General features: G+C 43.3%; 12 protein-coding genes and 1 long non-coding RNA gene across 19 annotated transcripts; 2 read left to right on the top strand and 11 right to left on the bottom strand.

Moving 5' to 3' along the window:
• Positions 1-4,857: 4,857 nt before the first annotated feature.
• On the bottom strand, positions 4,858-13,431 carry LOC106648457 (cilia- and flagella-associated protein 44). Its single transcript, XM_014365379.1, is given in 18 exon segments — positions 4,858-4,878; positions 4,954-5,647; positions 5,705-5,949; positions 6,016-6,158; positions 6,227-6,444; positions 6,517-6,713; positions 6,777-8,159; positions 8,420-8,602; positions 8,660-8,846; positions 9,024-9,137; positions 9,209-9,427; positions 9,504-9,670; positions 10,087-10,601; positions 10,656-11,244; positions 11,848-12,900; positions 12,964-13,126; positions 13,200-13,335; positions 13,422-13,431. Coding segments are annotated over 18 exon segments (6,237 nt in total).
• Positions 13,432-19,994: 6,563 nt separating this feature from the next.
• LOC111693971 (ionotropic receptor 25a-like) lies at positions 19,995-20,633 on the bottom strand. Its single transcript, XM_023460304.1, is given in 2 exon segments — positions 19,995-20,370; positions 20,440-20,633. Coding segments are annotated over 2 exon segments (570 nt in total).
• Positions 20,634-22,521: 1,888 nt separating this feature from the next.
• LOC111693976 lies at positions 22,522-23,402 on the top strand. The gene is made up of 2 exons (XR_002763537.1): positions 22,522-22,610; positions 23,260-23,402. It is a non-coding gene; the product is annotated as an uncharacterized LOC111693976 (long non-coding RNA).
• An 11,000-nt stretch (positions 23,403-34,402) lies between these two features.
• LOC106648456 (histidine-rich glycoprotein-like) lies at positions 34,403-34,910 on the bottom strand. Its single transcript, XM_014365377.1, has 2 exons — positions 34,856-34,910; positions 34,403-34,758 (listed from the first exon to the last, which is right to left on the bottom strand). Exons 1-2 carry the CDS (start codon positions 34,908-34,910, stop codon positions 34,403-34,405), a joined length of 411 nt encoding a protein of 136 aa, XP_014220863.1.
• Positions 34,911-37,982: 3,072 nt separating this feature from the next.
• Positions 37,983-38,531, bottom strand: LOC106648455 (histidine-rich glycoprotein-like). The gene is made up of 2 exons (XM_014365376.1): positions 38,483-38,531; positions 37,983-38,386 (listed from the first exon to the last, which is right to left on the bottom strand). Exons 1-2 carry the CDS (start codon positions 38,529-38,531, stop codon positions 37,983-37,985), a joined length of 453 nt encoding a protein of 150 aa, XP_014220862.1.
• A 1,354-nt stretch (positions 38,532-39,885) lies between these two features.
• On the bottom strand, positions 39,886-41,182 carry LOC106648454 (uncharacterized histidine-rich protein DDB_G0274557-like). The gene is made up of 2 exons (XM_014365375.1): positions 40,390-41,182; positions 39,886-40,292 (listed from the first exon to the last, which is right to left on the bottom strand). Exons 1-2 carry the CDS (start codon positions 40,448-40,450, stop codon positions 39,886-39,888), a joined length of 468 nt encoding a protein of 155 aa, XP_014220861.1. The 5' UTR covers positions 40,451-41,182.
• Positions 41,183-41,267: 85 nt separating this feature from the next.
• Positions 41,268-43,670, bottom strand: LOC106648532 (mitochondrial 2-oxoglutarate/malate carrier protein-like). Its single transcript, XM_014365474.2, has 6 exons — positions 43,332-43,670; positions 42,684-42,899; positions 42,478-42,608; positions 42,181-42,351; positions 42,005-42,104; positions 41,268-41,923 (listed from the first exon to the last, which is right to left on the bottom strand). The coding sequence occupies exons 1-6, from the start codon at positions 43,385-43,387 to the stop codon at positions 41,722-41,724; spliced, it is 876 nt and encodes a 291-aa protein (XP_014220960.1). The 5' UTR covers positions 43,388-43,670; the 3' UTR covers positions 41,268-41,721.
• A 2,617-nt stretch (positions 43,671-46,287) lies between these two features.
• On the bottom strand, positions 46,288-48,220 carry LOC106648652 (trichohyalin-like). The gene is made up of 7 exons (XM_023460303.1): positions 47,991-48,220; positions 47,742-47,926; positions 47,554-47,674; positions 47,278-47,485; positions 46,863-47,212; positions 46,622-46,789; positions 46,288-46,521 (listed from the first exon to the last, which is right to left on the bottom strand). The coding sequence occupies exons 1-7, from the start codon at positions 48,213-48,215 to the stop codon at positions 46,378-46,380; spliced, it is 1,401 nt and encodes a 466-aa protein (XP_023316071.1). The 5' UTR covers positions 48,216-48,220; the 3' UTR covers positions 46,288-46,377.
• Positions 48,221-51,187: 2,967 nt separating this feature from the next.
• Positions 51,188-54,505, bottom strand: LOC106648650 (serine-enriched protein). Of its 5 annotated transcripts, none has more exons than XM_014365705.2 (7): positions 54,120-54,505; positions 53,737-54,020; positions 53,168-53,300; positions 52,900-52,938; positions 52,231-52,348; positions 51,683-52,155; positions 51,188-51,446 (listed from the first exon to the last, which is right to left on the bottom strand). In XM_014365705.2, exons 2-7 carry the CDS (start codon positions 53,979-53,981, stop codon positions 51,210-51,212), a joined length of 1,245 nt encoding a protein of 414 aa, XP_014221191.1. In that variant the 5' UTR covers positions 53,982-54,020; positions 54,120-54,505; the 3' UTR covers positions 51,188-51,209. The 5 variants fall into 5 exon arrangements, with proteins under 5 accessions (XP_014221191.1, XP_014221193.1, XP_014221194.1 ...); XM_014365707.2 differs by having other exon boundaries at positions 51,188-51,425; XM_023460315.1 differs by having other exon boundaries at positions 51,291-51,421.
• A 2,446-nt stretch (positions 54,506-56,951) lies between these two features.
• LOC106648640 (putative polypeptide N-acetylgalactosaminyltransferase 9) lies at positions 56,952-187,112 on the bottom strand. 3 transcript variants are annotated; one of them, XM_014365687.2, is made up of 11 exons: positions 186,290-187,112; positions 133,673-133,965; positions 90,977-91,834; positions 90,474-90,672; positions 68,198-68,367; positions 66,350-66,862; positions 65,696-65,865; positions 65,454-65,582; positions 62,538-62,648; positions 59,358-59,486; positions 56,952-59,280 (listed from the first exon to the last, which is right to left on the bottom strand). In XM_014365687.2, the coding sequence occupies exons 3-11, from the start codon at positions 91,278-91,280 to the stop codon at positions 59,140-59,142; spliced, it is 1,866 nt and encodes a 621-aa protein (XP_014221173.1). In that variant the 5' UTR covers positions 91,281-91,834; positions 133,673-133,965; positions 186,290-187,112; the 3' UTR covers positions 56,952-59,139. The 3 variants fall into 3 exon arrangements, with proteins under 3 accessions (XP_014221173.1, XP_014221174.1, XP_023316084.1); XM_014365688.2 differs by lacking the exon at positions 133,673-133,965; XM_023460316.1 differs by lacking the exons at positions 133,673-133,965; positions 186,290-187,112 and adding an exon at positions 133,167-133,202.
• LOC111693970 (zinc finger protein 271-like) lies at positions 175,236-176,976 on the top strand. Its single transcript, XM_023460301.1, has 2 exons — positions 175,236-175,245; positions 175,972-176,976. The coding sequence occupies exons 1-2, from the start codon at positions 175,236-175,238 to the stop codon at positions 176,886-176,888; spliced, it is 927 nt and encodes a 308-aa protein (XP_023316069.1). The 3' UTR covers positions 176,889-176,976.
• Positions 187,113-189,198: 2,086 nt separating the features above from the next.
• Positions 189,199-190,229, bottom strand: LOC111693969 (zinc finger protein 271-like). Its single transcript, XM_023460300.1, has 2 exons — positions 189,321-190,229; positions 189,199-189,282 (listed from the first exon to the last, which is right to left on the bottom strand). The coding sequence occupies exons 1-2, from the start codon at positions 190,227-190,229 to the stop codon at positions 189,211-189,213; spliced, it is 981 nt and encodes a 326-aa protein (XP_023316068.1). The 3' UTR covers positions 189,199-189,210.
• A 923-nt stretch (positions 190,230-191,152) lies between these two features.
• Positions 191,153-200,389, bottom strand: LOC106651623 (the record flags this gene model as incomplete). Its single annotated transcript, XM_023460296.1, has 5 exons — positions 191,153-192,669; positions 192,755-192,907; positions 199,111-199,302; positions 199,737-200,101; positions 200,195-200,389. Coding segments are annotated over 5 exons (2,349 nt in total), but the record flags the coding sequence as incomplete, so codon positions are not given.
• Between the last annotated feature and the right edge of the window lie 2,230 nt (positions 200,390-202,619).

Genomic DNA, 202,619 nt, shown 5'->3' with positions numbered 1-202,619 from the left:
AAAAAAAAAAAAAAAAAAAACACGCATACTCATTCTTGTATTGGTGTTATCGTTGGTTGAGGTGGTTGGCTCCTGCAATTCCTCTTCTGTTACCTATGTATTAAAACATAGCTTTTATTTAAATAATATATCGTATTGTGGTCAAAAAAACCAACTGCACTGAAAAGAATATTACAAGCTAGTCCAACAAAAGTGGACAGCCGGATCAGAAAAAGATAAAAATTATTGGGCTCTATTTCAATGCTAAATTTTACTACATTTTTTGCTGTGGCAGCAAAATATCTTTTTCTGATCCGACTGTCCACTTTTGTTGGACTTGCCTCTAAGATTTTTTTCAGTGTAGAGTGTCTCAGAGGTACACATAAAAAAATGAAGTATTTGATTACTATTAAGCACATAGAAAATGGGATTGTAAGTTATCCTAAAAAAAGCGCAGTAATACCCTCCCTTACCCGATTTATCAATCAAAAAATTGGAAATCTCTTTTTAAAATTATTTATTTAAATGACATGGAAAATTTACAAAATTTAAAAAACTCGATCAAAGAACTCCTCCATAAAGCCCGGCGGAATGAAGCCATCCATAGAAGCTATATGACGTTCACTATTCCATATGCTCCACAAATCCAAAGTATTCGTCCGTGGGATAATACTGACTATATTACTATCTTCGTCAGTTTTGCTCGCAGCCGCTAGGCAAATATTCCACAAATCTTTGTTCGTTAGCTCATCGATGATCATATCACAGCAGAGAGCCGGCAGTCGGTTGTGCATAAGCACCATGAAACATTCCAAGGCCCAGTCCAGGAAAAATCGCCTCGACAGTTTCTCGCACAGGTGCTTAACACAAGGCTCTCCAAACCATTCGAAAAATTGCTGCCAATTGATCGATTCATTGAGCTCCGAGTAATCCGTATATTTGAATTGTTCTTCTGCCTCGTTGGGTCGCAGTTGAATCAAGTCGTCGAGCGACATACTCGGATTTATTTTAATCGCTTTCATCGTTCTCCGAAAACCATCGTCGTACCGACACAAAGCGAAATCCCGCTCACTCCCGAACATTTCGTACTTGACGAATTTCGACATGACGATTAGGGCTTCGCTTAGGTCCAATTTGTATCCTCTTTTCTCGAGATGCTCGACGACGGTCAGAGCACGAGTCGCCAGTCTCAATTTTAAGTTATTCCAGCTTTCCTGCTCCCTGGGCATTAAATTCTCGACGAGAACAGTGGGAAAAACGAAGTTCGACAGATCGGCGCCGTTGTCTAGCAGAAAGTCGACAGTTTTCGGCAATAGATTCTCCACAGCTATTCGCAGTGGTGTACGGCCAAACTTGTCCTCGACGTCGATCTCGCCGCCGATCTCGAACAACATCTTCACCACGCTGGAATCGTCTTCTTGGGCGGCGCAGGCCACGTGCAGAGGAGTCTCTCCGACGTTGTTGGCCAATTTCGGGTCGGCGTCCCTTCTCAGCAGCAATCTCACCAGCTGCCGCCTGTCGCGGCCTTCGGATCGCGCGGCCTTGTGCAACGGTGTATCGCCCAGCTTGTTCGGAACATTGACCCAAACCGCTCGACCCTCTTCGTCGCTGATCTTGAAGAACAGCTCCGCCAGCTCGTAAGATCCTTCCTCCATCTCGCAGATGCCGTGCAGAGGAGTGTCTCCATCCTCGTTGGCCAAGTTAGGATCGGCGCCCCTTCTCAGCACCATTTCCACCTCCTCCTTCTCTTCGCTGCTCGCGGAATCCATGATCAAGTGCAACGGTGCGTTGCCGAACTTGTCCTGGGCATTCACCCGCATCGGATGATACTTTTCGTGGCTGACCTCAAAAATCACCCTCAGCATGTAGGGATCGTGGAAATTCGCGCACCGGGCGTGCAGAGAGATCTCCCCGTCTTTGTTGGCCAGATTCGGATTGGCGCCTCTTCTCAGCAGCGTCTCGGCCATTACCGTGCCGTCTTCGTTCTTCAGGGCTAAGTGCAGCGGTGTATTGCCCGACTCGTCCTGCGCATCGAGCTGCAATGGTCGATATTTGGCCTGGCTGAGCTCGAACAACATCTTCAGCCAATAGCGACCGTCTTCTTTCTCGCAAACGATGTGCAGAGCCGTGACTCCCTTCAGATTGGCCGAGTTCGGGTTGGCTCCCCTTTTCAGCAGCAATCTGACAATCTGTTTTTTACAGCCGCTCGTCAGTGCCAAGTGCAACGGTGTGTTGCCCTCACTGTCCTGAGCATCGACCCTCACTGTCCGCTCGTCGTCGTCGTCGTTGATCTCGAGTAACATCGTCGCCAAGTCGTTGAATTTTTTCCGACAGATGATGTGCAACGGTGTCGATCCCTTTTCACCGACCAAATTTCGATTAGCGCCTACTTTCAGCAAAGATTTTGCCACGTTTTCGCGGTCGTTCTTTAAAGCCCAGTGCAGCGGTGTATTGCCCAAATTGTCCTGAGCATTGATTCGTAACGGCTGACGTTTTTCTTCGCTCATCTCGAGTAACATCTCCGCCAAGTCACCGTACTTCTCGCAGATCAAGTGGAAAGGTGTCAATCCAGCCTCGTTGGCCAGATTCGGATCGGCGCCTCTTTTCAGCAAAGATTTCGACGCGCCTTTGCGGTCGTTCTTTAAAGCCCAGTGCAGCGGTGTATCACCCAAATTGTCCCGAGCATTGACTCGCAACGGCTGACGTTTTTCTTCGCTCATCTCGAATAACATCTCGGCCAAGTCTTCGTACTTCGCGCAGATCACGTGCAAAGGTGTCCATAGGTTCTTGACGGCCAGATTCGCATCGGCGCCTCTCCTCAGCAGCAATTCGGCCAATTTCTTATTCTCCCAAAGCAGAGCCATGTACAGCGGTGTATTGCCCGACTTGTCCCGCGGGTCCATTCGCAGCTGCTGATTCAACTCGTCACAGATCTCGAAGAACAGCTTCGCCAAGACATCGGCATCCTTCTCTCTCCTGTAGACGATGTGCAGAGGAGTCAATCCTTTCTCGTTGGCCGCGTTAGGATCGGCGCCTCGTCTCAACAGCAATTCCATCACTTCTTTTCTATCGTAGAGTAGAGCCAAGTGCAGCGCAGGCCATTCGAAATTCACGTCCGACTTTTCGGCCAAGCAATTGGGATCCTGGCCGAGATCGAGAAATTTCTTCACGACTTCGTAATGCCCCGACTGAATGGCGACGTGAAAGTGCGTGTAACCCTCGTAGTCGGAGTAGTTCACGTCGCATCTGTCGTATATTTGAAAAAGATCGGGAATGATGTCGTAGCAACCGAATCGAGCCGCATGATGTATGGGTGTGCAGCGGCGTGACGATGACTTGCCATTTATGCCAACTTTCGGATGGTCTCTGTAGCCGTTCAGAGCCAGGCATTTGATGAATACTTCTGCTACGGGTTTGTATTTCTCGTCTTTACGCATGAGATTTATAGAATCCTTAAGGAGACATTCGATTTGTTCGGCTCGATAAATTGTCCTGAGGTCAGGAACTATTTGCATCAGATCATTTATGAAAGGAGTGAGTTCGATAAGATGACAGTATCTCTTGTGTTCACTCTTCCAATTTACCTTTGAAGGCATAATTTTCAAACTGTCTATTATCTCTTGACAAACCACACACAATAGTACAATTTTTCTACGCACTAATACACAACACACACGATCGAAATTAATTCAAGATTTATTTAACTTTTTAACGAATTATATCGCTTGGTAAATATGTTGCGATAATTTTAACTGTTCACTTTGCGGCGTCTTAACCTTTACTGACTATATCTGGAAGCACATGGCTCAAGCTATTAAGTGATGTAAGTATAGCGTGCAGATGCAACGATTAAAAAGTGAAAGGTGCGTAGGCGGGCGTTGCCACTATTTGACTTTCGCTCTCTTACTATGATCGTTTTGAAATTCTATGTAACTCGTTTCGTTTTTGACCGAGCAATCGGCCGCGAAAATTTGAGCATAACACGAAAAATGGGACACGATTTTTCTTACTGTTGCAACAAATTTTTTTTGTACAATTGAAGGTATTTAAAAATCAAAACCGTTGTACTTTCAAGCCCTCCTCATCGGTTGAATTGTTTATTTGAATGATAAGTTTGAATAACTTTAATTTAATCAAAAACGATTCGAAAAACATTACCTCTTTGAGAATAAATAATTATAATAACTTATATTTGTATGGTAGACTGGTCCTTATTTCTCAAGTTGTTCCGATTGTTATGAGCTAATAACGTAGGTCTAATTATTGTAAATAAATATAATATTCATACAACGGCTGCGTTTACAACGGCATGCGTATAGGCCAAACCGTTGCTTGAATGTATGTGTGAGTGTGCGCGGCCGACAACATGCGACGACGCCTTGAAGCAGGCGACCCGCCGTACATGTATGTAAGCTCGCGTATAATGTGCAAGGCGTATACGGAGGAAGCGTGACACGCGTTAAAACATTAAAATTGTTAAGGGCTACATAACACGATCTATATAATACTATATGATATATTATATCGCTAGACAATAGTATTATGGGTTAATTTGTTATGTTATTAACACCATAAAAAATTAGTTTCAACAACATAATCGGACTATTTTTTTTTTTCTTTATGATTAAAAATGTTCAATTTGTTTCGCGTTTCATTATTGACGTTAAAATCTAATTTTAAATACAAGCATTATTAAGTTATGAAATTGATCAAACGAATTAATCAAACAGAAAATTCACATTACGTTTTCTTTTATAAACAGTTATTACGTAGAACGAATTATCAAAACAACAATTACATTATTTCATTAAACATTACACTTGCTGGTAAAATCTTTAACTAGTTTCGGCTAGTTTTTATTCTACCGATCTTCAATCTTCATTGATCTTGATTCTCTTGCTGCAAGAAGAAATGCATAGCCTTAAAAAAAATCCGAATTCCTGCGCAGAAATATTATTACAAAGAGAAACGAACCAACTGCACGAACTCAGTGTCCTCGAATTCGACGTGCTGTCTGACGTCGTTCAGCGAGCGTCTGATGCGCTGAGATCGCGACGATTTGAGGGCGGGATCGGCGAGATCGGCGGCCGACGGCGCCTTCTTGAAGATAAAGTCCTCGGCCGCGGCGAGATCGCCTCCGCTCATGCGCAATCGGCTGACCACGCCCTGGACCATCGGTTCGTGCTCGTCCTCGTCGATGCCCAGATCCGAGAAAAGGTCGCGGAGGATGGCGTCGGCCTGGGGGTCCACGTCCCGACTGCACACAGACTCTCGGAAGCTCGAGCTGTAGCTGTAGATGTAGTCTCCGAGGCTCATTGTGCCTTTGGCGAGATCGTCGTCGTCGTCTAAACGCCGATCGTCGGTCGCCTTGTCGTCGTCGTCGTCGTACTGCTCATGACCCTCGGCGCTCGACACGATGTCCTGCAGACTGCGCTGGATCTGGTCGTGCGAGTAGCCCCGCCTTATCATGCAGTCGGTCAGATCCTGGAGCATCGCGTCGATCGTCGACTTGGTATTGAACTCCTGGCCCGAGGTGATCTGCGAGAACAGATGCCGCACCGCGATGACTTTTTTGTAGTACTCGTTCTCGTCGAAGACCGCCAGGTCGGCTTCCTTGTCCACGTCGTCATCGTCGTCGTCTCCTTCGTCGCTCGAGGCCGCCGTTTCGCTCGCCACCGAGGCGACTTCGTCGGCTGCCTCCGTCATCCTGACTTTTCTGCCCGACTTCTTGGCGTCCTCCTTTTCTTTGCCGTCGATCAGAGTCACGGAGGTCGGTCGTCTTCGTTCGGTAGACTTCTGACAGCAGCTCTTGGACAGCAATTCGTTCAGAGGCAGTAAATTTTTCGTTTTGCTCTGAAGATTCTCGATGTCGCTGATTATCGCCACCTTCTCCTCTTCTTGCTTCTTCAGACGCTTCTCCAGCTTCTTCAAATCGGCCTTGTAATCGGACTCGATCTTCTTTATCTCTTCCTGAAAATTTCATCGGTCAAAAGAATATATCGAAAAACACTACAGCGCGAAACGAGTGTGAGATACCTCGGACATGATCTTGGCATTGCAGGCCTTTTTGAGCTTGAACAACTCCTCTTCAAGAACCGCTAGCAAACTTAACTTGTGCGTGTTCTCCTTGATGAGGTCTTTCAACTGCTCGAGTTGCTGCTTGTAGCGACTTTTCACCACTGTAAATCGAAATCGGTAAAAAAATTTTACCATCAAAAGACGAGCCAGATCGCGTCAAGGTGTATACTTTGTATTTTTTCTTGATAAAACTTGACGAGCGATCCCGTGTCGGCCTTGATGTCGTATATGAGCCGCCGCAGTACCGCCTCGTAAAGCGACACGAGGGATATCTGCTGGCCGAATTTGTTCTCCATCTCCGTCTTGATTTGGCCCTTGAGCGCCTCGAGCTCGGCCTTCATCGACGAGCAGTCCATCTTGATTTTGCGCAGTTGCTGCTTGTTGTTTCTGAAATCGAAATTTCTCCATTTAGAATCAATCGATTAATTTTTTTCTCCAAGATAATAATATACTACCGACTTGTGCTTGGCGCGAAGCTCGTCCGTCTCCTGCTGCAGCTCGCCGACCCTGGCGTAGAGCCGAGCCAGCCGCGTCTTGTCGAAGACGATGCAGTTGCGCAGCTTCTCCGTGTGCGAACCCTCGGCGAGCAGCTGCACCTGGTCCAACTTCAGTATCACTGTCATATCGATGTCGTTGAGCTCCCGTTGCTTCTCGTGCTGCAATGAAAAATCGTTACGAGATTCGACAGTCGCGACACGATTGTCTGCCAATCAACTCACGAGAAATCCCTCCAATCGCTGCGTACTGGCGTCCAGGTCTGTCTGGGCCTCCTGCAGGCTCGTCCTCTGTCGCTCGAGCTCCTCGCTCGCCTCGCTCAGGGCCCTCTGCTCCTCGCTCAGGCAACCCTCGAGCAGGCGGCACTGCTTCTGCACGGCGTAGGCCTCCTCGTAGAGCTCGAGATCGCCGCCCTCGCCACCACCACCACCAGCCTCGTCCTCGTCTCCTTGTTGCTGCGGATCGACCAGAGCCAAACTACTCACCCTCGGTAAGGCTTTGGAGGCTCGACGATCCGTCGTCTGCGGCTGCTGCTCTTCGCGAACGTTTTCTCGGCTTTCCATGTCTTGGAATCTTGTCACTCGATGGCCCAAGTCTCCCTGATACTTGGTCGTTCTCCTCTTGTCTTCCTTGTCCTTGTCATCGGCAGCGGGGCTTCTACTCGCCACGTCGTCCGCGCTGGCATCGGACGACGACTCGTAGGACTTTCTCGCGATCTCCGCCAAGACGAGCGAATACCTCTGCTCCTGAATCGAGCTCAAGTATCGCGCCATCATCTCCTTGAGCTTCTCTTGCAATCTGGCCACCGTCAATTTCTTCTCCTCCGTTTGCTCGGTCAGCAGTGAGATCTTTGCCTCGATCTCGTCAATGATTCGGCGATGCTCCTCGACGAGCTGCTCGAGCTTCACCTCTTTGGCCTCGAATTTCTTGAGGACGACGAGCTCCTGGTGCAGCGTCAGCATGTACAGATCCATGTAGACGCTCTCGTGGATGATCTTCAAGCGCTCGAGCTCGAGCTCGCTCAGCTCCTCGTCGAACACTCGATAGCTGTGATCGATGTACTCGAGCATCTGGTCCTGCTCGTGCTTCTTCCTCACCGCCCGGTAACGTTTGAGCTCTCGCTCGAGATCGGTGTCGAGTCGCTCCGCGGCGTCGATGCTCGCGATCACTTCCAACGGCACGAGCAGCTTGACGGGTTTCGTGTCCTCGGGGAAGCGCTTGCGAAAGCCCGCCGCGCCGGCACCCTCGACGGTGGCCAAAAATCGCTCGGGCACGAAGCGCTTCTCGTCCAGCATGAGGACGGCGTACTCCTCGTCGAACTCGTCCGCGGGCATGTACGCCTGGGTGATGGACTGGCGGCGATTCTTCGACTCGTTTAAACGCTGCGCCAGCGGCGTGTACTCGGCGATCTCGAGCTTCTTCTCCGGGAACTCGACGTCCATGTCGAGGCTGGGTAGGTGAGGCAGGGGCTTCGTGAGCTCGTCCGGCAGCTCGCTCTGGATCGCTCGCAGGGATTTGAGCAGCTTTTCGACCTCCTTGATGAGGTCGACTTTGCGCTGACGCATCTCGCGGACTTTCGAGTTGAAGTCCTCGCGCCTGAAGTGAATCTGACGATGAAAATATTTTATGATTTTAGCTTCGAGAAACCTATAGAGCTACAAAAAGTAATACTTTTTTTGTCTATACTTTTGGTTCAAGTCTTACATGATAATTCACAGATGATTTTACATAAGTTCTAACTTAAGTTTCTGCGCGAGAAATTACTTCCATAGTTAGGGTTTTGAAAATCATTATTGTAAAATCCAGTCAAGAGCTTTTATAAATACACATGTATCCGAGGATCACCCTATCACATTTTTTTACGTACTTTCCGCCTGCACTCTATGATCTGCTTGTACTTGCTCTTGACCGTCGGCCGTTTGTCGAGGTCCAGATCCAGGGACGCCTTGAGCTTGTAATCGCCGATGGTCCTCTTGGCGTGCTCGATCGCCTCCTCGTCCTCCGGGTCGACGGCCTTCGGGTCCGGTCTCTCCGACTGCAGCTTCTTCCACTGCGCAGAGTATAATTTTTTATTTGAAAAAAAATGTATGCATCAGCGAATAAGCACCTCTTGTTCCTGCTCTTCCAGCTTCGCCTTGAGCGACCGATACTTTTTCAGCATCAGGTTGATCTCCTCGCCGAGCTTGTACTGAATCGTGCGAGGACTGAGGCCCTTCAGGAAGGGCTCGATCGTCGGCTCTTCCTGCTTGCTGTCCGACTCCAGATCTCCCACGTAAGCGGACATGGCGCGAGATCTGCGGAAAATTCACGAGATCGTTTTGAGTGATGATTTTTTTTTAAAGAAAAATACAAAGATATCGATTTTACCTCCTCAAACGATCGATGGAGCTGCGTCGTTTCTGCCTCTCCTCGGCTTCTGCAAATCGATCGAGTCGAGTTTTTCGATTATTCGCACATTCTATTTATACAACAATCTCTACTCACTGTCGGTCTCGTGCGAATCGGCGTGCGAGTGCCTTTCTTCCACCGCGTAATCACCGGTTAATTTTAATTCTCTCAAGGACCACACCATACTATCCGGATTGCTAAAAATTTTCGGAGCGCGAGACAATCAGTGAAAAAACACCTCGAAAACATACGCGCGGTATGTACTTACAGTATCTTCTTGACGGCGAAAGGTATGCAGGTGATGGGCTCGATAAAGTGTTCCATGAGTTTTTTCAAACGCAGCCGACACTTTTCCTGCTTGTACTCGGATTTACGATAGACGATGTCCATCTGCTCCTTGAGCTGCTCGTCGAGGTCCGCCGAGATCCTCGGGTCGAGCTGCAGCTCCTGCTCGGTGAGCCGCTGCGAAGCCGGCAGCTTGTCGTTTCTGGGTAAATAACGACACATGAGAGGGGCAAGATGTAGTTCGAGCTCGCTGCATCGAGAAAAACAAATCGCGCTACCTCCTGAGCAGCGAGTTGTACTCCTCGGTGAGTTGACGCAGGGCGGCCAGGGTCCTCTCCTTGTCGTCCTTGGCGTTGGCCTTGATGCGGTCCATCTCGGCCTTGACGATGACTTGCTCGAGGCTCGGATAGTTGGCCTCCTCGATGTCCCAGACTTTAGTCGTCGGCTGCATAAATAAATGCGATACATTGATCGAAATCACGTCGCTTCTTCATGGCTTCAGTATACAATTTTATTATAATACTAAATCATTTCAAATGGGTCAGATAATATACAATTATTTTTTTTTAAATTCAAATTTTTTCGTGAAAAAAGATTATTCATACTAAAAAGATTTATTCGTGAGCTAAGTTGATCTGGTAAATTTTTTCAGAAGATTAATTAGAAAAACTTCATTTTTATGCTTTTGCTGTGTGTTGTCTCACTGTAGGCGTAAACATGAAAATATAGTCTAAATTAAAAAAAATAAAAACAATAAATTTTAAGTGGGAACCGAATCATGTGTCTTGCTCGACGTATCCATTTAGCGCATTCGTTTATACATCTGAGCTAATTGACGCTATTATAGAGAAAATTACGTACGATGTGATCGCGACTGGCAATCGGTTTCGGTATCTTGAACTCGTCGCCCAGAGGCGCATCGTCGTTGATGTCGTAGGTGAATACATTGCCATCTAATCCACAGGACACCAAGGTCCTGCGATCGTAGCCGAGACACAGGGCCTGCACTCGGCCCGTGTAGTAGTCGTGCATCGGCAGCGACCAGTAGTCCGACCAGTCGGCCTCGTCCTCGGGCTTGATCCTGCACACCCTCAGAGCTCCGTGCTGCGTGCCGAGGATCAGATACCTGCCGGCGTTGTAGGACAGGTGGCAGGTCATCTCCTCGTCGGAGGCGTCGGCGATCGGTACGCTTCTCAGATGCTCCACTTCGTCGTTATTGTTCTCGGGGATGCTGTACTCGTAGACGTAGCCGGCGTCGTAGCCCGACATGCTGAGCTGCGGCTGGCCCCGCGAGTTGTACATGCAGGTGAGCACCTCGCTCGGCACCTCGGGCACGTAGAGGTCGGGCAGGCCGTCCTCGTCCTCCATGCCCGACTCTGATCGAAGATAAATTTAAGTAAAAAATCGTCGATCGCGTAATAAAAACTCACCCAGGAAAGCCTCCTCGTCGACCTCCATGCCCGGATTGTTCTTCTTGAAGTCCTGCAGCTCCTGGATCTTTTGCAATCGGCGCTCGTAGCGATTGGCCTCGAGCTCCAGCCTCGCCTGCTCCCTCAGGATCGCCGACTTGACCGATCTGAACGTGAACTCGCAGGGTCGCAGCTCGCTCAGTTTGTAGCTGATCTTGGTGTAGGCCTGCGGCTCGGTGGGCAGGCGCACCTCGAGGCACTGACCGCGCGAGCAGCCCACGAGTATCGTGCTAGTTTCGTTTGGTTTCCAGGCGAAGCTGCTGGCCGGCGAGGGAAGACTCAGGTAGCCGATCGGCACGAGTCGCGGGTAGGATCGGTCGCTGCTTAGGATTTGAAAGACGAAGAGGCTCGAGTCTCGGCTGAAGCTCACGAGGATCTTGTGCTGGGGATCGATCGCCAGACGAACGATCGGTTCGGTGTGCGCTCGGTAGATCTGACAGAGGTGAACTCGCTCGTGTTCTCTGTCTTCTGAAGGCTCTAGATCCAAGGCGACCAAGCGCAGGACACCCGTGTCGAAGCCGCAAACGATGCTCGATCCACTCGGTTCCACCTGCGAGTCGATACTCGTCAATAGAATCATATTTTATAGGAAGCAACTACTAGTAATCGAACACTAAATAAAAAGCTTGACTTGATGATTCGAAAGAAATTGAAATACAAATTAATATTCAATCTGAGTGATGAAACGTAACAATTGAAGTTTTATAAAGTACCCAAAAAGTATCCGAAAAGTAGACAAAAGTTGAAATTTTGAGTTCTAGTTATCGAACATTTGGATAATTATTCGAGCTCTAAGAGTTGAAAAATTTTACGGTTTATAGTTGAGGATTTATAGACCTTTTATACAAAATTCAAGATTAATATATCGAAATTACAATACGCAGCATCAACTGAGAGATTAGTGTCTGAGAAGTAGATTTATCGATTTTTTGTGTGAAAATCAAATTTACAAGAATATTTAGACTTTTCAACTAATCAAATGCATGTATTCAATATAATATAATAATAATAGATAGGAAATTTCCTATCCATTGATATACTTTAAATAGCGTTAAAGTAAATAAGCAAGCTGCATAAATGTAAAAACGTTAAGAATTTTAGTCAAGCGTCGGAAAAGCAGATATTTATACTCAAGCGAAAATAAAATACTCGCATCGCAGGGCAACCAGACGAGTCCGCGGGCCCGATCCCTGAACTGATGCTCCAGCACGAGCCTCTTCCTCCAGTAGTCGTAGACTCTCAGTCGTCCGTCGCGTCCGCAGCTGGCGCACATGGGCGCCCAGTCGCAGGCGGCCACGTCCTCCACGGGACCGGCGTGGCACGACATCAGCCTCCTCGGCACGGCCGTCTCCCAGTGGGCCGTCGACAGGTCCAGCAGCCAGATGCCCCCGTTGCCGTCCTGGGCGTACCAGTGGTGGCTGCTGCCCGCGCCCTCGGTAGCCGAGGGCTCCTCCCGACGGATTATCTGCATGAGCCGGGCCCGCCTCGCCAGCGGATTGCTGTCCGACTGCTGGCCCACGCTGAACTCGTAGATCGGCTCGACCTCCACGAGGTTATTGTCCTCGCTCGGCTCCGACTGGTCGATCGTGTCGTAGAACCAGAAGTAGATCCAGCCGTCGGTGCCCACCGTCACCAGCTCGCCGCTGATATACTCGAACTGGGTGATGTAGCCGTCGGCGTGGCACGGCTTGCCGCTCTTGCGACAGACCTCGATCTTGATCAGGCCCTCGTTCCAGACGAGCATGTTGCCCCACTCGCAGCCCGATACGATCTTCTCGTCGGGCATCGGATAGACCCCGATTATGTCCGAGATCTCGGTCTTGCTGAAGCGGCCGAGCTCGCCCTGGAGCTTGAGGCCCGTGAACGTGTCGGCCATCTTCCAGCACTTGATGTGGCCGAGGCCGCAGCTCACCAGCTGGCCCGGGATCGTCTCCGAGAACACGACGTTGTACACGTCCTGACTGTGGGACTTGCACTGGAGGGCGACCGTCGACTGCTCCCAGTTCCACACGGTGATGAGGTAGTCGGGCTCGCCGCCCTGCGACACGAGCTTGTCGCCCTGGGGACTGTAGCGCAGATGCGAGTAGGAGCGAGTGGTGCCGTTGCGCAGCACCGTGACTATCTCCATGCTCGGCCACTCGTAGACGATGATCGGCGGATCTATGCCGTTCTCGCCCACGGCTATGTGCGGCCTTTGAGGATTTTTCTGTAAAAGTGTTGGGAGAAATTTAGAACTTTATTCCGGCGTATGATAATCATGTTTACGTACGGTTATGTGGCCGATGCCGCCGCCGGTGGAGCATCGCTTGAACGTCAGCTCGTCGCGGCCGACGTTGTAGAAGTGTATGAGATTGCCCGAGGCGAATATCAGCCAGTCGGGATCGGCCACGCACAGATTGAAGCGCTTCTGGCAGTCGTAGCCGAACGAGTGTCTGGGCAAAGTTTTTACGATAACGTCACTCGATTTTTTTTTAATTTTCTTCATTATAGGCGCATTCGACTTACTGAAACTCCAAAATGTTGGCCGGTACCGTGCCATTTTCCGATACAATCGGCCGCGAGATGTAATCCTCCCAGTGGAACGATTCCTGTGGCGGTATGACGACTGCTTCTTCCTCTTCGCCGTCGATTGATTCGTTGGCTGACGCATTATTATTAATGATTTAAAATAACACACTAAAGATTCAACAAAATGCATCACATCAATAATGTTTTGAATTACTGTACCTTCCGACATTGCAACACACGTGGATCTATACCGTTAGCGATGTCTCACAACAATGGAGCTGCAGCCGACGTAAACAAGTAATTCGGCGTTTCTATAGATACAGTATCAACAGACGCGATACAATCGTTCGTAGGTATACACGAGGTTTTTTAGTTTTTGACAGAATGTAAATTATGAAAATTGAGGTGCGAAATTTTTTATTCAAAAATATAAACATTTCATTTGTTCAAATTTTAAAAAACAATGATCACTTATTTTATGAAATTATAAAGCAAATTAATATTATAAATATCGTACGAAATGTAAACATTTTTTTTTTTTTTGAATAGATGAAAGATCCACAATATAATACAACAATAAATTATTAAAATAGAATAAATGTATTGCCTCAAGATCTGTGAATAAAAAGTGCATCCGTATAGAAAGAAAAATTTGAAAAGTTTTATCAGAACATAAAACATTGCAGTTGCTGTTGAATTTGACTTCTTTCGGTTTTGACAAATCTATTGGATTTTTATCCATGCAGTCGCTAGTGAAATTAGACAACTACTAATATATTTCCATTCGATTTTATTCTACCAGGTAAACAATCATTTAAAATTGACAGGATATACTCCAACAACTTCTCATGACATCCTCTTACACCAAGAAATTACCTGTTGATGTACGCGCAATAGTCAGACGTGTCGCCGCTACGTGGCTTTAGCAAATTAGCAAATTGTATTTCACGCAGAAGAAATAGTCAAGTTAAACAGTTAAATCTACTCGTTTTCTTTTTATAAACGACCGCGTTTTCATAAATATACAGAGAAATAATCGCGAGCAGAGTGAAAATTACAGCGGTAAAGCCAAACCTGTCGCTCTACGACCTCACTCGATTACGACCTACAGAAACGATTCAAGTATATAAGGACTACAACGAATTAGTGATTCCCTCGAGTAGACACGAGGAGGCTTCCTTCATGCAGCTGATAGGCTATAAGCTGCTGGTTGAGTGCTGCAGAATGACCATCGATGATTCTTTCGATAACGAAAACTTATGGCATATTTGCAGCCCGAAGTTCGTAGCATTTTCTTAAATAATTGGCATATTTTCCTTAAAATTCAAATAAAAATATTTTAAATAAAAAGTGAGTTTCGATTTTTTTATTCATAAGACATCGATCATTTGAAGTAAATAATCTTAAATTGTGTACTTATTACCACGACATCTCATCGTGACCGATTATCTGTGCGAATATCAAAAATATAAATATTATAAAATAATTATTCAATTGAAAACATTCGAGTACTACAAACTTTTTGTAAGCAAATGAATCATTTACAGTTTATCAGTTTAACTGTAAATCTACTAGTGGTAAAGTAAAAATATTAGTTTAAGTCAAAACGCGGTCACTAACCTGTTGGAATTGTTCGATCCTGTTGTTATTTTATGTATCAATCAACGCTGTAGCTACATCGAAACCTACGGCTTTTCATATAGATTTTTGTTGTCCAATTTGGTCATTTTCAAATTTTTTCAAACATAAAATGTAAAATATCCGAAATCAAGCGTTACCGGGTCCAAAAAGGATTAGTTTTTAAAAAAATTCTTCTAAACAATTTTCGGAATGTTTTTAGACTCGGCAACGTGCATATATAAACTACTTCTATGTAGCCCACCACTTTTTAAAGAGAAGCAGAAATCATGGAAAAATGAGTTACTGGCGGTGTAAGTATTACTTGTCCCACTCATACACCAGGAAAGCATGATTGAGTAGAAAGTATAAAAAATGTTGGTTTTGACTAATTTCAATAGATATTCGTAAAATCGTCCCAATTAGCATTGCTGTAGGCGTGTATTTACTCGTACGTACCGCACATATTCAGCTGCTCATTTTTGAAGGAAATAATTCCGCAGTACAACCAATCAAAATGTTTATGAATTACTTACGCTATTCAGCCCATCACTCTTTCAAGAGAAGAAACATGAAAACGTCGAAATAGTGAGTTGCAAATCTCAGTCGTATATCTCATTAATGTAACCAGTCTATATAAGGCAATCATGTTCGAAGAGCTGGTGTACGAAATTTCGATTTTGACTCTTCTCAATAGGCGTGAAAAAATCTCAAAAAGAGCTTGGCTAACTACGGGGGACTTGATCGTACCGCACACATTGAATTCAGCCTCTCACTTTTTCGAGCGAGACGGGATCAAAGTGACACCCAACACCGAAATCATAAGGTGAGCATAATTGGAGAGGAGGTTTACAAAATTTTGGTTTTGACTGATTTCAATAGGCTTTATAGAGAGGATTGCTTAGAGCTACCCTACAACCAATCAAAGCAGTTGAAATAGTAGACAACGATTTTCATAGGCTACGAAGTTTGTATGGCTATATTAGTGCGAGCTGCGTCGCGGCCGTTTAATCTCCGATATTCGTAGGCAAGTATAATCGATGAGAAAGTGTACAAAGTTTCCATTTTGACTAATCTCAATTTCGGTAAGCATACAGTGAAATGCTCTAAAGAACGTCGATGTGCACAAAATTTTACTCGTATCGTACATGTACTACAGATCATTTTTCAAGCTGAGCCGTTTGAACTTCAAAAAAAAAATAAGGAATCGTCGCCAAGTTAGAATTTTAAACGTGTTCAAATATTGTACAATGTATAATTGTAAGAAATATCATAGTTAACAATTTTGACGTAGTCTCTCGACACACTCATCGTATTTATAGCGAAACTAAGTTAGTTTGAATGTTGTCTTTCCCGATCAAACAAGACATAATACTGAAATAAATTTAACCGATTTAATTTTCGTGGTACTAAATAGAAGAATCCGTCGTTCAATTCAGGCACTAAAATGGATAAAAGTGAGAAGAAATCCATGGAAGTTCGACCAAAAACCAGACGACCAAAAACATGGTTGTGATATTTGTGAAGAGGTATATACAATTAGATCAAGTATGATAATACACAGATACACTGTTCACAGTGAACAAGAAAAATACGCGTGCGACGGGTGCGAAAAGAAATTTGGAGAAAACTCGAAATTGGCTAGACATCAAAGAACTGTTCACGAAGGTCGCAAAGAATACGTACGTGATTATTGCGATAAGACATTTGGTCAAAAATCTCATTAGATCAGGCACGAAAATATAGTTCACGATGGTCGCAAAGATTTCGCATGCGACAAGTGCGAAATGCAATTTAGACAAAAATAAACAACGGTTACCTGCAGCTCTTCATGCAACCCCAAGTGGTTTTTTCATTGTTTATTCGGAGCTGGGAATGGATCGAGTTCTTAGTTAACCTCTGGATTTTTGATAAACTTCATGTAATAATATCACGTCTCTGAATTAATCAAACATGCCATATTGAAATATTTCGATAAATTTGCTGTCAGACTGATTATATTTATGCTAAGCGAAAACTTGGAAACCAATTAATAATATAATTTAAACTAAAAAGTATTTTCTGCATTTCTTTAAAATTAGGAAAAGCTCTCATAATTTACTAATACTTCCCTTAGTATTTTATTAATTGAAAATCATATATTAATGTCCATAAATAAGAGATTGCGTGGAAGCGACAATTTTTTATAATTCGCCTCTAAATGGAAGGGTTTCAGTAGAAATGAAATACAGTTGAAGAATATTTTTATAATGCAATTATTATTGAATAAAGTTTTTAAAGTATATTTTCAAATGAATCAATTTTAAAAAGTATTAGGAACATATCATATTAATTATAATAATGCGAAACAAATAATTTTGATGATATTTTATACAAAAGTATAAAAAGGCAAAAATTGAAGATAAGTTCACTTCTTTCTTCCACCTCCATATTGAGAATTGTTGGGGTTCAGTTGATTGGCGTGGTTGGATCCGCCTTTCCACTGTCCATGATTTGGATTAAGTTGATTTGCGTGGTTGTCGCGGTTGGCTTGGCCTTGGGCAGTGTTACGATCAGACATCTGTAAAAATAATAAAGCATACAAAAATTATATTAGTTTTATTCTAAGACAGACTGTCAAAATATAAATATTTCATAATTAATTTAATTGCATTAACATCAGTCAGTGAAATTATCGATGACTATGCTCGAAGTCTATGAAATTAAATGACATAGGATTAATGCATCTAGATAAATGAGACATGAGTGAATATTATACATCATAAAATTAAATTTAAAAAAGTCGCTATCACATCACAGCTTAGAAATAGAAAAAAAAATTGTTGACACTCGAAACTAAAATGCACTACTAAATAAATGACACACTCGATTATTTGGAAATATTTCACTTGATCACTTAAACTGCATTAAGATCACAAATCTTCTATAGTTGTCGATGTTTTTACTCAAATTATATGAAATTTAAAGATATTCAATGAATGCATCGAGACATGCTAAAGCATGAGTGATTATTAATGTCGTGAAAATGAAAATTACAATTGCACAGTAGTATCAGCAAATTAAATTTTACAAAATTTTTATCACAACACAGTTTGAAGATAGAAAAATATCTGTTACTACTCGAAGCTAGAACGCATAACTAAATTAACTACACCCTCGATTCAAAATCGAAAATATTTCACTGGACGCACAAAAAATTATTTAAAATTTCGAAATCACTTTTTTTAAAATAAATTTTCCTATCTAAATTTTTGTTTACTTACGTTGATTGATTGAAAATTTATTTTTTCAAAATGGACAATTAGTTTATCTTCAAACGAAAGATCGTCGAGGACTGTAATGCATCTTGAGATCGACACGCGCTTTTATAAGGCGAGCAAACCTCAACAGGGAATCCCACGCAGGGAATCACACTGCAACTGAATACTTGCATTTGTATGCAGGTATATGCACTATAGTCTGATATCTTGCAGCTGTACCCCCACGTTTTCATTTTCTCGGTGTGATTCCCCGAGAGGGAATACCTGTATACAATATGCAGTTTTATGCCCATTGGCCGGAAATCACACACGATCATTTCATGTACGTTGGTTCTCAGAAATAAAACATTATTTACCACGGAAAGTAATTTGATGGCATGTTATTTTATTTTTACGATTAGAACATGTTGCATCAATCGTATGAAAATTTTAAGAGATTTCTTCATTAAACAATGAAAAGTACTTCTATTAAACATACCTTTTTTAATCTATTCTAAAATTTTCATGAGGGACCAACGAACTCAAATGTAAGTCAAATTCCTTAGTAAAATACACCAATAATCTAAGATAAAGCAATCTTCCTAATCATCATAAATATCAGACTTTTGGATAAGAATGCTCGTATATCAATGAGTTATACAGGTATAGAATGATATGAAAGTTTTTTGTATTCTTACAGTGTAACTATAGATTATAGATTTTCAATTAAATGAAAATTTGAATTTCAAATAATCAGTAAAAGTTTTGAATAAAATAGTTGGTTCACGAGAAATAATTTTATGCTATAGTAATTCTCCGTGACAAAATACATTCATGCCCTGATAGAAAAGTTTTTAGTTTCTGTGAATAATTTTTAAGAAATTTTCTTATTTCAAAATTATAAATTTTAGTCCAAACATTTTTGTTCAGTCGAGCAGCAGCATCTATTCTAAAATAATTTAAACCCATACTTGAGTGGCGTATTAAACACAATACTATATTCAACAGTAAAATAAATAATATAATGTGTCGGCGAACGTGCTCCAAAAGTTTACATCTCATTTTATGGTGTGCGATACATGTGTTTTTATTATAATTAATGAACTAACTAACTTGAACTAACTCGTCTCGAAGCAGGTCGAGTCGTTCGGTTTAGTGTACAACACAGAAAGATCGTATCGACTGTAAGAAGTGATTCTCGTGAAAAAATTTAACATTTTAAATTTGAAACAATTATGTTCGTGTGCGAGTGCGCGTAGAAGTTAGAAGTGTCGTCCAATTTGTATTAAACACTTCCAGATCGATGCGGATTGAATAAACTTAATCTTCGATAGTATAGAAACAATAATATTAGTAACACTCGAATGAATCTTCAAACGGTCTTTATTTAACATTGAGTGTAATAATGAGTATATAAATTGAATAAAAGCTCCTTATAATTTTTCTTAATTTGTATGTAATTCTGCAGTCTTTCAACATGATCATAATACATAAATAAAACAATTAAGTTTTGATTTTGTTATTAACATTTAAAAATAGTCTGTGAAATAAAAAATCTTACATAACGCCTATCGCATTGTCATATTATTTTAAATGACATGAGCTCTCTCTTCCTTTTTTTCCTTCTCTGCCTAGCAGCTGCACATTCATAATTATACTTCGTAGACAACATAGCGCAGTACTATCGACTTCAAAACTAACAAAGTATACTTGACTTGTTTAATAATGTATAAATAATGGTTTAATGGTTTAAATAATGGTTTTATAATGTATACATCATATCAATTGAGAATATATACATTAAAAAACATTCAATTCAAATGATGAAAAAATTTATCGAAAAATCAAAGTGACCATTAGAAAAAATTTTCAGGATTTTTATTGAAAACTTCATATTCAATTGCTAACTGAACTGATCGAAATGTCGATGTGGTCATTAGAGATAAACAAGTCGTCGAAGCTCTCGATCGAATTTGCCGATGGTGAGAAAGGAGGCGAGATAGGCCACGACGATGAAAGCGAAGAGCCACCAGGTCGCGGCTACGAGCTGGCCCGACAGGTTTCTCGGCACCTCGCCGCCGCCGTGGGGCGTCAGCGACGTCAGACAGAACCAAAGCGACTCGCGCAGGCTGAAGATGCGCTTGCACTCGTCGTCGATGTCCTTCTCGTCCACCCCGGCCCTCTTCGGATTTTTCACGACGTTCTAATAGCTGTAAGGCGACCACGCGTCGAATATCCAGATCAGCAAGCTCTTCAGAAAGTAAGCCCCGATGATGAAGAGCCACACGTCCACTTCGAGGATGGTCAAAAATCTAAGCATCAAAAGTATATAGTTTTCAATATGGAAATTCGTTAAATCGTTGAATCGCGTTGTAGCTCACCTGAACAAAGTCGTGGGCACGACCGGCTGACGCATCAGCACCGCTATTTTGTACTCGAAGCGCAAGTGTCTAGCCAGCTCGTTCAATAGGTCGATCAATAAGCCGCTGAAACGATCGTCGACGCTCAATTGCATGACGAAGGGGGCCTTAGGTACGGTTACCACCGAGTGAGTCGGGATTGCTCTCGCCGCCATTCTCTCGACGCGACGGTCACAATGAGCCAACTGATGCTCGCACGATGGCAATTGTTGTTTTGGCGAAATGCATATCTAATAATTGCAGGTAGTTACATCGCAAAACAACAGGACAACAGGCTTCGAAAAAAAAACGTATTAGTCGAGCGCAATCGTATCGATAATCCATATCGCAATTGCAACACCGAGTTACGCGAAAATAATGATAATAAACACATAAACAAATAAACTGCAGTTGTAATGATTTTCAGTTCTCAAAGCCAGCAAGTGAATCTTGCGTAATTATTTATAATTATTCTAGTCGCTAAATATTTATTGAAAATCAACAACGGGACCGAAAGCTATTTGTGAGTGAATGAGTGAGAGAGAGCATTATTATTATTATTATATAAAGCTCAAAGTACATACATAATGTCAAATTTCAAGCGCTCTTCAACTATTCAAGTCAATTGCGTGATACAATACACACTCTCGACTCAACAACTTATGCATGGTACATTTGAATTTCCTCCTAACCAGCTTGTATTCTGCTATAGCGTAGCCACGTTCAACAAAAGCTCAATTTTCATTTTGAAATAAAAATTACAGTGGTCTCGATTTTATTTTTCCATAGATGTACTCAAGTCTCTACCGTAACGCACTTATAGTACATTCAAAGGGGATTTAAATTTTTCAAAAAAAATACTATTTGAACATCGGAAAAAGGAAAAATGCATGCGTTCAGCAACTGTAAAATTTTTTCTCGGTGTACATTTTCATATCCAATACAAGCTTAAAACAGCGTGGTTTTTTAAATTAAAATTTCACTAATATATATCATTATTACTTAAATTACGTCACGTTATCCCTAATATTTTTGATTGATGAAAATTTGCAATTTCAATTATATTCAAAAATGCGTTGATTCTCATTGCAATGCGTTTAATGTTTGCTTCATTGCCGCATTCAAATTCAATTTCAAATTCCATGAATCAAAACCATACCGAAATGAACATTCAAAAGCTTGAAATTGTCGTCCTCGTTCAAAAAGTCACGCTATACTTTGATTCGCGCTGACACAGCTTACAAATACAGTATATCAGAATACAAGTAACAATTTGTGTGCTCATTTTTACTTTTGTATAAATTAATAGAACTGTTATGGCCAATTTGAGTTATATTCTTCCTTCAAAATTCATTCATGTTGAAGAGAAATGAGGATAATTTTTACGAACTTAAAAAAAAAAATTTCAGAGATTCCTTGATGAAGAAGTAAAAAATCGTCTATAGTAATAACTTTCAAACCTTATTTTTTTCGAATTCATATTGACTTAAATGTCTTGCTTAGCAACTAACGAAATACTCTTTAATGCGTCGAAAAACAAAATCATTTTGTTAAAATCAAACATAAGATTATTTAATTAATGAATGTATTCATACAAGTTTCAAGTTAAACTGCAAGTGATCTGTGAATGACCGATTAATTTTCTACTTACTAATCTTACTATTTGCATTTGGGTTGCTTTTTAATTTTTAAACAATGTAAAGTATGTATTTCAATAATACCTCATTACCAAATAAAACTTTTGCATCTTTTAATAGATTTAAATTCTTGGGCAAAATATTCCAATTTTTAGAGTCGAAGTATTTAAGTATTGAATAACAAGAAATGTCACGTATGAAATGACTGTGTGTGGTTCCCGGCCAATGGGCATAAACCTGCATATCGTATACAGGCATTCTCTTTCGGGGAATCACACCGAAAAAATGAAAATGTGGGGGTACAGCTGCAAGCTTTCAGACTATTTATAGTGCATATAATTGCATACAAAGGCAAGTATTCAGTTGCAGTGTGATTCCCTGCGTGGGATTCCCTATTGAGGTTTGTTCGCCTTATAAAAGCGCGTGTCGATCTCAAGATGCATTACAGTCCTCGACGATCTTTCGTTTGAAGATAAACTAATTGTGAATTTTTGAAAAAATAAATTTTCAATCGATGTAAGTAAAAAAAAATTAGATATGCAAGTTTATTTAAAAAAAAAAGGATTTCGAAATTTTATATAATTTTTTGTGCGACCAGTGAAATATTTTCGAATAATCGACGGTGTAGTTAATTTAGTAATGCGTTTTAGCTTCGAATAGTAACAGATATTTTTCTATTATCAAACTGTGTTGTGATAAAAATTTTGTAAATTTGAATTTGCTGATTCTACAGTGCAATTATGATTTTCATTTTCACGACATTAATAATCATTATTAATCATTCAAGCTTTAACATGTCTCGATGCATTCATTGCAAATCTTTTAATTTCATATAGTTTGAGTAACGATAGCTATAGAAGATTTGCGATCTTAATGCAGTTTAAGTGATTAAGTGAAATATTTCCAAATAATAGAGTGTGTCATTTATTTAGTAGTGCATTTTAGTTTCGAGTGTCAACGGGTTTTTTTTCTACATTCACTCATGTTTCATTTATCTAGATGCATTAATTCTTTGCCATTTAATTTCATAGACTTCGAGCATAGTCATTGATAATTTCACTGACTGATGTTAATGCAATTAAATTAATTATGAAATATTTATATTTTGACAGTCTGTCTTAGAATAAAACTAATATAATTTTTGTATGCTTTATTATTTTTACAGATGTCTGATCGTAACACTGCCCAAGGCCAAGCCAACCGCGACAACCACGCAAATCAACTTAATCCAAATCATGGACAGTGGAAAGGCGGATCCAACCACGCCAATCAACTCAACCCCAACAATCCTCAATATGGAGGTGGAAGGAAGAATTGAACTTATCTTCAATTTTTGCTTTTTTATACTTTTGTATTTCTGATCAAAATTATTTGTTTCGCATTATTATAATTAATATGATATGTTCCTATTACTTTTTAAAATTGATTCATTTGAAAATATACTTTAAAAACTCCATTCAACAATAATTGCATTATAAAAATATTCTTCAACTGTATTTTATTTCAACTGAAACCCTTCCATTTACAGGCGAATTATAAAAAATTGCCGCTTCCACGCAATCTCTCATTTGAAGGACATTAATATATGATTTTCAATTAATAAAATACTAAGGGAAGTATTAGTAAATTATGAGAGCTTTTCCTAATTTTAAAGAAATGCAGAGAATACTTTTTAGTTTAAATTATATTATTAATTGGTTTCCAAGTTTTCGCTTAGCATAAATATAATCAGTCTGACAGCAAATTTATCTAAATATTTCCCTATGACATGTTTGATTAATTCAGAGACGTGATATTATTACGTGAAGTTTATCAAAAATCCAGTGGTCAACTAAAGACTCGCTCCATTCCCAGCTCCGAATAAACCATGAAAAAACCACTTGGGGCTAATCGTTGCATGAAGAGCTGCAGGTAACCGAGTAGTTGAAAATAAAACACTACCATGAAATTCAACAAAGGTGAAATAATAGTTGATAGCACGCGAGGTTTATGTAAGACATAATCATTTCGGTAGAATTTTTATTAAAATTTTAAAATACATTTGTGTAAGTATTTATACATATATTTACAATTGTAAATCATTAAATCTTTGCAAGTTTCATGATGTACTGCCTTTTGGTGATACAGCAAACTCGATTAATGGCTCAATTTCTCATCACAATTATAGCATGTTTTGCGACCTTCGTGGACTGTTTTTTGATGGGTGAACAATTAATGCAGTTTTTGTCCAATTTTTTTTCGCACTTTTTGCATGCGAAACTTTACGACATTCGTGAACGGTCTTTTGGTGTCTGGCCAATTTCGATTTTTCTCCAAATTTCTTTTCACACGTGTTACATGCGTAATCTTTGTGACACTCATGAATTGTTTTTTGGTGCAACGATCAATGTGATTTTCGTTCAAATTTCTTCTCGCATGCGAAATCTTTGCGACCATCGCGAACTGTATTTTTGTGCCTGATCCAATGAGATTTTTGACCAAATCTCTTGTCGCATTTGTCACACGCGTAATTTTTGAGCCTTTCATGAACTTTTTTCTGGTGGTTTACTAAATTGCTTTTAGTTCCAAATGCCTTATCGCAATCGTCGCAAACGTAATCTTTGCGACCTTCATGGACTGTCTTTAGATGGGTGAGTAAAGTCGATTTTTTTGAAAATATCTTTTCGCACTTGTTGCATGCATAATCTTTGCGACCTTCGTGGATTGTCTTTAGATGGGTGAGTAAATTCGATTTTTTTGTAAATTTCTTTTCACACCTGTCACATGCATGATCTTTGTGACCTTCATGAATTGTCCTTTGATGGCATAACAAATTCAATTTTGTTATAAATTTCTTCTCGCAACTATCGCAAGCGTAATCTTTCCAACCTTCATGGACTGTCCTTTCATGGATCAACAAATTCTGTTTATGTCCAAATTTCTTCTCGCATTTGTCACATGCAAAATCTTTCCGACCATCGTGGACTGTTTTTTGGTGTACGAACAAAGCTGTGCGTATCCCAAATTTTTTTTCGCACTTGTCGCATGCATGATCTCTGCGACCTTCGTGCACTGTCCTTTGGTGTAAGAGCAAAGTCGATTTTTGTCCGAATTTCTTGTCGCAATTATCGCAAACGTAATCTTTCCGACCTTCGTGGATTGTCTTTTGGTGGTAAAACAGACCCGATTGGTGTCCGAATTTTTTCTCGCACTTATCACATACAAAATCTTTGCGACCTTCATGGACTGTCTTTTGATGTATAACCAAATGTGTCTTTAATCCAAATTTTCGCTCACATCTGCCGCATGCGTAATCTTTGCGACCTTCATGGACTGTCTTAAGGTGTCTGACAAAATCTCCTTTTAGTCCAAATGTCTTATCGCAATCGTTGCATGTGTAATCTTTTCGACCTTCATGGATCGTCCTTTGGTGTACCAGCAAAGTCCATTTATGTCCAAATTTTTTCTCGCATTTGTCGCATGCGAAATCTTTTCGACCTTTATGGACCGTCCTTTGATGGCAAAGTAAGTGTGATTTTTGTCCAAATTGCATTTCGCACTTGTCGCATACGAAATCTTTGCGACCATCGTGAACTGTATTTTTGTGCCTGATCCAATGAGATTTTTGACCAAATGTCTTATCGCAATCGTCGCATACATAATCTTTGCGACCGTCGTGGACTGTCTTTAAATGGGTGAGTAAAGTCGATTTTTCTGTAAATTTCTTTTTGCACCTGTCGCACGCATAATCTTTACAACTTTCGTGTAATATTCTTTGGTGCATCGAAAAATCTGATCTACTTTCAAATTTTATCTCGCCCTTATCGCAAAGGTAATTCTGGCGAACTTCGTGGACGGTTTTTATGTGCAAGAGCAAACTGTATTTATTACCAAATATTTTAGTGCAAATTTCACATGAGTTGTCTCTAAAAACTTTATGGAATACTTTTTTGTGATTAAGTAAATTTGATTCATTTTCAAATATTTTCTCGCAATCTTCGCATGAGTAATTTTTTCGATTTTCATGGACCGTTTCTCGGTGCCTAGTCAAAACGCCTTGAGTCACAAATGTCTTCTCACACTTGTTGCATGAGTAATATGTTTGAACTTCGTGTACTAACTTTTGGTGGTAGAGCAAACTCGCTTCATGTGAAAATTTTTTCTCACACTTATCACATGCATATTCTTTGCGACCTTCGTGGTCTGTTTTTATGTGAAGGATCAAACTTTGTATCGTATCAAATCTCTTCGCACACATTTCACATGAGTAATTTTTGAAAACTTCGTGAAATATGTTTTTGTGCGTGAGTAAACTTGATTCATTTTCAAATGTTTTCTCGCATTTTTTGCTCGTGAAATCCTCACGATTTCTGTGTACTAATTTTCGGTGCATAATCAAACACGATTTCATCACAAATTTCTTCTCGCATCTGTCACACGCATATTTTTCTTGTTCACTGTGAACAGTGTATCGATGTAAAATCATATTTGATTTTATTGTAAATATTTCCGGACAAATATCACAAGCATATTTTTTGTCGTCTGCGACCACTTCCACGGATTTCTTCTCACTTTTATCCATTTTAGTGCCTGAATTTAACGACGGATTCTTCTATTTAGTATCACGAAAAATAAATCGGTTAAATTTATCTCGGTATTATGTCTTGTTTCATCGGGAAAGACAACATTCAAACTAACTTATTTTCGCTATAAATACGATGAGTGTGTCGAGAGACTATGTCAGAATTATTTACTACGATATTGTTTACAATTATACATTCTACAATATTTGAACCAGTTTAAAATTCTAACTAGGTAACGATTTCTCTGGAAAATTTTTTTGACTCGCTAAAACTAAGTACTTCTATAAATGTGTAATATCGAGCAAATGGATCCTCAAGAATATTTAAAAAACTGCTGCTCTCACGCCGCGGGTGATTGGCGTGCTCAATCACCTATCATTTTCAGGAATAGGATAAATGATTTAGCTTCACTTTTAAACATCATTCATAATCGTCGAAGGATTCAACCTAGTTGAATTAAAAAAGTTATAATCCGTTCTTAAAGCAGATATTATCACAAAATTTATGTTAACCCATTAACGAGCAAAAGTGCAATTTTGTGCATGAATTTTCTGTTGTAAAAAAATTATAGATAAAGTTAAAATATTTTCTTGAAAATCCATACCCAGGGGTTTTTGAGTATGCTCTTTCAGTATCCGGTGTTATTTTTGCGATAAATAAACATTATCATCGTTTATTTTGCCATTAAAAACAAAAAACGTGATTTTTTGACTCAAAATTTTTTTTCAAAGTCGATTTTCTACCTTGCCTTGCCTTCGGAGGGTCCCCATAACACCAGAAATCGTGCACTTTTTCTCTGAACTTTCGAAAAATGCGCTGCCGCGATTTTTATCTAGCCGCTATATTTCTAAAATGGCAAATTTATACCGAGCAGCGATATGAAAATTGCCTCATTTTTTATTTGTAAATTATTGACTTTATAAAAGAAAGTCATACAATGAAAAGTGTTCAAATTTGTTCAAAGAATACAAGTGATTTTTTTTTAGAATTTTTTAATAATTTTTTCAGAATTTTTCAGATTTTTTTTGGAACATTTTGGGATTTTTTCGACAGGCCGGGAAATGGTCGTATTTTGCATAATTTTCAAAGTGGTCTGAAAAATTCTGAAAAAATTCACACGTATTCTCTAAACGATTTCAAATAAGTTTTTACACTCCAAATTGTACTTTTGAGTTCATATTTAGCGCATGTAAAATAGGTTCTGAGTAAAAAATGAGTGAATTTTTATACCACTGCTCGGTATAAATTCTCCATTTTAGAAATATAGGGGCTAGATAAAAATCGCGGCAGCGCATTTTTTGAAGGTTCAGAGAAAAAGTGCACGATTTCTTGTGTTATGGGAACCCTCCGAAGGCAAGGCAAGGTAGAAAATCGACTTTGAAAAAAAATTTTGAGTCAAAAAATCACGTTTTTTGTTTTTAATGGAAAAATAAACGATGATAATGTTTATTTATCGCAAAAATAACACCGGATACTGAAAGAGCATACCCAAAAACCCCTGGGTGTGGATTTTCAAGAAAATATTATAACTTTATATATAATTTTTTTACAACGGAAAATTCATGCACAAAATTGCACTTTTGCGCGTTAATGGGTTAATGAGGTTTTTTTAATTTTATCAAGCTTGGACTGTGGTCTATATAGAAACAATAATTATATTACTCTTAGCTAAAATAAAAACTATTTAAATTTGTCTCATTCTTTCATACTAATTGTGAATTACGCTTTTTCGTTATCATAACATATGCATAATTTTCTTTCAGGGAACTCTAGAAGATAGCTCATCTTTTTTATTTGAATTGATATTATTGATGAACATATAATTTTTTTAACATTATTTCTTTAACAAGTGATGAACAACTACATAGCTTGTGCAGTTAATAAGCGTCTGGATTGTTTTGAAGCGATATTACAGAATTATATCTTTAAAAAATGAGAATGATATGTGTGGTATACGAGTAAACGCCTGTGTATAGCAACGCTATTTGAAATCAATGTAGGTACACATTGAAATAAGTCGGAACCAAAACTTACTTTACTTTCTCTTTAATCATACTTGCCTACGAATATATAGCTCACAAAATACAAACATCGCCGTTTGCCAACACTGTAACCTACGAAAGTTATTGTCTACTCGCACAACTAGAACTACTCTAATTTGTCCTTTCTCATAAAAGCCTATTGAAATCCGTCAAAACCAAAATTTTGGATACACTTTCTCTCCAATTATGCTTGCCTGATAATTTTGGTGTCAGGTGGCATCTCGATCCCCTCTCGTCTGAAAAAGTGAGCGGCTGAATATAAAGCGTTAATTACGTGGCGCTACATCTTAAACTATGTAATTGGAACAAAATCTTTTAAAGAGCATCTATTGACATTTTATAGTCAGTTGATTAATTCCATTTAAAACATTTGCAAGATTCTAATATGCTTTTGAGCGATGTAACCGTGGTTTCACGTATTTATAGCTACTTCAATGGGTGCAAAGTTGATACAGTTACAACTCCAAGCGTCCCCTTCGAGGAGCTGAAAATAAGTTTTCCGTTAATAATAATTTGTCATTTTTTTCAGTCACTGGTGGAGACGAACGCATATAAGCAAGTCCCAAAACGCAGCGGCGAGGACTATGGCGCGAAAAAATTGGAATCTACATATGTATTTTGTACTTTTATGTTTTGTAAATGTATGATTTTCTAAATTTTGAAGCGAGATAACTATTGAATGTAATTTTATACTCACATTACTGTCTCATAGGGAGTACCAAGAAATAATAAAGTATGCATTTTCACAAACCAATAATTTCACGTCAATCCATTTACAAAAAATCTAACAAAAGCTTATAATATATTGTATTTTTTTGTTTTTGTCAATTTTACAGATACTCTGAGTCAATACCTTGCATAGTAATGAAACCCTTCAACGCATCAAATGAGTTATTGTTTATATAATTATTAGAAGTAAAATCATTAATAATTAAAAACCTTAATAAAAGGTTTAAGTTGAACTAAAATAGATGAGTTAGCATAATTGTTATACATTTTCATAGTAATAACAATTTAAAGTGCTACTATGACCTGAATAGAAGTGTATTAGCATTTATCTCACTAATTTTTTATTTTGAATCAATTATAAAGTATGCAATTCAATAATAAATCTTTATCAAATTGAAGGTTTTTTAAATATTCTTATCAATTTGTATCCGGTAATATTTCAATTTTAGATTTAAATTATCCGTATAAGCATTGGATTCCAGGAAATCATACAGAAATAACGATCAGGTATTGTGATTCCCAGCGAAAGATATCAGACCAGTATTATAAAGCTTCTTAGGACTTTGGTATTCTCTTGCAATTTGATTTCCTGTAAGGGATTCCCTGACAGGTATTCCCTACATGGGATTCCCGGACAGGGATTCCTTGCAAGGGATTCCTTGTAAGGGACTCCCAATTGAGATTTGCTCGTCTTATAAAAGCTGACGTTGCTCTCAAGATTCATTACAGTCCTCAACGATCCTTCGTTTAGAGATAAACCAATAGCGACGTTTGCGAAAAATCAATTTTCAATCAATCAAAGTGTGTAATTTATAAGTATCATACATTAATTTATTTAATCAAAAAGTGACTTCAGAATTTTACAAAATTTTTTGTGTGAAAAGTGAAATTTTTTCAGTAAATCAAGCGTGTAGTTTATTGAAAGAGTGTTTTAGTTTCAACCCATGAAAGATTTTCTTTTATTTTAATAAGAACTGCTCTGATAAAAATTTTGAAAATTCATTTTGCTGATTCTAATTTTTCTGTACACGTAAATAACTGTAATTCGCACTAGTTACATCGAGTGCAAACATATTTTTTTACGACATTAATTTTCATACACGTTTCAGCGATCTCGATATATTTATTAAAGATCTTTTACTTACATAGTATTTTAATATAGAGATCAATTTTTGCAATATAATTTAACTGTTGTTTGAAAGGAATCATTAGTTTAATTTCGATTATTAATGTAACTTGAGTTACTTAAATTATTGATAAAATTGGAAATTAAAAAAATTTTAATTCTGACATGCTATCTCAGAAAAAAACTAATGAAATTGTTGTATGCCTTGTTATTTTTTCAGATGGAAAAGGATACTCGTACCCCTGCTCAAATAAAAGCTGACAATGACAACCACGCAAATCAGAAAAATCCCAATCATTCGGAATACAAAGGTGATAAGGCTAATGTGGACAATAGAGCCAGCCAAATGAATCCCAGATAAAATTATCCCAACAGTGGAGGACAGAAATATACTTGTTCTAAATTTTTGCTTTTTTATACTTTTTTACTTCCGATCATAATTACTGTTTCATCATAATTTACTAGTATGATCAATTATATTTAATATTGTATGTTCTTATTTCTTTCGAAAATTCATTTATTCGACAATGTATTTCATCACTATTCAATAATACTTGCATTAAAAAAAATATTCTTTAATTTTATTTCAATTGAAACCCTTCCATTTATAATTATCAGTAACATTGACAAATAACTTTGCTCCACTTTTCATGTATCATTTGCAATCGTTGAAACAATTAAACTACTTTAATTAAAGCAGTCAAGTATAAAAAGTTGAAGAAATATCTTTTGCTAAACTTCGTAAAAACCAGATATTACTAGTAAAGTTGGTGTTAAATATTAACTGTATGTAAAGACTTATTCTTCAAGGAAGTACTTACATCGAAATTTCGGCATAAATTATTAAGTGGGAAAAAATACAGTAACTTCGATATCGTAAATTTCGAATAATCATGCATCGTCGCATATATATTTTTGCTTACGGTAAGTAATTTATTCGACCACAGTCTTTTACCTCTAGGAAAAAATGTCGGTCATTTAAATCTGCAAATGAATTTTTTCTTATTTTTCTAATACGTTTAAAAAATTAAATTAAATGTAATGAAGGTGCTCGTATTGTTAATGAAACGCTTTGATTCAGATTTTCTTATAACGAAACTTATTATTTAACTTTAAAAAACTTTTTTACAACTGCTTATAACGTATTTGCACTTTTTAAATAATACATTCGTGCATATGTAAATTTTTAATATACAATTACACTAGTAGTAACCATGGTATTGAAGATTGTGTAAATCGGAATTGAGATGAGCCAAATCATGCTGCAAATGCTGCCTTTGGAACGGATTCCACGTGTGCTGCAACTCGTGCTCGATTTCATGGTACTGATGGTCCAGAGAATGTTCAAGCCCGCCGTAATTATTGTAGTATCCATACTGTGGATTGGCCGCACGAACCACTCTGATATTACCTATGCACATATCATTTTGATAACAATTAACGACTCTAATAATCACCTCGTTCAAAGTCCGAACTTACTTGGTTGAAAAGCTGGACTCGCTGCCGCGATCGCGACCAGTGCCAAAAGTACCAAGATCTGCTTTGCCATGTCGATGAAAACTCTATGTGAAAACTTGGGATTGTACCTACACGTATAAGATTCGAGGCGAAATCGCAACTGACGCCTACACCGCGAGGCATCCTTCTTATATATTCCTTGGCTCGGTATAGGATAAACTGTTATTTGACGTTCCCCCAAGACGTGCGCGCAATAATATTGAGTTCATGGGTTTTTTAGCCTGGCATCAATACTGTTTGGGTATACATCTTCATGAATATGCTTAGAAATCGCTAAATCACCTGTTGTACGTTCGAGAGGCACATCGCACCACACATTCGCACCGCTGCTCTCGTTATTCTAATGATATCGGTAAACAGGAAGAGTGCAAATTATCATATCAATGGAAGTGTCTCGAAAAAGTGTAATCGTCGCTCATAATTCGCAACTCTTTTTAATACGACCTTGAAAGTCAAAGTAATATAGATTCGGTTGAGAAAAACCATGATTTCACAGCTCGCCATGACAACGACGATATACATTTAACAGGTAATAATAAGCTCGTTAAAATGCACGCGCATTGCAGCCTAGGCCCATTCCGCGGCTGCTTTCGATTCCGTTCGCGTATACTCACACACAAGTATATACCTGCGAATAATAAATCAGCTCTACGCACTCGGCTCGGCGCAGTTACCTGCGATGATGTCGAAATCTCTTGGTCCACGCGCACACAGACTCGAGTGTAATATTTTGCGTGCGTAAATACGAGCGCGCGCAAAAAAAAAAATATTAAGAATTGAGTGGGTAAGCAAATCTCTCATTGCGCGGCGCGTCCTATATAAATCCTCGGCAAAAATAAACTTAGTTTCAGTTTACCTCGGTCTCGCGCGAGAGCTCGAGGAACGTATTTTTCTTTCCTTTCCGTATAGAGGCTGAAAAATGATCAAATCCTGCCTGATCTGTCTGCTCGGCCTGTTGGCGGTGGCGTTTTCGGCACCGAGCGAGCAAGGTATAACGTGTATCTCGGTTGAAAATAATGGGACATGAAGAAAGTGAAGTTAAATCTTTGATTTTTTATAGTTCTCGTGCGAGTGGCTCGCGCGGCCTCTCCGCAGTACGGCTACGGCGGTTACGGCGGTTACGGACATTATCCCGGCTACGGTGGAGGCTACGGCGGTGGCCACTATCACAACAGCGGCTTGCTCGAGCACGTCATCGACCATCAGTACCACGACGTGGAGCGCGAGCTGGCTCACACCCACTACTTCCATCGCAATCCCTACAGAGAGCACCAGCTGATCCATCAGCTCGGTCATCTGCAGCACGATCTCGACGACCTTCATCGGTTCGGCCACTTGCATTAGCGTGTGATTTATGTGTTGACAAAAGAAATATGAGAATCTAATTGAATTTACTTATACTTTATGAGAGATGTAATTCGTATTGACTGTAAATAAATTAATAAATATTTAGTTTTGTAAAATATACTTGATACTTAATTATTTTTCCTCATGATAATTAGTATTTATAGTATCTCAGATTTGAGGAGAGTCTATTTACTAAATACAACTTATAAGCATTATTTTAATTAAAAAATGATGAACTAAAATGCATAGATGTATTACTTGCACTTTGTAATTAAAGAGATCTGTACCCGAGCCTAAAAATCAAAATTTTGATCCAGTTTTCTGAAACTTCTATTCAATATTTCTCTAAAAAGCTCTATGGCGACCTTAAAAACATCAAGATGAAGGTTGCCATGGAGCCTTTTAAAAAAATATTAACTAGAAGTTTCAGAAAACTGGATCGAAATTTTGATTTTTGGTCTGAGGTACAGATCTCCTTAAATAACAAAATCAAGCGTATTTGTTTCACTTTTAAAGCAGTCGAGCGAAATATTAAAGTCTGAATTTTGTATGTAATAATTTCTCAATCCATTACAATACAATAGTTACTTTGACATAAAGAATGTAATAATTAGATAAAGGGTTAGAGAAAGACTAAAAATAAAAGTATTACACATCTCACAAATTTTACCTGGTGATAATGAAAATGCAAGCTATCGTTGCAATATTAATGATAAATATGAATGCTCGATAAACCTATGAATACTCACCTCTCTCATTTAGCATTTTTAATTAATTCTGCAACCTGTAATGATAATGTTCAACAAGGAAATGAATTATAAAAAATAAAAATTGTTTTTAGAAAAAAGATATATTTTGGCAATTCTTTTCTTAATAAAATAACAGCCTCATAACATCTTCCAATGAATTAAAATATGTTCAGCTAAACAATCGGATTTTTTATTCTAATAACGTTTGAGTAAGTTGATTAGTTCATGTTCGGAGTTAATAATGGTGAGAATCATGATGATAGTCGTCGTGATGATGGTCGTCGTGGTGATCGTCATCGTGATAGTGGGAGTGCGTTTGTGGCACTGGTTGTGGGTAAGCGACGGCTGGCACAGCTACGGGTACAGCTACGGGTACGTAGACTTGTTGATGTTGGACTTCGTGATGATGATGGTCGTCGTGGTGGTGGACAGGTGCGTGTGCTACATGTACTTGGGGTTGATGGTGGACGTCGTGATGCACTTGTTGGGGTTGGTAGTGTTGCTGGTGATTTACTCCATGGTAGTGCTGGTCATCGTGATGGTCATCGTGGTGATAGTCATCGTGGTGATGAGAATCGTAATTGATGGCGCCTATAATAATACAAAGTGGTACAATTTAGATAACTTCTGAAACGAAATTATTGAGAGTCGTGGTTGGTTCAAAAGAGAAGTATAAAAATCGACTTACCAGCACTCACTGCAGCCACAAAGGCAAAGGAAACGATTAAGGCGATTTTGAACATTTTTCGATGTTTTCTTCAACAGATCGAGAACGAAACTGATACTCCAATCGTCGAAAAGTCTGGCTTTTATAGTAAAATATCAGTCTAAGAGAGGGGACAATAAGACGGGTAAATTGACACCCGTGTAAATTTAAAGAATTAAATGCTTCTATAAAATATTCCAAAGAAGCAGCGGACGATGACACCGAGAAAATAAAGATGTATTTTTTAAGCTTATTTTCAAGTGATATGTGCATTCACATAGCATTGTACACCTCCTGCTTATTCTCTGAATATTCATGAAGTATTTTAACTGGGCTATTTTCGTATTATTTATTTTATTCTGGACTATATGAAAAAAACCAGATCTTGATTTTTTATTGCAATTCATCAAGAAATAAGAGTTCACGTGAGAAATATTAACGTATCATATAGATTTAGTATCATCTTGATCATTTCTAAGATGGATTGAGGGGTAAAACCCATATAGAATTAAAAAAAATACTAAAATTCGTTCGTTTTTTCCAAGGCCAGGGTAGATCTTTCAATTTGAGACTTTGATGACTAATAATACATGTCGTGCAGTACTCGATAATATTTTCTATTTTTACATGGCAGAAATATCTTAAATTCTCAAAAAAACGTTTGATTCGATTTTGATTTTTCAACCACCGAACACTTTTTTCGTTTCTAATAAGGCCTTGAACAATAAAAAATTACCTAATGAACTTTTTCCAAGGAAGTACGCTTTAGCGTAAAAGTAAAAATTGTAGATATGGCTGCTTTTAAATAACAAGAATCAATCTTCGTCGAAAAATGTTTTGTAAAAATTAGAATAATGATCGAACTGAATATTATTTGAAGTTCCAGTGAAATTTCAGCTTAATCTCTTCGATACCTTCCATGATTTCCAGTAGTTTTAAACAAGCGTATAAAGCGCTGTGAAAAAATTAAGTTTACTATATCTTAAAATTATTTTTATCTTATAAAACCACTTGGGCATCAATCTTAACATTGTAAGGGAGCTTTTTATCACATTAGAGAAGTCTCTTTCGTGTATCAAAATTTTAACAAGTAAATTATTTCAGATGTTTGAAGGAAGGTTCTCATGAGATGTAACCGAAAAAAACAATTTTAATTTGCATTTTCAAATTTTTTATACTTTCGTAAACCCCTCATTAAATTTGTTAGGTTAATCGAATTTTAAATCAGTCGAAGTCAGAAGAACAAGCATTTGTACGAAATTCAATGGTAGTTGACTAATTTTAACGCTTTTTTCTCAAAACCATGTTTTTTAAGACAGATGGGAAAGTATCTCGAAAATTTGTTGTTACATCAAGTTAGAGTTTTTCGGAATTAGTCGGATTGTAAACTAGTAGCAGAACGCTATTATTTTTATATATTTTTTTACAATATTCAAAGGAGGCAAATGAAAGGAAAAACAAATTTTTTTTGAATCTGCTAATTTTCAATTTTTAATTTTTTCGCTTGTGAGTAGTTCAAGATGTAGTAAATTTAATATGTAAAGATCGTATAGGCCGATGCCAAGGCTGGTAAACATTTTTCCAAGTCTTTGTTTTTGCTTCATAGGTGCGTATATTATTTTTCATGGATTCCTTAGCAGAAATTGACTTTTTCGTTTTAGCCACAGAGCTAAAAAAGGTGAGTTGCAGCTGGGGTAGCATGGAAAATAATTTTTTTTGTATTTTCTTAAAGTATTATATGTTTGTGCCGGGAAAAGTAAAAAGAAGCAGTTTCTCTACAGTAGCGTTTTTATTTTTGACCCGGATTGGTTTTACCAAGATTTGAACCACTTCACCGGGGGCAGAGGCTCATGCTTTATAACGCATCTTCATCAGCTGGACGTTTTGTCACTTAGCTAGTTTCTCAGCCGGTGCTAAAGTGTTGTTTCTGTTACTCATACATCGAATTAAGCCCCCTTAGAGCCAACTTCATAAAATAGCATTAAACTTCTAATTCAAATATCTTATTCATTTTCATAACAGTGGCACATACGCTGATAGTTTTCTGGCAATGAAAATGCAAGTTTTCATTGCAACGTTAATTTAAACATGAATGCTCGATAATCCTGTGAATGTTTTTTTTATTATCTCTCTTTCATCATTTTGCTACCCGTAAAGATGATATTTGACCTGTATAGGATATGCTAGCGCTGTGAAAAGACAAAAGAAGGAATAAACCTTCAAGGGTAGTTATGTGTGCATTTATCATTGACCTGGAATGGTTTTACCAAGATTTGAACCTCGATTTGAACCATTCCACTGATGACAGAGGCGTATGCTTTACATCGCATGACCATCAGACGGACATTATTTTCTAATACTTCTAAGACTTTTGTAGTGAACTTTCTATTTTCGTCGCTTGGCTAAGCGGCTCAGTCACCGCCAATGCGTTCTTGTAAGTGTGATTAATTAAATGTCCCAACGAGCCATAAAAAGTTCCACATCGAAAATTCAAAGAAAATTTCTTGTTTTCAGGAAATTTTGTACGTTTATGCCGTGGCAAAGACAAAAGAAGCAGCTACCCTACACTGACATTTTATTTTTGACCTTGATTGGTTTATTAAGATTTGAACCACTCCATGGATGGCAGAGAGGGTATGGTTCACACCGCATCTTCATCAGCGGGACTTTTTTTACTTGGCTAGTTTCTCAGCTAGTGCGGAGGATTTGTTTTTGTGATTCATAAATCGAGTTAAGCCCCCTTAAAGCCGAAAAAGCCTTCTTAAAGAGCATTGAATTTTTCAATTGAAATATTTATTTTCATAGAAGCGGCACATGCACTGATAGTTTTCTGGTAGTGTAAATGCAATTTTTCATTGAATGCTTGATAATCCTATCGTTGTTTTTTGTATTATCTCTTATTCATCATGTTGCTACCTGTAAATATGTTATTTGGAAAGAAAATCAAAAATAAAAATTGATTTTAAAAACGAGATGTATTTGTCAATTCTTTTTTTAAAATAAAATAACAGCCTTATAAAATCATCCAGCAAATTAAAATCTTTTTATCTAAATAATAACTTTTTCTTTATTCTAAAGCTAACATTAAAGTAATTCAATTTGTTCGTTTTCAATGATGTTGGTGCATGGTTCCGGTGAGATCGTGCCAAGCGTGGTGCAATTTCGAGAGGAGACCTCCTTGGCTCGGTGGATGGTGGTGGTGTGGCTCCTCGTGGTGGTGGTGTGGGTCCACGTGGCCATGATGCACGTCGTGATGCACATCGTGATGATGGTCGTCGTGATGATGGTGATGGTCATCGTGATGGTGGACAGGTAAATGCGAGGGAGGTGGTATAAATACTTTGGGATGCTGGTGAACATCGTGATGATGATCGTCGTAATGGTGAACATCGTGATGGTGATGGTCATCGTGATGGCCGTGGACATCGTGGTGATGTAAGTCGTGGACGGGTCCAGTAGGAGGTCGGTAGAAGCCCGGATCAACTAGATGTCCGGCTTGATATTGCAAATCGCCTATAATGATACAAAGTAATGCACTTTAGATATTTTCAAAACGGAATGATTGAAACTCGCGGTTGGTTCATTGAGAAAATGTAAAAGTCGACTTACCAGCACTCATGGCCACAAGGGCAAAGGAAACTAAGGCGATTTTGAACATTTTAACTGGGTTTCAGTTAAGACGTTTGCTTCGACAGATCGAAAACGAAACTGACGCTCCGATCGCCAAAAAGTTGGCTTTTATAGTAAAATATCGGTCTAGCATATGATTATGAATTCAGTTACGAAGAGAAGGAACTATAAGATGGGTAAATTTACACCCGTGTAGCCAAGAATTGAATGCTTATAAAATATTCCAAAGAAACCGAACGGACGATGACACCGAGACAATTAAGATACATATATTTCAGACTTATTTCCAAGTGATGCATTTAAAAAAAACACTGTACATCTCCTAATTATTCTCTGAATATTTATGAAATATTTTGACTGGGTCATTTTGGTCTATATTTATTTAATACTCGACCCCATAACAACAAGATCTCGATATTTTTATTGCTATTCACCAGGAAACAAAAGTCCACGTGGAAAATATTAACGCATTATAGATTCAGTATAATTTTAATAATCACTTCTCACGTGTAATAATTCAATATTAATCATTCGAGATACTTTAAATAAAACATCGAATACTAAATTTAGGTTTTATTTTTAAATTATAACTAAGCACAAAGAGCAGAGCACGAGTAATTTTTACAAGGCTCTTCCGAATATGAAACTTTTAATATGTCAGTGATTTCTTAGTTAAGTATCAGAACATTTGCTACTATTGTGGGTAAATATTTAAGAGTAAATTTGTTAACTAAATAATTACCAATTATGAGAGCTTAACGCTTTCACGTTTAAATTAAAACAGAAAACTATCAAACATAATCAAATGATTACGTATACGACGATTGTATTTTATAAGAAAATGTTGATGTTGAAAAGGGAGCGAAACTGAAAATCAAGATAAATTAAAACGAAAAACTTCATTTCGAAATGTTTCTAAAATTTGAGTCACTTTTATTAACTAAAAATTTTAGAAAGTCGAGAAGACACATGGATGATTGTACTTTAGTTATGACTGAGAGCCAAAAATCTTTAACTGTACTGCCGTAGATTATACTTGCGAATACTTCAAGGCTTCATTGACCTCTTGCAAACCGGTTACACGGACGTTCTTCCTCAATTGATACGATTGTATATGTATCAAAATTGATAGTAGAATTTCTATAAGACTATTATACATAGCATGATTCTAGGACTAACGCAAAAGAATGTGGATTTGTTCTTAAAATTTTGGAAAAGCTCGAATATGTATTATTATAAACCAATTTTATTGATAGTATTTCATATTTACATTTTTGATTGTACAAACAGTTCAAAAGCTGTTGTCAAGCGCATAACAAACTTAATTCTACTCTTATGAAACCAACAACAAATTTTTTTCAATCGACGAAACTTTCGAAGAATTAATGATGATAGTCATGATTACCATGGTGGTGGTCGTGGTGTCCGTGATGAGGCTCGACGTGATGCTCGTGATGATCGTGATGATGATGATCTAGGGCTTCGACGTGATGATGATGGTGAGGCTCCTCGTGATGTCCATGGTGGTGGTGAACATCCTCGTGATGTCCGTGATGGTGATGGGGTTCCTCGTGGTGTCCGTGATGATGATCATGCTCGAGAACGTCAACGTGATGATCGTGATGGTGAGGGCTCACATGATGATCGTGATGGTGCTGATCGTGACCCTGTTGATACGGATTCACACCGAACTGCTGATTGGCAAAGTGATTCGCACCTTGTGGATTGGGATTGTAAAATTGTCCTTGTTGCGGGTTATATAAGTTGCCTTGATTGGGGAAAATTTGTGCTGTAAAAAAAAAAAATACATAAATCGTGGTGTTTAATTCTTATCGGGTCTAGAATTATTGACCGAACAGGAAAAACAATTTATAATTAATACGGACCTTGAGCCACAGCTGCGAGAGCGAACAGAGCGACGATGAACTTGAACATTTTTTTTGGCATCTAGCTTTATCGTCACCGCGGAGAGGATACGCTCGAACTAACGTAGTTTTTTCGAAAAAGTAACGTCTTATATTAGCTTCCAAATATAGAGTAGGGATTCCGACTTTTTGGAGAAAAAAATAATTAAATCCGCTAATTTTTGCGCCGCGCGAGCGGCGGACTTTCCAGTTCGCGTCGTCGTAGCTCGTGTCCACAATGTAATGTGTATATATGTTATATAGTACGCACGCGATATTACTCTGGGCTATTCCCCGCGCGCATGAGGCACATTTGTCAACGGGAACGACTCCAAAAGTATTCGCACGCGGCGGACACAAATATTGAGATTCTTTTTAATTTATGCGCGGTCGCTGTTTAACTCGATCAGGGTCATTTGTGAGAAATGTGCGTGTATCAAAAGAGACTCTTTTTTCCCAGTATTTATGCAAATGAGGCTACAGTTCAAATCATCGATACAGAGTCTGCGCAAATTAATAAGAACATTTTCTTTAACAAAGAGTTTATCGTTATTCAATAATGAGAGTTGTAAAAAAGAAAAATCAAATATTATCTGGATAATCAAGGATTTGTAGTAATTTGAGAATTTTAACTAGTATTATAGCATTAGTATAAGTAACAATATTTTTGTATGTGCAAGTAAATCACTTTCAAATGTTTTTTATATGCAAAATTCGATTTTATTAAACATTAATATTTCATTCACGTTTCATAATCAAATGTCTATAAAAAGGATTTACATTACTTTGGCATTGACTCAAGAAATTCTATTGAAAAATTTTATGAACATTTAACAAAAATATAATAATCATTAAAAATGTTCGATAACATAAATTTTTTTTTATTACAAATATGTACATGACTTTTAATACTTAAAATCTAAAAACTGTTGTATCAAATCGAAATAAGCCATCTTTATTATAAGAACAGTTTTATGCTTCAAAGGGATTATAACTTAATGTATAAACATTTCAGAATTCACAACACTAGTTTTAGTGCCTCAATAAAGCTTCGAATATAAGGTCAATTATAACGAATAATATACATTACGTCACTAAGCGAGCTGCTGTAAAAACATAAGCAATAATTTTGATCATCGTACCAGACGATGACAACTTCAAAATAATGAAATGAGAATGCATGTAGAATGTTTTGTTTCTTGAAAGCGTATAAAAGAAAGTCAAAAAAATAATCAACTATCCTTGATTTGTTCTCGTCACAATTTTATAAATATTTAAAAAATAATTAAACATCAATTGCACCGTTTAAGAAAATCATGCGTAACGACTCTTGTATGCTGAGGTCATTTGCTCCAAAAAGATGAATGTTAACACTGTATGGGGCCCAAGACGAGCGTAGTAAGGAAAGAATCCTTTCCACAGAGCAAATACTCCCTCATTGCGTACTACCTTGCCCAAAACATCTATTGCACCCTTGAATTCAGGCTTTCCATCAATAGTTTTCATATTTTGGATTCTACAAAAATAACAAAATATTGTTATGATGATGGTTGACTTATAAAAAGTATAATCAGTTAAAATTTTAAGAATAGTTTACCTTGTTTTAGCAATATCAACTGGCATAGAAGCTGCTGTAGTTACCAAACCAGAAATCATTGAACTGACGAAATGTAAAGTTATGTTTTCTTCAAAGTATCCTGCAATAAGACAGAAATATTATTAGCAAATATTCTATGATATTAAATTTGTATGAAAAGGAGTGAAATATTTCACCTGTATCTAAGAGGGCTTGTTTGGCTTGTGAATACGATGCTAGTTGAGCTGCGTTGACAACCATTGCTCTTCCCATTGTTGGAATAGCTCCTCGCCACAGAGCAAAAACACCTTCTTCTCTTGTAATACGTATCAGAGCATGAAAAACATTCTTGTAATTTCTTCTCTCAGCTAAAACAATACAATGTGTGCATTAAGGTTATGCAATACATAAAATTTTCTTGGCATATTTTCAAATATTTTCTGATAAATGACAAGTTAACACAATGTATTAGACTTGCATGTTTTTGAACTAACCAAGAGGTAATCTGCCATCAGCAGTCATTCTTATAAGAGCAACTTCAGCTGGAGTTCCAACAAATGCTCCAACGCACCCAGCAGCCATACCCAGACCAGCTTTAGTTATAAAATTAGGCTGACCGTCTTTCCTATAAAAATATTATAAAATCGATGTAATGTTATCGTTATTTCACAACTCATGCTAATAGATTTTTTTGACTCACGAGGCCAGTTCAAATAGCCATGTATATATTCCAAGTCTAGTTGTTGTGTAAGTGGCTTGTCGCATTAAACCAGCAGATAATCCAGAATACATTGCAAAAAAGCCTTCATTTTTCACAATTGACCCAATGACTGACATTGTCGATGTTTTGGTTTTACTTAACTGCATGCGATTCTTTATGAGGTCAAGTGGCTGCACAAAGCATGTGGCAGCCATGCTAGACAAGAAAAAATGTTATCGATTAGCATTCATTAATAGTACCAAAGTATCTTGTCATTGCCTTTTGATAAATAATTATAAAATAAGAGAAAAATTTGCATTTCGTTAAATATTCAATACAATTGATTGAAATAAGGTAATTAACTTCCGAATAAAATTTGACAATTCATGACTCTATAGATAAGGCTAAAAAAATGTACACATTGTGTACAACACTTGAAATAGTTTCATCACATTGTTTATCAGAGTCACATGAAAAAGATTTTCGAGCTAAATGACGTAAAATCATATTCGATGGTGTAATCTCTCACACCGCTCGCTAACGAAAACAACGTAACGGTATAACATTTTACGTAAAATAAAAAAAAAATAAATGAAAGTAAATCGACGTCGTGAACTATAATAATTTTCTAAAAAAGACTGTATTTACCCGGAGGTGCCTCCAATGAGAAATTTGATGCCGTTCGGTACCGTCTTCTCGCCCATTGTTGTGAATTTCGTTTGACGCACGGTGCACAATGCCAATTATTTCAACGAGCTGTTGTGCCGACCTTGGGGCGTCGCACGGAAAGACAGCAGCAGCACGTGATACAAAATAAATGTAAATTTAAATGTAATGTAGCAGTCGTCGTCTGGTCCACCGCTCTATCAATCTAGCAGCGGATGAAAGTGTGTGCGTGATGTGTACAATACGCACGTCGTCGTCTACTTGGGGGGTAACGCGCACAGAGAGAGAGAAACTGCAGTGTTTGATTACATTCGCCACGACGACGACTGCTCGGCTGCTGCTGCAGAGAGAATTGCCGCCTGCCCTGCTGCAATATCCGCGCGCGATACAAAGCCACCCGGTAGCGCCATCTCGCGTGGCGAGCGCCGAGATTCGAGGCTATTTTTCGATATCATCGTGAGATATACCGGGTAATGCATTTTAAATAGATTTTTAAAGGTATTTAAAAATAGTTAGAGGTAGATTAGCGACGATGAGTCAATTTTTCCACGCGGTTGATTCGTAAGCATTCCATAGCTTATTGACGGAAGTCCGATGTTTTCAATGTGCCATTGCGACGTTGTTGATGTTGGACTTAGAGTCGGCTTTTACGGAAAGCTTTTGCGTAAGGCGATTTTATATTTTTACTCCAAAAACAAAAACATCTAAGCACGATTAAAATATTAAAGTGTAAGACAATTAATGAACTATTTTTTTAGATGTATTTATTCATTCATTTATTTGAATAAAATGGACAGTCTTTGACAGTTAATAACACCAAGCATCGAAAAATACAGTAAGTATGCTTATGGCATTTTTTGAATGTTTATATTGATTTATTTATTGATTTGAATAAAATGGACAGTTTTTGACAGTTCATAACACCAAACATCGAAAAATACAGCAAATATGCTTATGGCATTTTTTTAATGTCTATATTGATGCATTTATTTATTTCAATAAAGTGGACAGTTTTTGATACTTAATAATACCAAGCATCGAAAAATACAGTAAATATGCTTATGGAATTTTTTAAATGTTTATATTGATTCATTTATGGATTTGAATAAAATGGACAGTTTTTGACAGTTAATAACACCAAACATCGAAAAATACAACAAATATGCCTATGGCGATTTCGAGCTTTGGTCCGCAGCGGCCAGGCAAACATTCAATAATTCTTCGTTGGTCAGCTTATCGATGATCATTTCGCAGCAATCAAGCACTAATCGGTGCTGCGTCAGCTCCACGAAAGAATCCAGCGCCCATCGCCGGAAAAATCCCCTCGACATTATCTCGCACATGTCATCCACGCAGGTGATTTTGTGCTCTCGGTCGAGTCCGGAAAGTATCTTCGAACGCCAAAAATTGTAGTAGTCCGTATACGCAAACAGTTTTTCGGCCTCTTTCCGTGGTAACTCGAAAAAATCGTACAGCGACAGCTCGCTCGGCTTCAGGATAATTTTTTTCGCCTTCTCCGCGAAATCCTCGTCGTTGCGCCAACGTTGGCGAACGGTCGGCGACTTCTGGAACAATTTGTACTCGACGAATATCGCCGCAACGTTCGAAGCATTGACTCCGAGCTGGTATCCTCTTCCCTCGAGACGTTCCACGATGGCCAAAACGCGAGACGCTACTCTCAATTTATAATAATTGGGCCCCTCTCCTAGACAAAATTTACAGCAGTTCTGGTAAGGACTCAGTACGGGAAAAACGAAATTAGACGGATCTGCGCCACGATCCAGGAGCACATACCGACCATTTTCAGCGAAAGATTTTTCACGGCTAATTGCAACGGTGTGTTACCCTTATTGTCTCGAGCGTCAATTTGCACCAGCTGATGCTTTTCGTCGTTGATCATGAAGAATTTATTTAGCCAATCAGCCATATAATCGTCGCTGCCATCTTCGCTGTCGTCGTCGCAGTCATCCCATCTGTCGTCTTTTCTTTTTTTTGCGCAAAGAATGTGCAGAGGTGTCGATCCGGCCCGGTTAGCCAGATTGGGATCGGCTCCGCTTCTCAGCAGCAATTCGAATGTCTTCTTGCGTCCGCAGTTCAGAGCCATGTGCAGCGGGGAGCTGCCTGATATCGGATTGATATATTCGAGATCCACCTTGCCAAGCTCGAGAAATTTCTTCGCGACTTTGTAAAAGCCGTACTGGCAAGCTATGAGAAAATGCGTGGAATCGTGGTTGTCGCGGTAGTTCACATCAAATCTGTCGTATATTTTAAATAGATCATGGATAACTTCATGATGATGGTTATATATAGCAGCAAAATGTATCGGTGTGTTGCGACGCAATATGGGCCTGCCCTTCCGATCGATTTCGGGCTCGTCCTTGTAGCCGCACCTGATCACAAAATTTATGAGATCGTATTTTTGCTGCCATTTCTGCATTATGGACTTAGTGAGAAGCCAGTCAATTTCTTCACTTCGAAAGATGTCTCGAAGATCTGGAAGTTCGCCCTTCCAATCTCTGATCAAATCGCAAAACTGACTGAGAAATTCGCTTCGCTCATTTACGTCCTTCCAATTGATCTTTTTACGCAGTATCTTCAATTTTTCTGAGCTGTCTATGCCAGAGAGCGAGAAGAGCCGCCAGTCCATGTTCGGAATCGTTATCGTTTCAGTTCTTGGCACGCAAATACACAACACACAATAGACAATTTTTTTTTTAAACTTTTTTAACTTTTATCGATGCACTTTGATCTCACTTTGCTGCTCGCGCTGTGGCGTTGTAACGCTAACTGACCCCCATATTACATTATCGATTTACAAGTATATCCCAGGCACCCCTTGAAGCGCTGCGCGCGCACCAAAAGTGTACCCCTGCTCGCAAACGCCATCTACCCAAATACGTCAAATAATTGTAGTGGATTCATAAAGGATATATTAGCATAAAATCGATAATTTAGCTTTAGCGATAAGTGAATTTTTTTTTCGTTTGATAGAGTGTAAATTTTATTATTACGCCAAGACAGATTAAGATCAGCCAAGCTGAAAGGCGTCTTGGTCTTCGACGACCTTGGGACGAACGACCCGCTTGCCTCTGTCCCTCTTCGGGACGCTCGTCCTGTCGGCGGCCTCCTCGTCCCTCTTGTGACGGGTCAAACCGACGTCCCTTTTGAATTCCTGCAAATGAAATAAGTCACATGCATTGGATTTTGAATATTACCTCGTATTAATTAAATAGCTTTCTCTATAGAGGAAGCAAAATTGAACGATAAGATACCTCGATGGCTTTGACGATCGGATAAGTGGGCCGGACGCCCTGAGACTCTTTCATGATTTTTTCGCCGTAAGCCAAGACCCTCGCGTTGGCCGTGTCGATCATGTCCTTCACGGCCTTCGAGTCGTCCTCCTCCTTGGCCAACTTTTTTTTCTCCCTCTCTTGCTCGATCTGCAAATTTCAACCGAATCTCGTGATTTTCTGCACTCTGTACTTGGATCGATAACGATGTAATTATTAATACCATCTGTTTCTTCAATATCTTGCCGTAAGTCAATCTCTTGCTCTTCTCTTCGAGTCGTTTCTGCTGATTCCATTCTTTGTTGAACTCGTCCCGCTTGTATCTTTGCAAGGCCTCCCAAAGTTGCAATTCCATCTCCTCCTTTCTCTTCCTCTCCTGCTCCTCCTCCAACCACTTCAATTGTTCTTGCATATCCCGACGAGCCTTTTCCTTCTTCTCCTTGGCAAGTTTGATTTTTTCCAGATCTTCCAGCTTCTTTTGCTCTTCGAGTTTCTTTACTATCGCATCTCTGTGCTGTTCACTCGAAGCCTCGCGCTCTTCTTTTTCTTTCTTTATTTTCTCCAGTCTCTTGGCTTCAACAAATACATACTTTGTATTAGGATTCATAAAAAAGAAAACTGTTATCGCAGTCAATTACCCAAAACTTCTATTTGACGCATCCTTTCGTCTTTGGCGGCTTTAATTTTTTCCTTCAGCGATCTCTGCATTTCCGTCTTCATCTCGTTGAATATCTTGACGACTTTCATCTCGAACTCCTCCTCCTCCTTGACCCTCTTCTCGTACTTTTTCCTCTCCTCGATGGCTTCGTCGAACATCTTGATCAGTGCCTCGCGTTTTTCTCTGGCCTACGCTCGACGAAAGAAATGATAAATGATTCATGAAAACACACAGCATCATCCATATATTTACATACTAATTTCAATTCGCGTTCTTTGATCTCGTTTATCTCGTTCGACATGTTCCGAATGTCCTCCAGCTCGGCCTTTCGTATGGATTCCTCCAATTTCTTCAGAGATCTTCTATTCTCCTCGACCCTAATGACACAAATTAAAATTTCGATGCAACAATTATTGCAAAAGTATCAAAACATGTGATACCAACTGTCTATCCAAAGCCTCGTTGTGCTTCTTCAATTCTCTCATCCTCTTCTCGCGTTTCTCCTCCTCCTCCAACCGATACTTTTCCACGTCCTCGATCACGTGCCTCGCCCACTCCTCATCCAGTTTCCTCTCCGCGTTTTCCTTCTCGCGCTTCGCCTCTTTTTGAGTCTCCAGCACCCTGTAACCCTATATACTCGCACGGTCTCAGTATAACGCGAGGAAAATTCGCGCGATCGTATTACATCGATACCTCGGAAACGAGGAGCGCCCGATTGATCAATCTACACTGGGGCTTGCGCTGCAGTATCAGCTCTCGGGCCTCCTTTAAGACCTGCGCCCGGTTGGCGGCGTTCTCCGCCGCGAGCTCCTTCATCAGCTTCACCCTCTGGGCTTCCTCGACCTGTCGCCTCGACAGCAGCTCTTGCTTCTTGCGATTGGCGATATTTTCCGCGGTATCCTCCCAGTTTTTCGTCATCTCGTAGGCGGCCTTTCGGAGCTCGGCGATGCGCTTCGTCTCGCGCTCGGCCAGCAGAGCGACTCGCTGGTCCTCGAGCGCGTACTCGTGATAGCGTTGAAACTCATCCTTCGGGACGATCAGGGCCCGGGTTCGCTGATTCTTCTTAACGATGGAATTTCATCGATTAATTTTCATCGAGGAAAAGGAGCGAGTTTACTCACGTTCCCGTAGTAATAGGTCGAGTGCGGGCCCCCAGGCATGCAGCCTCTCATTTTCACCATGATGATTGCCGATCGAAGCGTCACTGATAATTTTTATCACGATGATTTTCCCTCGATGTATAAAAATTAGGTTAAACTTGATTGACAGCTGCTGTGCACGAGGACACAAGCGTGGCGTCCGTACGCATATATTATACATGCAACATCTGCTGAATATCACTGGTAATATCACAGCTATGTACGTCCGGTTGCCATGGGCACCCTGTATATAACGCGAGCGCGTGTGGGTGTCGATATCCAAGAACAAAGGAGCTTTCGGGGGGAAATAAATCATCGCCACTGTGCTGTTATTTTACGAATATCATGTTTTATTAATTCAGATTGGAATATCGCGTACGTTATAAATAATCATATATTTTTTGCTTTATGTCTGGGTTAAAAATATATGCGTGTACTTTTTTGAATGTCGAGTCCATTTCGGCTCGACCTTTTTTTCGCGTCGTATAGACTCGCTCGAAGGTACGTGCGTACTTCTGGTCGATTTTTTTTTCTTTTTTGATATGCTATCGATGATGAAAATTCGTCTGTACTCGTTTGTCAGCTGCGATCACTTCGTATGCGTTTAATAAATCAATCGCTAAGAAAGGTCACGAAGCGGCAAAGAAAATATGTTCGAGTCAACGGAAACAAAGATCATATTTTTGCATTTTGGCCGTAGTTTGCATATAGCGACAGATGAGTTGAATCTGTCAAGAGGCTGTATTATAATATCGATACAAAAGTTCACATACAAAAGATGACTGACAAAATTTCGAATTGACTAAACTTTGCATTAACGTACTCAGCTTACTGGTAACACGGGTTCTTTTTAGCGATTACAACAGTTATTTAACTTTTTTTCGTTCGTTTTCGCGAGTGTACAGAGAATCACGAAGGACACGAGTATCTCATGCTCACGAAAAAACGCTATATAATAAATAAATTCACACACATCGTCTATATTCGTCTAGATATGCTTTTACATCGATAATTTTTTTTTCCACTCTTTGCCACAACAATAATACAACGTACATAACATCAGATTAAATATCACACTTATAATAACAACGGGAGCAATAATATATTTTTTATACTTTTTTTTCTCGTTTAACAACAGCAATGTAAATACAATTAATTTATCCATCGGCGATGATGTATAGCACTTGCATAAAAGATATACAACACGAATTTAATGTACTTTGTCATACGTGTACGTCTTTGTCCTCTCTGACTTGAAATGCACTTTGGGTTTCATATATTTATAAATGTTTGATCCGACGCAAAGGAAAAACAATTAAAAGTTTCAACATGATTTTAAAACTATCACACACAAATATCTATTCGATATACGTAATTAATAGGATGGTCGAGAATGATATATATTTTTTGATATAATGACAGTTACAATGTGTCGTATAGAACTTGGCGCCCTATGGAAAAATAGAGGTCTACTATATATTATTATTATACTGTGAGTATGGAAAAATACGTCGCCTATGTTTATTACAGTTTATCATAGAAACTAGTCGTCAAAGATAGACGTGTTGTGGGACGCGAATTTTGTCTAATACGGTTACTAATGTATTTTTCTGTTTTGTTTTTTCTGTATGCTTAGCATGTAACTATGGTCGAGTATTTTTGTTTGTATTTCACCTCTCACGATTATCATCTCTCCGTCTCTTTCATCTGTGCAGCGATCGTTTTGAACGTCGTCGTTTTTTATTTTTCGTGTATACAGTGGCAGTGTAGAAAGAGAGAGATTTGAAGCCTTTTTTGTAAGTGAAATGCCATCGAAAGATTCAGTAATATAGATTTTTTTTTATAATGCATGGATATTTTCTTCTTTTTGTTTTATCTTTATTCGTTGAGCGATATCTGCGGCTTTGCATTTATTTAATCTCTAATGCGACAACGAAGAAACAAATGTTACAAATCGATACGATAGCTATTATATTTTGAACATTTTTTTTTCGCGTTGCTCATGTTTTGAAGACGTAAAAATCAGTCTACGCAGTTGTACGAGTGTGTGAGAAAAAGCTCGTTTTTCGGCCTAAAAACTGCTAATAATATATAATAATAATAATAATTGCAATCATCACAACTCAAGGAGTATCATATATCGTCAAAGTTAATACCACAAGTTTTTTGTACAATATCATCATATAATAAGCGTACCGCGAGGAAGCATGAACCGAACACAATTATTACGTAATTGAATACACGTCCACGAAGATTTTTTAAAATTTTATATAACAATAATAGTAATAGCCATGATACACGTGTGATTTATGCGTAGAGACATTTATCATCATGAATTAATGACCGATCATTACAATGAACATCGAACTTAGAACTTGTGCGTCTTGTAAAGCCATACGAGATTGGACATCTTTCCCTGCTGCCTGAGCACCATCCTGACGTAGAGGCCACCCGAGCCACCCTCCTCGATCGGCTGTGGAGACGACGACGTCGGGGTCGGCAGCGGCGGGCTCGTCTGCTGCTGCGGCGGTGGCGACGGCGTCGGCGGCTCGATCGTCGGCAGAGGTATCACCTCGATGTTGGCCTTGATACCGACGACCTTGACCTGCGGCTGCGGCTGCGGCTGCTCCTCCTCGATGGACAGCGACTCGGCGCCCGAGCCCGAACTCGCGTGCGGGCCACCCACGGGCGAGCGACTACGCTGCTGCTGCTGTTCGCTGAGGCATTGCGGGCAGATGTCGTCCGCGGCGTGCTGAGCCGCGGCGGCCGCGGGTTAGTTGCTGTTCGCGGCCGACTGCTGGGAGGACTGTCCACCGCAGCCGCCCAGCTGGGCGCCGGCGCTGTTGCCCGATCCGGCGTCGCTCCCCAATGAGTTGAGGGTCACGTTGCTGCCGTACGGGTCGAGGGACGACTGCACGGACATGCTGCGGCCCTGGCGCCTCACTCGGTGGGGACTGAGTTGGCCTGGATCGACGCTGGTTGGGTCTGCCTGTCCGGCGGGCGGGAGCAACTTGGCGTATATTTAATAACTTCAACACAGGGGGGGGATTCAGGGTTGTAAAGGTTCGATTTTCGGTTCTCGAATCAATTTAATTCGCGCAATTAACTTTTTTACTACCTCGAGCTTGAACATCTCGGATAACCCGGAGATCAATTGGATTCGAGAATCGTGGATTTTTCAAATTAAGTTTTTTACAACCCTGATGGAATTACGTAACATCTAATATGCCGATATGGACCACTAACCTGATAGGCCAGTGCGTTGACGATCATGGTGTGGGGCACCAGACCGAGCGGATGAACCTCGTGCATCAGCACGTTGGCCGGGATCTTGTGAAACTGTATGTACTCGATGAAGTTACCGATGACCTCTTTCAGGTCCATCTGGGGATTGCTGTCGCAGGCCTTCTTGCTCCACATCAGGGCGGCCTGAAACTTGGTGAACTCGTCGGCTCGGAGCTCGTCGCGGGCCAGGATCAGACGCACGACGTGCTGGGGCAGCAGCGTGAACGAGCCCAGATTGAGCACCTCGTTGCCGCGCTCGTCCACGAACTCGAGGACCTTCTGGACCAGCGACTTGGTGCACTTGTACTGGATGTAGCGCTCCGCGGAGGCGAGCAGGGCGCAGACCGTGTCCACGGTGATGCAGTAGTGCACGAAGCCCGCACAGGCGCAGCGCAGCTCCTCGAGGCCGTAGTAGTCGGCCGCGTTCATCACACCTGTGTAGATTTTTTTTTCGTTTCAAAATTTCATTTCATTTTAAAAGAAATTTTTTTTTAACGAGCGAATCTTACCCAAGAGGGTGCGCGGCTGCAGCGTCACGCAGCCCGTGTGTATGTACTCGATCAGCTGGCGGAACACGTCGGGCTCGAACTCCTCGATTATCAGCGTGTGATGCTGATGCGATTGGGGCTGCAATTACAGGCGAATATACATTCAATAATCCGCGCGCAAAGCTACCAACGAGTAGCGGATAATAACTTCCAATTAAATTTATATCGATATCAAATGTATATAGACAAAAGGTAAATGATCAAACTACTGGTCAAAGGCAAAGGTGCATTTAATATATAATAACTGGGATAAAACGAGCCAATAATTGTTTCGTTGCATTAACTACCTGCAAATATCCAAATGTGCGTGTCTATCGAAGGCAGAGACGGTAAATTATTATTTAAAAAGTGATAAATTGGTCTGAATCCACTCATGCTCATGCTTGGTTATTATTATATGAAAAATCAAAAAGCCTTTAATATACGGTTGTGAAGGATCAAAAATTGTATCGATCAATTTTTCTAATAATATAAATAGGTGCGGTTCAAAACGTAATGAATTATATGTAATTAACGTGTGATTATATTCATAATCAGGTTTTTAGCTACTGCGACGAACTGTGATATATATAGACAAAAGAATTTAATTATAACGATGATATATTTGGGCTGCACATAGAGTAATTGTACCTCTTGTATGGGAGCCAGCTGCTGCGTGAAACCGGCCCGCTATAACATTTAACGTGTTATAGTCGTTTTTGTATTGTTTCTACTTTTTTTTTTTAATTTGTCATGTTTCGTTCAATTCATGCACTCGCTCGTTTCACTTACGAGCGTTACAAATCAATCTGATTTCTATTATGATTTCTCAATGTATACGAGCTTACGAGAGCTTTTCGTACAAAGTGCGCGGTGTGCAGTGTGTACAATGAGAATCGTATGTATACGTCGTGATTACCTGTTGCACGTTCTGCAAATTGAGCAGCGGCTCCGAGCTCCTCTTCAGAAAGGACCTCAGCTTGTTCTCGCGCGTTGGCGGGTCCTTTTTACGCTGCGGACTCGGCGCTTGATAGAGCATCTTGTGAAAGACTCTGCGCGAGACAAAGAAAAACAATCATCAATTGTAAACTTTTAATCCAGATCGAACTTTGTTTTAAGCCTTTTTTCCGAGCGGGCGCGCGTGACGACGCTTCGTCCTTCGCCACCGGTCATAGTTCAATATCGAGGTATTAAAGTGACATTGAAAGAGAGAGAGAGGATATATAGGAGAGAGAGAGAGGTATTAATCTAGCTGAAAAGTCCTTCAAAGTCCGCACGGCCACGCGCCTCCAATCCAACAAACGGCTCGTTTGTCCCTGACCGTCGAGCCTCGCGACACCCACCCCCCAATATATAAAACCTCGGTGAGAGAGAGAGGCGCGTCAATTTTATTACAGCTTAGCAGTAGCTGCTAACTGCATCAGCGAGAAACGAGAGAAACATTTTCAACGTATAAATAAAAAATAATTAAATTAACGTAAAACTCACTTGCTTCTGGCGGCGAGGACGGCTTTGACGGCGCAGACCGGCTCGCGGGTGTCGCCCACGAGGAAGGTGACGTCGCAGAGCTCGGGCATGCGAGCCAGAAACTTGAGATCCTCCGCCAGGCCGGACTTGTTCTCGAAGGTCGAGTTGTCCGAGTCGTCGGCAGCCAGGCCGATGGCGATACCCGCGCCCAAGCCCAAGCCACCGCCGCCGACGGCCATCGAGGACGCCGCGGCTGCCTCCGGCATCGTCGTGCTCCTGCCCAAGTCCTTCTCGAACGAGCCCTCCTATACAATAATAATTCGAGGAAAGAGTCGAATGGAATTATATATAGCTCGAGCGACTGTGTACAGAGTCGTATATACGTCGCATAGAAAAGCTCGTACCTGTTGCTCGGAGCTGCCCAGAGCCGTGGGGCTTGCTCTGCTGCGCGAGAACACTGTGTCGAAGTGGCAGCGGACGCACTAGCTGTTGCACACTCCCCAACGCTATCCTCTCTCTCACTCGCTCTCCTTCCGCGGCCGAAAACTTTTCTCCTCTACTACGAAGTGGAGCTTTTTTCCACGAGAGCTTTCATGACTGTTGTTGCTGCTGCTCGACGAAACTTGTCTCGAATCGAGAATATCACAAAACAGCAGGAGAAAATATCGAGAGAGACTCGAGAAACATACAGCGTCGATTATACTATTACTACACGCGAGCAGCGCGCGACACGAGTAGCGATCGATTCCTGGAGTCGTCGGCTGCTGCAGGGTTTCGTTTGGGACGAGCCTGTCTGCCTCTCCCTCTGCTGTTGCTGTACGTTTCGCGCGCGCCACACGCACATCGTAGTATGGTCTTGCTCCTGCGCAGAAGCCGAAGAGTTGGCGAGTGAGCTTGCGCGGCGAGCTTGCGCCCTGGCGACGATCGAACTTTCTCTCTCTCTCTCTCTCTCTCTCTCTCTCTCTCTCTCNCTCTCTCTCTCTCTCTCTCTCTCTCTCTCTCTCTCTCGTTCTCCCACCCTTTTTTGCCTCGCGTTGTATCGTTGCTCTCGCTCCCTCGGGTGTTGGTTAGGTATGTATGTATGTATTTTAATGTATAAATTATTATTGTATGTCACCGCCGAGCTGGACGGTGGATGGACGACGATCTCTCTCGCTCTCTCTCGTGAACCTGAGACAATACAATCGCATTAGTGCACAAGCGCGCACGTCGCTGCTCTGCCTGTGTGTCGCTCGTCGGAATGACCCGAGAGAAAAAGTATATCATTCGTTACATTTTCATTAAGGACGATTTCAATTTTCGCCTCAACTTTTTTCCAGCCGGTACGGGCCTCAATAATTCATAATATTTTTTAATTCCGTCTATAAATCATTTCCAACTCCCTTTTACAGTAAAGGTCTATATGCTGGCCAGACCGAGAGAGAGAAGCCACTGACTTTTTTCCTAATCCACTTTTAATAGAGACAAACTCGCTGGTAATTAAGAGAGATTCAGAAAGAGAGAGAGCGAGTCAGGTGTGAAGTGGCGACATAAAATAAAAGAGAATTAGGCCAAGCCATAAATCAATGTATCTATCACCGAGGTGTGCAGCGTTGCAGCCGCAGTAGTATATATAGCGACTCTCTCCGTCTCTCTCGACTAATTTATATTCTCAGCGAGCCACGTTCGCTCCCACACATATACATACGCACGCACGACATACACGCCTTTGTACTCAATGCAATTAATTTCTGAGCTATCGAACGAAGAGAGAGAGAGAGAGAAAAAAAAATTACTTGTCATCGATTAATCCCAACAACTATGTGCTCGGGTCTTTTCAGTTTCTTAACAGGAATGGACAACTTAACGTTTCGTCGGGAACAAAACCCTGCAGAACAGAAGACAAAAAGTGCTTTGGAGCACCAAAAAACGAAAAATTCATCGCTAATAACGAATGGGGGATACACAATATTAACTTATTTTGTGCCTTATATATCGACGGAATGGAGACGTGTTACTCTTCGTGGGGACCGTCGATAAATTCACCATAATTTTGCTACTTGCGAGTTTACAATACGCCATCTGTCGGCAGAATCTAAAAGCTCAAGTAATCAAATATCACCGTAAACCTCGTTACTCGTTCATCCTCTGCACCGTAAAAAGCCTTTAGCCTCTCGATATCATTATTTACATTATATTTTAACGCGTCTGCGCCGTAATAACGAGCGATTTTATTTCTCGCGCAGCGGCAACACGCACAAACACGGCTTTATAAACACTTTAATCTATTCAGCCTATCTGTGCCACATAATTACGGAGCTTTTACACGCTCTCTCTCTCTCTCTCTCTCTCTCTCTCTCTCTCTCTCTCTCTCTCTCTCTCTCGAGTTCAAACGCACGAGCACGCGCCGCTGTGCTTCTTGTACATGCATGCATGTATATGCAAGGGTGCTCTGCTCTCTGGGCGCGCGCAAAGTCGATTTGTGCTTGCGCTGCGCCGCCGCCGCAGCCTTTATTATTTATTTACACCGAAAATATATAGTAGCCTCGACAGTGCATGTATTTATAAGGTATTACCCTACACGAGTACATTTCCGAGCGACAGAGAAGCTCACGTTTCACAGTTTCCTGCGTTTTGCATATTAAATATTGTTTTTTCCTGTGTGTGTGTGTGTTTTCTCGCGCACACGACCGCCGCGTAGCCACTGCACCGCTGCCGCTGCGCGTCGAGTGCGTGTGTAAACACGCGCGTGTCAGACAAAACCAGCTCCAAACTGTTGGCTTATTTATGGCAGAGAAATGCCTGTTGAATTATTAAACATTGTTGGTCGAGGCCAGCCACTCGGTATAGAGTATCCTCATCCTCCTCCTGCCTCTCCGAAATGATGAATTGTTACAATGAAATTAATCGTTATTGTATTAGCTGGATGGCGAATATAATGCACAAATAATGTGCGCAAAAATTTTCACGAAGCGCAGAGAGAGATTATTGATTTTCCTGTGCGATACACTACACATCGGCTAGAAATGTGGCCAGAACTGCAAAGAGAGAGTCTAGGCTCCGTGGAACAATGGATAAATGGGTAGGCAGAACAACAACAGAAAGTAGATGAAAATCTAGTAACATAAAACAACATCGATTTTTATTAAACACAAAAATGCTGGCACGATATGTACATTATATCGTAAAAGTTGTTTTTTATTCTCTTTATCGTTGACAATAGCAGTTTTTATTTATTTAATTCTTATTTTTTGTTTACTTTTAGTTTTAATTCTATGTTTTTCTCTGTTTTGAATACTCGAATTATCTATAATATTATTTACACGAATAATTTTTTTTTTCTTTCATAAGGCACATTCGATATTACATCGACAATGAATCGCGTGGCGCATCACGATTATATTTTACTTAAAACTCAACGGAATACACATTTCTGTTGTTTTTTTTTTGTTTTGCTTTATAATCTTACATGGAGTATGTCACTTTCACTTATTGATGATATGCTGCTGCATAATACACGCGCATTCCTCATTAGCAAACGTAGAAAAACGTCCTCGATTGCTCACGTCATATAAATTTTACCATAAATTTTCTTTATAAATACTTAGACATGCGTATTTCATAAATTATTCGCGTAATATGATAACATCTTAAATGCATAAACATAAATTACATTCGTAATTCTCTTTTAAACACAATACTTTTGTAGAAACTTGAAAAATAATTAAAGACGCTCGTTCGGCATTGAAGCGAACGAATTAACAACGGATACAATTATAAGTAGAATGATATTGCATGATTGGATTTTCAAAATCAATCAAATACATACGATTCTCTTGGAAATTGAATCGTTACAAATAGAATACGTTTTTATTGTAAATAACGCACACACACACACACACACACTCACGCATTGCCTTTCGTTTCGAGTACCGTACCTCTGGAATGGTACATAAAAATGTAAATGCCATCGAACGCAAAATCTCAACAATTCATTGGCAATCTCCAAGTCTGGTGTATCGTTACAATCACACGTAAATATATGTACACAATACACTTTACAGTCAGGATTAGAATCGTGGATTTTACGATTGAGCGAGCACGCAGAAAAGTTTTTTCGAGCACACGGTAAATACAAACGAACCACTCGATCGATTTATTCGGAATAATTGGCAACTATATATGTATATAGAATAAACATAAATTGAATAAGAGTAAATCTAAACTTATCCTTTCTTCCCTGACTCGTATATAAAACGCCGGATAACTTTATTACTCTTCCTTCCTATCCTGTCTCTCGCTTCCTTCCTAAATCCTCATAATTTTTAAACGAAGACGCAATTTATTTGTCTCTATCATTTGCACAGCACCATTCATTGCGAATCTTATAATGCGTAAATCCTATCAAACCACTCAGATTAAATTTCAATAACGATAATCTTATGCTTTTGAATCACATTAGTATCGCTCGCGCAACGATCCACGCGCATACTCACGCACACACAGACATTCTCTCGCTCCTGCCATAAAAGTAGAAACGATTAGACGTAATATATCATGTGGAATCGATAGTATTTTATCATTTTCAGTAATTTTAAGGACTACATTTTAACCGATAATAATAATATATCATATATTTTTTTTTCTTTAAGTCTAAAATAAAAACTGGCATTGCATTTTGAAAATCGTAGATTTGACAAGTACAGATATCTAAATAGATAGTCATTATTTTACAGAAATGTACAAAAAAGGTCCTACACATTATTATAATCGAGAATAGCGCATATATCATGTATATATTATAATATATAATTGTGTTTATGTATATCTATACATATTATATATATATCAAGTGCAAGTGTAAGCATACATGCGAGTAATGTGTATGACACATTCGCCTCGATACATGCGTACAATCACCGCCATTTATCATGAAAAAATATATAATCAATTATTCTCGCTTGTCTCTTCCCATTATTATTATTATTATTATTAATGTTTTTTTTCTGTTACACATATAATGTGCGCGTTTTGACAGTGGTATATAATAATTAACGATAGACAATTGATATATATTCATAATAATGCATATGTAAAGACGCAGTCTCGAACACAATTTTATAACACGATTATTCTTGGTCGTCGTCTTGGAACTTGGCGTCTAATAAGTCTTGGGTCACGCACTAATCATCATCATCGATCGGTCGATCGATCGCACGCGCTCTTGGAAGAAAAAAATGAAAAAGAGTCTCCAAGAACCACGGGAGAGTCGAGCCTTTTTAAATAAAAAACAGAAGAAGTCTTGGAATGTATATTGTTGTATCATCATCATTATTATATGCGTAACAACGCGCCGTCCCTCTTTTTGTTTTTCTTTTAATTGTAATAATAATAATAGTTGTAGTAGTGCTACTGGAGTTGGAGCGCCCTCAAGGGTACGCGATATCACAGCTTCGAGGGATCGTAATTCTCGAACGCCCATCTCTGTCGGGGCGCCGTCAGCGAGCAGTCCTCCATCAGCAGGCGCTGCTTGCTCTCGGTTATGGCCAAGCACTTGCCGCTGCTCTCGTGGCGAATCTGCTTCGTCTGCGGAGGGGAAAAAAGAAAGAAATTGAGAACGTATTCTAATTTGCGTTGAAATCATTAGGTAAAGTAATACCCACCTGTGTATTGTAAATCCATTGCTGATTGCCCTTGCTGCCGTGGCAAGGATAGAGTATGACGTCGGTGCCGCTGTAATCCAGACACGACTCGTCCCGGCGAATCTCGCCGGTCTTGCTCAGCATCCAGTACTGCGCGAGGGAGAGAAGAAAAAAGAATAATAATTAATATACGTCCCTCTCGTGGCGTGCACAAAAGCACAGACTCAGGCGCAAAGTCGATATTACAAGGATAGTAAGGTGATACGGGAGGGCAAGAGGCAAAAGATATATAGAGAGTCGCATGCGTTTATGTATACGGTTAATGAATAATTCGTTCACCTCCCCACGCTTCGGTGGACTTACAAACACGTATTTAATTCATATATCTCTGCGCGAGTGCTGTATATACCATTAGTGCGTTTAATTAATTTTGCATTGCGTGCGCAGCTCGATCTACGATACTACCGACTACTAAGCGATGCGTATTATATTGTATGTATAGAAAAGCAAAAAGTATACAAACTACTATATACGCAAAAGCAGATAGAGAGAATTAGCCTGATCGATGCGGTTTTATTCCCGGCTGGAATGCCGCCGAGTTTTTCCTTTACAGTTTTAAGCTTCGACGGCGGCAATGGCTAAATACGATTTTTCAATTTGTACGCGCCACGCTCGCGACTCGGTAAGTAATTAAAAAAAAAAAAAAAAAGGAGAGAGAAAAGAGGCAAAGCCGCGCTTAGAAGCAGAGAGCCCTCGATAAGGTCGAAAGAGAAGAGACGCAATTGTCTCTCTTCTCTCTATCCTTTTTTTTGCTGCTGCTCTGAAATAGTTTCGCGGTAAATATATACGTATACGCCGCGGGTGAGAGGGCCCGCCCCGCCGTTAATTCCTTTTATTACGAATTATTTACACGAATTTAACTGCCGCGACACGGCATGCGCGCGCCAAGTATAAGCGGCGGTGTATATACATACAGATATAGAGCACAGCGTAGTGCGCGCGCGGACTTATGAATCAACATTATCGTTAACGAGAAAACTTTTCATCAGATATCATAGTATAGTCGCGCTGCAACTCCGGTCGTTATAATAGAAACAATAGAGCCGGGGTGGGCTCGTCTCCGTACATCATAAGAATTAAACAAAAGACAAGTAAAAGTCTCATTATTCTCTCTACTCGCGACGACGACGACTACGTGGTAGGTACGTCTCTTTCTCTTACTCTTTTTCGCTCGAGTAGCGCCGGGCACGCGCGCGGAAAGGAAAAACAAAAAAGCCTCTTTTCTTTCTCTCCTTTTATCGCTGGTTACGCTCGATGATGTGATTCATTCTTACATTCGCGAATGCTTTATTAGCTTGGATTAGGAGAGAGCTAAAAATTGCCGGGCGTGACGCGAGGCGATTACCACGCGTGTAAACCACTGCAATCGGCTAAGCATACAACTATAGCTACTACAGACATGCCCCACACAATGAACATTTATTAGTACAAGTATATAAGAACTAAAAATCGGCTCGATCGATTCTAATTGAGGAACGGAAAATTCATGGTCGATGTCACTCGAGTTGTAACACACATTTACACACTCGCGCTGTATAATAATACACGTATATGGAGCGGGGGGGTGTCTCTCTTTCAGCGCGACGCGTATATATGAATAATAAAAAGCAATACGTCCGCTGTCCCCAGCGCGCCGATTAATCTGCTGCCTGCGAGCGCGAGAGGGTGTATATGGGATACCACTGGTATAGTATAGTCGGATATCTGGCGCGCGACTGCCTATAGCAGCAGCAGTGGCAGCAGCACCCACACCTTCCCGCGCGTAGGTATATACGTTAAACCTGTTCAAAAGAGCAACAGCGAACAAAAGAGCTTCGTTTGTCAGAATGAATAACTGCACGGTGTCACGTATAAGTACGTATGTATGCATGTATGCGCGAGCGCATTCATTTGGACTGTTATGTGCGCGCGCCACCGAGGCCAATCACGATTCTCATTGATCGAGCCAATTTTTTGCACAGCCCCTGTGGATACTATACGTATATAATGATACACGTCCGCATTTGGACACTCGCGACCATCGCCAATTTGCCACAGATAGAGATCCCCAATCACCGTCACCTGCGTCATAATAATAATAACAACAATAATAATGATGATATAGTGCGAGTCCACCACCTGTGTGAGAAAACCAGTTATGACTAATGTCCCCGCTGCGCACAGAAAAAAAAGACCCCAAAGTATGGACGAGAGCGTGTAAGTATGCCAGTGGTATGAGTAGTAGCAGCAGATATGATAATAATGCAGGCGGATATAGGTGGTCGCGTGTACCTGATTGCCGCCTTGATTATGACACTCATAGAAGCCTACAGGCTGCTGCAGGTCTTCCGGGTTGCCGGGCGAGTCAATGCACATACCGCTACTCAAATGCCGGATCTGCAGCATTTTTTGCAGGTTTTGTTTTTGTTTAATGAATGAGAAAAAATATGAAAATGCGTGTAAAAAAGAGTTTTTTTTTAGATAAATGAGAAAAATATTAATGAACTGGATAATGAAAAGCAAAATAACAAAATTATCGACACACACAGAGGATGATGACAACACTTATGTAACAACAGTGTGTAGAGATGACCAGGATGACGATGATTCCCCATAAACAGTATGCTGTGGTGGTATTATAAATTATAAAATACTTGATTCACTATGTATAAAAAAGATGGATAAAACACATAAAAAACATAACACGATAAATAGTCATAAATAACAAGCAGAGCTAATGAAGCAAATTTGTACACACACACAAAAAGTACACACACATAATAATTGATGCATCTCGTAAAACAGAGAGGAGGCTGTCTACGTTAAATGTATAAAACGCAGGGAGGCGAACTCGATATGTACACTGCGCTCAAACGACGTATACACGCACACAGGTCGTCGAAATTTATGCGACGCCTGCCTTGGAAAAGTAAACAGAGATATTTCGACTCCGACGTTTATACGTTTTAATTGAAAATATCCTCGAGGAGCAAAGTGAAAAAAAGCACAACAGCTTTGCTTTTCACAGGCGCGCGTGAGTATATACGTCGTGTATTGTAGCAGTACATGCGTTATAATAATAATGATAAGAAAAGGGGGTAGCAGTGGTAAATCAATCGACGGCCGGTCTGTCTGTGTGATGCTGAAGGTGTCGTGTTGTACCTGGTTGCCTCCTTGGCGATGACACGGATAGAGTCCAGCCGGTTTGTGCAAATCGCTCTTTCGTGCCGGCGAGTCCAGGCAGGCGTTCACCCCCTCGCCCAGGTTTCTCACCTACAATTTCGGGGTCACACATGACATACAGGTTTATTGACATTTGTGATTCGTGGATATTGTCATTATTATTATTAGATGTATACTATGCAATGACAATAATATATTATAAAACTCGGGTGAATTATGTCCTCCGATGTACGCTGCTGCATCTCTCCTCCGAAATATCTCACACTCACACGGTGTGAAGTATACGTTATCGCTCGCACCTACTATACGTATAAGGACCATGTGTATGTATATTTTCATAATGCACGTATCGCGTTGCAGTCACGTTACACGTAAACCGACACTCGCCGATATTGCGCTACGAATATATACCCGGGGCACAAATATCCATTTACCTTCGTTACCACGTTTGCTCTCAACTCTCGCGCGCCAAGCATTATTAATAACAATAATAAAAAGAAGACTTTGCGGCTCTCTCGGACTCGAGTGCAACAACAACGACTAAAACTACGAAAACAAAAACAACAACAACAATGATTGCGCGTGTAAATACGGGGGGCGGCAAAGTTACTCGGCGATAAAGCGCATTTTAATCGCTTCCCTCGGCGCAACAGAGAGAGAGAGGATTACTTCCGCGGATGGTGGTGGTGGAAAAAAAACACACGCTTCGATAAAACGACAAGCTGGAAACGCGAGCACAGAGCGCAGCGCGCCCGATGAGCAGAAGCAAAAACGGTATAGCGTGAGATTTTTTTCGTTTTTAATAGCATCGGAGTTTGCGAGAGCTTGCGCACATATATATAGCAGAGTAGTGCCTCTACACACGCTACGTACGTACTTCTGCTCCACGTATATGTATAGCACTACTAGTAGTAGTAGCAGCAGCACGTAGAAATGAAAAAACAACAATTTTGAACTAAAATTCGAGCGATAACGTAACTCACTTCTCTCGTGTGCATATGTCTGTGTGTATGGGCTGGAAAAAAAAGGTCAAACCGATGTATATACGGTGGAGCTTTATTAGAGCGAATGCACGCCTGAATTTTTTTCCCCGTTCTCTCGTCGCTTTGTGCGGAGAGCTCGTCCTATTTGCTGCAGCTGGAAAAAAGAAAGGAAGAAAGAGAGTTCTCCCAAGGAGAGAGAGAACACGCGGATAAAAGCGAAATTCATGATTTTCCTCTTGCACATCATTAATTTTTCGACTTGATTTTTGCTCCCTTCTTTCTCGTTTTGCAGCACGTCCACACACACTCCACCCCTTGACGAACGAAATACATAACGTTATGACCTTTTTGGACGGCGTAGAGCCTCGATGTCGCACAAAGGTGTTTAATTTCAAAAGAGCAGCGCCATATCGGATACTTCTGGATGGGGGAAAAAAAAAGAATAAAAATAAACGCCAGGAGAACGAACGGTTTAATGCACGTGTTAACGACGTCGTCGGCTTTGAAAATCTTATATATTATACGTATTATAACGGAGCCGAGAAATATCAAGCGCGCATCGCGCGTAATAACTATAAATTTCAGAATCGATCGCTGCTACGTGATTCGAGTCGCGGCGTCGTGCACCGTGTAAGAAGCTTCGCGATATCCTTCACTTTACCTCTCTCTCTCACTGAATGACTCCGCGCGATATCGTCGCGACGATCAGCAGCAGCAGCAGCAGTAGCAGCACATATATCTATGTATATAGGCGCTTTTCTGTGCATATACAGCCAATAGCGAAAAAAGGAGAGAAAAAAAAACCGATTTCCAGAGAGTGAGAGAGATATGGTAAAAGGTTTCGAGTGAGGGGGAGCCGTTATATCGACCCTAAAGTAGCTGGTATAGGCGAGCTTTAAACCGTCAACTTTAAATATAAAGCTCGTCTAACGCGTACGGTTTTTTTCTCTCTCTCTCTCTCTCTGCCTATTTAATCAAGCGTAGAAGCCGTGAAATTTTAGCTAGTACGCGTATGTACGTATGCTCATAGCCGAGAGCGAGAATTACAAAAACAAACAATTCTAAAAACGCGTCGGAAAGATATAATGCAAAACACAATGCGAACAACACCGCTACCGCTGGCTACCGCCGTGCCACATAGCTCTAGGGTAAAGATACAAACGCATTTGTCTCTCACTCTACTGCTGCTTCTCTCAGTGCGTGGCGCGTTGGGGGAAAAAAAACAACAACGACAAAAAAAACGTAAATTTAGTTATATCTAACGCGGCCAGGTAAACAAGGATTTGAATCACAAGCCGTAGTGTGCGGGTACATGCACAAATTTATTATTTTCCCCGCGAAAATATACATATCAAGCAGAGAGAGAGAGATTGATTTATCAATTGCGAAAGAGGACGAGTTCGAGCTCGCGGCCAAAGCTATAAATCAATGCGGGACCAAAAAACATGGCGGTCTGGTAGTTTTATTTTTTTTTTTTTGGCTTCGCGTGAAAGACCCGCACGACGACGACGACGACGACGACGACGACGACGACGACGACGACGCGACACAGTCATGAAATATTCAGAAAGTTGCGTTTACGGTGTGTCTGTGTGGGTGCATAAGAACGACAAAAGAAGAGATGAATTCGTCGCTGCGTGTATTCTTTCGTAAAAGAAATGGGGGCTCGCGCGCACGATAAATTTGTCGACGATGTGCAAAATTCCAACAATGAGCTTCGCTTCTTCTCCAACGACGATGATCGATGGAGCATCCTAAAAAGTAGTCCAAAATCGTAAGTGTAAACATGGAAAAAAAAGTGGAACGAAATATTTTAATCAGCAGTCGTGGGTTTCCAAGCCATCGCGGAGCGAGCTAAAAAAGAAAGGTCAGAGCACGAATGAATCTGTTAGCCGTGGCTACGAATACACACCTCGCCCGACGCCACGGCCTCGCCGGGTATGAAGAGCTCCGGATAGATGTTGTCGAGGTACCACTTGAAGGACTTGCAGCCGAGATTCTTCCTCAGGGCTTTGCGCTCCGACACGTCGCCGAAATTTCCCTGTTTTATTATAAACACACAAACAGAGACACACGTAAGATGTCACATACAACGATATAATTGACGCGTTACATATATAGCGAAATGCTGTCGTCGTCGACGACTTGTCTAACCTTGTCGTGACCTATCCTCTGATAGTAGTACTTGGCGTACTCGTCGAGCCAGACTTCGCTGAGCCTGATGCTGTTCCTCTTGAGCACGTTCACGCCACTGCGCCATTTGTAGGGTGAGCGTTTGCGGAAGATGTGTCCGACGTGCGAGCACGGCACGATCTCCAGCGTACCTGTAGTAGTTGGATGGTATACGTGTATTATTGTACATAGACGTTATTAACTTTGCTCCGTATTTTTTCATACTTATATATATACACCTGTGTATAGATATATAAATCATCGAAGAGAAAAAACAACAAAAAAAAAAGGAAAAACGAGCTTGCAGCAAGAGGTGAGTGCGAGGAGAAAGATGTTTGTTCTTTCTATATTTATAAGAAGAAATGGAATTGTCGTGTTTCCGCCGAGAGCAATGCTTTTAAGGAAGATTGTTTGTTTTGTAATAAAGCGAACGAACAAAAAAAAAAGTCGATATATATTTTTTTCTTTGCTGCTACTCAACGCTCAGGTGGAGAGCTCGTTTCAAAGCGAGTGCGAGAAAATTTCGATTGGCCGCGCGCGCGGTTCTCTCTTTCGTATAAGATACAAAAAATACAGTTATATCCAGCCAAACTGGATTGTTTCCTTCTTCTTTCTCTCTGCCCCTTGCTCTCTTACCTCCGCACATCCAGGTCTTGAACGAGAGCTCGAGATTCTCGCCGCCCCAGATATCGAAGCCGCTGTCGTAGGTGCCGAGTCGCTCGAAGAACTGCCGATCGATGGCGAACAGGCCCCCGGCCATGGTGGGCGACCACACGGGCTCCGCCGGGTTCTTGTGGCGCTTCTTCTCGCGCTCGGGCACGCTGTGCCAGTTGAACTGGAGATTCCAGTCGAAGCCGCCCACGTTCACGCCGCCCGAGTCGCGCCAGTGATACTCGAGGGTCGTGTCGTCGATCACGTCGATCACGGGACAGACCACGGTGGTCTGGTTGCGCGCGATGCGATCGAGGAGGGGCTCGAGCCAGCCCTCGGTGCACTCGCAGTGACTGTCGAGGTAGGTGAGCACGGGCGCCGTCGCCACGGTGGCGCCCAGCAGGCGGGCGCGGATGAGACCCTCGCGCTTCTGGGCGCGCAGTATGCGCACCTTGGGATAGTTCATCATGTAGTCTTCCAGTTGGCGTTTCAGGTGGGCTGGAAGCAGAAGAGAAAAAAAATTAAAGTCGGCTTATAGTACGACCGTATAAAGGATCAGCGATAGCTCGATTGATTATCGGCAGGACGAATTAAGCGACGCGATGTGGTTATACAAAGGACGCCTGCGCGTTGGTGGTGCTCGATTTAATCCTCATTAATATTGTAGCGCGATACTCGCGCAAGTCGAGCTTGCAATCAGATCGATCCTCGCCTCGCCTCCCTCGTATATAATACAGCATCAGTATACAGAGAGCCCAGCAAGAGCGAGATCCGAGAGGCAGAGCTTGATTTATTCGCGAATAACAAAATACCTCAACGTGTGCGTATGTATAGTATATACCACGACGTACGTACGCTCATCTTCTCGGATCTTAAGCTTTATGCGGATTAAAGCTTGCAACGGTGCAAAGGGGATCAGTGTGATGTTGGCGCCCTCCCCGCACGGCCTGCCTGTCTGCTTGTGTATACCTACTAGAGGCGCACGAGTTGCCTATACACTACTCTCGGCTCTGTTTAGAACCGGCAGCGGGAGAGAGAAAGCGGTTTATGACGCTACCGAGGTAAAATCGCCCCAAGGCCTATTATCGCTGCGCGAATTTACATGACGCGCCGCAAGCGCCTCGATGCCGCCTATATACTATACTCGAGCTATGTATGTGTGCGCAAAGGACAATCAGCCTAATCTTCCCTATGAGTAGCTGAAGAGCTAATCCGGGATTTTACTTGATCTACCTACCTACCACCCCTCGCGGCCACTCGTACGTCGATCCCACATCTTTTTTTGCCGTTTTTTTTACTTTAATTCAATCTTCGTTTTTTTTTCAGCTTAATATATTTCACGCGCGTCGAGCCGTGTACGTAGCCGCAAGCACACACACACACTCGATAATGGAGAAATTATTGTCGCGCACGTTTCCCAAACGACGCGAGCCCCGTAGTTGGCAAAAATAATTATATTTTGTTATTGCTCGTTTGCCGAGAGTACGCGCGCGCGAACGTGGGCACGTGAAAAAAGTTATAACGCCGTCTCGTGGTCGTCGTCTCGCGACCAGCTGTGTGTGTCGTTGTTGTTGTTGTGTTGAGCTTTTTTTTGCGCTTGCAAATTACTGCACCCGTACGAACGAACGAACGAACGAAAAAAAAGGCAGAAGAGCTGCAGCACGAGCCGCAGACACATAACAATGTTTTCGATTTTAATTACGACGATGATAATGATACAATTACGAGTCCCCGGACGCTTTTTCGCAATTAGGCCATCCCCGCTTCGCGTATGAGGCAAACAAAAAGTATATAATGAAACGACGTATAAACTTTGTATTTTATGTGACTTACGCATGTCGGAGTAGTCGTCGACGAGAATGATCTCCTGGATCAGGTGATCGGGCGATCGATCGAGCACCGAATGCACCGTGCGCAGCAGCACCGACCACGCCTCGTTGTGGAAGCAGATGATCACGGCGGTCGGGGGTAGGTCCTTCTGGTATCGGCCCGGTTCTTTGCACCTGTAAACACAGACAAAAGAAAATACGTTAAAATGGTTATTTTACTGTAGTGGCACACAATTTTGGGATCATCATCATCGGGGTATAGAGGCAGGCAAATATAGAGTAAGAGCGAGCTTTTCACTCCGAATTTGAACGCACGCGCTCTTGCATAATTTGTCGAAAAATATGAGGCAAGAAGCATTAACGGAGTAATTTCATGAGCTGATTCAATTTGGCAAGGTAGATTGTATGTGTGAGTGTATGTGCAGGACTCCTTCTCTCTTACTCGCGCGCGTTTATATATATAGTACGTTGAAGAGATATTTTAGAGCGGAGCAAAACTCGCTCGCTCGGCAAGTGTGCTCGCTGCCGCTGCCGCTGCATGGCTATGGACATAGAAGTGGTAGGATTAATTTTAGTTGGATGACATTAGACTTATTAAAGTTCAGAGTAAGAGAGAGAGTGGCGGAGAGAGCATTGGTGGGGCTAGTGGAAAATAAATTACTTGCACGCACGCGTGCACACAACCGGGGCGGCTACATCCTAATGAATTTCAATTAGCCACGAGGGAGAGAGGAGAGAGAACAGAGAGGATTAATATAAAATTTTCACAAGTAAAATGCAAATAATTCGCGCTCGCAAGCTCGCCCGCCTCTTCTATTTATGTGTTTGTGCTCGCTCTCTGTTCAGCGTCGCATATGCCCGGATTACCGAGCCAAAAGTGTGCGACGACGCCGAGGCGGTGCTCCACACACACACACACACACACACAATCGACACATCCATCCTACGACCGACGACGACGACGAGTTGCGATAGACACCAATGCGCCAGCCCAGCCCAGAGCCAGCCAGCGAGGGCAAATGTACTTTTGATCTATAGGATATAAGAAGAAGAAGCTGCTGCTGCCGCAGAGAGCACAGAGCCCTTTACCCCCTTTCCCCCAACCCATCCACCAACGTTCTTGAGGTTGCCACGTCGGTATGTGCAGCGCGGCGCAAGCTCCACTAGCTCACACAGAGAGAGAATAGCTATATATAGGTAACACACAAGTTCTGCTGAGCGAAGCTGAAAATCGAAGACGCGCGAGTGAGCGTCATTCGATCTGATTTTGCACAGCAGCAGCGGTAGCGGCAGCAGCAGAGCTCTCCAAGAGAGAGAGAGAGAGGAGCTTTTTCACCCTTATACTCGTGAAAGTCAATCGAGTTGAAAGAATCGACAAGTGCTGCTGCTGCTGCAACGCCGCTGAAAGAAGAGTAGTAGTATATACGTCGACTCCGGAGCTTAATACCACCGCACCGAGCAGATCTGCTCTGGCGTTGAAGTTAAGCATCGCTCGTCTCGCGAGCGTGTACGTTAATTGAATATTTCCATTGTGTATTTATTCGTAAATCTCTCTGTCTCTCGCGATCGCTCTCGATTTCTGTGCGAAACAAAAGGAAAAATTAACCTCCTATCTATGTCCTGTCTTTCTTCGGCGCGCGATCGAATCGGAGTCAAGCGAGTGTACATCATACATAATACACACAATCGTCGATCGTCGCGTACCTATCGAATGGCCAGCCGAGCGTGAAAAATTACTACCTGATCGACACGAATTTGATTCGATCGTCGCACAGCAGCAGCTCGTCTGCATTAATATGCCGGCCCCATCGTGTCGTCGTCATCGTTATAAAGCATTAAATTCGGTAAGCTCGACAAAAAAATAGACTCTATCAAACGCGAGATGAATTTTCCGATTTCTCGTGAGCGCTATTGCCACCAGTACCACCACGACAACTACTACGTCGACGAAAGGATTGGCAGCTGCTGCTACTACCGTTATATATACACACCGCTGCAGAGTGCGGGAGGAGGGCCGCGATAATGTAACGCAATTATCGATAAACTAGTCGATCGTTGTCGAACTCGTCGTACGTATATAATTCGAACAAAGCGTTTTCCCGCAGCTGCAATATTGCCGCCGTCGCTGCTTTCGCTGCTGTTGCTGCTGGCTTTGGGAGAGAGAGAGAGCAGCTAGCTTGAGTAGAAACTAGTACGCAAACTGCTAGTGGTATAGTACAGTATACGGCCCCGAACACCACCGACTTTGTTTCGTGTCCGTGTGTGTCTGTATGTGCACGTTGTAAACGCGTTCGCTTGTGTGCATAATGGCTCTGACGCGCAAGTGTGCTTAAAGGGTCCTGAAAGCTCGACTTTGTGCCACGAGCGACTTGCGAGATTCGGTTAGCCGACGAGAGGACCGGCGCTTTCACATGTCGCTTCTCTGCTGCAGCGTGTGTGTATATGTGTATGTAACCCACCGCGCACCGCACTGCATGCATACATACAGCAGCCCCGTTTATGGTTCCTATCCAGCTTGTGTGTGTGACTCGGAAAGTGATGAATGCATTACGCGCCGTTACGTGTTAATTATTTCGTCCACCCCCGCACGGTTAGCCAATTATTTTGCAACCTCCCCCTGCCACGTTGAAAATATTTCAATCGCGCATGAATTAATATTAGTGCCCGGAGAGTCTACGCGAGAAGCTCTCGCTAAAAATTCTTCTCACTCGCGTCGAATATTTCGAAAGCGGGCGAATTTAATCTAAATTTTTTCGAGCTCCGAGAACCCGGAAAAAAGGCAACGAGCCCCTTGTATGTATTACACAGGCTGTATATTACATAGTTCCGTTTGATTGATTTATAACAGTCGGCAGCATTTTTCCTCGTCCGGGTCTAATTGGATTTTGCGCGCGCGGTGTGCATAATGCAGCAGCACAGAGCGCCAACGATTAAGAAAGAAATGCGCGCCCTACTCCCGGCCCTTCAGGACTATTATTATCTTGTAGTAGATCGTGTTAGAGATTTATTTCGGGTAAAAGAAAATCCTCCGTGAAGAGCATCTAACTCGATTGGCTGCTCGGAGCCGCCGCCGCCACCACCACAGACTTGAGATTTCTTTTTCGCCCTTACATACCTCGAAGACGCCTAGCTAAGTATAGAAATTCATGTTGATGAATGTGTGTGTGTGCTCGAGCCCCCGTTTATAATATGCACGCGAAGCGCTGCAGAACATAAATTTACTTCAGCCTGTTTTTGACAGATCGAAACGATGGAGCGCCGTTGCCGCGTTGCAGAGTTGCATCGATGAAAATGTTTGCGCAAAGTCATGCGCACACACTGAAATTTCCTAGCGAGCTTTCGGATATATAGGGGGGCACAAAGAAAAAAAGCTAGAAAAAAAAGCTAAAAATAAAAAATATATGGCGTAGTTGCTTCTTCGGCTAATGGACTATTTCGCTCGGCACGTGAGGAAACGCATCAGGTACATAGTACACCATCGCACACGTCATTCGCACAAACTCGGTCGTTTTCGCTCGTTAATGATTCGCGCAGTCTCACTGCTCTGTGTGTGGCGGTGTGCTGCCGCTCGTCGGTCGGTCGCAATTTCTCAAAGTTGCGCGAGAGAAAATAAACGTATATAGAGCTCGATCCGTCACTCGCGCACCAATTAATTTCTCTCGCGCGAGATATCTCGGACGCAGCCCCCGAATAAAGTTTCGTGAATTATACTCGATTTCTTTTTTTTTTCCTTTTTTTACACCCAAAGCCCGTAGCTCTGCGTTATCGACCACATTGGAGAAAAGTGGAAGCACCGCCGCCGCCACCGAGGACTACTACTGATACCTACGTGTAGCGGAGCAAGAGGGTGGAAAATTGAATTTTCGCAGCCCGAGACGCAGACTTTATACGTATGTATATAGATATCTACGCGGCTCGATGGGTCCGAATGATTAGGGCTCGGAGTGTCCGTACAGCGTTGCTCTCTCTCTGCAAGCTCGAGAAGTCGTCCCCCGATCTCGAAAGGAGATAACCGAAGCCGAGGCAAGCACGAACACTTTCGAACACGTTTTACCAAGAATTTAGAAATTATCTTACGAAAAATCACGCGAATATTTTCCCTTGTTTTATAATTTTTCCGAAAAATTTCGCAGCGCGTAAATCCCCCCGGTAAAACGCTTTTGAAAATTTTCCACTTTCAACCATATAGCTTCTCAGCTATAGAGTATCTCGTCCTTAATCTCGGTTCTCGCGCTCACGAAACGCATTTGCCGTTATATCTGCGGAGCATGCATTAAAGTTTCCGATCAAAGACGACGCGACGCGACGATGCCGTTGCTTACACTCTCGTGAGGCGTGCTCAGTGGCACGGCAACGGCGGCAACGAAGACGTCGCCCAATATGTACCTTGGCGCGCGCGCGATTGCGACAAGCGCGTCGTCGTCGTCGTCGTGCAAGAGGGAGAAAAGGGTGGGATCGAGTGAGAGATATCGAGAGGCGACGAGCTTGTTTAAGTTGCGCGTCGTAACCGAAGTTGAAAGTTTCAAGCTCTGATATGAGCTCTCTCTATATCTAGCTCTTCTCGAATTTTCGAATGAAAATCGCTCGTTAGAATCGGGGGTTGATCCGCACGCCCGAACTGCCGAGACGCGTGTGTGTGTGGCTTCGAGCCCTACGTCGTTAAATCGAATAATAAATATGATGAATTGCAAATAACAACTACCGGAAGGAAACGTATCGCGGTCATTAGGATAGATAGATAGATAGATAGGTTTATTAATAAATGGCCCAGGACAGTAGTCCTTTATGGCTCGTACAAAAGGTTAAAATACATCAAGCCATGCGCCACTTGGCAGCAGCCAACGGCACGGTAAACAATATAAATTCAATAACAGTGTAAACATAGAGAAAAAAGAAAATAAAAAAAGTACAAAAACAAGTTAGATTTCAAGCATATGCTGCCGCAGAAGCCTCTTAAAGCTCACATTTCCGTATTTCCGCCTGAGACTGCAAGGCAATTCATTCCACAAGCGCGCCGCTCCAATTGTGAATGAAGAGCAGGCACACTCAGTAGTAGCCCTGACAACGACCAACTCGAGCTCATCTCTTCTAGTGCTGCGGCCCGCAGGGGCCTCCCGAAATTCAAACTCTGCGGACCAGTAGTCAGGCCCACCTTTGCGTAGCACAGACGCAAGCAGACCAAGACAAGCGAACCGGATCCTCTTCTCATATGGCAAGATATTGAGCCTTTCATATTGTGGAGTAACATGCTGCCACCTCCTGAGTCCGGTAATGAAGCGCACAGAAGCATTCATGCATCTTTTGACTCTGAGAGCCTGCTCCGCCGAGATGCTCAGGAACAGTGCCGCGCAGTAGTCCACATGCGGGAATACCAGCGTCGTGACCAACATGGCTCTAACGTCCGCCGCAAGAAAGTTGCCACATCTTCTCAAGCTCGACAGAGTCGCAAAGACGCGGGCAGTGATCACCGAGACATGGCCTCTCCAGGTGAGCTCGCTGTCCAAGGTGACTCCAAGCAGCCTCAGCTTGTCGACCACCAGGACAGGGCTTCCATCGATGACAGGTGGAGGTACATCGCCAGCCCGGAGCTGAGACATGTATCGACGAGTTCCCAGCCATATGGCCTTGGTCTTGTCCGGATTGATCACCAGGTCCGAGTCCGCCGCCCACGCCGCAAGCCGACCCAGGTCCTCCGACAGCATAGCCGTCAGCCTTCGCACATCCGCAAATGGTCCATGGACGTAGATGGTGGTGTCATCCGCATAAATGTGATGCCGGCAATTTTTCAGGACACGAGGGGCGTCGTTGGCAAACAGCGCATACAGCAGCGGCCCTAAAACGCTGCCTTGCGGGACACCTGCCATCCTTGGCAGGGTCACCGATCTCTCGCCACGAGGTCCAATCACTAGTTGTGTGCGTCCTGTCAGATAGGACTGGATCCAGGAGCACGCCGGGTCAGACCATCCCAGGCATTTAAGCTTATTGAGGAGGATACTGTGGTTAACGACGTCAAAGGCTCGCGAGAGGTCGACTGCAGCCATGAGGGTGACCTCCTGGGACTCAACAGCCTCTCTCACATCGTCCATTATGCGCAGAAGGGCAGTCTGCGTGCTATGACCCTTACGAAAACCAGACTGGTACTTGTCAAGGAGGTTTCTGGATTCGATGTAGTCAGCCAGCTGAGCATGGGCAAGCCTCTCCAGAATCTTGGACATAGCACACAGCAGGCTTATAGGCCGAAAGTCACCGGCATCTCGTGGTGACGACTTCTTCGGCACAGGTCGAACAATGGCAGTCTTACAAGCAGAGGGAAACACACCAGTCTGCAGGGAACAATCAGAAATATTCGCCATAACCGGCAGCGTAACACAGAGACACTCGCGCAGGAAGCTCGCAGGAATGTCATCAGTGCCACGGGCCTCAGTTCTAGTCCGGGCAACAGCTTCAACCACCTCAGAGAGTTGCACATGTCGGAAGTAAAATCGCTCGTCAGGGTTTACACTGCCAACAGGCGTCTCGAGATCCACAGCTCTCGACCGGAAAGCTCCAAAGAAGTGCTGATTAAGCTCATCAACGCTGACGGGAAGCTCAGCAGACCTGCCAGCCCTCGAGCCAAGCCCAAGCCGACCCAGCATCCTCCACTTCGAGGCCGAGTCAGTGCAATCACGAAAGCGTTCGCGATAATGCCGACAAGCAGCGTCACGAGCAGCGGTCCGGAATCGGTTGCGGAGTGTCTTGTATGTCGCTCGGTCGTCATCAGTTCTCATTCTTCGGAATGTTCTCCAGGCCTTGTCTCGAGCCACTCTGAGCTGCTTCAACTCAGGCGAATACCAGGGCTTAGCTCGAGTCGTCCGCACGACATCCTTGTACGGCGCATGCCGATCATACAGCGCAGTAATAGTTCTGGTAAACAGGTCAACCTTCTCGTCCACCGATTCACAGCGGCAGACCGAGGGCCAGTCACACTCCGCCAGATCACGGAGAAACAGTTCTCGATCGAAACTCCTGTAGCATCGCCTCCTGGCGACGCTCGGCTCACACATGCCAACGCGCAGCGCCAGAGTCGCAGCCAGAAAGTCGTGAGTCGAGATACCTGCGACAGATGTCTGGTCAAAGCTCATCACGTCATCGACGTTGCTAACACATATGTAATCAATGCTCGTGTGAGCAGTGCGCTTGTGATTGGTAGGCGAGAAATCCAGCCTCGCCAGTGCACACACCTCCAAGGACTCCCGTAATTCACGAGAGCTACTCAGGTCCTGCCAGTCAATATTTAGGTCGCCGAGCAAGATGGTGCGCTCAGCGGCTGTCCTGCAATTCAGAATAGCCTCCTCAACGTACGCCCAATTTCCGACACGAGGTGGGGAGTAGACAACGATGCACAGCACGTCGACAGATGCAAGACTCAATTTGACCATCATGTACTCGGGTCGTCTGGCATAACTCGGGTCGTCTGGCATTAGGAAGGAAGGATTGACTCTCGGGCTCTAACAATTTCGACCCACGATGCGCGGATATATACACAAGCGACGACGATTCAATTTGATGCCGCGCGCACGAAACAGCAGCAGTAACTCTCGAGGACGCTTCTATAAATATATATCGCTCAGCGTAGGGAGGAGGCAACGCTACAGATTTCGCGCTGCTGACGCTGTATACGCGTAAATCGATGCTTTATTCATACGAGCTTCGTAGGTATACGCTACGTAGTAGAGAGCTGACTGACTGAGATTTCTCGCGATTTGTCAACGAGCTTTCGCTGGGTAAATTTCCCACGAGTACGCCCGCACAGAGAGAGAGAGGCGTAATATACGCGCTTCGCACCCGAGTACAGCTAGTCTCGGTCTCTCTCTGTCTCTTTTCATCCTCTATACACAACGACGCGCGAGCAAGATTGAGACGTTGACGAGTTGAGACACAGAGAACAAAAAACGAAAAAAGAAATAAAAATACTCGGGGATGGAAATGGTCGTTTTAGCCGATAAATCGATTTGTTGTATCGCCACGGAAACAATATCTCGGGATAATACCCCCGGACTAATTCGTAAATTGACCCGCTCGAGATGCGTGTCTGACCGAGCGCGACTCCTTACTACTTGTGCTCCACTGTACTACTGAATACCCGACCGTATCCCCGCAATATCAAAGACCATCCCGGCCGAATATAATCGAAATTTATCTCTGATATCTAGGTCCGCTGCTGCTGCTTATAGATCTATAAACGCGCGACGATAAATGCGAATAATAAATAGCTCGGGCCGGTGGTTGCGCCATTGTATCCGCAGCCGTGCAACTATAGCCCCGGCGTGTATTACTGCTGCTGCAGCGGTTGTGCACGAACAACGCGCGGAAATGTATCTCTATACATTTGTACGTATACGTTTGTGTGTGTCTGTGCGAGTGTACGAAGCTGGAAAAGGGTAGGATGCATCGCAAATTGCACACACAAACGAGAAGTGCCTCTCGTATACGAAACCGGGGCCGAGCTATATAGCCCCCGCGTTCTACCACGCGCGCGCTCGCAAGCTCGCTTGAAGGTAATTGGATTTTCCGAATACCCGGAATACGAAGGGAGAGAGAGAAGAGAGACAGAATCAAACCTCGATTATCCCGAAACTTGTGTAACTTTCTCATCCTTATACACTCTATTTCCATCTCTCTCTCTCACTTGCTCTTCCGTTCTTTCTTTTCTCTGCAGGCGAGAGAGAGAGAGAGAGCGACTTTAACCCGCAACACATGCGAGTCGGTGTTGTAGACTTTGGTTTGCGCGCGTGAAAGAATCGACTGCGGCCCCTCTTTTTAGCTGGCGAGGCAACTTTTTTTTTCTTTTCGAATCGAGCTCCAACTCGCTGCTATACCGCAACTATCTCGGACAGATGCGCGAGGAATCGAGCGGGATTCGACATTGGCAACGACAAAATTGTTGCACAAATTTTCCTTAAAATTAATGTGATCGAGGAGGGACTTATTTTCCTTTATGTAAGTCAATTAAATTTTCACTCACTAATATTACAACTATGTATACATGAATACCTTATACCTTTTAGATTTGAACTACCTTTTAGATAAAACTAAATCCGTTACGTTTATCTTTGCGTTAAAAACAATGCACACGACTTCAATTTTTGTACAGTTTATGTAAAAAAATAAATGAGTATTTATGCAATCATTTTCAACGAAGATTTCTGCAATATTGAATCTGCACAAAATTTCAGGGTTTTTTCAACGTCATACATAATCGAAAACTGACACACATATTGATACATTATAGAATATTTTATTTAAAAGTGCGAAGGCATTCTCAAGAAAAATTAATTAATCTATTCGTCCAACGAATCTTGATTTACTCTACGACGTAGAAAAAGGCCTCGATACAGAGAGAGCGCCATAGCAAAATGAAGCGAACACACAAGCGAGGGATCAAGATCAAGGGTGTTAAGCTGAAATGGCTATACACACTCCTAGCGCCTGGCGAATAAGGTATTATAGGGTTAACACAAACGAGCTATACTACTGCTGCTGCTGCTGCTGCTGCTATACTGCAACTCGTGTATACACGTGCACACACGAGTGGATAGAGAGAGAGAAAAGCAGCTGCGCAACTGCAGTGCATAAAGTTTTAATTGTCTTTGCAGCATCGATGTAACGATAGCTGCCACCGCTGCAGCTGCAGCTAACTTTCTTGTAATCGGATCGCACGCACTGGCGCGCGCGCTCGACGCGACGCGAAGCGCACAGCGGGGGACAGCTACTGCAATGAGATTAAGGGCGGAGGAAAAAAGCACTCCGCTCGCGAGCGGCATTATTTCGATCGTAGGAATCTTTCCCGCCGCGAATGTGTGTAACAACGCGCGCACGCGAGAGAGCAACAGCCCACACACACACGACCATAAATCGCGCGGATATAAAGTACGAGCGATGCAGCAGCAGCAGCGTACATACATTTTTTGCAAAGTATACAGATATAGCTCGCGCGCGTGCACGCTGTTATGCTGGAAACACACATACACCAAAGTTTATATCCTCTCTCTCTGCAACATAGACTACTCGCGAGCGAGCGAGCTTGCAGCCACGGACGACGAATTGAAAAAGTTACTCTCCCGAGCAGGTGAAATATTTACCACTCACGCGCTGTGCAGCAATAAGATACGCGCGCCAAGTCGCGCGCAAGCACACACGCACAATGCATATGAGTGATTCTGACTAACTTTTAAAATAACGCCTAAAAAAATTTTTGATGAAAAATTTAGCGGCACCGTATCCGGAATGAATTTTTCTTGAATATTATCAACAAAGAATCCCAAAAATAACTTTGGGCTTTATTTTCCTCCATAGTCCATTTGGGAAACCCGATTTAAATGTGGGTCAAAATAAAACTTCTTCAAATTTTCGAATGACACCGATCTAGATGCGCTTTTGATATGTTATAGTACATGGTAAAAAAATCCTAAAGCCAAAATTTTACTCCCCATCCCCCCCTCCTACCCCCTCCACCCCTATAAACGTCCATTCTTTATTTATATTCATTCTGAAGCCCTGAAGTAATTAAAAAATCTGAAAAAATTCATAATAGTACATATCAACAAAACTAAGCACCTTGAATTTCTTCAGATTTTTCGAGGGCTTCAGGCCTTCAGATAAAATAATTAAAAATTTGGAAAATTTATATACGGCGATACGAGCCAATATCAAACTCGAAAATTTTTTTCTCTGTTTTATGCATTGAAAAACATGACCTTAAATTTCTTTGGATTTTTTCAAGTTTCCTTATGCACTTTTTGAAGCGAAAAAACCCCTTTTTCTTTCATGTGTTTTCATGTGACATTACTTATATCATCCCGCACATAATTATCTACGTAGGCGAATTGCGTAGTCATTATAAATGAATTAAATGTAAAATTTTTTTTTTACGGCCTTGCCCTTGATGATATAGCAAAATTTTTTAAATAAAAAAAGAAAGTGTGTGAAAAAAAATTATTTGTTGAATAATTTATTTATTCATGATAAGAAAAAAATTTTTCATGAAAAAAAATATATTTATAAAAATTTTTCATGAAAAAAAAAATTTTTTATAAAAATTGTTTATAAATTTCCCATGAAAAAAATTTTTTTTATAAATTAATTAATTTATTCATAGTAGAAAAAAATTTCATGAAAAAAAAATTTTTTTCAAAAATTTTTAAGTGATTAACGCAGGATTATCGAATGTTCAATCCAGCGTACAATTCTTATTAAATAAGGGACAGAGTTCTGGTTGGGCTCATTTTGTTCGTCTTTTCCAGCCCTTTTTAAACATGTATACAGATATAAAAAAAAACAATAGTCCATTGTAAAAAATGAAAATGTATAAAAAAAGCTAAAAGTTCAAATAATCCAGTACGCGCGGAAAACATTCTGGGAAATTTCCAATTTAGGAGGATCAAGTTCAGGTCACAAATTTTTCTAAAGTATGTGAATAAAGGAAGGTAACATGATAATTTCAGATCATTTGGTTAATAGTCCATTTTTTAAGAAGCTATCGAAAATTTATTTTATTCGCAGTACGTTTTTTGACTCAAGAGTAAAATCGATTTTCAAACGTGCGATACAAAAAGGACGGGCCACCAAAACGCTCAAAAATAAAAGTGTAGATCTCTCAAGTCTTCTTAAAGACCCTGATAAAATTTCAGAACTGTGCATGGTAAATTACCTGACTTACACATCAGTACGTGCAATTTTAAAAGTTAGTCAGAAACACTCATATACGTATGTCTTTGATTGAAAAATACGCGTGAGCGGATTCTCTATACATTCCTCTTTCCCCCTTCGTAAGGCAAAGGGAGCAAATTTGATTGTTGCGATCTGGCGCGCTGGCTCTTGGCTAGCTGTAATAGGTTTTTTTTGTTTCTGCATCGCGACGATCTGTGACTTTCCAAGTAATAAAGCTCGCGTGTTTGCATGTTTGGACTTACGCGCGTACGTACACACGCCGAACCACACCCCAAGAACTACTCCTTGCGGCGCGCGGACTCGAGTTAAACAAACATATAGCCAGGCGAAATTTATGACTTTTGCTTTGTAAAGTCTCGAGAGCCGCCGCCGCTGCCAGTGTGTGTATGCGCGTAGCATGAAAAAAAACACGTATTTAAAAGTGCAGTGGCGGCGGACGGAGGGAGGGTAGGAGAGCACGCGCCGTTAAGCTGGCGAACAGCAATATCCATTTAGGCAAAAGTGAATAACGATAAGTACGCTGATGTGTGTGTGTGTGTTTGCGCGTGCGTGAATGTATACTTACGAGCTGAGCTCGCGAAACACAAGCTCCGTGGCGAGGGACCAGAGGAGGAGGCGGGGAGAGTCGAGTAGCTTATCGCATACTTAAATTTCACGGATAACGGCCGAAGCTCTGGGCCTCCACCTCTTCCTACATCCCCCGATATACATGCATAAGTCACTTAGTAGCCGAGCTATACCAGCTCTAGCGCATCGAAATTCCGAACAAACACACGGGGAGAGAGAGGATAACTCGAGATATTAAAGTATTAAATTCGACGCGTCGTGTTTTTCCTGCAACAGCAGTAGCCGTAAGTAGTTTTCATTAATAAAAAAGGAAGGAAAACAGCCGAGAAAGCGGCGGCAGAGCCAGAGAGTAAAATCTTTTGCGGATCCGGAGTACGTGTATGCGAGCGCGTGTATGGCCAGTGTTCCAGAGGCAGCAGCAGAACGTTCGGAAGCGAAACAAGAGGATGAACATCGGACCAAGAGAAGGAGGTGGAAGAAGTGCTTATAAGACCGGTAAAACTTGTGTCTGCCAACTTCTTCTCTCTCTCTCTCTCTCTCTCTCTTCTTATTCCTCTCCCTCGCAGCTCTCTCTCTCATCATAAAGTTATCCTCCCAACGGTTATCATAAAGTTGTGTACGCGCGTTGAAGTACTTTTCTACTTTTCTCTCTCGTCTCATGAGCAGCAGCAACGGCAGTAGCAGCTCAGCTTCGTACGCACGTGTGTGTGTGAGTTATCTTAAGATTTGTTGTTTAAACTTTCAGCGAGTCGACACCGTTCGCGTCGCTCGTCGCTCGTAATTACTTTTACTCGAACGAAATCAAAGCTTATGATATATATATTTTTTGCAGTATTATAACGCGTCGCTCGCGCGCAAAAACAAAGACAAAAGATACGGGCTTCGACAACAACGAGAACAAAAAAAAGCTCCTTCGCACGCGTCGCATGAACATAGTTTAGATAATGGAGATGGGTTATTTCAAAAGAGGAGAACGGGGGGCTGAAAGAGAAAAAATACGTTCTCGGACCATTAGGTTTTACGAGACTAAGGCAATAGCCAGTACAGGCGCATACTACTACATCTTTCTTCTTCTACTACTTCTTCTCTCTCGAAACTACACGCTGTGCTGCTGCTGCTGCTCTGCTACACGGTCGAACGTAATTGCCTCGTAAAGACGAATCGAGGATAATACAGCTTTATATATCGCGTGTCCGTCCATATACACGATGAAATACCCTCTAACATTTTGCCATATGTATATACGTACGATGTATCATTCGATAATGCACATCCATTATTCAAAGCTGCGTGCGTATCTCGCGCCTCTTTTCGCGCGCGCATTTAGCTCTAGCAGTAGTGCTGCTGCGCGCCGGGCCCCATCGCGGCGATTTTTCGCGTGCCGGGGTCTCGAATATCGCCTCGTGGATAATTTATGCCCGCGCGGCCGCGAAGGATTTGGGCTCTCTCTCTTCCTCTCTGTACTGCTGTGTTGTGCGCGAAGATTTTCTTTCCTACATTCGCAGATACGGCAATAAATCTCTCTCTGTCTGCGTATAGAAGGCAGGAAAACTCCTCCTGCTACTGGCACGCAAAGTTGGCGCGCGCCAAATGTTATGTGTATGTGTGTATGCGTGTATGTGTGTATATTGTTGAAAACATCGCGCGGGGCTTATGATTTATATACGCCGCGCTCGCATACGTGTGCGATTCAAAATCAGCTCTACACACACAGACGTATAACACACTCTAGAGAGAGAGTCTAGAGCTTGTCTGATTTGGCACTGCGCGCATGGCAGAGCAGCAGCGCACCTATAGTGCAGTAATTAGTGCACGAACAAACACAAGACACACGGCAAGAAATAAAGATAGAGCGAGAGAGAAGCGCTGAGACAGGTTTGAATATAAATCAAGCGCTTCATTATATACTTGCCGCTGCGCGCATGGCACCGGGGGAGAGCAGCTTTCAAGCAAAATCACACACACATACGTGTGCTGACTATATGTAGGCCGTGCACAGTAGCGCGAGCGAGCGCGAAAGATAGAGATGAATGCCTCGACTTCGACGACAAGCTCCTTTCCTCTACCTCTCTCGCTCTTTGTGTCGAGCCACCACCGGCACTGCTGCTACTGCTGCATCAGCGCTCGACGTCGAAGATCTGCTCTCGCGCGCGTGTGCTCTCCTACTCTACCCCCGCGCATTATACGTACTGCACACATAAATGTATAAATGATGCGAGTCGCGGAGTCGTGAGAATTTACTCGGCTCTAAATCTGCGCCGTCGAGCAGCAGCCTCGTGTGCGCGTTTCTTTTTCTCTTTCTCCCACGAGAGAGAGAGAGAGATAGAGAGAGAGGGATGAGGAAGGTAGAGACAGAGCGAGAGAGAGAGAAAAGCTCCACGCCGCTAAAGCTCAGTTTGTTCGAGAAGCTTGTTGTGCCACTTACGAAAACTTGCCTCCGTATATAAAGTCTGTATGTTTATGTACACACTCGCGCGTTATACATTCGATGATTTCATGCTGTCGCTCGGCTCGTTCGCTGCAGCGCCCCGAGACCGACACTGCCGCTACTGCTTAGAGTATAGAGCTTTTATTGACGCGGTGAATTATACACACAGCGCGCGGAGCGGAGCTGCGAGCTGCCGGTTTACTAACGTGCGCAGAGATGGCAAACAAAAGCGCCAAGTGTTTATCAATTTACCCTTTGAAACGATACGATATTAGATTCAGTCTCGGTAATGCTGTGCACTGTATGCGCGTGTGTTTTATATGCAGCAGTGCAAAGTGCAAAAGGAGACAGAGGGAGAGAGAGAGAACATTTCTCTCTTTCTCCCCTCTTTCTTATACGTATATTCCCGCATGCACGGCACAGAGAGAACAGAGAAGATAAAGAGTCGTAATACACACGTATACATACATACGGTGTACATCTTGGTAATGAGACTAAGCGCGCGCGAGCTTGCAAGCTTGCAGAGAGGGTTGAGCTTATACGTCTACTCTCGTAGAGCCGTATAGCGAATGATACTCTCCTGTTGCAGTTGTAAAGCATATATACGATGGGTATAATATAAAAAAAAATTGTCTGTGCTCTCACTATAGCTAGTGAGGCCTCGCTGCGCTTTAGAAAGGGGGCGGTGAGAAGCACTCGAGCTTTCGTGCTCATTAGACAGGCAACTTTATATACTATATGCGACGACAGTCGACTCAATGATCTTCTGTTAACGCGCGCGTGTGGGCGTTGATACGTATTTTTCTTTTTGCGGCTTTCTCTGTCTCCCTACGTGCTATCGTAATGCACGGCGCGCGTAAGCGAGCTTTTGCTCCTTGTAACGAGTCTAGTTGCGAGACCACCACCACTGCAGCGAGTATTTACATGCACGCGCTCTCTTGAACAAAAATGAGAAGAGACGTGCAGCAGAAATCGAGCGGGCTTGTTTCGCGGCTCGTTTCCTTTTCTTGGCTCGCTTTTTTTCTCGTCGTTGTATCTTCGCCTTTGACGCGTGTCTCTGCTACTTTAATACAACCTCCGATGCTGCTTCGAGATTATAACTCCTATATTCTCGTTCCTCGTACATATAACGGCCATGAGGGTGGACGCGAAAAAAACCTCTTTCCCCTCGACGTGTAGTATACGTGTGTGCACGCGACGCAAGGACATATATCCTTTAAAAATTCCGAAATAGCCTTGTCGTATCGCGTTATTATATCGGGAGCATATCGCGCGTATATATAGCGACGGCGGGTAGAGAAGAAGCAGCAGCGGCACGAGTCCGCTTCGTCTTTTATAGTAGCTAGGACAAATTTGGCATGTGTAGCAGTAGCAGTAGCAAAATAAACGACGAGTCCACGCGAAGCAGCAGCAGCAGCAGCTTGGCAGATATCTTTTCGCTCGTCGTCGTCGTCGTTGTCGTCTTTACTCATGCGGGTCACGTGACACACGACGCTGCGCTGCCGCCTTTTATTTACCATTTTCTCCATCCTCTTCTTTTTCTCTCTCTCTCTCTCTCTTTTCATACTCGCCGTTGGGGATGTATTCTCGTATTATACGTACGCGATTTGTGCTCGCGATTTTGTTGCAGAGTGCACTATTCTCAGTTAGCGGCACGGATTGACTATTTTTTTTCTTCTTTTTTTTTTTGTCCCGATACACAAAGTGACTCGAGAGAACCGGGACGTGGGTGATGTATTTTTCACTTTTTCCCATACAATATAGCCCATCAACGATTCATCCTCGGCAACAGCAGTAGCTATCTCTCTCTGCGCACCCCGACCCCTTCCTCTGTGTATGCGCTCGCGGCGGCGACGCGCAGCAGGAATATATAACTGAATTATCAATGATACGATACACATTTCGCCTCTAGCTCTCTGCGCGCGCGCTCGGGTGTGTATAGTTTCATTCAATATTTACGCTCGAAAAATTCTAGACTGCTGCTGTGCGCAGTAAAGCAACAGAATGAGAGAGAGAAAGGAAGATGAGCAGGAGGAGGAGGAGAGCATAGAAGCTCTGCTCTGGCCTCTCGCTCGCTAGCTTGCCTTCAGATTGTTGACTTTTGATAAAGTCCCGCTAAAGCTCCACCGCCCTCTGTGCACACTTTCTTTCATTCTCTCTCTCTCTCTCTCCTTTTTTTTACACAACTTCGAGTCTTACCGAGAGAGAGAAAGAGAAAGATCTCCATTCGGTCATACCGCTATATCTGCGTTCTCGCCCTTGTATAATATGACTTGAAAACTTTCTTTAGCCTTGCGCCAACGACGACGACTGCTCTTTGCTGCTACTGCACCACGCGCAGCAATGCGAAGAAAGAGGCGACGGGGGGGAAAAAATTGAAGAACTGAATTCTTGATTATCGGTCTTAAAAGAAATTCAATTACTCTGCCACTATCATGCGCACCTCATCGAGACTCTCCCTCACCCCTCCTAGGCTCACACACAATCGTCCGGGCTAGGGATCGTCGAAGAAGAAGAAAATTACGAACAGTTTTTGTGCGAGCTCCGAGTTCTAGATGGAAAGTACATTTTCTTCGACGCGGACCGTTTTTCTCTCTCTCTCGTTCACTCGACGTTTTCCGACATAACGCCCGCTCGGGCGCGTGGGAAAAAAATTAAAATAATGAACTCCTCGCATGTAGGTCACGATCGTTAGCGTTCTCTCTCTCTGTTAATACATCGGCGTTTTTGCACTCCTCTCTCTCTCTCGCTGAGCTTTTTGCCGCTGCTCCGTGTGGGAGTCCTTTTGCGCTCAGAAAAAAAAGTTGATGCATATAAAACGTAATATATGTTTTTGCTAAATAAACATGCAATTTATTTTTATGACCGTTTAAAGTCTTTCTCTCTCACTCTCTCTACGGAGAGTACTTTCGACGACATTAAGGCAAGTCGCTGTTTGTGTGTGTGCGAGCGGTACTTTAACGACGCTCGGGCCCCCGCTAAAAGTATATACAATTTACGTTTTAATGCGAGTAATAAATAGGCCTTTGCCATATTATGGTATATATAGAGGCTCTCTCGGCGAGCGAGGGTTGATGCGACGCGTCGGTGTGTATAGCACACTAACACAGCGGCAGTGAGAGAGGAGCAGAGCACTAACAAGCGCAAATATATATCTACGTATATAATAATACACAGCATAGCTGCACACAAATTGGGGGGAAAGGACCATATATACGCGACGCGCGAGTAGTAGCCCAGGCCCGGCCGCACCGAATAGGTATAACGACGGCGATAGAATCGAAATTAGCAAACGGCATCCGTTACAATGGGGCTATAATTCAGTTATCGGTCGAAATCAAGTTTATACTGCTGCCGCCACTGCTGCCACTGCTCTCCACGGCTGGAGAAATTTCTTGCGTTCCACTCGAAGAGATTCTCAATTAGCCATAATACGTGTGGGTGTGTGTCTGTGTGTTTGTGTGCCCCGGCAGTATCGTCGTTTATTGCGCAGCATCCAGCTGCATAGAGAGAGAGAGAGACTAGAGGCTCCGGGGGTACTACTACTACTACTACTGTGCTACGCTGCAGGTATTATAAAGTGCGTACTCGTAAACGTGCGGACCTCGACGAAGCAAAGCTGCCTACATATATAGAGGCATCGTTACAAGCCAGCCGCGGAGTCGAGAGGACCACCACGGGTACTGCTTGTATGTGCACATACTGGTACGCGGGCATACTCGTCATTATATTATCGTCGTTGGCCCCGCCGTCGATATATACGTGCAACACAATGGGGATAGGCCGTCGCGATCGGGACTGCGGCATATTTTTCAAACGCGATATTTCCTGCCGCTGCTTGCACAAGATTTGCAAATACGTAGATATAGATATACGGATCTGTGTGCGTGTACGCGAGCCGCTGCTGCTGCAGTTTGCTCTGCATTACGATGCCTTTGCAAACTTCCTCGTTGAATGGAAATGCTCTCGAGGCATTGCAGCAACAGTACTAGTGGTGGTAGTGGCTCATATTTTCACAACATTCATACCTACAACGTAAAGTTTTCAAGCGGAAATGAATTAAAACTTTCTGGACCATGATGCTCTCTCGAACGTGTTGCATTGCCGCTGCTCCTCATTGCTGCCGCCGCAGCAGCAGCCCCAACAATGCCGTAGATTATTAAAAACTTTTTTGTTGCGTCCTCTCTCTTTTCTCTCTCTCTCTCTCTCTCTCTCTCTGGGCTACGACGCCGCGAGTATTATTAGGCTCGTCGTACTACACAACACGGATCGCTGCTACCAGTACCTATATATAGTATGGGTATTGAAAAGGAGCTCTGTGTACAACAGCAGTGCGCGCCCAATGAAGCGAAAAAAGCCGAAAAGCCAAATAGAGCAATATTATCGAATGATTTGCACTTCTTTGAGCACTGCACAGCACACAGTATGTACGGTCGAGTGCGTCGCCGGGCTCTCTCGGTTAGTATACTACCACTAGTAGCTAGCTAGCAGCTCTATACACAGGCATTAGGCTAATGGTAACAATGCCCGACTGCCAAAGAGAGAAGGAGAGAGAGAGAGAGAGAGACTGGCAAACAACACGGCAGTTTGCAAATCGATCCCCGAGTAATGTTATGTGCACACTGCACACGCTGCAACTACTAACAGACCTCGCTGTGCGCTATAACATATCCCTGTGTGATAATTCGAGCACACACGTACACGGAGAGGCAACATTATCGAGCGACGTGTGTACTACTACTGGTACGACTAACTATATAGTACGAACTGTAACGAGGCATCCGTTTGTTTCTACCCAATTTCATAACGAGCGATTGCGGAGCTCTCGCTATCGTATGCATCCCGCATACGTATTTTAAAGAGAGAGAAAGAGGCGACAAAAAGTACAAAGCCTCTCGCTCGAAGCTCCTACTATATGCTATACGTGTGCGCGTACACCTATACATCGTATCCGAAACTTTTATAGCCGTGCGCGAAAAAGTGACGAAAAATTGATTGCTCGATCGTTGCGAGCGACTGTGCTTTTTTTCGCCTGCGTCGACGACATTTGAGAACGATATATCGAGCCCGCTACGTGTATATAATAATTTCGTCCGGACGGATTTTTTTTGGTATTAGTAGTGGTAGTGCCGGCGCACACCGGATGTGGCGCGTTGATTTTTCGTGCGATTAATAAAAAGCGCGTCGTCGACGCGACCGAGGTTCAACGAGTCGAACGTATGATACAAAGTGCAGGTGAAAAAGCGGAGAAAGTGACGGTCTCTATACTTCTCTGATCTATGTGACGTTTTTACTTGTTAAAAAGCGAGAGGAAAGCAGCTCGTATAAAAATTTAAAAGAGCAAATATTCATTGATGATTTAAAACCAAATAATAATAATTAATTCAAGTATCCACACGAATAGAAGCCTCTTGCTCTGGCCGCGAGGCGGCTTAGCCGAATTGTATTGTAAACACGCAATCAAAACACAATTCACAAACTCATAAATGATAAATGATGGCTTTTTGTACAAAATTATATCCTTCTCATTGTTTTAACAACTAATCTATAGTTTTCAATAGGAAAAATGGTATTGTTGGTCCCCAGCCTAATGCATATAATGTAATTAAGCGATGCTCGGCTATACGATACAGCTTCCAACTCCCATCGTCGCAATCAATCGGCAGCTCGCCCTTATTTGAAACTCCCCTCTCCACGCCACAGTACTACATTCGGACGACGCGCCACTCGTCACCACATCTATATACAATACAGGCGCCGCTTCTTCGGGATCGGACACCTTACATCAGGCGCCGTGGAAGGGACGGAGACACACTCATCGGCAATCCCGTTTTCTCCGATATCGTCGCGCGCTCAATATTCGCGCACGCATACCAAAGGGTATAATTAATATTCCGCAAAGCGCGTTAATTTCTCTATATGCCGCATGAGCCTTTGCTACTACTACTCGTGGTGGTGGTCCTCTCTACTTATGACTCTTAGTGCCGCTGTTACTTCTCCGAGAAGCGCAGAGCAAGAGGAAGCTTGCGGCTTTCCGTACATTACCCCGGACACGATTCTGCTGCTGCTGCAGCTGCATGTGAGAAACTTACTACAACACGAGCGTGTGTGTAACTCCCTCCCTCCCTTCGCCGCTAAACGCGCCAATTTACGAGCTAGCAGTAGTATCACGAAAATTTCCAGCTCCCGAAACCCAGGCACATGCTGCTGCTGTACGTACGTGTGCGGCATTATTCTCGTTTTAAGGAAGTTGCAACGTAAGTGCAGCACACGCGCGAGCTTGCTAGGAAAGGAGGAATGGGGGCGAGCTTCTGCGTGTTCGTATATATACGTATACGACGAAAATTGCGCAAGAGAGTAAGAGTTCATCGCGACGATAAATTTTCCTCCCCCGCGCGTAGAGCCGAATACGCTGTTGCGGCCTAGCTCGACGAAGCCGACGACGACGAAGATGATCGCCTCGCGAGCTTTAAAGCCCCTTTATACGCAGCAGCACGAGCTGCGCGTATTATTAGGGCATTATTAATCAGCGCGTCGCGTTTCAACGATTTATCGCGCCGAACTATACGTTAAACTTTTGTTTGCGATCGTCATGATCATCGTCGTAGTCGTCATCATCATGAACGAGACGCGGCTCATCTGCGATTGAAGCAGAATTGAGAGCAGCCTTCCATTAATTAACAAAGCTTTTGAATAGCTCTTCTATTCTATATAACCTAGGCGCACGCGCGCACCGCGAATAAGTTTATGCATACGTGATGACGCTATTCTCGCGTTTATAATCCTGATTGCAGCTTCATTTTCCGCTATGCCGAGCAGCAGCAGCAGCTCGCATAATAATACACTTGTCATTTATTTAGCCGTCAAATTCCATGAATTTCTTATAAAGAGAGCGAGCAGCTAACGATCCAACTTTATCCTTTACTTTTATTAGCCCGCGACGAATATATATTCTCTCGTGCAGTGTAAACTCTCTCTCCGCGCGGTAACTTGTGTGTGTGTGTGTGTGTGTGTGTGTGTGTGTGTGTGTGTGTGTGTGTGTGTGTGGGTGCTTTAAGAGCCAGTTGAGTCCGTAGAGTGTGTGTGAGCGAGCGAGCAACATCAAAAAGTCAGCCTCCTGGTGGGCTTGATTTCCCTCAAGACCTCGTCGTCACAATCACCTTTGTGTCTCGAGCTGCTTTTCTTAGTTACACGCGATTCTCTCTCCAGCAGCTCTCTCGGACTCGGTTCGAACTCTCGAGTTTCGCCTCCCCTAAGTCTCTCGACTCTGTGCGTATAGCTATACGTACGAGTGGATATAAAAAAAAAAGAAGAAAACGACGAGTACATAAAGGCTCGATCGGTTTATATACATACACCCGCGCGCGCCGCTGGGCCAATATTTGACCTACGTGGAATCAAATGAGATGTTACAGTGGCCGGAGAAATTTATTACATACAGCGCGTGATCAATCTTGCCTTCTCCTCCTTCTCCTCCTCCTTCCAGAATCTCTAATTTCGCGCAATTGTGCTGCAGGCAGCAAAGTATATACAGATAGATAAAAATAAAGCGAGAGAGAGAGAGAGAGAAACTCACCATGGATCGCGAGGATCGGGCAGCGAGCGATGCACGGAAATCAAATCGCTAGCGTACTGATTGAAGGCATTATTTATCCAGCCGTCGTCGACGAGCTTCTTCGTTTCCGCAGTGAGATTCGTCGGGAGGACGACCGGTCGACCCATCTCGCCGGGCGCCGAGGCGTCTTGATCCCTCGGTGCCACCAGCACGCCGCCACCTTTAAACAGACAGACAGACACAGGTATATAGTATATAGTATAGTGAGAGGTAATATGTCGAGAGAGAGAGAGAGAGAGAGAGAAAGCCGTGTGAAATAAACTTGCTGCTGCAGTTTCGCTTCGTCAAAGTCTCGCTCGTTCGCCCCGTTGGGATTCGAGTTGAAAGCCCAACGAGAAAAGAGAGAGAGACGATACAATCTTCCGACTTTAATAATTCCTTCTCTCGCTTTATTTTATTTATTTATTTATTTATTTTTAATTTTGTTTCTCAAAGAAAAGCACAAAAATGCAATTATCGCTCACCTTGCTCGGGTCCCGCCTGATTATTCATCTTGGACTTGCTCTGGCCCGAGTTGCCCTGGGTCTCTCTCTTGATCGACTGCACCTGCGGGGGCACGAAACCGTTGGCCATCTGAATTGGCTGCGGTGGACCTGCGGCGGCGCCCACCAGTTGTTGCGCCTCGTGTTGCTGCTGATCGTCCACGGCCACCGCGGCGGCCGCCTGTCTGTCCTCCGTGTAGAGCAGGAAACATACTGTCAGCCACACGGCACCGGCCAGGATGGCCACTTTCAGCCAGAGCGAGCGTCGTCTTGGAAAGCCCATCATCGTCGCTGTCTGCTACTGCTTCGTCGCCGCAATATGAACGATATCAATGTAACGATATTTGCCTCCTTTCTATTTGTATATGACAAACTCGGCTGCTCTTCTTCTTCTTCTTCTTCTATATATTATCACAGATGGTACATGCACACGCACGAAGTCGAGAGAGAGAGAGATTTCCCTCGGGCTGTCTCTTGAAGCAAAAAAAAAGTGCGCTGCTATGCGAAGGTAGACGGGCTGCGTGCGTGCGTGCGCCGATGCGTATGTGTTATCTCGACATGGGTATAAAAAAGCAGCAGCAGCACGGCACACGGGTGGCGAAAAAAAAGAGCAGAGCCAGATAGGAAGAGGATTGATTTTTCTTCGGCACAGACACGCGCGCGTGCGAGCTATTTCTTATTTTCTGCGCTCCGGCGGTGGCTTCTGACGGCGCTGGTGGTGCATCATTCGCGTATATTTGTTTGTTCTTTCGGGGGGTTGCTGCTGTTTTTGCTGTTGTTGTTATTGTTGTTGTCGTTGCCACACTCCTCGCGTCAAAGACCTCCGCTCCGAGTCCTCATCTAAAAAACACAGAAACAAAAATCACAGAGGTTATTATCGTTATTATCGCTCGAGTATAATGTATATATGAATTGCTGCACGAAAATTCTTTTGTTCCATACGTATATAATAGTGTGTGTACAATTCGGTACATAATAACTATATATATATATGTGTGTGGCATATTGCGATATCGACATTGGCACTTCCTAACGAGAGGGGAATTCCGTTTCCCGGATGTCCGCGCGTTCGTTCACTTCGTTCGTTCGTTCGTCTCTCTATTTATCTCGCGCGATTCTGTCTTCATACACATACAAGCAAACTCACCGACACCCGCACAAACATACAATTTCGTTCTACACACCGAAAGGCATTTACTCGTTTCTGCACTTGCCGTCTGTATATACCTCGAGTTTTCTTCGTTTTGCTATTTTTTCTCTCTCTCTCTCTCTCTTTCTATTCCGCCTGTCTGTCTCTGCGCGACAGCCTATCTCTCCGTGTCACCGTGTCTCCGCTGCGGCGCGCGTCTCCTAACAATATTATTTTTATCGAGTAGTACATTTCGCGCGCTCGCGGCGCTTTAACTCTATTTTCCTTCTCTCTCGTTTTATTTCCAACTCCTATATCGGTGACCCCCTTCTTCTTCTTCCTCGCTCCCTCCCTTGTGTAATTCAATTCGACCGCGGCACATTGATAGCAATCTCCCGCGCGCGCGAGCTTGCAGCACGGGTCCCGCCAGCGGCATAATTTCACGCGATTTTACTCGAGCTCTGCGTATATCTCTGTATATGCGCGCGGCAAAACACGAACACGCTACCCAAACCGAGTGCGTTTCGAATTCGCTGTTTTTTTCTCCCAGTATCGTTGGACGAACGCCAAAAGCGACGCCGCGCGCGGAGCAGCGCGCAGTGTCACCATTTACAGAAATTCAGACGTATACACACACACACGGCTTGGCAGTCTATGCGCGGTAATATATACCGAAAACGCAATTAATCGGAAACAGGTGCCCGTACCGCGCGCGCAGTCGAATCCCGCAGCGAACATCGAGATCTCTATATATCGCGATTCAAATTTGTACATAATGAGGTGGAAATTCGAGAGCGCACATCGTTCGGATAGAGAGACAGAAAGAGAAAAAAAACAGCACAAACCGATGGGCTGTTTGGCGCGCGTTATATATCGAAATAATGGCACTTCCGCAAGCCCTTTTCGGAGCGCCTCGACAATGGAACAGCAGCAGCGAAGGAGGCAATAAAGAGTTTAGCGCACACCACTAATGGACGTAATGGACATTCTCTCGTCTCTCGTACACGGCGGCGAGGGGTCGCAGTGGTGAGCTATAAAGGCCTGGACCAGGGCCAAATAAGCGTGCGCTCGAGCTCGAACACGGCCCTATAGCGTATGAGTACATGTGCAAGTGAGTGTGTGTGTATGTGACAAAGACCTCGCGAAGATGACGTCTCGCTCAGCAAGGGAGGAGGAGGATGAGGATGGGGTGTGGTTTGCTCGCTCTCGAGAGCATAGAGGTCTAATTGCGCGGCCTGTTTTTCCCGTATGCGTGTACGCGAGGGGCTAGCTCGAGGCCAATCCAAGCTCGTCGTCGTCGGAAAATCGCAGAGCTCTCTGTCTCTCTGGTACGTCGAGCACATACACACTCGCTCGGTAAATATAAACCCATCGGTCGCAGCAGTAGCACAAGAGAGCTGAGCACGTGTACGTTATATACGTAGTAGTATAAGCGCGTCAGTCTGGAAAGGAAGAAGTGTCTCCTTGCCAAAACGAGAGACCGGAGAGAAGAAGCAAAAAAAATGTAAAGGATTGAAAATTTCTCCTTTTTCTCTGCGGGCTATTGTACATGTGCGACTGATACAGTGCAGAGAGAGAGAGACACGTAAATAATGACTCTGTGTGTGTGTATGTGCACGAACGTGCAGGAGCATGAAAAGTTTGAGAAGTTATGTACATAGCACGAGGGGGAGGAGGAGGCACGTGCGTGTGCATATACACTCGTCGAAGTTTCGAGTTGTGCTTTTGTGGGTAAACTCCAGCTTGGCGAGCGAGAGAGACAGTGAGTAGAGTTGAAAAAGTTGACTTTTTTGGGGTAAGGAATATAAGAGCGAGCGAGAGAGAGAGGCAAAAAATATAAAATCCCTCTTGATGAATGCCGGCGTTGCAGTGGTAGCGTGTGCCAATATACGTATATATCATAGAAAATATTTCCCTATCTCTCTCTCTCTCTCTCTCTCTCTCTCTACGGGTTTTCGGGGAAAATCGCGTTGTAATTACCCAAGCGGCTTATTGTCTTGGTCAAACAAAGCCGCTCGCAGTGGCGGCTAGTTTTTTTTTCATCAAAAAAGAGATGGAGCGCGCGGGAAAATATTCTCTCGCAGCCCGCTCAAATTAAACAGCGGAATGAAGATATTTCCTCTGCCTGCCTCTCTCTAGGTATATACGTCGGCGGCAAGCGCATCCACGTGTAATAATATAGCTCCCCGGCAGTTGATGATGACTGCATCATCCCCGTTGTGCATCCCTCCCCCCAGTACAGGTAAATCTAGCTCTCTATCGCGCGAGGGGGGTTGAGGGAGCCGAGGGCGGATAGCTAATCAAATTTCCCTATGTATATAGACACGCGCGAGAACGAGAAGTCCATCGGGGATGATTCTCTCGCCCAGTTGGGTTTGCAGACAGCATAGCTACTACTACTACCACCACTACTACTCTCTGCTGCTAATTAATTTTCGGGCTAAATTAGCTGGGGCGCCGACCATCCGGACCATCTCCTCCCGCACACCCACGCACAACCTGTCCTGTAACATGTGTGGGAAACGTACGAGCGAGAGGAGATATAACTCGCAGGGAGTTATGCGCTCTGAACCCGATCCTTATGTGTGCAGTACTACTTGCGCGAAATAAGAATGAAGATCCCAGCGTGTATATATATACGCGTGTGCGTGTGTAACACTCGAGAGGAGCTCGCGAGAGCGCGGCTTATGCCACTCGTCGTAGTCGTCGTCGTCTCTTTGGAGGAGTCTAAGAGCTTGCAAGCTCGCGAGTCCCTCCTCCACGCAGTCTCTCGTATTTTTCCCCAGTCACGCGCACTTTGCTCGACAGCAACGTGGGGGAGGCCATAAGAATATTTTTTTTCGCTCCGATGAGACGGAATATAATATACTCCAACAAGAGGCATCTCTACTTCTTTTTACGCGGGCGCGCGCAAATGACTCTTTGCAGCGGTAGCAGAGATTCAGCGCCCGCGCTGACCATTAGAGAAAAAATTCCACCGCACAGATTTTCAATTAATGAATTTTATCGAGCCCATCCTGCTGCTGCCTCTGCTACCTATTGAGCCGTGAACGCTCTCCTCTTTTCAATGCGTGTCCACTTGAACGATTTCATGATGCGCTTTTCGATTCGCTCTTCTCGCCCGGGTATTTCAATTTACTGCTGCTGCTGCTGCTGCTGCTGGTACGTCTATTTTGCTCCGCTACAAAATTTAAACGTTCCAATGAACTTTTCTCTCTCTCTCTCTCCTAATAATGCCCGCGCGTGGAAATGCCGGCGCGCTCTCTGTGTAGAAGGTGCTAGAGAGAAAACCACTTATAATACTCGCGGCTAACGAATCGAAATTAATATTCTGTTTTTTGGAGCAGACAAAATAAAAAAATACGAAAAAAAAATTCATTCGAGCTCGGTTGAGAGTTTTTTTTGCGCTGGGCGATGCAATATTTATTAAGGTCTCAAAGGCCGGCTTAAAATCGAAACGACTTTCTTTTTTTGTTGCAATTTATAGAACGGATTTTTCTTCCACTTTCCCAGGTGCATTTTTTGAATTCCTAAATTTTTGAAGTACGTAGGCGGGTTTCATATTTTTTGTACGAATAACTTCAGCTGTCGTATAATATTCAGGGTTTTGAGCTACTACAGAGCACTCAGGTATATATTTTTTTTTTTTTTGGAACCTCGTCGGCCGAAGTGATCCCCGACTCATATTAGGTCACCCTGAATAAACACGCTCGAGCACACTTTGTTGCATTTTACATTTTTTTCATAATATCCATCTCGTTAAATTACTCATTGAGTGAGCGCGCGCGACCCACGGATGAATGGGCATTTTTTTCGATTTCAAGCCCCGGCCCTTTGAGCCCTTTTAATAATCGAGGGAGAGAGAGGGATAAAGAGGTATGAGCAAAAAATTGAAAGAACGCGCCGGGCCGAGCGCGCTGTTTACAACGTTCACGATGAATGCGTAATGACTGTAAAAAGACGAAGCCACTGTAATTTTATAAACTTATTTGCATTCGTGCACTCGGGCGGGGTGCAGCAGAGAGAGAGACGAATAAACAAAAAAAGAAGGAGAAAAAAGAAGAAGAAAAAAGAAAAAAGAAAACCAATATAAAATATTCAGCGGCCAGAGAGTGCATTTATACATTGCACGAAAAGCTTAAAGTATCTTTTTCTCCCTTTTCGTACCGCAGCAGCAGCAGCAGCTGCCTCTTTCTCCTCTCGCGATGCAAATGTCAAGCTGCCGCTGCAAATGCACCAAAAAAAGCTGCATGAAAGGAAAGAAACCAACGCCGTGTGTATGTGTGTGTGTATACGTGTATATATGGTTGTACGGTGCTTTTATGCTGTCTCTTTCACTACTAGCTTCTCGGGCGATGCGGCGCATAAATTTTCAATAGAGTTTAATGCACACACACGATGACGACGACGACGACGACGACGGCTTCTGTGCCCCACTGATACCACCACCGATGCAGTCGAAGTTTGTGCGAGATAGATATGCTCGAGGAATTATGCTTTTTTGTTACGCGTCAGCAAAAATCAGCGAAATATTTATCGACTCGACTTACGAGCTGTAAATATACTCGTGTCCGTACCAACGAGTATTATACGTACGCGCGGTGGGTGTACGCGTGTACAGCAACAGCAACAACACCACTGGGAACGATTTTTTCGCGCCGCGTTTTATCTTCTTTGCTCAACGAGGCCTATACTTACATGCACTAATAATGATTACACACAAGTTGTAAAAAAAAGGAATGAAAAAAAAAGCAGCACCGCCGAAGAGGTACAAGAGGCGCATATAAAAGCCTACACACACAGCTCGGGCGCGAGCATGAGCAGCAGAGATATTGGATTTTATATGGCTAAAGTTACGATTATCTATATGCACGTAAGCGAAACAAAAGCAAGGTAGTACGAGCGCAATAAAACTACCAATACCCTCGCTCGCTTCTATGTGTGTGTGTTCACGAGCGAGCGGGCATATTTTATTATTTTTATTTCGAGAGCCGGAGTATATACACGCGAGAGAGAGAGAGAGCTCGGCGTGTTCTATATATGTATAGTATATAATATAGGGATGTGTTTTCGCGAGAGCTCATTATACAACGAACAAATGAATAAATAATTTAATTAAGCGGCGATAAAAAAGGTACATTATACGACGGGGCGAGCAAGCGAGCGAGCGAGTGTGTATATATACGTACGTCATAAAGCGGGTCAAAGGTGCATTAAAAATGGCCAGTGCCCGCTCAGGCTGGAAACCCCGTTGGAAACGTTATAACATCAGCTGCGCACCGATCATTCGGTACGTGCGAGATGCTCGCGCGTCATTCGGCTGTGTAATTATTCTCGTGTCGCGAGCGCGCGAAAAGCCTATATATCATCAATTTGCACGCATTAGCGAGATACATGTACGTTTGACGAGCTTTCATCTCTCGTGCCTTTAATGAGACCGATTCGCGCTGTATACTCGGCGTATTATTGCATCTCTGCGACGTTTGACGGCAAGATATAACAGCACGAAAAAAAGGGAACGAGGGGAAAAAAAACGGCCAAGACGAAGAAAAGCGTGGAAAATGTTACTACTACTTCTGTACGCGTGAGCCAAGAGGCGCCTAGATGGAATCCTGCAGAGGAATCGTGAAAGAGCAAGAGAGAGAAAAGTTGCGAGTAATCTTTGCTGCGCGTCCGCGCGAGCGAGCGGCTGTATGGTCTACTTTGCTGCCGGCAGCTGCAGCAGCAGCGGCGGCGAGAATCCATTTCAGGCTACGTCTAGCGTGTAAAACTGCAGTGCACTGCGGCGTGCAGTGCCGCTGCCGCTGCTGCGAATGCATATCGCAAACAACGAAACACTTGAGATTCTACTCGAGCCATCTTTGGTGCTTTGCTTTTTTTTCTCGCTCGCTTTTCGCTCTTTCTTTCGCGCCGAATAGATATATTATACAATGTGAAATATGAGTAATTTGCCATATTTTTTTTTGATTGATAATGAAAAATAAAACAACAACACTGCATTGGGGCATAATTGTGGAGACCATCGCTGAGAAAGTATAGCGAGTTACCGTCGAAAAATAAAAATAAAATTGTTCAGCACACACGAGAAGACACCGAGTTAGCATAAGTAGCCTCGAATTCAATAAGATCTCCCGAGTTTTCCACCGACGCGTATTGCTCGTGTCCCACGAGCGATATATATCTTTACCCATATTTTTCGTATTTCACTGCTCATATCCATACTCGGGCGCTTACGTGTGCATACAAATTTTCAAGATGAGGCACGAACCGAAGAGAGAGACAGAGAGAGAAGGAGAAAAAATAGGTTACGCACGAACAACACGAGATAGAAAGGCTATGGAGAGCAACTGTGCGCCAAGTCATGCAGGAGATGTTGAAGAGGCCTCATGAATAGCCTCGAGGTAATTAAACTACACCTACACGTGCAGCAGCAGCAGCAGCAGCAGCAAGTGCAGAATAGGCTTTCATTAGCCTATACGTTCTGCTGCTGCTACCCCACGTGCAGCAGCAGCAGCAGCACACGAGGCGAGAGTGAGAGAGAGAACTTATTAAAGCACCGGAGCTATTAACGCGACGTTTTGTTTCTTGCTCGCAGGCAACAGCGTGTCCCGGCGCGTATATAACGTATAACATATAGTAGCGTACGTACCCCTGCAGTCAAGCGCTAAAATTACAACGGGCGCTTTTATATATATAGGTGAGGCAAGGATTTTTCCGACTAATTTTTTTGAGACCTACCCCTCCACTCCACAGGAAAAATACTTTCTTCCGACTGTGCCGACGACGACGACAACGACGAAAAATCTCTCGAATGTCGAGAGCTTTTTTTCGGTCCTCGATATATTATATTATATACCGCCACAGTTCCTACACGTTTGGCGCTCCATGCGAGCTTGGAAACGATATGAGACATTAGGAGTTTCGCCAAGTTTGCTCCGTATATATAATATAAAATATATTGTTTGCGATATACGCGATGTGACGACGATCTACGTACGTGTACACATTTCTCTCTTTTAATAACGATAGCGTAAAAAATCCATACGAGGGAGAGAGAAAAAAACTCGGAATCTCTGACACGTATATCGCAGCTCGTTGGGTTCCACGCGGAGAACGAGAGGGATATGTAATTTTACCAGCATCTCTCGTATCCTGTGTACGTTATATCGACCCGATCACATGGCTGTGCGAATGATTTCGATGACTATTTACCGCACACACACATACATGTATGCACACACAGACACACGAGCGCATAACTTAATGGGTAATCATCGAGCGAATTATCCCTTGTACGGCCGCGCGCGCGCAGATAATTCATGCTCTCGTAATCATATTGTGGCTCAGGGGCACTTGCTTGCTTGCGCTGAGTTGCCATGGCTTATTAGAGGCTGCTGCGAGTAGAGTGTACCAAGGGAAAAATTGCCTCACGTTGTTGTTCGTTCGTTCGTTCGCTCATCTTTTTCAGAGAAGAAAATTCAAAAGTACCCCCGTTTACATTTTTTCTTCTTCTGCTTGCCTTGGGAGCAGAAGGAAGAAAATTCCCGGATAAATTAAAAAAATGCAATCTTCGTTTAAAAAAATAAGGGGACCGAGACGAGGTAAAAACTTTTTTTTACGGACAAAACTCACCGCGCGCGCGGGTTCGTCTTCTCTTTTCTCTTCTTTTTTTTCGTGTATATACACACAGTACACAGACGGAAAAGTATGCCGTGAGTCGGGAGGAAAACGATGTAACCGGAGAAAAAAGAGCTCTGCGCTGCGGAAGAAGAAAGTTGAATGCAGCTTGAGCCGTGTGCGATGCAGCAGCCGCGGCGGCGGCGGCGGTATCGAGTGGGCTTTATCCGGACGGTAAACCTTACTTTTTGATTATGCTCTTCGGCTGTACCAACCACCACTACACACAACTACTACGCCGGGCTCTTCTTCTTCGTTTTCATTGTGCTGCCGCTGCTGCGGCTTCTTTCGAAATGAACCTCTCGAGTAATCCCGTATGCAAATGTTGACCGATTCATTTTCCTCCTCCTCCGAGAGGAGAAAAGGACTCGAAACGAGAGAGTCGAGATAGCGACGATCGACCCTATATATAGAACAGGATGGATACTCGAACTGACTACAATATAATACGTGTATATATAGATCTACCCTTTGATCGCGCTCGCGAGCCATACATCCACGCGGAGCTTTTAATCATTTTTGCCGTTCGATTATATAATGCTGCACAGGTCGATTGATGCGTAATATCGCGCGTTGGGTTTCAGCGGCGGCGAGTAGCCCGCAAGCCCGCAGAATAATCAATGCGCGCCTCTCTATCTACCTACATGAGAGAGAGAGAGAGAGAGATGCGAAATTATGCATTTCGTTCAATCTACGAACGCGCCTCTAATACATCATCATCGAAGCGTTGAAATATGCAAATCGCGCGCGCGTAGCGTATAATGCGTTATACGTAGGCTCGGCGATGATCGTATTCGCCGGAGCGCACAGGTGGGAAAAATCACCCTGCTCTCTCACTTGCTCGGTATAATATATAATACCGCCGGGCCCCCGCGATGAATCATTGCTAGCGAGCGAGCCAGCCAGCGATTAAAGATTCCGTCGAGCTGGCCAAAAGTAAAAAAAAAAAGAAAATAAAAAGGAAGGAGAGAGAGAGAGAAATAAAAGGAAAGAAAGGAGAACGGGAACATCCGCAGCGAAAAGTGTCCGAAAAGTTTTTCGCATAAATAACGGTCCAAAAGGTCCTGCTGCTGCCTTATTCGAACTTTTGAGAAAAGTAACTATGAGCAGAAGAAGAAGGAGAGAGGGAGAGAGAGAGAGAGTAAAAAAAAGAAAAGATTACACGAGTATAGCGAATCGTTCTTATAGTTTTCTCTCGTTATTGCCTTCTGTTTTTCTTCTCTCACTCCCCCGGTCTCGTTTCCTTTTCTCGGCTCTCTCTCCCTTTCCTCCAGCCCTTGTGTACATGGATGCAGTGTACACTATATATACGGCTACTGCGACGACGACGACGACTCGACAGAGATAGAGAGAGAGAGAGAAAACTTGGACGAAATATCTCGTCGTTGTCGCCCCTGTGCTGCCTGCGCAAAGCTACGGGGAAGAAGAGAGAGAGAAAAAAAACAGCTCCGTCGCGTTGCAGCAGCAGTAGCAGTAGCAGCAGCAGCAGCGGAGAAAGAGACAAAGACTCCTTAATTGCTCTCTCGTGTGCGCTTCTCTCTACCTCTATCCCTCTCTCCCTCCTGCTCTCTGTTTTGTCATCGTACTACTAGCAGTAGTCGTTGTTGGGATTTTTTTTAATAAGACACGCGAGCTTGCGAGCTTGCGAGAGCGTATATAATAAATTATATGGCCGAGGAAAAGAGAGCTAAAAAGTAAAAAAAAGAAAACACAGGAAAGAAATGGAGATGAAGCTTTACGCGTTATATCCGCGCGCTGATATGAAAGCTTTCCCCGCCCCGTAGGATTCTCACGGGGATAAAGCTGCTGCTGCAAGCTCGAGAGCAGCAGCAGCAACGGTTCAATCAACGAATTTCATTTATAACGCGCACAATGCGCGTAAATACCCGAGCTAATGATTAAATCGCAAAATGAGACGCGAGCGTATATCGCAGCGCGGCGTAGTCGAGCTTTCAAAGGCTCTCGTGCGAGCGTACATACACACGAAGGAGAGGGAGGGAAAGAGAGAGATAATACCCGCGGCATCAAGCCGTCACAAAGTTACCCACACGCGCATACACAGGCACGAAATCTGTGCACCGCGCGCGACCGAGTTTAATAAACGTAAAAATAGAAAGTGCGTAAATATAGTCTAAGGCTCGCGTTCATCCAATCAAATTTCGTTATTATTTCAGGAATGATATTTTTTTTTTAATACAAAAAAACGTTATTTTTCCAGGTCATTGCGCGGGTGATATGTTGACGCAACTATACAGTACATATCTGGGAGCTAAATTGACAACGTGTGGAATATAAATGAAAGAACAACTCATCGACGCGGCGGCGTTCCATTCAATTAGCCCCCGTGCGCATTGACAAGGACGCGTTTGCATCATCCCAACGACGCGATCTTATAAATACGCTCTCGCGTGCTGCCGCATTTCGCGTCCTTCGACCAGCGAATGGCGCAATATCAATCAAAAAATTGTCTCCGATTTCAAAGTATATTTTCACGCGCGCGCGCAAAAAAAGGTAACGAATACGTACAGCAGCGATGTGAAAACGAGAGACTCGCTCGCGAAATTAGTTTTATGTGTAAAAAAATTTGTCGTACGTTTTCGGTACCGATATTTATAAAAATATTGATGAGAAGTATCAATACTTTGCAAAAATATTTTTTCACAAACTTTATAAACCTAAATTCAGATAATGTCGATAAAATGTTCATCCACTCTTGCCGTAAACAGGAAGTAATTAGAAAAAAGCATTATAATACATCCAGTCGCATATATCTCGCGCGCAGCGATACATACGACACAGCGGCACCTATCCTCCGCTGCACTGGGAGATCAGCGCATATATACGTACAACTACTACTACTATCGCAGAGCCAGCTGAGCAGCGCGGGACAACAAGATACAGGGGACTCGGGAGCCGAGCACGTATGATAGCTCGTTTTCTTCGGTCCCTTGGGAAGGAGAGGAGAGAGAGAGGTGCACGCAGCCAGTTTGCCCATTCGCGCGCGCCGCATTCCCATCGGTTTCGGTTTGTGTGCAGCAGTAACAGCGAACGAGCGAAATATGCATTTCCATATAGGATACGTACGTACGTATAACGATTAAACGATTTCGAGTCTGGAGCCAAAATAAAGTGCCCTGCGCGCACCCGTATATATAGAGCTCTACGCATGTGTGTATGAACGCGAAGCTATTTATTCGCCGCGGTTGCTAAATGTACGAGCCAAGCGCGGATTCGCATGCGAATTTTTTGATCGATTTCCATTTTACCGTATATATAATACGTATGCATATGGTTGAAGCGACGATTTTTCCTCTACTCCCTATATACCGTCAATCCACTCGAGAGCTCATATCGATGTAGAAAGAAGATTAACGAGTCTCTCGTATACTCGTGAGTCGGAGAACTGCATAATGTCCGATACGAGAATTCACTTATATTTATACGATCGTCGCGAATCCATCAAGTCAGTTTTTCTTCGTTTTTTTTGGGTGGGGGTGAGCTCCTAACGTTGATTGTTGTTTTTTTACGAGAAAAATGTCCAAAGCGTGATAGGTATAAACGCGATTTACTCTCGAGCAAAGGAGCTCTTCACCGGTGTATGTACGTTATATGCATACGGGTAAATCAAATGGGTTCGATCGCAGTTCGCGCTGGTGTTTGTCCTGTGTGTGCACGTAGAAGAGGTTCGATCAGGCAAAACGCCTCCTCTCTTTTCTCTCTTTCACGATACTACACACTCAGGTGCTTGCCATGGCTCGCAGCAGCAGCGAGTGCAGAGTAAAAAAAGTAAAAAAGAAAAATATCGGCAGACTATTTTTACGAGGCGCTTTCGCTTCCTCCTAACGCAAACGCGCGCGCACACGTGAGAGAGTGTGTAGTAGTACCTGTCCTATTCGTATCTGTCTGTATATATACAAGCTACGCTGTATACTTTGCTCGGACGCGCGAGTTATATACAAGTATATATACAACACACGTATGCTGCTGCTGCGAGAAGAGATACAGAAGAGATACACAGAGACGCTAACACACACTCGCTTTGCGCCGAGGCTGCTGCTCTCTGAAAAACAAGTTGGAGCGGCGGCGGCGGCGCAGTCACGGCTATTGACCTCGAAACTCATCCTCGGCTACATACACGTCGTATGTACGTACGTACTACACCTTCAAAGACAGCAGCAGCAGCAGCGCCCCATACACACACGCTTTAGTTATATACGTGTATGCGTGTATACGCTTACCTACACGTCGAAACTTTATCGTTTGAAAAGTCTTTCGCCGGATTAATCCGCGCCATCGACCTGATCAATCTCATTCTTTAGCGCGTATAATATACACATGCAGCATGTAGCAGCAACAGCAGCTGTGTAGCAAAGTCTCTTTTGTGATTCCGAACGCGATTTCGAACGCGTCACGCTTTCGCGCGCAATCTGTCTCGAGAGTCGAGCGAGCGAGTGTATGTACGCGCGCGAGAAAACCTATCTATCGCGTACATGATAAACCACGTATACAACATGCAGCAGTGTGTACGCTCTACGGAGCTGCGATCTTTCTCTTTGTGAACATTGCACACGTAGCAGCAGCAGCACAAAACGAGTTGATCGACCAAAGCGTGTAGTGTATAGGTAGTCGTCGATGCGGCTAAAAGAAGATGCACGAAAAGAAGAGCAGAAATTTCATTGCAGTATAAAATGTCTGTCTGTGTGTGTGTCCAGTCGAATGAATTTAATGAAGCTCGCGAGATGCTCTCGACGCGGCATCACGAGTCAAGTGCATGTGTGTGTATTATATACACCAGATACCTGTTATACGTGGTATATAATACTCTCGCGCGTCATCTCTCTCTCTCTCGAATTCAATGACCCCAGCCGCGGCGTCCCCTCCTTTTGCACCCACGGACTCGAAACATGGTTCGCTCCTTCTCCAATATGCACCGATTTATTTTATTATTTTTCGCCTAGCGTATACATTGCGGAATGAGTTGTATATATTTTTCAAGGGAAAATGCGACACGAGACGAGATTATTAGAAGTCACTACTGCGCTTGTGTATTACATACACGTGAGTCCCGCTCGACTAAGCATCCTGTGGTATAAGGTTTACTCGTGGCGCAATTTTTCACGCATCGAATACCATCGCGTGATGCTATTGACCGATCGGTAGCAACAGCATCACCAGCAGCAGACACGCAGGGTATTATATTTAATACCTGAGACAGATATGGTCATATGCAACGACGACGACGACAACGGAGCGTGTTAAAATCTTAATTCAATAATTTCGATATCTCCGCGAGGCAGGCGCGTACCGAACCAATATATACCTTATTCTCTCTCTGTCTCTCTTGCTCAGCTCCGTTTTGATCTGGGCTCTGTCTTTCTCTGGGCTGCGGCTGCAGCCAGAGCTGCTGCTGCTCTCCCCCATTTAATTAGCAAAACTGAGACAAGACAATATAACGGAGCTCTACGCCGCAACCCAGAGAGAGAGATAGTAACAGCTGCGCAGGCAGCAGCGGCAGTGTACCACAGTCGACTGCAACCAGCAGCAGCAATCTCAATAATACACTCTGCTACAGTACTACTATACTCGTTGTTGCCACGGGCTCAAAGGCGCGAACGTGTACAGTCGATTCGTCTCTCTCTGCACTGTGTTTCGCTCACTTAGGCTTCTTCCTGCCGGCAGTTTCCTTCCTTCCTTCCACGCAATTCTGTTCACCTCTCTCTCTAGGCAGCAGCAGCAGTAGCAATGAAACCTATTAAAACTATAGTCTATAGGCGCCGGAGAGACAGACAGACACAGCTTTGTTCGCCGATTGTGTGCGGCCATCGTGCGGAAAGCTCTACTATCACCGTACTATATAATTCCGAAATCTCGCTACGAAGGCACGATCGAAATTTCGCGCTTCGAACTGTCGTATAAAGACACCGATATATATACAATCTCGCTGTACACGGACTCTTCATTTTTCGTAATTAGACGCGCTCGTCGCGTCGTCGCCTCTTACATAAACCTAAGAGATCGTCTCTGCCCCGCTGCACGCGAGGGACTGTTATTCAAACCTTAAGCTCGGCAGCGAGCTTCATTAATAATCATCATCGAAAATATGCGCGCACATACATAAAAGCACGTGGGTCTATGTACAGAGTGAGAGAGAGAGAATGAGAGGGTGAAAGTTCTTAATTAGTTGAAACTCGAGATATATATCACGCGCCGAAATATATGTATATGCAACTGCATCGCGAGCGACGACGTAGAGCACACGACGGAAGTTTAGCCTGCACTAATGTATTTCTCCCTTTTGCTCAGCAATTTCTTCTTCGTTCTTCGTTCATCTTGCCTTTTCCCTCGCTAACATCATCGAGCGCGTACCCCCCCCNTTACTTTTGAAGGAGTTGTCGAGAGAGAGAAAGAGAGAGAGAGAGAGAGAGAGAGAGAGAGAGAGAAAATTCCTCCGCGAACTCTACTACTACGCAAATTACATCGTCGTCCTGCTAATCGAAAAATCCTTTCGAGTTGCGATGAGTTAACTCAAAAGTATGCGTATACTAGATCGAGAGTTCAATGTTATACGTACGCGCAAGCACACAAAGGGCCCGGGCGCGCTCGCACGCGTTGCTTTTCGCACTTACAAACCCCCGAGTATAGCGAGGGTGCAGTGCGCTACGCGTGGCTGAGCAAGCCGCGTGTGTGTGTGTTTCACATATAAAAGCAGCGAAAGGAAAGAGGTTGTCTCCTCTAAAGGCTCTTGTAAGATTTTCCACGTGGACGAGAATTTCGGGGCGACGCGTTTCCTCCTTTTCTTCTTCTTCTTCTTTGTCGAGTCGTAGTCTCTCTCGTTCTCGCTCGCTCACACACGCCAACGATGATGATGGCTTTGGCTCTGTGTGGAGGGTATGAAAACTTCCTTCCTTCCTCGAGCGGCAGCCCCTCCTCCTCTTTGTGTCCAAGAGAAGTCTTGTACGCACGCGTCTCGTACAAAGGGAATATATAGAGGAAGACTCGTACGTATACACATACACACAGTCACTTCTGAGCTGTATACTCACACTCACGCACATACAGCCTCTTTTTTTCATCTTTTTTTCCATGCGCGATGCGCATCGAAGGATGCATGTTTTGTTGAACAAAAAAAAAAGAGAGCCAAGCGAGCAAGTTGAATGTAGAAAAGTAAGAGAGAGAGAGAGAGATGGGAGAAGGAAAAAAAATGAGAAATGGTCGTTGGCAGAAAAACGTTTTTCATTTGAACATTTTTCCATCTCGAATGATAGAGAGCAGCAGCAAAAATAACAGGCGCCGTCGCAGGCGCTGTTGTTATACCGCTGCTTCATGATTCGGAATGAAGACCACCTTGGCGCATATAAATTACCCTAGCTCCTTCGAGAGCTCCTCCATATACTACCGCTCCTGGACGTGTACGTATGTAAACATAACACCAGCCCTCTGGACCCACGTCGTTTGTTATATACATCGTTCCTCGCTTCGCAACGGGCGATAGATTTTGACAAATAACGAGACAGACTCGACAGGCATATTGTCGCTTATAATATCCGCTATAACTCGTGTCTCGCGTCTCGAGAGTCAACGAGCTGTGCGGCAAAATCCGAGAGAGAGAGAGAGAGAGGAGGAAAAATTAAGGTTTATAAAGCGAAGAAACGACACGACAGTAGCCGCCGCCGCCGCACAGCCGCTGGCACTTTCTCGACTCGCGGCAGATAAAAGCCCGCTCAACGAGCCGCAAAAGTATCCCGTCGTCGTTGCCGCCAAGAAGAAGAAGAAGATTTTACAGAGCGTCTTTCAGAGAGGCTGCTGCTGCAAACAATGAGCGACGACAAAAGGAGTTATATACGAGGCCACGAGTTTCTGCTGCTGCTGCTGCTGCTGCTAGTCGTCACCTGCAGCAAACCGATTGACTACTACTACTACTACTACTACTGCTACTACTATATACAGCAGCGCGAATCAGAGCGTATGTGTAGGTATGTGTGCGTGACAGCTCCGCATAAGAGCGAAAAACGTCTTATATAGCTTCTATAGTACGGGGAATGCGCTAATAACTCGCAAGCTCGCAAGCGCATATAAAACCGAAAAGCTTCCGCGCGCGCAAGCTCGCAAGCTCTTTCGAGTGATTCTTCGAGTACCGAAGCTGTGAAAATTTCTCTCTCTCGAGCTCTCAAACTGCGTGCAACGCGCTCTCTATGGCAGCGGCAGCAGCAGCACAGCTTTTCTTAGCTGCTGCTGCTGCCTCGTCGCTCTTTTTTTCTTCGCTCCATCCACGGAGTCGGCCAGCCAACCACCGCCACTACTACTTTTGCCGCTGCTACGTATGGAAGTGATAGTTTTATGGTCCGTGATGGGGCGTGCAAGTGGTTTATATTTTTCTTTTTTTTTTCCTTCCTTCCTCTCTCCTCCTCCTCGTCTACATCACGCGCTAAGGAGAGCACGAACCGCAAGATTTTGATGGTTATTACGGTGACTGTTGGAGAAAGAGCTGCACACAAATAATAATATCAATTTTTCTCGCCTAGGCTTTTTACGGGCTTGTTTTGCGGCTCGCTGGAGTTTTGAATTATTCGGGCGAGAAGAAGAGGTACACTGAAACGCTCGGCTGCACACAATGTGCCCTACTACTCTATGCCAACACACACAATGAGTTGACTAATTCAATTTTCATTCTAACGACGCGCAAATTTAGCAGCGCGACAATCGTCGGAGGGAGAAAGCTCCTTCAGCGGGCCAATGCACATTTACGGTGGTGCAGCAACAGCTCACTGCCTCGGCAGGGTAATTAAAACGAGCCCGTCACAGGCCAAGAGGGAAATGATTGATGCTTCAAACTCCTAAACAAACGCTCATTTGGGAAGACTTTATCGTTGAACAAGCTCGAGTTGGGGCGAGGAGGGGGTAGAGATAGCGCGCGCGCGCGCGGGTGGCTCTGTCGAGCTTGCAGCGCGCTTGTGCCACGGCTGCTGCTTGTGCTTCCATGGCTCTGCAACTTCCTTCCTTCCTTACACAAATCTATCTTCCTTCAACATACAATTTTTTTTTATCTCTGCCCGGACTCGAGCTCGAGCTCGCGAAGTCAGTGCGGCGCTGCAAACCTATTCATCTCGGGCGTGATTAATTCCACCTGGCCATCCATCAACGCCTTTCAAATATCAACACAATGGCTCAACGTTATAATGCGAGACGAGTGTAAAGACCAAGAGAGAGAGAGAGAGAGAGAGAGAGAGAGAGAGAGAGAGACAAGTTTGCACCCTTAAAAATGGCGGAGGAATTTTTCACGCGCGGAGGGGTTTTATCTCGCTCTCGGGCACAAAACGAGGCTCTCGCGTGTACACGAGCTGTTTGATGACGCGCGCGCGATAACGCGGAGAGTGGGCCTACTATAAGCTGTTTGCACAATTGTTATGTGAGCAACTCTCTCGCCTAGAAATCGCGATGTTACGTTTTGCCTATATAGGTAGGTATACAAGCGTGAGCAACGCGATTATATGCAACTGTGCTGCAGTTGTGCCATGTAACTGCCGAAAGATTTGCCGCGATCGAGTCGCGCAGGGCTGGGGCTGGATAAATGATTAATAATCTCGCGCGCGCGCGCCGAGCAAAATTACAAGGTGAATTTAATTTTAAATCAATCAAGCTCTGCACGGCTAAATAATGAAAAAAAAAGTATCGAATCGACGCACTCGCGACTGTATATTTTTGTGTCGAGTCACGCACCTCAAAGCCAGGAGAGGAGAACCCTCCTCCCGTCCAATGCACACTGCACTGTTGCGTTGTAGTACATGCACATTTGCAAAACACACACAGAGCGTGTGTATGTACATACGTACACGATGACGACGACGACGAGCGGTATAGTCGAAGCCGGCGGGGGAAAACGAAGGCATCAAGCGAAAACATGTAAAATACATGGCACGTAAAAGCACCACTACGACGACGACGAGCTGGAAGAGCTTCGGTGTGTGTGTATGAGCTGTGAGCGAGTAGAGAGAGCACAGCTGCATATACACACACACGGCCGCCAGGAGGCGAGGAGAGCGAGCGAGAAACCGGTAAAAGTGTAAATTTATTCAATGCGAAAATAACACGTTGTTGCCAGAGAGACTAGGCAGCGAGTGTTGGAGAGAGAGAGAGGAGAAAGAGGAAAACAATGTGTCGAGCAAGCGCATACTAACAGCAAAACACAATATAGATTTATGCTCTATCTCTCCTCGCTCAACGCTGCAAGCAGTACTGCTGCTGCTCCTTTTGCGCGCGCGTGGGCGTGTGTGCTTTAGCCTCGTATACGCGCGAGCATGCAAAGACAAAGGACGCGACGAGCGACGAGCGACGCGCTTTGCTTTCGCACACAGCAACAACAACAACGGCAAATAAGCCGATAAAAACGTATATACGAACGTATTAGTCTTTATTTGCTTCGCTATATATGCAATATAGACTCTGAACCGTGGAGGGAGCGAGCGAGGGTACGAGAGATAGCAGGTACATACGGAGCGAGCGATTTGCATGCTCTGCCTCGAGAGTATTACCCGAGGAGGAGAGAGGGCATCAATCTCCGAGCATTAAAAGTACCTGTGTCTTGCGGCGGCTGCCTCTGCCATATAACTTATGCGCGACACACAATGCGGCGGCGGCGACGTAACATAGCGGTAAGTCTCGGTTAAACGGCGCTGCGAATTTGACGCTGCCACACACACTCGCACACACATACACATACGAGGGAGAAAGAGAGAAGAGAGACTTGAGCGCGGAGCAATCGTAGGTAGCTCGTCCGAGACACGTAGGAGCTCGAGCTGCGCTTAGAGCGACTATGGTGCAGCAGAGCAAGTGTGTATGTGTGTATGCTCCCTTCGTGTTGGTGTAGCGCTTGCAGTAACGGCCTAGGCCAAAGAGAGAGAGAGAGGGAGAGAGAGAGAGTATAAAGCTGCGTTGGTGAGGCTATATAGCCGAGGGATTTAGGCAGGATTTACGGTGGTGGCTGAGGAGATAAAGAAGAGGTGGAGATGGAAGGAAGGAAGGAAGGAGTAGAAGTAGAAGAAGAAGAAAGAGAAGCATCGGCAGCAGCAAACAAACACGCCGCACTGCAGCAGCAGTAGAAGCTGACACGTGCGCGTGTGTTAGTGTGTGTTAGTGTGTGTGTGTGTGTGCAGTGAGCTTTAGCCCCATGGAAGCTTGCAGCAGCTGAGAGAGAACGAGAGCGAGTCTTTGGCGTGGTATATAAGAGAGAGCCGCAGAGTACAGCGAGTTAATTAAGACTGGCGGCTGCTGCTACTTAATTCTCACCTTATCCCCCACCCACAAGCCAACCCTGCAGTTTCCTTTATCCTTTCGGCTGCTGCTACCTGCTGCTACTGGCGTCGCTTCTTCCTTCCTACCTACATCGGATAGAGAGCTAGGACCTAGCTCTTTCGCGATCCCGCCGCGCGACCAGAAAGCTCTCCTCCTCCTTCTTCCTCCCGTTGCCTTATACACATTGCGGTCGCTTTTCCGTGGTCTCTCGGCCACGCACGCACGCACAAGCCCCGGCGCTTATCTTTTTCTTCTCTCTCTCTCTCTCTCTTTCTCTAGACCGCGCTAAATACTATCCAAGCTAGCCCCCCCGCTAACGACAAGTGTATTAGAGAGCCGAGAAAGAGAGAAATTTATTAAAAGTATAAAAAAAACATTATCACGAGCGTGCAAAAAAGGTGAGATAGAAAATTGCTCGCGAGCTAAAGGGAGAAGCGCCACCATGGATTATACTTATATCCTTGCAAGCGCGCGTCATACTTTTACTCGGCTACGGGCTTTAGTCCTTCCTTCGCACGCGTACTTTAAGTCCTCGTTTGCAGCAGCAGCAGCAGCGACGCGAGCTTGAGACGACGACACCTCAACCGTATGGACGAAGCTTCTCGCACGCACGGACGAGTTTGCGCGAAAAATCCTTCCTGCAAATCCTCGAGGATATATACATACACACACGCGCACGCAGGTAGCAGGTAGCAGCAGCCTAGCGTGATCCTTTCCAAGCGACTTTTACAATAACGTATACACTATACGGTCTCTACGTTATACGTTTTCTTCTTTTTTTTGTACTCGCGCAGCTCCAGTGAAATGAGTGTTATTTTAACCTACATAAATTTGTTTCTCGTCTATATACAGGCGCGCGCAATGCAAAGCTCGAATAATATACATACGTACGTAGGTACGTACACACAACACGAAGAGGAAATCTTATGCAGCACGCAACTACCTACTGCATTATAGCCGGCGCGAAACTTTTCACATTTATTTATCCTCCCGAACTTTCTTTTTTTGCTCTCACTCGGAGAGTCTCGTGCCGGCGCGATAGCGCGCGCGGATATTTTACGAAACGCTGACGCCGGAATCCGCATTGCGCGATTCTTTACTTATACATACAGTCGGTACCTTTATAGTGGTGTATAATACGATCTCGAAGTTGGCCCCGCGCGCAGCTCGCGCCCACATTCGTACACACACGATATCTAATTACCAGTACGTTTCCCCACATCTCTTTTCGCTTTTATTTTTTTACGTAATATGTATAACGTCGCGAGGATGCCTATATATATATACGGTTTCAATTTTATAATCGTCATTCAATTTTAGCACTATGTACGTATATAACGCTCGAGGAGATGGAGACATAATTCGAGAGTGATGTCACGGAGGACGAGCTAGATAGCGAGCACGAGCAAAAAAAAATGTCGAGATAGAGAGAGAGCGAGAGGTGGGCCGCGAGGATATAAAAGTTGTAATTGCATTCGGAACTTTTATGTGTCGACCGAGAGAGAGAGAGAGAGAGAGAGAGAATAGCGTAGCGTAGCATGGCATACGAGAGGAGGGGGAGGTACACGAGAGCTGAAAAGAAGGTAATCTCTCGCCGAAATCTTATTTAAAACTTCTATTATAGCTTGGCGCTCGCTCGCTCGCGTAACGAATGGTCCATCACGCGGCTCTAGCCTAGCTGCATGCAACCTACCTACCTACCTAGCTCTATACATAAGACGAACCTCCTCTTGCGTGACGCTGCTCCAACGCCGATGTTATAATAGCGCAAAGACTACGACGACGATCGTTACACATCCCTCCGTGACAGTTGCGGTTTTGCGAGCTGTGCTTCGGGGCTCTTTATAAAGGCGGGATCCCCGATACAAAGCCCCCCCGTAATACAGCTTAAAGACAGGTATATCTACATTTAAAAGGAGGAGAGAAAAAAAAGGAGCTCGCGCGCGAGGCACGTCTCAATTAAGCCAGCGACAAGCGTTTTAAAAGCTGTGTGCGCTATACGATGTGCGGTTAACCCCACGTCGTATACACATCTACTAGACGAGATAGAGAACGAAAGACCGCAGGAACTTTACGCTAAGCGCGAAATGCGACTATATTTTTACGGCTCCGAGCTGCGCCGAGACGTCCTTCGAGAATCGAGAGAGATATGTGTGTTATTTTTAGACGTGTACTTTCATCGAGGTTAACGACAGTTGTTGCGAATGTAAGGGGAACGATCATCATCATCGGCAACCTGTATTATCTAGGTATACGACGTGGTATCGACTAAATCGGAAATTGACGTTTCGCAAGCTGCTGTAGCTGCTGCTGTTTCGAAGCGCTTCATTTAAGCACGTGGAGCGAGACGACGGACGTGCTCCTGTACAAGCTGCGAGAGTTTTCCCATAGTGCCGAACGGCAACGGCAGAAAGTAGCCGATCCTTATGGGCGCGGATTCCTTTGTTCGTTCGTTGGTTGTTGCACCGAGCAATTTAGGATAACATGTATGCACTTTGTACGATTGCGGCTGCCGATAATATAAAAGTTGGGTTGTGCGAGGCTTTTTTCTTTCTCTTATTATACTGTACATAGCATCGAATTTCTTATCTGCGCGCGTACATCGTTTTTGACTTTTGCACAGCAGCAGCGATGCGAAATCACTCCTATATATGACTCTCTCTTTCTCTCTCCAGCTATGTGACGCAATATGATGACGACGATGATCGTTTCGAGAAACCATTTCCAAAAGTCGTTTATAATAGTCGCGAGTGATCGTCTCCTAAAAAAGGCATATTATACACATGTGCAGCAGCGGCAGCACAGGCGACAGGACTTGAGCAACAACAACGATTCGCTACTATACACAACGTCTCATCGTCTTGAGCGGATGAATCACGATCGAAGAATCGGCTGCGTTTTATACATTTTATAGGCACGCCGTCGTCGAATATCTCTCTCGGCTCCACTCCGCGCGCGACGTCGATGCAATTTCCATGGAATTTATTCCTTCTCTCTCTCGGCTCTCCCGGCTAGAAAAAAGATTGACCTTTTGCGAAGACGACGACGACGATGTGGTTCTCTCTCTCTGTATAAACTCCGCGACATACTTTTGGCTCGGGCTTGGTATATAAAACGTTTGACGCCCGCGGCCACGCGCGAAGTCTATCAAAGGCTCGGCTTTGTGCTAGCAAAGTCGTCCTAATGCACGATATATGTGAAGGAGGACGACCTCTTTTACGATTTTAATGCTGAATTTTTGCTCTCTTTTTTTTCCTTTTTTTTGTGTTATAATACGTGCGCCAGCTCATCCGATCGTATCGTAGGCTCTCTCTATACATGAACGAAGAATGTGCCGCCGCTACCGATTCTTCTCCTTTCAAGTAGAGAAGGAAATTGTGCTCGATCTTCTATGGATGAAATGCAACTGGCGCAAGGCTCGCGCGCATTCGCTCAGGAAAAAGACTCTCTTCTCTGCCACTATGGCATTGATCGTTGAGATGAATAAGGCAAATTACGTCGTCGTTCGCCTCGTCATCCGATAAGTCTTTATTAAAGGGACCTCTACTCTCCTCTCTTATCGGATGGCAATTATCGCGCGACGCGTGCGCGCATTTGATTTCCAAGTGCTCGGCGGTGGCGGGGCTTTCACTCGTACGAGAGAGATGGTGTTAAAACAGCGGGCAATAAACTCTCTTATTCGAGCACGAGCGAGAGAAGAAAACTTTTATCGATTGTGAAAGTCATGTCCCACCAGCAGCGCAGAGCAGAGCAGAAAACGAAAGAAGAAGAAAGAAAGAGAGATGAATCGTATAGACTGCTGTTATATGTATGGATGCGCGACGCGCATAGCATAGCGTCGCGAGGAGGAGGCGACTGTACGGCGCGGCATTGATTAGGCAATGCGCGCGCCTATGTGTATATGACTCCGAGGCATCTCTCTCTCTATCTCATTATTCAGCGCGTGCAAAAATCGTCGTCGCTCGATCGTGGAGACTTTCTAATCGACACCCATCATTGTTTTCTTATACACAGGCGCGCAATAAATATCATAAATCCTATTCTCACCTTCGCTAATTTCGTATACAGCTGCATCGCTTCTTTGGTCTTATATATACCGTGTCATTACATTCAATTGGACGTTACGACTCTATTATTCTCCGCGGAGAGCGACACACTTTTTTCTATTATTTCTCTTTCTTTCTCTCTCTTTCTCGCTCGAATGACTTGGCAATGGGCTTACGTGTCGTTAGCGCAACGATAAATTAATATTATATACATTTATTAAACTAGAATTTAATTACGTAAGGTTTTAGATGCGTCATGTAGCTCTGCGGCCGAGGACTACTACCACCACCATTACTAAGTGCACGTATATATGTCTCGAGCTTTTAGCCGCTTAATTTTCGTCGTCATCTCCTCCTAAAGAATAAAAAAAAATATATACGGCCACGAGGAGAGATTATGTGGCGAGAGAGAGAGAGAGAGAAGTTAAGGTTCTAAAAATGCAATAGAGTGTACAAGCAAGCGTTTAATTAAATATAAGCGCAATGAAGGAAAACCGTGAGCTCGGATATATACTGCGATTGCGCAAAGTCCGCCGCCGCCGCTACCGCAATTACATCGATGCACACGGGACGACGACGGGAGAGAAAAAGGAGAAAACTCTTATAGAGCTCCGGCGCTTTGTTTCCATTACGACGACGACGACTGTAACGACACAACGACAACGACGACGAGCGGCATGACGACGTCTATCTTCTTTTTTTTGTTTTGTTGCGCGGCGCGTTGGGAATTTTCAAAATGCGTCGTCGCGGAGAGAGAGAGAGAGAGAGAGAGAGAGAGAGAGAGAGAGAGAGAGAGAGAGAATGGAATGGAAAACAAAAGGAAAATATAAAACGGCGCGGCAACTCGCGCGCGAGCTTCCGAGTGCAATATACGCGCGTACGCGTTTTCGGACGTATGCATTATATATTTTTCGGAAAATGTTTTTCTCGCCCCGCGCGTTGAGATATATATGTTATAACACGATCGCGGCGTATATACTTTCGAGCTCTCAACGTTAGTGCTGCTGCTGCATCGACGCGCAACATCATTTCGTTTCATTAGTTCCGCGCAGCACGCAAAAGGCAGTGCAGCGGCTTGCGTTGTGTGCGGGTACACACGGATGGAAATGTGTTTTTTTCCTTTTTTTTTTTTTTTTTTGGATTAACGCCAGACACTTTGGCTTAACCCTCTCTAGTACACCGCTCCTGTGTAGTGCGTACATATATATACAGCAACAACCCCTCTGCGTAAATTCGCATAATGGAGAGTAAAAAGCGAGCTGCAGTTTTATCTTCTTTTTCCGGGGCGGGTGGGATGGGGCGGTGAGCGGCGGCAACGAGGACGACGAAAAAAATGGATGCTCACGCGAGTGCATAATATGCATTATTCGATGATGCCCCCTCCCGCGTACATACGGGAGATACGGTCGAAATAAAGAGAGATAGAATATATGCGCGCGTCTCGTTCTTATAATACGTGTCAACATTGTGTCGAGTGCAGGTAGACGTCGCGATGCGATGGTTCCTCTTTTTCGTCACCGGTTTGCCAGTGTCGTTTTTATACATATAACGTATCGCACACAAATACGCGCGTATATGTATTCCTATAATATACGTATACTGTACTATCGTAGCGGCAGTGGTGGTGGTGGTAGAGCATGGCCTCGCCCAGAAGATGTCTGATATAATATGTATTATATATGCTAATGCCTTTCGGGATAAGGATGACTGTGGAATTCAAATTCGAAATTATATTTATCCGGGGGCTTTATATTCCGCTTATACGTACACGAGGTATGTGTGTAGTAGTAGTAGTAGCACAGGTCGGAACGTTTTTGGCGTTCGCTTATGTGTACGTACGCGCGGAGCGAGCGAGCGAGTATAAAAAGAGGCAAAAATCAACATTTTCGCTCTCTTACGTAGATATCAATTTTTTCTCGATACTACCTGACTGATACTATACGTACGGCGTGTACGTGTATGTATGTGTATGCGTGAGTACGATGTATGCGCATGTGTAACGCAACGGGGCCAGGTTTATACAGTTTGAGCATACACAAGAGGAAAAATATGTGCATAAACACGCACTGATAGCAGTATACAACGAGCATCGGCGTATATGTACGAAAATTGAATAATATTCGTCGAGTGTAAACAACGAAGCCTCTAGAAGCTGCTCTGCTATGCTGTATATGATCCATCATACAGCTCCGAGAGGGAGAGAGAGCTAGCTCGATAACCCATCGTATATATATATACAGATCGCGCAACGAATAGTCCCGAAAAAATAATGCAAGCAGTAATAGTAGTACAAGCTAGAGATATCGTACAAGTGAAGCTGCAGCAGCAGCAACGAGAGAAAGAGCTATAACGCTACGTATATATAATACCGGGACGAGTACTGCAGCACACTTACAAAATCGATAAATCCATTAAGCTTTGGGCTGTTTATTAATTCACGGAGTTTGCACAGTTCGGCTATATAAATACGCGAATATGTCTGTGTATGTGTGTATACGTGTGTATGTGTGTGCACGCACACACCGCACAAGTCGCTTTATATACATACTCTACATTCGCGACAAAGATTATTATGTATTATAAATGTATCCATGCACGCGTACCTACGGGCGAAAAAGAAGTGAAAAAATTTTGTATTCGATGTAGGCCCCCCGTTTGTTGGTTTACGTTGCGTAACGCACATTATTTTTTTGGTACGTACGGCGATAAATTAATAATTACGAATTGTTCGCGCGTGAGCGTCTGAACGTGAAAAACTCAATGAGATGTTAAAAAGCACATACGCAAAAGGTATTCGGGGAATATCGAATTATAACGCGATCGGAGCGTGAATCAAAGCTTGCGAGAGAGAGAGAGAGAGAGAGAGTTAAGAGAGCTTGTGTATACGGGGAGAAAAAAGCGCAAAGTTGCGTAGGCGCATTACGCAAATCCGCAGGCAGCAGGCAGAGAATACACATTAACGAACTGCAACTGCGAATCTTTCGACGCGCGAGTTGCTGCTGCCGAGAGTCCATTTATATATGTATGTGTGCGGGGCGGAGGTAATCCAGGCGAGAGTACAATTTGTATCCCCGAAGCATATAATGATCATCAAGCCTGGCAGCTTATATTCGCCGGCAGCAGCAGCAGCAGAAGCAGCAGCAAGAGTAGGAGGAGGAGAAGAGGAATTATATGCTCGTGTGTCGTTTACGTGTGTAGTTGCATAGGGCAGCATCAGCATCCCTCCCAACTTCCCTCTACTTCCCTCTCGACCTCGCAGCAGCAGCAGCAGCACCGAGTGCAGTTTAATCCGACGCGCTCGAGCTCCGCCAAGGCGAGTATATATAGCGTATATAGTAGTACCTACGAGCAGCAGAGGCGTTTAACTCACTATATAACTGCACACACACACACTGGCATTGCTGCAAGGACGACACTCTCTGCAGTGCACGGAATAATACGCGTTAAGGACATGAATAACAGAGCCAGAGCTGTGTGTGGTATATAGCAGCATCGCACACCGTTTATTAGATATACGCAAACGTCTCGCGTAGATGTATACATTTAGTTGTATTTTCTCAGGGCAAAGTCGCGTATCGAGATTAATTTTGGGAAAACTATAGTTGATTGGCTGTATATGCTGCGAAGTGTGTTGTGACGGAGATTGATGTCTATTACCTGCTCTCGCACACACACGAGACATATATATTATCGGAGAGGAAGAAGAAAAGAGAAATCATATACGTTATAATCGTATGCGCGTGCGATCCACAAACCGATATATTATTCTCTTCTCTTTTTTTGTCAAATCTATACATAATTACCGCATTATATCACGCTCGAAAGAATCCCCACAACAAGTTCCAGAATGTAATGTCAAAGCCAACAGGTTGCGCGTGAATTACGATACGGTATATTAATTTTTTGGGATTCGTACATACGTGGGATCATCGTCAACGGTACACACAACGAGCATGGATCGTTCCGAACAGTCACTGCCAATAACGGATTAATCAGGACGCGATGAGAGATGTATCCGCGAAGTGTATACACGCGTCTCGATGGCTCGGATCGATACGTATTTATATAAATACCCGATTATAATGCACGATTGTCCGAAGACAAATATAAAAGCCTCTCTCGTACTCGAGTTTAAAGGTAATCGCCGAAAACGTCATCCGCGGCACCCCGCGTAGATAGATGTCTGTTGTCTCTATAAACACAGGAACGCTCGGGACGAGGAACTTTCTCTCTCTATATATATCGCGCGCAGAAGACATCTCTCTGCGTATTGTACAAGGCGTAACACATACTATAAAGCTTTCGTCCGTACCCATTCGGCCTGCAGAATCACGATAATTAACAACGTTTCACCGCTCGACGTTGTTGTTTAAGCTCGATCGCAATGAATGTAAAGTGTTTCGGCAAAATATCGGCCTATAGTTCTGCCAATCACGATCGCTTCTCGATATATGTATTACCATCCGAAATATTCCATTATCGATGTATCAATATCTCTCTCTCTCTCTCTCTCTCTCTCGCACGCGCGCGCCCGAGTGGTATGTGCTCTTGTTTGCATATGCACACATACGTACAGCTGTACACACGTATGGGAGAAAAAGCCGCGTAACGATATCGTAAGTTTAAACAATGAGAGCGCAGATAAAGCCAAGGCGCGAGCATATGTGCGCGCGAAGAAGAAGAAGAACTGTTACTTCACTCATATACTCGGCTGCTAATAGATATATCTAGTCTTATGTATTACGCTTAGAAATGAAGCGTGCGAAAAATCCTCGGCTGTATACAAGTAAACGACTCCCTTCTTTCTTTCCCAGATTTAAAACGTAATAGTAAACCCGCGGCGCAGCTATTGTTCGATCGTTTTTTTTTCTCTCTTCTGCCTCGCCGAGTCGTTGGGGCAATTAGAGTACGCGCGCGGGCACGCGGGTATTTAAAAGGGAAAAATCGTTTCATTACCTCGTGACTCCGTTTCTTTTTTGTTGTTGTTGTTGTTGCCGGTTGCCTCGACTATTATTATTTTGCGCGTCGAACTCGTGCGTCTCAATTATGCCCCCGGAAACTATCTAATGTACACACTGCTCCCGCACACGCAATCGTATGTCTAAACACACGGCACGTGCACCTTTGTAATACACACCCAGTCACTAACTCACTCACATTGACACACACACACACAAAATACACTCGCAGAAATAGAATAGACAAAGGTATATACATAAACTGGTATATTTGCACTCGGTAATCCCATACGTAAATTTTCGGCTGGAGGGCCAAAGAGTATAATACGCAGCGCTCAAACACACCTGTGCGCGTCGGCAAATGCGGAGCTGCCACGCCGCGCTGCGCGCCGTCTGCGATGTGTTGGTATTATATATGTAACAGTGTAGAATAGTCGTGTATAGCACGGAGAGGCAGACTCTCCTCGCGGTCAGCCGGTCGGTGGCGAACTAATAGCTCGGTGCCGCCGCACCAGCGCCGTACAACACAGCACTATACTGTACTTTGATTGCGATTCGAAATTCTGCCGAGTGCCGAGTTGTGCCGCGGGAGAAGGAGTCGATGCGGCAGCGGTGGTGGCAGTGGAAGCGCCGATATACACCTATATATGTATACGGCGGCTCGTGTAGTGACCGAGGCTCCGATTTAAAGTACTATCTATACGATACGCTTCGCGAGCCTCCCGCGCGTTCCTTTTCCTATACATTTATAGATCATAGGCCCATAAACATATGTGCGCAGCTTCATGGTAGTGCATAATGTAAAAGTACACGCGAGCAAATTACGCAATCGGCATGAATGCTCATCGGAAGAACAATTCATAGTTGCAGACCTCCTACGAAGAGAGCGCGAATTTTTTTTTGCCTCCTCCCACGCGAGTTCCATCGCATCACCCTAAGCTTCTGCTGCTGTTTGCGCAATCCCCGCGTATATAGCGACGACTTCTCTATACTTCTCGCTGACGCGAACTTTTGTTTCCGCTGCGCACATATTCTTGCTTCGCTTTGCTTACTTGTATACGCGTGGCGCGCGGCACACGTAAACATAAATATATGCATAGAGAGAGAGAGACCGGTAGTGTGACACAATTAAGCGTGTGCGATGAATAAAATTATATTCGTTTATATTATATTTATATACCAATTCGTTAAGAGAGACTCGGGAGAGAATTATATACTCCACGATTATCGAAGTTGATTTCTTCCGAGCTTTGCAATTTACTTCTCCTTTTTTTACTTTACTTTACTTTACTCCTCGTTAGGATTACTTGAAAAAAATTATCCCCCTCATCTCGTCTCTCGTCGGCTTGCAGCAGCAGCGGTGGTGGCTTCGTTAAAGTCCATAATTTTTTAACTCCGCACAGTCTTGCACGCCAGTCTTTCTTTAAAAAATTTACGTCTACACAGCTCTGGTGCTGCTGCTGCCGCTGCACATTCTATATATGCCAAGCCTCGAGATTAATTAATTTGCTTCCTTGAAAATGGTTTTAAAAAATCTCGAAAATTCGCCAAGCCTGCCACTAGCAAGATATGCATATTTTTCCAGTGATTTTTTCTCTTGCTCGATCTCTCTATCTCTCTCGTGCTCCGGGTCAGTAGTATAAGTACGAGCCCCGTGGCTTTTGTCTTCGTTCGTTTTTATTTCTTTCATTATACAAGAAAAGTACCGCTCACGTATGAAGCTTCTCTCTCTCTCTCTCTCTCTGTCCGGTCTATATAATGACCGACTGCATTTATTCGACGTTTTCCCAGCTAACAAGATGATGTGCGCCGCGAAGAAGAGAGGCTGCCGCTGCTGCTGCTTTCGATATGCATATCGAAAATCCCTCTTTTCCACAGACTGACTACTATATACTGGCCGGTCAGGCTTTATTATAATACTTTTTTTAAAGCTAATTACGTCAGAGAGAATCCGACCCTTTTCATTTTTGCTCTGAAACTGATTTTCCAATATATAGGATATATTATGCATCGCGGCCGAAGGATCATTTTCAAAACGCGGCCTTTTGGAATTTTAATTAATAAAATCCACACGTAATATACGCGAGCTTAGACGCGTGCGCAAAACGAGAAGCGCCTGGGCTTATTATAATAACGAACGTATATGTACGCTTCATCGCTTTATCGCGCGCGACCACGAGAGCACGACCGAAAGATAACATTTTCTTTCATGTGTGCGCGCGCGCACACACACACACACACGTACATACTCACACGAGAAATGATTTACGCTGTATTTATAAAGTTCATAAGCAGTTAAAGGAGGAATACGAGTGCAGCGAGGCTTTTATAGATTTCGTCAGTTTTAATTGCTATAAGATATCACGGAGGGATATTATACAGAATATAGTCGAACGGGACGGAGCGCAGCCGATTCTCGACCGTAGATCCGTAACCGTACGTAATTGGATAGAAAATTTATATTTGTCGGTACAGTACGAAGAAGAAGGAGAAAAAAAACTTTCGGTGCTTTCGCGCGAGCCTTTGATTTATCGCCGGTTATACTTACTACTAGCTCTCGAGGTACTAGTAGTAGCACAATCGCACGTAGTACATCTAAGGTATAACCCGCGCGATCGATTTTCCAGCTGCCGCCTGCCTGTGCAGTGCAGTGCTTCGATTGTATGTACGTATGTATCCTTGCAGAGGCCAAAGTTTCGAAATTAATAACGATCCGGCACGGGGAAAATTACCGATACTTCCAGCCTCCCAACCGGACCGAGACGTAAAGTCGTGTTTCGTTTATTTATAAAGCAATTTTTCTTTTTTCATAAGTACGAGCAAAACTTGGATGTTTGAGTTTGATTCTTTGCGATGCGCTCTCGAGTGAGTAAGAGAGAGAGATGTTTACTTAGTTATCGAGTTTCAGCGCGCAAAAAGTGCATCGGACACAGAGGCATTAAGTATCGTCGAATATTATTCACGAGTACACACGGAGTCATAGATATCTATGACGGCAAAAAAAAAGAAAGAAGAAAAGAAAAAAAATCACGACGATACGCCAAGTGTATATACATCACCCAGCAACGGGGCAGGGAGCTTTTCAAAAATTGTAAAAGTCGAGCAAAGAATTTAATTAATTGAAATATCTCTCTATGGCGCAGAGAGTAGCAGCAGCAGCTTCCACTCTCTGGGTGCTGCTGGGAAAAGACGATAGTGCTCGAGCGAGAGGAAAAGCGAATAGATAGAAAAAAAGGTAAACATCGTTGAAAAGAACGTCGCTTCGGAATGTGCGCGCTATATGGCAGCGGGAAAAAAGTTAAACGACGAGTTTTCGTTCGGGGCCAGCTATATGGACGCGTACGGTACTATGTAGCAAGAGAGAAGAAAAAAAGGATCGAGCTACATGGAGAAAGAGAGAGAGAGAGAGGCCTCCCTCATACTTCCGTTAAAGGCAATGGAACACCCGCAAGATATATATTCATGCAGGTAAATTCGCAAGATAGAAACTTTTATATATGCCTGCAGTCGCTCTCGCTCGCTCGCAACCTTATTCAATATCATCCCGGGAGCCAAAAGCAAACTTTTGCTCTCGCTGCTACCGCTACTAGTCTTGTGCTCTCGCGAGTAGGTAGCAGCGTAGCGCGCGTGCATCATCTACATATTATAACAAAGAGATTAAAAAGATATTCCCTAAGCGATGGATGTTCGTCTCTCTTTCTAACCCATCTCTCTCTCCCTCTCTCTCTCTTATATAAATTCATACTTTAAGCCCCGAAGCGCTTCTCTCTCTCGGCGAGCTGCGCACGGAAATTTCGGGGAAATCAAGTCTGCGGTTTCCGTACACTACTACTACCGATAGTTGCGCTGCACGCGCGCGAATATTGGGCCGGAATATTTCGACAGTAGCAGTAGAGGAAAGCGAGCGCGAAACAATGCTCAGTTGTGCTGCTGCTGTGTGTGTAAGTACCTGCTACCACTGCTGCACACGCAAACGGGAAAGGAATAATTCCGCTAATCGATGCGCTGTATACGGCGCAGCACGAGTCACACACAACACAACAATGTGTTATGTAGCAGCAGCGTAGGCATGCCTACATCCGATATTTCCGATTTGTCGGTTTTATACCGAGTTCCTCGTGGTGTGTGCAAGCATCACCACCGCCATACGCGTATATGTACATATACAGCTTTTGCTGCGTAAACACATATACACACCGGATGTGTACCTGCGCGCCGCTCTCGAGTATCATCGTGCGATGATCGTCGTCGTCGTCATAGGCTAATAATAAAACAACGACGACGTATTATACGCGTCTCGATGCCAAAGCTCATACACTTTTATAATAATAATAATAATATAAAGGCTAGAATACGAGCTCTTCAAATTTACCAACGATGCAGAGCTAGCGGCGATGTATTACAAGTACCGCGCGAGGATTGCGATAAACAACTTTTTAACCGCACAGACACACACACAATATGCCCGCCGCGATCTCGGCTTCGGAAAAGCTCGGCTGCAGCACGCAAAGTTATACGTAGTATGATCGTGTCCACGATGATGCAGCTGTACGATATAGCGGCTCGGCAAAGAGTAGTAGAAGGCCATATAAGCTATATACGAGCGGGGCGCGAGTATGTTATAAAACTTTTTGAATTTGCCATTTTCGCAACTTTTCACGCGCATACGTATGCGAGAAAGACGCGTATAACGCATATATATGTACACGAGGGCTGAACAAACGCGCTGATACTCAGCGAGAAGCAGCAGCAGCAGCAGCAGCAGCAGCAGCACTGGATGACGCGTAACTCAATTAACTCTTGCTCTTGCCGCGCGCGTGAACTCCATATAGCAGCAGCGGTGCATTGCGAGCTTTTATGTGTTTCGTCGACGTCGCGCACGTATAGTTATGTAGCCGCGCGCCATGTGTACAATGCCGAACTGAGCATAGCCAGGCCAGGCCAGCCCCAGCCTCTCCACCCCCGCGTTCACTTTTGCGATCCATACGTTACAATATGCAGTGCTCTCTCTCTCACTCTAGCTATATATGCGTCGTATAGTCGGCCGAGTGTCGCGCGGCGCTGCTTGCAGATTGTTGCTCTCTGTCTCTCTCTCTCTCTCTCTCTCTGCGGAGCTGCAGCAGCAGTACAGCACTGCTGGTGAAAACGTTAATTAATTTATGGCTCGCGAGGAAACTTTTTCCATCTCTCTGCAGCAGCAGTACGTACGTATCCATGACCTGGACACGCACACGGGGACACACTTTGCGACTTGAACAGCGCAGCGCATGGCTTTGATACCGAAGCAGCAGTGGATCTCTGCCCTTTGTACATCGAGCTGAGAGAGATAGCTGCATCTGTACACCTACGTACATATATATATTCCTCGCATTTATATTGATATTTATATGTCGTACACTCTAGTTTTCCCGGCCGAATAAATTTGACGTGTGAGAACTTGGCCACGGGCAGCGGCTCTGGCTGGTATAGCTCTGTGTGCTGTGCAGCGCAGAAAACGCTTAATTGACACGATGATAAATTATGAAAGCGGAAATAGCTGCTGCTACTACTACCATGGCAACTACAAGCGAGCGAGCAAAAGCAGAATTGCAATTGTCAATTTTCATTCGCTCGATTAATAGTCAACTATATCCTTGCTGCGCGCGTTGGGTACTGCTATCTTGTTATAAAAAGGCGGTGCAATATACACTACTCGACGTTTAAATTACTCAGTCGTTTTGCGCAGTACGGTGGACATTTATATATAATTGTCGAAGGAGAATAATACTTCATTATCTCGCGCGTCGTCCCCCGGGAGCTGCTGTGAACGACTGTCACAACTATCTTCCCGCCTCGAATAATTATAAATCGGAGCGCGCATACAAATATAATAATCTAATCACATGCAACGATCCGTACAACAAAAATTGTTGTTTAAATAGTGTGTGCCATATATCACCACCACCACCAGCTGCGCAGCAAACGAGATGAAAAATTCAAAAGTCGGCAAATTAGTATTGCCCAAAAAAACGACGAAGACCGCAGTGCAAAAAGACGGGGTGCGCGCGAAACAATTTGACTCGAAATGAGAAATTGCACCACAATGGGACCACTCAAGAGCTGCTATACGTGGAGCTGTTTCTGGAAGGGCGCGCGCATAATAAAAATATAACGGCTCGCTCGCTCTCGCGCACTTGGTGCGTCGAAATAAATATTAAAAATATAAAAACAAAAAAAATGAAAGTAAAAAGAGGAAGCGAAACTAAGCCACGCACTTAGGCGCCTTCGGCACGGAATGAAGTCACACTCGAAAAAATTAAAGCGACACAAACAGGAGACGGCGCGGCGGGGGCAAGGAAAAAGAAACGAAAAAACTGCCGTATAGTATATGCTATAGTGTGTCGTATAATGGTGAACTCTTTCTGTGCTGCTACTGTACAGAGCTGCTGCTGCTGCGTGGCTGGCATTCGCATTGCCGAGGCATACGCATACACTGGAAAGAAGCACAAAAAACAAACGCGCGAGAATCCAAGCCCCCGCACGTGTGCACCTATATACGTATGTGAGTTTTCTAAAAAGAGAGAAAGCTCGCGTGCCTCTATTTTAATTTCCATGTATCAAGCTTCAGCTTCAGAGGTCTCTCAGCCTGGCTATAATAGTGTACGAAAAAGCTCGTATGTATTTTCGCGTGAACCGCAACGACCACCGCACCACAGCAGCAGCAACCACCACCGCATCAGTGGCAGCAGTGGCAGTAGCAGCAGCAGCACAAGCACAGTGTGACGCTCGCAAAAACGAGAAAAGAAGTAAAAAAAAAAAAAAAAACAGAAAAAAAAAATGAGGAAAAAGCTCGAAAGGGGACTGTTGTGGTGGGCGAGTGAGCGCGCGTGTGTAAAAGTGAGAGAGAAAGAAGGAGGTTGGAGCTTGCAGCGGCAGCAGCAGCAGCAGCAGCAGCGTTGGCGTGGGGGGCTAGTAAAGCAATGTATCATGCTAGAGTGGAGATTGATGAGAAGGTAGCAGCGTGAAAAATTGAAACGTATCCGGACTGCCACTGCAACTGAGCGCGAAGGAAGAGGCGAAGGAGGAGGGTTGGTGGCCGCCGCCGCTGCGTCCTGTTATTTACGAGGAGAAACTAAAACGCGAAAAGGCTTCTTCTTCTTCTCCTACATTTCCTATATAGTCTAGCGCCCCGACATCCTTCTCATCCTCCTCCTCCTTTTGCACGAGGAGCAGCAGCAGCAGCAGGCCAAGAAGATGAAAACTCGAGCGCCAGGGGTCTCTCTTCTACTGCTACGTACAGCAGCCATCCGAATTGAGGGCATTAATCTCGTTTTCTCATTTTTTTCTCTGTACATATACGCTCGACGCGTCGTGTATGTATACTCGCTCGCTCGCTCGCACGCAGACTTGCTCGAGCTATAAGCTTTTATACATACGAGGGAAAGGGATGCGATATCGTCGTGTACCGACTGCTGCGCACAAACTTATATGCACGTCGATTTTTCCGATCGTTCGTTGATTACACACACACACGAAAAAACNCACACACACACACACACACACACACACACACACACACACACACACACACACACACACACACACACACACACATAGTTCGATGTATGGCATACGATCAATTTACGAGAAAATGCGTGTGCCGAGTGTCGGACCGAAAAAAAAGGAGAGAAAAAATTATGTATTTTTTTACGTATTATTATTATGAATCGAAGTGAAGAAAGATTTTGATTGTTCGTTCTAAATAATAGCTTATTAATAAGAGCGACAATATTTATTTATCTAGTCGTATTTATTTTTCGCGTGTTTGGACTTTGTATGTGGTATTTGCTATTGCGGTATTGCCTTTGTGGTATTAAAATCCTTCTGAATTCGTGCAATAAAGAGAATTGCGATTTGGTAAATATTGTCTCTTTCATAACGAGATAGTCTTTATCTTAAAATTGTTTGTCGTTATCAGTTGATGATAATTAAAAAATGGATTAAGACAATGTCTAAATCTCAAAAAAATAGATGACTTTATACAATTATTTTAACCTTGCCACTTACAGATTTAGATATAGGGCTGCTCGCCATCTAGCGGTAGAACCTTAAAATGGTATTACACGTTATTTACAATGCTCCTTATATTTGTAACAAAATTTCACTGAATAGTAGCCAAAAATCAACCAATTGATGGTCATGTATTTAAAAAAGTTATAATCGATTACTTTTTGTTTATTAAATTATTATTAAAATTTATCATTTCTACCACTGATAACTTATTATAGGGTACTTGGACCAGTGATTGACCACTTTTGGACGTGCAATAATTATTCTTTTTTCTTGTCATGTGATAATTGGCCAAAAAAGCAAGACACTTCGTTCGCTGAAGAATTGAATAACGACCATATAAATATATTTTAAATCGTTTTTCGTATGAAATTTTCCAAAATGTTCATTCACTGATACCTGGTCATTGATTGGTCCGACTACCCTATAAATCGTAAAAAAGCAAAACAAAAATCAATTTGACAGCCGTTCTCCGTCGACTCCACGATCTCATGCACCGCAGCGAAGAAATAATCTCGCGAGATTATTGCACGCTCGCTCGTATATATACGCACGAAGCGTGGCGGGCGCGCGGCAAGTGTCGGTCCGGAAGAATATTAAAAGAAAATATAAAAGAAAGAGAACAAGAGAAACATTTTAGCTGTATATGTAGCAGTCGTATAAATGGGGGCACGAGAGGTAGAGAGAGGAAAAAGCTCTAGGGGAAAATTGCATCCAGTACATACGGTGTACACACTAGCTTCACGTACTCACACACACGTATATACAGTCTTTGGCGCCCACGACAGGAGTAGTGGTAGTAGTGAGCGAGCTATGTGCGCCTCGCGTCGCAGGTAAGAGTCACGGAATCTAGTGTGCGCCGCGCGCGGCACTATCCAAACATTGTTGTATCTACCAGATTGCAGGTAAATAAAGCATTTACATACGAGAGAGAAAGACTATGTGTGTGCAACTACGGCAACGACGACGACGAGGGCGTATATATAAACTTCTGAGAAACTATTTCAACTTTGTGCACTCGTAAAAGGAAGCACAAGCGCGCAAGGCAGCAGGGAGTGGAGGTATAGAGAAACGAGAGGGAGCGGCCTCTCTCGCTCTCAGCCACTTGACGGATTCACTATTATAGATTCGTTTCAGCTTTTCTTCTCGCTCTTGAAGAGAGAAGGAAAGAGAGAGAGAGAGAGAGAGAGAGAGAAAATGAGAGCGAGAGAGATGGAAAAAAATCGCAAAGCGCAAAACTCGGCGTAGGCGCTCTTTGTTGCACGGATAAATTTCTTTCTTTGCGATGTTGGAGGCTATAGGAATAAATGAGCTTTTCTTGGGTGAACTGATTGCCCCGGTGAGCTCGACAAAAGAAAGCGACGAGGAAAGCCAGATAGAGAGATTAAAGAATCGAGCCGAGTAATTTGTGTGTGTGTATGACTTTAAATTGAACGCGAAGAGAGAAAAAAAACGGACGGAAAGGAGGAAAAGTCCAGAAAGCTCGTTCGTTTTAATCGAACCGGAGATGCGACGTAAATGGAAGATTTTCATCCGCATCGGTAACAGCAGCGGCAGCAGTAGATAGCGAGAGATCAAAAGGCACGACAGATATGGGCTATGTACACACTGCGTAGCTGCACGCATGGAATCTTCATGATTCGGTGGTGGTACTGGCGTTCGCGATCGAATCGCACCAACACGTACATGCATGTGTGTGTGTGTGTTATAGGGTACGGACCGCCACCGATGACGACGACCACAAAGGTGTACATCGAGCTGCAATCCCCCCCAAATCGAGCTCTCTCTCTCTCTCTCGCTTTGGGGGCCGTCATTGGCTGCAGCAGCAGGAGAGTCATGCCGGTGCATATAGGCACGCGCGCGCGTTGAAAACCCGCACGTATTATACACGTTCGCGCTCCGGCAAAGGGATGGTTGTGTATGGATGTGTGTGCTACCTCTCTCTCTCTCTCTCTCTTTGGCAAAGGCTCAATCTAATCCAAAAGCTAGCGCGCTCAGCGATCCCGCAGCAGCAGAGCTAGCTACACACAAACCGGATATACTGCGCCTGCACTCAGCCTCGCACCGGTATATACTTATATACACACACACAGAGTCAAATGAGTGTATATAAACCTCTTTGAAATAACCTCTACATTAGAGGCTATGCGGCAGTGGCAGTGTCACATACACACACAGTTACTACTACTACAACTATGACTTTGCTTCTCGTTTCATTTAACCTCTACCCTCTCACTTTGAATTAAACTCGTCGTCCAGAGACTCCATTAGGTCGAATGGCGCGTAATTAAGCGCAGTCGTAAATTACCCCTCTCTCTCTCTATATATATACTGCGCCTTCTTTCTCTCGCACTCAATACCTGCTGCTGTCCCCCTACTCCTTCTAGTCCTCGCTCGCTCGCTGCTGCTATCGATAGAATTCGAACCTGAACCCAATGACAATTTATTTTGCTGATTATATATTCTCCTCCGGCTATATATATTATATAGCTCGAGCAGCTGTATGCATTGGCTATTGAGCCTCAGCTGGTGCTGCTGCTTTACGCACAGGCTGCGCAACGACGACGACGACGACGACGAGGACGACATTCAATTGCCTTCGAGAAAAGGAATAAAAGCTCTTGGAGAATATCGGGTGCAAGGATCGAGCTTTGCAAGTCAACGAGTACTATATATTCTACTATACTACAGCTCCTTCGTTACACACGCATACACTTATACACAAAAGCTCTGTAAGACCAAGTTATTTTCTAGTTTGAAAATTGAGAGCAGCACGAGGACGACGAACAGCAGCCCTTTGTCGAAAAGTTCATAATCTTGTAATGAGACGACGACGTGGCGCTGCAGCAGCAGTAACAGCAGCTGCTGTTGCTTTATTGTCAGCTCTTCTTGGACCATCGGGTATATTATACAGTAGTACAACGTGGCGCACACGAGATACTCGTCAAGCGATGAAATTCCACTGTCGAGAAAGGGCTAGACCGTGTCAGTACGGGCACGAGATGGAGCACACCCAAATTCCACCGGAGGCCTACTAGTGAGAGAGGGCCAATGATCGCATTACATTTCACGGGATTCCATTATTCTCGCTAATGACTTCTACTACTGCAGCGCAGAGGGACGATGGTGATGATGAGGCTCGAAGGTCGTCGGATATCGAGAGCTTGCACACTTCGAAGCGGCGTTCGTACTCGCAAGTGATGGACACGTACGAGCTCTCGTATATTTTTTCAACCTTTTACTACGTATATATCGTTAAAGAGAGGGATAAATACGTCTGGGACGAACACAGTGGACTGCCGCCGCACCCGATAAACGCTCACTCTCTCGAACGGGGGTAGTAGATAAGTTTCGTATTCGTTTTGCCGCGCGGCGCAAAAGTTTTTCCTGCGTTACGTACGTCAGAGAGAAAAAAGTCGGACTATATCAGCTCTGTGTGTGTGTGTGCGAAAACGAACGAGTCGAGAGCTGAGCGAGAAAAAGCCTCGACCAGAGAGAGTGAGTGTGGAGATGAGTCTGCGCGTGCAGCAGCAGCACCTCTCGAGAAAGTGATGCTGCTGCTCTGTTCTCGGGTCAGCGGTCGCTATTTCTCTCTCTCACTCCAACGCTGCATACCTATATACACTGTCTTCTAGCTCCTCGACTAATTCACATGGCAAATTCCAATTGGCGCACAGACGCACACACACACACACACACACACACGTACATATATCTATAAGTCATACAAAGCCCATCCAATTAAAGCTACGGTATAGTGGTACGGAGCCGTCGCCTGGAAATCGTATCTGCAGCTCGCTCGAGAGTGACGAGTGTGCGGCGCGGGTACGCGCGCGACAGGTGAAGCTTTGGCACGACCCAAGGCTAATGACCGCTTATTAATTGAGCGTGCCGGAGCGACAGCATCCACTGTACCACCACCACCACCACCACTACTACTATCTACACACTCGTGCACATGCACACATATGTATGGGTTCTACATAGAGAGAGAGAGAGAGAGAAGAGAGAGACCGTCTGCGCACTGCTCACGAGGCGAACTTTCTCCGGCTTGTGTGTAGTGCTGCTGCTGCCCCGAGTACAGTATTCTATATATACGTATAGGAGAGCCCGAGCCAATGCACTTAACTCTATAATGCAATCTTGATGCTACACAAGAGCGACTATATACTACACATACGCCTATACTATGTATATACATCGAGTCACCTTTCCCGAGGCAGCAATAATACCTATACACATCACACATACACACAGCAGATATAGTACGCGCCTCTCTGCAAACGTGCGATGCTCTGCTCTGCTCTGCTCTGCTTTCGAGCCGTGTGCGAAAGGAAAATGGAGTGCGCTTACATTTATTACGTTAGCACTCGCCGCCGTCGTCGTTATATGGAGCACACAGTTGCTTCTTCTCCAGTTGTGTATATAGAATATGAACGACGGCACGTCCGCCAGCTCGCGAGCTGCTGATATGTATACTATCGATGCTATCGTACATCGACTTGTGTGCGTCAGGCCTGCGTGTCGGGGTAGTGAGTATCGACTGTCACAAACGTGTGTATGTGTCAACGATGCAAGCTCATATACCATACGTTAGTTCGCGAGGATCTTTATTTTACCGTAGTCGCGCGCGTATAGTGAAAGTGCTGTACCGGGGGAATGGCAATTAATCCTCCCAACAGAGGTATGCACTCGCTGCGGTTTACAGTGCGCGTTACGATTATCCGAAATCGGTGGGCTTCCGCAAGCTCTTCTCGCGCGCGGCAGCTTTCGCGCCTAGTACTGCCCTACGAGGAAAGCTTCCTGCATTAAAACACGCCACACGCATCAACGTGTATATTTTGACTCTCTCTCTTTCTCTATCCTCTTGGATTATTCGACTCGATTAGCCATAGCCTGCACATGCAGGTGAAATCGCGCCTGAAATATTTATTAGCGTGTAATATATATAAGGGGGGACGACGGGCAATACGTCATCTCGGCGCAGCTATCTCTAATAATAATAATAATATGTTTAAAAATACCGTATGCAGGATCCGTGACGAGGAGCGTCGAGGAGGCATAAATAGCTAAATATTGTCGCGTGACTCTCTCATCGGTGATTCATCGGCTGCGTCGCGAGCGAGAAACTTTCTCTATAAATGCCACATTGCACAGTGCCGCGCTGCATCCATGTGCGCTTGTGCGCGTTTCTTTATGCAATCGCGTTGAACGACGTTAATCGATCCTGCGCGCCTTTGTGCGTTGCGAACATTACAAATGCGCAAAACAATAAAAGTCGAATTGTGCTGTACTGAACACACACACGCAACTACACGCGGCCGTCCATGCACAGCCGCAGGCGGTGTATAACGTAATAATTGTTGAAGCTCGACGCGCATCGCCTATATCGCATCGAAGCTTATTATTATACGTATCATTCACGCACACAAAGCTCGCTTATATTATGTATGCACGCGTATAGAAGCGACTTTTCCTTATACATTGTGTGCGCGCGCGCGCGCGTTGAAATATTTAATCCGCCATTTACCTTTAACTCGAAGCGCCACAGGAGGTGCCGACAGCTCTCCGCGCCGTTAAAATTCCTCCTTCTCCTCTCTCCTTCTCTCTCTCATTCTCACTCTCTGACTTGGTACATATATATGGGAGAGCTAGTAGTGCGCGAGCCGAGAGAGAGAGTCGGAGAGGCGTTAATGGACGATTCTCGTATATAGAGAGGAGAGCGGCGAGAGTAGACTAGCGCTACGTAGTCGTGGTGGTAGGTAGCCCCTGCTGCTGCCACTGCGCTGATTCTCTAGCTCGTCGCGTTATAGCCACAGCCCACTGTAACAAAAAAAGTCAAGAGAAAAATCAATAAAATACTCTACACACTCGGTGCCGAGCATCGAGACTCTCCTATATAGATGTATGTGTAATACAAAAGCTTATATAGATATAAAGTGTTATGATTTATTCCATTCGACGCCGCCGTTGTCGTCGTCCTTGGAAACGTCGCAGAACAGAGAGAGAGAACGAGAAAAGTTTTCGCGCGCGGCGCACCCCCGAAGTAATGTTATTTTTTGTGTATATGCGCGCGTTCTTGCCGCTCGTTCAGGGGGCTGTGTAATGGCTTATATATTTTCCTCCTCCTCCTCTTTCCCTCTATCTCGCTCTAACGCGCCGTTGTGCGTTTTATATTATATAAAAAAGAGTCTTTTCGATGTATTTCGCAGCGCAGCGAGCGAACGCGAGTTGACGAGAATACGATTGAAGCAGACAGCGAGAGAGATTTTTTTTACCCCCCATTTTTTCAACTTCACAACTGCATACGGCACACACGCTGCAGCGAGCGCAAGTGGCGAGTTTGTATTGAACCGTAGTAGGATTTCCATTTGAAGAGCGCCAGGCGACGGCGCGTGCCCTGTCATGCCAATGTCATTCGAAACGATTTTCGTACGCGCGCATAGCACTACTATACACGCTGCTGCCAACATTAAGGAGAATTAATATTTTTTCCATTCATCCCTTTTTTTTTGTACACTTATTGTTCGCTTTCCGATAAAGGAGAGAGAGAGAGAAAAAAATAGACGTGTGTGTGTGTATGTGTAGGCCGGCTCTCGTCGCGCTGCAACACAACGGGGAACAACGGATGAAAGAATAATTGCACGGTCATTTTTCCGATTGAAAGATTACATAAGCGCTCTGGCGGCTCGCAACGCCACCAGATATGGTTATGAGCTTTTGCAGGTGCAGCTGCTGCCGCTACCCCCGCCGTTATATAGCTTCGTCCGCTGCTGCTGCCGCCAAAGAGAGAGCCAAGTTATATGTGAAATCGATTGAATGATTAACGAGCTTGGAAATTATAGATGGAGATGCGCGCACATACACACGCACACATGGGCCTCCTCCACTTACTCTCTGTATGAGCGTAGATATATGTACGCGCGCGAATGTGCACACACTTGCCAAAGCTGCCGACGAGTTAATAGTTTATAGGCGCGTATATATTTGGCGCGAGGTGGAACGACGAGCCAAACTCGGACTATTTTTTTTTTTTTTTTTTTTTTTTTTTTTTTTTTTTTATCGCGATGACGCGTATCCGGGTTATATTCCCGCGATAAAACGCGGCTCGTGTGATTTTTTCGCGATGATGTTTGCCGTGTGCAGCGGAGTCGCGTCGGATGAAAAGCGGGCTTACTACAAACAAAAGAGGGTAAAAAGCGATGAATTTCTGGATTATCGCTGGGGTATATAGGATCGAGCGTATTTTCAAGGTCTCTCGCTCGCGTTTTTAATCCGAAATGTCGAGTTGACAGCCGTACGTCAAAGTCGTCCATTTTTTCATGTTTACAAACTTTGATTCATTAATTCGGATTTGAATTTTGCGCTTAACGTTGTCCAGGATCGATTTTGGTGTGCGTGCAGTCCCTTTAAACTCGATATCAGCACAAAAACACACGTGTGTGCGCGCATGGGAGTATATATACTGCGCGGGGCACCTATACGCGCGAAACGCCCCGACGATTTTCGAGATAGAGGGAAGGCTTAGGTCAGCAGGATTTACGACACAAGAATTGAGAACGACAGGCACAGGCAGCAGTAGTTACTCTCTCTCACTCGTGCGAGCGTGTGTGCGCATAGATATATAGCCTTCTTGCCAGGCTACTGCTGCTGCTGCTGCTGAATGGGCTCTTGGGAGAATGAAGGAAAAGTTTTTTTATATTTTTTTGCCACCTACTCCCTCTCCCTACCCTCGTTCTCTCTCTCTCTCTCTCTCTCTCTCTCTCTCTGTTTCTCTCCATCCCTCCAGCAGGTTGAAGCTTGCACAGACATATCACACATATGATACGTGATGTGTAACGAGAATAATTGACAGGCTGCTGGTTATACACATTTTCTGCTTTACAAGCGTATTCCTTCGCGTGGAAAAAGCTGCTTCGCGCCCCGTACAAACACACACGTATATTATGCGCTCGTACGTGTGTCGATGTTATATCCGCACACAGACACACACATATACATACATGGTCGCGCGCAAGCACGCGAGAACGAGAGAGAGAGAGAGAGAGCTCCGTGCACGCTGTGCAAAATTTATCGGATTTTTCGAGCTCGAACTATTTCATAAAATCGTAAGGATGGCAATAGAACGAACGGAAGCTCGAGAGGGGGTACGACGGTCGGTGCACGGAAAACTGCACGATCGTACACGTATAGAAAAAAAGTCGAGCTTGCGCGCGGTGGATATTATTATTCAGATCTCTCTGGTGGATGCGCGGAGATCGTTGACGCGTGCATCTGTCTATTATTTCGCGCATCCGCGATTAAAACGCACTCCTGTGTACACGTATACGTATGTATATAAGCACATCGTAAAATTGTCGTCGTCGATTGATTTTTTTTCTCTCGAGCAATGAAACGTGGCTAAAATAAAAGAGAGGAGAGAGAGAGAGAAGTAAAGTCGCGAAGAAGAGAGAGAGAAAGAAAGCTCGACGACGATGTGCACGCACGGTTGACATCATCGAGGCCAAAGTGCATTTACCTAGAGAGAGAGAGAGAGAGAGAGAGAGAGAGAGAGAGACGACACAGACGTGTATACGCGCGTGTCTTCGTTAAAATGTCACCAACAGCTCCCGCACACACACAGCTCCGGCAGTGCTCTCTTCTTCGAGATTTATCGACGCGCGCTGCATTCCGATAAGGCTGCCTCGTTGACGGCCTTTTTCTTACCCCGTATATACTACACAGCGTTAAGGTGCAGGAGAAAAAAAAAGACGCACACACACGCCCTTTCGTTTTTTTCCCCTTAGTTATATTTTTTTATCCTTTTTTGCTCGTTCCCTTCTCTCTCTCTCTCTCTCTCTCTCTCTCTCTCTCGACTTAATTTGGCTCGCAGCAGCAGCGGCAGCAGTATAGCAAGTCGGTAAGTTGGCAAGTCCAAGCACGAGCTCTATACGTGCCGGACGTTTGACGAATACTCTAGTCCTCCTCCGCGCCAGTGTGTGTGTGCGCCCAGAGTCGCTTACAAAGCTATATAGGATTGCCTCGTTATCCGCCCAGCAGCAGCAGCGCAAAGCGGGGGTATAGAGATAGATAGATGTATACGTGCGCGCCGCACCGAGACCACGCTATACACACAGTCTTGCTGCTGTGTGTAGTAGCTTAGAAGGAAGGAAGCATTAATCTAAAGGATATATACCACCATAATCATCATCATCATCGTCTTCGTCTTCGTCGTCCTCTATATCTACCACTACGTCGTATATATGGTATAGAGAACGTCGCGCGACCCGTCTTCTTAGTCGTCGTCGTCATCGGATCGTTACGATGAGTTAGATGGAGAGAGAGAGAGAGAGAGAGAGAGAGAGAGAGAGAGAGAGGATTAAATTCGATACACACGCACGAGCGCACACACGTACACAATTATTTTGTTATCTGTATGGCGGTTCACGTATACGCGTATACGATGTGTGGTACTTCGAAGCTCTCGATTACGATACGATATACGGTTTAGCTCGGGTTAAGTGATACATGCGTGCGCGGTACACTGCACGAGGAATGAACCTAAAACTCGCAACTTTGCCACCGGTTCTAGAGCTCTGGCGCTATAATAGTATATTATGATACACCCGGAAGTTTTATTTTTCCCCCGTTGTACCTTTGTTTTATCATTAGTTATAAATTTTAGCTTTCGTTTTATCATCGTTATGAAATAGCTGCAAGATGTGAAAATTGAGTACAAAAAAAATGATAATAACAATTCAAGCAAATTAATAAATTAAATTTTCTGTAAAATATTTTTATTTGAATAATATACGAATATGTTACATTTGAAAGTGCTTAAAGCTCAATTTCTTCGAGCTCTGAGCAGTTCAGCCGCGAAGCAAATATTCATCAAATCTTCGTTCATCAGGTTATCCGCAATCTTGCCGCAGCAGAGAATCGGCAATCGATAATGCAACAGCTCAACCAAAGGATCCAGCGCCCAGTCCAGGAAAAATTTTCTCGAAATTATCTCGCGCAGTGGTTCGCAACACTTTTTTCTAAATTTTATGGGGAACTTCTCCAATTTGTTGGAGCGCGCGAAATCCATGCAGTCCGCGTGATTGATTAATTTTCCAGCTTGTTTCAGTGGTAATTGGGTTAGGTCGTAGAGCGACAGATTCGGTTTTATCATCAGTTTTTTGGTGAAATACTCCCCTTCATAGCACCACGAGTCATGTTCATAATATAACAAACCGTACTTGTTGAATAATCTCATGATAGTCAGGGAGTCGTCACGGTCCAGTTTGTATCCTCTCTCCTTGAGTCGTTCGACGACGCCCACAAGGCCGCATGCTATTTCCAATTTCCAGTGATAATGGCGGACCTTTTTGAGGCACTCGTCGAAATTGTCGAAAGTGGGAAAAACGAAGCCTGACAGGTTGGCCCCGTGATTCAAGAGTGAATCGATCGCGCGCAGCTCGAGGTTCGTCACGGCCCACTGCAGCGGCGTTAGGCCGTTCTTGTCCCGGGCATCGAACCACACGTCGTTCCCGATGTCCTTGTTGACTTTCAAAAATAGCTCCAGCAGCTCGCATTTGCTTCTCTGGCAAGCCAAGTGCGCAGGAGTCTCTCCGTCGTCGTTGGCCGAGTTTGGATCGGCGCCTCTCATCAGCAGAAATTCGACCAGCGTCTCATCTTGCGCCGTCAAATGGAGCAACGTTGCCAATTCGAAATCACTAGGAGATATCGATGCCACAGCAGAGTCTTCATACGGATCCGGGCCTCTACTCAGCCACAATTCGGCCGTATTCGTATCCGTGTTGCGGTAGCGAATGGCATGGTGCAGGGTTGTGTTGCCCCATTTGTCCCGGGCGTCGAGCTGCAAATGGTGATAATCGCCGATCTCGATCAACGTCCTCGCGGCGCCGTGGGTCTTGCCGCAGATGACGTGCAGCGGTGTCACTCCATCGTCGTTGGCCAAGTGCGGATCGGCGCCTCTCCTCACCAGAACTCGGGCTACTTCTTGGTTCCCGCGCTCGTAAGCCAAGAGCAACGGCGTGCATCCCATCTTGTCTCGGGCATCGACCCGAACCGTCCGGCCAATTTCGTCGTTGACGGCGAAGAAGTTCTCCATCGTGTGAGACTCGTCGCCCTCCTTCGAGCAAATGACGTGCAGAGGCGTCCATCCATCCGCCTCGATGGCCAGATTTGGATCGGCGCCGCATCTCAGCAGCAGCTCGGCGACCTCCACATGGCCGTTCTCCAGCGCCAAGTGCAGTGTACAGCATTCGGGATCGTGACCGAAGTCGAGAAATTTTTCCACGACCGAGTAACATCCCAACTTCGAGGCGATGTAGAAGTGGCTGATACCCGATTCATCGGTGTAATTTACCTCGCACCTGTTATAAATTTTAAACAATTGATCTTCGAGGAAGAGACAATTGTGTCTGTGCGCAAGATGCACCGGTGTAGTGCGAAGCAACACACGTGGCTCACCGTCTTCGTTTACCATGGGCTGGTCTTCGTAACCGGTTCCGACTATAAATTCGACGAATTTTAGTAGTTTATACTTTCCATAGCATGGCTTCGTCCAGTTATCTAATATAGCGTGCGAGATAAGCCAATCGATTTCGTCGGGACGAAAGAAGTCTAGAAGATTCGGACGTCGGTCGGACCATTCACTGAATAAATTGATGAGTTCGCGAAGAAGCACGAGTCGTTGGTATTCGTTATTCCAATCGCACTTCCTTCGTAATCTCCTCAACGTTCTCAATTTGATCTTATTGATATGAGACATGTCACGCACCTATGCACGGTCACTTGTAATGATAATGTAAAATATTTTTCACTTTTAATCGCTTGCTCTACGCGATCGGAGTGCGCACGATCTTTTTTCGATGCTTGCGCTTAGGCGTCGTAACCAGTACTGACTTCAATTGGGATCTGAGATCGAGAAATGTAGGTATAGTAGGGGAGAAGCGCCTATTACGGCGCAGCACCTAATGCGGCGCACGTTCATTTTGGATAGTTTGATATATATTTTACCCAACTAAAATTTATGTAGGAATATTCTATACTTGTCAATCATTTAATTTTTGCAAAAAAATTATTGAAAAATATCATCAACAATAAATGACAAACAATATAAAAAATGCAGCGTTTTCTTCTAATAATTACGAGTTTTAAACTTGAGAATATAGAAAAAAACCTATTGATGAAGTATTTGTGCTCAACTTTAACATGATGCTTCATTTTCGACGATTCATCAATTGGTAATTGAGTAATTTGCAACATAAGAGAGCATTGGTTTTATCCTATTGCGGCGCATCCTCGTGACTTTTACTTTTTGAGGTTAAAGCCTGTAAAGCCTATGAGCCATTAAGGCGAAAAACGAGCCGATTCCAGCGCAATGACAACATTGTTAGAATGCTTGTTTATGGAAAAATAAATACATTTCTCATAGAAAGTAGGCTGCATTTTCAAAGATTAAGGTATATGGAATAAAATGTTCAGTTTCGAATGTTATATTATCGAGCACATTTTTTGTTATTAATCAAAATGCGTTAGTTGCACTATAAGAGGTATTTTTCCATAAACATATGGGACACTCGGATCATCTCGTGCTAGGCCCGCCTTCATCTGAGATCCCAATAGACTTAGGTTATAATAGAAAGTAAAAACACGCTGTCGAAATTATTCACCAAATGCTTGGAGCAAGTGGTGTGCACATGAGCATCAGTGCTCACAATAGTGTCACCTCAAGCGCGCGATTCAAAATTTTAAAAATAAATTTACAAAATTTACAACAATTTTGACTGAAATTTGGTCAATTTTCAAATGCATCCATCTCCGTCGATTCAGATCTCATCCGGACGAATTTTTCTTAGTTTTCTATAGACAAACGATGGCGCATGCGATCAGCTCGCGAGAAAAACGATGCGTTACATGCAAAGTGATTGCCTTCGCTATATAATATGACGGAGGAAGTATGCTGCTTCTTCATTCTCGGCTATAGTATAACAATCGATCGATTCACGCGATGAAATTGCGAGATATTCAATAAGAAGGGTTCACAAGTAATTGTGCGCCTATATACGCTGTGTTGAAAGATCAATTTTCGACGGCCTTTTCCTCAAAAATCATCATGACAACAGGATCTAAAATTTTGCAGGGAGATAATTAGATCACCAATTAACGTTGTCCCAAAATTTCAAGACCTTGTATGAAAAAATGTTTAAGTTAAGAGTCAACTTACTTACAAACTCTCTGACCTGTGTCCCGAACTCTCTCTCTCGTACATAGGAAGGTGTGAGAGAGCAAAACGAAAATTAGGCCTTTGCCGATTGCTATGTGCATAAGTATGGTAATATTCCATCGTAAAGTCATACGATGTATGCTTGATAATAAAGGATAATTATAAAAGTATATAAAAAGCTCGTTCATAATAGGAATTAAAGGAAAAAATGAGCCAAAGTCGATCGATTGATTAACGCACTTATGTACAGAGTTCACGATCTCGCTCGATCCTCATTCTTCTTCTTTTACAAGATACAGCTGCTATATGCATGTTATATAAGGTCTACTATGCGCAGAATAGAGCTTTAAGTAAGGAAACTGCGCTTGCTTGGAAAAGGCCGCACAGCTTGGCGCGCGAGGAGAGTTTTTCTCAATTTGCATGTGAATTAATTGAGCTGACAAAAGAAGCGAAAACGAGAGCGTTTAAAATGCACGTGAGCCACGTCTTGTGAGCTATATATAGTTGATAAGACGTATATCTCTTTTTTAGTTTCTGTATAGAGTGAGCTGTACAAGATGTCTCGCAGCACGCGTGCAGGGTACGATACATAACACGTGTGAGCATAGAAAAACGTTGTATTTTTGCTGCTCCCCCGCGCGAAAGGCGTTATTGCGTGCAAGCGCACGTGTAATTAGGCCGCAGGCGTAGTTTTTTATACTTTATGCTTGTAATAATTATAATAATGCAAGCGCCACGCCACGTTCATATACACCGAAAATACTCCTCGAGCTTCGTATATACCTCGGTGGCCAGATTCGAATTGGTGCCGCTTCTCAGCAGCAGCTTGGCGACCTCCGTGTGGCCGCTCTCCAGCGCCAATTGCATCGCGAAGGAATTGGGATCGTGACGGAACTTGAGAAATTTTTCCACGGCCGATCAACATCTCAATTTCGAGGCGATGTGGAAGTGGCTGATACCCGATTCGTCGGTGTAATTCACCTCGCACCTGTTGTAAATATGAAAAAAACGGTCTTCGAGGAAGTAGCAATTATGACTGACCGCTAGATGTACCGTTGTGTTATTTTTCGAACAGTTAAACACTCGATTAAAAGATACTAATAGATAATTCAGATATTTTATGACTTATAAAGTTTTAAAATAAGTCCATAAGACACCACTAGATGGCGTGTGGCATACTTGCAAGCGAATAAACATACCTTGAGACCGCGGTGGCTGTGGGGCTTGAGCTCTTGCTTCTCAACCGAGAAGTCAGGGGTTCAAATCCCGGCGGTGGGCTGGTTTTTTCCCGAGGATTTTTTCTGCGGGGTTTGCACCGTTGGGTGTAATCCGTGGAAATTTTCCTTGGAAAAAAGCCGGTGCACTTCAACTGCAGTCTCTGGTGTTGGGGGTCACACCATTATCAAAGCGTAACCTCAGTGGTATGGGAGGCGCAACCATATCGACTATAGGTACACGCTAATACACTAACACACACACTTACATATACACGCAAGACCCACCGTTAGGTAGAACGGTGAGGTTGGCCAATTAGCCTAGTAGCAGAAAGGGCCGTAATCAACTAAAAAAAAAAAAAAATAAATAAACATACCTTATCGTATATGAGCGCGTCCAGCATAAGTCGGCTACCCTGCGTGATTGCGGCATTTTTGGCCGAAAGTGTCGTATGCTTAGCTCACACGGAAACGTTTACTAAGAGTCAGAAAAAAAATCAAAACTCATGGATCGATAGATTTTTTTCTCCTCTTTCTAGTGGTGTAACTTAAAAAAAATTCTTAAAAATTGATTTTGAGGTTAAAACTCGACTTAAATGTTTAAGTCGATTTATCCAAAAAATGTATCCTCCGATTTCAAAATAAACTGCACCAATCGAAAGAAAAGGCCAAAATCTATCAAAAACGATGTCTTCCAGGATGGAGAAACGAATTTGATCAAATTATGCAAATTATTACATATTATTATTAAATTATTCAATAACTTTTGCCATACCAAAGTAAAAAATGAGTAAACTTCAAAATGTCATAACTCAGTCAATAAAAGTCGTATCAAGATTTTGAACCGACTATTTTGTTATGCGGGAACGTCGAATTTTGATAAGGTTCGTTTGCTTTCGAACAGTAGCCCTGAGAAAGCTAAAAATCGAAAGGAGTTTGAGAGTTTACACTCGGCCACAGCTAAGACGGTTTGAATTGAACTTTTACAAAAGTTCGTTAGCTTTCGAACGGTAGCCTTGAAAAGACTGGAAACCGAAAAGAATTGCAGAGTTCGCACTCTGCAACTGACAAGTCGGTTAGCATCGATCTTTAGCAAAAGTTCGAGGTCTTTCGAAATCCTACGTGAGGTGGTCCTGAAAAGGACCGGGGCCGAGTTGGCATGTACAAGTTTCAAATTGTTTAGTTGGTGAGTGATGTGGATCGAGTGGTAGCCGAGATTTTTAAAAAAAGGATTTCAAGATCTTGAAAAAACCTACAAATTGATGGGCTCAGAATGTTTCTACGAGTCTTCTTACTAAACTGACAGCAGAAATAGCAAAGACCAGAAAAACTTTTTTTTCGACTTGTCAATTGTTAACGACAATAAGTGAATAAATAAATAATCTATTGTGAATGTTATATATACAAGCGCGCTATGTGTGTGTGTGTGCCGTATGGGGAACGCGTCGGAGCGTCAGCGTCGCCAGACCCAGCTCTAAAATGAGCATCCCCTCCCTTGCGCGCTGCTCCGAACCCACTTGGTTCTCTGCGCTTGCCTGAGACGCACGCATGTAGACGTGTACACTGTTCAAGCTAACCTTCCTTATATAATAAATATATATTCTAATTCTAACCACTCTGTGTACTCATATACAATGTAATCCTAATACTAATTTATATGGTCAAAAAGGGCTTAAAAATACCTTTCAAATGGTTGGTTCAAAATCTTGATACGACTTTTATTGACTTTGACTGAGTTATGACGTTTTGAAGTTTACTCATTTTTTACTTAGGTATGGCAAAAGTGATTGAACGGCAGTGTATATTAGTAAAAAGTTGTGAACTTTTCGAAAATCCGAATACCTCATATAGATAGGATTTTTTCCAAGGAATCTAATGGGCTTATCAGGTTCTCGATATCTGTTATCGAATTCAAATTAGAGCGAATAGAAAGTTGGCAGAAAGTAATGGGCTGTATATGAGTAGCGGCGCGTCGTCACTTAGTTCCTGTCATACTTGCCAGGTGGAGCGCGACACGCGCTCCTCGATCACTGTACTTTTCACTTTCCATTTCGACGGCATCAATGAGTAGCCCCCGGCATTAAAAATAGGCCCAAAGTGCCTGAAATCATCAAAAACACCCATTTTTAGACCTTTTTTGCACGTTTTTCGACACACATTGTTGTCTACATTGCCTTACACTGCAAGACCCATTACCAAACTTTATCAGGCATTAGTTGACATCTTTAGGAAGCTTTTTACATAGTTTTGAAAATAAAAGTCAGGGTTCGAACTCGATTAGATTTCTTGTTTTTTGTTTTGTTTAAGTCTTTTCCACTGTATACGTCTTTAGGTGGCTCTAATCACTTTGGAATGATTTTTTTCTGAAAATTTGGACAATTTACAATAAAAAAAAACCTGGGCACTTTTACTTTTGATTCATTCTACACTGATCCAGTAATTATTTGAATATTTGTGATTTTTCATGAATTTCAAAAAACCCTAAAATGTCCAACTTTGGGCTTCTGAAAATGTGTCATGAAAGGCCCCAATTTTTCTAAAATTTAGTTAGGACAAATCTGACATCAAATACAATAAATTTTTCATATTTGGAGAAAAACAATTTTTTCTGCCATTCGATTTTACAGAGAATCGGCCTTATATAAATTTCTAAAAAATTAAATACAAAAAAAAATAATAATAATGCAAGCAAATTAATGAATTAAATTTTTTGTAAAATATTTTTATTTGAATAATATACGAATATGTTACATTTAAAAGTGCTTAAAGCTCAATTTTTTGGAGCTCTGAGCCGTTCAGCCGCGAAGCAAATATTCATCAAATCTTCGTTCATCAGGTTATCCGCAATCTTGTCGCAGCAGAGAATCGGCAATCGATAGTGCAACAGCTCTACCAAAGGATCCAGCGCCCATTCCAGGAAAAATTTTCTCGAAATTATCTCGCACAGTGGCGCGAAACATTTCTCAATCAATTCTACGGAAAACCTCCCAAGTCCGTAGGAGCGCGCGAAATTCATGTAGTCCGCGTGCGTGATTAATTTTGCAGCCTGTTTGGGTGATAACTGGATCAGGTCGTAGAGCGACAGATTCGGTTTTATCGTTATCTCTTTCATGGAACACTCCTCGCTGTGGCTCCAAGAGTCATTTTCTTTGTTTAACAAATCGTACTTGTCGAACAATCTCATGATCGTCAGGGCGTCGCCGCGGTCCAGCTCGTATCCTCTCTCCTCGAGGCGTTCGACGACGGTCACAAGGCCGGATGCTACTTCCAATTGCCAGTGATCGTAGACGACCCACGATTTGAGGCACTCGTCGAAATTGTCGAAAGTGGGAAAAACGAAGCTGGACAAGTTGGCCCCGTGATTCAAGAGTGAATCGATCGCGCGCAGCTCGAGGTTCGTCACAGCCCACTGCAGCGGCGTTAGACCGTTCTTGTCCCGGGCATCGAACCGCACGTCGTTCCCGATGTCCTTGTTGACTTTCAAAAATAGCTCGATCAATGAGCCTTTACCCCTCCGGCAAGCGAAGTGCGTGGGAGTCACACCGTTGTTGCTGGCCGAGTTCGGATCGGCGCCTCTTCTTAGCAGAAATTCGACCAGCTTGTCGTCTTCCATCAGCTGTAAGGACGATGCCAAATCGAACTCACAAGCCATGTGCAGAGGTGTCCATCCCCCTGGATTGGCTAAATTCGGATCCACGCCTCTGCTCAGCAAAAATTCGGCCGCGTCCTTATTGTGGCAGTGAATGGCATGGTGCAGAGGTGTGTCGCCATTTTTGTCTCGGACGTCGAGCTGCAACGGCCGAAGCTCTTCGAACTCGATCAACATTCTCGCGGCGCCGTAGGTCTTGCCGCAGATGACGTGTAGCGGCGTCAATCCGTCTTCGTTGGCCAAGTTCGAATCGGCGCCTCTCATCAGCAGAACTCGGGCCACTCGTTGGTTTCCGTGCTCGTAAGCCAAGAACAACGGCGTGCATCCCATCTTGTCTCGGGCATCGACCCGAACCGTCCGGCCAATTTCATCGTTTATGGCGAAGAAGTCCTCCATCGTGTGAGAATCGTCGCCTTCCCTCGCGCAAATGACGTGCAGAGGCGTCCATCCATCCACCTCGAAGGCCAGATTCGGATCGGCGCCGCTTCTTAGCAGCAGCTCGGCGACCTCCGTTTGGCCATTCTCCAGCGCCAAGTGAAGCACGAAGCAATCGGGATCGTGACCGAACTGGAGAAATTTTTCCACGACCGAGTAACATCCCAACTTCGAGGCGATATGGAAGTGGCTGATACCCGATTCATCGGTGTAATTTACATCGTACCTGTTGTAAATTTTAAACAACTGATCTGCAAGGAAGAGACAATTGTGTCTGTGCGCAAGATGGACTGGTGTAGTGTGAAGCAACGCACGTGGCCCGCCGTCTTGGCCAACTGTGGTCTGGTCTTTGTAACCGGTTCCGACTATAAATTCGACGAATTTTCGTAGTGTATTCTGTCCATATCTTAGTCCTATTTCCCTAGTCGTCCAGTTCTCTATAGCCTTCGAGATAAGCCAATCAATTTCTTCGGGTCGAAACAAGTCTAGAAGATTTGCACGTGGGCCGGACCATCCGTAGAGTAAATCAGCTGAGTCGATCATGAGTTGGCGAAGAAATATTATCCGTTGGTTTTCGTCATTCCAATCGCACTTTCTTCGTGATCTCTGCAATAATCTCAAGCTGTTTCCTTTGATACGAACCATTTCACGCACCTATGCACTACCGTCACTTTTAATAATAATGTAAAATATTTTTCACTTTCAATCAGTTGCTCTACACGATCTTCTTTCGATCCTTCCCCTTCGGCGTCGCAACGAATACTGACTTCTATTTAGATCTGAGATATAACACATGGGACACTCGGATCATCTCGCGCCATATGCCCGTCTCCATCTCAGATCTCAATAGACATATGTTATATTAGAAAGTAAAAAACGCAGTCGAAGCAGTCGCAGTCGTTTATTCATTAAATGCTTGAAGCACGTGGCGCGCTACCCACATCGGTGCTCGCTAAAGTGACAGAGAAAATAAATTTACAAAAATTGTAATGAAATAATTTCTTTTCTCTTTTCTATGTCCTCGCGACAACAATTTTGACTGAAATTTGGTCAATTTTCAAATGTATCCATCTCCGTTGATTCAGATCGCATCCAGACGAATTTTTCTTAGTTTTCTATAGATAACCTATGGTGCGCGCGATCAGCTAGCGAGAAAAACGATGCGTTACATGCAAAGTGATTGCCTTCGCTATATATGACGGGGGAAGTATGCTGCTCTTTTATTCTCGGTTATAGTGTAACATTCGATCGATTCGCGCGATGAAATCGCGAGATATTTATAAATATTACCAATATCTCGCTTCGACACGCCGCACACGGCATTACGGAAATTGTTTATGATCTATGCACGATACCGTATGTACGATTTTACACTCTCTGCAGCTGATATCGCATATTATACGTATAAATATAGCTCTCGATTTCGAGTCGTAAACTCTTGCTCTCTCGGCTGCTTGTTAACTTAATCGATGCATGGGGGCGAGAAAGAACTCCTCAGCAGCAGTAGCATCTTGTAAAGCGATCAAAATTTCACTTTTAGAAAAAGAAAAGTATACGCGTGCGGCGCGTCGCCAGCGCCTTACTTATTGTTTGCCCCGGCGTACATATATGATACTTTCTCCTTGCGCTGCGTGTACTCGACTCGTGTTGCACACTCACACCGGTGAAAATCATGTAGCGATGCTTGCGCCTACCTCTATTCTTGTTCTCGGCGCTCCTATACATATATATGTATACACACACCTATACATGTATGTATGTATGTACGGGCGACTCGTTGCCGTGTGCGGGTGGTGACGGTGGCGGAGGGGCACTGCATCGTAAGCGATAAATCTTACAGAAGTACGTACGAGTTGCGCAGCCTCTATTAAAGCTTCGGAGCTCGCTGGAGTACATATATATTCGGGGGAGGCCACCGTGGACGCGCCGGGATACTATGTACGTATATATATGCGACTTTTTACACTAAGCCGACCCGGAATTAGTCTGTGTATTATCTTAATTACGAACTCTCTGACCTGTGTCCCGAACTCTCTCTCTCTCTCGTACATGGAAAGGTGTGAGGGAGCAAAACGAAAATTAAGCCTTTGCCGATTGCTATGTGTATAAGTATGGTAATATTCCATCGTAAACTCATACGATGTATGCTTGATAATAAAGGATAATTATAAAAGTATATGAAAAGCTCGTTCATAATAGGAATTGAAGGAAACAATGGGCCAAAGACGATCGATTGATTAACGCATTTATGTACCGAGTTTACCTTCTCGCTCGATCCTCATTCTTCTTCTTTTACAAGATACAGCTGCTATATGCATGTTATATGAGGTCTACTATGCGTAGAATAGAGCTTCAGGTAAGGAAACTGCGCGTGAGTCAAAGGCCGCAAAGCTTGGGGCGAGAGGAGAGTTTTTCTCAATTTGCATGTGAATTAATTGAGCTGACAAAAGAAGCGAAAACGAGGGCGTTTAAAATGCACATGAGCTACGTCTTGCGAGCTATATATACCAGAATCGCACCCGACAAGGTCCGATTAGTCTAGTTGAATGACACTACACTTTGATCTTAATCAAAAGACCGAGAAGCGATAAATACATGAAATGTATGTGATGAAATACATGAAATACATGAAATGAAATACATGAAATGAAATGTATATGAAAAAGATGAGACAAAATCTACATTGGGCTTTGCCTTGAACTTAAAAAAATATTATTTTCCCACCTATTGAATCGGTGACCACTATCAAACGGAAGTTAACTTAACAGCAAATGATGCTTGTTAAATTCAATAACGAACTCATAAATAATACAGAAGAATTTCACCTTTACTGTAAGAAAGAGAACTTTTGGCAAATATTCAAATTATGGATTTGGCCGGGGAGGAGACACTGAATGTTTAACCAGCAGACATGAAAGCTGATGGTCAATTTATCAAGATATCACTATATGAACTTCGTACGTTTTTTGAATATTTAAAAACAAAAAAAAAACCTTGACAATATTGTCGGTCATGGTTCTTATTTTGTAAAGTTACTGTCAAGAATCGTAAGAGATATTCGGCTGTATCAAAATATTAAGATATAATAAGAAGGCTTTACTTTTTCACGTTTGGATTCGATTATGACTAGTGGGGTTGAATCCAACGCTCGCGTCGTCGCTTGTTATTTACTATGCATCAGACATGAAATGCGTAATGACATGAGTGACAAGATCGTGACATTTCACGACTTGTGAGATGTGATTCGATTGATTGATCATAGTTGTAAGTGCCGTCCTGCGCACGGGCATTTGACCCCTGCAGGTCTTTGTAAAAAAAAGGAAGGTTAATAAATAATAATAATAATAATAATAATAATAATAATAATAATAATAATAATAATAATAATAATAATAATAATATAGTTGATAAGACATATATCTCTTATTTGGTTTCTTTATAGAGTGAGCTGTACAAGATGTCTCGCAGCACGCGTGCAGGGTACGATACATAACACGTGTGAGCATGGAAAAACTTTGTTTTTTTGCTGCTCCCCCCCGCGCGAAAGGCGTTATTGCGTGCAAGCGCACGTGTAATTAGGCCGCAGGCGTAGTTTTTTATACTTTATGCTTGTAATAATTATAATAATGCAAGCGCCACGCCACGTTCATATACACCGAAAATACTCCTCGAGCTTCGTATATATCTAGATCAGGGTGTTATTTATATTATTTTTGTAAGCGAACAGGGTTTAAAATCGAGTGTGCACGAGCAAAGCAGCAGCAAAATTAACAAGAGCCGAGAGAGAGAATTTATGTGCGATGCAGATTAAAATTCACTTTGGGTTTAGATCAGGTGAGTGTGTTCCAGGCATCATACAAAGAGAAAAGAGATAGAGCGAGATAAAGAGCGAGAAAGAGAGAGAGAACGAGTGAGAGAGCGACGAGGGATCAAAGACGGAACAAGCAGCCTTGGCCCTTGGAGAATTCTCATTAAAGACCCGTTTTCTGATAAAAGGTTCCTATTTCTCCGGAGAAATAGAGAGCGAAAGGCAGAGAGAGAGAGCATGAGCAGCTCTTCTAGCGAAAGAGAGAGAGGAAGGAAGGGATGGAATCTTATACTGCAATTTTCAAGGAGTCTTTGCATTGTTGTGATGGAAATAAATTAGGTTGTTGTAAAGCTCTTCTGCTTTGTGTACGTGTGTGAGTAGCTATATGTGTGTGTGTGTGTGTGAGTGTTTTCCGTATACACAGGCATATCAGCTGGGAGCAGTGCTGCTGTTGCTGTGCAAGCATATAGTATAGGTGTGCTCTTCGGTGTAGTGTATTACAGAGAGAGGCCAGGCGCGGCTGTGTGCTGTGGCAAAGGGTTGCCGCCGCCGCGCATGGGCGAGCGACATAATTTAGCTTGTTTCCGAGAGAGATGGGATAAACGTCACGCTATTCCCCGATGGGATCGTGCGAACGAGCGGCAACTCTACCTCTAGCTAGCTATAGAGCGCAAGAGAGAGAGAGAGAGAGAATGTCTCGATCCACGAATGTGTGTGTGTGTAGCTTGACTCGGGTGCATATATATTAGCGCCAGCTCGCAGCGGCCGTGTACACCGAAACTCGTGAAAAGAAACAGAGACAACAGAGAGGGAAAATGAAGCTCTCTAGCTCTAGCTATAGCCAACTCTAGCTTCAGCTATATATAGGCGAGAGAGTTTGATACGAAAAGTGCTCGCGAGCCCAATGCATTATATCATAATATAATGCACTACTCGCAGGCTCGCGCGCCCTCTCCGTATATATACCTATGACCGTACACGATAAAGACCGCATGTGTGCGCGTGTACTCACGTAGCTCACGGTCAGGAGATTTATTAACCATTAAAAAAATTGCGCAGTCCCTCCCGTCCGCCGCGTGTGCAGCGTGTATAATACACGGCCACGCGGCCACCGCACGGGGAACAACCCCCCTGAGTCGAGCGCAGCAAAAAGTGATCAGAGAGCCCTCTCGTGCGAGTGAGTGAGAGAGAAAAAGTGACTCGCTCTCTTATCTCGCGTGCCATTAGCATATACATAATCCTGTGCTCTATATATATAATACAGAGGAGCGATCCTTTCTTCTTCGCCGGTAGTTATATAGCATACAAAGCTGCGTCGAGCGAATCGGAATTTTTCGTTTTACGTGCCGCATCGGACGTCGATCTAGACACGATCTACCTACCTACCTACCACCACCACCGCCCCACCGACGAGTATCACGCGAAACGTGTTCTGCTATCACTGTATTTCGTACCTAAAAAAAAGAGAGAGAGACGGATCGTAGTCGCGTCGTTTGGCAGTAGTATAGAGCTGTATAAAACCTTCTCTCCTCCAATCCAGCCCAGCCACAGCCGAGCGGCGCGTCGTGCTCGAAACAAACTGCTCAATTTGCGGCGAAATGAACGAATAACCCGGGTGGCATCGGTCACGCGCGCGAGCTCGCTTCGGGAGCTTTTACACGCTCTGCGCTGCTCTACGTCTGCTCTCTGTATACTCGTTTGTGTATGTATGTGTGTGTGTGTGTGTACCGGAACACAAGCTTCGCACACACGTACATAGAGAGAGAAAGAGAGGAATAGTAGCGATCGGAGAAAGAGGAACGATTGCCTTTATCCGCTTCGATGGCCGCGGCAATGGATATAGCTTCGGCGCGCACACGGTCAACTCGTAAATCTAACCGTCATTTATCACACACAACTTGGCTGCTGCGGAGCTCTAGCTAGCTCTACGCGGAAGCTATATCCGATGTTCCAATGCATATATAGGTGCCCGCGCCGGTGTATACAGAGAGAGCAGTTATAGCCCCCAACAGTTGTAGCCGGCGCAGAAACTAGTAGTCGATGGATCATATATCGGTAGCGGCTATGCTCTATATATACCTGCCGCTTCTGCTGGCAAGACGTGCGCTGAAACGATGAGATATATATTGCCCACCAACGCCGCCGGAGGCGTATATAGTCTCGAAAATTAATTTCATTGCCCTCTCCACCTCCTCCTCCTCCTCTTCTCCCAAAACTACATCGTCGTTTTCGTCGTGATTTTGCGCACAGCCCGAGAGCGTCGCGCGCGACATTGTGGCGCAAAAAACGACGTACAGTCGAGCCACGATTTTTTTCCCTATTTCATCCACGAGAAGTAGCGGCGGCGGCGTCCTAATGAACTTATGATTCTTGGCGCGTAAAATGGGCTTTGATAGCCCCTGGCGCAGTACACAATCTCGGGCTCGTTTTCTTTTTCTCTCCTTCTTCTTCTTTTTTTTCGTGCTTCCTCCCATCCCAGCACAGAAGAGCAGAGAGCTACGAGAGCTTGCGAGAGAGCTTTTACGCGGATGAAACGAGCGACGCGAGACACGCAGGCTATATGTAGCACGTCGGATGGTGTCGGCGCTGCACTTTTTTAAACGAAGCGTAGCGCGCGCCCACGTGCGATAGTTATAGTACATAGTAACGGTAACGATCGTCGGCGCTTCTTCTTGCCTTGTATAACGCGTAGACGTCTCGCGAATGAATTGGCTTTTTTTTATCATCATTAAAGTATAGCAGCAGCGCACGGAAGAAGAAAAAAAAGAAGCAAGAAAGAAGGTGGTGGAGAGGGCGAGGCGCACGCGAAGAGATATTGTAAACGTCCAACTTGTACACACGCGGGCTAGGTAAAGGTAGGTAGCTGTACTACTTGTGCGTGCCGCCGTGAGCGCGGACGAGAGCACGCATAGCATCCCAGCGGCACACGTACGTAAGGTACACACGAGTATAGCGTGTGCGAGTACGCGGGAGAAAGAGAACGAGAGAGAGAAGAAGCCATTGGACTTTACGAGCGCGAATAACACGTGTCGGAAGTGCTACTGTGCACGTACCACCAACGCGAGAGGGAAAGAGAGAGAGAGAGAGGCCAAGAGGTGTGTGTAGCTCGCGCCGCACCGAGGGCAGGAATCGCGCCGCCGTGTTCCCTTCTGTGTGTTAGCCACTGCGCGCAAGCTGCACTACGCTGTGCAGCACGTCGATCGATTTTCCCTCGCGCTCTTACATGCGCCAACCAACAGCAACTTGTATAGTATGTATGTGTGAATATGCCTCGTGCTGCCTTTGTGTGTGCTGATATAGTAGTGTAGTAGGCATGAAAGCTGCTGCTGCTGTGAGGAGGACGCGAGGATGCGTGTAATAACCTAGGCCGGCTTTCTGCCCCCCTCAGCCTCGAGCTCACACTAGGCAGCGCGCGAAAATCGGAACGAGTAAGCCTCGTCTACTACTACTACTACTACGGCGTCGGTGATGGAGCTGTTTCTATTATACCGAGGACGTATACGCGGCTGAGCAAACTTTACCCGCCTTATCCCCGACGCTATTCACGTTTCACTTTGCTGCGCAGCAGCAGCAGCAGCAGCTTCTCTATCCTTCCGCGCGAAGCTTTTCGGGGGCTGGATCTTGATGGAAACGTTAACCGTAGTTTACATCGTCGTTTCTCTCTCGCTGGCTCTCGTACGTATTACTGCTGGAGCTGCCGGGAGGCTGATCGCGCGCGATATATATTTTTTTCCTCATCCCCCATATCTGATATATATGTGTGTGTACGCGCTCCGATGGAAATCGGCCGATTTCCCCCGCGCCGGAAACTTTATAGGACTCGTGTAAAAGCTCTGGCGTATATGGATTTGAGAAAAAAAGCACGAGAGGAAAAAATAGCTGCAACGCGAGTTAGCTCTGAAATATTCGTAGATCAGACCCGAGGGACGGACGGCAGGAGGGGGGGTAGGATGAGGATTCGCACACTGCAGTTAGCTGCAGCTGAGCCACGAGTAAACAGTTGACGACTAGCGCGCGCTCGTTGTATATAGTAGTATACCATTGCAGTGCCGGCTGCACTTCTACTACTACTACTGGCGGTGCTGAACGCGGCCGAGCTAGCGCACGGCGCGTATAGTTTAAGTTGCGCAATAAATATGAAGCCTTCGTGCAAGCTCTAGGCTAAAGCTCGGGGGAGCTTTCGAATGCCTCCCTGGCCAACGAGCAGTGGTAGTACCAGCAGCATCACTGCCTCCTACTCCTCTCATCCCCCTTTTCCAGATTGCCCTCCTCACTCACTCTCAGCCCTCTATAGCTGCCATTCAAATTTTACTACGACTGCGAAGCGCTATCTCTTGCGCCACTGTTGCTACTGGTGCTTTTTTCGAGGCTACTTTACGGCCCGGCTCGCGCGCGCGCGATGCATTATTGCACGCCCTCGCGAATATATGTGTGCGTCTCTGCCGATATCCCAGGCTAGAGAAGTTAGCGAGAGAGGCCAATGTCTTTTTGACTACGTGACAATTTAAAAAATAAATCCGAGCACGAAAAAAGAGAGGATGGGATAGCAATGCGGCAGGGAAATTGGTAGAGGCGGCTGCTGGGGCTGCTGCATATAGCAGTCTGGAAGGCTGTAAAAAAAAAGAAGATAGAAAGAAAGAAGCGAGAAACTGAAGTCGTAAAATGCTATTTGACTCTCGTATATATCCAAACTCTTTTTTTCGACGCCACACCACCACCACCACCACCACCAGCGGAGCAAAGAAAAGTAGGAGGGCGGGCAATGCAGCCAACGCGTATACTCCGGTGTTCTACAGGGGCTATATAGGCGGGCGCGCGCGTGTATAAAGCGTGTTCGGGGGGTATAGAAGCTAGAGCGAGAGAAAGAAGAAAAAGTGCCTGCAATTCCCGGTAAAAATTTGTAACAGCTTTCGGAGTTTCGCGAAAACAAACCCCCCCAACCCCAGCCCCCTTTATGCATACATGCATAGATGTGGCAGCGACGGCGGCGGCTCGTTGTATGTGCAAGCTTCTCCGCTACGTGCAGCAGCAGCAGCAGCAGCAGCCAGAGAATACGTCGGCCGCTAGTGCTTATATTGTATAGATAGAGCTGAGCTGTTGCTGCTGCTGCGAGGCGAACTATGAGGCGATGCGCTTGCATGCATGCATGCATGCATGCATGTGTGTGTATGTATGTGTAGCATCGCTTCTCTCGCTGCAGGCACTCGAGACTCACCGCGGCTTTCGGAGCTCGGGCGTGCAATATCTCCCTTCGCACGCGCCCAGCGCACATGAGATATAAGCTCTTACTTTATTCCAAGTACACGCACACGTATAAACAGAGAGGATAGCAGCGAGGAGGCCCCGGACCGGGCGCTCGAAGCATATTTATGAGCTGCTATATGCGCGTGCACACATGCACGAGATACGAGATAGGGAGGAAGAGGGAGGGAGAGGCGAGTCCGATTGAATTTCACATAGCTATATAGGCTGGACGCTCGGCGCAGCTCGCGTGTGTGCATCGTTAAACTTCTCTCTCTCGCTCTCTTATGCGTTTGTGTTCCTCCGAGTGCGAGTATGTGTGTGTGTGCATATACCGGCAACGGGACATCCGCTGCTGCCGCCGACGCCGATATATATGTGTATGTATTATACATTATGCGGCTGCCTGGAAAATCGCAGGAGGATATACGCAATACGTAACACAGGTATACGTACATAGGTACTTGCAGGGGAGCTGCCACAGTACATAGAGGCCGAGCCGGCCGATCGCGTGTATAGTTACTAAACTCGTCTAACAAAGACGAAGAAATAACTAAATATATATACGAGACGAGGCTTCGATCGGGTTTTTCCTCATCTTTTTTTTTTGTTTTTAAGGAACACTAATACAGGAACGTTTCACGCATACCACGAGCTGCTGCTGCCGCTGCGTGTGCATTACGGAGTTGTGCGGAGAAGCTTGGGTCGCGAGCTTGCGTGCCATCGCCGCTCTACTATATACCGTGCTACTATGTGTGTCGTCTGCGTGATCCGCAGCGAAGTATTATATATACATCGCCGGCCCGAAGCTCGCGTGACAAAGCTCACGCGCGTCTACACACACACACATTTACGAAGCGAGCGAGGCTTGCAAAACAACGACAACAACAGCAGCAGTCGACCGACTCTGCAAACAAAGCGACATTTCTCCACGTCTCTCTGTACGTGCGATATACGTACGTATATATGTATATAGCTTCGCGTTTGGAGCTGTGTGCTGCACTGCAGTCGCTCGCTGCACGGAAAAGAAACGAAGAAATCTTACACCCGCTGCTGCCGCCAGGATAGCTAGAGAATCAGTGCTCGGAAACGAAACGAGCCGGGAAATCCACTAAAATGTAGTCGTCTCTACGGCTCCGGTGTACAGCAGAGAGAGATCCTGTATATATATACCGAGTTTCTCCATGGACGCTGAGCTATATATGTATTGGAATAGCCTGGTACAGACACGCGAAAGACGTGTGTGTGTGTGTGCGTGCACGAGTTGACCGCAGAACCGGAGCCCCGGTTACTCGCTGCAGCACACCGCTCGATCGCTGCCTATATACCTTCTCTCTCTCTCTGTGTACGTACGAATGTATAAAGGGGGCCACTATCGGTTTGTAGCATACGTACAGTAGCAGTGGTACAGTTCCAAAGGATCGCAGCTTATGGTAGTAGCAGAGCCTTAGCAGCTACTGCACTGCATGGCCTGCAGTGCGTATAAGCATTAATCAGTCGGACTGCGATAACGTAACTACGGTACACGTACGTAGCGCTGTATACACATCGAGCCGGCCAAGTCGTACACCCCCACGATGTCGAACGTCGAGTGTGGCACGAACCAACCACCGACTCCGAGCCAATAATTCTCGTCTTCGTTCCTGAACCATATACGGATACACACGCTACTCGATAAATACCGTTAGTGTGGAAAAGCTGATCGCCTAAACTGCCAAATCTCAATTATTATGAAAATCCGTCGCGGACACGAGTATTACGATACGTATTTAAATGCGAGTGCCGACAACGGTCCACCACCACTAGCACCGCCGATATATGTCGTAAATAATAATACGTCGAGCACTGAGACAGGCGCTGCTGTCCCCAAATGTCAATCGTAAATTTGGCTTCTATATATTTCGACGGGTCGCAGGCGCGAAAATCGTTCGTCATAAAGCTGCACATCCGCAGCTACCTATATACCTTCTATATCGTATACGCCCGTACTAGGATATGCGGTGTGCAACGTGTACTTGTGTGTATGAATGTGTTTGCGTGCAACCATCCGTGTAAACAAAGAGCAGCCGCGCGCGCGCGAGCCTGCCGCTGCAAATAGGTGCATAGCATGAAAAACAACTCGTCCTCGTCGTAGTCGCGAGGGGGAGAGAAAAAAAAGAGAATAAGAGAGAAATTAATATTGCGCTCGCGTCTACGTGCGCATATATAATAATAAAACGCGCAGTGGCTGAATTGAAACGTCGCGCGCTGCGACGCCCGCCGACTCTCGTCCTTCGCCGTAGTATCTGTCGGAGAAAGAAAAGAGACAGAGACAGAGACAGAGAGAGAGAGAGAGAGAGAGAGAGAGAGAGAGAGAGAGAGAGAGAGAGAGAGAGAGAGAGAAGCTACGTGCTAAAGGCAAAACAATTCAGAGTCGACGTTTGTTGGCGGCTCGAGCGCTCCAAGAATCCCAAAGACGTCGTAGTCGTCGTTGTCGTGTATTCTTTACTTATATCTTTTCTTTTTTTTGTTCCTCTGCATAATAAAAAAAGACTCGCATACATACGACTACGCTTATTATACATATATATAACGTTTAAAGCTGCTGCTGTTGCTGTCGGTGAAAGAGCAAATTTACGGCGGAAAAATCAGTGCATCAATTTTTTACGTGCGCCGCGCGGCTCGAAGTATGTACGCGTTATATATACTCAAACTTACTCCAACTCTAGAGAGAGTATTACGCTCGAACGATTAAGCAATTAAGAAATTCTTTGGCAAATAGTCGAGTGGCTCGAGTCAAGCTGCTCTCTAGCGCACTGCACACACAACAAATGTCATATGGCTGTATAGCTTTACATGTATACACCGGCTCTCCATCGATTTTCCTCTCTCTCACTCGTGGCAACAATACATTTTCTATTTTCTCTCTCTAGCTCATTCTCTCTCTGCTATACGATAAAAGTCATTGCAGCAGCAGCAGCAGCAGCAGCGAGGCATTGGCTTATCGACGCACACAAAAACTTTCTATTATGTACGCGAGCTCGTTCGCTTACTCTCGCACGATGAGAGAGAGAGAGAGAGAGGACCATGGTGTGTACACGATATAATGTGTAGGTACCTGTGCACTGCACCTATATACTATAATATAAGCGTGCAGGCAAACTTTGCGTATAGTGTAGTGGGAGTATGTGAGCACGTGAGATAAAATAAAACGAAAAAAGGAACCGGTGAGGAGGCCCCGACTACATAGACACACACACGCGCGCGCGCGGTTATCGCGAAAAACACAGTGAGCCGTCAGGTGTACCACTATACTCTAACACAGGGACGAAGAGGTGAAAAAAAACAACGAAGGAGAGCTTCGCAGCACAAACTCCGAGTATGCAAAAGTATACTGTGTAGTATGTATATAGCTAGCTATAGGTAGTCGTGGCGCAATCGGCATCGGCTGAATAAATTGCTCTCGTGACTTTTTCAACCCATTCCTTTTCTGTCCTTCTCTCCCCCCTTCCCCCCTTCCCTCATTTCCCCGTTTTTCTTCTTTTTCGACTCGCGATCGCGACGTAGCATCTCTCTCTTTCTCGCTCTCTCTCGCTCCGGTATACACCGTAGATGGCTTTTCTGTAATTTTACATTCCCCGAGCGTCCACAGAGACAGGCTTTTTATTTTTTTTTAATTTTTATATAAATCCACGACAGCAAACACAGCAAACACAGCAGCAGCAGCAGCAGCAGCAGACACAGAGACTGCTGCTTCGGAGTCGGTCGGTCGCGCGCGCTGCATTACGAAAGTCGATGCCGCCGCCGCCGCAGCTGCCAGAGACATATAGATGCGCTCGTGCACAGTGCACACAGCTCGCTCGCTCGCTCGCACAAAGAGACTCGATCGCCTTGAGAGAAGGACGTCGCTGGTGGTACAAACACACACATATACACAGACAGGGCACTGCACTGCGGTTAAAGAGAGGACTCTCCTCGACGTTTTTGCGCATTCGCGTGTGTATATATAGGCGAGTAAGCGGAGCTCGGAGGATTAATCGAGAACGCGAACTTTACCTCTCTCTCTCTCTCTCTCTCTCTCGCTCGCAAGCTCGGAGTCTTCGGCGTCTCGCGCGTTTTTTACTTCAACGCTCGACCAACACACAGGAGAGAGTGAGAGAGTGAGATCTGGGAACTTTTGTCGAATAATCATCGATTCTCCGCGTACTTTTCCCCCGATTCCCGTGCTCTTCTTTTTTCTTTCTCATCTCCAAAGCTCGCTACTCGAGAGGCGGCAAAAAAAAGAGAGGAAGAGAGCCAGAAGCCGACCTACGAAATGTGCTTACCGAGCTCTGACTTTTGTTTCATAAAAAAATGTTGATAACGGAATTTTCAAAAGGTTCACATACAAAATCGTCCTCGTGAATGGTAATAAAATAAAACATTGCCATCGGTCAGAAAATATTTTTATCGAGTAAGTATCCAAAAAAAAGAGCGAGTAGGTTTAAGAGTGATCCACCGTGTTCATGAAATGTATTATTTTCGTATATTTTAATGCAGTATATTTTTAATCGAAAAAGAACCACAATTTTTTCATATTTTGAAAAGCACGTCCGATACGCGTGGATATCCACGCAATTTTTTTCAACTAGGAAATGTACCGTTAACATTATGAACTTGTTATTGTAACAAGCATCTCGCGTATTTCGAACGTGCAGCTTCGGATCTTAAAATAGCTCGAGATCGATGGATTTTCGAATGAAAATCGATTATCCGAGAGCGAGAGCTCCGCTGCGGAGAAATAATTGTGTCAGCGCGAGCGAGAGTTGGCACAAACTTTTGACAACGACGACAATTGCGCGCGCGCGGCACTCGACAATTGTAACGCGGCCGCAAATTGTAACGTTGCGCCGGGGAATCATTGTGTTCGACTGTGCACTTGGCACGCACGCACCCACCCACGCACACGCATGCACGAGAGAGAGTAGAAGAAATTTCGAAAATGAATAAAAGAAAAAACAAACGGCGACCGGTAAAAGTAAATATTATCCTGGTAATATTGCGTGCAGACGCTTGTGCACACATACGGACGATTGTAATGTAGTATTGCGAATCCGTATACTGGACGCGTGTGCGCCGAGAGATGGAATGAAACAATCAGCGCTAATTGGGACTTACTTGCGCGCGAGCGAGCGCGTAGTACGTGGCGTGTGCTTATCGCAGTAGTGTTGCTGGATTATTATTATTCCGCAGTGGCACTCACCTGTAACAGAAAACAATAATTCTAATTAGTCGCTGGAAAATGTATACAACGGAGAGAATATAACGATGGTAATGGCATACTGTCCGTGAAAAATTTGCGTTAAATCATGACTGCGTCGGTGCTCTGCAGCCACCTTGGCTACTGCGCGCAGTAAGTAATTAATTAATTAATGTCTCGCGCTGTGCACGTTACGAGGAAGAAGAAAATTTTTTTCAAAATTTACAAAATTAGCGATAGTGCTGATTATTTCGTGCCGGCTCTCGCGTTGAGTGAGAAAAATTAAGCAATTTTCAAATAAATATTTCCCACCTCTCGCACAGCAGCAGCGGCGGCAGCAAATAGAATGAGCCTCTCCTCGCGTCCGCAATGTACATAAACACAGGGAGCCACGCGCAGTCTTTTGTCGCCTTAATTTTTCTCTCATCCGCGTGTGGATTATTGCGGTTGTAGCGTAGTACGGAGGGCGCTAATCGCGGAAAGGCCGTATATCTTTCGCAGCGCAGAAAACGAGAGCCGGGATATCGCAAGCAGCACCGTAGCAGGGAGAAGAGCTTTGGGGATAAGTACTTAACTCTCTCGCAGCAGCAGCAGTTCGAGAGAGAGAATACAAAGACACAATGACGAATGAGCAAAAATTCAAGTGATCTCTCTCTCTCTCTCAGCTACGTTTATATATAATATCGTGCACCAGCCACTCGACAATTATCTTTTCTCTTTCCGCTCACGTCCGCTCGCTATTTCTTACTTTTGCTGCTAGACGACGTCTAATATATACAAAAAAAAAAAAAATACAAAAAAAAGAGGAGAAAGAAGAAAAAAGGCAGAAGACGAAGAAACGAAGATGGGGGGATGATGATACCATATCTAGCGCCATTATCATGATAAAAATAACAAAAGCTCGCGAGCTTTTTTTCGCCTACTTTATTCTTTTGAACGTAAACAGCGGAGCGCGGCGGTGGCGGCTCCCTGCGCATCTCTAAATTTCAGTCACCATTAAGGGTTTCCGTTTTTCGATTCTTAGCTCCTATCTCTATCTCCCTCCCTTCCTACCCCCGCGTCTACACACAGAAAGGGAGAGGGAGAGAGCAGCAACAGCAGCAGCAGAAAAAACTCTCCTTTCTTTCGTTCTTCTGTTATATATCTATGTGAGCCCAGGCGTGCTCTCGCAGTTCTGCACGTATACACGTACCAACAACAACAGCAGCAAAAAAAAAAGGAAAAGCAATGAGCAGCAGCTCAGATATCGCGAGGCAGCCGTATCACCTCTTTTTCTTCATCATTCCTGAGGGGGAGAAGACGGGGGAGGAAAGAAGAAGTGATATATATAAATATATAGTTTCACTGACCGTAAAGAAATAGTACGTATGTAGGATAGAAGAACTGACTTTGCTCTCTCTCCATGCACCTCGAAAGAGAGACGAGAATTTTCATCGTGGTTAATGAATTTTTTTTCCTTCATAAACAACTCGACCATCCACACACACATACGTAACATTCTCAGGTTCTCTTTGCCTATCTCTAGGTCTATTAGTCCACGCGTGCTTGTATTCGCATAAACTCGGCGCTCGAGCTCGGGGCTATGTGCTATACCTCGCGACGACCAATTGAGACTGGGCTCGAAAAATTCCTACTCGTCGAGCTGCTACTGCTGCCGTAACCATAAAAACGATAACAAAAGAGAAGAAAAACGCCCGATGTGCAAAAAAAAGAAGAAAAAATAAGGGACATTTTTGCATATTACACGCGTGTGTGTGTATGTGCGCGAGCCCATCGACGAGAGATTCTCATCTATAAGCGCGTGTGAGGCACATTATATGCACACACGTATTATATATACGGTAAAAGTGCAGCCGCATAACAGAGACAGATAGATGAGGCGCGCGATACAGCTCCTGTATACCGTGCCCGAATGGGGTATATTACACTTTTTTTTTCTTTTTTCTCTCTCGCTCACTCTCTCTCTCTCTCTCTCTCTCTGCGTACACTCGTATAGCCACGCTGTCTATTGTAAGTTACGTGCATGGGACTTTATGAGCTAATAACTGCTCTCTCGTATCTTTTATATACACACACACCCACACCTATCTATACACATGCAGTACTATATATGTGTGTGTATAGTATGCGCATGGGCTTTAAAAACGTTTCACATCGCGATTCTTATCAGATATCGCTTGTAATACAAGCAACATATATATTTTACCACTACACACACACACACACACAGCTCTATACCATAGCGCGGCGCGCGTTTATGCCTCCGTATTATGGGTATACGTATATATATTCTTGACCTCTTTTCCCCGCCACTGCCACTGCTGCTGCTGCTAGATTCCCTCGCGCACACAACAGTATCACTGTGTCAACTGCGCACGAACTCGGGGCTCTGCTGCTATTGCTGCTCTGGCACGTAAGCCACGCCACATAGCACGAGAGTATTTCGTTTGTATTATTATTTCCAGGTACACGAGACTGCCAAGTAGGTAGGTGTAGTTAGTAGCAGTGGGAGCGAATCAATTTTTTTTTTAACTTCATTTTCAACGCATCGCGAGAGATTTAATTTGCACAGCTCGTACGTACACGTTATGTGCCACCCATGTCATTAGAGCGTCCACTCGAGCGAACGTAGTTACAAGCACGGAAAAGAGAGGGACAGAGAGGAAGAAAGAAAAAAAGCGCCAGCAAACATTAATTTCTCAGTCGGAGCTTAAGGTTCCGTATATATGTAGGAGCTTGCGAGCGCGCGTGCCTGTGACTGCACTGCCGCATACGTATACGTGTACATGTGTGTAGCGCTTTATCGCGAGCGAGTATCCCCCATACACTCGACGAGCGCATGGGCTACATATGCATACTGCTATATAGATATGCGTGCAGCAGCGAGCCGCGCGAGGAAACAGGCCTTTGAAAAATGTCCCGATGCCGTGCAAGCTCGCGCAAGCTCGGCCCAAAGCGCTGCAGCTACCGTTGCTGATTGTATCTCTTCTGCTGCTGCTGCTGCACCTGCGGCACCTATACAGAGAGAGAGAGCTTTGCGCGCGCTACGCAGTGTACCAACCAACGTGGCTGGCAGCTGGTAGCACAATCATCGATCAAGTAGCTTTTCTGACTCGCAGCTGCGACTGCAGCGAGCAAAACCAACTCAGCCGCGCTGCGCGCGTTTTATATAATAGAGCACACTTAGTATCGACGTGTATAAAACTAGACTCTCGAGCTTGGTACGTACTGGACTGATCTATCTCGGGCGTATAACGCGGAGAGAGAACCAGAGCTTACCGCACCGCATCGGAGAGAGAGCGAGCTTTTTTAGCCCAGCGCGCATCGACCACTATTATATATAATACACTCGAAGGTAGTTGCTTTACGCGCGTATATCGAGTACACGCGCGCTAGCTTTTGCTCTTTGAGAGATTCTCATTATGCGCCTTATGCGCGCGTTCCATAAAGAGGAGAGCGAGAAAAAAAGGAAAAAAAGGAAAAAAAACCACACACGTAATTTTGTGTGCACGACGCCGCCGCCGCCGACGTCTACTTTCTCAAGAGACGCGAGGCTGAGTAATTAACTTTCGATTTACGAGCACGCAGCTTTGCACTAGGCTGCACACACACACACACACACACACACATACATAAACACAACAACGACGACGAGATAATTTAGTATAGCTATATATACAAGTATATGTACGATGCCGCTGTTGTTTCTAAACTGACAAAGGACCTCGCGCGACTGGGGGGACTGTCTGGCTCTTTTCAGTTGGAAATAGGCCTTTTAATCTTCGACGCTTCGCGCGCCCGATTTGCACACAGCAAGAGTAGTAGCACGAAATTCGCGCTCGCGCGCGAGAAATCGTTCCGTGTATAATTATATACTCGAAAGTTCAATGAGATATATCGCTATTGGAATTATTTCGGATGAAGCAGAATCAACACACACGTCCCGCGTGTGTATATAACAAAGAGGCAGAGTATAAAAAGTAATTTTATAATAAAAATTTAAAAATCAGTCGAATCGAATTCGACTGGCGCGCGCAGGTTGTCACAAATCCCACGCGCTAAATTTATCAATATTCGTATACGTCACGAGCGAGTAGCAGTAAAGTCACGGTGGCAGCAGCAGCAGAAGCTCGTCGCGCGGTATCGGATAGAGAGAGAGAGAGAGAGCTTTAATAAACGCACAATATATATTATATCATCACAAAGCGAATACACAATGAGGGAATAAAAATAGCTGAAAGAGGCGCGCGAGCTCGGAGTTCCGTTAATCCCATTATAAGCGCTTCCGTATCAACGATTCACAAGCTTTAATGCCACACGGCCACGGCTGCTGCCGCTGCTATCGGCTATGCTTGTTTGAGTGTGTGCGTGCGACGTATAATGCGGCTATCATCCGATCGATATATGCGCACATTTCATATCATATAGCTGCACACACAAAGACATAGACAGAGCGTCAATGAACGGATATCGTGCGATTAATTTTTAAACCCATCAAAGAGTCTCTCTCTCTCTCTCGCTTCGTAGTATTATCGTGTGCGTTAAGCAGCAGTGGGCAATGCAACTCTACGCTGCGCAAACCAACTGCAACTTGCAGGATCAGAGACAGAGAACGGCAAAATGCAATGGGGCTTGCGAGTGTGTTTGGCGATACTCGTTCTCCCTCCCTCTCCGATGGATCAAAGTACGTGAAATATGCAGCCATAAGAGAAGTTATATACACGCGGTTCTGTGTATAGTAATGAGCATGCGAGGATAAGCTGCAGAGTCCTCCTCTTTGCATCTGGTATTATGCACGCGCAGTAGTACGCAGAGCAGAAGAGAGAATCCTACTACAACTATACTATGACTCTTTGGCCGATGCTGCAGCTTCTACACGTATAGATACCACAAAGGGTCTATCTCTCTCTATACTTTAGCTATATATTATATACAATATATACTGTACAGGCTGCAGTCGTGTTCGCGCGTACATGTATCTTAGGAGAGCCGCTGGAACGAACCGAGTAACTACTTCATTGGCACGATCGGAACACACAACGCAGCAGCGAGTATAGTAAGCTACCCGAGGATAAATCTTTATAGAAACTTCAGGGCTCTAAGAGCTACACACACACACACACACACCTTATAGGTATATATCAATGGATAGAAGTCTTGTGTGTGTCCGTGTGTGTTGCCCCCCTTTCGCGCGATGCAATTACAGAAAAGCATATACGTGTAGCAGGAGCATATATCTAGGTACCAGGTGCACTGCTAGTACTGCAGCTTTAAGATTCTCTCTCTCTCTCTCTCTTCTCGCGACTGCACTTCTCAAGCGCACACACACACGGCTATATAAACGAGAAATTTATCTATATATAATGTACACGTGTGTGCACATGTGTGGGTAATATGCAGATACATGCTCCGCGCTCGAGTGTGCATGCACGCGCGGGACCTCAACTACCTTTCTAAGAATTCGCGATCGCAGCAGCGGCAGCAATGAGCGAAGCTACCACTACTACTACTATCGGCGGAGCAATGCACGAGGCTCTTTTCAGCAAGTACGCGCCTGTATCCGTATATCTATCTATACCTATGTATCGAAGGAAAAAAAAAGAGAGAAATGATAGACTTTGTTACGATGCACATGTGTACGTGTACGTATAGAGCGATAGAGCTATATGGGAGCGCTGGGCGCGCGCACGAATGCAAAGCGTTTTAACATTACGAGCGTGTACAAGGGGAGTTATGAAATTTTCGACACGCGGCGGCGGCGGCGAAATATTCTCCCATTGAGAAATTATTCTCTCTGTGTGCGCTTTGTGTGGTTAACGGCTTTTTTCTCTCTCGCTCTTTATACCATCTCCTCTTCTCTCTGCGCGCGCGCCCGTCGTGATTAAACCGATCGTTAGAGAAAATACCGCAAAATAAAAGACAATAAAACAGCGAGCTGGGCCGCGCGCGCGCACATAGCAAAACGACTGTTTGCTCGCGGAAGAATGGGGCATTTAACAGCCTCGACGAGTCCGAACGGAGAGAGACAGAGAGAGTGAATGTATATAGCGCGTTTATATTCACGTGGAGAAAGAGAGAAAAAGCGACGACGACGACCGGCGAGCTGCAAGTGTATATAAGAACTACCTTAGTTTCCGAGGGATGAGGTGGAGCAGAGGGAGGAGGACTAGAAACAAGAACGAAGTAGCTGACGAAAAGTTTTCTCCGCGACCGACGACAGTAGCTGCTCGTCGGCGTCGTAGCGCAAAGTCTTCTTCTTCTGCTGCTGCGATTACTCGCCGAAAGACAAGAGAGGATAAATAAGCAGTTTTAATTGAGTCGCTTTTTCCCGAGGCTCCCGCGGCAGTAATATCCCTCCCTACCTACCTACCTTGAACATTATGCAACGCTTGATAAATCTCGCAAGTAGCTGCTGCTGCCGCTGCCTCTGTATTTAATATTTTATAACTATATATACACACGCAAACTATGTTTGCCACAACTATAATCGTCCCGAGGCGGGGGCGGTAGCAGCATCAGCGCAAAAAACATTTTTCGACACGGTCGGGTCCCGAAAAAACGACGAGCACGAAATCGTTTGCAGCGACGACCACGACGACCACCGCCAGCAGCAGCCACAGTGCTGCGGAGCATTATTGTAATGTGCACAAGCGCTTGCGAGAACGAGAGAGAGAGGTAAACTCGAGTTAGTTAATTAAGCCTCAACTTTTATATCGAGTTAATGGCTGAAACTTGGCCTCCACCTCTCTCTCTCTCGCTCTGTGTTTTCACTGCACCTGTCTGAGCATTATATTCCTATGCCAGTGCATCTCTATCCATGTGCGCACGAAAGAGAAAGAGAGAGGGAGGCAGGATCGCGTCTTTGATAATGCTATTTTCATAACTTTGCGGCTGCTGCTGCTGCTGCTACGCTGCCGGGCGTAACTGCGCGCGTACCCGCCAGGATGTGCGATTTGCATATAAAATTTTGCCTCTGTCTCTCCCTCCGACGCATATCCCATCCACTTTCATTGATAACGAGCGACGAGGCTGCTGCCGCTGTTGGAATCGAGAGGGAGTGAGGCAACTTTTGGCCAAACGAGGAGAAAAAAGCCCCAGCCGCGTTTTCGCCTTAATGGACAAGTCCGGAGATAATAATGTTTTCACGCACCGAGAGAGAGAGAGAGAGAGAGAGAGAGAGAGAGAACGAGATAATAATAAAGCAGTGCTGTCTGCGTGTCTGTGTATGTATCCTCGTAGATTTAGGAACGAGGCGTGCGCATGTGACTCGTATAAACACAAAACACGGTATATAGCCGCCGTCGCTGCACAAAGCCTAAAACTTTCTCGCGAGTCGCTCTGTTTGTGATACTGCACAATCTCTCGCGCTGGGTAGTAAAAGCGTGTGTGTCATTAATTGCACCACACGTACCGCTGTATACGTAGACTATACACACCTACGCGCCGCAGCAGCAGCAGCACTGCTCTTTGTCTTTGGCTCTGCAGAAGAGAGAGAGCAAATAATCGCGGAGTTTGCGAGCCTAGGCTTGCACACGCACACACACAAGGCGCAGGCGACGATAAAGTAGCAAATGACATCGTAAAACGTATATATTATACTGCGGCCGAGCTTCGAGGGGCTGCTGGTGTCTCTCCGAATCTCTGTGTGTCTGTGCGTCTGTGCGTCTGTGTGTATACGCAAGAAAGGAAAACTCCCCATATATATACGTCTTCTTGGCAAGCTGTGTCCGTGATGTGTGTGTGCTGCTGCTGCTGTGATATCGATTTCGAGTCCGATCCTCCGCTGCACACGTGTGATGCAAATTTCGTCGTCGGAGGCACAAATATTCCCTCTTTTCCTTCTCCTCCTGCTCCTCCGACAGAGATATGTTTACTGCACAGTCGACGCCGTATAAGCTCGTTTTATTTCCCTCGTCTTCCTCCTCGCTGCTTCTTCTTCCTTTCTCGGCTCGTTTCGGAGCTACTATGCGTTGCAGCAGCAGCAGCGAGTTCGAATAGCTACACGACTGCGATCTTGACGATCTTTCGTCGCGTCCTTGTAAACCGTGTAAAAGTGTCTATAGCCTCCGCTCGGCCGGTCACTTTTTTTTGTTATTTATTTCCTTCTTCTCTTCTGCTTCTTCTTTGTTGTTTCTTTTTTTTTTTAATTTGTTTCAAATAGATATGTAGACTCTGACCTCGCTTTCTAAAATACCTTCCATAACTATATTTATAACCGCGATCGGCTCGCGCAAGTCCATCGATAAAATTTAATCGATCCTGCATAACCGCGGCGTATCGGCTTGCAGCAGCAGCAGCAGCGCGGCAAATTTGCGCGCGTAGTTTTAATACAGCCCGAAAAAAAATCAAAGTCTTCCTTTTTTTCAATAAATGGCCGATGTATATGCGGTGCACGCGTGATATATCCTATATTATACGAGTTTGCTGTAGGCGGTAAAGTGAAATATCGGAAGACTTTGCGTTGCTGCGCATATTACGAGGCTCGCAGCTATACCTATATATTTGTAATATAGGTACGCGCGCCGTACACGCTGCATGCGGATCATCACGCGCAACGGTATGGCTAATTCGACGAGTGAGAGAGAGAGAGAGAGAGAGATAAACACACGAAACTCCCTTGAATGCATCTTCCATCAAACTCGCTTTTCCCACTCTCCCTCGCGCTTCGATATAAATATATACGTGTGCAGTGTATGTATCGCTCCTCGCTCTCGTGAACTCGTTCGCAGCTCGACTCACGCGCGGCGGTGCACATAACGCATACATACATACATATACAGACACTATACGTTATATTACTCGACGAGCTCGTATCTATCGTGACTCTGCTGAACAGCCAAAGCAGTTTAACGAGCCTCGCGCCTCGTCGTACAGTCGTCGTCCACTTGGCTCGAAAAATTTATAACGCGTCAATCTTTTACCGAGTGTGTATATGTACGTATAGCCTTTCGTTCTATACATAAATAGTTGAGTGCAAAGGAAGGTGTACTGCTGCTGCAGCTGCAGGAGAATCGATGCCGCGCGAGTAGTAGTGGCTAAAAGAAAAAAAAAGTGGGGGAGGGACAAGCTCGCGACCTCGTTTTTATCCCAGAGAAATACCTCGTGCGGCCGTACCGTATACACGTAAATATATTTCGCGAATACATATATATACGGAAGAAAAAACTGTATCTTAATCGATGCGTGCGTATAAGCGTGAGCGAATGACACATACGCACATGACGGTGCGCGGAGAGCTCGCGATCGGGTCCCGTAATCCTTCGAGCGAGAGTCGGAGCCAATAACGCACGTGTATGTGCGTGCGTGTCTGTGCCACGCGAAAGCCGCAGCGAGAGGGAGAGACTCGTCGATACATGCTTACTATATGTGCGCGGGCTTCAAAGTGCACTTTGAATCACGGGAATTTCCAAGAATTCGGCGAAAAAAGAAGCCCGATTCAGAGTGAGAGAGAGAAAAAAGAGATGACCGTCGACTTGCGTATGTATCGTTGACGAGCTATAACAAACTTATTTTTTCTTTTACAAAGAGGAAGTATCAGGATGTTCAGGATGTTCAGGATGTTCAGGATATTCAGGATGACATGTATATACTGGCTAGCAATCATCTATAAAATCTAATCGTTCTTTCCACTTGTGGATTTTAATGTGACATTTAGCGGTAAAACTTGAAACTACGCAAAGCGACAATGTCGCATGGGAAACTCGTGTTACAGTGAGTCCACCTTAGCCTCATATTCTTTGACGGAACTACACGAGTTCTTCTTGTGTATTTTGCGTGCTGCTAAGAACTAACTTTTTGAATGTAACATTACTAAAGTTATTGAATAAGTAACTATTCAATGATCACAAAATTGAATTTGAAACAATTTTTTGTAGGGTCAAAATAACTGGGCCAACGTGGCAAACAACTCTGAACTAGGAATATAACTGTACATAAACAATTTAACATTTTGGTTGGCAAAAAAATTAATAAAAGCTTGCATATATAATCTGTTTTTATGGAGGTCCATGTATCATTTTTGACCCACAGACGACTTTGACTCGGATGCACTCGCGCGCTCATACACATAACGCGTGCCTCAATTCTAAACGACGAACGAAACTTTTCATGTCCAGCTCCCTGCAGTCGTAATGTATTCTCTCCTACGCAAGTCGGCTGCGTCTGCAAAACGTTGTTGTTTTTTACGATAATAACTACACCGCACAAGCCTGGGCTGTGCGAATTCCACACGAGAGAGAGAGAGAGAAAGAGCGTAATCATCATCTCCGCGCGCGAGCTGAAACAACAACAATCATTTAACGCGCGTATATAGTAGCGGTTGCGCGCAGCTCGGCATTTAAAAGCAAAAAAAAAACAATAACTATAATAAAAGAAATTGTGTTTCGCGCGCAGAAAACGAGATGATCATATGCTTGCTTGGGCTCGCGCGTAGTTTTCGCTTTCGTGGTACGCAGAGATTTTGTGCGCGCAGCGCAGCGATCCACGGCGAGAGAAGATCGTTACTCGATGGTTGAACGTTTCTCGTGCAATTTTTCAAGCGAGGATTATAAAGCGTCAGTCGCGTGTCAAAATTTAAATTCGGCGCCGTACGATTTTTTTTCGCATCGTCGAAATACATCGAACGTCGTATAGAGAAGAACGACGTGCACCGCCAGTGGGTATACGTGGCCAGCGTAATTCCTGTAAATATATAATATAAAACGCAGGACTGCAGGAGAGGAGCGAGTAAAATGGAAAACGCCGAAGCGCAGCAGCAGTAACACACACACACACAGCAGCGAAGCAAGGGAGCAAAAGAGACGCGAGACCGGTCTAACCACATGTTTGCCGGCCTCCTCGCGATATTTATATATACACATCGGATGGCTCTGCTCCTTTCGGTCTGCAGTAAGTATCGTATAATGTACTTGCGCGCATAAATGTTGACGCTGCAGCGAGTATAAATATAAGTGCGTGGATATATGTGTCTGTGAGCAAAGGTGGATCCGTTAGGCCACGTTCACACCGTTTCGCAAAAGAAAACTGCATCTCGAGTCTACGTCCTTTCTTCCTCTTCGATGCGCGCTCGATGTTTATCGCTTCGCTCTCGTATACTACTACTACCCATTGTATATAACTCCTCATAGTAGAGAGAACTTTCCTTCTCCCTAAACTCACTACGCTATATATATTATATACTCGAGGTCATTGAGCATCCTCCTCGCGAAGCTGCTGCTCCGTTCTTAGCCCTTAATGGAATAACATTTGCCCATTGGCTTTCGCAGCATCTGTAGTAGTAGTAGTAGTAGTAGCTGTTAATAGGCTTTCGTCTATACCCAACCACCCCATATATATATTCTCCTCGAGTAGTGCTCGCGGCTTTTCCGAAAATTGATCGATGCAGCTCGAGTGCGGACGACGCCGTCGCTCTGTGTAACATCGTCATGAAGCGTAATACATAAGAGTCACTGCGTTCGGAAAAAACAAGGGGCTGTGTAACTGGCAGCTCTTCGTCGTCGTCGTCGTCGTCGTCGTTGTTGCTGTTGTTTTCGTTTTTTATCGGAGTAACGTCGAATTTTTTTTACCGACGCATGGGATCGAGGCAAGGCGCACATCGCGTTGTAATATATGTACGCGCGCAGCTGCATATAGGTATACGTACACACAAGCCAAGTAGAGACTCGCGCGCGATGAATTATTGCCGACGAAAAGCGCGAGCGATAAATCATCGGCCAAAGGACAGGCTAATTGGGCAAAAAATTCATCGAAGCGTGTACTTGCATCGCACGCGTGTACACAAACACACGTACAGTACACACAGACACGGTTACTTCTCATCGTTGGCTCGATCTCTCGAGAGTCAAGGCCATATAATATTCGAACAAATAAGCAGCGATGTGCGGTGTGAGTGTCTCTCCGCTGCTGAGCTTGAAAAAGCTAATGACAACAAATCTGTGCAGTGGGACTGTTTGCGCATACGGATACGTTATACGTTCAATACGTACGATTATTAAACGTCGCATGCGTAAATATGACGATGCGTTAGCAAACAAACACACGCACACATGCACACGCGCCCACAAAGACAGATCAACTGGAAAAGTATCCGCTCTGACTGCGGCGGTGGTTGCGGCGATACGTGTATATGCGCACACGCACTATACTTATAAGAGCGCGGAGAGCGAGAGAGAGCGAGAGAGAGAAGGAGGAAGCGGCGAATTACAGCTATCTGACCCGCTGCTGCTGCTGCTGATGTTGCTGCGATGTCTCTTGGTATGTGTATGTGTGTATGTGAGTGTGTACAGAGACTACTCGATGGATGCATGTGGTATAGGATATATATATGCAAGAAAGAAAGAGGGAGATAGAGAGAAGAAGAAGAATGAAACGTCGAGCTGCACAGCTCCGAGACTCGCTAGTACATATACGTGTGAGGACTTTTATGCGCGTGTGTGCGCATAGATGCAATACAACAACGGCAACGGAAACAGCAGCAGCAACAGCGAAAGGTTTCTCTCTACGCGCGCACTATAATGCACGGGCACACAGACTCCTCTTCTTTGGCTCGGCCATTTAAAATTTAAATAGCTGTCCATTAGCCTCGGCTGCTGCGGCACTGCACATTCTTGATTCAACAACGCAGCAGCAGCCAATGTCGACTTTTATAATACTCGACGAGAGTGAGAGAGACAGCTCGCATCCGCCGAATAATAAAGCAGCGTATACATATATTTATATAATAATAATAAAAAACGAGAGAGATTCGTTCGCGCGAGCGGGTAAAATTAAACGCCGCATATATACTCTCCTTCCATCTCTCTCGAAATTTGAAATCCTTCTCTGAGCGAGCGCCGTAAAAAAAACTCGCGAGGATTTTATTTTTTTTATATCATATCGGCAAGAGGCAGAGAGAGAGAGAGAGAGAGAGAGAGAGAGAGAGAGAGAGAGAAAATATTTTCGAATGTAGCCTCCGCTGCTGGAGAGGAGAGTATAGTCGTAAAAAAAAGGAACAGGTAAATCAGAAAGCAGGAACGAGTAGTAGTCGTCGTGCGCGCATATGCAAAGGATCTGGCGAAGCAATTCGCTAGAGCCGTTGCATATATATAGACAGCTCTTCGGATATTCTACGGATGAAAAAGCGAAAGGCCGCCATAAGTTGCAGGTGTCGCGCACGTCTCTTTCTCTCAATGTAGATGCATATAATATGCGCTGGCATGTGTGATAGCACAAGCTCGATGTGTGCGAGTGTGTACGTATCATCGATGAGGAGAGATATAACAAATATTTATTCCATGCTCTTGACTTTTACTCTCGACGTATTATACATACACACATATACGATCGCGAGTCGAAGATTTGAAAGTAAAATTCGCCAAAGCGTTCGGAGCGGGGTATCATCGCTCGTGCGCATAGCTCACCTCCGAAGCGAGAGAGAGAGACAGAAAATCCCGCGCCATACGATATCGAAAGAGAGAGAGAGAGACTCGAGCCGCAGCAGCTACCGGGCACACTATAGGATATATGCTGGCGCCGCGCGAAAGAGCAAATTTCTCCCACTAGAATTATAATTAATTAACGCTATCGAGACTTATATATATGCACCGCTAAGCGCTCCATACGTAACCGAGAGCGATTTCCAACTTCTATTACCGGAGAGCGCGAAACTTACCACGCCGAAGTTGAAGAGACCCTATGTATAAATCGAATCGTGCCGAGAGCTTGCACGAAGACACGTTGACTGTCTAATTTTGTTGAAGTTTTTTTTAAAAGTACGTGCGTGGTATAAAAATGTACATGGAGATAGGGGGAAAGAAAGGAGATGGTATTTTAAATATTGATCAGTTGATGCGAGATGCCAAAGGAAAAATTGTCGAGTCCTTTGACCTTTTTTAGTCGATTGCACGCGTTGATGATTATACTATAGAGGACACAGAGTATTTATTATTACTTAAATTGCCGTATTTCAAATCTGTTCACCGCCGGCAGTGGCGGATTATAAAGCACGCCAATCTATTAACCCTGTTTTTTGTGTGAGCTCGATGTTGTCAGTAGGAAGTTTTTCGGAGTTCTTGGTTTTAGAAGGCCGAAAAATTTCTCGACAGCATCGTCGCCAAGTTAGAATTTTAAATTGGTTTATATATTGTAAGTATCGATAGATAAATGGTAACTTAATTGTAAACAATACAATCGTAAATAATTTTGACATCGTTCCTTGGATACATTGATCATGTGTATAATAAAAATAAATTAGTTTAAATTTTGTCTTTCGCGATGAAACAAGCCACATCACTAAAACTAAATAGAAAGTTTCATCGTTCGATTTAGACTCCAAAATGGATAAAAGTGAGCAAAAATCCGAGGAAATTGTCTCGAATGATAATTCAACCGAACGCGTGGTTGTTGTTTCAGACGACAAAAAATACATTTGTGATATTCCTCGGAATGCATTTACACTGGAATCAAACATGCAAACAAACAATAAACAAAAAGACTACTCATGTGAAAAGTGCGAAGAGAAATTCGAATTTCGGAGTCATTTAAGTAGATACCAAATATCAGAACACAAAGGCCCAAACGATTTTAAATGCGAACAGTGCAAGAAAAAATTTGTGAAAAAATCAAGTTTATTCGCGCATCAAAAATTAGCACACAAAGATCTTAAAGATTTCACATGTAACAAATGCAAGAGGAAATTTGAAAATAAATCAACTTTACTCAAACACAAAAAAATATTCCACGAAGTTTTCAAAAATTACTTATGTGAAATGTGCGCGAAAAGATTTGACAACAGACATAAATTATTCGTGCACATACAAACGGTACACGAGGGTCTCAAAGATCTCGCCTCCAAAGTTTTCAAAAATTACTTCTGCGACGATTGCGGGAAGAAATTCGGACAAAAATGGGAATTGTTCAGGCATCAAAAAACAGTCCACGAATGTCGCAAAGATTATGCATGTAACAAATGTGAAAAAAAATTTGCCCAAAAATCGAGTTTGCTCTACCATAAAAAATCAGTACACGAAGGTCGCAAAGATTACTCATGTGACAAATGCGAAAAAAAATTCGGACAAAAATATGATTTATTAAAGCACCAAAGAACAGTACACGAAGGTCGAAAAGATTTTGCATGTGAAAGATGTGAGAAGATATTTGGACTGAAATCAAGTTTACTTTCGCACCAAAAAATAGTACACGAAGGTCGCAAGGATTATACCTGTGACAACTGTCAGAAGAAATTTGGAGAAAGACGGAATTTGCTCGTACACATAAAGTCAGTACATGAAGGTCGGAAAGATTTCGAATGCGACAAATGCAAGAAAAAATTTAACAGTAAACAATATCTGCGTCTTCATCAGAAGACGGTACACGAAGGTCACAAAGATTACGAATGCGGCAGATGTGAGCGAAAATTTGGATTAAAGCCAGATCTGTTTCGCCACCAAAAGACTGTTCACGAAGGTCGCAAAGATCACCCATGTGACAAGTGCGAAAAGAAATTTGGAGTAAAATCGAGTTTGCTTTTGCACCAAAGGGTGGTCCACGAAGGGCGGAAAGATTTTGCATGCGACAAGTGCAAGAAGAAATATACACAAAAACAGAGTTTGGTCTACCACCAAAGGGTAGTACATGAAGGCCGCAAAGGTTTCGTGTGCGACAAGTACCGGGAGAAGTTTAAAAGAAAATCGTATTTGCTTGTCCATCAAAAGACAGTACAAGAGGGTCGAAAAGATTACGCGTGTGACAAGTGCGAAAAGAAATTTACGGAAAAAGGGAATTTGCTCGTACACACAAAGACAGTACACGAAGGTCGAAAAGATTTCGGATGTAACAAATGTGAGAAAAAATTTGGACTTAAATATAATTTGTTAAACCATGAAAGAACTGTCCACGAAAATCGCAAGGATTTTGCATGTGACAGGTGCGACAAGAAATTTGGACAAAAAGTGAATTTGCTCAGACACCAAATGACCTGTAACAAATAAAGTAATAATGATTGACAAATAGTAAATATGTGTATAGATACTCATAAATGTTTTACGAAAATTTGGATAAAAATCGTGCATTTATCATTATGTACTGTTTAAACCTCGGGCGTTCAATTACTATATTACACCTTCGTACACTAACGTTGTAGATGTAGATGAGTGCGATTATATTATATATCTTCTAATTATTTATTTTCTACCTCGTAGCCGATAGTGGCTTATGGAGAACAATAACAAAACTATAGCGTGGCGAGTTGTTCAGATATTGTACGGACAATGTATAAACAGATAAATCGGTACCTTAGTTGTGAACAATATGATAATACAGAATTATAATATAGTCCCTTGAACACTGATCGTGTTTATAGTGAAAATAAATTAGTTTGAATGTTGTCTTTCCCGATCAAACAAGACATCATACCGAAAGATAAATTTTACTGCTTTAATTTTCGTGGCACTAAATAGAAGAATCCAACGTTTAATTTAGGCACCGAAATGGATAAAAGTGAGAAGAAATCCGTGGAAGTGGTCGCAGACGACAAAAAATATGCTTGTGATATTTGTCAGGAAATATTTACAATAAAATCAAATATGATTTTACATCGATACACTGTTCACAGTGAACAAGAAAAATACTCTTGTGACAAGTGTGAGAAGAAATTTGTGATGAAATCTTGTTTGGTTATGCATCAAAGATTAATACACAGAAATCGCGAGGATTTCACAAGCAAAAAATGCGAGAAAACATTTAAAAATGAATCAAGTTTACTCGCGCACAAAAACATATTTCACGAAGTTTTCAAAAATTACTCATGTGAAATGTGTGCGAAGAGATTTGATACGATACAAAGTTGGATCTTGCACATAAAAACAGACCACGAAGGTCGCAGAGAATATGCATGTGATAAGTGTGAGAAAAAATTTTCACATGAAGCGACTTTGGTCTACCACCAAAAGTTAGTACACGTAGTTCGAAAATATTACACATGCGACAAGTGTGAGAAGACATTTGTGACTCAAGGTGTTTTGACTAGGCACCGGGAAACGGCCCATGAAAATCGAAAAAATTACTCATGCGAAGATTGCGAGAAAATATTTGAAAATGAATCAAATTTATTTAATCACAAAAAAGTATTCCACAAAGTTTTCAGAGACTACTCATGTGAAATTTGCACTAAAATATTTGATAATAAATACAGTTTGCTCTTGCACGTAAAGACAGTCCACGAAGATTATCCGCGAAGAAATTACCTGCGCGATAAGGACGAGAAAAAAGTTGAAAGTAGATCAGATTTTTCGATACACCAAACAGCATTACACGAAATTTGCAAAGATTATGCGTGCGACAGGTGCGAAAAAAATTTAAAAAAAAAATCGACTTTACTCACCCATCTAAAGACAATCCATGACGGTCGCAAAGATTATGTATGCGACGACTGCGATAAGACATTTGGAACTCAAAGCAATTTGGTAAGACACCAGAAAGAAGTCCAAGTTGGTCGCAAAGATTTCGCATGTGATAATTGCGAGAAGATATTTGGGAGAAAATCACATTTGCTCGATCATCTAAAGACAGTCCACGAAGGTCAAAAAGATTACGCATGTGATAAGTGCGAGAAGAAATTTGGACAAAAGTCCAGTTTGCTCTTTCACCTGAAGACGTTTCATGAAGGTCGAAAAGATTACGCGTGCGACAGATGCGAAAAGAAATTTGGACAAAAAAATAATTTGCTTATGCATAAAAAGACAGTCCACGAAGGTCGCAAAGATTACGCATGTGATAAGTGCGAGAAGAAGTTCGGACAAAAATCAGATTTGTTTCGGCACCAGAAGATAGTACACGAAGGTAGTAAAGATTACGCATGCGACAAGTGCAAAAAGAAGTTCGGACAAAAATCACATTTGTTGCGGCATCAAAGGGAAGTCAATAAATGTCACAAGAATTACTATTGCAACAATTCCGAAAAGAAATTTGGACAAAAAAATAATTTGCTCATGCATCAAAAGACAGTCCATGAAGGTCGGAAAGATTTCGCATGCGACAGATGCGAAAAGAAATTTGGACAAAAAAATAATTTGCTTATGCATAAAAAGACAGTCCACGAAGGTCGCAAAGATTACGCATGTGATAAGTGCGAGAAGAAGTTCGGACAAAAATCAGATTTGTTTCGGCACCAAAAGACAGTACACGAAGGTATCAAAGATTTCGCTTGCGACATGTGCGAGAAAAAATTTGGTCATCGATTCAGTTTTTTCAGACATCGAAGAACAGTACACGAAGTTTACAAAGATAACGAGATCAATAAGAGTGAAAATTAGACGTGGGATTATAAATTTTGAGTTGAAACCAAAAAGTCCACATAATTCGTAGAAACTACCACTACCACTCCATCAAATTATAAACTTACCCTGATATGTGAGATTTCTTAACTGGTAAATACTAGTAGTAGTTTTTTTACATAATTAGATGATTCAACTGTATTATAATCATATTCAGTGAGACAATATATTTTATATGATGGATTGCTTTGCAATTAACACGGATTAATTATTTTTCAATCAAAAAGCTGAATATTTTAATCTTTTATAAATAATTCATTGTTTTTTCAAACAGCTTGAACTTATTGTAGTAATACTCTGAATAGTTTCGCAGAGAATAATGGCGTACATTTCATCAGTGAAATAATGAAAATCGTTGGTTTTTTTTCTTGACCATTGTAAATATGTATAGAAACTAGCATATACATTTTTAGTACAAATTTTTCTAAAATTTGAATAAAAATTGTGACAATATTACTTTAAAATTATCAGATGCTTCCATAATTTTATTTCAAAGCGTCGTTATTAATTTTCCGAATTTTCAGAAATCAACTGCCTCAACCGAGCGGCTAATGAAAGTTTGTGTGCGGGAGCGGCGCCTTTTTTTAACTCGACTCTCGAGCACGCTCTGTCATTCTCGAGATGTCCCCGCGTGAGCGACATTTTCTCGCGGATAGTTTACGTTCTATTTTTTTATTTTTTTTTATTTTTACTATCCCCGCGGGCTCGAGTCCAAAGACTTTGTTCGAGTATCGGCATTTTACATCGATCGCCGCGCCGATGCCTCTCAGTATAGTTTTTACCTTCCCTTTTACACGCATAATTAGACGGGGGTGTACACGCGCCACACGGCAGTAAAACTTTAAATGCACCCAGTACACAAACGATGATGCTCGTCGGCTCGCTAAAAACGTGCGTGCATTTCTGTTTTCAAGCGAGGAGGAGAGTTTCCAATTATCCACACTTATATACCTCTCTACAGTACCTACCTATATATATAATACAGAGAGCACACCGGCCGCCGCTCTTTTATTCGTTCGCTATCGCAATCGACGACGACGACGTAAACTCGAGCAACGGCGAGCGAGGTCGAGTTTCAAATTGATTAAATTAATAAATCAAGCGTTTCGCCGAGGCGAAGTACAATTACCCTAGGCTCTCTCTCTCGGACGGTAAAAATTATACGGCCCGGCCCGGTCCCGATCGATCGATTGGCAGTATAATAAAAGGTGCCTAATACGATGTGCCGAGCAGCGAGCAACGAGTTTTTCAATCGGTTTCCTCGTAATGAGCTCGCGAGCTGTTACACGCACACAATTGCAGCTATATAATAATAATAAAAAACGTAGCCTTTACCGGGTGTACGCGAATCCAGAGGCGATCCATATACAGCTATAGGTATATGATGCATATATAAAATATATATTACGCGCGCGTAAGCGCAGGAGTGGAATTTTGTAATTTTTCCCGCGAAATCGGAATACGTTTTCATGCGAGCTTCGGGTTAATTTATCTTCTCGCTCGTGCGCGGTGGTGCTCGCGCTCGACTCTCCTCCTCCTCCTCGACGCAGAAAAAAAGTTAACGAGCGCCGTTGGCCGCAACGCAGCTGTTTTGAAGTGCGATAATCCATCATACTACTTTATAAATACGCGTGTGTATGCATCTTTTCTAAATGCATTATAAAAGTCATAAATTGTTAATCGCATTATATCTTTATACGTATGTGTGCGCGCGTGTGTATCTCTCACTTTGCCAACTGTTATAGGCAGCGCTAGAAGCGTATGCTCAATTATTTTTTCATCTAATTTAGTCGTATCTCGAAATTTATCGAGCGTGAGATATTTGATTTATTTTCACGCCGAGGCGAAATCGGCCTCTCTCTCTCTGCGCCTCGCTTATTTTTTCCAGCCTCTATGCCTGAATTTCCCCTTCGCTTACTCTTTTTTAAAAGCGAATTTAATATAGTCTACCGTGTATTATATACGCAGCGGTTCTCTAGTTATCGAGTGTAAATGAACGAACACAATGTAGAGCCGCCGCTGCGCCAATTTCACGCGACTGCGTGCGTGATGGTGGACTCGACTGCTTTCGCGGCGGCTCACGCGAGAGCTGACACATAAGCCCAAGCATATAACCGACTCTGGAATTATTAAAACAATATGACTAAACGAGGAGACTCTCGCCAGAGGAAGAGGAGAGGAGAGAGAGAAAAAAAGAGAGAGAGATTCGTACTCGGGGCGCGTCGTTAAATTAATTGCCACGAAATTGCGCCCCTCTTTCCCCCTCAGCGTTGGACGTAATAATATCGAGCCTCGGCTCTGTGCTGCATGCTGGCAACAGCAGATTGAACGAATGCAAATGCGGCGGCGGCAACGGCCGATGCTGCATGAGATTTGAATAATTGATTGGCAGTTCGTGTCGATTAAAATGCTGAAAGATTCAAACGACGCCTCGCGTCCGCGCGTAGGAGAATTTAGAGTACCATCATTTATATTTATGCAACTCGCGCGAGCAGCAGCAGCAGCGGCTTTCATTACCCAGTCGTGAAAATGCCAGAGCCGCCGAGGCAATTTCTACTACTAGCCGAGCCAAATCGTCGGCCAATTTTCTCTCTTACTCTGTGGGAATTAAATATAAAATAAAGAATGCCGCGAGCTCTGTGTACGTACAGTACGTGTGCAGAGCTGCGGAAGCAAAAATCTAAGACTCGCGTTACACAAAATTTAATTCGTGTTTGAACGCGGTGGGGTGTACCGCGCAGCTTAAAACGAGCGAAAAACCTCTAATTTCTTGTGATTCACACCGACGTCGTTCATTGCTCATACAGCCGCGTGTGTTTTTTCAGGCAGCCGTACAGCTCCTTTGTAATAATATATACGACTCCGTAACGTGTACACGCGTTATGAAGATTATTATATTTCGTCTTTGTCACGGGGTTCGTTTATCTCTCGGATTCAATTTTCACGATACACGATGCGATGTCGTATGGAAATTTTAAACGCGCTTACAAATTAATCGAGATCAAAGTCGCATTCAATTGCGAGCTTTTGGATTCGATCGACAGATAGAGTATCCGTGAACTCGCAAGTGGCAAGTCGGATGTCCGATTAGTATATATTTACGAATTTTATGTTTATTAGAACAATTAGCCGTGATTCTCAAATACGCTATTATGTACTGCATCCTTTTATTTACTCCGTTAATCCCCGAAAAAAACATACACGCGGTCGCGGAGTGACGGAGAGCGAGTTTTAAGCTCGCGCGTATACCCGGCAGAGAATTGAAACGCGCGGAATAAATTTGCCGGACGCTTTTCTGACGGACGCTGTATTACATTACGACGGTATATAAAGGAAGAGTAAGCTGCTGAAGCTGAAGCCGCCGCAGGGGATAAATACAACAGACAAAAAGGTTGAATTTTAAAGCCGTGAAAATTTCGTAAGTCCGACTAGAGGATCAGGAGGGAGGTAAAAGATTTAATTAAAGATGCATCGGCGCATATTTGTTTCTTGATGTATTATATATACGATATATCATTACCGGTTTCATGGCCACGCAGCTGTGTGTAATATAGCGGTGACCATGACTGCACAGCAGCAGAGTTAACAGCAATCGGCGCGTCGAGATTCGTGTGTTTTAATTGCTCCGAATGCTGCTTCTTTTATCGCGCAATAATAACGCGGGCGACGCGACATGTACACAAGTATATATTACACCATATCTTGATAAGTTATTCTCCATCTTAAAAACACTTTTGGCCGTTTTCTCGCGCGCGATTAATCGGAAGAAAAGAGACGCTGCAGCGCATATATGTATATGCACTCGCGCTTACGGGATTTTTCGCGCTCGGCCGGGTCTCTTCCTGTATAGATTACGTGTGGACGAGCTGCTGCCGCTGCACACGTGTAATTTACGAGGGAAATACCGGGAATTTTTGTACGAGTGCCCCGTTGAGGACGATCTCGAGAGCTGCTGCTGCTGCTGCTGCTGACGATGAAAAGCTTCGCGGCATAATCGCGGCTCGCTAAGTGTATACGTGTGTATATGCGGAATCGATCGCGTCACGCCAGGTAGTACATAATACGTTACGTGCGGCTCGAGGGGCGCACGTACATATAGGTATGTGTTTAAGCACGCGCCAAAGACTGTCACTACTGTACCTATATGTAATGCTATATTTACCTACTTCGATATATTACATGCATATACTGCAGCTAGTGGCGTGAAAAAACGTGTATATGCGTGTGTACCTTCGCACACGACTACGAGCGAGTAGAGAGAATGTGTAAAGAGTAGCGAAAAATTGACTTTTGATCACGCGTCGATCGAGGAGAGAGAAAAAACGCTCTGAATTTTCTGGCTCGCGATGATTGGTACGTGCGCGCGCGCGATGAAAATTACGTCGTCGAACGCGCGTGCGATAACGACTCGCGAATTAGGACGCACGCATTAAACGACTGTAACGCATTAAGTACATTATTACTCTTGTGCATCGATGTATAATCGGTGCAGTGAAAAAATAACGTGTGTGCGCTGGGATTCAATAACGCGTATCGCATGAAAAATTCATTTTTGTCATGAATATATGGATTTTTCGAACCATGCACGCACACGCGAGCTGCTTTGCATAGGCTAATACTCGTCGCGGTGGCCACTGCGCCATGGCGACATTTTCCATTTGCGGTTTAATTTTCTGTTATACCCGCGCGCGCGCACACACACGCCCATATTGCGTTGGTGGTGGCCGCTGCCGCCGAGAGAGAGAGAGCTTTGAGCACACGCCATTGCTATACATACACAGGCAAGCCTATATAAATATATAGAATTTAAAGCCAAAGAGCTCAAAGAATGCCCATTCGACGATCTAATTAAAGACGCGCGAGCATGTAGTATATACAAAGGCGGATCGTATGTGTGCGTTCTCTTTTTCTAATTGACTCTCGTTTCGTGCACACGAGACTCTGTACTGTACTGTATCTGCTGCGGAGGAGGCGGTCTATAACACACAGACATGGTATAGAAAAGTAGAGAGAGAGAGAGAGAGAGAGAGAGAGAGAGAGAAGCGGCGGAGAAAAAAAATGAAGAGGTTTCGGAGTTCTGTATGTTTTACGCGGGATAATAAGTGAAGCAAGTTGCGGTTATCCCGATTTCGCGCGCGCACTGTCGTACAATGTGACTGCACACGGCTATACGTACCTGTATATGGGTTTTAATTAACTTTATATATACTTTGTCGTTCGTTTCTTTTTTTTTTCATCAATTTTTTTGATCATTACCGGTTTTTCATCATACATGCCAGCCACACACACACGTTTTATCAGAAAATTTTTAATGACTTAGGTACATATGGAGTAGTGGCAACGGACGCACTCACGAGGTATGCACCGAGTAGTGATATCTCGCATGCGGCGGCGGCACATACACGACGATGAAAAATGTATAATCCCAAGCCGAGAGAGACACTTGTGAATGCAGCAAAGCGCAGAGAACAACTTCTGCTCTTCTCTCTCTATATATGTATGATTTGTTGAGGAATTATTGAAACGGGTACTTTATAATGCACATATATATGGAGAAAGAGAGAGGATCCGAAGCTCGGAATTATCTCTCTCTCTTTTTCTTCGGCGTGTATGCAGTGCACTACTGCTACTACAACTTATATACCCAACACAACTCGTGCTGCTGCTGCTGCTGCTGCTGCTCCCGTATAGATCGATCAATTTTTTTTCACCCCTTCTCCTTTCTCCTTCTTCCTTTCACTATACTATCCATATCTATATACTTGCGCCGAGCTTATTATAAATCAAAAACTCGTTGAATTATATTCGACAAAACGATGAGAAGAGAGGCGAGAGCGGAAAAAAAGAAAAAAAGTTTTCCATACGTTCGCTGCCGCTGCTGCTGCGGCTTTTGTTTGCCCATCGACCCGTGCAGTGCTGCTGCTGCTGCGCGAGAGATGGATATATAATTATATTTACAATTTATTGCGCGAATTAATCTTGTGATATATGAAATGTTTGTGTGTGTCGCGACGCGTTTCCTTCGCGCGATAAAAATTACATGGACGTTCTTCTAGTATCGTTATTTGAGATTAAACTCGATTTTACCAAAGACAGTTATACCAAAGACACTGCGATGCTATTTGGAAAAAATGTTGAAATGACGTGAACAGTTTTTTAACTTTTTTGGATATACCTTTCCGATGGAATATATTCAATCAATCAATCGTTCGAATAGGCCAAATTGACAGATTTCCTCAAAAAATCCAATGAATAACTTAAAATCGAGGCGACTGTCAACAGACAAGGGTTAGTATATCGATTACATTTTTCAAACAAAAAAAGGATCCATCGATTCGGTAATCCAAGGTTTTTTTTTATTTTTCCACTCGACTAGGTATGCGTTTTCACTACTCGAGTATCTTTCTCGAAAAATATCATTTTATTTTGTTTCGGAGCATGCGAGAGATAGGCCATATTTTTACAGAAAAAATAGGTGAGGAGTTCACATCTCGTATAACATCAGTGACACATTTACCGCGAAGCAAATTGTCATTAGCGGAAGTGAATAAGGAGAGAAATCATATTACGTTATAGGTATATAGCGGATCCGGCGTCAACCTTTACTCCGCTCAATTTCGAAAATTACGTTATAGCCTCGAACTGCAACACGCGTAAACAAAAGAAAACGCGCGCTCGAGATAAGATGGCGCACGAAATGTTCAAGAAAATTGACGGGAAAATCGATTTATCGAAAAAGCACGAGTTCGTTGACATTTATTAGCGTCGTAAATCGAGAGCAACGAGTTTCCGCCTGTCGTTTTGTAAATAACCACGAATATATGATAAGTGATATATATTTCCATAACACGACGCGAGTTTAGAAGGATTACTCACGTGCGCCAACGTAAGTAGTAAAAGGAAGTTTTTTTTCTTCGTTCAGCAACGATAACAAACGTCAGCTAGGTGAGTCGCGAGCAGGAAACGATGGTTTGAAAATTGTGCATCGATCGGGTGGTTATGACAATAGCCAAACAATTATAACACTACTTTTACCATGAAAAAAAATTTGCACGAACCTGTATGCAGCTCGCAGTACAACGTTGGAAAATTTATATAGAAAGAGTTGCGTCGACGGCGCACGTTTTTTTTCTGTTCAGAGCACTTTTTCGCACTTCATTAGAAGATCAGAGAGATGGAGAGATACAAACGCACACACACGCACTATGTATGATTAATCTGGAAAGAGTAACGCGTCGCACATGTGATAACGATGTATAATACAGAGACAGATGCTGCGCTATACAGTCACAGCGTAGACACAGCAGGTTGACTAACACAGACACACACGCGCGCGCACGCGAGCACACGAAAAGAGGGGTTATAATATATACGTGCTGCACTCGAATATTATGGAGCCGCTTCGCGGAGTCTGCATACAGCGTTGATGTTGTATATTTTTCGCTGTATATAGTCGTCGCTCTCTACTGCACGCTGTGTACTCTTAACATGGACAGCACGAGTAGTATAACAACACACGTATTATACACACATAAACACACACCGCACGAACAGTAGAGAAAGAGAGAGAGAGAGACTGTATATGCACTCTCGAAGGGCAGCAGCGGCAGTAGCCCAGAGATATTTCCTACGCGATGCTCTCGCGAGGTTTTACGAACTTTGAGCTAACATCGAACGACGAGTAACGATACTGTTAGTTGCTGCTGTTTTTATTTATCTCGTTGTCGGCTCAGTGTGTGCGTGTGTGTGTATCCTCTCACGACAACAACGCACCGCTGCAACAGCACGACACGACGCCAAGAGGCAGCAAGAAAACACACACAATCGGCTCGATACTCCAGCAGCGACTACTGAGTTCAGCAGTCAGTGTGCAGCAGAGAGGGCCTCGTTGCATTGCAGTTCACTGAGACTGCCGCTGCGCCGTCTGCAAACTTTTCGCGCAGCGCCGCACGATCGCGGATAGCTGCTAACGCCGCCGATACTGTAGAGAACTGACGTTGGATATTGTGTAGGTATCGCAGACCCGTGCACGGTGAGTGCACGAGCACTGGGGGGCACTTGACTCGTGCATGCAGCACGAGGGCCGAAGTAGTAGTATAAAGAGGTGGCGCGCTCGGGGGTCAGTGCGGCAAGATTTGCAAACTGATTGAAAGAGACTCGATCGAGCATATAGGCAATTTCGCGCGCGACCGTCGTGCGCGACGTTTAGCGGCATCTGTCGGGGCGACTTTGGTTCAACTCGGCAGAGCCCTATAGTTTTAAATTAAATTATTGAATGGTTTCCATGTTATTTCTTTCGATAAAAACTTGCTGTTTTTGCCGATCACGACTATCTTAAAAAAAATCATCGGTTTTTCAGTCAATTTATCAACACGTTTTGTTAGCGCGTGTTTGATTGATTCCGGGTTGGAACATTATTACGCGAGGTTTATCGAAAATCGAGTAGCCAACTGAATGCTCGCTCAATTTAAAGTTTTAAACGAGACGTGAAAAAAGAACTCTCAGTTGAGCATGGCTTGAAGAGCTACGTAAACGAAGTATCCAAAAAATTCAGTAAGAGTAGCGATTGGTAGTACGCAAAGTCTGAAAACACCACTGCAATGTCGGGGTGCGAAGGTCTAATGATAGCTGAACGCCCATAATTCCAGTAATACACAATCGCTTTTCAGCATAATTTTTATTGAAATCTTAGGAAAAATATATGTATGAGTAGCTGTGTACATATTTACAATTGTCAAGCTTCATTTTTTCACGCAGTCATGAGTGCGCATAATCTGTACAACCTTTATGAACAGTATTTTAGTGTGAGAACCAATTCGATTTTTGTCCAAATTTCTTTTCGCACCTGTTGCATGGGAAATATTTGCGACCTTCGTGGACTGTCCTTTGATGTTTTCTCAAATTGCTTGGATCCCCAAATTTCTTTTCGCACCTGTAGCATGGGAAATCTTTGCGGCCTTCGTGGACGGTTTTTTGGTGTACGATCAAAGTTCTGCGAATCCCAAATTTCTTGTTGCATTTTTCACACGCGTAATTGTTTGACCTTTCATGGACTGTTTTCATGTGCACGAGCAAATGTGATTTTCTTCCAAATTTTTTCTCGTAATTGTCACCAGCCAAATCTCTGCGACCCTCATGTACTGTCTTGTGGTGTATGAGCAAAGCTGATTGTTGTCCAAATTTCTTCTCGCAATTGGGGCATGCGTAATCTCTGCGCCCGTCATGGATTGCCCTCTGGTGCTTAAACAAGTTTGATTTTAATCCGAATTTTTTCTCACACCTGTCACATGCAAAATCTTTTCGACCTTCGTGTACTGTCTGTTGATGCTTAAACATATTTGATTTTTTTGTAAATTTTATTTCGCATTTGTCAGACGAGTAATCTTTCCGACCTTCGTGTACAGTTTTTAAGTGGGTTAGCAAATTTGATTTGTATCCAAATATCTTATCCCACTGGTCACATGTGAAAGCTCTACACACTTCATGGACTGTCTTTTGGTGACTTATCAAATGGGGTTTTCGTCCGAATTTTTTATGGCACTTGTCACATGCATAGTTTCTGTGACCCTCGTGAACTGTTTTCATGTGCACGAGCAAATAATGTTTTTTTGCGAATTGCTTTTCGCATCTGTTGCATGCATAATCTTTCCGCCCTTCGTGTACGGTCTTCTGGTGCAAAAGCCAAGACGATTTGTGTCCAAATTTTATCTCGCACTTGTCACATGCGTAACTTTTGACACCTTCATGGACAGTCATTTGGTGCCGAAACAGATCTGACTTTAATCTAAACTTTCGCTCACATCTGCCACATGCGAAATCTTTTTGACCTTCGTGGACCGTCTTGAGGTGTATTTTCAAATTACTTTGGAGCCCAAATTTCATTTCACACATGTCACATGCGAAATCTTTCTGGCCTTCATGGACTGTTTTTCTGTGTCTAATAAATTGTATGTTTTGTCCAAATTTCTCCTCGCACTTGTCACATGCGTAATCTTTGCAACCTTTGTGGACTGTTTTCTGGTGTCTTACAAAATTGCTTTGATTTACGAATCTCTGATCGCAATTGTCGCATGAATAATCTTTCTGACCTTCATTTACCGTCTTTTGGTGCTTCGACAAATCCGATTCACTTGCACATTTTTTATCGCACCTGTCGTACGCGTACTCTTTGTGATCTTCGTAAACTGTCCTTAGATGGGTGAGTGAAATCGATTTTTGTGAAAATTTCTTTTCGCATCTGCCGCAAGCATAATCTTTCTGCCCTTCATGTACTGTCGTTTGATGCATTACCAAATCTGATTTTTGTACAAGTTTCTTTTCGCAACTGTCGCATACGCAATTTCTGTGCCCTTCGTGGACTGTGTTTTGATGGTGTAGCAAATGCGATTGTTGATCAAATGTCTTATAGTGATTGTCGCATGAGTCATTTTTTCGAGTTTCATGGACCGTTTCTAGGTGCCTGGTCAAAACGCCTTGAGTCACAAATGTCTTCTCACACTTGTCGCATGCGTAATATTTTCGAACTTCGTGTACTAACTTTTGGTGGTAGAGCAAACTCGCTTCATGTGAAAATTTTTTCTCAAACTTATCACATGCATATTCTTTGCGACCTTCGTGGTCTGTTTTTATGTGAAAGATCAAACTTTGTATCGTATCAAATCTCTTCGCACACATTTCACACGAGTAATTTTTGAAAACTTCGTGAAATATGTTTTTGTGCGTGAGTAAATTTGATTCATTTTCAAATGTTTTCTCGGAATTGTTACTCTTGAAATCTTCGCGATTTCTGTGTACCAATTTTTGGTGCATAACCAAACACGATTTCATCACAAATTTCTTCTCGCACTCGTCACACGCGTATTTTTCTTGTTCACCGTGATCAGTGTATCGGTGCATTATCATACTTAATCTAATTATAAATACTTCTTGACAAATATCACAAGCATGTTTTTTGTCGTCTGAGACTCCTTCCACGGATTCCTTCTCACTATCATACATTTTGTTGCTTAAATTGAACGTCGGGTTATATATGACATCGGTAAAATTTATCTTTCGGTATAATGTCTTGTTTGATCGGGAAAGACGACGTTCAAACTAATTTATTTTCACTATGAACACCATCACGTGTGGCGAGGGACTAATGTCAAAATCACTCATCATCATATTGTTTACAACTGAAGTACCTATCTATCTATTTAGAATATTTGATCCAGTTTTAAATTGTAACGTGGCGACGATTTCTTCAAGGAATTTTTTGGCTTTCTACAAACAAGTACTGCAAAAAAACTCTACAAAAAATATCAAGTTCACACAAAAAAACATGGATTCAATAGTCCTTTTCGCACACGTATAATAAAACATTTTTATATTCATTCCAATTTTACAGTCCCAAGCCATGGTGTGATTGGCCTGATTTATAATCTACGGATGTGTGTACACATGGATATACTCATGCAAATTATTGTTGTTATTTTTCAATTTTTCTTATAATTAATTGGATTCTAAGAAAATCAAGTCATCGATTTGTTTGATTTCAGCAAATAAGTTGCGGAACAACTGTTTTTTCAACTACTAAAAACAAGATATTTTAATAAAAAAAAAAACATTTGAATGATGAAATTTTGTAGGTTTCTAAAATTATTGCTGCGCTTCGTATTTTACGAGAATTAAGATGATCATTTTCTTGCGAATAATGAACTTATATATAATGAATAATGAACTTATAATAATGAACAGTTAAAATTAATGAAAAACGATGCTGATTTTATTGTGATGAACGACTCTTGCAATGGGTGTATAATGCGTCTGCTCGGGTATCGAGAATCACGTGTCGGGTTTCGAATTTATCTGAAAACAAACGTATCAGGCAGGTAATCAAAATTAAAACTAAACTCAAGCAAGTCAATGAATTCACTCTTTGTTTAAATTTATTTATTCAATTCACATGGAAAATCTGCAACAATTTGTAACACCAGATATGAAAAAATAACATAACTATGCTCGGCCTGCAGCCGCCAAGCAAACGGTGAACAAACTCTCGTTCTTCAGCTTCTCGATAATTTTTTCACAGCAGAGAATCGGCAATTGGTAGCTCGTGAGCTCCAGTAGAGGATCCAGCGCCCATCGTCGGCAAAATTTTCTCGACATGAGCTCGATCAGGTGCACGATGCAGATCCAACTCGTCCCCGGGGGCAGCTCGTTCAATTTTTTCATTTCCGCGAACTTATAGCAATCCGCGAACGCGAGTACTTTTTCTACCTCTTCGGCTCGTAGCTGCATCAGCTCGTAGAACGAGAGACTCGGCTTCACCGTGACTCTTTTCGCCTCGGTCGCGAATTTCTGATTATCGAGCCAACGTCTCACGCGACGCGAGCTCTGATCGAGAACCGCTGATTTCTGGAACAGGTTGTGCTTGGCGAGGAATTTCATGATGGTCAGGGCGCCAGCTCGGTCCAGCCCGTATCCTCTTTTTTCCAGACGCTCGACCACGGTCAGAACGCGAGACGCCAGTATCAACGTGTAATCGCCCCAATTGTCGCTTTCAAGCTCGAATCCCTCGCCGAAATAATCTTCAGTTGGGAAAACGAAGTTGGACAATTTGGCGCCGTGATTCAAGAGGGCATCGATCAAGCTCGGCTTGCAATGCGCCACAGCCCATTGAAGGGGTGTCCGACCCGACTTATCCCGGGCGTCGACTCGCACCGGTCGACCGATTTCCTTGCCGATCTGGAAAAATAACCTCAGCACGGCTTCGTCGGAGGGTATCTCGTCTATGTCTCTCTTGCAGATGACGTGCAGAGGCGTGGATCCTTCCTTGTTGGCCAGATTGGGTTCGGCGCCGGCTCTTAGCAGCGCTCGAATCGTCGACTTTTTACAGTCGAACGGAGACGACATGGTCATGTGCAGCGGTGCATCGCCCGTTTCCGTCCAGAGGCAATTGGGATCCTGGCCGAGCTCGAGGAACTTCTCGACGACGTCGACGCGTCGAAACTTGCAGGCCACGTGAAAATGCGACAATCCGGACTCGTCGATGTAGTTTACGTCGAGTCTGTCGTAGACTTTGAAGAGCCTGCCGACTTTGAGACTCCAATCAGTTATCCAGCGTCTAGTAGCGTGATGTATGGCGGTGGTGCGACGCAACAGTGGCTTGCCGTCCTCATCGACGTCGGGCTCGTCCTTGTAGCCGCTGCAGGACACGAATTCGATAATGGCTTCTCCCTCGTAGCATTCCAAGCTCTTCACAGCCTCCGAGAGAAGCCAGTCGATCTCTTCCTTTCGAAAGATCTCGCGAAGATTAATCGGAGATTGAAAATCGTAATGCGCTTCCCTGGTCAAGGGATAGAGTTGACGAATAAACTCGCGTCGCTCCTTTACAACCTGCCAGTTGACCTTTTCACGTAGACTCTTGACTCTGTCGAACAACTCGAGTGTCGAAAACCTGTATGGGTAATATTCCATCTCCATCATTGCATTGGTGGTTGAACATGGATACACGACACACGATATCTTATAACAGGATGTACCTTTTATTACACGAAAAAATCACTTGCACTGCAGTCGATGTGGAACAGATGTACGCTGCGGCGTAATAACGAACACGTGTACAACTTGTAACACTGCGGCCTATATACACCGACTCCAGAGTGTAAACAATGCAGCATGAGTCGCGGCGGGCGCTACTGAACGAGCAGAACGTTAAGGTCACTCACAATGGAATTGATGTTATGTCAGTATAGGGCTTTTTCACAGTCGTCAGTGACGGTCAAAAATCGACCAGCTGATTTGCCTGGAGGCAATTAAACAAAGCGACCTCGTATACTTTACACGTTAAAGTTGATTGGTAAAAGTACTTGTAATTAGTTTACCGTGCAGTAAAAAAATAAACAAAAAATATCTGGGGAAAGCAGATATCCTTGTGTATCAAAATATCGAAGCGGTTTTTAATTGAAGTCTTTAGTTTGTAAATAAAAAAATATTGAAATTTCGGCTTTTTTGTCTGTGATATTGTCAATAAACTCTAATAAAATAGTTATAGCAACCTAAAAAACCACTTTTAATAACTACTTTATTAGAGTTTATTGATAATATCACAGACCAAAACCCGAAATTTCAATATTTTTTAATTTACAAACTAAAGACTTTAACTAAAAACCGCTTCGATGTTTCGATACACAAGGATTTCGGCTTTCTCCAGATATTTTTTGTTTATTTTTAAATTGCATGGTAAACTAATTACAACTACTTTTATCAACCAACTTTAACATGTAAAGTATACGGGGTCGCTTTGTTTAATTGCCTCCAGGCAAATCAGCTGGTCGATTTTTGACCGTCACTGACGACTGTGAAAAAGCCCTATACTATCCACCATGTAGTATTCATACTCGGTATTTTTATTCGTGCATTTTTTTCAGAAATCGTGATATAATGAATTCAATTAAATTCAATGGTTTTATGCAATCAAAAATCTGATCTGATCTATATAAATATATAAATATTATTTTTTATTATGCTAAGTTTGTAAAATAAAAACTATTATTGTTTGTATTTTTATATATTTAAGCTCTAATTTTATAAAATAATAAGCAACCATATTGCTGTACATTTTCTAATAACGAAATATCTTTTATTTTTGCCGTTACTGCATCATCGTATAAAACCCATTGCGAGTTTTTCAAGCAGTATGCCTTAAAAATAAAATATTTATTTGAATTTGAAAAAATTGAGTCAAATATATATACTCACGTTAAAAGAACATTTAAAGATTGTTTCAATTTTCTTTCAGAAATGTTTTTTATATGTTTCATATAAAATAAAATACGACAGTCACAATTCAATTTCCAACTAGCGAGCGTTTTGAAAAAATTTAAAGCTAAATTTGACTGGAGTGTAGCATTTAACCAACATGAATTTCCACCTGGAGGGTTTGGAAATCCAATGTAAGTATCCACATTTGTATAATTGAATTGCTGACAATAAATGCATAAGCTGTCATTAGCGAAAAAATCACTTTTGCATTTTTCATGGACTTTTCTTAAACATTTAACACATGTATTTTTCAACAACTTTGTGGAATTAAAACATCTGAGGCAAGTATCAACCATAAGTAGCGAGTTATCCCGAGTCAAGTACCATGATTTTTTCAGCCACTACATCCAAAACAACAAAGCGCCAATGAACTCCAAATGAATAAGATAGAAATACCATATCGGTAAATTCACATTCTATATTATATCCTAGAAATGGTTCACGTTGTGGCATGTCACGATCTACACCAAAAATATATTTGGTCAAGCTAGTCGGATAGAACTGAATTTTATTATTCCAAAATCCACCAGATTTTTTTGCCACCATAAAAGCATCTATGACTAAACCGTCGGTAAAAATTGTCTGATCCAATGTGCAAATGATTGAAGCATTGTCCAATTTCTTTTATTAGGATAAAAATTTTTCAAGTCATCGTGCTGGTATTTCATAATTGACGAACTTTTTTCATAAGTGTCTAATTGATGTCGAAAATATTCATATAATTTTTCATCGATGACGAGTGATTTTTTATTCATTTCACGGGATATACTTTCATGGATAATTTTCATGTGTTCGTTATTTGTAGGAACAATGAATTTTTGTTGAGATACCATCCTTACAAGCTCATTATTAATTGTACACTCATTCTTCGCTTCTGCACGATCGTTGAATGGCTTTCAATAAGAGTCAATACGAGGCCTAAAATAATTTTAATAATAACAGCAATAGTACGATAAAGTATAACAAAATAATCATCCTGACAAAGCTTTTAAATAATATAAATAAAATTACTTTACATCAAAGTCGTAGCTAGAATTTTTGATTTTTGAGAGGGAGGAGTGTCAAGTTACAAAATAACATAGCTAGTGAACATTTTTTTATCTACAAAATGCAATGTTGAGTATGGGACTCAAACATCCCATCCGTGACTTTTTCACTTTTAAATATTCAATATTACATATTCAATAATTCAGCCACGTACAATAGTTGTTATTACTGGATAATTTTTTCCAAAATTGATCCGTGTTCTTTTCATTTTTAATGTCTGCAGGCAAATTCGCTTCACACAGAGATTACCATTTTTCATTTAAACTTTTTTCAGTGCAACTTGAGTCCATAAACTGTGGATACGCTTAAAATATTTCATCCAAAGTGGGAGCTTGACTTGCGTGAAACTTCTAGTCGAGTGCATTTTTTGGGTGTATTATATAGCGCAGACGAATAGAAGAGTGTGAACAATCGTCACACTTCTCTTTTAATTGAGAACATGCTGCAATTAAATATTCTCCTTATCATTGATGTTTACGTTATTTTTATGCAGCAAAAGTAAACACTCCATTCCTATGTTAATATCGCATTTCGGTTTCATGTGCCCTTTACATCCCGGGTCGATGTAACTAACATCGTTATTCATTAAATAACTTTAATCCATGTAAAGAGCTACGATTGAATAAAATAAATTACTCATCACGTCACCGTCTTCACGGATAACGGAAGAGACAGATTGCATTTCTTCGTTGACGTGACTAAATTTTGATAGTAAAAAATATAAAAATTTTATGTACATCTCCGAAAGTGGATCACAAAGATCATCTCATATAGTTTTTGCAGAATTATCGTTTTTATTTTATTCCGTTTCTTCCTTAAAGCTCCTTCGTAGCATGCTTCTCAAACATTCGGTGTACACTGATAGAAATATGGTTCGTCTGGCAGAAACGGAGCCGTTTCTACGGGCGAAACGGGACCGTATCTACGGGCGAAACGGAGCCGTTTCGTCTGACGAAACGGATCATTACATCATACCGCACTGCCGACACACACTCATGCACGCACATACTGTAACAACAGTTGGAAAATGTATACAAACAAAAACATAACCAACACCGTAGAGCGTGCCAAAACTCAAAGTTCGACTGCTACCGCAGGTAGTCGGTAGCATATGTGGCAGTTCGGGGGCGCTGTACAGCGCTCGCAACTCGCAAGGCCAAAAAAAGACAAAGTCGGTAGCATATCTTCTGTCTCCTCTCCGTTTCGTGTGCTGTGACTCGTGCCATGAGTCTGCTACTGTTACATCAAAAGCGTATATGTACAAGGAAGTGTAAAATACTTATCAAATGCAGCTTTATTTGTTGATTTTCACCTTTTCGTGGAGATGTCCAACTGCTGGTCCAACTATTGAAACACTTAACCTACAACAGTACCAAACTGTTGTGATGAGTACATGTGACCTGTAAACAGTAGCATACTCACGGCACAAGTCACGGCACACGAAACGGAGAGAGACAGAAGATATGCTACCCACTACCTGCCGTAGCAGTCGAACTTCGAGTTTTGGCACGCTCTACGGTGTTGGTTATGTTTTTGTTTGTATACATTTTCCAACTGTTGTTACAGTATGTGCGTGCATGAGTGTGTGTCGGCAGTGCGGTATGATGTAATGATCCGTTTCGTCAGACGAAACGGATCCGTTTCGCCCGTAGAAACGGCTCCGTTTCGCCCGTAGATACGGTCCCGTTTCGCCCGTAGATACGGTCCCGTTTCGCCCGTAGAAACGGCTCCGTTTCTGCCAGACGAACCATATTTCTATCAGTGTACGATAGCCGTCTCGTTAAAGCCGGTTTTAGGACACGTGTGGGCTTCAAGTCTTCCTTTTCTTGAATCGCCATCCATCGATAAAATCGGCCTGGACTATTAGCATTAATGTAAGTAATATTAGTTACTAAATTGCTACATTTTCTCGGAATGCACTTCATCTAACGTCTAAACATATCGAAAGATTTAAATTACAGACACAAAATTACAACAAACACGAGTTGGATGTAGCACTGGCACAATTAAAATTAATTAAATTAAATTTAGCAACACTAATTTGAATTGTGCCAGTGCTACATCCAACTCGTGTTTACTGTAATTTTGTATCTGTAATTTAAATCTTTCGATATGTTTAGATCCTCTTATATGCTTATTTTCTCTACCAGTACGAATGCTTTGAGAAGTTTCGTGGCATGCGATACATCGGATCCTAGTCTCGGATTCATTTGCGAAAACAATTCATTTAACCGAAGAGAAGGACTCTGAAGTTTCACTCCTGGTGCTAATTCATATAAAATGCATTCTAGAGAATCTAACCACCAAAGGCTTACTAGACGTTTCAAACGCGCTCCGCGGTGTCCATTTTTTTTATTCGTGTTTTGAGGTAAGTTTGAGATTCACAAATAGTAAGTTTCAAACGCGCTTCGCGCGCCTCAATTTTTTCACTCGTGTTTTGAGTTGAGGTTACTTAAGTACTAACCAATCAAGATTCAAGAGGGCGTTTTCATGCTTCTCGATTTGTCCCTTTTGTCGAATGCCAACTTTTTCAGATAAGACCTTGGAAAATGTTGTAAAATGTAAAAATTCACCGAACAATCAAATAACCAAAAAGAAAAGTACATAGAGGTTTGTGAAAAATTCGTGCTGATTGTTCTTTGAGGGATTTGAAAATTGAAGTTTGATAAAATCTCGATCAAACTTCGGCTAGCCGTAACAATGAAGATACAAATCTTTTTACTTTTCAAGATAAATTATACAAAAACTCCCAAGGCTCATTATCTCAGACCATGAATTCACGACATTTATTATTCAATTTTTTACTTATTATTATTATAATACATTTTTCAATTTCGTGTTTTTTCAATATTCAAACTTCTATGTGATCCAAAAAAATTTTGAGATCTTGATGTATCCTAACTATAGTTGACAAAATGATGGTAAAAGTATAATCTTGTGTTGTGTAAAGTAAAATTCAAAAAAAACCTTCGACAGTCCCAAAAGTAAAATATGAATAATGAATATTATCGAATTCGAAAAATTGTCAATTTCAGAGCAAAAGGAGTTTTTCTCCAGCCGTGAGTACCTAGTGTTCAATTTTTTTTAATGTCTTTTTCATCTTTTTTTTTTGTATTTTTTTTGTCTTTTTTTCCTTTTTTTTAATTTTTTTTGTCTTTTTTTTATTTTTTTTGGCCTTTTTTGTCTTTTTTTTCTTTTTTTTTTTTTTTAAGTTTTGTATACTAATTAAATCTCTCACGGCCCGAGTCACTTACTTCGATTTTTTGGCGAAGATCCAACGATGTTCTCCCGATGATCCAACGACGAACGCCACCGAGCCCCGTGGTGGGATCGAACCCCTCGAATCTCCATATGTCTGGCCAGAACCACATGGAAACTCGAGCGTCGTAACCACTTACCCACGAGGCTCTTCACTCATTCATGTAAAAAACTTCTACATACGCAACAGCCCGAAGCAGGCGGTCATTTTGTCTGAGATTTCTACTTTACCGACAATAAATATTTTGTCTTTTTTTATTTGATTCAGTTGGCTTTCTCTTAAAAAAAAAAAAAAAAAAACAANAAAAGAAATAACTCTGAATGAAGAAAGTTTGCTGGATGCAGAGGTACAGGCAAACTCTGCCCGCCGACGAAGAAGACCATGCGTCGTTGAAAGAATAATATTTTATGTTTTCTTGAAATGTCCTTTGATTGTATATTATTGTATACTTGATAGGGGACGTCCATAAATGACGTCATATCAAAAAGGCAGGTTTTAGACTCCCCCCCCCCTCCTTTGTCATCAGGTGTCATAGTTCGAACCTGCCCCCCCCCTGAAAATGACATCATAGTTTGAGTAGATACCCCCCTAAATTAACAAAAATTTGATATAATTCATATATATTTTAATGTCATATATTATAAGTCATTTATTAAACATTTGTAAAAAAGAACAGTAAATTTAGTTTAAAATTTGTAATTAATAACATAGATATTTTAATTTTTTTTGTCATCGTTGATCGCATCTGTAGTCCAAGGACTTTCTAACCAGTCCTTCATATTTCCTATTGCAGGAAACTCGTCCTTATTGTCCTCATTATTTTTTGGAACTTCCTCCATACTCTCTTCTTCTAAATCTTCAATATCTATCCATTCTAATATTTCTTCCTCGTTTGATTCGCGTATAATGCAAAGAGCCTCGTTATTTCTGTACTTGATTATTTTTACTGGTTGAACTCGGCTACATGAATTTAAATTTTTGTCGTTTATATTATGTAAACTTCTAAAATGCTCTTCACATGCTTTTTTAGAACAAAAGTATAGTCCACAATCGGAGCAACTCCTCTCTGATAATTTATTGTGAACCGAAGGACAATAATAGTCATATGAAACCTAGGAAATAAAGAAAAAAATTGTATTGTTCTTGCATATCGCTATAAGAAAAAGTTGTTGATGATCCAATTAATATCAAACCTCTATAAACCCAGGAGCATTAGGTTCAATTTTTGTGCCCTTATAAAAATTCCCTACAGGATCCCGCGAAATTCCTGCTGGAATCTTATAGGACTCCTGTAGAAATTTCGCGGGATCCTATAGGAAATTTTCATAAGAGTGGCCAAACGAGCTAGAAGTGGTAGAAATTTGCAACCTTTCTCGTTGAATTTTGCAGGATACATTCCACGCTCAAAAGATTGTCCAATTTTTATCAGAGGTGGTAAAAATCGTTCCGGTAAAATACTAAAAATGTTGCTTCTTGGACTCTNACATTTTTTTCGCAATTCCTCAGTAAGTTGGTCAAGCGTTGTGCAAGTTCGCAGCATTTCTGATCGACGTCTGGAATCAGCCCCAGACGAAAAAGAAACGATTTCAATGATTGTTTCAATCAGCTCGGGAACTTTTTCTTCTAATCTAGGTCTTCCTGGGGCCGCTCGTACTTTCAATGCCTTCGAAAGTTCAGGATCTTTGCCACAAATATCCTCTATACGAGCTTTTTTTATTTGCCTTGATTTCGTTTGGCTCGTTAAATTTGATTCCAATCTCTGCAATTTTTTCTTTTCGTGACTCAAATTTTTTTCTATTTCGACTTTTCTTTTTTTCGACGGTTCAGTATGTAATGGCGTATTAATAAAGACATTGATAGCATTCAGCTCTTCCGTCATTTTGTTAATGTTTGTTCTGCATCTGTCTTGCGCTGGAGTTTCAGACTTCTTACTACATTCGATTCGCGAAGTAGATGCAGGAGATTCGCTGGCAACTTTTTCCGGTATCACCTTACTTGAGTTGTTTGTTTCGGTAGAGACCGTTGCTGGAGTTGACTTTTTAACAGCCTGAAAAAAGAATTGATTACATTCGCAATAGAATTATGAAATTTTTCGTGAAAATAAATATAATTAAACTAAAGGCATTATAAGAAACGACACAGAGAGATCAAGTGAATATGATGAGAATATAAGACTGAGACGTCGCACTGTATTTGTAATCAAGTAAATAAAGAAACACTTATGCATTATAGTGAACAAGATCAACAATTACACATTGGATTCAGGCAAATTATATTTTTTATAGGTTATAATAGATATGATAACATAATACTTACATTAGCAAAGAAACAAGTTAGGGATGCTTTGTTCCCTTACATAAATTTCCTATAGTATCCCGCAAAATTCCTACAGGGGTCCTATAGGATTCCAGTAGGAATTTTGCGGGATCCTATAGAAAATTTTTATAAGGGTTCGTCGTTGCTTTTATACTCAATTTTTTAATTTCAACTTCTGTATCTTTTTCCAATTCTGCAGGTGATGCAGAGTTATTTTTCAAGTTCTTCCACAGGTCATTCGTTTTACTTTGGATGAACGATCCTTGCTTCGAGGGATGAGCATTTTTTACTGCGTCATATAGACGCTCGTATAAATTCTTTGGCATATTGTTCTCAGTTTTAAACGATAAAGTTTCCGAAATGGTCCTCGCACTTTATACTCACAACAGGTACAGCAGTAAATATCGATTCGAGATTAGTTACGAAACAACGCACGGCCATATAATATACATGCAGACGACTGCTTTGTTCATGGCGCTGCAGTACATATCATATGAGAAGCTACTCGGTCGATAAATAAGAAATCACTATGACGGAAGTATTTGATCTAAAAGTGATTTAATGTTGAATTACCGTATTGGATCGCGAAAAACAAAAAAGGCACGTGCAACTGCTATTGCATAGGAACTTTATATTTTCGCTGCTCTAAGCAGTATTACATCGTGTTTACAACCAATTAAACATGAAAATCGTAATTCTCGCTTTGCACAATGGCCGGAAAATGTCATTTTTGTACTCCTAAAATTATATGTAATTCAAAATATTCGAACATGTGTTTGACTCTAATATAAATATTTATGACGTCATACTAGACAAACCCCCCCGCCCCCTCCCTGTCATCATGTGTCACAATTCATGAACCCCTCCCCCCCCCCTCTCGGTGATGACGTCATTTGTGGATGTCCCCTAATATATGTATATGGATTGAAAGAGGACAAAATTTCCAAGAAATCAAAAAAAATTCGTGTCGATACGATAAATATAGCCCAAGATAGAAGCATTTAAAATCGACAAAATTTCGATGAAATTTTTTGTTGTTTATTATAAAAGTACCTTTGTATTATTATAAAAGTACCTATCACGTATCCCGGTGGATTTACGGTGGAGGAGCAGTAGAGGAGCAGTTAGAAAATAATAAATTAAAAAAGATGAAAAACACGCGAAAATCGTGCAAAAATCACGTGAAATTCACATTTTTGAAAAAATTGGTGGAAATTTGATGGAGCAAGCTAACAACATCCTCTATACTATATAGCATATGGGTCAAAATAATACTTTTTTACAAAACCGTGCGCAAGTATGTCACCGATCTTGACGCGCTTTTGGTTCGCCTCGGCCACTAATTACACGTGCTCTGGGACTTTTCTTTTTTTCGCGGCCTAGGGCAGTAATATACTATTTTTTAACGAAAATAATTTTTTTAGAGCGATACGGAGCCTCGAAAAATCTGAAAAAAATTGTTTCTTGTTTTTCTCATCAAAATACATTATCTCAAATTTTTTCAGATTTTTTAATTGAAGGCGATAGCTTCTAGGGCCGAAAAATGCTTTTTTTAACAAAAAACGGTTCCTAGAACCCGATGCTTCCGGTAAAAAAATTTGAAAATATTTTTTTTAATTCCTTGTCAAATTTTAATAAATTTTGACCGGTTCAAAAGTTCGATTGAAGCTTTCTAGCTCATTCTAGAGCAGGACAAAGATTAGTGCAAAATATCTGAAGACGTTTCTGAAGACATTAAGGAATGATTAAACTAGTTTCATGCTCCACATTGAGCTAGGAGGTTTCAATCGAACTTTTGAAGCGGTCAAAATTTATTAAAATTTGACAAGGAATTAAAAAAAAATATTTTCAAATTTTTTTACCAGAACCATCGGGTTCTAGATACCGTTTTTTGTTAAAAAAAGCATTTTTCGACCCTAGAAGCTATTGCCTTCAATTAAAAAATCTGAAAAAATTTGAGA

This window comes from Trichogramma pretiosum, unplaced genomic scaffold (genome assembly GCF_000599845.2).
Source record: "Trichogramma pretiosum strain Unisexual culture from Peru unplaced genomic scaffold, Tpre_2.0 scaffold77, whole genome shotgun sequence".
Taxonomy (NCBI): Eukaryota; Metazoa; Arthropoda; class Insecta; order Hymenoptera; family Trichogrammatidae; genus Trichogramma; species Trichogramma pretiosum.
This window is presented reverse-complemented; position numbering and strand designations above follow the sequence as displayed.

What these genes read in the sequence shown, in the direction of transcription:
- LOC106648455 (XM_014365376.1), bottom strand. Translation starts at nt 38,531, where the DNA reads ATGTTCAAAATCGCCTTAGTTTCCTTTGCCCTTGTGGCCATGAGTGCT. An exon ending in CCTTGTGGCCATGAGTGCTG is followed by an intron (nt 38,387 to 38,482) that starts GTAAGTCGACTT and finishes GTATCATTATAG; the next exon opens with GCGATTTGCAATATCAAGCC.
- LOC106648652 (XM_023460303.1), bottom strand. Translation starts at nt 48,215, where the DNA reads ATGACGAAAAACTGGGAGGATACCGCGGAAAATATCGCCAATCGCAAG. An exon ending in AAGAACGCGAATTGAAATTA is followed by an intron (nt 47,486 to 47,553) that starts GTATGTAAATAT and finishes CGTCGAGCGTAG; the next exon opens with GCCAGAGAAAAACGCGAGGC. An exon ending in AGATATTGAAGAAACAGATG is followed by an intron (nt 46,790 to 46,862) that starts GTATTAATAATT and finishes TGAAATTTGCAG; the next exon opens with ATCGAGCAAGAGAGGGAGAA.
- LOC111693969 (XM_023460300.1), bottom strand. Translation starts at nt 190,229, where the DNA reads ATGTATGATAGTGAGAAGGAATCCGTGGAAGGAGTCTCAGACGACAAA. An exon ending in ACCAAAAGACGGTAAATGAA is followed by an intron (nt 189,283 to 189,320) that starts GGTCAGAAAGAT and finishes TTGCGATCAGAG; the next exon opens with ATTCGTAAATCAAAGCAATT.
- LOC106648456 (XM_014365377.1), bottom strand. Translation starts at nt 34,910, where the DNA reads ATGTTCAAAATCGCCTTAATCGTTTCCTTTGCCTTTGTGGCTGCAGTG. An exon ending in TGTGGCTGCAGTGAGTGCTG is followed by an intron (nt 34,759 to 34,855) that starts GTAAGTCGATTT and finishes GTATTATTATAG; the next exon opens with GCGCCATCAATTACGATTCT.
- LOC106648640 (XM_014365687.2), bottom strand. Translation starts at nt 91,280, where the DNA reads ATGATGGGCTTTCCAAGACGACGCTCGCTCTGGCTGAAAGTGGCCATC. An exon ending in AGAGGATAGGTCACGACAAG is followed by an intron (nt 65,583 to 65,695) that starts GTTAGACAAGTC and finishes ATAATAAAACAG; the next exon opens with GGAAATTTCGGCGACGTGTC. An exon ending in AATGGATTTACAATACACAG is followed by an intron (nt 59,281 to 59,357) that starts GTGGGTATTACT and finishes TCCCCTCCGCAG; the next exon opens with ACGAAGCAGATTCGCCACGA.
- LOC106648454 (XM_014365375.1), bottom strand. Translation starts at nt 40,450, where the DNA reads ATGCCAAAAAAAATGTTCAAGTTCATCGTCGCTCTGTTCGCTCTCGCA. An exon ending in TCTCGCAGCTGTGGCTCAAG is followed by an intron (nt 40,293 to 40,389) that starts GTCCGTATTAAT and finishes TTTTTTTTACAG; the next exon opens with CACAAATTTTCCCCAATCAA.
- LOC106648532 (XM_014365474.2), bottom strand. Translation starts at nt 43,387, where the DNA reads ATGGGCGAGAAGACGGTACCGAACGGCATCAAATTTCTCATTGGAGGC. An exon ending in TGATGGCAGATTACCTCTTG is followed by an intron (nt 42,352 to 42,477) that starts GTTAGTTCAAAA and finishes GTATTGTTTTAG; the next exon opens with CTGAGAGAAGAAATTACAAG. An exon ending in GTTGATATTGCTAAAACAAG is followed by an intron (nt 41,924 to 42,004) that starts GTAAACTATTCT and finishes TTATTTTTGTAG; the next exon opens with AATCCAAAATATGAAAACTA.
- LOC106648650 (XM_014365705.2), bottom strand. Translation starts at nt 53,981, where the DNA reads ATGCCGGAGGCAGCCGCGGCGTCCTCGATGGCCGTCGGCGGCGGTGGC. An exon ending in GTCCTCGCCGCCAGAAGCAA is followed by an intron (nt 53,301 to 53,736) that starts GTGAGTTTTACG and finishes TGTCTCGCGCAG; the next exon opens with AGTCTTTCACAAGATGCTCT. An exon ending in ATTTGCAGAACGTGCAACAG is followed by an intron (nt 52,939 to 53,167) that starts GTAATCACGACG and finishes TAAATGTTATAG; the next exon opens with CGGGCCGGTTTCACGCAGCA.